Source organism: Lathamus discolor, chromosome 1 (assembly GCF_037157495.1).
Source record: "Lathamus discolor isolate bLatDis1 chromosome 1, bLatDis1.hap1, whole genome shotgun sequence".
NCBI classification, from domain to species: domain Eukaryota; kingdom Metazoa; phylum Chordata; class Aves; order Psittaciformes; family Psittacidae; genus Lathamus; species Lathamus discolor.
The window spans coordinates 149,666,290-149,929,168 of NC_088884.1; the positions used below are offsets into that span (position 1 = coordinate 149,666,290).

Sequence of the window (262,879 nt, forward strand, 5' to 3'; positions counted from 1 at the left end):
ATAACCAAAAATCCTGGCAATCACTCCAGGAAGAAAAACTCACCCCTGGCAAGGATGCACTGTATTTCCTCACTCCTCCTCCAGCTTTTTCTTTCTGGGAATGTTTGGTCTCCAGTGACAGAGATCCGACCCAGCCCCTGGGGAGTTTTTCCCTGCGGCGGTTCCTGTTTTCCTTTCCTCAGGACTGAGACGCTCGAGCAGGCCCACGCAACGGGTGATGGTCTCCTCTGGGGAGTCTTCCACCGCCTGCTCTGCTCTTCGAAATGTTTCCCGTCATGGACTCTGGCACCCCACGGACCAGGCTGCTGGAGCACTGTCACTACATTGGGGATGCTTCTCCATTCATGCACAGGGGGCTGAACCCTTTCCTGGGTGGACCCAGAACTGGGAACAAAGCAGCACAAAAGGCTGGGTTCTCTCTCTGTAATTATTAAATGGAATATCCCTGACAATACTAAGCAGAGTTTTAACCAAATTTGGATAATAATGATATTTTTATCTCTGGCTAGCGACATTTTCCAACAGTCTCTACCATGCGTTTATTGACCAGTAGGTGCCTCTCAGCTCGTGAGCAGCCCAGGCACTTTCCAATTGTGCTGTCATTAATATTTAGTACAACTCGCCCACTGCTGGAAATAGTGCAGGAGGAGATAGATGAATAATTTCCTGTCCATTTTTAATTTACTACATCAAGTTTTATCATGCTAAGTCTTAGCCAAAGCAACCTTTGCTGAGCTAATTAAACATAATGCCTATGAAAAGAGTGGCAATTTTAGAAATGCACACTGGTATATTTCTGCTGTGGGACTATGTAAGTTTTGACCTTGTAATTAAAAAGCACTGATGCAATTTGCCATGCTGTACAACCCCAGATCAAAATCAGTCCTCCCCCAGTGAATTATCCTTGTGCCACTTACTTTAAGGTAATATTGTGACACTGTGAGAGCACACAATTCAAACCAAAATGACGCAGAATATTCAGTGATTTTGCTCCTCTTCTTTGAAATATTGATCATCTCTTTTGGGCTTCAACATTTGGTTGTATTCCACAGCTCATGTGCTTGTGACTTCCATCTATTTTACTCATGGGCACCTCTGTTTTCATGCAGGCCTTAGTAGAAACTAGCCAGAAACAGAAAAAGAATTATGATCAGATGGAACATGGGTGGCACTTGAGCAGGGCTGGGGAGTTAAAGAGGACTAAGGAGCATCAGCAGGTCTACAGCCATGTTTCCATGAGGTTTTGTGCTTCAATTTAGTATTTAGGTTTGGAGAGAACTCAGATGTTTGTAAAGAGATCTTTAACTTGCCAGGACTGTTGGTTTTCTCTTGGTGAATTGAGACTGTAATATGTTGTTGCTGGTGAGAGCTTTCTGTCTTTCAGGAAAGCTGATAAGTAAAGCTTGATACATATAATTTGTATTTGAAAGAGAGGTTCCCTGAAACTTCCCTGCAGCTGAGCATTTTGACCACAATATCCACTGAGCTCGTACGAGTTAGAGTAATAACTGAGCTGGTTTTCAATAGCACAGAATCTGCCTCTCAACTTTGCTCCAACAAACCTGTGACTACTTTCCGTAATCATTTTATTATGACTCATAAGGGATAAACACAATAAAAGCAGGGACTGAATTTTGTTCTAGCTATGTCAGTCTAATCCAAAAGCCTGCTGCAGGGGATATAAGATGGCTGTTGGCACTACAAGAATAACAAAGAATAGGAGAGGGTGAAGTAAAAACTCACAGACTGAACCAAAGGAATAATTCTCAAATGTTTACAAAGGTGGATCTCTTTAATTCACCAAAAAAAGAGAGTTAGACGTGTCTGTATTAAGATTTACTTTCATGAGAAGCTACCCTTCCCCACAAAAGTAAAGATCTTTAGCACAGGATGCAAGAAGTTGTTGCTAGAACCTGAGCATAAGCAAAATATAAATTAACTTCCAGTAATGGTACTGAGTAATTACTGACATAACCTACAATGGGAAGAGTGGATGCTTCATCGCCTCATGTTATCAGAGAGCATGAGGCCTCTCTGCAAAGGATGCGTTAGCCTAAAGCACAGTTTGAGGGCAGAGTGGAGGCATGGTATAGGATTAAACTAAAAAGCTGTAGTATTTGTAAGATCATTTCAATATTATGATAACCCTGGTGATCTTAAAATGTTAAAATATCAGCTTATTGTTCCTCCCATCCAGACAAGAAATCTCAACTCTGGCGATTAGATTGTTTTCCCACTGTTGCATAGCAAATCCCTGGTAACCCTAGAAATTAATCCCTATCCATAATAAAGTGCATTCAATACAGCTACAGTGCAAAGAATTAAAGTTAATTGATGAAAAAGTGATTCAAGCATCCCAGGGCTTGCTTAAATTCAGCAAGCCATAGATTACTATTTTACTGCTTTGTGAAACAGTCCCACAGATCACATATCAGGTGTGTCTGATACTACTCATGGAAGCTATGAGCCTCTGATAAAAATCTCTGAAAACAAATCTGTAGAAATAAGGAATGGGCTATCATCCATATTACTGTTTTGTTTATTTCTATTATTTACTTATGTCTAGAGCACTTCTTAGTCTTTTTTTTTTTTGTGATTCTCTGCTATAAACCAAACATACCAATGTTGTTGACAGTTTGACTTCAGGAGAAGCAAAACGGGCTCCTTCTGGTGACCTAACATTGTGTGTAGCATATGTAACACAAAAATGTGTTTCTGCATAGGGCCTTGTCATCAGGAAGCTCATTTATCTGTCCCAATGCAGCTCCAACTGACTGGTTATCAAATTATACATCCCCTCTGTGTCTAACCCACAGGGAATGTAACTTGCTAATGCTCACAGACAGGAGATATTTTGCTCAAGCTCTTAAGGTTCAGACCTCAGCTTCAGAAGTCCCAGGTCTAATTGCAGTGCAGGGCTATTGATTTGATTAATATTTCAAGAAGAGTAGGAATGGAAAAATATTCTTTCTGGAGTTTGTCTTAATCCTGTGCAAGCCACTAGTGTAACCCTCTTGTATGGACTGATTTCTGGATTTTCAATTTCAGCAGGAGAGAAAAACATTTAAGCTACCCCTTAAGCTATTTATGGTGTAGGCATAATTCATAAATAACACCTGATGCATTTTTACTCCTTTAAGCAAAAGGAAAGAAACTGTAAGTTTTTTGCCATGGGGGCATCAGGCAATTTCTTCTGTGCCTAAATTAGCAAAAATAAATCTAAGTGAGTATGGCATGTGCACAAAAAGAAAACCCTAAAGCAAGCAAATGCAATCTCAGTCTTCAAAATGGAAGTAGTCAACAGAAAACAACATATGAAATAGAGCCAGCAGATTAATAACAGTGTGGGGTTTTTTTCTCGAGCACAATAACAGATTTTCGAGCCGACTGCATTTGGCATGCTTGAAAGACTTCATTATCACACAGCCGGTTCCTGCAACATCAGCAGATTTTAGAACTGTGGCTTTACATGCCCAGAAAATGGATTGTGAAATTGCAATTCTTACATGTTTTTGCAAACCCTTTAATCTCTCTGTGTGAGAGGATGTTGCGATGTCCTTTCCTGTTTGGGAATATTTCTCACAGGGAAACATTTTATGTTTGAGATTTGTTTTATGCAACTTTAGCCAGCTGGAAGCTAATTTTATAAATTTGAGCTAATAATCTAGGCAATTTCATGGCCACTGGAGAGAGACAAAAAGCTTCTGTTGGAGCACACCTCATCACTAGTCTCTTACCCCACCAGTGCAGATCAGGATAACTGCTTTCAGGATGTGCCTGGTCTGTCCCTTTGACTAAAGAGGAAGTCTGTACAATGAAGTGATTAATCTTGAATAATATTTATCTTATCTGATGTATTTAGTATGGATTTTAACCCCCTTTACTCTACTTTACCTCAATGCACACCCAAATACAAGTAGTGAAATGAATCAGGGTTAAGCTAGCAGTATTGTTATGAAATGTGCTGGTGTGGAGCAGATGATCTTCATCACTGACATGGACAGTGGGATTGAGCGCACCCTCGGCAAGTTTGCTGATGACACCAAGCTGTGTGGTCCGGTTGATACGCTGGAGGGAAGGGATGCCATCCAGAGGGACCTTGACACGCTTGTGAGGTGGGCTGATGCCAACCTTATGAAGTTCAACCACGACAAGTGGAAGGTCCTGCACCTGGATCGGAGCAAACCCAAGCTCAGCTACAGGCTGGGCAAAGAAGAGATTCAGAGCAGCCCTGTGGAGAACGACTTGGGGGTGCTGGTCAATGAGAAAATGAACATGAGCCGGCTTCAGTGTGCGCTCGCAGCCCAGAAAGCCAACCGTATCCTGGGCTGCATCAAAAGGAGCGCGACCAGCAGGTCGAAGGAGGTGATCCTGCCCCTCTACTCTGCTCTCGTGACCTCACCTGGAGTATTGTGTGCAGTTCTGGTGTCCTCAACATAAAAAGGACATGGAACTGCCGGAACAAGTCCAGAGGAGGGCCACGAGGATGATCAGGGGACTGGAGCACCTCCCGTATGAAGACAGGCTGAGAAAGTTGGGGCTATTCAGCCTGGAGAAGAGAAGGCTGCATGGAGACCTCATAGCAGCCTTCCAGTATCTGAAAGGGGCCTATAAAGATGCTGGGGAGGGACTCTTCATCCGGGACTGTAGTGACAGGACAAGGGGTAACAGGTTAAAACTTAAACAGGGGAAGTTTAGATTGGATATAAGGAGGAAATTCTTTCCTGTTAGGGTGGTGAAGCACTGGAATGGGTTGCCCAGGGAGGTTGTGAGTGCTCCATCCTTGGTGGTGTTCAGGGCCAGGTTCGATGAAGCCTTGGGTGAGATGGTTTAGTGTGAGGTGTCCCTGCCCATGGTGGGGGGTTGGAACTAGATGGTCTTAAGGTCCTTTCCAACCCTAACTATTCTATGATTCTATGTGCTTCCTAGGCTCTTCTGATCTGGGCAAACAGTGCCACACAATAAAGGAGGAACGGTGAGCAGGCAGCTGCCCTCTCCCACTCTACAATTCACCAATGAAAATAAACATACACTTTGAAACAAAGAAGTCCCACTGATTCCCATTATTTTCAGCCTCTTTTTTGCCAAGCAAGGCAAAAATATTACCCCAGACCATTCCACTCTCCTGGTTTGTTGGGTGTTCAGTGAAACGTTTGTGTTGCCAGAACAGAGGGATGGGGCTGCAAGATAAGGAGCAAACTGGAAAGGCTGCATAGGACTGCTTAAGCCTGCATACCTCTTTATGGCTTAGTCAAGCACTGAATCCAGCCCTTCAGCTTTGAGGACAGATAGGTGTACACCGTAAGGTTATAGGTAGACAACATGGTTGTTAGGATCCAACAACATAGCTAGACCTTTTCTGTATCTTTTTCTTCCACTACTGAGGCTTGTGGTGTATTTACTGTGGGTTTGCTTCTGTCATTCAGCCATACTATTTGTTTTTTGTCTTTTCACCAGCCTTCATGTTTTACATGCGAAATGTTTTCTTTGGATTAGCCAGTGCATTACTCTTTTCAAACTATTTAATAGGAAGGATCAGGCTCTGAGTACATTTAATTGTTGTCTTAAGCCTATAAATAGTACTGCTATTAAGAGAGAGTTTCTGTTCACCAGGTGTCCTACCTGAAGGCTTGCTGATCTCCTTTTTCTACTCTTTCTACTGAGCTCTTTTGTGTAAGACTGTCTGAGGGTCTCCATTTTGGCTCTCAGGGAGTCTTCCCATATACATGCATGAAGGTAGTCCAAATTAAGCAAGGGGAAACTTCTGCCTCTGACTGATATACTCTACAGTGCTTTAGCTATGTTGGGTTCCGTCAAAAACCACTCCCTTACTGCCAGTGTCCAGGGGAACCCTGTTCCACTGCACTATATGCTCTCAATACACATACAGACAAAATCAAACCCCCTTCTTCAGAGATGTTCCCCCATAGATTGTGTTATGTCACTGCACTAAGAATTTTGGACTCCAAACAAAAACAGCACAAAAAAAGGTTAAGAAAAAAAGGTCCTGAGGGTAAGATCAGTTGCACTTCACATGTTTGAACCTTTATTTCCAGTTTTCAGTTTTTTCTCTGGACTCATTAGGTTTGTTATTTTAAATTAAAGCCGACAGACAGAGTCATTAATTTCACCCACATCCATACACATAAACAGTAGAAAGAGCTGACATTCCTGACAGGTGACTGCAGGGAGATCCAGGAGGCTGAAGCCATGGGCTGGGGCAGCTACCTGGGGTCAGGCAAGAGGAAGCACAAGGCGTATGGGGCTGTTTGCATATGTCCTGACCCTAGGAGAGGCTGACACGTTTCAAATCAAGCACAAGGCCAAGCAAGGAGAACAAGTATTTCTGTATTCCATTTGTTTCCTTATCTCAAAAAGAAGTTTAATAATTACAGGCTCTTGTCAGGGTAAGTACATCAAAGACTGGGGGAGCTGCAATGCTGTGCTAATGCAGTCGTAGAATTAGCTTTCCCAGGGCTGCGTCTTTCTGGGAGCACACAAAGCTGATATCACCTTATCGCACAATAACTTGGATTCCTTGTGGGTTTCTGGGCAGCCCTCCTCTTGAGTTTCTGGGCAGTGCTCTTTCGTTGTCAGTGTTTGCTATTCGGGCACAAGGTAGCCCATTTTATCTTGAACAAATAGAGACAGAGATTACCTTCATCAGTTTTAAAAGATATTTTCAAAACTCAACATTTCAAACTACATCAAAACACATTTCTTCCACATAGTAGGAAAAGCACGCAGATTATTTTCCTTTTATGTAGTTTTCTGTGAATTTAGGACACTTTGTATTGGTTTTAAAGATTTTTTGGTTTATAAATTTTCAGCAGAGCAATAGGATTTGAATTTTACCTGTCTGGTAAGACATGTCAGCATGGCATTTCACATGTGTGATCAGGGATGACAAAAATGCTTGTTGGAAATGAACTCACTCATGCTCTGCTATGTATGCAATCTGAGCAGTTTGTCAAACTGGTCAAGCCCATAACACACACCGACTGGAGGATGTGTTAGTGGGCCAGATGTACAGCTATGGTGCACCTGTACTAATAAATAAAGGTAGCCAACATTAATGCTCCCTCCTTAAGGGCAAGCAGCAGGACATGGTAGATGACACCAAGCTCTATGGGATTTGAGAGTGTACTAGGGAAAGGGGCTGAGGCATATCCAGAGTGTGTGGTAGCCACTGTGCTTGGGCTGACAATTCTCCACTTGCAAGTGGAAGAGGGGAAAAGCAAACAAACCATTAGTGTCCTGCACTCTCTTCCCAGTACACCCACTGCAGATCCGCAAAGCCTCTTTGCAGCAGAATAATGAGTCAGAGTGAAATCAGGCAGTTGCAAGTTCACTTATTGCCCTGGTAAGTGTGTTTATTGCCAAGTTTCCCTGTTAAGGTGTGTCTTTTTACATACCTGTAAAAGAAAGGCTTTTTGCTGGGACCTGTGTTGCCATTTACTCCAGCACAGTTGCTTGTATGAAGTGTTCATCTCAGCTTTCAGTAACACAGATTTGTTCCTTAGCATTTTACTACTTAACCACTGATAAGAAGTCACCTTTGTTAATTAATATGTCTGAGAACAACATATATATCCAGATGTCTGTTTTCAAGGTAAAGACACAGGATGTTTCACTTCCAGCCACATGCAAAGAAGATGACTTCTCTGTATAAGCTGGAGAGTGAGGTAGTGAGAATAGTCTGGGGAAGACGTGCACTGTGCCCTTTCTCTGCTTTCCTGGGTGGGTATATATAGACTTTCATATGTGGAATGAATTTCTGAGTTAATTTAAGGAAGTGAGTTACTTTCATGTTCAGTCTGAGGTTAAGTAGAATGTGACATGAATTAACAATGTTTGCCATCAGCAATTTTATTAGAGCTCTCGATTTTACAGTCAACATTTTATATTACAACAGAAGAGGTACAAAAGTGAGCATGAAGACAAACTCTTGACCTATAGTCAGAAATAACCTATCTGAAAGCATTGGTATGTGTCTGTGTTGATACATCTAAGTAGCTACATAACAGAGTGCAAATAAAAATACATTTCACTTAATGTAAACATTATGGGTGAGGCTTTGGGTCTGGTCCAGCTATGCTCTGTGCAGGCCTGTGTATTACACAGAAAGGGTTCCTCTAGAGGTGCACGAAATTACACCTGCCTGTGTAGATCCATAAGGATGCTTCACACTCTGAGTAGTCACTAAAATGTGGAGTATTATAACCTTCCGCCTATGGGATCATGGGAACCTCGGTCTGCCTACCGAATTAACAATGGCTAGTTACGCTGGTGCTGCAACACCTGGGAGTATATCTGTAGCAAAACGTGCTCAGTATTCTTAGTGCCGATGACACTGCACAAAGGCCCTACAGCCATGACCATAAGCTGGCCTGAGATCTTTGTTTTGTTATAAACCTGCTCTTGACTATGCATGTGGGAGCAGTAGAATAGGAATCAAAGGAAATCAATGAAACCTGCTGGTTCAGTGTACTACAGCATGTCTGTGCATATGAATTGTACCCTGCAAGGCATCACCTTTCACCTCAGAAACTGAGGTTAAGAGAGACTCCTTATTGTGGCAACCGTTTGGTGTTTGTCTCTGTTCCAGTAGCTGGCCAGCCTGTGGCCTGAGGGACATTTAATGAAAGCTGGAAGGCTTACACTTGCTGCTATATTAAGAATGAAATGTAATGTGAACTGCAGCAGTGTTTCCAGTAGGATTTTAATGGGGCTGTCTGAGTCAGTCTTGCTATTTTCTCTCCCCAGCTACATGCTTGACATGTCCTTACAGCTCCTGGCAACCCTCTGAGTGGTTTCTGGTCTTGGCTCAGCTCAGTCGTTTCCCCACCAGCCACTTATGATGCCCATTAAAAGGTAAGAGCAGCTCTGCCTCTCCCATTGCTTGCTTTATCTGTTCAGAGGTGCCACAGTCCCTGGGAGCAACATGATCTATACCATGTGCCAGGGGGCAAATGTTCCTCTCTGGGGGATGTTGCACTGGGATGCAAGGAGAATGTAGAACGCTTTGGTCATTTTCCATCCAGCTTTCCAGAAGGGAAGAAGCTGAGTGCTGATGCCAGCAAGTTCTGCCTCTGGAAATTCTTTTTCTTCCCCATGCACACCCCAGGGAATCCCCACTCTGAGCCCCTGGGCAAGTGGAGTTGTACAGGAGGGGGCAAACCGGGACAAAGCATCTGCCCTCAACCACTGAACATCCCCCAGCTTCTCTGAAAGAGTGTGTTGTGTGCATGTGTGTACAGTCATCACACCTAAAGTATCATCTGCTGCTATGCGGCTGTTAGTATCACAGCAAGGATTTCTGGTTATGTTCTCTGTACACACCACGCTACTATTTATCACCCTAAGCTATTTAGCCACATCTTTTCCAGCTTTATACACGGTCAACTTCAGTAGCGCTGAGGACTCCGTTTCATGGAGCTGCCATGGAGCTGGCGCAAAGTCTGCAGTCTGTGTGGTCAGGGTTATGCACACACTGAAGGAGCTGAACTGGCCTGTGACAAGACACAAAGGCAAACAAAACTTAAGTAACCACTTTGCAAGTACAACAGAATGGCTCCACAGTCACCATGTGCAACATGAAAGTGTGTGCATGTTACATATGAGCTTATCAAGTGGATGGCTTAGGAGATAGTTTTTTAGATCTTGCTGAGAAAAGATAACTTTGGTGTTTATAGGGGCTAAGGGCAAGAGCAGGTGAGTACAAAATAAAGTAGGATGTGAACTCACACCATGTCAGCTATGGTGTGATAAGACAATGGAATCATAGAATCGCAGAATAGTTAGGGTTGGAAAGGACCTTAAGACCATCTAGTTCCAACCCCCCGCCATGGGCAGGGACACCTCACACTAAACCATCCCACACAAGGCTTCATCCAACCTGGCCTTGAACACCGCCAGGGATGGAGCATTCACAGCCTCCCTGGGCAACCCATTCCAGTGCCTCACCACCCTAACAGGAAAGAATTTCCTCCTTATATCCAATCTAAACTTCCCCTGTGTAAGTTTTAACCCATTACCCCTTGTCCTGTCATTACAGTCCCTAATGAAGAGTCCCTCCCCAGCACCCTTACAAGTCCCCTTCAGATACTGGAAGGCTGCTATGAGGTCTCCACGCAGCCTTCTCTTCTCCAGGCTGAACAGCCCCAACTTCCTCATACGGGAACGTCTTCATACGGGAGGTGCTCCAGTCCCCTGATCATCCTCGTGGCCCTCCTCTGCCCTTGTTCCAGCAGTTCCATGTCCTTTTTATGTTGAGGACACCAGAACTGCACACAATGCTCCAGGTGAGGTCTCACAAGAGCAGAGTAGAGGGGCAGGATCACCTCCTTTGACCTGCTGGTCACGCTCCTTTTGATGCAGCCCAGGATACGGTTGGCTTTCTGGGCTGCGAGCGCACACTGTCGGCTCATGTTCATCTTCTCATTGACCAGCACCCCCAAGTCGTTCTCCACAGGGCTGCTCTGAATCTCTTCTTTGCCCAATCTGTAGCCGTGCCTGGGCTTGCTCCAACCCAGGTGTAGGACCTTGCACTTGTCGTGGTTGAACTTCATAAGGTTGGCATCAGCCCACCTCACAAGCGTGTCAAGGTAATAATTATTGTAATAATAATAATAATTATTATTATTATGATGATGAAATAAGATCTCTTTCACAGACTGCAGAGCTGCTGCCATGCTGGAAGTTCACCATCCTGCATACTCAGTGGTAACCCCTACTGCTATAATATAAAGCTGTTGCTAACCATGTCAGACAGGATTAGGTATTTTGCTAGAAGCGCATCTATTAAGTTACTTCTGGAAGGCACTGCTGCCATGGACAAAAACAAGAGAAAATGATCAGCACGGTTTGCTACATGGCATGAAAAAAATGGATGCTCAGCTGATACGGACCCACATGGAATGGAATGGGTTTGGAATGACTTCAGGGGAGAGAAGCTAATTTATACGGTCTGTTCCAAAGAGTTTTACTGCACATGCAAATTGGTTAGTTTATTATTGCTCTCTATAAAGAATAGTAAAATTACTTGTCCATGTCACTCTACACAGTTGTCTATGTATGTGTTAGCTGAGCTCTGACAAAAAGCTCTACTTGTTCTATCTTAAGAAGTGAGTTGTGACCCACAGCAACAATTGTGTCAACAACTCTTCACGATGAGTTTCAGGTTTCTCCTTGAACTAAGCCACAACGGATCTAAGGTACTACATATTTCCCCTTCCTCCCTGGTTCCCTAGTTTATTTCATCATAGGCTGAAATAATCTGTGCCTACTTACAGGTCCTGGGAGCACTGGTTAAAGGCTGCATGTACCCAAAGAGAAAGCGAGTACACAGTTCGGCAGATTTACTCACCACACCAGTGTTAATATTTTCACAATGTGCAGAGAGCCCATTTGCCAGGTTCAGCAATACCTGAACAGGAATATATTGCTCTGCCATCAGGATTAAAGTTCTATCACCAGATAAGGAATTTGTCTCCTTTGCAGGCCAACTTTTCCTTATTGTAAACTAATGCAAGGAGTTCAGTGGTTTATAGAAATGTTTGTTTACTTTGGAAATGCTCTTACCCAAGTATGAATTCTTCACTCTGAGAAGTTGTTCCTGGCAGATATGAGTAATATTGAACCTTTGGTGCTTTTCTAATGTCACTGAAGAGCACTAATGAAGGTCTCTGAAATCACACAGAGGGATAAAGGATCTCAAGCTTTTCCACCTCTTCAGCAAGCAAGTCTGACCTTTCCTGGGCTCCTGTTTTTCTCTCCTGAAAATGGTGAACTATAGTAATTACTAATGCTTATCGTGTTTCATGCCTCAGTCTGACAAAGCAGCTGGATAGAAAGTAAGCTTTAACTATAGTGAAGGAAAAGCTGCCTATTTGGATCTGATTACTGTGTGTAAAAGCCTGGTCAGATGAGAATCTGTTGAAGTAGGCTGGGTTGCCAACTGAACTTTCTCAATGGCAAGTGCAGGGCAGAGAGCAAGCCCCAGCCTCAGCCAACATGAGGTCTGCAGCCAGAGTGGAAGCTCCTGAGAACCACACAGCCACACTCAAGGGATGAGATGGCAGTAAGAGGGGACTCTGCTCCAGCTTGCTGTAAACCTATACTGAGTCAAGAGGGAGATGCAGTATTAGTTTTGTGTTAAGAAGTCACCACCAATAAAAGCAAGTAATTACCTGTAATTGTCTTCACAGGTGATCTGAAAGTTTCGTTCTTCTAAGATGCTTTTTAACCTCTTTATGGAATAACCTGAGCAGGATTCACTGGAGAGAAAAGTCTTTCATTACTTGTGTTCCTTGTGTGTACAAGATACATTCCATACTATGTCACTTTGCTTTATTTCAGGTAAGATTCTTAAGTCCATTGGTGTGTGGAGTTTTGGCTACCATTGGGCCTTCGCTGGTAGAAACTATGTGATATTCAGCTGTGCATCTTGCACAAGAACTTTGTGCAAGTAGGTATCTGTGGGAAATAACTCAGTTCCAGTCACAGTACAATGTGCTCTAGAACTGCTCCAAAGCTGCTGCTCGCTTCCATCCACAAGAGTATGAAATAAAGCTTATTCAGTCTCTGGAACGACAAAGGGATCAAGCTGTCTGTGTGATGAGAAAGGGCAAGTCATGGAAACCAGCAGCTAAGTCCAGGAAGGACGTAAGCTAGGATGAAGCAGATAGAAAACATGGGTGGAAGCAGGATATGAGCATCTCGTATCTGTTTGACTCAGTCTGTGACTGCCTCTGCTCTGTTTTTGACAAGGAGCTGAGTGACTGCTTGAGATATCCAGCCAATATTAGTTAGAGTAAGTTGCCCACAACCCACTTGGGTTTCAAGTATGTCCAACAGATGAAGACTCTGCAACCTCTCTGGGAAACCCGTTCCAGCCTTTGACATTAGTTTATCAAAAATGGTTCTGCTCAGCAATAATCGTACTATTCCTATGAACAAACATATTTTTCCACTGTTCACCCTGAAAACGTAGCCTGCTCTGTGACTTCTGTGCTGCACCCACATTAAAAGTCTGTAGAGCTCAGTGAGGTTGGAAGGAATGTAAAGGTCATGGGACCTCTTGAAAGCAAGGGAAATGCCATTGTGTCTTAGCTATAACAGTTCAGGAGTACCTATGGAAAATACTAAAGAAAACAACAGTACAAATGTTTTGCTTTTCAATAAAGTAAGCAGCTAAGAGAGTGAATGTAGAGCAAGTTTTAACACATTATCACTGTTAGACAGTCACTCATCAGAACTGTGCCATCTGCCTCTCACACACTGCTTCTTGTTTCACACCGGCATGACTTTTACCTTTGAGGTCCACCGATGTCATGCATAAGCCAAATGTGTACTGCAGAGACTTTATCTGGATTTAGGTTAAAGATCTCAATACTTCCAAAGATGCTGTAAGAATGGGGCATGAAAAAGCAAAACATTCTTAGTTATCTGAGAAAGTTGTACAGAGCGATACCCAAATACTAGTGCTGCTATTATTCTCCGTGAAAGAACATTATCTTGCTAGTTAGTGGCTTTTGATAGACTATTTGATTAAATTAAATTATTTAATCAAAATATTTTCTCCCCATTCTTATTTCACTGTCAGCAGAACCTTTTGAAACTGTCTGCAGGCTGAAACAAGATGAAGTTTTTCCATCTTTTCTCCTGTATGATTTACGTGCTATTGATTTGGTTTGGAGCAAGGGAAATAAACACGGCTGTTCCCCCAACCAGCATATTCTTTGATATCTTTCAATGTTATTGGAGACTGCACAGTCTGGAAGAGTAAAATCCAGTCAACTCCATAAGCAATTAGAAATGTGTCAGTCATAATGGATAAATGCACCATCAATGCACCAATAAAGTTACTTTGTGCAGCAAGAGCATACTGTTTGCCCCATCTGCATACTGTCTGGCAGATTTCAATTAGAGTCACTGTACAGAAGGGGTTAAGTAATCAGCTCTACAGCAGCCAATGGTTTAGACCCCTATATGAGTTTACCAGAATCTATTCTTCACTAGCAAAGGCATGTTCACCAGCACACAGGCCCCACAGAAACTTGGATGGTAGCATGCTGACTAAATACCTGCTGCTTTTGAAAGCTCCAGCTTCTATCGATCCATTGAGCATCACTTGAACCACACCACATGCTGTTTCTGCAAACTGAACAAAGCAAACGGACATTATATTCTGGCACTACAAGCAGAGCCATGCCAGACTCGCAGCTAGTAACTTCTTCAATGTCATCAGAACTGACTTATACAGGTGCAGGATCTGGCCAAAATTTTTGTAGAACATGCCAGTGCGAAAAAAATGAAAGCCTCAAAAAGCTATGGCAAAACTGTGATAGAACTGCAGTAGCCAGGTACGAAGTGTCAGCCTGAGACTGCAGTGATCAATATAGGAACTCTGCTGTCACTGCTGGTTTCAGATTTTATAGGGCTTTCCAGAGCTCCCGAACTTCAGCTGTCTGATGCGGCTGTAGTAAAGTGGAATAACCCTGCTTTAACTCCAGTGGTGAGGTCAAGCCAGAACAGAGGCACCACTAGTTTAAGGACACGCAAACCATTGTGCATTCACTACCTTGTGACTCACGCTCTGTGTTCTTATGTGGCTTGGGAATTTTCTCCCCCGTGGTTTTAGTCAAACTCATCATTGAGATTTGTTTGATTTCATTTTTAAATTACTGGATCATGTAACCACTGTTCTGTTATTTAAAACGTCTGTCTGAATATTTAAAGACTTCCAAGCTTACAGCACAAAGTACTCACTAGATAGGTAATCTGGTGGTAAGACAAAGAATTTTTCAAAAGCTTAACACAGGGGACTGTACTTATCAAATCTTCCAAGTGTTACATCAGAAAAAGTGTGGCTCAAACCCAGATCTCAGGAGCTGTGAAACCGCAGGAAAGTTTCGTTATTTGTAAACCTCTAACGTAATAATGACGAGTTCTAGTAGATTTGATTTTGTCTAGAAAGCCCGCAGTTGAGCAAGCCTGGCTCTGTGTGGTGGTCTGTCCCTCCTGGACTCTGGAACTGAGGTGATTAATGAGGACATAGAAACCGTTTTGACCTTGGAAAAACTAGGTATACTAGTTTACCCACAAACCAGTATATTTTTACAATGAGTAGCCTTTCTTACATACATGAGAGCTGAAGCATACAAAAATGTTTGCTTTCCTGGTGAGCAGTCAGCTACTAACAGTCATATCAAGGGTGAAGTCTTGAGAGACACGTAAAATCAAACTGATACAGGAGAGCAGGTTCTTTCCTGGCACTTTTCCTGTGTAAAGTGCTGATTGAGCAATGCCAGACTGGCTGCTTAACTTGGGGTAGCAGGGTCTCATTTGTGTGATGGAAGCTGGCATGTACACATGGGTGGGTACACCATAGGAACCTTGCCAGACACCGCTGTGAGAAGACATGCTCTTCAGGTTTGCGCAGGAAGGTAGAAGGGGATTGCCTGCTGCTTTGAATGTTCCTGTGCCAATCTGGGCACTGCTCTCAACATTAACGTGCTGAAATGAATTTTGTTTTAGCACTTTCCATCCTCTGATTTAGTTAAGGCGGTGATTATTATTATTGTAAGCATTATTTGCAAAGCTCCAGCTGTCTGCCAGGTGTTGTTCTAGACAGTGGCACACAGTCCATGAATAAGAATGCCCAAGTTACAGTGACATTAAATATCGCATATAAAATATGGGACCTTTGAAATACAAATTTCCAGCGCCAAGGTTTTTAGCACCCGAAGCCAAAGTTCATGTGAACTTTTACTATTCCATATTCTAAGTCCAATCTGCAAACACACATTTTTGGCAGTGTTAAGAATTTGGTACATTTCAACATTCTTGGATTTGGGGAGATTTATTCTAGATCTTACCATCTTGGATGCCAATTTCCAGAACACAGAGACAGGGTTGCTTTCACATTCACTTCGTTTTGGACAAGATTCATAGTTGATTCCTGAGAAGAAATACATTTGTAAAATAGCTAAGGTTAGAACAAATGTTGTTGCAATGTTTAGATGGCTTCAAGAGCTGACTAAGAAGGGCAGAAAGGTTTGCTCCTACAAAAGCAAGAAGAACACATGGGACAACGGCTCTAAGAGCAAAATGAATTTGCATGCATTCAAAGGTTTTCCTGTATGCTCACACATTTCAGGGAGGCAGCTACAGGCCCTGTATGCAAATAATTCCCAGAAAAGTGATACAGGAAGATACACAGTCCTAAATGTGAGAGATAGGTTGGCTCTTGACAAATAGTCTCAGATTGCATTGCAAAATTAAACTTTGCTCAACATCTTCAGTAATTCCAGCCCAGTTTAGAAGTTGCCAGCTTTAAACACCAACCCAGGAGTCATGCAGGCAGCACTAACCCCAAGGTACCTGCATGCTACCCCTCCACTTTGACTGGCCTACAGCCAGGACATTTCTGGTTGGCAGTCTTGTTTTGCAATCTGTCCTATAGCAGTCAGAGGAAGGAAGCAAGTAAACTAGATAAAGAGCGCTAGATGTGATCATTAGTCTAAGCAGCAATGCTATGTTTTAATAACAGCCAAAGCTGTGTTTTCTAAATTAACTCAAGAGCTAAGTATTATTTTCAGTCTTCCATAACATGGAACAGAAATACAATACAGGTTTTAAACTGAATTACAAGAAAAGAACGTGTGGAAAGGGTTGTTATTTAGATATACAAGAGAAAAGACTAATCTAGAATTCAAAAGTTCATATTTGTTTTGCAAAAAAATAGGACTTATTACCTGGGGCAGAGGGGTCTCCACACCATGAAACCCCATCAGCCATATAACCCAGCAAGGTATCCTCCAAAGTAAAGAAATTTTGGTTGGACTTTGTGTAACGATGAGCGAGGTCGTTTGTCTTGCTCCAAAACAGTGACTGTGAAATAAGGTACAACGTTTAATAAGTGATATTTACACTAGAGCCGGTCAGGAAATTTTCCTGGTGAAAACAAAAAAGTTTTCATGATAATGGAGTTCCAGTTTTCATTGAAATGATGTAAGTTCCCTTTAGTGGGTCAGTTCTTATTTCTCCAGCCCACATTCCCATTTCCAAAATCTATTTGGGAGGTTACTTTATGTGGAAATGGAAGTGCTCAGCCTGTAAAGCACTTTTAAGGAAAGGTTTTGTCTAGTTCTCATAGGATAAACACCTAATTTGTAGTGTGTTTTGAACTGCACATGGAAGAGCAGCGTTTCGGAACCAGTGTCCCTCTAACAGCATGACCGCATGCTCCTTACAGAGAGCTGTATGCTTATGGAACAGGAGCATCTCCATCACTTCATCAGGATCACTCTTGTACTGAGGCTTGAGTCAAGCCTTACTTAGTGATGATTTCCAGTGACAGAGAATTAACAGGTTTCTTTGGGTCCGAAGGTGATAAGTGCAGGACTATTGCAGTAAGCATAAGAGAGAAATACCATCCTTGTGGACCTATAGACCCTCATAACCATTACTGATAAGATCCCATCACCCAGAGCACTGCTCAGACATGCGATCCCTCAACAATCCTACTTAAGAAGCCCACCGTGCATTGTAATGTTACCTTGTTACAGGGTATAGGGTGACTTGCTAACTCCATTAAAGGCTGGTAATCTTCTGATGTAATATTACAGGGATTCTTGTAAATGAAAGCCTGTTTTAATGATTCCCATATTTTTAGGCAATCCATATCTCTGCCAAAAGATTAGAACATAGTTAATTAGAATTTATGAGTATTTATGGATATGAAAGGATCGTTTTCTGTTCTGGTTAAATACTATGGATCAGATTTTAAAGGAGTTCTAATTATGCTCAGGCACAAAAATACATTACCCGTTACAAAAGCAGCATATCTTCAGCAAATTAAGTATAAAATGAGGAATGAGCACTTCTAAAACATTTTTCTCTCTCTCCTGCATTTTAAATTACTGATTATTGCAGCATCTGAATGTCCTCTATGATTCTGTCCCCAAAAACGGCAGTGCTGATATCGCATAACCAGAAGATCACATTTCTTGATTATTCATGACAAATCACGAGCAGCACATGTGGCAGACTGTAGCTTCTACATTTTAAAACTATGGCTGAAGAACACTTCCTCCTCAGGTACAGTGAGCCAAAAATACGCCCATGTGTCTCCCTGTGGAGCATTCAACCCTACAGAAATAGGATCTACAATTTTATCTAAAACAGAAGCAGGGCTCTGGCTGTTTTGGACCTGATGTTATTTTCATTTGCGCACTAATTTGCAGGTATTGACTTTACTGGAGCCACAACTGATTCGCACATGTACAACCAAGATCCAGACCAGGTGCATGGTCTCCAGTAGGTTTTTCCAGTCTCATCCTGATCCTCCACTGTGTTACAGGTTCTGGCCCTATTGCTCTCACTGGCATGAGTCAGAACTCCACTAAATTTGCGTGGGGGGAACTGCTTCATGCCATGACACAGGCTTTTAAACCTCAGCCTATGTTTGTTTCTTAGGGTGCTACTTCATCAGCCTAGGAAACAAAGCACCTCTCTGCTGACAGAAGCAGGAGTCCTTTTGTACTACCGAGAGGAAATCCACTGCAGTGTGGACAAGCAATTGCATCCCTGTACTGAAGCAGTGCCATGCTCCCTTGTTGAGGCTGCCACATACAGTGTCTGGGACAGCTCAGAACATCTGCTTTCTTGTACTTGAGGTAATGAATGCAAATATAAGGTAATTCATAATTATTGTCTGCAGTATGTGCTTGCCAGGCTATGTCCCCCTGGGCGCACTTCCCTTCCTCTTCATGCTCCCATGGTTTCAGGTCCTGTGGAAAGCCTGCCCCTCATTACAGCAGTGACAGTATTGCAGTAATTCTGCATCTTCCTCTTCCCTATTTTTATGTACATTTAATATGCTGACTGCATTATCCTACTGTCTGCTTGTCTGAATGGATCGCTTCTTACTGTTGCTGACTCATCCACTCTTTCTTCACTGTTTGCAGTCTTCTCCTGGTGTGTTCCCGCTACAAGCCATCTGAAGAATGGACTCTTGTGGAAAGAAACGAATGCCTTCAGAGCACTATAAAAGTAGCACTGATCAATTACTATGTGACAGACATGCAGCTGCAGGCTTTGTTACCATTTGGTAGGAGGGTAACATGTAGGATGTGGAATTTGATTAGTCTTGAAAATAGTCCTAAAGGGATTAAGAAATGTGGTAGTAATTCATTGAAGATTTCCAAACATTTTCAAGTTAATCTTCCCTACAGGCCTGTGATCTCATTCCTACTACTGAACTTGATCATGATTTCTACTGAGTGCCCATCTGAGCATCAGAATTGCAAGCTGGAACACAGGGAGTTGAGCTGGATTATGCAGGCTGTTTCCAAACTGCAGGACCCAGAGCCACTTGTCAGCTCCTGGCTGTTCCCTTGCTGTCTGGACATGAATGGTCTTCCTTCCCTTCCTAAGCCTTATGGAAAATAAACATCATGCAAAGAGGAGGCCAGACTCTGTGTCCAGAAGAAAGCAAAAGCACTACATACCAGAGGGAATGCCTCTGTCTTGGGGCTTGGGTCAGTATCACACTGGGAAGGACCAGGCAATCCACACCAAGATGTCCTTGCCTTGCCTTCTCTTCTGCCTTTATTTATGCAGTAACAAATCTAACTTAGCATTACACATGATACTGGCTATTGGGAGGTCATACCAGTAAGGTGGTTATTACAGCAGGTTTCCATGCCCCAGTTTCTTCCAGTCCTCCCCCATGAAGAGTCTATGGTGGATGTGTCCTCATCTCCCTCTCTTGGGACAGTCAAGCACATTATGCTACAGAGCTCTATGTGGGCTGCAGATATCCTGCAGCCTGACCTTTCTGATTTGAAACAAACTTGGGTATTGCCACTGTACAGTGCTGTCTGAAATGCGGACAGAGCCTGGGGACAGGGACAAGGCAGCTCTCTGGCTGTATGACAAACAGCCAGGCAGTATGACGGTATGACAACAGGGCCGCTCTGGCCACATGCTGAATTTCATTTCTTACCATGCCAGCCTGTTACAGGGGCAGCCCCTGCAGAATGAGGACCATGCCTCCTGTTTACACAAGCCATATTTACCTCCAGGTAAGCAGTGACTAATAACAATGAGGCTTTTTTACCAGGCTATTGTCTTTTATCCAGGAGCCTAAATGCACATTCAGTTACAGTCACTGTAGAAATAAGAAGCCGGTCTGCAGATGCTGTAGGGAGCATGGTCATTGCTTTGCTGTTGCACAGTCATGTCAGGGAGTATTCACATGTTTTACTTAGCAGAATTTAACTTGGGTGTACTAAATTTTCTCCTGGAGGAGCCTGTAGCTGGCTGCAAACCTTGTAAGCAGCCCACAGAGGCCATCTTCCCAACTGTGGTACTTCATTAGGCATTGGGAAGTTTTAAATACTTCCGCCTGCCACATGGGATTACAACATGACCACACTGAATCAGCCAAGAGAGAGGGCTCCTGCTGATTGAAGGGTGACTTTACTGAATAGGCAGCTGTACCCTTTGCTTTGCACAGTCAATGGTATTTTAAAGAGAATTTGTAGGGCTTGGCTGTCAGCACTGGTGCATCTCACAGACATTTACGTGGTGCACGCTTTCTGTCAAATGATTTGGCCTCCTGGCAGGACTTTTCTTTATAAGCTGCTCCAGAAATGCATGATATGTAACAGTGTAAGAGCCGCAGGTGAGAGCTGGTTACCTGGTCGTTTATCCTTTCGTATTACAAAGTTTTAAGCTTGGTCTCAGGAAACAAAATATTTTCAAGGACTCCTAAGAAAAACCTGGGGTTTTAATTTCCAAAGCAGAGAGGTGAGTGAGAGACACCATACAAAGCATTTCTGCTCCTGGACTCAAATCATGGCTGTAAGACGCGCAACGCAACAATTGAGCTGTTTCACAGTCCTGCCGAGACAGTTTGCTGAATCACAGATACAAAGCACCAGGTTTCCAGCATTTCAGGACACCGAGCTCAGCACTTGATGATATGCATGGATGTCACTCGAATAGGAAAGAAGAGGCTTCATCCACACCCCTGGCAGAGCTGAGCAAAACTGTGTGTTTAACATCATGAAAGTGCTCAGCCTTCAAATGGGGAAGCTCTTCTACAGCTGATAATCGGTGTGGTGCTTTTAGTTGTACCACACAGAAGAATGATAAGGCATGAAGAAGACTGATAAGGTATATTCTAATGATACAGAAACTAGGCAATTTCATCATTGTTTTAGAAAGCAAAATACAGATCTTTAATGTAAAAAAGCCACAGATGAAAGCTAATCAGTATATCATTTTCACTGTCCTCACCTATCAGCATGTATAATTTTACATATGAGTATAGTAATTCGTTGATTTGCCATTGGAAAGCTCTTTCTCTGATATGAAATGCAGGTTTTGCCTCACATCTCAAGGAGATTACCAGCCACATACAACAGCAGTTTTGGTTGATCTATGGAAAAAATAAGCAGTGAGGAGACTTCGGGACTTGGTAATCCCAGATCCAGGAAAATACGCCACTCTGTCCAACCTCACCCTTAAGGTAGACACTATCAATGAGATTTCACATGTCCCTTTTTCCAGCACAGCAAGAAAGTATTCGTTTGATGTGCAGCATTTAATTGACGCTGAGCAGAGCTAAGAGCAGAAATCTGCTGTAGCTCTGGGCCTCCTGAACACAATATGAGAAGTTTGCTGGTACATGGAATGCTAAGAATTCCAGCGAGAACAGTTTCAGGTTGGAACAAGCACATCTGCCTTGCCTAAAAATGCCTGACAAACAAATTGCCTTCTTAAGGCTGCTCCCAACTCCTTATTGGGAAGTTCTCAGTCACAAAATGTGTTCATTTTCTTCCTTGCTTAGCAAAAGAATGGAAGGGTCCAAAAGAGATCATCAGTCTACCAGTCAATTAAATTAATCCAGTTTGGATACGGGAGTCCATGGTGAATATGCTTACATACTACTCTTACATATCATTCTGCTGCAGGGCTTTTGTGCTCTCCTTCCCTGTTTTTTGCATGTTCTGGGTTGCATATATATTCTACACTGTATCTGAGAATATCATATATTTATGCATAATGGATTTCTTCCTTTGAGGCTAACTTTGTTTATGCTGAAATATTTAAGGCCTTTTATTCTTCTACAGAATCTGAAATATTCAATCCCAATTCAATAATATGTAAAACAAATATATTATATATATATATATAATTATAGAAATACAATTTTATGTTTCATTTTTTCAAACTCTTTTTTTTAATTAATAGAGTTTGGGAAATGTTAGATAAATGTGAATTACTAACTAACAGACTCTAGAAAAAACACTGAAACATGTTATAAACTCAAGAACAGAACCTGCAACCCTTTCTCTAGAAAGTGAGGTGTGCAGAACTTGCCCTATGACCTTTTACAGACAGAGATTACATCCTGCACTCAGTATAGCATCAAATAAGGGTGGGATACAAATAACCATTAAAACTACCATTTCCTTATTAAATCCAAATGTTACATATGCTTCAAAGTATATCCTGTATTTGTTCTTATATTTGGGCAGAAGTTGCTTTTTCCAGTGAATTTGAGTATTTCTATACATTGACTTTTTATAGGAATATCACATCAATCTATTCAGTGGAAGCTGGGGCCAAGAATATTCACATTAGCAGCTACTCTCAGAGCCAAACTTTAATGTGCATGTTAGAAAAATAGACAGCTTATGAGTCATTATTTCTTGCGTATAAGTACACTGGTCTGGCTAACCTTGAAAGAATGTCCTTTCACTTAAAGGAATGGGATGGTATTGAGGTACATGGGAAATCACTATTCATATATCTTTTTTTAATTATTTTCTTCCTTTCACTGTACATGATGGAGCAAATTCATCCCCAGTTGAAATGGATTTAACTGGTATAATACCAAGGATAAGTTGCATCCCTGCTGATTTCAGTTACACCATGAACAATGTCTTTCAGCTAGCACTGGACATGTTAAAACCTCTTAAGAAGGGAAGTGTTTCCTTGGGCTACTTGCCTCCAGTTTTTCAGTCAGAATTTGTTAGAGATACTTGAAGTATGGAACCCATTTTAAATTTACAAGTGAAAAATTACTTCCAGGCTTTGTTCTGGAGAACTCAATAAACTCTGCCCATATTGTTCAAATCACTCTATCAGGCAGAGAGACTTTCCCCATGAGACATGGTCTCCCCTGCCATCAATAGGAGCTTTCCCAAGGTCCTGAGTTTTCCTTCTAAAACATGGCGATGTTTTCAGGACACACTGAGGTTTTAATCGTGACTCTGAAGTCCGAGCTGGCCACAGTGCCCTGAGCCCTTTGAGGAGATGCCCTTTGCAGAAATCAAACTTCCCCAGCAGTTGCAGTTTGTATATGAAAATCCTTCTCATTTGCTATCACCATCAGCAAAACAGTAATGCAGATACGCACCTAAGCACTCAGAACTATGTCTCTTTAAAAAGCCAGTGAGAAGTTTGTGGTTATAACCAAGCTCCTCAAAGGCACAAGACCAATTCACAGCCTGCTGGGAGTCTAAGCCATTGTCTTCACTTGTAGAAGCCCAGACGTTTCAGGAGAACACACGTCAAAGCATCTAAATGCTGTAGCAATATTCCTGCATCTAGCAGACGTACCTTTGCCTGTGTGCCAGTTTATCTGCCTCTTTTAAGTAAACTGTGATGGCTGTAGACAGCAGTGCAATTCATACATCTATATTCAATTTGTTTTTTTCACGTGAGCTGACAAATAGCTGTCTTTATGTTGTCAAAAATCAAGCAATGGACAGTAACCCTTGTGCCTGTGTCGAGAAGCCCTCTGTGACCTAAAATCCTTTTGCTCTCTTTTATGCTCTGAACATTTCTGTTTTCCCTTCTGCTGTCCCTTCCCCTCTCCCAGCCTCGCCATGCCTCACTGCTGCTCCGGAGCAGCTCTTGTGGAGCTGCTGCCAAGCCCGGCCCGGGAGCTGTGGTCGGACTCCTCTGCAGTCACCCGGAGCAGCGGGTGCGAGGAGCTAAACGCAAGGCGAACACTGCCATCACGCGGGAGAAGCGACTTCTCAGGCGCAGCAGCTGAGGCCAGCACCAGAGGTCTGCAGCTCTTCATGGGGCTGACCCACCTCCAGACCGCTGAGTCAGGAAATGGGCACTTGAATGCAACGGATCAGCTTCCTTCATATTCTAGCACCTAAAGTCTCCCATCAGGTACCTTCGTGCTAAAAGTCAGGCAGACGTGCACTAACAGAGGTCAGCCAGCAGGCTGTCGTTGCTGAGGATTTGAGGAGACAGATTACTGTCTGCTGGTTTTAGCATCGGTGTAATGGAGAAGGGAAAAATTACCGAGGGAAAAGATGAAGGAAGCTTATGGAAGAGCTGTCAATCCCAGCGTCTTCAATGAGTACGAGCCTCTTGCTACCCACTTAGTTTAATTGTTGCAAAGTGTCTGCCACTGCAACATTTATGGTAACTGACTTTTTTCCAATATGAGAATGACATACTTGATTTTTTTGGCAGCTTGATTTTGTAAGTATTGCTCTCTGCTAATTAAACAGTTCAGAAGCCAATAAAGGAAGTATTGGAGGAACTGACTGGGAATAGACAGAGAGATCCAAAACTCTGCCTCAGAGAAAGATGACTTCTGGGAAGGTTACCGGTAGGCAGAGCAATTAAATTCCCCGTGGCAGATACGGGCAGTCTGGAGGCCTGAGAAAAGGAGTACAGGGTGAGATTTCCACTGGGTGCACCTCAGGGCCGTGTATGTTTGTGTCCAAGGAATGACCTGGAACAAACTATAGCTCCTTGTCACACCGGGCCTTAACCTTTGGCAGGAATTAGAAGGTTTTAAGGACAGGTGTACTTGTGGCTTTGATTTATAGCTCCTAGAGTACTTTGTGTGAGTTGGGAATCAGTGTTCCAGGACAACGCTAAGCCTCATCACCCTTCTGGGAAGGGCTGAACCACGAGGTGGCAGCTATAAACCAGGGAAGAGTTCATCTATATATGCAGATTCTTTTCCTGGCTTGATTTCAGCTTTCCTAGGTGAAAAACCACGCTGCCTGAGCAGATGGTAGTTTCAGCAATGCTCTGTAAGTGGGACATAGCCTCCAGAAGGGCAGAAGTCTCACCTGGACTGAATTTTGACAGAGAGTCACAACTGTTCTACAGTTTAAGCTTCCAAGTGAGGGCCATGTCATCAACAGATAATAAAGGGAACAAATTTAAACTGGCATCTTACTTCTTGATTAGAAAGTGTATTATTAGTATTGTTTTATTTTCAATATTGAACTTAGAAAAACACTTCTATAAGAATGAACTAAATAAACGTATGCTAAAGGAAGGAAACGCTCAATGGCTTAATGCAGCTGCAGATGCTTTTTTAGGTTTTTTTTTCCCTTAACATGAATTTGCAGTACACTGGGGGCTTTTACAGAACTAAAACTGCTGGAATCTGGCATAAGTGCAGTAAGTCAGGAGAAGTCCCCGCTTCAAGGATAGCAAGTGTCAGTGGGACAAGGACAAGGGAGAGGATCGGAAATTTAGTACAAGTGTGAGCGAGCTCTGTGCTAATGCCTTATTTTGGTGCCATCTCTTGGGAAGATAAACTGCATCTTTAGCATCTATTTCTACCTTTAGAGGGAAAATGGATCTGTTCCTCCTATCCCTATGCATAGGCAAAGTTGTATTTCCCCACAGTACTCTGAGGAGTTAAACAGCTCTTGAGTTTGGGCCATAATTTAGCAATGTCAGCTGAACAGTATCACCTCTGAACATGGCTGTTTTCACTGGCATCTTTACAGATGCTACAGGAGAACTGAAGCAAGGAGGGGTGGGATGAACAGGATTCCTCCTTTCAGCAGCAAAAAAAAAAAAATACACCAGCCATTGCTCTGTACAGCCAATCCCATAAAATCAATAAACGAGAGAGAAGGCAAAGAAGAGGTAGCTAACTGACAGTGCATGACTGAATAACAGCATAAAGTTACAGTAGAAAACTAAGTTGAAGAGTCTTGCATCAACAAATACTTCTAATGAACGTGTAAAAGGACAGTACAGACAGAATGATATCCTCTCTGGTGTCTGGGATTAAAACCAAAGGAGATATTCACTGCAAGGAGATTTTAATGTATGACAGTGGGGTAATTGTGATGCAGTACATGTAGGCTAACCCAAATGTGAAATACTATTTGAAATCCTACACAATCTTGCAGCAAGAACCAGTAAATATGTAACCACTGTTACATAAATGTAAGAAGTTTGAGTATACGAGAAATACATAGTCATTTAATAACAATTTACATATGATTATAACTTAATATAGACAACAGACAGATGAGTTGACATATGGCTGCCAAAGCAAGAGACAAATTCTGATTTTGGCAGCATTTCTGTTCCTCAGAAGTGCATTGATGTTGGCAATGGAGAAAAGACAAGACATCTTTTGACATCTCCCTGTTAAATTTGCAGGACTTTCTGTCTTTGGGTTGCTGTTAGTAGAGTCACAGCCTGGGAGGGTGTTTTGTGCAGAACTGAGTATGAGCTTTGCACAGAATTGGATGACTTTTCACAGTCTAGGGAGTGTATCTTTAAAAAAGATTCAAACAGTTGTTAATATTTACAATCATAGAATCATAGAATGGTTTGGGTTGGAAGGGACCATAAAGACCACCTGGTTCCAACCCCCTGCCATGGGCAGGATAATGATTGTGTTGTAATTATCAAGAAACAAGAACAGTCACAGTCACTCACACACAAATCAGAGGAAAACAATTGTAAATTAAGACCTTGCTATAAATATTGAAGGACAGAAAACAGAGCTATGCACGTTTCATACAACAAGATTGACACAGAAAAGGTATTAAAGTCAATACGTTAGCACATTAAGTATGGAAGGGACTATTAAGAGAGTACACTGAAGCACTGTAACATATGTTCTGACTTGGGCATTTAATAAGCGGTATGTTACATGATCATCTTAATACTGAGTGTAGCAAAAGATATCAACACCATTGCCACTATAGATGAGCCAAAATGCTTTTGCACCACTGGTGGCCCAAGTTATCCAGTGGACTTCTTGCAAGTCTGAAAGCATTTTCTAAGAAATAGAGTAATAGGAAGGCACCTATGGAGATCACTTAGCCCAAGTCCTGGCTCAGAGAAGGTTGGCCAGGGCCATGTCCAGTCTGGTTTTGAATATCTCCAAGGATGGAGCCTCCACCAACTCCCCAGACATCCTATTCCACTTTGATCACCCTCACAGTAAAAAAAAAAATAAAAAAAAAATTAAATAATCTTATGTTTAAATGGAATTTCCTGTATTTTAATTATATTCCAAATTTTAATTCCCTTGGCTCTTGTCCCGCAGCTGGATACCACTGAGAAAGGCTTTCTCTCTCTTCTTTACTTCCCCCATCAGATATTTATACCCACTGATAAGATCCCCTTGAGCCTTCTCTCCTCCAGGATGAACAATCTGAGCTCTCACAGCCTCCTCCTGTATTTCAGACACTTCAGTTGTCTTCATAGTCCTTCACTAGACATGCTCCAAGTATGCCCCTGACCCCCTTGTACTGGGGAGCCCAGAACTGAACCCAGCACTCCTGATGTATCTTGCCAGTACTGAGCAGAGCTGAAGGGTCAGCTCCATCCTCCCACTGCCAGCACTCCTCCTGAAGCCCAAGACATCACTCACCCTTGCACAAGGACACATTGGTGGCTAATGTTCAGCTTTGCCACCAGAAACCCATGTCCTTTTCCACAGAGAGTGCAACTAAAGCCATTTGTTTGCTCTGGGACCAAAAGAGATGGTGTAACAGTAACAATTCAATTTGTTTTAAGATAGTGTGGGTTTTTAAGTAAAGCTAAATCCTTTGCGCTTTGATGTATATTAAATTGAGAAGCTTTAGAAGTCTGCAGTGCACTCTAATAGGGTGCTAATGCATTACTATTAGGTTGTAACACTGCTTTTCAGAAGATTCAGTAAAGGTTTCTCTTCTATAAGGCATATTTTCTTAATGAAAAGACAAATCTCAGCTAAGTTTCATATGTCATGGTTATATAAAATAAAGCTAAGATTTTTGTGACACTGAATCAAATCATGGCTGTTGTTTAGTGCCATGCTTGATGTGAGAATGCTAACAACCAGTGAACAAATACAAAGAAATCAGAGTAAAAGTGCCTAGCAAAGCATGAAGGCAAAATGCAAAAGTAAGCATCCAACAAAACCCAGATTTCTTCCTAGAAGAAATTATGCTGCAAATGCAATAGCATCTCACACAAATTTATGTTCCATATGTTCGTTTTGACAAAATGTATCTCCATCTCCACAGGCTGCAAAGGAATGGAAATGCAAAATGCATTCATGGTCATGCAGTCAGAAAGCAAATCTCTCCTGGACACGCACCAGCTTTTACTATATTCAAAGGAATTACAGACTGTTACAATTTGATATAGAAGGAATCTGCCACAAACTATGAAAACAGCATTAATTGATCCAATTGTATCTAAGGGGAAGTACATCTTGTGTGTCCACACAGCATTGCATGAAGAACGTACTGAAGTTCTGCGCTTTGCATCTTTATCACTGGGTGTTCGCACTGCTTACACAGGCACAGTAGGATAGCTGGGCCTGGAGAGTCCCACACGTTACTGAAGTGGCTCCCTCTCTGCATCCTTGGTGCTCTCTCACTGCTAGAGGTTAGACTCCAGCCAGTTTTAGATAGATCCTTGCAAGCTTGGCTTAGCTGGGGTAGATCAGAGATGGAGAAGCGGCTGCAGATCTGAGGGGGAGTCATTATCTGGGAATGAAAAATCACTTGAGCTGCAAATGTTAGATGAGTTTATTTCTAGATTAAAAAAAATAGAAAAAGCATTGTTTGTGTTCTGGGGACTGCTGACTATGACCTTTCAGATAACATGTTTTCTCTCTTCCTTCCCCAGGTCACAAAGTGCTGATCATATCTGACCTCAGCATGCCAATTAAAGCTTGCTGAAGGGGAAAACTAAACCAGCTAACTTCGTATCAACAAGTTTCACGCTATGTCTACTACTACCTGTTCTTCCTCAGTGGGCATCAAGGTGCAAAACCATTTTAACAGCATTCTCAGAGCAACGGGTAAGTTATTGGGTGGCCACAACTGGTCTGGACGAGCACTGATGTGCCAGGTGACTGGTGCCAAGCTGGCCCTGCACAAGCCCGGTGCTGGTGAGCGGGCAGCTCTGCGCACCTCATTGCCCTTCCCTCCTTTGATTATACCGGGGGTAAATTCTTGCAGACTTGCATTGCGTGAGACCCGGAGTATGAGAATCGTGATAGCCACAAGAGGGAGTCCGCACTACTGGGATAGGGGAGACGAGTGATTTGAGGTCAAATCCTCCCTTCAGACCAAGCTGTCTTTGGCTTTTATTCAGATGAAACTGCAATACATACCAATGGCCACGGCTGATGAGTAGGGTTGTTGGGTTTTTTTTGCAAGACTAGTGAAAGCAGAACTTCCAGATTTTGTTAATGTTGAAAGTAGATAACGCTGCTGAGCTGTGAGAAACTATTGCTTTAGCTCCATCTTCTGGCAGCAGCCAGCGTTTTCCAGGGAAGCCAAAAAGAAATACTGCTCTTTAACGGCAGTGTCCCGGTGCGCAACAATGCATGCAGGGAACAAAACACCCAAAGCCTGCTGCTATACCATCCACATTTTCTCCTAATAAATGGGGCTAATACTGAGAATGCATTATATAAACATTCGGTATTCCCTGCCTCTTTCTCCTGAACTTTGGCGCAACGACAGAACTAAGCAGGAAGGCTGAGGAAATGATAAGAGTCATCCAGCCAGCAGCAGGAACAAAACCAAGGGTTGAACTGCACACAGGCAGTTGAACAGAATTATCAGCACGAGGGGCTGTAAACAGCACCTGAGAACTGTTCTTTAGTGAGGAAGTTTGATACAGCACCCAAATGTTTTGGTGACTATGGAGAATAAGCAAATCAACAGGTTAAAATCTGACTGCGTGAGGTGCTCACAAAACTCATTCCAGTGGCCTCACTGGGCTTGGGTTCAGCCCATGAATCATACTGGAAAAGAGAAGAGCATGACCAGAGCATGGCCACTGTGTACAGTATCCGGGGCTCCAGTAAGATGAGGGAGAGCACAAGGAGGTATCCTCCAGGACTGAAGCAGCCATGATGGTGAAGGTGTACACTAGCATATCCATGGCTTTCCCACATGAGTTATAGTATGCAGCTGCAAAAGTACAGCTGAAATGGTGGCTGTAGACTCCTGGCCTCTGTTAACTCCAGCTGTGGTACCTAGAAATATTTGAAAGTCCACATCCATATGTCAACACTCCCCCTTATTTCCAAAACCTGCTATCTATTCCAGTTTGAAATAGGGCACTCCAAACCAGTAGCAGTCACACTCACTAACCACTGCAGTGCTTAAATTGCTGTTAAAAAAAGAAAGAATCGTCAAAGGTGGAACTTAGTGGCTCTACTATAAAAAAGTAAAAATATGAGGAAATGGCCATGAGTTCACTAACCCCAGGGCTTTTTAAACAACTGCACATGTTTATGTAAGATTAAAAGGGCAAGAAGAGACCGTGCAGATTTATGAGGAAATCGGAAGATTTCTAACCAAGGCAGCGAGGTTCCCATGGTGGGAGCAGTAGCAGCAGAAGTCCTAGCCGTGCACAGGACACAGCTTCCGCAGCTCATAAGCCTGCAGGAGTTTCTGCAGTTCCCTGTTCCTCCTCCTGATCTTTGATTAAGTGTATCAAAGATCTCACACGACGCAAGATCCAAGGCCTGCATTAATGATGAAAGAGCGTGGGATGAAAGATACGGGCCTCTCTGATGTTTCCTAAAGGCACCCACTTCATTATCGGGAAGTGCCAGCAACAGAAGCAGTTGGTTACATGGCAAACTTCACAGAGCTCAGCAGGAGCAGAAATGGGGAATCTCAAGCTGGATTCCCAGAAAAGCACCTACACTTGACTTTCTGCTCAGGAACCTCCTGAACATCTGAAGTGTATGTAAACAAGTGTATTTTTCTCTTACATAAAATAAAAGGGTACTACTATACGGAAGTCATTTAATTTGAAAGAAAGTGAGCTCACAGCCATGAAGCTACCAAAGAGTGTTGGATTATGAACAGCACAAAATGTCATGCCTTGTAGAAACAGCCTTTTTAGAAAACTCGTGATCATGGGCTTGTGATTTTTTAAATACTGTCCTTGAAATAATGGCTTAAATGAATTATTCCCAGCGATATTCGTGGTCCAGATTCAGACTGCCTTGCAAGCAAATACGTACATGACATTGACTGAAAACATATTTACACAAAAGGGTTTTTTACATCTTCGCACCCCAATTTGAATGAAAGAAGCATAAGTAATAAAGGCTCTTAGGCTTCAAAATAGTTTCAGATTTAGATACCGGGTGCACACATCTCTAATGAAATAATGTGTGATTTTAGAAACGTGTACATGATTATGCAAAAGCTTCAGGAACTTTTTTACTTTACCTGCGAAAGAATCCCCTTTCACTAGAAGTGTGAACCTAAGTCTCTGCAGGCCCAGGCCGTTATTTTCCATGTGTCCATTTCCTTTCAAATGCTGCTTTTTCATGCAGCACCAGACATCCAAGCCCACATGCAAGCAAACTACTCACAGCTTTGTTCCCATCAGTTTAATGTCATGAAAACAAGAGAGGGACAATTGTCTCTATTAAGACAAAGACCAGCAGGGTTCTGTCACCTGGCAAAGGTGTGGGGCAGCCCTGTAGTGCTCAACCCAAATTGGTGGAAATGTCTGCTGGGTTTACTGCAGGCACAAAATTGGGTGGCTGGTGCCATAGAAGTGATGAATGGGTCCCTGCTGAGAGACCCTGCCTGCTCTGGATCCTGTCTGGAGAGTCTGGGTGTCCGCACTACCTGCAGGAGGCCTGGGGCACACCGTATTTATAGTCTGCCTTTTCCTATGGTGAAGGGGATCAATAAATCAGTTCTTAGCCCTCACACTCTACTGCAGATCTCGGCCCAGGCAATACTCTTCTGCTGCAGAGGGGTGTTACCCTGCCTGCTGTAATGGGCTGAGCAGGGACCACCGGGTGAAGGTTTTGCCTGGGACTGCCATGCTGGCACTGGGATCAGTGTGCGTTCCCTGTGCAAGCTGTCTGTGCTCATTGTGAGGTCTTGCCCACACACCAAAAACACCTGTTTTGGATAACCTCAAGATATTTCCTAAAGTCTTTCTAATGTCTTTGTCCATCCTATAAATCTGTGCTGAATCATCTCCTTTTCCTCCCTCCTGCGTAGTTTTGGTTATGTGAATGTGGGGTCACACGTTTCAGGATTTTTGGCAGATCAGCTTTACAGCAAATTGATTCACTTTCACATACTCAGAGCTGTTAGGTACAGCTTTTATTTCATTTTATTTATTTTTATTTTTATTTATTTTATGACTGTAAGGAAGTTGCAAAATGCATTTCTGATTAGGTTTTGACCTAGGGATAGTATTACATTGGCTCTGCAGGTAGTTTCCTTAAAAAGCCTCCACTCGGGCACTGACAGTTGCTGCCTGAGTTTGCTCAGTTTGCTGCAAAACAGGGGTCTTACTCTCCTGATTTCCCTCTGCTACTGCAAACCTGTTGGACACGGACAGGTGGAGGTGGGAGACAGCACTCTTCTCTTCACTTTACACGCCCGGTGCACAAGTGAGACCACTACTCACCCCAGCTCAGCGCGCCGCGCCATGACGTAGTTGTAGCATCTTCCCAGGATGACTTCTTGCAGGTTCTTAGTGGTCCCTCTGTCCTTCCACTTCAGCATGTCAGGACTGCCCTCTGCCTTCCCGTGAGTCAGGATGGAGGCCAGCACGACGGCGAGGACGAGGCCGCCCAGCAGCACCACGATCCCCACCAGCAGGACGGTGCGCTGCCGCGTCCGGGCAGAGCCCTGCTGGAACGGCATCCTGCGAGGGCTGCCTGAGGAGCAGCAGCAACTGCTCCCCCCGCGCAGAGGGAGCACAGCTTTCTAGCGTGTCGCCGCCGTCCCCCCCGCCCCTCGCCGGGCTCAGTGCCGGCGGCTGACAGGAGGCCGGGCTGACCCCCGCCTCCACCGGCCACCCCGAGCCGCCTCCGGCAGAGCCGGGAGGGTGAGATTGAGGGCGCCGCTGGCCCCGAACGGGAGCCCGCTTGCCCCGCACTGTCCCCAGCGGGCTCAGGACAATTCAGTCGTTTTTAAAGCCGAACAATGGCTTTTCGGGGCTCGACACGAGAGCCTCGCTGTTGCTTGCCTTCTGCTCCTCATCTTGCTGTGACCTCCCCGGCTTAAACTTTGCAAAGTATCAGCGGGCACTCACGAAAGTGAATCTCAAGAAATTACCCTGAAACTCCCAAAGCCTTTGCTCAAATAAAGATCCCATCATACGTTCCAGCCAATGCGCGATTAAAAGATGAATTCATGCAACCCAGCCTGTTTCCTCTAAATCTGGTTTTAAATGATAGGTGTTGCATCCAGCTTTACCGAAGGCAATTATCAACCTTGCAGTAGTCATGAAAATATAGTTCATGGACACACAAAGAGGTATTTTATTTCTCTGTCCCTTGAAGTCTTGGTTAGTTGTCACGTGAATTTCTAAGACTAGTGTGTGAAATCATCTCACGAAAGATTCAGTGTTCTCTGCAAGAAGGAAGTTAGACCCTTTTCCTCCTCTCTAAATAGGGCAGTTTTCTTCCTTAGTCAAAACCCAACACAAAATAAGACTCAAATCTCAAAATCTAAACAAAAGAAGATATGCAATATCATAGAATCATAGAATAGTTGGAGTTGGAAAGGATCTTAAGATCACCTGGTTCCAAACACCCTGCCATGTCAGAATAACTATAAGTTATTAATAAATTGTTAATAACTGCTTGCTGATCATCTGTCTTTAACAGGCTGACCGCGAGAAAGGGCACCTGTGGCCCATCTCCGTTAGGCCAGGCGGTTCTGAAAGGCTGTGCTCCGCCCAAAGCCTGCACTGGTGAGCAACGATTTAAGCACATAATCTGAATTCTTCTGGTCCTGGTTTCTGAGAAATGATGCAAATGCTGGGAGGTTTTCACTCAGAAATGAAGCCTCAGTTTTGCAGTGGCGTATCTGGCTGTCAGCCCTGAAGTGGTCAAACAGCCGGACTCAATGATCGTTGTAGGTCCCTAGCAACTGAAATACTTTATTCTATATGTCTCCCTAACAGTGTCATGTCTTCATAAGAGGGAGAACATTGTTTTCTCTTTATGACACTGCTTCTGTTCCCTCAGCGGTCCCCACTGCAGGTTCTGCAGGAAGCTCAGGAAGCTCTGTAGGAGACAATTCATGAGAATTTGCTCATAAAGGAAGTTTTTCCCCATAATCATTCCAGTAAGCATCTGGATTTTGCCTTGGCAGGCTCAAATGATTGTTCTTTATTTGTTCCTTGTTTTCATCATGAATGTGAGGTATTTGCAGAACTCTGTGATCTTTCATTAGACATGAGAGATTACTGAATTTGGTTTGTTTTCCCCTCAATGTTTGTTTACATGTTCAAAACCCACTGTTTTCCAGTAACCTGATGTGTGAAAAGTACTTCCTTCTGTTCAGATGTGACATTGATTCATCAAGAATAAATAAATGAATGCAGACTCAGCAGCTCTGGAAGGTGTCCTTGCTGCTGACTTTGTAACACCTCAAACTACATAAGGAATGTCAAAGACACATAAATGCCAAGCCGCCTTTCAGCAAGCCTTGGCAGCCTAATCAGAATGAATAAATAGGACAAGCAGAGTTGAGGGAGCAGCAGAAATGCCAGTAAAAACACATACTCCCAGTGGTTCAGTATCTGGTAGTTTCTTTCTCAGTATGAATGTAAGCATGAACTCACGCCTTGCAAATGTTCTGGCCCAAGAGTATTTCCACAAGAGGTGTAAGTAAGATGATAATGGTGACTTAGCAAGGAAGGGATGAAACAGCATGCTCTGAACAGAAGAGAGCACGGAAGAGAGAGTGAAATGGGGAAGGATGAAGGGAGGTGAAAACCAGTGTGTTTCAGAAGGGTTTTGCATCCCCTTAGGTCTGTGGAGTGACCTGGATTTCACTTCTTTCCTAAGCAGTTTTCCCAAGTAGATTACTTTAATTAAGCTGACCAACTATTCCACAAGAATTCAGCATCCTCAAAAGGAAATACAAATTTAGGATTTCCCCTGAGATTGAAGTGCTAGAGGGTCTGTATCCTTCTTGAACTGTTTTGCCAGTGGTTATGCTTGCCTTCTGTAAGGAAAATTACAGTCTTAAAAGCACTGTGTCTCAAAACCCGACAGCCAGCTTTTGGAGCCCTCTGAGCTACATGAATTTCCAAGGCAGTAGACCTAACTAATCCTGGTCTTATCAAGGTGTGTTCACTCTTCTGCCAGCCTTCACACAAACTCACTGGGTGGGGTGATTGGAAAGTGGGTGTACAAGATTGGAAGACAGAAATACTTCAAGCACATAATTGCCAGCCTCTGCTTTGATGACACCACGGACTGCAGCAGGGGACTTCTATAAGAAAGGACATCTATTATGTATAATATATCAGCCTGCAGACTACTGCTTGAATTATTGTAAGAGACAAGCAGCCAGCTCGCACTGCTGCCTGCAACTTCTACAGATGGTATTTTTGAGGCAGCAAAGGATAACAGACCACCCCCACCCATTCCCAAGGCCTGAACACTTGAAAGTTTGATTTAGCTTTTTCTTTTTTATTACCTGTCAAATATGGATGGTTCTGGCACCCAAAGCATGGCCGATGACACAAAGAATCATTCATATCAGAAATTCCTGGTAAAATGTGGTATGCAGCAGGTAGGACTGAACCTGTCCAAAATAACAGTGACCTACAAACACAGGGAAGAAAATATACATCGTGAATCTTTTCAGAGCTTCTAGGAATTTGGTGGCCTTCTATGATAGGGCTACAGCTTTTGTGGATAAGGGAAGAGCAACTGACCTTCACACAAGTCTTCTGGACTACAACACATTTGACACTGTCACACACAACATCCTTGTCTCTGAACTAGAGAGGCATGGATTTGATGAATGGACCACTCAGTAGATAAGGAATTGGCTGGATGGTCACACTCAAAGAGTTTCAGTCAGTGGCTCAATGTCCAAGCAGAGACCAGTGATGAGGGGTGTCCCTCAGTATCTGGACTGATCCTGCTCCACATCTTTGTTGGTGACATAGAGAGTGGGATTGAGTGTGTCCTCAGCCGATGACACCAAGCTGTGCAGTGTGGTCAACACACTGGAGGGAAGGGATGTCATCCAGAGGGACCTGGACATGCTGGAGAAGTGGACCAGCACAAACCTTTTGAAGGTCAACAAGGCCAAGTACAAGATCCTGTTGATCAGTTATATTAGCAGTGCATTTGTCCATACGATAGACAAGAAGGCTGCTCCAAACGCTACAGTTTAGGAGTCATGAAGACTCATTTAAGGTCATGTCTAGACTCCAATGATACCACAGTACTTATAGTGCCACTAATCACTCCCAGTCCTGTGGACACCTGTAGTTACTGGCTGTCACTTCTCAGCAGAATTTAAGAATGAGAAAATTTGAACTGAAAAGAGCAGAAGCTCTTGTAATAATTAAAGGAATTCTTTCTTTCCTGCCTTTTGCTGGAAAAGCAGTGACCCTTGTCTTCTTACTGCTTCCCAGTTTCACCGGGTAAATGCTGTCATAACATTTAGAGGTTTGAGAGGAACACTGAAAATATAATGATAAATGGGCTGGGGTAAGGAAACCAGCTAGTGCAAAGTGATGGCTGTGAAGAACTGTGTATCATCCAGCTGCACACACCAGCTCCTGCGAAAATGCATTTGTAACTCTGTGTCTGAGCATCCCGTGCAGCTCTCTTTGCTTTCAACTCCTATGTCTGCAGCCACAGAAGCCTTTCTGGAGGGCTGTGTGCGTGAACAATCGCAGGGTATAGGATAGTTATTTAACCTGTAAGTCGTACTGCGTTTTCTTGGTGGCAGTCCGCACTGCACCTACCCTGGGGCAATAGGCAAAGAGACTGACAGATAACAGTGCCTCAGCTCTGAGCCTGCGCTGGTGGCCATCTAAAGGACAAGATAAATGTCCCATTTGCGTCTCTTGCAAAGCTGTATCTACTGCCAGGAACACACACTGTTTGCCAGGTGAGTTGTCTGGAGAATGTCTGAGCACCAGCATTCCCTTCCCAACCCCAAACCTGTTCCTTTCAGCTGGGTGCTGTTACCCAGTTTTCTTCTTCAGCTTGGTGGTATTGCCTTGCTTACTTTGTTGTTGCTTGACAAAGATTCCTTCTCTGATTGCTTTTTCTTCTCCTGTAGCTTCTTTAAGATTACTTCTAATGACAAAATGCTTCATTATAAGTTAAAGTCTGAGTATCAGATATTAGGGAGGGTTCATCTCAGAACATGGAGGAGAGCATAGCTTCCATTCACAGAGACAGCAAGAACATCAGTGGGTAGGTGGCATGCCATGTCTCACTACTGTTATCACTGCATCTAGGTGCTGATCTGATGGCATGTTTTGGGGTTAACCCCACTTACAGCATGTAGGTTTGAAACTGCAGCCATCTGGGCTGCTTCAAGCACAGGTCCTCCTCTGAGTGCTGCAGGCCACGGCAAGCCCACCCAACCACGGGGCAACAGGCTTAAACTGCCAGACCCAGAGCACAGGAATTTATCCTCCCAAATGGCACCCGAGAGTCATTATTTGCAGTTTGCCCATTACAGGCTGCTGGGGATTTCCATCTCTCTCTCTCATCTCTATCTCTTGTAAGCAGCCTGCTTTTCCATGTGGAAATTATTCATTTTGTTTCATGTGCTGCTGAGGGCTTTTGGTGGGAAACAAGAGTGCTGGATCAGCCCATGCTGACAAGCACGATGCCTGTTTCCTCTCAATAATGCAGTCTGCTCTCTCAACCAGAATGTACTATTTTTTTTCCTATGCATTCTCACATAAGAGAGGAGTGTGGGAGGACCAAATGTCACCACTGTGCCTTGTAGCTTTGTTGGTGACCTTTTTATTACCCCGCACACACTCCTGGCTAGATGTTGTGTGGCTGCTTCTTGTCTCAAGATTTGTGCAGGAATTCATGGGTATAAGGAAAGAAAAAAACCCCAATATGGATGAAACCTAACAAATATGATAATGTTTCTGCTTTTTGTGTAAATAATATGAAGAAGCACGTGTATGAAGGGCTTAATGCTGGATTGAACCCTAAAGCTGACACACACAGTTTTTAACTGTGGAGGGAGAAAGAGCCAGCACAGCAGTGCATGACAAAGCGACATCTAAAACGGGAAGTCTTCATTAAAGACAAAACCTTCCCATGCTTGCACAAGCTCACACCATTCTCTCTCCTCCTTCCTTAATGCCTCCTGTTTCTCAGACACAGTACTTGTGCACTGCTGAAGTATGCCTGGGTGAGTATGCCGTAGGGCCACCAGCACAAAGCTATTTCATTCCTGGATGAGTCACTAGATTCTCTGGTCTATCTGTTTATCACCTGTCAGATCTGTAATTGGGAATAAGCTTAGGCAGGCATGGGACAATGAGCAGTAGACCTGCTTGGGTTGCTCAGGTAAAGCCCCTCTCCACATGCCCAGCTGCTCTACAGTTTGTCCATACAAAATCGACATCCTGGGTAGATCAGTCCAATGCTTTGGTGCTGGGCACCAGCACCCACTGGGTTGTCCTTCAGTGACCTGATGCAGTAGAGGTGTGCTGCTTCACTGTGTTTTGTGGGGGATGAATTGATCTAGTAGCAGTTTTCTCAAAACCATGGAGTCAGTGACCCACTTCTAGATATTAATCAGCAGGATGGGGAATTTTACTATCAGAACAGAAAATTAGTCAGAAATTCCTACTTAGGAAATGTTGAAAAATGGCTTTCTGAAGGAAAACAGATACAAAATTGTGTACGTACTCAGTTCAATGTGACAGAAACACTTGTGACTGAATGACTGTGGCCTTTCCAGAGACCTGGTAGGTGTGACCCCAGGGGACACTGAACATCAACGAAGCCTGAGAAACCAAGTTGATTCAAGGACATTCTCACAGCAGAAGAGTGCTTTATCTTGATTGTCAGTTAGGCAAAGCTGTAGCAGCAGGCCAACTTGGCCAAATCAGAGATTACTGACTGAGCTTAGATGTTGGAAGAAAGGGTAGGGGGAGAGTGGAAACAGGGATGGACTACCTGGAAGGAATGTAGAAGCATTGCCCAGGCTGTCAATTTATGCGATAAAGCTTATCTGCACATCCACAGAGGAGGGGCTCAGAGAGACAATGGCAGGATAGGGAAACCAAATGATACCCTGCCTGGATCCTCCCAGGCCTATCACAGGGGCCATCTGCCCATTCAAGACTCATCTGCACAAGCCCAGAGGAGCCCAGGGGCACAAAGGCAGGCAAAAACCCAAATAAAGGACTCCTGAGGTACAACCACCTTGTCCGTGTCCCTCCACGACTGTCCCAGCAGTGTGTTAGCCCCAACATCCAGATGTGACACCCATCACCATGAGCACTGGGAGCAGCTCTCTATATCATCTTCTGTACCAAGAGGCTTGCTGCCTAGAGGTGGAGTATATTGGGGGATGCAGGGGAAAAGCAGTTCATGATCATACAAAATTTATTATAGGACATTTAGGAGGGAAAGCAAAAGTGGGACATGAGTGGGTTTTAGGTAGTTTGGGAGAAAAAAGAGTGGTGAAATAGCGGGGTAAGGGAATAAAAAGGGCAACTGCATATAAATACTTGGTGGTCAGTTTGCTTGGCTCAACATGCCCTGTTCTTGAACAGGGCGGGCCATCCTGTCTTCTTCAACAGCTTTCCAGCACTTCCTGGGTGATGGCTCTCCATTCTGTGTGCGCTGGGTTGTGAGCGCAGCAACAGGTCAGACCACGGGTTGGAGGGTCCGTGTGTCCCTGGCACCAGCGGCTGGAGTGTGAAGGTGTGAGAGTGACTGTGAACACCAGTGGAGATCAAGCTGGATGAGCTGGTGAGCAGGTGACATGACTTGGTCTTTAAGGGCCAGCTCTGTCTTGAGAGCACCTGGGGCGTCTCTAAAGTCAAGAGCACAGGGTGGGGCTCAACTATGGGACCAGTGGAGTCCTGGCCAGCTCTGTGTGTGTGACAGACAGGGAAGGAGTTAAGAAAGCCAACCCTGAACTAAAGTTAAAACTGGTGAGGTGTGGAAGGGCACCAGGCATGGCTTCTACAGGTACATCTGCAGCAGGATGAACACCAAGGAAAAGAGGGAGTTGCAGCTCAATGGGATAGATGACCTAGTCCCAAGGATACTGAAAAAGCAGAGATGACTCAAAGCCTTGACTTGCTCTTCACTGGCAGATTCTGTCCTCAGTCTTTCAACAGTGCACAGGTAGGAGTTTTGGGGAGAAAATTACTACCCATAGTAAAGATTGAGTATGGACCATTTAAGCACTCTTGTTGAGTACAAGTTCCTGTGTCCAGATGAGATGCATCTGAGGGTAGAAAGGACAAGCTGTCTTACATCACTGCAAAGCTACTCTTGTCTTTGAAAGGTCCCCTCCAACCTGCATGATTCTCTGAAGCTATGATTTTGTGATAACGATTTGCAGAATGCAGGTAGATCTCACATGCTTTCTAATGAATAGCTAGTGGAACTAAGGAACTTTATCAGACAGGTCTCCAAAGATAGTGGGATTTATGGAATTGAAGACAGATGGAAATCTAGCTAATCTTTCCTTGAAGACAACAGCTGAAATCAGTTATGTGTAACAGCAAATCTCCAGGTAGCCTAAGGTTGACTGTGTATGCAATATGCTGTGGAATGTAATTTCTGCTGCCTACCTAGGGTAGAATTTTAAATGTCCTTGCTAAAACATGTTAGCCATCAGGTTTTAAGATAAACATGCCCAGTATGACTGACTGCTAGAATTCTATGGACAGCTAAAGATGTTCTAAAAATAGAGCTGTCTTTCCAGTTATGCATTAGCATTATGAAATAAGAAAGGGGACAGGCCCTTCCAGAAAGAAAACATGTAATAATCACCACTTTTGAAAACTCACAGTATCATCGAACAACGTAGGTTGGAAGGGACCTCTGCAGGCTATCTGGTCCCACCACTTGCTCCAATAACAGCTAACTTCAAAGGTTGCACTAGGTTGCTCAGGGTTTTGTTCTCCAGTGGAGTTTTGAAAACCTCCATGGATGGAGAATCCAGAACCTCTCTGGACAGCCACTCTCACGGTGATGTTCTTTAATGCTTAGTCAGAATTTCACTTGCTGCACTTTTTGACCATTGTCCTGTGTTTTTCACTGTGCATCCCTGAAAAAGAGTATGGCTCCATCTTCTCTGCAATGCCCTCCAGATAGTAGAAGAAACTATCCTTTCTGGCTAACTTTCTCGATCTTCTTTCGGAAGATTTGATGCATAGTGAAGTGTCTCAAGGAAGGGTTGTGATGTTCAGGCTTTTACAAGAAGTTTCTGATACCTTCCACCAGTTATTTCAAAAAATTTTGAAAACTGCTTCCTCCTGGATTAATTTTTTTTTTTTTTTTTTTTTTGAGGAACAGATGAGATTAAGGGAAGCTGTGGTAAAGAGTTACAGCATGGCTGTGTCAGGATTTCCACCACCAACCCCCCCACCCCATGGCTTCCTTTAGGGATTTGGTAAAACAGTTGTGGACTCTTCAGTTCCTTTGAATCCTAGACTGAAATCTCTGTCTCACCCTATTCTATCCTCCCAAATATCCTTCCTTTCAAATGGGAATCACAACTAGACAAATAAAGGAAGGAAAGTGTCTTTTCCTCTCATCAAATATCATGCTTTAGTATGGAGGAGAAATCTTATCAGTAAGTGCTAATTTTTCTAAGAAGTAAATCAGTTTTCCAAGCCTTTCGGATTGCCTGGATAGGTAAGGTTTGGCTTTGTACGGGTAATTCCTCAGTAATGATTCAGGAATGTTTTGAAAAACTTTTTTTAGTTAACTTTTCTAGAAACCTTTCTGATCAGGAAACTCCTATCAAACACTGCCTAAAAAATTAATAGAATCTTTTACATGCTATTGCTTCACAGCAGGCCACGGACATAGCATAAGGGATGACAGCTTTTCAGGGCCCACAGCAGAGTTAAGATCCCTAAATTAGTGGGCTGTTTTTTCCACTGGTGGTGCGCTCTGAAATGGCACTGGCACAATTGCATTTTAATCTGCTCGTTTCTAAGATGTGATTTATGAACAGTCAGGTTATTTCAGTAGGATCAAGTATCCGGTGAGATACACTGACAAGAATACAGACGTGCCCTGAAGTCGTGACTTTAGAAGTCGTGACATCTGTCCTTCAGCTCAGATGTTTCAAACTGTACCGCAGTTTTGACTGCCTTACAAATTAATAACATGATGATAGGATGTGCATTTAAAGCTCATGTTCAGGGAAGGGGTAATTGCGATTCCTTCATCATTCTCCACACAGACATGCACAATCTAGCTCCTTTCCCCTTGTCTGTCTGAGCAGTACTTGCTTCTCTGCTTGGTGCTGTGTGAGCCTGCTTGTAGCCAGCTGGAGCCGTGACAGCACTGCCTGTGCTGTTCAGTGTGAGACAGGGCAACAGACACCAGTGACTGATTTTCTTCTTTGTTTATTGCAAACAGAGATCCCAAGGGTCCCAAATGTCCTCTCACTTTGGACCAAGCTTCTTCCTCCCATTTCTGTGCTTGTTTTCCTTGCTGTCTCTCTTGAGTGTCAGGCCATCTGCTCCTTCCCTCTCGTTTGGGGAGCCTGGCACTCATACAGATGCTTCCTAAGCCTTGCTGCTGCTGCCTGAAGAATTAATTTCCTGATGTCACCAGTGCTACTATTTGCATTTTGCAGTTCCCAATTTCTTTCTCAGCCAAAGTAATGGGTTTGTAACACAGCAAAATCATGGCTGGGGTTTGTGCATTGATTTTTCTCAAAGAACAAGGCATCATATGGAGAGTTCCCCTACATTTAAACACACTGCTGGTGGGGAAGGAGGTGGAGTGGGGACACGAGGTGTGGAATAGCTCCAGAATAGGTTGAGGAAACAAGTTGCTTCATTCTTCTCTATCACCACCATTTTTTGTTTTGTTGCCTTTCTGTTTAGACATGTCAGACAATGATGCCCTAGACAAATTTACGAAGAACACATTCAAGGGTATAGTGATTAAACCACTGATTTGGAGCATGGGAGACCCGTGTTTCATGGATCATGCATTCAACATGAACCAGGCTATGAAGAAAATACTTTTACTTGTTTCATGTTTCACTTACACAAAATAGAACAGCTGCAATAGAAGAGTTTGCAAGTAACTGAGAGCTATACCAAAGCTGTGACCTAGCAGTAGGGGATCTTACCTTGATTTCTGTACTTTTTTTTGTGCAAAACACCTTTCAAGGTTTAGTTTCAGGGCAGAGGAAAAACAGATGCAGTAACCTCACTGACTTCCATGGAACAGTGTGCTTGTTTTCTGGCCAGTGCTCATTACTATGCTGCTCACACATTCTGAAGGGAAATTACCAGCAGGCTTCCATCCCACTGAGGCAGCCCAGGAAACAAAGTTGAAGTATGCTCTGTAAGTCCAGGAGTGTGTAAATAGCACAATTTCTCCTAAAGGAACTGCATGGGGTAGATATGCCTCTTGGAAAGGATCCGTGAGATGGTTCAAAGATCAGAAACCAAGAAACTTGAAACCCAAGATATTCCCTGGTTACCAGCTATGTAAAATATGCTTTTGTATACATGTGTATAAATATTTGTCCAGGATTTGATGCTGTGACTTGCAAGTTTATTGTTCGTGCTTACTGTCCTTAACTTCTTTTCTCATGACTTATGCCATATACATGGCTCGTCATCACTCCTTTTTCATACCACTTCAGCAGCTCTTTTGTTTTTTTATTTAACCCCATGCTAATGGGCAGCAGTGACAGCAAGTTCAGGATGAAAGCCCAGAGTATTCATTCTGCTTTGTGGGAACACCAGCTCTGCACCCTGATTCAGTGTAGCATGTGGATACCTATCATTTTCTTAGCACTGCTCCCTTGACTTTACCTGTTGCAAATGGCAAAAAAAGCCTTCCTGCAGTTTGGTGGTCCAGCAACTGCCAGATTCTTGACCTATAATTCTGTTTTCTGCCTACAATACTTCACATTTCTCATTTATTGAAGCACTCATTAGCACCCGATACCAGACCATCTCAGGTGTAATCACTAACTGATGCTCAGGCAAACATTTTTACTGGATTAAAAAATACCATTTATTTGTTAATGATGTTAACTAATGGAATAACTCAAGTTACTGCAGACACACAATTCTGGAGGATCCCCTCTGTCTGTACTTCAGGGATTTACCACGTTTACTGCTTAAACAGCACAGATGTATTGCTAGTCAGATAGTCACAAGTAAAACACTAGTTACTTTACTTCACTGCCTGCTACTGAAAGGAAATGTGTATTACAATTTCCTCCTTCATTTTCCTTCTATAAAACTTCGAACATCACAGTTTTCTGCTCACATATTCTGCTAAAAATGTGAAGTAACTCATGGGAACTCGGATCAGCTTCACCTCTGCTGCAGCTGCAGGAAAGTGAGGAGAAGGTAAGCAAAGAGGGGCTGCCTTGGCAGGATGGATACTCTGGCATGGTGTAAGGGTACATACATGTCATACTCCCAGGCTCCAATTTCCCGTGCTCCCCCACCCTCTGCCAGCCTGCACTTGAACTGCACTGCTACAGTAAGGAAATAAGGATCTCCTCCAACACTGCCTTAATAATTTGCAGGAAACTAGCAAATCAGATGCTTTCAGAGTATAAACAAAATCTGGCAGATTATATTCTCCACCTCTTAAGTAAAACAGCAAGTAAAGTTAGACTTGACAGAAGATGGAATTTCAGGAAAAACCTGAAAATCAGAAAAACACTTGTCAAGTGTTGAGCCACCCTAACATTTGGCTAAATTAAGATACTGTGCCTCCCCATACTGAGCTATTTTAAACCAAATGCCTTGGCCCTGCTTAAAGCACCCTTCTTCCACCTTACACTCTATTGCTGAAGTAGAATACAGCAGAACTATTTCTAGTTAATCCAATAGAAAAGAGAACTCTCAAAAGAGTTATCTTTCTTTGAACAACCAGTGTTTTGCAGCTTCTTGAGGTTTCAGGTCAAGTTTCACTACATTCAAGATTGGTGGTCGGAAACAGTCACAGCAGCTGAGTATCACATCAGGCCAATATGACAAAAATAAACACCAGCAGTATAAAAAGGGCAGAGAGATGAACAAGTTGTCCTTGCTTTATTCTCATAACTTCTTACTACAGAGCACTTGAGAGTTTGCATTTAAAAGTACATGATCACAGCAGCTATGAGCAGATGAATGTGTGTGCATGCACACACAAGGAGTTACTCTGAATTAGAGTTCGGTTTTTGTCAGATACAATGACTGGAACATGTGCAGCAGAAAAAACTAAGTAGGTTAGCAGAAGAGGAGATTGTATTTATTTCTATATATGAATGAAAAGCATGATATAACTGAGTTCTTAAGTGGCCCACAAAATCGGAAAAGACAGGAAATACTCTGTTAGTAGCATGAGCTTCCACAAGTCTGTCTGCAGAAATGCAGAACACCTTGTAATGCTCCTCTACATGCTGCTTTCATTTGTCTTTAGTTGTATATTAACAGACCTATACAGGATTATGGCATCCAACTGGATTTAAAATGAAGTGATATTTGTAATGTTTTCGATTAAACACTTCCCCCCTTGAATTCAGGCCTGGAGACGGCTGGTTTTGCAGTATTGCTAGTACAAGTAGGAATGATTGAAACATTCTGAATACATATTTGAAGCACCCTGCTGAACATTATGGAGAAAGGCAGATGCCTTTTGGACATTATGATTTCTCCAAATTTGGCACAGCTGTTACATGAGACATTGCTAATCAGAGCAGTTACTGAGTGTAACTGCCAGAGCACAGGTATACCTGCTCGATTCTCACCACGTAAGTGTAAAATACATGTGTAAATATCACTATTCATATACTTTGTAAACATAGAAATAGAGATAAGGGATTCTCTTGCTCACAACTTTTTGTTCATGTCTCTTGCTCCCTCTGGGAGTAACAACTGACCTTATTGTTTCTCACTTTGCTGACACATCTGCCCCTCTGCTTCTGAGATGCCAGTCACAATGTTCTTTCATACAGATTAAAACCATTACATAAACTCAGAACAAATGATCCTCACTCAGCTTAAAATTTGCTGTCTCTTAGGTATCAGGAAGCCTATGTATCTAAAACTTTGCGGCCTTTTTTTCCCCGGCTATATTAGTTGGTCAGGTAAAAATCTTTACGGATCTTCCCAAGCTTTTCCAGTACGTTTGAGACACTTTATTCAAATGACACTGGAAGACAAAACTGCTACTGATTTGAAGCAACAGGAAAAGAAGCAAGAATGTTAGAAATAAGAAAACACTGCAATAGGTTTCTGATTGTGTTGCTCTCAATACAAGGTTATGCAGTAAATGACTTCAAATATGAATTGTATCTACCCTATGTTGTATTTTACTTTTTTTCCAAACAGAATTATTTAGCACTTCCTACAATGTGCTTGGTATCATATGTATTGGCCAGCACCAACTGTGCTGCTGGAGTGGATTGCATCTAGAGGCTGGAAAGCAAAAGTTGGCCAGCTGGGATGCTTGGCTTGTGGGTGGAAGTTGCCTGAGGCACATGGCTTGTTAGTGATATCAAGCTATTCTCTGAATCCCATACACACTATAATGTACAGGTCAGTGGGTAGGACAACACTAGAGCAAATAGTGGCTTGGACACCTGTCTTTGAGCACTATCTCTACAGCCTGTAGTCCAAAATTTGCCATGATGTCATCTTCTGTGGACAAATCAAAGACTGATCAAAACTGCTTGGGTTCAGTTATCTGAGACGTCTCTGATACCTCTCATTATTCTGGCAGCTGCTGTTAAGGACAGCATCAAACAAGCAATAAAAATGAGGAGGATGTTGAAGGGACTAATCAAAGGATAGGTAGGGAACAATTTTAAGGTGTAATACAGCCCCGATTTTGAAAGGTCTGTAACTTCTGATTTCAGTACTTCTGCAAGTGTCTGAAGTGGACACAAAAAACCTTCAAGCTGGAGCCTAAATCCAGCTGTGACACAGGCAAATGCAACTATGTGTATAATATAAAGGGATTTGCATTAAAACCAAATTAAAGGTTATTACAGGAATGGAAGGCAGAAAAATAAGCAACAACAACATACTGTAGGTAGCTTATCTTTCAAACGTACAATGTGATATTGTTGTACCAGGGACTGAAAGGATGCAGATCTATTATGGAGCCCTAATCAGATGCACTGAGATAACAAGAACATCCTATCCCATTTTCTGAGAACACAAATAAATAATACAGATTCTAACAGAGAATGTGCAACAAGTTATTTTCTAGAAGAACAATAATTTTTTTCCAAAGATTTATGTGTCATCTTGGTAGCTGCATTTCTTGGTGGTTTAGAGGAATAACTAGTTGGAATTCTTAGAAAATTCACAAAAGTAATTTAAGGGACCTTCATGATGGCATCTGCTCTCTCCTCAATGTATTCTGAAGCATGCTAACTGAGTTCACTGCAAGCAGGCAGATGCCTGACTTGGCAGGTTCTTGTCTGAATTTGATATGCCATAAATCACATTCACGATGATCAACCATCATATCATCATGGAAAAACTGTGGAACTTTCTAGAGCTGGTTTTCCTGACTATGGGCTATGCCATGGCCAGAAAATAACGAGATGAGGAACAGCTGTGTGGACGATGAAGCAATTGATATTAAGTGGGAAAATACTATGTGCAAATATGCAGGCCAGAATCTTACTGTATAACAGTTTCAGATAAGTTTGGCCTGAGTTCTGGACCATTTATTGAGCAATCAAAGCTCTCTTCCATCTGAATTCGTATTTCCCCTTCCCTAAACACAAGAATCAGATATTAAGTTTCCAAGGCCAAATGATAGGATTGATTTCACAAACAAGTAAGCTGTGTGGAAGATGTATGACAGGCACAGTTTCACTTATCTTTCTGAAATACGTTAACAGGAAGTATTATTCTCAGTTTAATTCTGGAGAATAAAAGGAAAGAGCAATGGATTCAAGCAAAGGAAATAAAGGGTGAGGCTTTCTAGCAGCAGTAGAATAATTTTTGATACTAAAAGTAGCTGGTATCTAAATAGAAGTACGCATGGTTTAAATATGCAGGTGTGTCCAAGAAGCAGGGTGAAACTGCATTTAGAAATTAGTTAAAGCCAAATTTATAGCCAGCTAAGGCAAACAGAGGATATGCATGAAGTTGATTAACTTAGTACACTAGAGCAAATCTGAACAAAAAGCCTACAAAAGAAACAAACATGAGCTTGTTCCAGCTGCCTCCTCTGTCTGAAGATATAGGTCCTCTTTGTGCTGCTGGTGCAGATCTGAAGAAAAGAAAACAAACAGGATGTTCACAGCACAGAGCCGAGTTAGGATTCTTTTACGTATCAGGCGGTTGTAGCCAAGGATGAAGTCTGCAGTCCAAGTGCTAAGCTAGAAGTTTCTTTGTAAGAGCTTGTCGCCAGATTCCGTTTGGCTGTCACAATGTTATAAACAGGATATTTGTGCAAAAAGCCCTGGGAACACTTCTTCCTACTTGAATACCCAAGCCTCCTTGTTTCTCCACATCCATTTACTGTCTCTGGCCTTATGCTTGAGATTGTATACAGCAGTTCTAGACAGAAGTGGTCCTAGAGGTCTATTTTTACAGCAGTTGATTCAACAGTATCCAGATCCATTTCTAAGCCCCCCTGACATTGCAATAATGCAAGTAATAAATACCTCTACTAATAGGTTGTGTCTGGCGTCCTTTCTACTTATGTTTGCAAGCCATCTACGCCATCTAGTGGCTAGTTTTTTATTTACAAGTTTTCTTCAAATACCAGGTTGACAAGTCCAAATCCAAATTTTGACTCTACAGGATCATAGATCAAGTTTTCAGAGGAGTTAAGAGCCACTGTTGTTACCCAAGAAGCCCCAGGTGTATTACTGCACCTTCTAGGCCATCCCTCTGCTACCCTGACACAGCCTTCTCCTTTGGTATCCCAATGTATCAGGAGTTGTGGAAACAAAAAAAGTCACTTGGACAACTTTGTTCTGTGGCTCGGGACGTTATTCTCCAGAGGCTGAGAAGGCAACTACTAGTACTATAACAGCAAACAGCCACTGTGAAAGGGGATGTAACAGAGCCTGCATGCCTAGTCTCACTATTTATTATAGAAGTGTATACACTGAGCACCCACACTCTGCAAGGGAAACCTTTCCTGACAGATAACATGTTCTTAATAGTGACATCCCTACTGACCAAATTGTTCCCGTGTCAGTTAATGGACTGTCAGAGAGCAGAGATCCATCCACAGAGAAAACAGATCTAGAAGTTAATCATCAAATAATTTATATACATCTGCATAAGGGCAGCTAATTTCAATAGCAATGTTATTTATTGCAGAGAAGTGATTTGGGGAAGAGTGCAAGTATTCATTGGCTTGAAGTATTTTAGCTATGTAAATTTCAGGGAAAGGCAATAATAGCATTCAGACTCTGACCTGATTAGGGATAGCATAGATAAGAAGTGAATCAAGCCTCTTACACTGCCATCTATACAGGAGGGGATAGAAGGCTCAGGAAGGCAAGAAGCAAAGAAACTTCCTAAGAAGGATGACAGCTGAGCTGCTTAGTAGCTACCCCAGGAGAGTATGAGACTGGTGCTTAGAATACACTAGTGATTATGTTAATTTAAGGACCAGGGTGGATGGAAAGGAAGGGGTGGCTGCTCCCCGGCTTACATACTGCAAGTGTTATGTGGTAATACTGGAGAACCGGTATTCTCATCCCTTAGGTGAAAGGAAAAAGACATTAATGGTTTCCAAAAGCCTTCCCATCCAGGTTTCCTCACAAAACTTTGAGGGAAATGGTTTAAAACCTGGGAGAACAGAAAAAATTCTGTTAAGAGTTCACAAGTTTATATATTTTAAAGTCCTGTAAAGTGCTTTTCCTCCAATTTGTTAATATTGTCACCATGTTCACAACTGCAGTTTTGCATGGGGCAGCTGTATTTTCTTTTGACACATGAACAAAAGCCTTACCATTCACTGGCAGAACAAGCAAACCCTATTTTAATCCACCATGTTATCTAGCAGCAAACAAGTGCCAAACAGGACTGGAAGCCTGTTGTATGATCTACTACCTAGGAGTCCAGAGCTATCTGATATGTAAAATGCAATCATTTTCATCACACATTTATAGGTTGGTGTTGGGATATAATTTGGATGTAAGAATAAATGTTGCATGACAAGGTGAGAAAAAACTTCCAATGACCATCAGGAACAGGGGTTGTAAGGTGTACACTTTGTAAGGGTGTATTCAAAATGGAACATATGTTACAGAAAGTGATGTACAACACCTTTTCTGTACTGCATAAAGCATTACTGCCACACAACCAAAGTCAGGCTAGCAGGAGTTGCATCTCCTTGCTGCCATAACCAGAAGCAGCAAAACAGGTTTTTCATAGCAGAAGTTACAATGCAGTATTACATAGGTATTAACATACAAAAGATTTGCAGGTGCTTGAATTAGGGCAGAAAGGACAGTAGGAGATAGGATATGGCCAAATGTATGGATTATGCATAAAAATAATGTAACTCAAGAACAACTTTTATGAATCCATATATCCTGCTACTTTCCAAACTGTGAGGAAGTTTTCATATTTGGATGTTCAAGTACCTTATGCATACCTACACATGCAACAGCATATACATTAAGTTTAGTTATAATTGAAAACAGTAATCTTTGCTGTAAATTTACTGAAACACATAATAAATCAATTTAATCCTCTGTTTATAATAAAGCAAAATACAGACAGAAAGGGAGACTATAAAACCTAGTTTGGGAATGATGCTTGCTAACTGAGAAAGTTATACGTTGGATGTAATACGCATTCTCTGCAGATAACCTACTGTCCTAAAGTAAAGACATTAAAATACAGAAATTGGGTTTGCACAAAAAATGAAAGATTAAAAAAAATTCCTCAAAATTTGGTATTTAAAGTTCTAGTAGCTGGAGAAATGTCCTTTAGATCTGTTGCCATTTGACCTGCAATTTCATTATTCACAGAAGAATATCAATGAAAGCGAGTTCAAATTTGTAACAGATTTTGCATCAAAACAGTAATATATACAAACTTCATCCATACCACCAGTGATACACAGCATGATTGTGCGATCGATGAACTGATTAACACCCAATTTTGAATAGCAGGTGCTCACAGACAATTGTGTGCAATTTGTAGATAGAAACTGCTTGGTCAATACACAGTAAGTAATAAATTCAAGAATACTGCATATTGTGTACGGGTGATAGATAATAGATGGTAGAGGTGGAATATGTTGAACTGTTGACTCTGCATTATTTGGTTGTAATGACACTGAGGATGGATTGAACTTCTTTTACTTACGATGAAAGGGTACACTTAGAATCGTCAGGATAATCCACACAAAGTAGGAACATTACAGACCTGTGAAGATATCATTTTATTTAGCATCTTTCAGGCAGAAAAATGAAGAAAACAAATGAAAAAATCCAAAACAAAATCAACAGTATTATCATGTCTAAAGCTTCCCTTCAATTATATTTATCTTCCGATCTAGTGTAAATAACTAGAGCTGTGAATACTACTGTGAATAACTAGTAATCCTGCAGATTACTAGTGGTTTTAACTGTTGTTTGGATTTTCAATCCAAATACAGATTTTATAATGAAGTGGAATACATGAGGCCATCTTCTGTGTCTGATATTGGGTAATTAATTATACAATTATACAATATGGTGTAGTGTTCTGCTCAATTCATGGCTGAAAAATGCCAAGTCTGAAAAATGTTACATCACCCCTCCCAGATATCAGTCTCTTACTGAAGACACAAGATTAATTGCATTTTAAAAGGTAAGAAACATTTAGAATAGATGAGATGTTTCTGCAAATACACTATAGTAACGAAGGAATTTCACTTACTTGTAATTGTCAGTGCAGATGACATCATAACCAAGGGCTTTCAATCTGTTTTCTAGTTTCTCTACAGTATGAGTTCCACAGGAATCTCTGTGAGAAAGGGTTTTAGTATTATTGCATTTCTTTTCACTGAACCTGATGGAACTAGTAAAGTAAATCCCCATTATTTTGGCTCTTCTGTATTCCTTAACACCTACAGAAAACTGGTGTACAATGCTATTTATAATGCTTCATTTTCTTACAGTTATTTAATATTTTATACTCAGTTTACAGATACTGGAAGGTTGGCTTCAGTCACTGTAGCACTTGCAGATTCTATTAATCAATATTCCCACATCTAATATTTCACTAGACAAAGAGAAAAAGAACTAGTTACTTTTGTAAAATAATAATGAGTGTTTCATTTGTAATATTCTTTGACAGCTATTTATGTGGTGCTAAAGTTGATGCCAGCTCTCTCTACAGAATAAGCTGGTTATAATATATTAGAATTATTCTTGTTGTTAGGCAATTGCTCTCTTTCTTGAATACAGAACAGAAAAACACAAGGAGAAAGAAAAAAAAAACCCAGAAACAAACCTAAAATGCAGCTTCTGTGTCTAGCAATGATTTTTTAATTTATGGTCTAATTACCAAAAGAAAGTTTAGCATAGTACAGAACCTACTGAAGTTTCTAAAACTTGCACCAACATGAAGTATTAAGGCTACTTACCCATTGGTCTGTAAACACTCATGACTAAAGCAATCATATAGGAACCAACAAAATAGCCATAGAATCATAGAATTGTAGAACAGTTTGGGCTACAAGAGACCTTCAAAGGTCATGTAGTCCAGCCCCTGGAATGAGCAGGGATATCTTCAACTAGATCAGGCCGCCCAGAAGCACATCCAGCCTGGCCTTGAATGTCTCCAGGGATGGCACATCCATCACCTCTCTGGGCAACCTGTGCCAGGGTTTTATCACTGTTATTGTAAAAATTTTTTTCCTCGTGTCCAGCCTGAATCTCTTCTCTTTTAGTTTAAAACCATTACCCCTCAGCCTATTTCAACTGCTATGCAAATATAACTAAACAGAAAGATAAGGTGAATTTTTATATACAGGTCCAAATAGGAGAAATTGACCTTTATGGAAGACGTAACTTACGTATCTGGTCCTTCAATATCATCCACAACCCAGATGGCAATTTGTGAGATTTTGTCTTTCTGAAGATTAGGTATTTCATAATCTGCAAAAAAACTAATTCAAGAAACAAATTTTTAGAACTCTAAAGAGCAAGAAAAATAAATAACTTTTCCCCCTTTCCATTAATGAAATCTTTGATCCTGCTGTAGGATATAGGCTTGCTCAATTTTACATTTATATCTAATGATTACAATTAGACTCAACACAGAGTAGAAAAACTCTGATTCTCATTCTGAATGCCCTCAGAGGTCAAAGGCATTTGATCAGAAGATTTGTTTTCACATTCTTTATCTTAGAAGGGCTCAGGTGAAAAAAAGTTACAACTTAAGAGGTGAACCAGAATGAAGGGAACTTTTCAAAATGCAAAAAAAAAACCCAAAACATTTGATAATTAGTAAAAAAATAAATAGGTCACTCTTGTAGTTACTGCTTTTAGACACGTCCTGGGTTCAGCAGTAGCAGTCATTTTTCTCCTTCTTAGTAGCTGGTACAGTGCTGTGTTTTCAACTTTAGTCTGAGAACAGCGCTGATAATACCAATGTTCATAGTTCTTACTAGGTAATGCTTACTCCAATCAAGGACTTTTCAGTCTCACGCTCTGCCAGTGAGGAGGGGCACAGGAAGCCGGGAGAAAGCACAGACAGGACACCTGACCCAAACCAGACAAAGTATTCCATACCACAGCACATCATGCCCAGTATATAAACTGGAGGGAGTCACCGGAAGGCCCAGATCGCTGCTTGGGTCAGGCTGGGTATTGGCTGGCGGGTGGTGAGTGGTTTTATTGTGCACCACTTGTGTTTATTGTTTTCCTTTTCCCCTTTTAGTTTTATATTCTCTTCCTTTGTTATTTCCCTTATCATTATTATTATTGGTGGTAGCAGTAGTGGTTTTGTGTTATACCTTAGTTACTGGACTGTTCTTATCTCAACTCATGGGATTCCCACTGTCATGGTTTAAGCCCTGCCGGTAACTCAGAACCACGCAGCCGCTCACTCACCGCTCACCACCCCCACCCCCACCCCACCCCCTTTTCCATCCCACTCCTGGAGAAATAGGAGAATTGAAAGAATGTAACTCCCATGGGTTGAGATAAGAGCAATCCCATAATTAAGGTAAACGCAAAACACATTTTTTTCTACAACAGATTTCAATGTACAAAATCACAGCAATGCTAACGTGAAGTATGTATGTCTAGGATATGTAAGACCATAAAGGAGAAAGTTCTAGCCATGTCTATCCCTAGCTTGGGAAATCCTCCACTTTATTGCTTTGTGTAGGTATTTAAGTGACAATTAAAACAAGATAATAAAGTGGCAACTAAATCACAGAATCACAGAACGTTTTGGGTTGGAAAAGTCCTTAAAGCTCATTCAGTTCCAACCCCCTGCCACAGTCAGGGACACCTTCCATTAGAGGAAGTTGCCCCAAGCCCTGTCCTGCCCGACAATCTGTTCCAGTATCTCACCACTTTCACAACACCTGGGTTGGAGCAATCCCAGGCACAGATACAGGCTGGACAAAGAAGAGATTCAGAGCGGCCCTGCAGAGAAGGACTTGGGGGTGTTGGTTGATGAGAAACAGAACATGAGCCAGCAGTGTGCGCTCGCAGCCCAGAAAGCCAACCGTATCCTGGGCTGCATCAAAAGGAGCGTGACCAGCAGGTCGAAGGAGGTGATCCTGCCCCTCTACTCTGCTCTTGTGAGACCTCACCTGGAGTATTGTGTGCAGTTCTGGTGTCCTCAACATAAAAAGGACATGGAACTGTTGGAACAAGTCTGGAGGAGGGCCACGAGGATGATCAGGGGACTGGAGCAAGTCCTGTATGAAGACAGGCTGAGAAAGTTGGGGCTGTTCAGCCTGGAGAAGAGAAGGCTGCATGGAGACCTCATAGTAGCCTTCCAGTATCCGAAGGGGGCCTATAAGGATGCTGGGGAGGGCTCTTCATTAGGGACTGTAGTGATAGGACAAGGGGTAACGGGTTAAAACTTACACAGGGGAAGTTTAGATTGGATATAAGGAGGAAATTCTTTCCTGTTAGGGTGGTGAGGCACTGGAATGGGTTGCCCAGGGAGGTTGTGAGTGCTCCATCCTTGGTGGTGCTCAAGTCCAGGTTGGGCAGAGCCTTGGGTGAGACGGTTTAGTGTGAGGTGTCCCTGCCCATGGCAGGGGGGTTGGAACTAGATGATCTTGAGGTCCTTTCCTACCCTAACTATTCTATGATTCTATGAAGTGGAACGTGAGGAGGCAGATAGCAGCAGTTACCCACTCTGGACAAGTATAATTAACTAGAGACCAGTAGCAACAACAGCAGATTTGCCCGTCTTTTGAGGGTGTCCAAGCCTCTCTTAAACACATAGTGAAAATATAACCAAAGATTTCAATTATTTTTAACCCACTTGCTCATTCACACGTATGTTATTGCCAGCAAAAATGCAGCTTCCTCCGAAGTACAAATGAATCCTTAACTAGAGTCAGAAACTGTGGAGGAACAATGTACCACTGACTTCAGAACACCTATTTTTTGAACTGGCTAATATAATTAAAGAAGTCTGCCAACTACATGAGCAAAGTTATTTTGTAGTGATGTGAGAAATAAATCTGAACTGAATTGGTAAGAGGTGACTTAGTGATGATTTAAGTGCACAAAATGTAATTCAGGATAAACTCTGGGAGTGGCTTTGAAATGCTTTAAAATACATCAGAGAGACATTTAGGAAGACAGGCAGATCTTTCAGATTACCTTCTGATACTAATTATTCAACTCCAAGCCTCTTTCAAACAAGATCTCTTAAAGAAGTTTAGTCATAAATACACCAGAAGATACACAGCAAAGAAAACAGACGGAGTAACTGGCTTTTTTTTTTCTTGGCAGGCTGTGTTCCAGTGGTGGAGATTTCACTGGTTATAATACCTCCAAATGTGCAACCCAGGGAACTGGTGGAATTAATTCATGTGTATTGTGAAATAAGGAATCTGTAAATTAACAGAAAAATATGAATCTGTTTCTGAAATAAGGCATCTATACTGGATTCTTGGCTCTGCTCTGCTGCCAGCTATTATCATCTGCAGAAGACTTGATCCCAGCTGACAACCTGCCCAACCCAAGAGGATCATATGTCTTCTTGATTAGTTGAAAGCTGTGTACAGAGACGGACCTTTGGGGGATGGAGGTAAGTAGGTAGTAGGTGTTTTGGAACAGATGGCTCTTGCTTCTCTCCTATATGGAGATAAAATTAACTTTTCAATGATTACTTCTAGTCCACAGTGAACACACAGGAGGAGGATCTGTTCTATGGGTCTTTAAAACACATTTTTTTGGTCTGCCTTGGACAGGACTCAAGGTAAGGAAAGATGTATTTTTCATCAAAGCTGGAAAGTCATTATAGCTACAAATTCAGTAAAAGTTCTCAAGGGTGTACTTTTATAGTAAGTTTTATATATAAGCTTAGATGAACTTGTGCATAGTGCTACATTTGTAAATCAGAAAAAAACACCTGTCCTTAATATATGAGGGAATAAGGAGAATAGGAAGCTAATCCTTGCTATTATTCTTCTCAATAAGCTTTTTTTCTTTCTTAAGCCAAATCTTTCTTCTACCTCCTCTTTTGGTCTTGAAGAAATAGCAGGTAAAAGTGTTTTCCCTATAGAACTTACCAAGTTTGTTCCTAGGCCTGACAGAGGCTACACTCCTTGTAATGATGTTCTCTCCTTGGAGATGTCCCTGAATAGAAATTTTGTAAAGCTCATCTTTTTGAAAACATGCACATTTTGCCACAATATGTGGGCTTCCTTAAAGGACGCTTTCAAAGAACATTTATCCCGCTTGCCACAGCAGTTTGTAAAATGCAGGAGTCCAAAGGATTGTTTCCATCCATTTCATATTAATTCCTACATCTGGGGACAATTAACAGTTGTCCCTACAACCCAGCAGACTTTGATGCAACAGGTTCTTTTAGCCACCTTCCCATGCAGGAGAAAACCCAAACAACTGATTGACCCTTTTTTTTTTGCAGGCATCAGACCATTTACACATAAATAAGTCAGTTTTCTTACCCTGGTTCTGGATAAGCTCCTCCAACTGCAGAACCATTCAACAAGACATGTATCACCCCAGAACTGTGCTGTGCATACTGCAATAGATAACAAGTTTTTTTTAGAATTTACAGATTTGTTACATGACTTGGTATTGTATTGCAAGAATCAACAACCAAACGGTTTTATCAAGAAGACATATCAGAATTGTGAAAATAATACTAAACTAGCACCCTAGCAGGTCACTGCAGTAGAGAGGATAAGAACTAAATAGCCAGAACATTAAATCAATACATCTAGAACTATTTTCTCACACCTATAAATAGTTTCTTCAGCATAGGAAGAAAGCTTTTTGGCACTCTGTTGAGTTTGATCTGTGAATTATGCTTAATATATACTAACAAAGCTAACAGAATTTTAACACATTATCTAGCTAAGGTGAAAGTTAGGTTCCTCTTGCTAGAACACTGCACCCAGTGTAAATCAGTGTATTTGTATCAGAGGAACTTATCTAACACAGTTACAAACTTAAACCTGGTCTGATCCGGTGACATTTCCCTGAAACACCCAGGACACACTCAGTAATGTATGAAGTCAGCACTAATGAATCATTTACAGTGATTGAGGCCATCCTCCAGAAAGATTCCACTGCGTTGTTTTCACATTCCTCTGTGGTAGGGCAGGATTCATAGTCCAGTTCTGTAGGACAGCATGTGATTTATGCTATTAGAGAGGCGACTAGGACTGTAAAAGGTTATATTAGAAAGCAATTAAATATATTTGTGCATTACTTACTGAACATACAAGATGGTCTGACACAACACTGAAAGCTGACAGTTGTATTTTTGTCTATCATTTTCCATCCTGTGCACTTCACGTAAACAGTGACACTCTGGGGATTCAATAATTTGGCTAAAACAGCTATAACTCTGTATCTGGGATGCAGAGAGCTCTGCATTCAGGGGATTAAGAAGGGGGTTTATCTCCTGTGCTGCACGGTTTAGATTTCATTGTGTGCTCCCCTGACCACAGTGTTACGTATTCACACAAAACAGAAGAGAATGAGATAGTGAAGCTCGCTGATTTTTCATGGAGTAAGAACAAAACTAGGTCCTCCAGAACACAGCAGTTGTTCTCCATTGTGGTTTTAAACACAGATGTTTAATATAGTACACATTGTCTTACCAATGCTGTTTGCCTGCCCACACCAGTTTAGAAAATCTCCAAAGAAGCCAAACAGAGTATCAGCCAGAGACATGTAGCGCCGGCCCCTGCCAGCAAAGCTGTTGATGAGCAGATGATTATTTTCCCAGAAGAGAGACTACATAAAAAAAAGGGGGGGGGGAAAGAAGAAGAGAAGAAACGAACAAATGAAACATCACTTGGGCATGGACAAACTGAGATTATGGGGTGCTCAAAACAGTTTTAAACATGTTTTGGTATTTGTTCAAAATCAAGCTAATAACTTGAAATGTTACCTATATCTTTAATGGAGCAAAGTTGTTTGGGGGTTTTTTGGCTTAGTTTGGGGTTTTTTTACAGTGATGTAAATTCTGATCACTAGAGGCTTCAGGAGTATTTATACCATGATAGGAACGGATACAGACTTATATTAAATATAGTTAGGCCTAGCTTTGCCTTCCCCAGCAGACAGATTTAGGAAAAGGGAGAAAAAAGGGAAGACATTTATAAGGCAGATATATTTTACTAGGATTCTCTCACACTGCTATGTTGGCTTATGGTGTGAACAAAATCATGCACCTAGCTGTTATTTCTGTGTTTGCAGAACTCTTTCATGAATTAAGCTATGTTGACAGCAGTATTTGTTGGTTTCGCTTGTCTCATTTAGAGATAAAGAGTAACTGTGCTAAATGAAACCGCTTAAAGCACCACCTTTTAGAGAAGGCCAAAGCACACATTCTGATGGTGTGAAGAGCTGTGGTTTTTGCACTTTCACAGTTCTCTGCAACTGCCAGCACATCAAACCCTTACTGTTTTCTAGCACATAATGGAGTCCTGTCTTTTTCTGCTTATGTTTGTTTAACATGTCAATGTTTAACATGTCATTGCTCTGAGACTTGGCTGTGATGAGTGGAAGCAAAAGGCAACAGCAGGCACAGCAGGTGCAGGCAGAGCACCTAACTTGAGGAAAAGTAGAAGTGGAGGCTCAGGAACTATGACACAGCACACAGTACAGCAGGAAAAATGGGGTATCTTTGTAAAAAAATAGAGAAGTTGCTGAAAACTTACTGCATAAAATAAATGCAGCCAAACGCATTGAAAACTGCCATCAAGCCAGAGTCTCATTTGTAAACTACAGACAGGCCGAAAATAATGAACCATGAGTCAGTCACATAATGACTCTTGGTCAATTTTGAACTGTGTCATGGAAAATTTGCTCGATGTCACAGGACTGTTAACATAACATTAATAATCATTACCTTGTTAGGTGGAATTGTGTGCAATGACAGGTTGATAAATAATTCATAGTCCTTAGGCAGAATGTTGCAAGGATCCTTGTTAATAAATGCATTTTTAAATGCTTCCCATATCTCTGAACAGTTTTTCTCCCTGTAATCATTGAAACAAATAGCAGAGTTTTCTCAAAGCAGAGCAAGGAAGTTATTTGTTCCCAAATTCTTCAAATTCCCAAATTAAAACCACTACAAGTTTAAGATAGAAAACTGAAGTCAGAGTGGTAGAAAACTTGCAATCCAGGAAGAACATATACATTTTGTCTTATTCTGACTCCTAACAGCAGCAGATTAGGAAGAAATAGCAATGAAAATATTAGGATTGACAGTGTTGAATTAGATACACATAGTAATTCAACAAAAATCTGAGAAGGTACACTCTGCACAATGACCTTATTATCCAGCATTGTAGAAATACTAAAGAAAACAGCTTTCTTTGAAATTTTCCAGATTGAAAATGCCATTTAAATTAAAACATAGCTAAATGTGCAAACCTACTGGAACATAAAATTAGTCTTAAAATGTCAGATTCAAATGCAAGAGTTGTTACTGGAAAGTTTTGATAGTAGAATAATGGTTTTGACAGAGAGATATTTTCTGTGTATATAAGCTCTCGGATTATGCAATTTTACCTTGCTGGGAGGAGTACAGTGACCATGTGGGACATGTACTGTCACTGTGCAGCAGCTACAAGAATATTGTTAGGATTCAGCATTGCGAAGGGAGGCCTGAAATAAGATGCTAGGCTGTGCACTTCGACATTTCCCTTCTGCCAGCTCTGCCCTGCGGACAATAATCTGCGGAAGGACAAGCCAGGCCATCTAGGAAGTGTTATCTCTCTGGATTTGCTGGATCTCATCTGTCACAGCTCTGAGCCTGCCTGGAGTAATTAAAAAGAGAATTGCTACTTTCACCACTTTCCCATAGTACCTTCCCCACATATGCTGTGACAATGCCTATGCTTGGAATACTCTGCAGAACAGAATAATGTATATTAAGAACGTACAGCATCCTAATGTGAACAGCTGTAATTGCAAAGCTCTAGCCTGAACAACAGTAGTCCTGGTAAGTAAACCAAACATTACCATTAAGTGTTTTGGTCATTTAATGTCATCCATAGACAGCAGGGTTTCTGCTGGCGCTACACCTCATGACATCCTTTAAGGAGCTGCTTTGTGATGCTGAATGTCACAGATACTTTAAAGGACCCCTTGTGACGAGCTAAGCAGCTCCCAAGCAGGAAACAGATCACAGACTCTCTTACGGTTATCCCTAGACATGCTTCCAACAGCCATATAAAAAATTCCAAAATATCATAAGCAAATATGGGATCTTGATCTGATCTTCAGTGATGCAATATGACCCTTGTTCAGTAGTTCCAATGTTTGAATAGCTTTACTTGATAAAAGGATTTGCACCCTATTTCTGATTTCAAGGTGTTAAACTTTAGCTTCTGATAACTGTGTATGTCTCATTCTGCTAAAGAGCTGTCTACTGTAAGCACTCCTTATTCCTGCCAGTACTTGTCAATTATGATCAACTGAACTGTTAACACCTTTCCTGACAGTTCAATCCATCAGTAATTTTCTGGTTAATTCACATATTGCATTTTTTTTCTTTCATGTCTTCTCATCCAGGTTTGAACAGCTTGTACACCAAAAGGATTATTCTGCTCCATTACACAAAATTTCTTAGCTGGCAAAACCACTTTTTGAAACTACAGGGTGGGGAAGGACTGTAGTTCAGACAATACCTTCCAATCTTAATAAACATTAATAAGTCATATTAGATTTATTTCCTACTAGATAGTAAAAAAAAAAAATGTTTTCAGAACTTCCATTATATACTGCAAATAAAGAAATATGGGGAAATGCACTTAAGGAACACTTGTGTTACATAGCACGCTCCTATAAGAAATCAGATTTTCATTCAAATTCATCACTTCTACATGACATTCTGCATTTTGTAAAATGCTTCTCTTAATTGCCATTTTTCATGTTGTTTTAAGATAAGGAAAATTTTTTCTTATGCTTCTATAGACACCTTCATGGTTTAATTATGCTGCAGTGTAAAAGCATGCCATGCTAGCTTCTCTTCTGCTAGCAAAGCAGTTTTAAAAGATTATTCTATTTGCCCATAAATTCAGAAGCAAAACCTAACCAGGTGGCTATTCCTCTATAAAAGCTAGCCTGGGGGCAATTAAGAAACAAACAATGAATAAAAAGGGTTACAAATAATTAGAGTATCTGTTTTGCACTTGTGCAATAAGAAATTTCCATTCTGTTTAGATTACACTATTTGCTTATAGACCTAAGGGAAAGAGAAAAGAACACATCATATGAAATTAATTGTGCAGCTCTTCTTTTTATAATGGTATTTGGGCCTTATTTCAGGAAAGCACTGCTAATGTCCAGCCTGGCTTCAGGCTGTTCTGAGAAAGAACACTTTGATGAATGTGTTCAGACTTCTCAATTTTAAAGTTATATTGTGAAAATGTCACAGGAATTAATTAGACCACAAAACAGTCATAAACATAAGACATGTAGAAATACTTTTTAAGAACACTCTATTTACATTTCTAAAAGCCAAAATCAGTTAATGATAAAGTTAACATTTCCAGAATAAGAATTCCTATGTTGCTTTTCTAATGTATTTGTATTATTAGTCATGCCCTGCTTCATATATAAATGAAGTGACATCTGTTAACTCCAACAAGAACTCTGCCTATCTAAAGCCTGCTGCAGACCAGACTTCATATACTTACACAACTATTAACTGACTTAGGTTTTCATAGTTGATATCATATATTATATTGTAGGTATGTGGAACACTATAGTTAAAGTTTACTGGCATTTTCCACAGTAATGTGTTTATAAAATAGCCAGACTGAAATTCTTCAACTGAAATTTTAGTACCATTTTATTTGCATTAGGATGATTTATTCTTTCATGGGGAGCTGAACCAAAATGCTTCTGATAAGAGTGTTATTAGGAAGAAATGTCGGTTTGCCTTTGTAAAAAGCCATTAACCTGTTTTCAGTCCTGTATCTTCCTCTTTTGCAGCAGGAACTGAAAATGGGAGGTTGGCGGAAGGAGGTGATATTTGCTAATATTATGTAACATAATATAATCCTGTTTAAGACCATGCTTGAGTGCTGCAGACCCACCCAGGCCACCTCTGCAAATGCCTCTTCAAACTAGCAGGAAAAAATTAAGCTACAGAAAAAAGAACTGAACTCCAGGAGTCTGTCCTTATTAGTATCTTCCCTTTTACCAAAGCCCAAACAATGTTAAGGAAAGACAGAAAAAGTGGTCATTTTAGCAAAGTGTGTCACTTATCTCCAGTTAGAATCATAGAATAGTTAAGGTTGGAAAGGACCTTAAGATCATCTATTTCCAACCCCCCTGCCATGGGCAGGGACACCTCCCACTAAACAGTTCTGTGTAATTAACACAGACAATGAAAGCTCATGGGTAATCATACTTCAACAGTTGGTTACTACTTGATTTTTGAGGTGGATGAGCTAAATAATCTCTTTCAGTACCAGAGGATAGCTATAAAATGTGGTGCTTTCCTTCTTACATGACCTGACTGACAATACAAGGCATGTAAAGTAAAGCTGGTCTTCCTAGGAGCACTGTCAGATTTGACATAAAGAAATACAGTCCCCACCATTTCTGTGTGTTCTCTTTACAGAACACTGTGGCACTAGGGGGAAATGTGAAATAAAATATTGAAGGACTAAAAATCTTGCTTTAATTACACTACTTTCATTAATATGACATCTGTCAACGTTCATGTTTTGTTTCCAGACAGCTACACTCATGTGGGCTTCAACAGGATCACTTTCATGGCTAGAAGTGAAGCAGGGGGCTTCTGATTAACAACCAGAACATAAAAAATAATACAGAAACAAGCAAAACTTACCCCACAGCAGGATTCACAATCCTAATATAGTCATAGCATCTTCCAATGACAATACTTTCCAGGTTTTTTGTTGTACCTTCACCTTTCCATTTCCCTCCCTGCACTTCTGAGAAGCTGTTCATAAACAGAACAGAGACAAGTAAGAGAGACAAAAAAAGGTTCTTCATCATAAATTCCTGAGAAAAACAAGTTCTTAAAAAACAAAACGAAAAAAAAAGGTTAAATGATACAATTTACATGGAAACCTGCAGGCCAAAACTGGCTATAGTTCTTTACACAGAAGACGAACTTAGACGGAAATCTGAACCTTGCTGGGACTGCAATATAACTATTTCCTGGAATGATTACAGCACAGGGATACATCACTTCCTCAAATCTAACTGTTCCCCACTCAAAAAAAACGAGACTTTTAAGGTCATGATATTGCCACCTGCTGATAACTGAGAAGAATTACAGTTTATTTCAGCAAATGACGAAAAATCTCTTACCACTTCAGTACTTACTATGAGTTTGCTCAAAATTCATTGCCATGCTACACCTTCCTCAAACATCACAAGTGCGTGAAAGCAACATGTTTTAAAACAGTTTATTTTCATTTTAGAGGGGCTATACTTTTTACTTATACTTTTACTGCATATATTTCTCTAATGGTTGAAAAAATGCTGAAATATGTATCAAGAACAAATAAGAAATATGCAGATTGTATATTTCTCAAATTCTCAGGTGATCTTCTGTCGCACAGCAGGGGTAACATTTGTCAGCTCATTTTCCACCTTTCCCCTGGATACTGATAGCAACATTTTGGTGTGATGAGTGTTAAAGTCTTCATGAACCAAACCACCCTGCAGGCAGGTTCTCAACCATGATGAGAACCAAAAGGGCTGCCATACTTTGTGCGCACTGAAGAAATCTCTTAAACTTCTAGGGTTACTGTTATCCTCTCTCCAGCTTCTTTTTCCTAAGTACCTTGCTAAATAATCAAATGGCATAAGTTAATCTAATCTTCTGTGTAAATATTCTGTGCAAATACAGCCACACCACTTTTTTCCCCTTGAGGAAAAAAAAAAAAAAGAAGAGTATTTTTTCAACCTTAATTTGTCCATGGACTCACATTTCTGAGGAACATGCTGGTTCCTTTGCTCTTTCTATTAAATGGCCTCCATGCCTCTGTGAATATCTACATCTTTATTATTTATGTACTTAATTTATATAGTGTCATGCTTACATTGAAACATTGGTACTCAGCTGATGGATTCTGCCAAAGGCAAAATCTTGCTCATCACTGAGTAAATTGCTGATGACAGATTTCTCCCATAAATGTGTTATAAAGATATCACCTGGGTAAGAGCAATCCCAGGCACAGATACAGGTTGGGCAAAGAAGAGATTCAGAGCAGCCCTGCAGAGAATGACTTGGGGGTGTTGGTTGATGAGAAACTGATCATGAGCAGGCTTTGGTTTGCACTCACATCCCAGAGAGCCAACCGTATCCTGGGCTGCATCAAAAGAAGCGTGACCAGCAGGTCGAAGGAGGTGATCCTGCCCCTCTACTCTGCTCTTGTGAGACCTCACCTGGAGTATTGTGTGCAGTTCTGGTGTCCTCAACATAAAAAGGACATGGAACTCTTGGAACAAGTCTGGAGGAGAGCCACGAGGATGATCAGGGGACTGGAGCAAGTCCTGTATGAAGACAGGCTGAGAAAGTTGGGGCTGTTCAGCCTGGAGAAGAGAAGGCTGCGTGGAGACCTCATAGCAGCCTTCCAGTATCTGAAGGGGGCCTATAAGGCTGCTGGGGAGGGACTCTTCATTAGGGACTGTAGTGATAGGACAAGGGGTAACAGGTTAAAACTTAAACAGGGGAAGTTTAGATTGGATATAAGGAAGAAGCTGTTTACTGTAAGGGTGGTGAGGCACTGGAATGGGTTGCCCAAGGAAGTTATGAACGCTCCATCCCTGGCAGTGTTCAAGGCCAGGTTGGGCAGAGCCTTGGGTGAGATGGTTTAGTGTGAGGTGTCCCTGCCCATGGCAGGGGGGTTGGAACTAGACGATCTTAAGGTCCTTTCTAACCCTAACTAATCTATGATTCTATGATTCTATGAAAGATAACCAGTAGGTCTATTGCCTGCAGCAGAGTGTTCAGGAAAGACAGATTTACCCAGAAAAGGATGTGCAGCGTTGTGCTTGATATGGTGGAGACATGGTAAATGCTGTACTTCGGTTACTTCTCTGATGCTTTTTCTCCCCATTTCTCTTCCCAACCTCTCTGAAACATGGCCATGCTGACAGGGCAGCAGCTTGCTAATCGAACGGTTTCAAGTTACTGCTTTGGATTCAGGATTAGAGAGGACAATAATCAATGGAAGTCAATGTTTTTATTATCAACTTTGCTGCAACCAAATTTTGTTCAGTTACTTCTGGGCTAACAGAAACCAGAGGCATCACTGATGGGACCTTCTATTTAGATTGGGGCAGAAATTGTCACAGAGTTTTGCATCAAGACTAAAACTTCTGCTTAAATTATATGGTATAAATTGAAAAGACATAAAGATGGATATTAAGTTTTGTATTAGCCTTTCTCTAAGGACACACCAGGTTAGGACTCTTCAACTTTGGGAAGACGTGGGTGCTGCTCAGTGGTGCTCTCCAAAAAAGAGATGACCTAACATCCCAGAGTGAATGGAAATGAGTCCAACAACTGCTGGAATCCCCATCTCATCCTATTGAGCTCCCTTTCCTCAGTGGCCACTTCTAGAAACAGAGCATCAGTCCAGAAGAGCCTCTGATTTGACTCAGCCCAGCCATTTTTAATATATGTTCTTAGTTTTAAATTCTTCACATGATGGCTAAACTAACACACCTCCAGGGAAATTGTGCAATGGTTTGATAGCCTTGAGCGTCAAACCTTCGATCTGGCTTGAACTTGTCTACCTTTAGCTTCCAGTCATTGGATCACATGATATCTTTGTTACGTTAATGATCTACCCTCAGAAATCTTCTGTGTAAAGTCTTGTAGAAAAGGACCAAGCCTTCCTTTAAACCTGTCCATGAAAATGTCAGTATTTTAATCCCACTATCAGCCAATTTGCCTTACAGTACTGTACTTCACTGCCACAGACTGGCTGTCCCATCTTGCCTCCCAAGCTCTGGCAGTTCATGCTGGATGCAGATTGCTGTCTCTCACTCTCTGCCTCTCTCTCCTAGAAGAAGCTATTGCCCATGAAGGAGAGTCAGCAAAATTAGCAGCATATCTGCTCTGGAAATATTCTAGTTTACAAACTGAAAATTAACTTAAACGATCATGAAATTCAGCATATGTTTACCTTCAGCACAGGAACGGACACGTTCTCTCTTGTTATTTCTGCCAGACGGGAGTGGTAACTTCCAGCAGAGGAAGGTGCAACAGGAGGGAACGTTAATCCTCTATTACTATTCAGGCATGAATTGCTGGCAGAATAACCCTAATTCTGCATGACTTCATGCTTTTGGCCTGGAAATAAGACCTTGGAACTGCGCATACTGACAAGCTCCTCTGTAAGCAACGAACCTTAACAAACATTATTTCTGGTGGGCTTGTGTCTTTTGTGCGTAATTCTACTTACAACAGTAACCCAAGGCCCCAGCCGCTCCCTGGTATGCTATGGTACACTCTCTGTGCAAGACATGCACAAGCCCAAAGCCAGAGCTGTGCTTATTAGCCAAGCAGTAGATACAACCACCTGGCCAGCTGCGCAAGACCTCTGCTTTGCCTTTTTCTTCTCTCATGTTGTCAGGGTCCAACTGGGGGAAACCCCAGTGCTGGATCCTGTTTCAGTTCGTGATCACAAGAGTGAAATGAAGATGCAAACGAGGTCAAGCACCATAATCGATTAGTTGGTTTATTACAAAAAGACAGTTATTATAAAAAAAAAGGGAAATTATTGTAATAAAGGGGATAGCGATAGGGCAGATTGGAAAAAAGGTAGAAAATGAAGCAAGGATTTGGGGTGCAGAAATAGAGAGAGAAATAGTCACCACCATGGATCCAGCAGTGTTCCGAGGATCCACTGTTGTCGTCATTGGTGGTGCGAGTTCTTCAGGGTTTATAGTCGGAACAGAGGGTCCCCCAAGAGTCCGTGGGAGGTGGGTGTCCTCGCGGAGGTGCTCTTCTGGAGTCCCCTTGAAGGTACCCTGTGAAGTGTCTCTTGGAGTTGCCCTCATGGCCATGTCTCATGGAGCGTGTCCCTCAGGGTCTGTAGTAGTCAAGGGTGGAGTGTCCTCACAGAGGTGTCCTTCCAGAGTCATCCTCATGGCAATGGCTCCCTGGGAATGTGCTTCTCTCTGATTACCTTTTCACTCTTTTATAATGAGCTGGGGGGAGTACCTCTGTTCTTCATGTCACGTATTACTTGTTCCTGGTGGATCAGTTTCCCCGGTCTTGCAGCCAGCTCTTCAAATGCACGTGTCTGCACACACACAGGTGTCTGCAGCAATTCTTGGGATAATGGGTAGCAACTCCTCACACCAATGGTAGAGTTAACAGAAGGAAGAGTCTTATCTCAGCTCTTTCCCACTAATCCCTCAGGCAATGGATGGTGGAGTACCAGTTCAGATCCTCACACCCTTCTCCCAGGCAATGGATATTGGAGTCTTATCTCCCACCCATCTCTGAGGCAAAAGATAGGTGGATTTCCACCTCAGCTTCTCAGACCAATCTTTGAGACAATGGACAGTGGAATCTGATTTCAGATCAGTCTCTCACACGTGTAACTGCTTTTTTTTCCCCCAAAAGTTGTACAAAAGTAACCTTCCAAGATTCATACATATTTGCAAATATGATTTAAGTAGGCCAGCATGTTCAAAATCCTTTGAGGTGGAAAGGATGAATGGAAAAGGAAACACCCAATACCGTAATTGCTTAAGCCTCATTTCCTTAGATAAAGAGCTAAAAAGATTATTGTGCACAGTGTGATCACGAGAACCCTCACTGCCCGGTCTCTCTTTCTCAATTCATTATCTACTACTTTTACCAGCAACAATTTCACATTTTATACCCAGGCATTAGTTCATTGAGGAATACTGGAATAACAACATATGTGTGCCCTTGCTCAAAATACTTCAATCTGTTTACAGTTAATTGCTTACATCTATAAATTGGTGAGTTTTTAGTGTATTTAATATCTGCAATGTAGATTTTGTACAGTAATAGCTTTCAGACAGAAAGTCTGCTGCATTTATTATATGTTTGACAGTATGTTTTGGGGACACATACATACTATACATTGCCATACTGGTCAGCAGTTTTACTACACATTGCCTTGTTGGCTGACAGCTATACTTTTTTCCAAACTGGGTATAATCTCAATTCTGCTAAGTGTTCCTGCTGTTTTAGAATTGTTGCATGGGCAGACGAGTATCAAAGGTTGGTGTTCCTGGTTGTCTTAAGATGTTAAACACATTAAACTCTACTTATTTGGCACCAATGCAGCAAGAAGTTGGGTGCAGACCTCCTGCTGCAGCCCAGTTTGGGCCACATATGACTGCAAAATTATTTGAGTTGGAAAGGACCTTAATGATCATTCAGTTCCATGGGCAGGGACACCTTCCACCAGACCAGGTTGCTCAAAACCCCACCCAGTCTAGCCCTTAACACTGTCAGGGATGGGGCATTAAGTTGCACCAAGTTGGATGTTAGGAAAAATTCCTTCACCGAGAGGATGACCAGGTACTGGAACAGGCTGCCCAAAGAAGTGGTGGAATCAGTCCCTGGAAGTGTTCAAAAAAGGTAACGATGAGGCCCTGAGTGATGTGGTTTAGTGGTGGCCTTGACAGAGCTGCAGTAATGGTTGGACTTGATGGTCTTAAAGATCTTCTCCAACCTCGGTGATTCAACGACCCGATTCAACGACCCACAACTTTTCTGCGCAACCTGCTCCAGTACTTCACCACTCTCACAGTGAAGAACTTCTTCCGTATTTCATCTTAAAGGCATTAGCCCCCGTCCTGTCACTACAGGCCCTTATAAGAAGCCCCTCTCCATTTTTCTTTTAGGCCCCCTTTAGGTATTTCCCCACAAACACCACTTCCTATGTTCCTCTTTACCCCTCACGCACTCTCCTCTCCGAGCTTGCCTAAACGAAACGAGTTGTCTTGACTTCCTGTGACGCCCAATACAATTTTTAACTCCTTCCCAAGGCAGAAAGCCTCCCGTGCCCCTGAGGTGCCGATCACCCCGTGGGCCTCAAGACCCGGTACGAAGAGGCAGGGGCCGGGAGCAGCACCCGCGGCTCCGGCCAGCCGCGCCCCGCACCAGCCGGGCTGGGCGCTGCTCCCCGCGCACAGACGCAGCCCAGCAGCGCTGCCCCGACCCACACCAGCCGAGAGACCGCCTCCCGCCCGCCACAGCCTGCACTCGGCGGGAAGGGGCGGGGCAGCCCGCATGCGCAGTGTGGCGGGCCGCTGTCGGTGGCGCATGCGCGGTGCGGATGTTAGCGCCGCCGTTAGCGCCGCGGCTCTATGGGGAGAACATGGCTCCCTTCCCGGAGGAGGTGGATGTGTTCTCGGCTCCGCACTGGCGGATGAAGCAGCTCGTGGGGCTCTACTGCGACAAGGTAGCGATGGGGGCGGCCTCTGCCCCGCGGCCCTGGGGAGGGAGGGCGGGTTCGGTAGTGCGCAGCTGTCACCGCCCGGCCCCGCCGGCAACTTCTCGTCAGCGCTGCGGCGGGGCTCCCCGTGCCCCGGCCCTTCCCGCCGCGGGCAGCGGGGCTGCTGGTGCCGCCTTCTCCAACGCGTCCCGCTCGGCCCCTTCACACCCGCGCTCCCGGCGCTTCCCGTACCGCAGCGGCTGCGCGCCGGCCCCGGCGGGGTGTCCCGTTCTGCTCGGCGGGGACCACGCCTTCTCGGCGGGCCCCGGGGCAGGGGAGCCGGCATCACCCCCCGGACTTGCAGCCTCGGGGCCGGCCGCGGCGCAGCAGCCGCCGCTGTGAGGAGGGGGGCGGCGTGGGGGCAGGCGGCATGCCCGCCCGCTCTCGTTAGTTAACCAGTGCCAGGCACCGGCGCTGTGCGTAGTACTCGCGAGCGGTCTGCAAACCGCTGTGCTCGCGTTTATATGCGCAGCGATTAATTGGCGAGTAGCTTAAAGATACCTTAGGCAGGGTTTTTCGTTTTAATTATATATAACTTTGCTCGTGGACAAAAGTTATTTTTTATTCTTGCATCAGGGTATTTAGTAGTGAAAGCTGATGTATCATCTGAAAGGCAAACTTTGCGGCAGCAGCTTTGAGTGGAATGGAAGGGCTTCAGGAAAACACTTCAGAGCCAGTACTAGTACGGAAAGTAGTAGTGCCTCCCATCTCTGGGCATAAATGGCTGTTTGAACAACCAGATTGGCTAGCAGACATGTAAAAGGAGGGTGAAGTTACATGAGAGATAGTATCTACTGCTGCCAGCAGGATGGGGAGTTCATGCTTCCTTCCCCTGTTTTCCCCATGCCACCTTGTACTGCTCTGGGGCTCATCAGCTCCCTTCATATAAGCCTGTTCAATTTGCTGATAGGGCAGAGAAAATGCGAGTTGTTTTTTGCTGGGTTAGCTAACTAAACAGGCTGGGCAGAGGGTCTGGGAGAGGACAAGGTGAGAAGTTGTGTAATTTCACTGTGCCTTCTATCTGAGTGCGTTTGCAGTTTATTTTTAATCTCTGGTGGCATGAAAACTTGTGATACCTTAACAGAGTGGATTTTACGTGAAGGAAGACAAACAGCTGGGACTCTCTGCCTCCTGACCCCCAGCAGCAGTACTAGCATGTTGCTGACAGCAGCTAGACAGGTTTTGTTTGAACCTCCAGATACAGTAGTCATTTAGGTTTTGTTCCTAGGGAGGTATTTCTGTCACTTGTAAGCCTCCCATGAAGTTCTGACCAAATTTAGCGTGACTTGATAAAAGTAAAACTGCTTGGGCAGGAATGATTCTTTTTCCTAGATGCTGGCAAATTTTATTAAAGCTATGTGGTTTGCAATAAGTATTATATTTCATTTTCTTAAAGTTTTCATACAGGGGTTTGCTTGCTTCTTTTTTCTTTTGGAGAAGTGCAAGCAGGAATGAATGAATACTTCAGAAAGTGCCAGTCTTGCACCCTGTGACCCTGTTTCAGAACTTGCAGACTGTGCCTGGCCTGTGACCTTTGTATTAGAGTAATGCTAGCTTTGCATCAGAAAAACCTCTGAACTGTTTGCCTTTCCTTCTTGTGTGATTGAGATGTAATTAGATAAGACTGTAGTTCTGCTTGCACAGCAATTATAATCGCTAAAGCCATTCTCTTTATAAATTTAGTTTGTCCTTGAGGGGTCTTTAATTTTGTGAGTTACCCTGCAGTAGCTGCCTCTTAGTGGCTGAATTTAGCAATTTCACCAAATATTAGTTAGGGTGACAGGGGTACATTCATGCTTTGCTTTTCAGGGGAACAGCTACAATGTTACTGATGGGTTAAGTATGTAGGTACTTAAATAATCCTTTAGAACAGCGAGAGACACCGTTTATTTTGTTCTTCCAGGACTTGTGAGATAAACAGTGAATCAGAGGTTTAAGATGTTTGGTGCATTAGGAAAATTACCTACATTTTTAGCTGTTGCTAGCAGAGATCTCATTGTATGGTTGCTGCTTTCGTAAGTGGCATTTTTGCCTGTGTTGTACATGGTTCCCTGGACTTGGGTAATAACTAAAATTCTGTTTAGTAAGAAAACCCACAATGTTATCAAACCTGTTGCCTACTCTAAGTAGATTCTTTAAGTCCTCAGAGATTGTACCCCCCTGTAGGTAGTGGGGAGCTACAGCAGGCAGTCTTTATAGTTGAAATGCTTTTCCTAATGCCTGATGTCATCTTTGCTACATATAGAGCAGATTCTGTTTTCCTATCTCCAGTGAACTGCTCTTCATTTTCAGACAGATCTTGTGCCGATTGGCATATTGTAGTTGTATCCTCAGTTCTAGTTACCTGTCTTCTGGCTTGAGCAAACTGATTCATTTTGCTTCATCACATAGGTCAGGCTTGTTGTATCCCAGTGTACTTGTTGCTTTTGTGAGGACAAAGCTGCTGTTCTGTAACAATTTAAGCTATCTGACCACTGCTGTTATGACTGCATGGCTTTCTTGCTTCCATCAGCACTTGAAGTGATTCACGAAGGCTCACAAAAGCTGGCAAAATCCACTTCCACCCCCTCACCCTGCCCCTCCTCTTCCCCCAAGCATGGTGTTTTTTCTGCTGATGTAGTGCTGCCAGAAAGAGCTGGTCAGTTGTGCACTGACGCCAGTGTGAAGCAGAGGGTGGGACTGTGGCAGCCAGCAAATAGATTGGCTTAAGCTACTGTGGAACCTCAGTCTAATTAAGTCTGTGTTTTCCTGAAGTCTGTTGTGCAAAACGGGAAACTGCTGGTGTTGAGCAGATGTGTTTTGGATGTGTTATTTGTGTTATTCTGCAATCTTTTTTTTAACAGCAGAATGCTCTCCTTGTGCTTCTCTATAATCCCTTGCTTCTCTGAGGACTGATTCTCAGATTTCCTTTCATATTTGTCATTAGTCATCTATCCTGTGTGTAGAAGCATGTACTTCTCCAAGTCAGCATGTCGATGTCCAGTAGAGACTGTTTCTCTTGTCACATTATGGTCTTATGCAGCACTTGTATATTACCAGCTTTCCTCTTTCCCAGCTGTGGCTGAAATTATCATCTGTCATGAGGCAGCACAGATTTCAACTGATCATGTGTTGAATATGCCATTGTGGTTTGGCTGGAAACAATGGTAGCTATGGCTTGAGAGCACCATTTGTGAGTGCTTGAGCCACCTTGTGATTTCCTGTGGACTGTGTTAGTTTGCTCTAAGGCAAAACAGTATCAAAAACCTTTGAGAAAGCATGATCTCTTAACATAAATCATCTTCCTCTTACGTAGTTCAGTTATCAAAAGGAAATCAGTTTCTTCTAAACAAATCTGTACTGGCTGATAGTTACTTAATTAGCTACAAGATCAGGGCTAAAGGAGCAGACACTGGTCTAGACACGCACTGCGATTAAGTTTTGGCTGGGCCTTCCCCAGAGACAAGGCAGTTGGTATTGCTCTGTGGGATTTCAAACTTCCTGCTGTTTTGTGGAGTTACGGAAGCTGAAGAATATATTTTCAAATCTGGGATTGCCCAGAAAATTTAGTCTGCTTTAGGAAAATGAATAAGAGAAATAATTATGCTTTGAACGCTGTAGTGCAAGTTACTGGTGATTGTTCTCACGTTTTTTTTTGTCTGCTTCTCAAAAGTAGGGAGAGACTTCATACTATGACTGGGTGGATCTATGAACAGGCTGCTGCTGGAAGGGTTAATTGTTGATGATATCATCTGTGCTTGTCTGGCCCCTTGATGAGCAGCTACTTCATAGGGTGCACTGAACCGAAAGGTGATTCGGTAAACCCGGCTCACTAAGAGGTCAAACAAGCTCCAGAACCAGGTTGACAGTATTGTAGGAGGGAAAAGGACTAACTGTTGCCCAAATAAACAACAGCTTGAATAGCTCAGCTTTATTGTGAAACCTTTGGGTGTTTGATCGAAAACAGCTAAGGTCCTCCTCCTGTTTGCCTGACTTCTGTCTTCTGTGATCTTGCCTTTATGCAGAAGATCTCTGCTGTTATTTTTCATGGTTCAATAATCACTTCGGCTAGTTATTCCAGGAAATTCAGATCAATTTTGTCATGTTCTGCTGACTCAAATGCATTGAACTTGTATAAATATTTAACGAGTATTTTTCTTTTCTAGCCTGTACTTCTGACTCCTTGTTAAAAATTGCCATAAATATTTTTCTAATTAATTACCTCATGAAGACTTGAGCAAAGACATTTAATTTTGCTGTTATCATCTCTGCCTTTCCTGTCAAATAGTTGACTTAAAGTATCCGTTTTCTTCTTTTACATATGTATATAACTGATTTTTTTTCTGTCTTTCTGTGTCTTCCTTTGAAATCTAAATGCTGTTGTGTTCTACTTGCCTGCAATGAAAAGTTAATTTTTGTAGGATTCTTTTCAAAACTTCTGTATAGCTAAAAAGTGCCTCTCAAAGGTTTCTTTTGATAACTTGCATTTCTCTTTAACCTTTATAATTCCAGTATTGTCATTCAGTTGTTTCTTTTTCTTGCAAGCTTTGGCCTCTGCTGAAGAGAATGAATTGTTTTCATCTGTTAAATTTGTGATGTTCTTAGAGTAATGATATTGCAGACAAACTATTTTAGGGTTGAAAAATACTCCTGTATTAAGTTGAACTGAGCAAAGAATTCTATGGCGTGGTTATGATTATACTATTTTTGTGGCAGCAAGAGTGACTGAAATCTGAAAAATTAGACAAGTTATCAACATTCTGAATTCATATTTCCAAGTCAGGTATTTTTCACTTGATATCCTTGAGAACAGAATCTGTTTCATGAAGACAAGTCTTTCTGTTTCTAATCAACAAACGTTAGTAAAGCTTTCGTTTTACTTCTGTGAAATCCCTTCTCAGTGTTTCGGTACACTGCCATTCATATTCCACTGCTGCTTCAAATATGTGTGTGTTGACTTAGAAATGCATAGTGTTTGGTTATTACCAATTAGCATTCTGTAGCATTGAGCACTTGCCTTCACCTGTGTTTAGAATGGATAAACACTACTGTTAGTAAGTTTGCAAATGATGGGCTACACTATCACTGCAGGTAGAACATGGAAGGCAATTCCTTCCTCCTCATTAGCATCCAGAGATAGGTGAGCGACTTGCTGTTTGTTCCTCTTTCAGCAGAGACTCTGCCAGTAAACTTTCCATCTTAGCTTCTGAATGCTGAATGGTTCAGTAACTTGTTGCTGTACCTATTGGGAAATGACAGCTGTGAATTGATTTTTTTTTTCATGCAGAAGAATATGTTGAAGGTGAATCTGGAAGTGACAATGTGCTTCAAATACCTACTTTTTAAAGCAAATGCGTTTGAAGTAAAGTGCCAAAGGAGATCTGAAGTGTGGGACAGCAGTGGTAAAACATGTTTGGAGTTTAAGTGAAGCTCCTGTGAAGCTCTTCAGACCTGCTTAGCAGTTTGAATCCTTATTTTGAGGACACATCTAGTTCTTGTTGCCACCTCAAAGTGTCTAACCATTTATTTATTTGCTTTTTTTTTCTAATAAAATGCCTATTTTTTTTCTTACCTCTCAGATGCTTTGCCCTTTTGTGTCTCTTTTTTTACCCTCATAAGAAAAATCTGAGGGTATTCTTATCTGCCTGATACAGTTGCAAGTTTTTTTTTTTTCCAGGTAATTCCTTAGCATCTTTTTTTGCCCTCAGATTGTAGGAAAAAAAGGTTTTCTGTTCACTCTTCACATGTTGCTCTATACTTTGTCCTCTCCAGCCTGCTCTGGAAAGCAGTGATAATGTGCCTTTGCCTTTACATTGCTGTTGCTCAAAGCAGAGAATTCTTTCCCACTCTGTGGCACAAAAGAAAATGGAGGAGAGAAACTGATGCCATCTAAAAAAGCCAGAGACTGTAGTTGGTGTGTATCAGTTTGTACAGGTTTTATGCAGCTATTCTAGCATATGCTTTAGCTGATTAAACAGAGCGTGAGTTGTAATTCTTGAGATACTTAACTTTTTGTTTTTGGAGTTAGTGCCCAAGATGGATTAAGCTGGAGTGATTTGTTTTCAAGTGCCCACCTTTTATCGTGTTAGAAAATTGCAGTGACTGGTACAGGGGGGCAAAGGATTTTGCTATGTTTGTAGTTTGTGAGGTACTGCACTGGGAAAATGGAGAGGAGCCTTGAGGCTGCTGTTATTTTTCTCTTGGTACTTTAGATATGTCCTGCTGGAAGGCCAAAATGCCAGGTCTTAGCAGAAATCTATCTCTGTGAGGATACAAGACAGGAAAGAAGTCTTCTATGGCATCTAGAACGCATATGAGAAATGCTGTGATACAGATAACCAATTAACAGCATAATTGCAGGTGTTCATTATGCTTCCATTTGAGGCCCTTTTATTTCACATCTGTACTAGATTTTTCTTTAATGTTTTTTTTGGCTTCATCTCTGCAGACCTGGTGGCAGCCTGTCCCTCTTCATCCCTGGTAGACTTCCACATGTAGAAACCTCATGGTGGAGGAGGCTTAGCTGATTTTACCAGTGCTTCCCGAGCTGTGCTTTCTGCTGCAGTCCCCAGGGAGGTCCAACACTGTAACAGTTGCATCACTAAAAATCTTGGTGCAGTCAGTCCTGTGTTTTTATCTCTTTGTCAAAAGCCTTTCATGATTCAAAACCTGATCTACAGGTGCTCATTAGACAAATTGGCTGTGTATATAGTGCAAGAGAATGATATGAAAGAGCCTAATAAAAATACAACAGTTTGTTTCCACCTCCATTGTGCTCTTATGCTTGGTAGTTATCAGCTTGACCTTAGCTTTCAAAATATAGAGTACAAGATCTTACCTGCCCTGTTGCTCTTTGAAAAACAAAATAGTTTTGTTTGCCTTAATCTTTGAGTTTATAGTGTTGTTTGTTTGGGGTTTTTGTGTGTGCTTTCTAAGGCTATGTCAAGATTTTAGTTAAGTTGCAACCAGCTGACAAGATTACATAGAGGACAGGATTATACAGAGAAGAGGATAGACAGATGGGCATTTGAAAGTTTTGGGTTTCTTGTTGAGTTCTGCCAGATCTTGTCCTTCCTGCCTTACTAATTACTATTATTGTGGATTGACCCACAGACAAGAAAAGAACTCAGGGTAGAAAACCTGTGTTACTCCTCTGATTTAAGGCTTCGTACATCCGAACAGCTGGAGTGTGAAGTAATTTAGCTGATTCTCTTAGTGTTCACCTCATGTACCTCTCCATAACAAGTAAGCAAAGGAACAAGTGACACTGAAAAGTGATGTTGGTTTTGGTTGTTGGTTTTTTTTTTGTTTTGTTTTGTTTGTTGTTTTTGGTGGGTTTTTTTGTTGGTTTTTTTTTTTTTTTGCCAGGCTTTCACGGCACTGTGGTTATTCTTGGGGACCATATAAATTGAAATTCTTGTGCACTACTAAATAGGACACTGCATGTAACTGGGTGTCACTGAGGGTTGTCAGACTGGTGCACTAACCCAAGTGAGAAATGAACCCACTGAAAAAGCACAGTTGCTTACAGGATCAGTGCACTAAACAGGTTCGTTGTGTAGCTCCATGATTTTGAGAGGGTATTCCAGGGAAGCGGTAGGTATGTACAGCTGGAAGCAGGGGCAGGACAGATGCTTCTGTCTGTTTCCTCCTCCACCCCCTAATTTACAGCAGATTAATGTGAAACTGCATGCTCTTGGTGTTGACACAAGCACACCTTATGGTCTTTGTCCCTCAGTTTTCTTGTTCATAAAACTGTGATAATAACTCTGCAGAGTCCCAAGTTCCTGTCCTTTGAATTATAGTGCTATTGCATATGTGAAGTGATAATACCTAAAAATGTAGGAGGGAGAAGTTGTAGCTGACTAGTAATCCATGATGCCTTTTTTCTTAGTTCTTCCTGGTGCTGTTACAGTCTAAAAATGTTAGGTTTGAGTTTTTTTAATGAAAGTGGTCTGCCAGCTCTTTAATGAAAAAGATTTTACTGTTTTACTAACGAGTTTAACATCTGCTGAGTTAACTAGTGGTGGAAGTCTAGTTTGCATTGATCATTAGCAATACTGTATTGTGCCTCCAGTGGCAGTTGGCTTCTTGTATAAGTTTTAATGAGCACAGTGGTTACCCATGAAAAGCAGAATATCTAGGAATGACCTATACTTGTGATATATGAAAAAGAAAAGTTGCCTTCACGTTTTTTTAAGATTAGTGGTTGCTCAGAAGTTACAGGTGCTTATGGGGAAAACCTTCAATTGAAATAAAGCAGTTTGGGGATTTGTATGCTCTTTAAAATTCTTCAAGTATTTGATTTTAAATTTGTGAAATCTTTGGGCAGAGTGGAAAAATAAATTTTCCTTTTCCTGTTCTCTTTCCTTACATTTTTGTTGTTTTCCAGCTTGCAGTTGGGAATACAGAGATAACTTGTAGATGGGAAAGTTAATACACAGCGTAGAGTTTGCTTACTGCTGGGCTAGTCTGATAAGAGAGAACTGGAAAACCAGAACTGGAAAACCAGAGAACTTTTTCTTTATTCCTGTTTGCTACTTTCTCTTTGCCAGCTAATACTATGCTTGGATATTTTTAGGGAAGAAGCAGACCTTTTCCACTCATTAAATATATTTTTGGCATAGATGTTAGGAAATAACTGTTTCAATTTACTCACTGTAAGCTAACACTTCAGGAAAATTGTTTTCTTCTAAGAAGACATTTTTCTATATTGGCAAATATCTAAAACACTTCTAGAAACCAAGTAAATACTGTGTTTTGCTCAGTGATTTAATTACCAGTCTTGAGCTTTATTATTTATTCACAACATTGTAGATAGAAATTTGTCTTCATCTGACAGAAAGTTTCACTTTTAATGAAAGTACTAAAGCCACAAAGGAGATGAGAGCTGAATGTAGATTTATCTTGAGAGTCATGAACATGAAGCAGTGTTTTTTTTTTTTTTTTGTGAATTTTTGTGAATCTTGCCAGTCTTGTCATTTTGCTCTCGAAGCACCAAACTGAAATAATAGCTTCCAGTAAGGCAGGATGTTTGTTTGCCACATCTCCATACATTCATCCTGACCATATTAATGGCTCTGTTGTAGTCCAGTGGAGCTGGACACTCACCTCGAGTTGGTTTATGACTGCCAGAGCTACACAGATTTTTCAAGCATAGCTATTCTTTAATTTCATAATTGTAGATTTAAAGAAGATGTACATCAAGTGATTTCTTCATTGAGTTACTTTTTTTTCCTGCAAAGGAAGAATGGAATTACCTGATCTTGAATCAATGGTAGAAAACTTCTAAGATTTACTTCCGGATAATCTTAATCCTAGTTTACATTGCTTTCAGTTCTGATGGAAAAAAAACTCCAACGCAATATTTCTGATTTTTATTTCAGTCTTGAGTTGTAAGTATTGTGTGCTGCAGCCCCCCTACATTCACCAGTTAAGTATGAAGAACTTCAGAACAGCACCCTTAAGTTAGCCCATCTGCTTCTCATGGTGTTAATTGGAATAGATTTGGTACATTTTGTGACCTTGTGCTTTATTTCACTGCTGGCACCACAGTGGCACTGGGATTATTGATGTGCCTCCCCCAATTTACTTGAAATAAAAGTTGATGTGTGTGGTTTTTGGTTGGTTGGTTGGGGTTTTTTTTGTTAATAATAAATAATACTGAATTTAACAGCTCTTGGCTACTTCTGGAGTATGCCTGCGTCAGCCAAAGATCTCTGAAGTGTTTCTGGTAGAATTTGTCTGTTGTTTGGCCTGTTGCTCAGGTAGCTTGGATTATGTATAATCTTAAATTTCATGAGGCTTCTGGAGACACCAGGCCTCTTCTGCTTGTGGGACCACTCGTCAACTGGAGTTTGCATTCCAAACACAAAACCAGTTGCTCTGTAACTTACAGTTTTTTAATTATGCCTTCAAAAGTCCAGAAAGGTTCCAGGTATCTTTAACATCCCTTACATAATTGGTTTAATGCAGTGTGTTTTCGGCCTAGTCGGGGAGCACACGTCCGCTGTGCTTTATATTTTTTACCAGTCAGCCAATATCCTTGATACAATCCATTTCCTCTGCCTTGCTTCTCTCCTGGGATTCTCTGCCTGAGTTTGGGGGATGGTGGTTTTCTTTTTGCACTGCTAAACTCCTACACTAGTTTTTGTTGTGAAGAGCTGGTGAAAGTGGACCTCAGAGTGGAGCAGCTGCTGTCTGTTAATAGTCTTGGTCCCCTGTCATAAGACTTCATCAGTCCTGGTAATGAAATTACAGATGTGACCGAGTGGCTTTGTTGCTAGGCTACCTGTCTTCTGAAAAAACACTTTTTCTCAGCTTTGGCTGACATTTTAAATGCACAGATTTCTGATTCAAGTACAGTCATTAAATTTCAATATCCTCTCCATAGTTCCTAATCTCTTGCATATTTGCTGGAAGCCCCGGTAGCAGAGGTGTATATGCAAGCGTTGCGTGTCATAGTGGCTTCTAGAACAATACATTTATAACAGGAATTCTTAAATTGCATTCACAAATGAATTCTTTCTTTATTCTAGATTTGTGGATGGTAATAGGTAGGTTTAACAGAAGTTTCTGAGTCTTGAAAAGACTTCAAGTCAGGAGGATGAGAAGGTGCTATTTTGTATCAGAACCAGTCTATTTATGTATTTATTTTTAAGCCCAACAGCAAAACGCAATAGTTTTGTATAATCTTCCTGTTGCAGACTTCAGCAGCTTTATGTTTTTATGTCAATCAGAATGTCAATTTGGGAGCAGATGGGATTCGTGGGGAAAAGGGTCTTTGGGGACTGACTTCAGGTATTGTGGATCCATATGGGTAGAATGAGCAATTTTGAGATGATCCTTGATCAAGAGAAATGCTACATTAGAAATCAAACTTCACCCTTACTGTGGTCTGAACTGCAAGCAGCTGGAGGTGAGGAGCTATATTGAAAAGGGTTTTTTACAGTTGTCTTCTGGGCCTGTTCAGACTTCTGCTTTTCAGTGTGGGAAGTCTAGCCTTTAGTTTCATCTAGAACTGCTCTGTGTATTGCAGCCTTGGAGCTTAGCATAGGATAGAAATGGTCTTCAGAGCCAAATTCTTTTCCCATTTGTGATCAGTACATTAAGAATGCATGCCTCCAATCCTAGTACATTAAGAATGCATGCCTCTAATCCTAACACAGTGCATCACAAATGTAAGAATTTTTCCTGACCTGACAGTAGTTGGTCTAAAGGGGGAAAAAAACAAAGAGCGCAATGCTTAATGTTGTCCTGTTTTCTAGCTCCGCTGAGGCTAAGTAAATTTGTTTTCCCATTATATCAGTCATTTTGCTCCTATGTACAGCATGTAATGTGCAGCATGTAATGTACAGTATGCACAGCTGACATGGGGTTGCATAAGGACTTGGCAGATGTCCAGACTGTTTTGGCTGCATTGCTAGTGGCTGCCAGGAAGTGTCAATGCAATGCAAGGATGAGTAAGTATATTTGTTGCGTTGTTTGTTTTCAAATTATAAAAGTTTTAGATCTCTCGATTTATGGTTGGGTTTGATGTATGCAAGTAATATGCATGAACATATATGTCTCAGATTCCCCTTTCTAGTAAATTCCTTTGATTCCAGAGTCTTTGTAAACTAAACCACTTCTGAATATTCTAGTGGCTTGTCTTTTGAATTAGTCTATTTGTATTTTTAGAATGCTTGCTCTTGTATCCTGCCATAAGCTATGGTTCTTGAAGCTGTATGTGGAATAAAATATAGGAATGGAAAAAATACTGGCTTTCTACATTCACCAGAGGAAAATGCAGTTTTAAAATGTATTGTTGCTAATGGTGACTGTATGTATGTCAAAATGGCGCTACTGTGTTACCTAGAACTTTGTGCTATCTTAATTTGTAGGTTCTGTGTCCATGGGAAACCTGTTCCAACAGTTAGTATAGTTTGTATTCACTTGGTAGGATTTGGCATTCCTTGTGGATAATAGATTCTAAAAGGCAGGCACAGGGGCCTATCGTAACAGCTTTCAAGTACAGACTGCAGTGTAGCTCTGGGAAAGTGGCTAAACTAAACCTTTCAGTTACCCACCGGGCTGGGGAGATTACATTGATTTCTGCCAGGAAATCTTTCTCCATTTGTTTATTTCAAGATGGGCTTATGTTGCTTAAATATGACCTTGATTTTAATGGCTTCTTAAAGCTAATGCCATGACTGCATTGTTCTCTCAAGGATGATCTTCCTTTAAGAAGTTGTCATATCGCTTTCCTGTTTTCTTAAGCTCCGTTCATTCTTGTGGAATGAGACAGTTGCCTTCAGAATTTGTGATTTAAATGTTACACGCTTTTCATTGCAATGTGCATTATTGTGTATATTGTGCTTTGTTAAACTTTGGTAGTTACATTAGTTCTTTGTAATATTTCTATAATTATAGCTTCATCTTTTTCTTCACAGCCTATGATTGGAAATGCAGTTACATAGTTGGCACTGGAAATGAGAGAATTGTGAAATTAAATCCCTTGGTTTACTTAAACCTCATTCATAAAGCAAAGTTGTAGAAAACTGTTATTTTGGGGAGTTAACAGAATTGGTGTGTGACTGGCTTACTGTTTTACTGACCTGCAAGAGGAAATACATCTATGAAATGACCATGCATACTGACTTTTAGAAAGTTTTAAAATAAGTTCGACGGGTTTATATGGAATTTGTCAGTTCCTGATAATAAAAAATCAATGGCAGTCATAAAGGTTAAAATAATTACAAATTCTGTGAATGATTTCAAAAGTCATATTAGTAGAGATATTTTATAAATGTTAAACAGTAGCATTCAAATGCCAGGATTAACTGAGCCCACTTCTGGAAGAAGTTGTATGAAATTATATTTTAATGCACCAACTACATAAATTACAGGAAGGTCATTCTTCCAATAGAAGACTAGTTTGTGTATTCCTATTTATGCCCTTGACTGTCTGTTTTTTACCTGTTTTACTTGAAGATTGAAATTAAAAGCATTTATTGCTTGTAATTTTTGATGTCTTTGAAGCGAGTTGCTCAAATTGCAAATTTTTTATTTTTTGTTGCCACTTTTCTGTATAAAACTGAAGGTTTTCAGCTTTTATAAGTAATGGGAACAGTGAATAATGGGAGCTAATACCTGTTATAAGGATTTAACGTGATTTTCATTGATATTTTTATGAGCTTTTCTTTCTTCTAGCTTTCCAAGACCAACTTCTCCAACAACAATGATTTTCGGGCTCTTCTGCAATCTCTGTATGCCACATTCAAAGAATTTAAAATGCATGAGCAGATTGAAAATGAGTGTATCATTGGTTTACTTCAGCAACGTAGCCGGACAGTGTACAATGTACACTCGGACAACAAACTCTCAGAGATGCTTAGCCTCTTTGAGAAAGGGTTAAAGAATGTAAAGGTGAGTAGACTATAAGAAGGATTTGTGTCCTAAGGAGAACATGCTGTGATTATTTCTTCTCAGCTTTCCTGAATACCCTCTGAAAGTGAAGAGGAAGAAGCAGCATTTGTGGTTTCTTCATACAGTACTGAAAACTTTCCAGTCAGAAGCACGAATTCTTTTGCCATTCATCTCAGTGCTAAATTTCTAGTAAAAATTCTTCCCAGAGGTGTATTCTGTGACAGCAGTCCATCTCTGCATAGTTGGAGGTGATTTGGAGAGACAACATGGAAGTCTCAAATATAAAGACTGCTAACTGGTCAAAACAGTTTCTGACTATAGAAATAATGTTTTTAATTAATTTGCTAGGAAACCCTGAGAATCTATTTTTGTGGCATGAAGCATTGTAATGTCACAAACAGAGATAGTTACCACAGTTAAAAACATGAAAAGGGCAAAAGCAGCGCATTGTTTTATTCTGTTAGTGAGTCATGTACTCCTTCCAGTAATCTGTTGCTCAGTAATGTTGTTATTGTTCCAGTCCTCAAGAAACTGTAAATGTTATTTCTCCAGATGGCTTTTTAACAACTTGAAGTTGTTAAATTCTTCTCCAATAGAATCCTACTTTTATCTTTCCTTTGGGGAACCCAACTCAACTTCTCCTTCCTGCACTCTAAGAACTATGGTCTCCAGTAATAATTTAGCATCCCATATTATATTTCTAGTACATGTAGTCTGTATTTTCAGTAAGAAAAATATTAACTGTGCAGTCAATTAATTCCATTTTAATGTCTAAGGTTGCTTTTGACCTGGGCATCCTGCAGATAGGTTTTTTTGGGTTTTTTTCTTTTCTCCCTGTGTATTATCAAGCCTTAAAATTTGTCTTAAGTTGTTTTCATTAATGAATTGAAAAATGAAGGGAAGTAAAGGAGAGGGGAAATCTAACACTTGGCTTTGTGTTACACCTTCTCTGATAGGATGCTAGTATTATTCTGTTACTTAAGTGTGGAAAACCAGATTTCTCTGTTTAGATATGCTAACTTTAAATTTTTGAGAGTGTGGTTCATTTAACCTGATGGCTTAAGCTTTTTGTTTTCTGTAACAGTCAGGGTTTCTTGATTTTGTAGAATTTTGACAAGAAAAACTTACAACATTTACTGTAAGAGCTGTGAGGAACTTCAGTGTGTTGCAATTACTGGGCAGACTTAAGAACCAGCTTCTTAATGCTGGCACAGAGGACAGGCTTAAAAAATTAATATAGAGGTTGGTCTAACTTCAATATTTAAAAGTCAGTTATATCTTTATTTAAGAGTTCTTTCAGTTTCCAAAGTAAATGTCTATAGAGCATGTCTGACTGTGAATTCTGATTGTAATTTGGAAGCTAGAAGTGTAGAATAAGTAGTGTAAATGCAGCTAAAACTGATGTGGAAATGCTGCATCATCAAGTAATTCTGCATACAAAGATTAGTCTGTTATTACTTTGAACTTTAGGTGAGACTGTAGATCGGCAGACTTCAGTCTTTGCTCCAAAGTAAAAGTGCGATTAGACAAGTTAATTCATATCTGTTAACAAAATAAATTGGAACCAGAGAGGAAGGGAATACTTTGCTCTTTGCAGTAGCAGGCTGGTACAGACTGTCAGCTTGTCCTGAAAACTTTGTAAGTGTACGCATTCTTACTGTGAAATAAAGCAAACATGTTGCATGCATGGGGAACACATAATGGGCCTTACTTTGAAACGCTGGTTGATTTAACAGTTCAATCTTTGAAGGAAAGGACAAGATCAGGTAACAGTTAAATCTTTGCTTTCTTCTCAGAATGAATATGAACAGCTGAACTATGCGAAACAGCTGAAGGAGAGGTTGGAAGCCTTTACCAGGGATTTCCTTCCTCATATGAAAGAGGAAGAAGAGGTAGGTAAAAATTTTCCTCAAATATTATGTTTATCTCCTTTAGGGTCTGCAATGAATGACTGAATAGAGACAAAAGGGCTTAGAGGTTCGGTGTTGTTTTAGTTATGCCAGTTTGCATTCAGAACTGTGATTTCACTGTTCTGTTCTCTGACTGCAAAGTGACGTTCTCAAACAGTGAATAAATTGAAAATGTACGATAAAATTCTAGTCCTTTAAAAAATTGATAATTAAAGTCCACTGGGGCTGGGATTTGTTTGAGCAGGTAATTATTTAAGGGGATGTCTAGTAAAATGTAAAGGAAGGAGAAGTCTTGTAAACCAGTGCTTCATGACTCAAACTGACACTCCCAGACAGCCTCTGACCTATATTTGAAACATAGACTAGTACTGCCAGTCTGGTGATTTATGGGTATCCAAAAACTGGGAAGCATCTTCTGGTGAGAGTAAATCTTCCGAAGTCTGTCCAAGAGAAATCTTTTCTCATGTTTTTATTCCTTGCCACTTTGCCTTCCATGTGAGTACTTTGATAAGTTATATTGTTTAAGCAACTTTAATCACTTCCCTTTTCTGTTGGGAAGAACAGTTAAGCAACTTGCCTGAGACTATGCGGTGATCCACTGGCAAGCAGAGGGCTGGAGCTCAAAACTTCCATGATCTTGTCCTTGGGTTCACTTAGTGTGTGACGTGTTTTATTTGGAGAGTATCTGAAACAGGAAATTCTGTGTTGGTAGGTCTGTGTAGCGTTATCAACTTGCTCCATAAGCATCAGACCTTTTTTTCCTTTGCTTTAGGTTTTTCAGCCAATGTTGATGGAATACTTTACTTACGAAGAATTGAAAGATATTAAGAAGAAAGTAATTGCACAGCACTGCTCACAGAAAGAGGCTGCAGAATTCAGAGGTCTTAATAAGTGGAATCAAGCAGAAGAGCTTCAGAAGGTCTTTAAGTATTCTGTGGACGAGAAGGCAGATCAAGGTGAAGCATCTGATTAAAGTAGTTTTCAGACTGCACTTTTTATCTCAAAAACCACACCAGTATCTTACCTAAAGTTACATACAGGCAGATAAAATAGTTTTTATAAAATGGGAGTTTCTTCATACCAGTTTTGAAACTTCAGAAACTTTACTTCTTTGCAGGTCATAATGTAGATAATAACTTCACTGTTTACCTGTTTTTCCACATTCTTCCTTCCCTTCCATGGTGATATTTGATGTAACAGGCAAAAAATGATAATTCTAATTTCATGCTTCCATTTAAATGGCATTTTTTTATTTGCAGACTGCATTTAAGTCTTGGTTTTCAGGACTGCTTTGTAAGCTTTTCTTTTGATGGCTTAATAAGACAGAATAGTTAATCAACTGACAGTATTTCAAATGAAAAGCAACTCACCTAACTCCACTGCCTAACTTCTCTGGGCCTCTCAGGAATTGGAAGGGAAGAAACTGTGTGTGGAGAGTAATGCAAAGGAATAAATCTGCAGCATGTTAGTAGGTCAGATGAAACGTGTGCTCTTAGAGTAGTTATTTAATTTGCGTTCATCTGTAACTACCTTTCTTGATGAAACTTAGAATAAGTGGATAACTACTGAAGTGCACTGTCAGGCTTGTTTTATGGCTGTTGAAACAGCCAAAGTTGTCTGTATTTACAGTTTTGCTTAACTAACAAAGAACAGATGATGCCCCAAAGAATGGGAGTTAATGTACTGAAAGTGTAATACAGGGGTGTGAAACTGATAACTAAAGCAAGCCCTCATAAACTGACTTTGTGGTGTCATAAGATATGGTGCTATTGTTAGAAAAACTTGAAAAACTACTCTGTAATGAGATTTTATTTTTTTTTTTTTTTTAATGAAACTTCTCTGAACTACTGAACTGGTCATTTTCTGCCCTCCAGGTGAAGCCTTCAGAAAAGATCATGGTCCATGGTGTGAAATACTATTGAGTCTGAGCAGATGAAGTGACAGAAGTAGCCTTATGGCATAACTTGCTGTTAAGTCGAGCTGGAATAGCAGTTTGGGACAGTAGTAATTCTGAAATGGGTGTGTTCTAGTCTTTAGGGAGAGGGAAGTATGTGTCCTGCATTCATTTTTTTTTTTTTTTTAAATAAAAGAAAAATAACATGGTTTGCAGTCCAGTGCAGTTTTACCTGCATTTTAGTGTGAAATTCTCTGTAGTTTACTTGCAGTAACTTGTCAGGTGTGCAAATAACAATATTAATTCATCAGGTGAAACTCCTGTTTTTTGAAGTAGCAGTAGGCTGTCACAGCGTAAAGTTTACCTTGTGCTCACTTTTGAAGCTTCTGTCCAAAAAACACCCCAATGCTTGTCTCGCTGTGAAGTCTATGTACTTTGTGTCCTAAGCTGAAAAGCAGATCCATGCTAATTTGTAAAACCTGCTGTAAGGACTCCTGTAAACTATTTTAGGGGTATTTCTTTTTCTTCAAGTCAGTTGTCCTTAAAACATTAAAAATCCTCTTCAAACAGCAAAACCCATATTAACCAAAGCACTGAATTTGTAATTTCATGTAGTTTGCAGCTCTTGCTGTACTATTGCAAAAGGGAGAGCTATTGGAGATAGTTCCTACTGCTGTCCATTGAAGTACTTAATTGCAGTAGTCCCATTTTAGTCTCTAACCTAATATTTAGTATCACTTTACAACCTGAACGGCTCATCACCATTCAGAAGTTAAAATTAATTGTCTATGCCAGTAGTTAGTTAGAAATAAAATGTGAGGCAGCTGCAAAGAGCGAAGCACAGACTTCCTGCTGTGTCCCAGTCAAGAGCCTGAGTGCTTTCAGTGAGAGTGGTCCGGGCTGGTAGATTCTGCATGCTCACACTGTTTCCTGGGAATGTGGCAAAGCAGGTATAGATTTCATCAGTGACAGAAAGCAGTTACTTTTTTAAGCATTTCATTTTTAGCAGATACTGCTTTCATCTGGCTGTGATTGGGTAGCAGCAGTTGATGTTTTTCCAGGGGCATTTTTGGACCTCTGGGGGGTCAGGACTGGAAGAAGAAACTATCCAGTTGAGAAAATGGCACACAGAAAACTGAGCTTATCTTTTTGTTTGTTTAAGGTGTGATGGCAGTGAAAGCTTTTTAAAGCCAAAGCCATACCTATTTTTTCTCAACTCTTGCCAAGCAATAGTTTGACATTGTTTTCAGATACTTTTTTTCATTGCCCTTGTCAAAATGTGAGTTCCACTACTATTGTTTAAAGCTGAGAGGCTATGCTTCAATTAACACATGCTTTCTGTATTTCAGAAACCGAAGTAACAGGGCATACCACAAATATTACTAATCTTCCTCCTGAAGTAATGCTGACCATTTTCAGTTACCTTAACCCCCAAGAGTTATGTCAGTGTAGTCAAGTAAGCACTGAGTGGTCACAGCTGGCTAAAACTGGATCTCTCTGGAAGCATCTTTACCCTGTTCGCTGGGCCAGAGGTAAGTTAAATTTGATTTAACTCAGAATTTTTGAGTCTATGAAAGAATGTTTTAGTATAGGCCATTGTGTACAGTGAACATGACAACTGAGAATGCTCGAAGGATGTGCACCCTTCTGTCAGGGATGATAGTGCCTAGAAACTTGGTTGAATGTTAAAAATACACAAAACATACTTCCATCTTGTAGAATTAAGAAACTAATTAAACTAACTAATTAAACTAATTAATCAATTAAAAAGTAATTCTGGTTATAACTCATGAGTAACTTTTGTATACTAGCCGTTGATTAGTTTTGCTGAGGTTTGTTTGCTTGTATGAATGCTAACAAGTATATTCACTAATTCAACATAGAATCATAGAATAGTTAGGGTTGGAAAGGACCTCAAGATCATCTAGTTCCAACCCCCCTGCCATAGGCAGGGATGCCTCACACTAAACCATCCCACCCAAGGCTTCATTCAACCTGGCCTTGAACACTGCCAGGAATGGAGCACTCACAACCTCCCTGGGCAACCGATTCCAGTGCTTCACCACCCTAACAGGAAAGAATTTCCTCCTTATATCCAATCTAAACTTTCCCTGTATAAGTTTTAACATCTTAATTATGATTTAAGAATCTGAGGGGTTTTAAGTTATAAATGGTGCTGTTACACCTGTGTCAGTAAAATTTTTATTTCATTAAGTTAGTAGATAGAAGTAAGATACAAAGCTGCAGAATGGAAGTTTAAAACAAATGGAGCTAACGCTTTCCTACCATCAATTCTTAATTTGCATATTCAAACTTCAAAGAAAACTGCATGAACATTAGTTTTAATATTGTTTCTTCAGATGTATTGCTTCAATAACTATTGCTGCAGTAAGGACTAAGTGGTATTTTATAGCTTTTGTTCCTCAAACTCTCCTAGAATTAAAATACCCTGTTGAGAAGTGTAATCTTTGCAGAAATACCTGTTCAAATACAAACCAATGTGTATTCCAATGAGGCCAGTTACAGGTCATCAGAGTATATTTGTAGCTTTAAATATTTCTATTATCCCATGTTTATGTGAGTATTAAACAATGGAGTACGGCATTGCTGTTTTCTGCACTGATGAGAACTTTGTCTTAATTTTTTTTTCTCCCCCCTTCTTTTCTGGGGGACCTGGGGGCGAGCAGGTGATTGGTATAGTGGTCCTGCAGCAGATCTTGAGACAGAACCTGATGAGGAATGGGTGAAAAATAGAAAAGATGAATGTCGTGCTTTCCAGGAATGGGATGAAGATGCTGACATAGATGAATCTGGTAGGTAAATTCCAATTTTTTTTTTTTTTTTTTATTTTTTTTTCCTGAAGGTTATATAGTTGTAAGAAATAAATGTGTAAAATAGAGTCTTTTCTGTCAAATCAGTTTAAAATACACATTCTATCATAGTTGATACCAGTACTTTAACGACAAATGCAAACTTATGTTCTGTCTAGATTAAATGCTTACTAAGCAAAGTAGACTTACATTGTAAGAATGAACTTGTGAAGTTTTGTCTAGTAACTACTAAGGGTTTCTGAAAGGAGTACTTTTTTTTTTTTTTTTTTTCTTTTCCTCATCTTCACCTGATTCCTGGTTGGGTGAAGAAACAAAGGGAGTGGGGTGTAAAGGCAGGGGCAAGCAAGCAGTGGGTTTTAGTGAGCTGAATGAATTCATCTAAGAGAGAGCAAACATGAGTGCAGGTAGAAGAGTTATAGGGATGTGTATGGAGTTAGGAAGGAGATAAAAGCTAGGCTTCCTCTTTTCAGGAAGTTTGGGTGAATCATCTTGCAGCCTAATGGATTCTAGGCTTAATTTAAAGCTTGTTGAAAGTTGTTACATTGCAGGATGTGAATGCCCTGTGAGGTAGTATTTCAGTGTATAAAGCAAATCAGTGGAAACAGCTGCCCCAGACAGCCCTGAGCAGTGTATAATCTGTAGTAAATATTTTTCATGTCCTTTAATCATAATTTTCTGTGACAACTCATAGTGTTTTACTTGCTGTTGGAGCTAAACTCTTCAGGACTATCAGAATGATAAGCAGGTATTTTTTTAAAGATGAGGCCTAAGCAGTACATCGGATTCAGCAAAAGTTTGTTATAAAGTACTTTCTGAAACTTACGCTTTGTTATGCTTTCTTTTAGTTTTCTGCTAACTTGTTTAATATGACAGTGTGAATTCCAAATGATGCAAAGAATAATTTAAGTCTCTATTTGGTTTTATTTTGCAGAAGAAGCAGCTGAAGGTTCACTTGCCATTAATATAGCACAGATGGAAAAACATTTACTTCATGGCTTAATTCATAATGTCCTCCCACATGTGGGCTCCTCAGTGAAGACATTTGTATTGGCCTACAGCTCTGCAGTATCTAGCAAAATGGTATGTCCTTTGAAACTGGCATTTAATCACTGTGGCTATGCAGCCTTTAATTTTTAACTGATGTGCTTCAGTTTAAAACAACAACACTTGAGTAGTGAAATTCAGTTACAGCTCAAGGGAGCGTTAATTTGTATGTTGCCTTTTGACACTGTGTGAGCCTTACTGGCTTGTGTCTTTACTGATTATTTTTCTTTCCCTTTACAGGTTAGACAGATCTTGGAGCTTTGCCCCAACTTGGAGTATTTGGATCTCACTCAAACTGATATTTCAGACTCTGCATTTGAAAGGTTAGATAGTTATTGTTTCCTTAAAAACATAATATAAAAGATCAGCTTTCTGAGGGGGGCGAGGGAACATTCAAACTTAGTCCTTTGCCACTAAAGAGAGAAATAAGAGAAATCACATTCAAAATGCACACATAAGAACTAAACCACAGCAGCAAATCACTAGACTAGTAAGTGAAGCGTGTAACATTGTAACGGCGATTCAGAATGCTCTGTCTTCACTACTGGATATGTATTATCTATCAATGTGTAGCTATCCATAGCAGTAACTATGTTTTGTTTTAGTACTAACAACTTAAAATTGTCTATAGATTTTTGTGGAGTCCTGCAGTTATAGTAGTTCCCTTGGTCTGATATTGGTAGGGTTTGGAATACTGCTGTTCAAGATGCTGAGCAAATGATAAGCAAAACTCTAAGGCTTAGGTATAGTAACTGTGAATTCCTGATTTTTACTGAAGCCTGCAGAAATGTCATTGGTGTCAGTGGGATGGTGCATGGATGCAGAGCCTGCACTAATGGGTCTTACTGTGATACTGAAACTCAGTGGCTATTTCAGTGTTCAACACCTGTATCATATAGGGCTCTCAAATGTATGCGTTAACAACACAGATAATTTTACCAGAATGGATGCTGGCAACAACGCTGCAGTTTATTCAAGTTTTAGTTGAAATAAAAGCTTTATGGAATTTCTGTGGCTCAGAAGTCAATCTTTGTGAGCTTTTGTATATACAAGCATATATATAACACTATGAGTATCAAATCTACCTTGTCTAGGGTCTTTAAATATTCTGTGAAGCAGGAGGTTATTTTACCTGTGTAAATATTCTTCTGTATATTTAGCCTTAACACCTGTTTCTGAACAGAAACTAAAAAATGACTAAGCACACCACTTTTTTCCCCAATTTCAGTTGGTCTTCAGTTGGTTACTGTCAAAATCTACGCCACCTTGATCTGTCTGGATGTGAAAAAATCACAGATGTGGCTATAGAGAGGATTTCCAGAGCCCTGGGTATCATATCAACTCACCACACCAGAGGTATTCTGAAAAGCTGCAGAAACAGGAATGCTAAGACTTTGTGGAAGAACAGAGAGATTACTCTGCAGTCCACCAAGAAGTATAATTGTTTGCATGAAGTCAGCAATGACCACCTCATTGAGGGAGGAGACAGTGGGCAGCATTGGACTAAACCTGACAGCTCAGAAAGCTTCAATTCTGCTTATGTGTGGATGCTAGATGCAGATGATTTAGCTGACATTGAAGATGCTGCAGAGTGGAGGCACAGAAACGTTGAAGGATTTTGTATTATGGAACCAACATCCCATTTTACTTGTTCTGCATCGTGCTACAATAGAGACATTTATGGATTAAGGACTAGAGGGTGGCAGCAGCACTGTGCTTCTACTGACTTGATTTACTGTGGTCACTCATTTTGTTGTGCTGGGACAGCACTAAGAACTATTCAAGCGCTCCCAGAGTCCTCTGCACTGTGTAAAAAACCAACAAGGACTAAGCAGTCAGAGAAAAAAGACTTTGCATACTCTGGGAGTGACACAGCAGATGAAGAGACTGCACGAGTTCTTCAGTTTCTCAGTCTGTCTGGATGTTACCAGATCACAGACCGTGCTCTCAGGTGAGGAGACATTGTACTTCTATTTGGTGAGTCATTCTGAGGTGAATCTGCCTAGTTTCAGCAGGAAGATTTTTACTGAAGAACATCTTCTAAGTTTTAAGCACTCTTTGCATCTTTAAATATTTATAGTACCCAGCTTAAAAACTTCTCCTTTGTGGAATAAAAAGAAATAAAAACATTTCAGACATATACTCTGAAGTCAAGTATTTTTGTGAATTTGTTGTTCTAGGCTGTCTTAATGCTTCTAGATCTGAACTTTAGTGATTTCATGTTAGGAAATTGTACTGATTCACTAATTTTTTCCATTATGCTTGTCAATACACTTGAAAATGTATAAAACTGGAGTAACATCTTGGTCAGCTTATCTGGAAAATGGCATAATTTATGGACAGGCTGGATCCGTGGGCTGAGGCCAGTTACATGAGTCTCAGCAAGGCCAAGTACCGGGTCCAGAACTTAGGCCACAACAACCCCATGCAGTGCTCCAGGCTTGGGGGAGAGTGGCTGGAAAGCTGCTCGTGGAAAAAGATTTGGGGGTGCTGATTGATGGAGCCAAACATGATCCAGCTTGTGCCCGGGCAGCCAAGAAGGCCAACAACATCCTGCTCTGTATCAGCAATAGCACAGCCAGCAGGGCCAGGGCAGTGATCTTCCTCCTGTACTGGGCACTGGTGAGGCTGCACCTCAAATCCTGTGTTCAGCTCTGGGCCCCTCATTACAAGAGAGATATTGAGGTGCTGGAGCAGGTCCAGAGCAGGGCAACAAAGCTGGTGAAGGATCTGGATCACAAGTGTGATGAGTAATGGCTGAGGGAAGTGGGGTGGTTTAGTCTGAAGTAAAGGCTCGGGGGGACCTTGTCGCTCTCTACAACTACCTGAAAGGAGGTTGTAGCAAGGTGGATATGTACATGTGGCACTTAATGACATGGCTTAGCGGTGGACTTGCATTGGCAGTGCTGGGTTAATGGTTGGCTTGATCTTAAAGGTCTTTTCCAACTTAAATGATTCTATGATAATTTTCTGTGTGCAGCATATTAAATATGACTTCATGTAACAAAGGAGGAAAAAGGTTGACTTGAACGTTGAGGTGGCTTCAAGAGCTAAAAAATTTCCTCTGTGATACTTCCTATTGATGTTTTGTGTTGTGTCAGGAAAATGTAGTATTGCTTTATAGTGAAAATGGGATGAGGCTGAAGTACTTGCATCCACCTGTTCAGATGTACTGCAGCACTTAGGACTACGTAAAGCTTCTTGGAAAGGGAAGACTTCTGTATGCCTGCCTGTACTGTATGCTGTAGTCAACCAAGAAACAGTGTGAGTTAATTTGTTTCTATGGGAGGCTCATCCCCGTTTGAAGTTCAGAAGTACCAGCTGTTTTAATGTCTCCCTCAGTGGTGGTTCTTTCACTCACCAGTTAGTCTTGCTCAGAGTAAGCATCGGATAACTGTGCTTCCTGTTTGAGTTTGTTGCTGTTCCAGTGTTGGTACTGCTGAGTTTCATTAGGTGCTGATTAGGTTATGCTGTGTGTAGTTTGCATGTTACTGCTCTGTTTCGTGACTCGGTAATCCAAGACCGAAGGGAGATTTGTTCTTTGAGTCATGGGAAGAGTTTGGTTGTGGTACTGGTTTCCCTTTGGTGCTTTTTAGAAAGAAGACTGCATTTAAGACCTGAGAGTGTGCTGCAGCAAGTGTGTCTTGCACTTACCAGAGTAATTTTGCATCCTTGAGGAAGGAGAATGTAGCTTGGTGATTCAAGCCTGGTGCCTTTTTCAGGTGTGAGAGCTTGTTTGTGATTGAACTTGCCGTGTGAGTTTGTAGACACACTGAGTGACTGCTCAGGTGTGATACCTCCATGAGGCTGTTGCATCAGCAGCCAAACTGCACTCAGGAAAAATAAAGAGTTCTGCATGAATAAGGTGGTCTGTTGACAGACTCTGTTGTCGGTTCTAGAGAGCTACAAATTTGGATTCCAAAATAATTTTAACCCCCAAAACATGATCAAACTTTTGGAAGTGTAGTGCACCAAATGAGTGTCATGTTTTCAGGGTGAATTGAAGAGTATTCATCAGTTTGGAAGGGTTGCTAAAATCAGTGGTGACTTAGAGAAGAATGTTTGGTAGTTCCTTGAAGTACTTGGTTGCCTTGAGTCATTCATGAGCAAAGTGATCTACCATTGAAGTCTCTCAGAAGGAATTGTTAGTTTCTCTAGATATCAGTTCATTTTTCAGGTCTATTATGCAGCTTCAGGGGTGATCCCCTTTATAAGGTATGAAACTGTCAGGTTTAAAATGACATTGTTTATTAGAGGTCTAGTTTGGGTTTGTTTGTTTTTTTTATTAGGAGACACTGTTAAGTCCATGACGTGGTGACTGGTGGAGTACTTGTCATTCTAGGCTGTGTGGGCTCTTAACACCTCTCTTGTGTCTGTTAACAGGGCGTTGATGCTGGGAGGAGGACTGCCACATTTGGAACACCTTAACCTCTCCGGTTGTCTCTCTGTAACTGGTGCAGGACTGCAGGATTTAGTTTCTGCATGCCCTTCTCTAAAAGATGAACACTTTTACTACTGTGACAACATTAACGGTAATGTCTTTTTATGAAAGTGTGTTGCTTTTCTGGGGACCAATGTTTGCTTGATTTGAGGACACTTAAAACCAAAAAGAATGACCAGACCACCACTCTTCTTGCTTGGCTGTGCAGCACTGAGTTTCACATATTAATTATGAAATGACAACTGTTAAGTCAGATTTTCCTCATTTATTCTTTTGAGTTGTTGTTTCTTTTTCATTGATACTAGTACAGTTCTGTATTACCTAGAAAGGTATTTTTAGTCTACATACTTTAGCTTAGCGTAAATAATAGGGGCTAGAAAGTAAGTCTCCATATAGCTAGCACACACTTGTCCCCTGTCTATCTTCCCTGTAAACTGTGTAGTTGCATGTTTTCTTTAGGGTCATAAATTCAGACAGAGGCTTCACTAGATTGGTATCAAAGCGGTGAATTTTAGGCAAGGAATTACTTGTATTTTGCTGTGCAAACCTCCCATATTCCAGTAGTTTTGGTGTAGGATACTTTGATCCTATCATCACTTGTCCTTAATGGAAAATGTAATTTAGTTTCCTGGCTTTGCTTGACTCAGCAACTTAAGAGATGGATTTAAGCTGGAGGAGGATCTGGAAAAATGCATAAAATGTTTATGGTGCAAGTGTTTTCACCACTTTACCACACTGGAATTCAGTCTGTTGTGTTAGGTCCAGTAAGCATTCATAGTATGAGAGATGGGAACCATGGTGTGACTTATATTCCTTGTGTGAATTTAAAACAGGTAAGTGCAACAGAAGGGAAGGGAAAAGGAGGATAACAACTGAGTTCACAGGATTGTAAGAGCTAATTGTGCATAAAACAAAATTACATTCCCTGGTAGTTCATGATGTTCAGCTTAATAATTTGCATCTCTATTGAGCTGCAGCCACAGCAGGATGCCAGAGGCTTGGTACTACAGTTAAATCTGTACTGACATTTGGGTATTCAATCCATCCAGATTGATTTAAGATGATGTACTTGGATTGGATGCTTATATTAGAGGTGAAAGGATTAAATAATATTCTGCTTCCATAATTTTCTTGCACTTCTTTATGCACTTCTTTGGCACCACCGTTTGTTTTCCTTTTGAGACGCTTTTTGTTACTTCCTTCCCTTCCATCTAGACTACAGCTTTTAAAAATCTTCTGGCATTTCAACCTGAAAGTGCTAAGGTTCCTTTTTTAAGATTCTTTACTGACTCTCCTTTCTGCATTGTGCTGAGTTTAAAGGTGTCTTCCAAGACCAGTTAAAAGCCTTTTCCTTTTGCATCCAGTCCCTTGCTGTTTTTCTTCTGTTTTCACTTCTGTCAGTAATACCAGACTTGATGTTCTGGTTTGTCTTCAGATGTTTCTGTTTCTTTCTTCATCCCTAAAATACACTGTGTCATATTAGTATTTAGTTTACAAAGCCAGAATCCCTTGTGTGAGTCCACCACTTTAAAGCTTGGCTGTTCCCTAGTATCCTCAAGAAATTATTTATATTTGAACAGAATATTGTTTGGAATTACCCTTTAAAGTTGACCTGATCCTCTTCCTGTTTATTTCCTTCCTTTTATTTACTGCCTCCTGGAAGCTATGAGCCTTACAAGCTCTGCTTGGTTCTGTAAAGCATCATGCATGCCTTTGGATAAACAGTCACTGCTGTAGAGAGAAATCAAGAGGAGAGTGAGGCTGTAATGCTCTGACTTCTCACATCTATTGAGAAATAGTAGCATGTCAGAAGTCTGGGTCTCTTTTCTGTAAGAAGGAAGTCAATAAAAACTTAAAGCGATATCCTAAGCAAAATCCTAAAGTGGGAAATGCCTTTTGTAACTGAATCCCCACAGTTTTATCTGGGTACTGTTCTTTGTATTTTCACTCAAGTTCATTTTGATGGGGCTATTAAGTGCAAAACTAATGCCTTATTCTGCTCTGTGGGCAGCAGGATTTTTGCAACAGCTTGAGCTATTTCTGTATCACTTGGTGTTTCTAAAGTAACTGTAGGGAAAGCAATAGCTGTGTCATTTAAATCAGTCCCTATCATTTGTTTTGTTACTTTGCACATACATAGATTGTATTATTAGCTGCTGCAGAAAGATTCCTGCTCTGTTAGCTTGTAGAAAATAATTTCATAATTTTCTTCACCTACCAGTTTATCAGGGATTATTTGTGGGGAAGGAGATGAGTTCTGGGATCATTTTAGAAAACCCATCAGTCTTCCAGAACAAAAAATGGAGCCAACAGCATGGAATTTAGCCATCTCTGAATAAGAAAGCTATCACTTTGTTATCTGCTGATAAATCAAGGCTTTACTTTCACCTACAGCCTATTTTCAGATGTTTTTGTTTATAAACACTGAGCATGGGGGCCCTTCAGCTTCATTGGATTTTCGTTGTGGAGGGCTTGCTGGGCTTGCTTGCTAGGCATGTTTGTTTGCAGTTTCCAGCATTTTGAGTGCTGGTCTAACCATAGTTGCTCTAAAAAGGTAGGGCAGCTGTGGTTAGATCGACTCAGTTGGGTCTGAGTCACAGCCTGCTGATGCACAACAGTAATAAGATGCAGGTTTTAAGAGCAGAGGCCATGAATTTGCGCACACTTCCAAATCTCTTTTGTCCGCTGTTAGTATGACTTTGGTGTGCATACTAATGTTTAGGATCTCTACTTCTGTTCTGCTCAGCATTGGAGACTTGGAGTTAGATAATCCTCAGCCGCAGCTGAAAACAAATCTATCAGTATATACCCTTCCAAATAGCTGATTTTGTTTCATGTCTCGAGCACATTTGGTCACTAAGAAAAATTAAATGTTTGAGTTGTCTCTTGCGTCATAAAGTCTGTATTTCCCCGTGGGCTGTTTTATCCAGCTGTGTTCAATCTCCTTGCTGGATACTCAGTTTTGAAGGAGTGCTCTCAGCTTCAGGATTGGAAAAATGGGGCTCCCTAATTTCTGCAGCAGTTGCCCTTTGAAGCTTTTACATGTGATTCAATTTCTAAAGTTTTTTAATGATTGAATCCTCAGGTGCTCAATTAAAGAAATAGGGCGTTAATGAAATAAAGTCGTGGTAATTCTGATGATTCAGCCTTCTGGCATTTCAAAATTCACTGCTCACAGTTTGAGCTGTCTTCCAGCAATGGAGCCAAGACTTTGCAATTTCTGTTAAGATTTATGGACTCCTGTGTACGGATTCATATGTGAGTGCATTGTTGTTCGACTTAATGGAATCTAGCTCCTGAGTTCTACAGATAACCAAGGTGCTCTCACAAAGGTGTGTAAGAGTAAGTTTACCACAGGCTGATAAAGGGCAGCACTCACTAAACTCAGATTTGACTTTACGATTGCATTTATGTATTTTTTCAAAGCTAAAGCTTAATTTGATGGCTCTTTTTTAGTAATTCTCTTGTAATGTATTACTGTTGCTACATTACTATCACATACAGTATGCAGTATTGATGATGGAGCCTCTCTTGGTGGTGGCTGTGAAAAAGAATTGTCTTTCCTTCCCTCCTTTGTGCTTCTCTCAGCTCATTCTTCCAGCTTTCCTGTGGCCAGCATTAGCCTTTCTGTAGCTACTTTGTAAATTCTGTCAAGAACTTTCACCCCCACAGCCCTCTTCTCTCTTCTAGACGGGTCAGAGATCCATCTTGCTATAGACCACATGAATGTTTCTGCCACCACAGGCAAGAGCTAGAACAAGTGGCTGAAGGGCTGTTATGGTGGCAGGCAGTTGTCCTGGCCGGAGGGGTTCTGTCACCATGGTCATAGTCTGGGCTCTCATGTGTTCTTGGTGAAATGCTTAACTTCTTTCTAGAAAACATCAGCTAATATTTGTATCACTAGTACATGTAACAAAGTGGAGTAGTGCAATAGCTGTGCTCCTCTTATATTGCAAGGCATGTTTATGTGTACTTTATGTGAAAACACAGCTGTTCATCATGAGTAAACAGGCCTTTATACTGGGTCACCTGAAGCATCTGGGTAATCGGATGTGCACATAAAGAGCATTACAGTAATCCAGTTTAGAGATGACTAAACCAGTAACGTAGACTGTAGCAGGTTAGATGAGAATGGATTAACTTTGCTTTCCCAGGTGAACCAGCCCAAAGCACACTGCACTGCTAGCACTCTTTAAGTTATCACAGTCAGTAGGAAGAGAAGGGACCCTTCTGAAAATCAATCAGCCCCATTCTTAGCAGATCTGAAATTACCATCCCGTTCACTGGGCAATATAAGAGGAACTGTATACAGTCACCATATTGCTTAACCTACTGCATCAGTGAAGCGAGATGAAATGGAGACCTCGTATATAGAGTCCAAAGGAAACACAAAAGAATGTTTTTTGACAAGATTAAAGAGGTCATTTGAGCTCAAACAGATTGTTTGAAAACAAAGTCCAGTCTAAATGAGGTCAGTAGTAAAGACTGGAGAAATCAGAGATTAGGAGGCCAAAGAGATGTAGCCAGAGTCAGTTGCAGCAATTAGAGCTAGGGAAACAAAAACGTGTTCTCTCTGGCTACCAGAAGCAAAGGCATTTGAATTTTGCTATCTATATCAAATGTAAAAAGAATAAGGAGGGCTAGGCCATTTGTAGAGGAGATAAATGACTTGTGACGGAGGAAATAATTGACATGTTGAAACATAAATGAAATGAGTCATAATCAAATAGCCTTACTTTCCAGTAATTACGTTTGGCATTAATGACACTTGCTACCTTGTAGTAAGAGTGTAAAATACCTTCAAAATTATGGGAATTGCCTGTATATGCTAAGAAAAAATTTCACTGTGGTGTGGTTAATGTCATTTGTAGTTCAGTGCCTAATAAATTAGGAAATGAATCTATAAGCTTTTCTGATGGTGCAGTTTACTTTGACATTTCTGAGTTTGAGATTTTAAGTTGCTATGGAACTGTTTAAAAACTGTAAGGTAATTAAATGATAGGAAGAAAGGGCAGGGCTTGATGGTCACTGTTCAGGGTGGGTAGGAATCTAGAAGGTGACATCTCTCCCTGTCTTCCCCTGTGTTGTATCCTGTCCTCCCCTGTGTTGTGTCCTGTCCTCCTAGTCCCACCCTGCAGTTCTGTGCTGTGATTGGTCTCACCCAGCTTTTCCATTGCTGTTGTGGTGTAAGAGATACACACAGTAAATTCCATGTTTTTGAGTGGTACTGGGCTGCTGAAGACTTCCAGACCTGTTACGAGCTTCAGTACAGCTGAATGTATGTTATATGTATGTGGCTGGGAATAATCAAACTGTGATTTCATGAAACTGAATTCAGAGCTGGCAGTTGCAGTGTTCAGACAATGGTTTCAGAGAGCTGTCAGTGCTAATTCTGAGATCTTTCTTGTTTGCAGCAGCAGCCAAAAAAGTCACCACTGTTATGAGCCATCAGGGTGTTGAGAACAAGATAGTGTTGCTGCATGGTCCTGGGAGCCTTGAGGCACTCACATTTGGAGTACTGCATGTGGTCTTCCCGTCTTGAGGAGTGTAACAGAGTTACAGAAGATACAGCTCCACTAAAAAGAGTTAGGGAACTGAGCAGCTGTCTTGCAAGGAGATGCTCAAAAGGCTGGAATGCTTCAGTCTGGGAATGGGAAGGCTGAAAGGGGGATGGTTGCTTACAGAACTGGAAAGCAGTAGGTGAGGCACATGTGCAACAGTAACTCCAAATTCTGCAGTATCAGAGCCCAGTGACAGTAGATGAAGTTGGCAGGTGATTGATTTAAAACAGACATAACAGTGTAGTGGACTTCTGGAGCTCGGTCCTGTCAGAGATGTGGAATCAGTTAGGACGAGGTTAAACAAGTGCATGCAGGAATAAGCCATAAACAAATACTGCAGGGAATGGACTTTAATGTGCCTACCACAACAGTCGGGTATGCTGTGAAGACATAAAAGGTGCACACAGTAAGTGTACGTTGTCTCCGTAGATAACACTTGCTGTTTCCAGTGATGAAGGTAGTGTTAGAGGGACATTGGTCAGACCTAGAAGTGCAGGTTTTATATTCCAGTCATGAGCATGAGGACGATAATTCTTAAAATGAGCAAGAAAAGGATGGAAAACAATATTGAAATATATGGAATATTCCCTTCCTTGGGATGTCGTGGTTCTGTACATAACCGTGAACTGTAGAACTGTGCTTCTGTAACAAGCATTTTACTAGAAATGTGACAGTTGCTTCAGAATTGCTGATGTGCTGCTTAGCTGTGGCAATGATGAGGAAGGTCAGCTACAACTTGGGAAATGCTGCTGCACAGGACATGCTCTGCTAAACCAGCTATTCAGAAGCACCGAGTCTCCTTTCTAAAGGACTTACGAAGAGGCTTTCAGACTCTGTTTCGTAAGTGACTTGGAGGATCAAAGTCTAGTTCAAGTGAATAAAGATTTGAAAAGGAAAATGAGTTTACTGATGAATGGAAGTTTACTGTTTTGCATACTGTAACCATTGTCCCTCCTTATAGCTTCAGGTTTGTTTTATTCAGTCTCATGCATGTTAACTTAATTACCTTGTAGAATATTCCTCATCGGTGTGTTGCGTGAAGCAGAAAGCTGATTTGCAGACACCAGGTTCTTGGAAATTAATTGAATTATGACTTTGAATCACTGTTCAAGAGGAAAAAAACCAAGCCAGACATAGCATGGTGCCCTAGTTCATTACACAATTTTGCTAGTCTTTTCTAAATGCATTAAAACCACCTTAAATATTCTTTGATTTGTCTCAAATACAAAGGAAGGGGAATTTGGGTTGTTCTGGTTAGGTCTTTCCCAGCTTTAGTTAACACGGCAACCCACTTCCAGTTTATGTCAGGTGTCAGAGTTCAGACAACCTGATTGTAAATGTTTGTGTTTCTAAAGCAGGCTGCAGGAAATAAAATCCTGTATTAATAGATGTAATAGTTTCTTATCTCATGATCACTTTAACATTTCAAGTTAAAGGGCTAACAGTAAGCAAAGGTAAGTGGAGGTGGGTAGAATCACCAAGTTGGTTTGTACTGTCTGTGCTCACAACTCTTTCTTTCTAAACGGCTAGTTTTCAGCCCTACAGCATCTGGTAACTGCAGTGATACAAAAGGTTGATTGTTTTTGAATGTCCAGTCAGACTGTGTGAAGTCTGGCCAACCAGGAAGTGTTCATGGCAAAATAAACTTTGACTAAAAACCTGTTTCCATTAAGGTAGAAATTGCTTTGGAGATTATGGTTGCTTTGGTAGCGCCATGAGGTTGTTGAGTTTGATAAATGGGCATTAAATATGCGTTGTGAAAATACACCTCAATTCTGAAAGCGGGCTGTGAGAGCTTGCTGAAACTTGCTCATGTAGTGCTGCTCATCATACATCTGTGTCACTCAATGTGTTACCTTCATGGGACTAAGCTACTAGACCACAAATTGAGGTTCTTACACTGTGCTAGTGCTGGCAGTGTTCCAGACTTCACAGTGCTGAATGAAGTCTAGTGCAAGAATGAAAATAAGGAGACACTTCCTGAATCACGAGGTTCTGAGGATTCTGGATCTGAGCAAATTTCTTCTTCTCACATGTGCTCTGTTTTTGTGCAGGTCCTCATGCTGAAACCGCCAGTGGATGCCAGAATTTGCAGTGTGGTTTTCGGGCCTGCTGCCGCTCTGGCGAATGACCGCTGACTCCTGACCTTTCAGTCTACTTCATTTAGCTGAGCAGGCTTCCTTTCATGCACTTTACTTACAGTTCGCATCTTGTGTTAACAATCCTTGGAGTGAGATCTGTTCTACTAGCCTGACCCTGCCCACAACTTCAGAATCTTAATTATGAGTGTACTGTACAGTGTTGTAACAATCTCACGATCTCATTTGGTTTGAAGGGTGTTGGGTTTTGTTTTACTTAATTTGGGGAAGATGGGAAAAGATTCAGGTTTCTCTTTTTTTTTTTTTTATGCCACTTTCTCCCAAGTTTGGCACTTAAATAGACTTTACCGGATTATTTTGTGTTAAGTGAATGGGCTTCTTTTTCTGTTTTGAATCCGTAAGTACAATATAAAGCTCTGCAGAGAATTTGAAATGCATTGTTTGCGTTTGGGTAACAACTCTACATCTTTAGGAGCCTCGTTTCTTCCCCTTTCCTCTCATCCTGAAGTTGTTCTTTATATTGCAAAATTAGGGAAATTCTGACCTTCCTTTTGCATTTGGTTTTGTATTTGGGCTTGAAAGGCATACTCAAATAAAACATTCCCACCAGTACGACCCTGGCGTAGCACTTGAGTTATACATGCTTTTGAGGTGTGATGTGCAGGCGTACCATGCCAGCAGGCTGCAGAGATGGGGTGGGTGTTGCAGAGCTGTGAACCTGCAGTGTGTGTGGGGTTGTGTTTTGGTTTGGTTTTTTTTTGTTCCTCTAACTGTGCTAAGATGTGTTTCTGACACAGCTTCCAAGGAAGCCTATTTTCATTAACAGGAAATCAGGGGAAGACAAAGTTACGTTTTTCCCCATTGCTTTGATTTGTAAAAACGCTCCTTGCTGAACAGCAGAGAGTAGCAGGGATGCAGAAGATCCACTGCTGGGCCAAGTGAAACCTGAGCTAGGAAAAGATGAGTAATGTTTGAGTAGTGCGTGAGTGTGTGTGTGGTGGTATGGGGAAGAGCCCATGGCAAGAAGGAGTGTTGTAGCCCATGCTAGGGTGCAAACTTCAGTGGCTACCAGATCATGAGTGGTTTTCCTCAGGCAGAGGAGGGGTGGGTGGTGGCCCAGTTTTGGCTGGGTTAAAGTTCATTTTCTTCCTAGTAGCTGGTGCAGGGCTGTGTTTTGGCTTCAGTCAAACAACACCACTGGTAACACACTGATGTTTTGGCTGTTGCTAAGTGGCACTTACCTGATCAAGGACTTTTCAGTCTCATCCTCTGCTAGCGATGAGGGGCTCAAGGAGCAGGAGGAAGCAGAGACAGGACACCTGACCTGAACTAGCCGAAGGGGTATTCCATACCACAGCACATCATGCTCAGTGTAGAAATTGGGGGCAGTTGGCTGAGGGAGGTCAGTCGCTGCTTGGGGTTGGGCTGGGTATCTGTCACTGGGTGGGGAGCAATTGTATTGCGTATATTGTGGTGTGGTGGTGTTTTATTTTTGGGGGGGGTATTTCGTATCTTTTTGTTGTTTTATTTTTCATTATTATTACTGCTAGTTGTATTGGTAGTGTACTTCAATTACTAAACTGTTCTTATCTCAACCCATGGGTTTTACCACCCTATTGGGGTGAGGGAGTGGCTGGGCTGTGAGGGTGAAGCCATGTCAGTGGCCACCTTTGTAGAAGGCAGACAGGTCTCCCTTGCTCATCCTGACTCAGTTTTTGAAGGCTGTCATTATCACTTGGAAGAGCATGATTAGCAAGGGAAGTACAGAAGTATAGGTATCTGTATTGGCAGTATTAACACCAAGTTAAGTATTAACTACTTGCATATCCTGGCAGTGTTCAAAGCCAGTGTGGCCAGGGCCTTGAGCAACCTGGGCTAGTGGAAGTTGTACCTGCACGGCAGAGGGGTTGAAACTAAGTGATTCCTAAGGACTAAGGTCCTTTCCAACCTAAACCATTATATGGTTCTATGATATTAATATGTAAATGTGTTTTTTAGTAAACTGTTCTTTTGATAATCTTTCATTTGGGTAACTTGCAGCTAAGGATTTTATACTCCAAAGAAATTTAATCAAAATCATTGTAGAAAATGAATGAGCTTCCACTTAGGTTTTGTCATAAATATTTATTAAAGATGAAGCATTTAACTTGTAAAGAAAATGTCATCTTACACCTCTAAATGGTGCTGGCATTAGAGAGCCACTAAGTATGGAGCAGCAGATGAAATTGTCTCTTAAAAACTGAAGTGTGGTCTTCACTGATGGCTCTTTGGTGTGTGAAATGCACTTGTGGGTAAATACTCCTGATCTTCATTCAGGAGCTGGAGTACTGGAAAACTGTAACTCTATCTGTCACTGTCTTTGAAGAGGAAGAAAGGCTGTAGATAAAATAAACTGACTAGCAAAAACTATCATTGTAGGAACCGCCTGGTACCTAGAAATGAGGTGGTCTGAACTGCTGTGTTACTGTGCAGTGTCACCCACCATATGGGGGGCATCTCTACCACTCTTTGAGAGAGTGGTGTCCCACTGGGAGCAATAAACATGGCATAAAAATCGCCTATTAGTAGTACTGGAGTTGCAAGCTATCAGTCTTTTCCTTGGTGGTGGTAAGTAGTCTCATCAGTGGCTGTAGGATGATAATACTCGTGTGTTTGCAGCTACTAAAACCCTCATTTGATGTTTAAAATACTTGAGATAGCACAAATCAGCAGTGTGAGAAATCTCTCACATTTGTCCCCTGCATAAGTTTCTGGAGGTATTCTGAGTGGTCTGTATTACTTATTTCGAACAAGTGAAGCCACATAAATCCATACAGAGAGAACATTTTGGGGATAAGCGTGAACATACACAGCTAGAGCAAATTCAACGTTGGAAATGTCAATGATGTGAACACCGGTGCTGTGTACAGCTTCTATTAAAGGTCTGACTTCAGAAAATGGCCTGTGAATAGGAAAACCAGAGACCTGGGAGAGAGAACGAGGAAAAACCATATTAGGTAATGAGGAAAGGTAGAGGCACCTCAATAAATACACAGGTTTAAAAACCTGTTCTACTCTGCATGCAAATTGATGCTGGCCTGAGGAGATGCAATAAAAAAGGCTTGTTTTCTATTTTAATACCACCTCCCTATTTCCTGTACTCTAGGCAAGCTGCTGCCATTTCTTGTCTTTGGGTTAAGTTTGAAGTGAAGATCTTTAGAAATGCAGTACAATAAAGTTACATTAATGAACACATACAGTGTAGCTGCAGCTTTTCCGCCTCCTAACTGGTGCGAATTCATTGTGTTCTGTCTGCCTGCTCTGCTGGGGAGTTGATGTGGCAGGCATCTCCTGCCTATCATATATTTCAGGTCCAACAGGAACTGAAACCGCAGCTCATTTTGACAATGGCCACGCTGTGTCTGGTGGTGTCACCACGTGTGTGAACATGAAGAGCAGGAGGACCTAAATGTTAACAACAGCCTGGAGGAAGAAGGAACAGGCACACTGGTGGCTACAGTGAATGCTGAAGTACAATCTCTTCCTATAAAGAGTGGAGCAAGGGCTAGAAAACAAGCAAAGCATGGTGGTGTGTGGGCTCCTGCAGCTGTAAGTAGACTGTTTAACATTAGTCAGCATCAGTGGTAGGTTCTTACCAACCAGACTTGAGAGCTAATGCACCAGTCAACCTGTGCTTCAGTAGAGCAGTAATACAAGAACAGTGCAGCTAGTTTACCTGTACATTCTGATCTGTACATTCAACAGGAAAATTTTATCTTCAACATCTATACCTGAAATAGATAATCACTCCTTTATTCTGTAAATACTACATCTGTTTATCTTAAGTATAAAAGCCCTCGTGACTCTTGGTGGCAGAAGAAATATATATCCTAGCACACTTTGATACCACAATCTAGCACTACAAAGTCCTAGGGATTTAGACTCCCCCTCCTATGCACAAGCCAGACATGTTCACAGCAGTACCCTGTAATCCCCTAGCCGTTTCTGCAGCTCGGCCTGATGATCGTCTTCTACGTCTTTGCCTTGGTTTTGTTCCAGCAGCGGCAAAAAGCTCCGTAGGGCAGAGGTACAGTATCTGTTCCAGCGCGTGAGGTGCCTTGGTCTCCATTCCATAATCTTCTCTTTTAATATTTTCTCAATCCTGCAGTAAAACAGACTGATGGTTACCGTTCTGGTCCTGAGTGGACACCTGAACTGGTCCTCTCTGACACACTTAGTATGTTTATGGGGATCACAAATTACCTCACTCAGTTAAATTTACTGCTACCTAAAAGCCATGCCAACATAGCTCTGTTGTGCCTGCGTGTTCACTGACAGAAGCAGACGCCAGGAGCTTGCAGCCCTTTCTAGTTTACAGCCTCTCTTCTCATCCCGCTGTAGCATCTTGCTGATTAGGAAGCTGTGCAGCCATGGCTGATCAGCTCTTTAAGAGGGAGCATGAAAAGCAACCCTATGAACTCCTGCTGGCTTTCTTAGGCCAGTCTCGGCTCCCAGCATTCACAGCAGGTTTTGGGATCTGGGTGGGAACAGGTGCTGGTTATTAGGACCGACAGCATTTGTTCTGGAGGTACAGTTACCTGCCCTGGAGTTCCACTGCAGCAGCCTTGTCCGAACACTGGTAAACTAACTCTTCAGGCTAGAGAGAAATCAGACAGTGAAACATGAAAATGTGCTATCTATCTCTTCTGGCTATACAACAACCTAACATCAAGGAGTTACTGCCTTGCTGGTACTCCCATGAGTTCACAGTTATGCTAAAATAATCTCTTAGTAGAGACGTGATAAAAACATTAACTAGATGCTTGTGTGTAACAGTGTTTGGGTATTTTTGTTTGTTCTCCCATCCCAAAGGAAACTTCAACTACCTTTGATAAACTGTGGAGGAATCCCAGGTTGTTTACTAGGGGTGTCCTAGCCATAAGGCAAGCATGGATGTTTTCTTTATAATACCAAGCTACTGCTTTAGATATGTCTGTGTTAAAGATTTGTTCCTTTTTATTTCACTGTTGTCCCATGTTCTTACATGGGTAGTTAGAGGACAACAGCCATGCATCCATTCTCTATAAAACCAAATACTTTACACAATTCTGCTTTGCCTATTTTTTAAGCAGTGTCTAGGAAGATCTGTTTAAAAGCCAATGCTACATAAATACACTTAACCACAGAAGTCCAAAGAATTTAGTCTGTGGCATCTCAACCCTTCAAACCAAGCTGTTATTAGATCCAGTGATACCTGAATGCTGCTGAGGCCAGGGTAGGGAAAGCTTCTGGAAAAAAAAGACTTCCAGCGTTTTGGTTTGCTGACATCAAAACTTATCCTTGCTGGAGAATCATGTTCTTGCACATTAAACCAAATCTACAAGAAAGCAAGTGTTTTTTAAGTTTTGGTGTATAACCACACCTATGGAACACATTCCACCTACATGCCAATAACTTGACCTCCCAGAGCAATTGCCAGTATGAGTTCATATGGAACAAGGCACTCTGGTGTAGTCACAGCTGATGTGCAGCTTTAGGATCCTGCATCAAAAGGGACGGTGCTGCTTTACTATGTCTCATGGTTCTGAATGTGGACTGAGAATAGTGTATGAACAGAATTACTGGCTGGAGCTGGCAGCTCTGAGAATCACGGCATCACTTGGCCTGGAAAGGATCTGCAGGTACACACAGCGTCTATGTATACTCTGTCACTGAGGGGAACCCGTGTCTTGCACCCCACTTTTTTATAGATGATCCGTTTGGTCTGTGAGCCTAAACTGCAGGTTTAGTACCACTTTACTTAAACAAAAACCCCAAACCAACTCAACCCTCCCCAGAACACCGTCAGTGAAAGAGAACTGACACTTCAAAATAAATGTGCTTTAGAATATTAAACACTCAGCCAAAGTCATGAGTTGTGTGTAGAATAAAACCCCTGCTTACAAAACAAAACTGACAATGCATGACACTTCAGATGACTTCTCCAGGTATGTTTTCAATACAGGATATAAAAGCTGTTTGCTATGATTTGGTGCACAATGGAAGCTGACTCACTGCTTCCTTATAGTGTTCCCAAAAAACGGAGGAGCAAACCTTTACACTGAACTTGAAAACCTAGGGTCTTTTCTTACACTGACCTTCTGTTTCCTCAGTGTCAGACTCTCGCACATCTCTCTACCTCACCATTGTGTCCTGGTTTGTGGCCCCAGGAATGCTGCTGGCAGGAACCTGCCCAGGGTTTCTGTCTTTCCTGGCACAGGCCCAGCTTAGCCCCATTCCCCCTCCTCTGGCTCACCTGCCCTGAGCTGCACAGCTCCTTCTCACCCTGTTGTCTCACCCTCGCTGCTCTCTCGGAGGGCTTCCAGCCACACAGTAACGTCACAGTGAACATACACTAGTATTCCTTGTATTTTATAGCAAATAAACAGGAGGACTTGACACCAGGCAGAAAATCAGTACAGTTTCTGTACCTTGTAGTGCCAGCTCTGTTTTTGCACACTGAACCCAACAGGGCTGTGCCAGCCACTGCATATGCAACTCAAGTGACTCCTTCCAGTACGCTTCATTTGTAAAATTATATGAGCAGATGTCATGATCCACCTAACTGCTGATTAAAAACAACTTTCCTATTTAAAGTAGCTGAAAAACCTGCTTAATACTCGGTAAAATCACTAATAAAGTGACAGGCTAAATATAGTTACGTTGATGAACCAATGATGCATAAGGTCAAGGCAGGTATCAAGTCATCAACTCTTACATGTACAGAAATGTGACAAGACGCTTACATTATCACAGCTGATCAGACAGTACACGTTTTGTAAAGGGCAGAAAGTATCATACTGCCCATAAAAGCATCCAGTACTTGGGTTCCAAATCACATACTGACTTCGTTCCAGAGTTAATACATAGGCAGTCGGTCCCTAGAAAGAAAGAAAAAGGGTGAGTAAGATGTTTGAAAACTGGCTACAAAGACAGCATGTTTTGTATTGTTTGGAATATTAACTTTTTATTATTGACAGCACTTTTGGGGGCACGCTGGTTGGAAGAATGTACCGGTTCTTTACAATGCAACCAACTAACACATAATGTGGTCTCAGTCTCTTACGTGGCAGAGAAATTGCTAGACGTACACAGCCCCAAGCTGTTCTTAAAATACAGATTCTGAAAGTCATCTTGTTTCAGCTACGAGCCGATGCGAAATTCCATATCCAGGAATGTTTAACGCCACTTCAGTACCAGCATGTCCTGCTTGACTACTGCCACAAGCCTCACCCACAGCCTGCCTCCTAGGGGAAGGTGCCCCACCAGGGCAGCACGTTGTGTGTCTCATCCATCAGCCTTCCCTCGTACAGGCACATAAGGAATTTCCCAGCTCCCTTTTTGTATTCTCTATCAGGAATCCCTGAACTGCTCTTCTGTTTCCTTGTTATTTCCTACATTTTCCAGGTACCTTGAAATACCTGGAATAACCCCCTCCTTACAGCATGCATCAGCTGACGGCTTTACTAAGAACTACTGTCTCCACCAGATTCTGAGTGGAAGGAATGCACCCGAGTACCTGTTCCTGCTGCTGCAGTACCTCAGCACGAAGAGACTTCTGGACAGGGATTTTTACCAAAATTCTATTCATCAAAACTTTCACATGTACTTGGTAATTTGAGATACAAATGGTGGAAATCTGCACTATAGACCATGTTACCATCTCTCTGAAAAGAGCAATATTGGTTACTTGGAAATTGAGTGCTTCCTTGTAAACAAATGCATCTCCTAAGGGGGAAAAGAATCTACATGTGCTGGTTTGTTAGATGTTGGCCAGGCTAAGCCAGGCTGCAGCCACAGTGTGCTCAGGGCAGTGACAGGGTACACAGCAGCCCAAGGTGGAGCAGACTGCCTAACCAGCCTGTATCAGAGGAGGCGGATGCAGATGGGACTTGTGGAGCCTGAACAAATCTATCCTCACTCTTGCTGCAGCTTTGCCATCAGCCATTAAGACAAGGGATGTGCACGTACCAGTAAGAATTCCTGGCAAGCCCGTAAACCTCCCGACACCTCTCAACCTTCACCCACTCCCACCCAAACTGTCAGTCTGTGTATTCACAACTGAAGCTCTGTGAATGGGCTATCTCCATTACGTCTGTCCTGGACACACCACTTATACAAGCTAAAGTCCAATCAGGGTTTACAGATGCTTGGTAGTGTACTATGAGGACAACAGCTACAGCCAGATAAAGTGTGGAAACAGTCCAGGAAAAAAAACAGATTATAGCAAGATACACTTTTAGCTTTCTTTTTTTCTGAATTCTCTCTGGAAAGACTCAGTTCCATCAGCACCAGTGTTCAGTTAACTCCTCAATAAACGTGCCAGCAAGAAACAATTCTACCCATTGGTGGGAACCAAAGACTGCACAGAATACAAGTTAATATTGAGACCAAGTGAAAAAATCCTCTTACCTCAGGAATAGCGTTTCCAATGACAAGCCAGGCTTTCTTCCCCATTCCAAGGAAATAATTACACAAGAGCACGGCGTGTTCTTCCTCATCTCCCGCCAGAAGGTACAGAAATTGCTAATTAAGGTACAAGGAAAAAAAAAAAGTCTTTCTATGCAGCTATCAAGTGTGTTTTCAACACTTTATAGTGTTTCTTAACACTTCTGAAGCAGAAGACTCCTCTCAGATCTGACCCGTACTGTTTACTGGGCACTGCTTCAACGCGCAGGATGAAGCGTGAATGCTGTGAAAATCCATGATGCAGAATGGAGATGGTGCCACAAGAAACAGGGTCTTTGTCTTTGAGTTATTCTGAATTTTGCAGGACGGTCTGAGATGGTAAAACCATCACCTATGATTAACAATGTCTGCTATTCTGTAGATGACAGGATTTATCTTTATGTGACAGAGAAGGCTTAAATACCCCATTTCTGCTGGCATTACATGCAGTGCTTTTTTTCTGTAGATCCTTGGAATTACAATGATTGATTTTAAGCCTAGTTTTAAAGTCTTGCACATGATGAGCTATTTTGGATTGGTTTGTAACAGAAAAACACCCAGGGAAAGCTTAAAGCCCTAACCCTGTGTAGGGTCAATCAGTTGCAACCTACCTAAGATAAAAATTCTGGTTCATATCAGGATGAGCAACTTTTTTAAGCTTTGGTTCTTATTCTTTGAAATAAAGTCCTCACAATAATAGAATCACAGAATAATTTCAGTGTGAAGGGACCTCACAAGCTCATCTAGTACAATCTCCCCCTGAAACAGGGGCTGCTAGGCTGTTACCTCACATTCAAGAGGATAAAGAACTGTTTAATGCATTTCTTACGTCCGATGTACTCCATAAATCACAAATTCCAGCAAATGACACACTATCCGGCAAAAAAGGAATCAAAGAAACATATCGAGCCACCAATTCCTGCAAGGAAACATAACAAAGCAAGTCACTCCTTCAGTTCACACCACTACAGCAGTATTATACCAGGTGTGAAGCACAGTCCTATTGCCACAGATATCAATGACAAAACACTAACCTCACTGCAGCAGCAACTAGCTCATTTTAAAACTCATACCTCCCATTGAGATATGGCATAATTCTTTGTCTTTTAAAGCACAACACTCATTAATATATCTATTTTTTTCAGAGAATACAAATATCCTTTTCCAGCATCATTATAGATAGACTCCCTGTGTATCACACATAGTCATTACTAATTTATTTCCTATCTGTGGTCCTTCCTTTACCAAAAGGGTAGCTGTACAACTGATGGATAGAACTGGTATGTACCTATATGTGCACATGTGTGCCTACATGTGAATGCACACACTTGGAAATCCATATCCCAGAAACTTCACTGTCTTTCCCAAGTACTTACTGCTGCTGATTGAGAACTATCTTGGACGGCATCAAGAAGCTCCTCTGGTGGATTCAGAGGCTTGATATATTTGGTAATAAAAACTGTTTTCCCACTGAGGTCAATCACAGTTGTTAGGCACTGACGGCTTGGAAACGCTGATGTACATTCCGCTTCATACTTCTCTGCTGCCTGGAGCAATTTCTCATCTTCTTGGGTATCAAACTTGAAAAGACAGTAGAATTCATACAAAAATAGTTTTATTTATAGTTTGGGCTTAAGCCTTTACTATATTTGGCCTTATTTCACCATTTACAGGAACGTAAATGCAGTGAGAAATTCTTTCCTAACATCATTCTGAACTTTCCCTTCAGTATATACTTTGGCTCTCAGTCATAGAAGAAAGGTCAAAGTAATGCAAAATCAGGCAATTTGCATTTACTTACGAATGCACATAATGACTTGTACCTATAAGCAGGCTCTATTAAAACACTGAAAACTTATGGCCAAGTAAACCTGCAGGAATGAGTATGTAACACCACATATTAATTCAAAGTTAAACAATTACAGTTAGGCACTATCCCACATGCTATTCACACAGCATTCCATTAAAACCACGACTGAGGTTATGCATAAAATCCCATCATTTTTACATAATACTGTGACAACCCAAAATATTTGCAGAGAAGGTCCAAGTAATTTTTAGATGAATCCTTATAATTCAGCTGTGTCTAAAATTTCAATGCTTTTAGATGAGATTTTCCAGAAGCAAATCTAGCACATATTAACTGTGTAACAATGACAATTATTTACTCATACGTCACCTAAGATGTCATCTTTTAAAGGTATCAGGATCAGTGAAAATAGTTTGTTTCACCCACTTAGAATCCCTTGTATATTAACAGCCAAAACTTACAGCCTCTGGCACTTTGTAAATTCCAGTGTAGTCATTCACTGCAAATATCACTGACAAATAAACAACTACTATGTCAGCATCAAGCAGTGCAAAGCACAAGTAGATGGCCGAATAGCACAAAGCTAAGTTAAAGCTTACACAAGGAACAATAGGAATCTTGCAGCTGATTTAATTAATATTGTACCTTCTTAAGCATTTCATTCATCTAGATAGAGAATCAGGAAGGACAGCAGAAGAGGGAGGAAAAACAGGTAAAGAAATGAAAAAAGGTATTTTAAAATCAAACTAAAACTGAGCTTAGCATCATAAAGCAGCACACAAGTATTTCAAATGATTTAACTTCAGCAGGAATGGCCAGCAATAGAACAAAGGATGGCAAAACATTTAGTTTTTGTCATTTTATGTTAAACACTCTTGATAGTAACTATATGTGGGGATATCTGTTTGGGGAGTTGCAGCACAGAATTACAACTTCTTCTGCCATCGTTAGAATATACACACTTGTCACTTCACTAGAGTTTCTGTAGAAACGTACAGATTTCATTAGACACATGCCACCTAAGAACAGCCGCTTAATGAATTCTGTCTTGCTTTACCTAGTTTCCTCTAACATCAAATCATATCTTACTCTTTTCTACTTATATTGCTTTGAAAAATATGGATTATTTGAAAATCACGCACAGTGTTTGCTAAAGAACTGATCTGGTTTGGCTTAGGTCAACAAATCATCTGTAAAGTAAATCTTGTGAAGTTTTTACAAGATTTAGAAAAATCTCTAATGCAAAGAATGAAAAAAATCTGGCAAAACTCACACAGATTTCTTAATCACAACTGGTTTTTCTGCTGTTCTTCAAATTTTAGAGAACAGATCTTCTGTATCAACAGTTTTCTTATGTAGAATCATAGAATGGTTTGGGCTGGAAAGGACCTTAAGATCATCGAGTTCCAACCCCCCTGGCACGGGCAAGGACACCTCACACTAAACCATGTCACCCAAGGCTCTGTCCAGCCTGGCCTTGAACACCCACAGGGATGGAGCATTCATAACTTCCTTGGGTAACCCATTCCAGTGTCTCACCACCCTCACAGTAAAGAACTTATGTCAGAAACATCTTTGACTTGAATAAAATACACTGCTTTTCCCTCTGAAGTGTTCAAATCCATTCTAAATATAGCTAGCAAGCTGCATTTCATTGAGCATTAATACAATACATAACCTTTTGGTAACTAAGCATCAAATTGCACCTATGCAAGAAGTTCTGAACATCTGCTCATTATATGAAGAGTTCAAGATGCGTAACATACCGTCCAAAGTATTCTACAATAATCTCATCCCTTAGTTGAATTTCAATGAGTTCTCTTTTGAAACAGTGCTGGAGACAGGTCTTTCTGCAAATGCAGATCTGTGTCCGTACAAATTTTCTTCCTAGCATTTTCTATCTTCTGTTTCAAAACCCTATGAATTTTCTTCTTAGCAAGTCATTGCTGTGTGTAAAGATTCAGACTTCAGAACTCTTGAATAAGGTCTCATCTATGCTTCAAGGCTGTTAAGACTGCATTTCTGGTTCCAAGCCATAGCAATAATCTCATCATTCAAACTAATTAACACTAAAAGCCACCCATGAATGCAATTTAATGATTTTATTTTCAACAGGACTAAATTGTAACAATTCCCACAGTATTGCAGGAGAGCAAGAAAACCCAGGACTGGATAGTTTCTAACACTGTAATTTAAAAGGAAAACAGGTTTTTAAAATGAATCATACAATTATATATACTTATTCTGAAAACGAAATTACATAATGATAGACCTTTCTCTCCAGATCTGTTTGTCTCTAATAAATGATAAGTGCAGCACTGGAAAAGAATGAACTGCTGCTGTTTGTGCGTGAAGAACATACATCCTTGCTGAATGGATCTCAAAATCATTGCATAATGTTACCTAAAATAGCAAGTAGTGCATGCATTGTAACAACAAATTGTTGCTGTTAGTGTAAGGCACTTCTGGTTTAAGTAAAATAACTGAAAACAGTAACTGCTGCTGTTCAGAAATAATTGTCTTCATGATCTGGCATCATGGAGCCATAAATAATAAATGCTTTATCTGAAGAGTATAAACACAGAAACAGGAAAATACTATGTTTGCACCTGCTACCTCCTTTCTGTCCACTGGTCACAAATACTCACATGAACACTTTATTGTCTACAGAAGTAAATGGGAAAATGATATGCTCATAGATAATGAACACAAATCTGCTTTCTATTAACACTAGAACTAGACACCTGGTGAAAGTGAGAAGTAACTTATGCATTAAGTGTCCATCTAACATACTGGTGCACTCAATTAAATTGAACTGAGTGAAAGGAATTCGCAGCAGAACACTCAGAATTTGTATTAAGATATTTCTATAGTTGTATTTCTGTCCTTCGGTACACTAAGCATACCTATTTATATCCATCTCAGGAACACCACCCCTGGAAAAGAAAACAAGAACATGATGAACTGCTGATTAGTTACCTTCTCTCTGACTGACTCTCCAGGAATGAGCTGTGGTTCAATGGTAATAAACAGTGTTATATATGAGCCCTCACTCAGATTTTGCACAGAATCATAACCTCTCTCGATTCCCAGGGTCTTGTCTTTGCTGTAGCCAAGGAGGACTGGAGGAATATCGACCTTAAATGTACCATCAATCTACAACATATACAGATAAATACTTCTCATTAGAAGAAAAAAGCAAAACTTCCTTCTCAAATACATTTGCTGCTTGTATTCAAATATTTTATTCCTTTGATTTCTTTATTACCCTGAATTACAAAACAATGAAATGAGAGAATATGACATATATACTGATTAACTGTGGGGAAAACATGAGACATCTCATTGTTAAATGTATTAATTACAACTGGATGTCAGCCTGTCTTGCATATTATGGACACTAATATTTAATGAAATGGAAATCATACACACTAGTTCTTAAAGACTGCCAGCATTTCACTGCTTTTCTTTCAAACAGCAACCTCTGCATGGCACTATTTACGTGGAAAATTGTCAAAATGGCAAAACAGTTTGTAGGACTCCACTTCTGAAGGCAGCATCATACCAACAGGCCTTTACCTGCTTGCATGATGTGCCAGCATCTAACACATACACTTTCCACACAGAAGCTGCTGGCGGTCTTGGGTGCGACTGGAACTGGGCCCAGTCAGCCAGCCTCCCCACAGAAGAGTGCTCTGATAGACTCAACAGCCCTTTGTACTTTCCTCTGCCACCACAACAGAAGATTAGGTCTTTCAGAAAAGGCTGTGTGAGATGATGGATGGCATGCCCCACACCTGCTCGGGCAAGTCTCAACAGTGGATGTAAGTAGCATTAAGAGAAAAGCAAGAAGATTAATCTCCTGTTTTGGGCAGAATTCAGATAACTGCCATCAGGAAGGATATCTTCAGTGGATGTGGAAGACGAACAGATGACTCAGTGGGCAGGTTCATCAAACATTTAAGAACAAAATTAAGTTTGATGAGAAGAAAACTCTAAATAATTCACTCAGAATTTCTGCTGCAGTGCAGCAGAACAGGGTGAAGAAATGCTTCATTTGCTACTAAAATCTAATTGCTAGATGCACCTTGATATAACTGCTGGACTAATCAGTTTTTTTCAACTTCAGTAAGAAATCCTGTTCAATGAAAAGAATGTCTAATGCTGGGGAGATCTGTGCAGGCATGCACGCTATGCTTCCTGAATCACAAACTGCAAGACCTCCTCAAAGACAGGAGTGCATTAACAGGAATCCTGGAGGTACTCTGGTTCTACAACAGAAAGACTGATACACCAGCAAGAAGTATGAAGGACAGAGGTTGACATCAGCACTGGTAATCCTCAAAGATGGATTATAGGCTGTGTCCTTCACTACGTATTGGTAAGCAGTCTGTTAAACTGTCTAAGTCCGTCCATTAAGTCTCTCAGGACTGCGAGCAGACACACTTCGCGGGTGAATTTCATACATTAGAACATTTCCCTAAACCCAGCATGGAACATTTCCTTAAAAAGAGGTTCTTGTTCCTTTTTGTTTGTTGACTTCTAACAGTGGTGACATGACTGTCTGCACAGGATGCCCAAAGACTCATGAAAAGAGGGCTAGACCCTATTACTTACATCTTCTTTGAAGTCAATGAAAGATTCATTATATAGGGCACCACAACCCTCAAACACCTAAATTCATCGATTAAACTCTTAAGTTGAAGATAGCACTTAAGGTTCTGAGAAGTGTCCCATATAGCCAGAGAAAAGCAAACTGGTGTGCCATTAGGTATGCAACTGATGCCAGAATCTTCATAAAGTAAGAAACAGAGACTTCTGTGGTATGATGACTTGATGTACAGATGAAAGCAACTGCCCTACATAAAAAAGTCCTACAGCAAGGTTACAATATGATAGCACTATTGATGTGAAAAATTGAGTTTCCTTAACCTAAGTCCAGGATGGGTGGAAGGACAGAAGAACTACCTTATAAAGAACTGCATGTTTTACTATTATTCCCATGACTACCTGTTGATATCTCTTGAAGAAAGCTTCTCTTGAAAAGTTCTAAGAATGGGGGAAAGAAGGGACAGGAAGAGGCAAAGATGAAAATCTGATGATGCATGAAAAACGTGAAAAAAGAAGGTAGGTCAAGTTTCCCATCACCTGTCTGGGTGATACTCCTATTCGTAGTTCATGTATCAAGGCTGTGCATACCAAAGATCTCAAAAGCCACTGACAAAACCACCTGAAGTACTTGCGCTTTCAGTCTCGTTACTGGAGGAAACCAGGCCACATTGTCAGTGTAGAAGTATGTTTGCTTACGGCTTCTCCCTTCAGAATGTTGAACTTACTGACAAATACTCACCAAATTTGACAAAAACCAGTTGTTTCAAAGGCATTTTCAAACAATCCCATAAAAATAAGCTAACAAGTACACAGAATATGATTAAATCTGGCATTTCATTACCAGCCTTGTTCCATTCTCCAGCTTTGTATTTTAAGACATTTACTCCAAGTTACTTACCCTTGCTTGAAAATATATGGTAGTAAATGGGATTTTAACACATCCCAGCCAGCGTCTCTCAACATGAGCATGGATTCCACTGCCTCTTTCACGATCATCCTGTTAAAAAGGTGACCAACATAACACTTTGTAAGGCACCTTAATAATTATTCTGCATGCCTTTCAAGCATGCCAGATACTGAACAATTACAAGGACATCATGGTCCATGATAAAACGTGCTTGCACTTCAGGGTTCAAGTCCTGTATAACCTGTGATAAAGAACTCAAAAATGTGAGAAGTCATCCAAAAAAGCCTTCTCAGACAAGGTAAATTAAGACATGGTCTTCTAATGAAGTATTTTGCTAGCATTAAAGAAAGCTTTCTGAAGGTAAAATTGTATGAAAATCTAACTAAACCCTGTGGAACAGAAGCACTGTTTTCATGTGTATTGCTTATCAGGGATTTCTGAAACCAGTATAATCAGCCTATACCTTGTTAAAAATAAATGAATAAAAATCTATAAAGGCTTGAGTGACATCTGAGTTTCAAGACTGTCACTCTTCCCTCTGCTCCACCAAATAACATTTCAGTTCTGGGGACAGAATTGTGTTCTCAGTGAAATGTGTGCATTTTTTCATTTTGGGGCTGCATTTCCAAGAGTGTTGAGTACTGCTATTCTGCTGAACTGACTGGGAGGGCTTGCACTGGTTTCAGCAGGGGAAGGAGTTACGTCAACACTGAGAGCGTAATTTATCTCATTCCAAAAAATTAAACCAGGATGAGAGCATAAAAAGTTAATAAAAATACATGAATTAGGGATCATTCATCTGGAATTTAGTAAAAAATTCTGATTAAGTGTTAGAACAGAATTCAGACTACAGTTCGCATGCTGCCTCGCAATTTTAGTTACTCCAATTTCATTAAATATCAGTAAAACCCATTACATACATATGTTCAACTCTAGCAGCAGATTATGTAGCACAAGCTTAATTTGTACAGACAAAGGTTAACACTGTACAGATTGCTCCCTCTAATAATCTTGCATTATTGACTAGAAATAAAATCGTAAGCAATGACAAAATAGATAAAAGAGGCACAAGAGGATGAAATCTATTACACCGAAAAGACTTATTCTGTCAACTGCAAAAGCTCATAATATTCTCTAATGTACACTGTCCTGCAATTATGAACTCACCTCTATAGCATCGTGAAGTACTTCATCAAAAACGTTAATGAAAACTTCATCCTTCACTGACTGCAAACTATGGGTGCTGTAGTCACCATTGGGAGCTCTGAAAAGGTTAAATATACCAAAAAAGTGATTCGAACGGAACTGGAAAATGTTAATACATTTGCTTGCTCAAATTAAATTGCCATTACTCAGAAATAATTTTGCCTCATTTTGCTGTACCTAAATGGAAGCTCAAGTTCTTCATTCCAGCTGGGGTTTGGACCCTCTGCTGTTGTTGTCCGGCACACTGTTCGCTGAAAAGAAACTTCTACAAAAGGACGGACTAAAACCTATGAATAGGTATCAAAACAAAGGAAACAGACCTCTATAAAAATTCATGAGAACATCTTAAATTACGCATTTTCATGTATTTAAAAAAATAAACATATACTTTGTGGAGATAAGGCTGGTCAAGGCCAGATAAAACTTCAACACACTTTAAATACTGCACTTCCCAGACTTCAAAGCATTTATGAAGCTTAAAAAAAAATTAAGTTATATGTTAGCATTTCCAAAAGATTATGTATATTCAGAAAACTTGATATATTCATATATACCAGCAAAACCACATTTTCTCTGGAGAATGGGAAAACTACCAGCTATCTAATCAAAGAAGGTAACTGAAACAGAACACGATCCAGACATCAGTGGAAAAAAGAGCACTTGTGTCCTCTTATCTGTAATCCAAGCAGCCTACTGCTGCAATCCTGGTTGTCTCTGAAACTGGCTCCTATTACAGATAAGCAACTTATACTAGACACAACAAAAGTCTAATGTGATCAAAAATGGCTTAATGGGCCATATAATTAATATTCAAGAGCATATGGCATAACCTTTTCCATATTTCTATATTTCAAAAAGCTGTGATTTTGAAGGGACATCATAAGAAAAACAAGGGAAAAAAACACCCGAAAAGGCTTCCATCTTCATTCAGAAGCATGCTGGTTTAGAGTAAGAGTGCAGCAGGCCCAAAATTCAGGCTGTGAAAACAGCCATGAGCAGACACATACAGAAGAGTAAGAACAGACCAGGCATATATGATATTTTCTCCTATTACTTTTCCAGGTTTCAACTATTTTCAGATGAAGGACTTTTCTAAGCCTGCAATAATTTTTCTTGTCCAATGCAAGCAAGCCTCTTTATTCCACAATACACATAAGCAACTCCCCTGGGCACCTACTAAGTGCTGCCTGAAGAATCACAACCTTCTGCTTGTTTTAAACCTAACTCCTACCAGATTCATCTGATGATCCCTCACCCCTCTACTGAAAGAGACAGTAAACAGTCAATCCCTATCCATGGCCTCGACATTAGTCATGATTTTGTGCGTTTCTACTATATTCCTCCCTTCTCTACTCGCAGTTACTGCTGTGATGGCTGAAAAGCCCTACCATTTTTCACTGTACGTTAGCCATTCTGTACTTCTGACATACTTACCACCTTCTCTGAGCCTTTTGCAACTTTTTGCAAGGAGCAAGCAAACCAGCCTCACTAGTAAGCCATCTTTCTGATGGTGAATGTTACTGTCTGTGGAAGAGAGGAATGCTCCCAACTTCACATGAGAAAATGCTTGTTTGGTAATGTACCTGGTTGAACGCCCAATCAGGGCTATCAGCTGGGCTCTGAGCTGATGCAGAGGCTGCAAACATCTCATTAAAGGACCTTGAAGATTTGGCTGGTTGTTGAAATTTGCTATGAGAGGAAACAACAAGAAGACAGAGAACACATTCCAAAGTATGAATCCCTCACATTCTGTATTAACCATTCTGAATTCTGGAAATACTTCTGATACTTTAATGTCACGACTTTAACCTTGGGAAGATATTTATTCCATCAAATAACACAAAATAAATGCCAGAACGGGGTAGTGAGTGTAAAGCTCTTGCATGCCTCACTGCAAGAGTGCTTTGTGCCTGGAGGCTTTATTTTCTGAAGAGCTTATCAGCTCAGAGTTTGGTTTTTTCCCCTTCTCCATATGATCTTTTTGAGCTACAGGTTTTTTTCAGTTCAAGGAGATGAATCCCCACAGAATTCATAAACAGTGTACACTTCATGGTATTCAGTCAAGGCCTCTTTGACAAAATTAAACCCATATGAGTATTACACAACCAGCAACCCATGAGTGAAATAAAGTAAATGTTAATAGGTTTATTTTTATAGTGTTTCCATGTAACTTTTTTTGTAGTAATGCGACACTAGAGATTATAAAAGAAAAACTATTCATGGAGAAAGCAGCTCAAAACAAGGTATCATATAATGCAAGACTGGGAGGGGCTTTAGTTATTTCTAGAAGACTGATAATGAATTGAAATTTTCATCTTTTCCTTCTTATCAACATGTTTCCAATACGAATTGCTTTTCCTGGTATGAACTTACTTACATAAACCGAAAGAACCTTTATTAGAGTAAAAAGATAAAACAGCAGAAGATGCTAAATTCTGTATGCACAGTAATTGGTCAGCTTGAAAATATTTCTGAGTTAAATGCAGGGTGTATTCATTTTGGAGAGAGAGAGAGAGAGAACACTGCACTAATATATCATTTCTGGAGCTGAACCAGATGACTGTTCAGAACTCCAGCATCTCTGTGTGAAACAACATCATGCAGTGCAGGTATTGCCTTAATTTGCCTGAAGGTAATGGTCACCTTTAAAATTACAGCCAAATTAGGCTCAGTCCATTAACTTAAACAAACAGTTAATGAAGGAGAAGAACAACATGCTCCACTGAGGAGGCAAACATAATATCCCTCAATGAAGAACTAGATTTTTTAATACTTATTTTTAGTAGTAAGATATTATGAATTTAAATAACTCTAGTAAAAGTAGGAGGCTTGCTTAAGGTATAATTCGTCTGATATTACCAGAGTTATAATGTTATCAAAGCTGTAAGTTACCTTTCAGACAGTTTTTTCCTGAACCAAATTGAGAGAATTTTTGGTAAAACGTTTCTGGAGGTTAGTAGTTACTGATAAATGATCACATTATTCTACAAACTCACTGAACAGCAGTTCTTTATCATTATTAATAAAAAGATAAATGTGTATCTGTTTTTATCATGAGGATCAAAACAACACAGATGGCTGAATTTCAACATTAGTTGCTTCAGCTTCCTCAAAACAGCAGAAACCAGAAAACAAATCTGTACTGAAAACAGGCATTTAAACATACCTCACCACTGGTTTTCTCACTGGAATATCGTAAGCTCTAACGATGTTCACTAACAGTCTGATGTCTCCATCTGATAAATTCTGCGCTGTGACCTTCTTCCTTTCTTTTCTTCTTGGCCTTAATGGTCGTTTTGGCTCTGCCAGTTTAAAGAGGCTGAGTCCCAAAATACTAATAATCATGAAACAGATAGCAGATAGTTAGTAATTCTTGCATAGAATGCAACATTTTAATGTTCCCATGATACACATGCACATTAGATATATGCTCCTGTTAGTACCACACAAAACTAGGAAATGTCAAAATGTTTTAATTGTTTAGTCGTACACAATCCAGTTTTGTCTTCTACTTCAGAAATTCTAACTTCAATGTGCAAGAAACCTTTTTTTGGGGAAGGGGTGTGGGTATGTTTGTTTTTTTGTTTTGTTTCAGTTCTTCCCCCAAACCAGGTAAGATACAATTACACAACTTCAAGATAGATCTAAACTACAGTGCAATAAACAAGGCATCTAACATATAACAACCACTGTATGGAATAAGCAAAAAAAAAAATCTAATTACACAGCTACGTACAACAAACAATAAGCTATAGAAAGGAATCATAATGAATATGGCACAACATACCCTGGACCCTCAGAACTTACAACCCAAGGCAAAGCAGAACCAAAGAAAAATAAAAACAGGAGAAGAATAAAAAGCAGATGTATCTTTTTATACATCACTGATATTAACTGCAGGCATTCCAAAATCTACTTTGAAAACTGATAGCCAACGTCATTATTTCCTTATATAATTAAACCCCCCAGAGTAATTAGTGTTAAAATAACACAAAACGACAAGTTACTAAAATATCTCACCAAGTAGATGGTTTTAAAACCATGTATTTTAAATTCATTAACCTCATAAATCAGCAAATATGAATTAATATTCATGATAAGAAACTATCAGTGAAGCGACTGATTTTAAACAACTCCAAAACCTGGTAACAGACTCATTTGGTTTCTTTTATTCTGTGATGTGAAAACATGAGCTATAAAACAGGATGAATTCTTTTGTCAGAGAGCAAGTCTCTGTATCTCCAGCAGATGGGACTGTTTAGATTTATACTGCTCAGTGAAAAACCTTTGGCTGCACTTTAAGTGTCATGTTCATAGTGAACACAAGCAAATTCTACACGGAAATAAAAATAAATTCCACAACTTGTTTGCTTACACAGCTTTTAAGCCAGCAAGTCATCTATGCTGGGATGACTAATAAATGTCAGACTTAATAAGTATGGCAACTGGAACAACCATTCAAAGAAAGTGCTTAAGTCACTACAAAAAACAAAAATATTAAAAGAAAAAGGAAGTCATTTCCAAACATTTCTGAAAGTAAACAGCATTTGACAATATCCAGAAACAGCAAACAAATACACGAGAAGCAAAATAAAGAAAATGACCATTAAAAAAATATATTTATTTCACATTTTTTGCAGGGCATCTGCACTACATCTAAGTGAGCACCACCTGCAGAACCAGTGGCAGTGTCACTAGCTCCAACGCTTGTCTGGTATTTGAACATCATTCAGTCTGGCACCACCTAAGGCTATGCTCAGCTCATCAGATCACAGCCTGATGCATTATACGCTGCTAAATCTTATTTCCATGCTGCCACACAACTTCTGCCAAAACTAGACTGTGAAAACTTTTTACATGCTCTGTGTATTAATACACTCTCCATACTGGCAGAGGTGCACTTAGTGACTGGAAGTTTATATATTGCACTAAACACAAAATCGCATCAGTTGTTAGGCACACCAATGCTTTGTAAAAAAAGAGCAGTTAGTTTTATGTTATTATTATATTTTGATTTAGAACAAATAAAGACAGCTCCCTTACCCCAGGCTGGGAATCTCCTCTTCATTAACAAGGTCAGAGAGAATGAAATGGTGTTTTGCTACGAGGAAACGGTTTATTACTGATTCTCGAACCTGTAAATGCAGAGGGAGAAGAGACCAAAACACATTTCTAATCCAAACCTACTGCAAATATTTGCATTCTATTAAACACAAACAAATCTCCAAATGCACATTATTTTTTCCCACTTTTAAAAAACTCCTGACAACTATATTGAAGCAGATTAACATCGTGACTTTGTCCTTTTTTCCTACCACAGATGCTAGCAATGCCTTTATATTGAGACAAGGGGGGCACAAGTTGGCAAGTCTGTTCCTGGAGTTTTCTCCGAATCAATATACTGTGCCATTGCAGAGCAGCAATACCAAAGACCTTTCTGAAAAACATCTCCCCCTTTGTTACTTATAAAAGATTTTATTTAAGTTACTACTATTATATCTTTGTTTTGAAGTAACAGGCATATAAAGATCACATTTCAGGGTGAACTGGATTTCAGTTCTGATGGGAGAAGTCTAATTTTCAAGCACACCTGACAATTTATGAAACTGCAAAATACCCAAATATTATTCTAAAAAAAGGCTAATTGTATTTGATCTAAAAGAGTGACAAATAAAGGTACCATGACGCTTATTACTCTGTACTACTACACCATTATTCAGTGCACTGAATAAACCATATGTTTGAGTGCATACTCAAGTATCGGACAAACATATGGGGCTGACACAGACATGACAGCTGTGTTAAAATAATGTTTTTTATATTATCATACTGAATCTGGGCTCTGGCACTTGCCTGGAAGATTTAAACACTCTTCATTGTCTAGGATTCTTTCACAAACCATTCTTTCTAACAGACAAATTGTTTTGTCCTACATCATATCAATGTTATCATCATAGCGTATGTTTTGCTGGCTGGCTATGATTTAGTACACTTCTTGATATTTCCAGTACCAGTAAGAAACTGGTAGCCATGTTTTGCACCTCCTATTTTGCCCAAATATTCTAAAACAGCAAACTTCTCTTGGTTATATGACCAATGTTTTCTATACTATAATACCACAGTGAAGGTAATGTGATGGAAGATATGCCCTCTGCCTCAGGCTGCAGGACAAGACACAATGTGTATCACATCTTTTGCAGAGGTCAGGGCCACTTTCATGGAGATCATTAAGTTCTTAGCATCACAGCTTACAAGAAGGAAAGTAGAGAGGAAAGGGGAAACAGTGAATGCCTGGGACACAACAGTACAAATCTCTGGGACACTGGAGCAAAAGAGAATTTACAGAACTGCTGGAAAAATCCAGAATGGCTGGTCATCTTGTATATGGCAACTTTTTCAGTAAGATTAAATGAATCATTTATAAATCTCCACTTGCTCAACTAGACCAGTTTCAGGCCCAACTAGAGACTTTAAATATGTCTGTAAGTCATGTTTAGAGATGAGTAAGTTTTTAATTTTCATGGAATTGAAGCTTCCAAGTATAGAAGCAACATATGGTCTAGAGAAATATGGTGGATCCATGTTTTTTGCAGCTTACCTTCTGTAGATAGTTGGCAACAACTGCTCTGTGGGCATCTAAGTAATTTTTGCTGTCAATCACATCCCTCTCTTGCAGTCTCTTCTCATAGTCCTAAACATATTTACTAGAGTTTGTGATTTGAAACATATTCAGTGCTTTATTACATACATGAAAAACGGCAAATATTTCATTAATGTATGGATCACTATAAACCAAAACAGATGTCAGAGGTTTATAAAGCTATTTTTAATGCTAATGTATACAGCAACAGCACTGCTAAACTACCATGAATATAGACAAGAATTCCATTAAGTTACAAGATTCATGTGGTTTAAATTACTATGAATAACTTGAAGACGTCCCTCACTTCTTTTAAAGCTGAACTTTGACCTGCTGCTGTAAAACTGAAATTCCATTCGAACTGGAAATGGCTTCTCTTACTGCAGCTGCAATCATAAAGGAGAATCCTTTTATAACAGAAGTGATGCAGTATTTATGGAAGATGACCTGAAATCTGAACTGTGTTTTAATACACAGTAACTAGTGACACAACTGTACTGACAGATGCAACTTTTATTCACAAGTTTTGGAAGGTGTCTCATAAATTAAGAAAAGGTTAGAACTGACACTCAGCTTCCAAGAAAAACACAGAGTTTACAAGTCCAGGGGGTCCCTCCAGATTTGCAGGCTTAATGGAAGCCTGCAGGTTGGCTTTAGAATAGCAGTTACTTATCACTTAAAAGCTACTCAGTAAAATTAATTTGGGGCTGCCTGTTCAACAAGCATGTGGAGAAACTGCGTGGGGTCCACTAACACTAAGAAGTCAGAAGCCTATAGAACATGACCTACAAGAACAGGTCAGAAGCTTGGAATAATGTAGGTTGGAAGAGAACTCTGGTTCTTATCTGATCCAAACCTTCACTCACAGCAGGCACAGCTGCAATCAGGATGCTCAAAGGCCTCTGCCAGTTGAATTTTCAGTATCTCTGGAGATGGCAATTACTTGCTGGACATGTTCTAGATACAAACTTGCTGGACATGTTCATGATACAAACTTGCTGGACATGTTCTAGAATTTGAATACACTCTTTGTGAAAAGTGTTTTCATTACATCTAACTGGAATTTCTCTTGGAGTGACTGGTGCCTGTCATCATCTCGCCACTAAGATGAGCCTCGCTTTTTGCTCTGCACTGTCTTGCTAGGTATCTGAAGGAAGCTGTAAGAGTCCACACTTAGCCTTGCCTGCTTAGGCCAAAGCAAATCTTAGTCCTTTCAACTTTTTCTTGCATGTCAGGTGCGCCAGCCCTGTAGATATTCTGGCAGCTCTGTGCTGGACTTGCTCCAGTATTTCAGTATCCTTCTTTCACTGGACAAGGTGTTCAACTCAGTCTGGTCAGGAACAGATTAATGATCAAACCTGTATCTGCCCACAACTATTTGAGTTGGTAGAGTGTGCCAAACTCGTCTCTCTAGTTCCAGACAATATAACAAGAGAAAACAACCGTTAAATACATCTTGGATAGCTCAGGTTGGACAGGATTTATTCTTTTTTTTTTTTTTTTTTTTTTTATTTTTATAATCACTGGAAAACACTGGGACAGGTTATCCAGAAAGGCCATGGAATCTCCCATTTAGAGGTTTTCAAAACTTGGCTAGACAAATACATAGCTGACCTCATCTAGTGCTGGTAACAGTCCCACCACTTCAGTGTAAAGTGCGGCTAGATGACCTCCAGATAACATTTTCCAAACAATATTGCCACAATTCTATGATTTTTCAGACTTCTTTGCCAAATAGCAAGTAAAGCAACTAGGAACTATTCCACTTTAACTTAGTTTTAAAGATCATGTCACATAAAATTAACTTGGAATGGGCGATCATAGATTTATTCAATTTACCCTTAAATGAAAAAAGAAAAGAAATAAACCGATTCTTAAACAATAGTTTTTAATTTTGAGTGAGAAAATGAAATTAGCAAAGTCTCTAGAATCCATGTGATCGGAAACATGTATCAAAGATGTGGCCCATCTTTAAATAAAAAGGTACAAAACTAATCTAAAATTTAAAAAGGAAAAATATTTATTGCAAAGAGCCAGACATGACTGAATTAATAAATACCTTTAAAAAAGAGATAATCCAAAAGTAATGGAAGAAAGATTTTTTTTTAAATAAATTTATGTAAGAAGAAGTAGGGATGAAGCAGCAGTTGCCAGAATCAGAGATGAAGGCTGGATATGGTCCTGAACAACCTTATCTAGTTGAAGATGCCCTGCTCATTGCGGGGGGGTCAGAACTAGATGATCTTTGAAATTCCCTTCCAACCTATTCTACGATTCTGATCCTGCTAAAGAAATGAGCACACTAAAATGCTCCTTAGCTACATTAATTGCTAAAGAACAAAAGCATGCATGACTTAACAGTAATAATGGAGTTGAGATTAAAAATAATTGAAGTATGACCCAAATAAAAACTCCACACATTGCATTTCAGTAGGGTTCTTAACAAACAGGCAAGGACAGGGTAAGCTAACTGAAACAATGTACTAAAACATTGCAGAATAACTGCAACATAAGCTGTAGTAAAACATAAAAATGTTGTAAGTTTTGCTAGCCATTGCTTCCAGCAACCTCCAAAGAGAGGGCTCAAAAGTTAGTAAGCCTAAGCCTGAATTATCTTTTTATTATCTTTCTGTATTTGAAATCACTTACAAATAAATGAAAGGTCTCTTACCTTCAACAAAAACTATCTTAGAATTTGTCTACAGTAGTTGCTGTGGTTTATCTTTCTCCTTCCACAGTATAGCTGTGGAAATATTGCCTTGGAAGGAAGCTGTCTTAGAGTAAAGTAAAACTAGAAAAGACTGAAGGACTAAAATTCTCGCTTTTTGCATATCAGCATAGCTGTACATTCTTTAAGGGACCAACTGACTCCATTGCAAGTCAAATATTAGCATTAAAACTAGAAAAGAAATATTTCAGGTACCAATCTACCTGGAAGATTTTCTCACTGATTTCTCGTTCGTGTAAGGGGACTTGCTTATAGTTTCGGAACTCCGCCACCTCCTCACTTCTCAGTTGCAAAAGGCGGAATCTCTTTGATCTATTAAATTCCTCATCAGAAACAAAGTTAAATTCTTGCTGCAACTGTTCCAACCTGAAGAACTCCGGAACCCGGGCCTCTCCACCCGTAGCAGCCTAAATCATTAAAAAAAATAATATTTTTTTACTGAGAACGCCCCGCCCCCACACACCTCCCTTTCATGCAAAGTGACTAAAGTCTATAAAATAACTTCTGTAAGTCTTACTTGCATATGCCAAAGGTGGTCATTTTAAGCAAAAGCAACTGAGACAGATCAAACGGGGACTGAAACAGCAAGTGTTTTAAAGTGGGGTTTGGTTGAGCAAAGTATATATATTTAAGAATCCAATAAAATTCTATTTCTTTGTAACATAATAAAGAGTAGGAAAACTGTAACACAGACGAGTAACCTAGGCAGCTGTACTGTAAAGACAATCCATTTACACAATTTCAGCTACGTAAACAGCTCCCCACTTTGATGTTCAGAAAAGCTGCAACTTCTACAACACACTAGATCTCATTGTGTAGTTGTCCAACTTCCTATTTAATATCATACAAGTGCACTGGGAATACTCCTGCCCCTTAAGGAAACAAACTCAAAACCTGTATTTTTTTTAAATTTATAAATTAATCAGTTTGCATATTCCCTTATACCTATTTTTCACCATTAAAATATTACTGGATTAATAAATCATACTCATTAATAATTAAGCCACTACTAAATGGATTAATAAATCATATTTTAGTAAACATTTTGCTTCTTAACACTCACACAAGTATGTCCACAATAAATTCAAATGCTACTACCTCCCTGGCATGCATACAGATCGCCTGGGAAGGCACTAGTGAGTAGCCGTTTCACAGCTCTATTAGCCCTACAGCTCTGCAAAAGCCACTTACCATGATCAGCTGCATCAGAGCTGCATTGCTTGGGTCATTTGGATCAAGTTTTGCTTCTGCTGCCCACTTAGCTAGTTTCTTCATGTCGGTTAAGCCTGATGTGCCAATGGATGCAATAGCATCAATGTTTTTTAAAGCACTAAAAAGACAGAATTGACTCAACTTATACCATGCGTATTATTTAGCAATATTAAAAAAAAAAAGAAAAAAAAAAAAAGAAGTACTTAATACAATATTGGAAAAAAAACCCACCCAAACCCAAAAAGTTCCCCACAACCTGAATAGTAAATTCCACTACACAATTCTTAATTGCAGCTTTGCGAATGAAGGAATTATGAACTGCAAAGGAAAACAATGGGGAAATACGAAGGAACTGGTGGAAAAGAATTTTTATATAAGGTAATAAGGTGCTTATTGATACATCTGTGATACACCTACAGTATTCCATGTTGCTTCCTTGCAATCAATAACATGATAAATTGTTTCACAAAAGCAATGAAAGCATGAAATATAGCATGAAATATTTGGCAATCCATACTGAAACGTACTTCTCAGATACAGTCCTTGCTTGCCCCTGTGTCTTTGATCTGTACCCTGGATGGCTTACTCAGACCTGCATTGTAGTCTTGGCCCTTCCCTGGTGTTTCTGGATAGATCCTGGGGCCTGATTCCTCCCCTTGCCATGTCAGGACTGCTGCACCTGCTCTGCCTGTCATGTTCAGCTCCTGTAAGACTGCATGCTGGCTGGCAAGGACACTAACTGTGCTGGGACACCCTTCTTCAGCCTTCTCCCTTGTGGCGTAGCCCTGCTTTTGGTCCTCCCTGGCACTAAGAGTCCCAGTTCCACTCCTTTGGACACTTCTGCTCACTTTATTAGACTCACAGTAGGCAAAGAACTATGGTAGCTAGTATGAAGGCCATTTGTACACTGACTTGCTGTCCAGGCTTCTGGCATCTTCTCACAAAAGCCATCCCTGAAGCCCCTCCACTACCAAAATCTTGGCACATAAACCCAATACACAAGGGTATGCATGTTATTAATCAAATACCACAGAGGGTGGATGTTGCCCTTTCTTTTCTTAGGGGTGATAATTTGAGTCTTTGATCTCTGCTTAGCTGAATATTTTCAAGAAAGCTTTAAGAGCTTATGGATCCTTCTCACACGTGGTTAGAATCAGCCAAATATCCAGCGGTTACTGGAGCAGCAGATAAAGGGGTAACATCGAGGTTTTACCTTTAGGCATCAGTCCTGACAAATGCCACTGAATCACAGTTGTGCTGAAAAGCTAATGGGCAGCAAAAACTAACTTCAGGCATGAAAAGTTGTCTCACAGCAAACAATGGAAAGTCACAGACTACAGCTAACTTCCTTCTGAAATTCCCCATTTTTCCATTTACTACAGTGATTAGCCTCCAGAGTTTAAAGTTAGCCTTTGGGAATACATCCTTATGTTTTAATCTTACTGAAGTCAGCAGGTTATTCACACGGTGATGAGAAAATTACTCTCACAGTTGCAGACTGGGTCAAAAGCAGCAACATATTGATTTGGATGCCAATGTCTAACTTCTAAATAAATAAAAATCTGTCAGAATCTAATCAGCTGGAAAAGGTACTTGCTCAGTGTTAATAAGCTCAGGAAAACCCTTAAGGCTTTACAGTGAAGTTACCTGAAGACGTTACAAATGCAGACTTTAAGTATCATCTCCTTGACTTTATTGCAACTGTATAAAAGCAACAAGATGGACAAACCATCTACAATATCCAATTTGCAGCCACAGGGCAAATTAGCTTGTTTTGAATGGAATAATATACTCATTTCTGCAGGTCAATATGCTTCCGGTGGAGAAAAATCATGAAAGAGTATTATCTTGGAATGATTCGACAGATGAGAATTTTTCACTGATTAATTCACTAACAGTGTCAAGCCCCTACACTAACTTCTACCGCTTTTATAGCGCACCCTTTATCATTAATTATAGAGAAGGCAGTTAAAGCATGTGTCCCAATAGCCTCCCCAAATACACTTCAGATTAAGTAAAAGATGGAGCTTCTGTTCTGAGCAAAATTACAGGAAAGTTCCTTGCCAGTACAGGCATCTTCTGTTAGAAAATCATAAAAGTGTATTAATAAGCTTGAGTTTAACTTTAATATTGTTGATAATTAATATACTAAAAGATTAAATTTCTAATTAAAACCTGTTTACCAAAATTGTGTACCCTAAGACATCTGCAGGGAGTTACAGCGCAAAGTAAAATATCTAAAGGAAAAAAGATTATGATAATCCTCGATTATGAAAGCCTCGGGGTTTTTAAATACTAATATAATCAGTTTCCCCTGAATCACTGAAAATTCCTATCATATTACCTTGAAACGCCTGTGTTTTGCTGAGACACTGGAGGAACTAAGGGGATTCCTTTTTCTCCAACCGCCCAAGAGACACTATTAGATACTTTCCCAGAGGTCATTAAAGTCATCCTGTTGCTACCATCAGCTTCAAATGAAAAGGACACACCTATCAAGGGACAAAAAACCCCAAAGTAGTATATTTATGCATTCAAACACAATGTCTGAACATTTTTTTAAAACACATCCTGAAAATAAGTAGTCAATGAGAACAATCTGAGTAATCTCCCCAAGGAAGTGATGGACTCCCCAGCGTTGGACACTTTTAAGATTTGGCTGGTCAGGGCACTGAGCCAGCTAGGTCATGGCCAAGAAAGGTTGGATCAGCTCACCCTTGAGGTCCCGTCCAACCGGTTATTCAACACTTCTATGAAATCACCTTTGTCTTTATATAAATGGAAAAATGTCAAACGACTTGATTCTGCTGTATGCTGTGAGGAAGGATTTTGCTCCACAAAAAGAGTGAAGGACTCTGTTCCACACAGTCTTCCACAGAAAGGCTTTTCATTTGGGTTGGAAGGAAAGGCTAATCCCTGAGAACTATGTCAAAAGGGTTTTTTTCTGCTTCACAGACATGTCCTAACATTTCTGGTAGTTTTTCAGTTCAGCATACTGTTATTAATGAAACAGAAATTCAGAGTTAAGAGAATAATGCATGACTAAAAATTCAGTCCTAAAGCTTTGTGAGTGCACGTACAGTCATCACGGCCAGTGACACTTACACACATATTTGTTTTAATGAATTTTTTACCACATTTCTTTCCTCCACAGTTGTTTATTTATTATTCTGCTCTAGCTTGATCTGCATTTCATACATGGCAAATCTATGCAAGTCAGTCATCTCAAAATGCTGTTCAAACTTACATAAACTTGAAAGTTTCATATACTACCATGTATTATTCTTGATTGCCATTTTCCTCTCTCTCCCTTATTTTATTTTTCCAGTGTCTCAAGGATAAAATGTGTTGCAGGATTTCAACAAGGCAAATAGGAAGACAAAAATTTACTCTGCATATACACTTTTATAGCCAGTTCTTCAGTGGTATAAAACATTAACATCACCGAAGCTACACTGATTAACATCATGTTTGCTCTGTGGTGTCAGAGGCCTGACTATTTAAGTACTAAAAACCCCTCACTCTTAGCAGAATTTACTCTGAAACTTACACCAGCCTGTTGCTGCTACATGGTTTCAGTGAAATAAGAAACACTGAACTGAGAAAGACTGAGAGACCCTACCACTCCCAACTCCTTCATGGTCCAACACCACACGCTGACTGCTGCTGAACTCAATCTCTTCTATAGGAGCACTGCCTGTCAGAACTGTAGTCTCAGGAACAGGTATGAACACTTCAGCCAACAAGGTGGTACTGCTCATACCCGTTGTTTCATATATCTAGAAAAAAAGATGGGGACAGACATAAAACCAGATGTACTCATGAGAAGTTGAAAACATACTGTAGACAGAGTATCTGAACAAATGATTTTACTATGACTTAAGCATGAAATAATTAAGACAACTGTATTAATTTACTTTCTGAATTCCCCAATTAGCAGACATTTCAGCTACCAGCACCTAACTTGATCTGAATTTTTCCTAGAAGTATATTCTGCTCACCTTTATAATGCACCAGAGAATAATATAACAAACTGCAGGCTTTAAAGAACATCACTGTACGATATATAACTGCTTGTGACAGTCACTGGCACCAGGTGAAGATGCCAAAGGGATTCTGCCTCACTAATTCTCCCTTACCATAAAAGGCAGGGTTAGGCACACAGTGCCTGTTCTGGCAGTACTGCAGGATGCTTTCCTCTTCTCTGGCTAGTTGCAGGCTCAGAGTGACATGAATGATTTCTCCATTCAGATGTTTTTAATCCAATAAGATGGTATTTATTTTCCCTTTCAATCTGTGCATTACATGTATTGAGCAGGCAAGGGGTATACACCCTACTCTGAACTACCAGCAATACATTACCTAACAGGATTAGTAGAATCCTGACCATATTCCTCCTAAAAATATACTGTATTGGCCCTGAAAATTCATGTGACTCATTCATTAATTCTTGCTTAGAATAGAGGTGGTGGTGGTTTGACTTAACTGCACTGTTGACCAGGTCAAGTGCAGTTATGGACATTACTAGCAGTGATTTTTTTTTCTGATTATACCCCTCCAGCAAACATTATGATGATTTTGCTGTGTGGACAACAATGTCTTAAGAAGGCCACTTTGGCAAGTTTACCTGCAACTTGCATCAGTTCTTCTAAAACTAAGAGGCTGCTCCAGTAACATATTTAAGCATATGTCCCAATTACTTCCTTTTCCCCATGCTGCCCATAGTCACTTTATATGTAACATGCACACACACACATATATAAATGTATGTATAAAGCAGAAGCATCAAAAATGTAGCAAAAAAGTTTAAAGTTTGTGACTGGAGAAGCAAGGAAGGGGTATAAGACTGATGATTTACAAAGGGTTTTTCAGTCTTTACAACACTACCACAGAGCAAAAGACAAGCACTACAAGAGTAATTACACTTCATATTATCTTCTTAAAAGTTTCTATGATAAATCATTACTTACCTGCAGTTGCAAACTCTCTGGCCAATTGAATATTTGTAAATTGAAAATCTGTCCAAAATGAACTCTGAAATCTGAACTTATTGGTCGGGTAACAGTCCTTGATACTTCTTTGGAGTTGAAAAGGACTTTTATAAAAGCTGAGCGTTTCTTCACATCTTCTCGTCGCAAAACTTCAGCTCTGTAAATATGTTAAGCTGTCATATCATTTTTAATAACATTTTTATTCCTTGGTTATGTTTAATGAGAATCTGATTCTGCAAGAGTAAATAGAAGTTGCCTAAATTAAAATGGTATTCTAAAAATGTCACTAGACAGGAATGACTTTAAAACTATTATTTAACAGTTGCTTTACCTTCTCATGACTATAATATGATTTAAAAATTAACAGGTCACATTTTAGATCCACTAAAGCCACCTCCATATAAAAAGAGTTATATAGGGAAACAAGATATCCTTTTACTCCTTTCCTCCAAAACACAACAGATGATATCAAATTAAGTTTTTAGTTGCTGGGAATGAAAGAGCCAAGCAATATTCCTTGATGAGGTTATCTGCTGAATAAATACAAACAAAGCAGTTTTTGGAAAGAGTAAAGTCTACTAAATCTATGTTAAATTGTGTGTGTAAATGCAGAAATCAACACAAACAAGTAAATCTATTTATTTTATCCACACTGAAATCTCTGGTTTACTACACTATTTCCTTACTTTCCCTTTGTTGACTGTAGCAGAGACCTGGTGTAAAGGACTAGCTAATGAGCATGGTACTCACAAAAGTGACCTAGACTCTACACTGAAAAGAACTTCCTTATATACACACCACTGTTCCAGGCAGATGCTCATGGAACATCAGAAGTTTCAAAGGGAATGGGCAGACATGCATTCTCCAAGCCACTATATATACAAGGTTATATGTGACTTGAAAACAAACTAAGTTGTATCAACTTCAGAGAGCAGTTTTATCACTAGGCTAAACAGAGCGGTGAGGTGAGCACATGCTTCTGAAGTTGTACAATCCATCAGTTAATAAATAACAGCAGAAAAGTCATAAAGAAAATAATCTGCAGGACACCATTGATCTTACCGAGGACACAACTCAGTTGGAGTTATATTTCCTGACAGCATCAGTTCAGGAATTAGAGCAGGCTCTCCAGGTTTCCTTCTGCAGTTGGCAGCTTTTTCTCTAACCTGCTGTTCAATGTCCAGACTACTGGCCATTTTAGGTGGGATGGGTTTTACACGTTCCTCACCAAGATCACAATCTTCATCTGATTCTTCCTCTTCATTAATGTCTTTTTTCTTCTTTTTCTTTTTGGATTTCTGCATATAAAAATAACAATGCTCTTCCTGAACTTGTTTCAATCACTATTTTTTTTTTCCCTTGTTCTCTTGATTCACAAGTGATAAACATGTGAGAAATGACTGTAATTTTAAAATCACAACACACAAAAATGACATTTCTCTTACACTACAGTACTACTTCAGATTCAGAATTCAGCACTGCATTCCATTCATATGTTTCAACACATAATGTGTTTCAAACAAAACATTTATTTAACCTTCTCAACCAACTTACAAAATAAACATGTTTCTTGAACGTTCTGGCTAGCAGCCGACTTCTCATTTAGCCTTAGTTACCATATGCATTCTGTCAGGACTGAAGGAGGGTTATTCAACCAGCAGAGACAGTTCTTCAAGATACACAGTGCATACACACTGCTGAAGTGAATGCACATGTGCCACAAACTCCAGTGCACAAGCTTTGTAGCTTAGCATTAAATAATTCAGTTTGGGGACATTCCAAAACTGAAATTTACATGAGATGACATCAACTGCTTGCTCACTAGAAGCACCCCATAATTACTTTGCTTCACCATTCACACAAAATTCATCCATGTTTTCTGTCTGCAAAGGAATGAATTTAATGGGAATGCAGCAGAACTATTAAATTTAAAGAACTGCTGAAGTGCTGAACATCAATAGCAGGAGACAGTGCTCAAAAAAATTTAGTTTTAATTTTAATTAATTCACAATTAATTTACTAACAAATTCTAAGTAGACAGAATGTGTCCAAATACATCACAAAATCTACGCATAACTACCCTGAAATTGACTCTTCTGTATTAGAAGAACAATTTTCATAACAAGGACAATTTTTCTACACATTTAGTAAGTTTTAACTTTTTTTTGTGAAACTGAATGATTTAAACAAACCTGTGTTTTCCTCCACAATTTCCACTCTTTTAGCTCAGTTTTATACTCCTCCATTTTCTTTTCATATTCTTCCATGTATTCTTCTAGCAATTCATTTATCTCAGCTTGAATTTCCTCTTCATATGCTTCTTCATCTAATCTCTGATCAACCTGTTCCCTTCAAAACAAGTTATCAACATGTTGCATAAATTAACATAAGGGCTACAAGTAAGTCTGTAATATGTAACATAAGTCTACTTCTCCATGAATTAATTTCGTTAGATCAAAAGTGTGTTCTATTTAAAAATATCAGCATAGACAGTCTTAAAGCTGATAGCAGACAGTTACTATCCATGGATATCCAATGGATATCATATCATTACTTTCTGTTATAGTAATTATAGTAATTACTTGTTATTTTAACCTTCCTTCCTCCCCAAACTCAAGAAGAATAGCGGCAGGTTCAACCGGTGCTAGACACTTCCCAAGTTCTTACTTCTGCACCCTTCATACCAGAATTTTAAGTTCCCAAATCAACTAATCTTACTAAAACTCTGCTGCTGGCAAATGAAGTACAAAAAAGCGTTATCAAAACATACTTCCTCAAGTAAAGTTTCATGGGTGTGTTAGTAAACTTCTGGAAGTCACGGAGGGATTTAATTTGTTTCCAAACTTTTATAATGGTCTTAAGCAATATTCTGTCTTTTTCTTGTTCAGCATCACGAAGTCTTCTGGTTTGCCTAGAGACATACATACATATGCACAAAATCAGTAAGAATTTTGTAACTCAGTGGAACAGCAGAGTGAAAATGTGCAATAGCAAAAGCCAAGTGATGTGGGTTTCAATTTGACTGATGGCTGCAGTGGTTTAAATCCAAGGAGCATAAAACCCAGACTTGAAGATGGCAGGATTTGATTTCCTTCTGTACTCCAGTCTCTTGCATTTTGGACAATCTGACTTCAATTACAGCTCATTCTCCAGAGATCCCAAAGTTTTCTGAAATGCTTATTACAGCTGTACATCATTAAAAACATTTTAAAGTCAATTCATGTAAACAACAGCCTAGGAAACTTGCACTGCTGCTATGAAGTAATGCTTATTACATTGTACATTACAAAATATGTTTTAAACTTAACATGCCTCTAGCTCCAGTAAAATGGGCTTGCAGAGATGAAGTAATGTAGCAAACTATAAAGTCATTTAAGTCCTCTGACAGCCCTACAAGATTCTTAACACAAACAAAATTAACAGGTTTTTTTTTTTTCCTCAGAATTGGTATTTCACATTTTCAGCCTCTCATCTGTTTGTAAAAGAGCTATTCATTAGCACTTTTAATGACCATAACACAGCTCCCATGTAAATGTCCATGCAGCACAAGCACAGACTGTTTCCAGTACCAGTTTCCAGTACCATCTTGGTAGCTAAACATGCCTAGTAAAAAGAATGTGATTTAAAAAAACCTCAAAACAATAGAAGATGTAAGTTAATACATTACTGTTTGTAATATTCAGAGACTGTGGAAGACAGGGAGGGTGAGTTAGAGCTGAAAGAAGAAATACATCTTACATTATTTAAAAGCATAAACAAACTTAGTAAAAAGAATAAAGAAGCAATACAGACTTTCCAGAAAGGGATACTTCTCCAATACATCTGCTAGCAGTCTGAGTGTTACTTATCCACGCAGCTTAACAACCTTTTCTTCTTTGTCTACCAGATGAAGCTAGAAGATGAAGCTTAAAGGCACGAGGATCATACACATCAGTAATTACACTTATCTAATGCATACAATTTGGAAGTAGGACCTTTCAGGAGAGAATCACCCCTGGTAAAACACATCAGCCAGAAGAGCCTTGAAACCTGCAATCCACAGCATGCGCTGGCTTCCTCCTCTACAAACGAGGTCAGGAGGGCTGAAATTGCTAATTTGCAAGTGTCTTCTGTATTCAGATGACATTTCTTCCTCAAACCAGTGGAAAACTACAACTCTGATCATCAGACAGCATAGAGTATGTGTCAGTTATGTTGTTGGAGGGTGGAGGAAGCAATTAGATGATTTTCCATGCTACACTCTCTTCACATCTGCAATTTCTCATGAGTGTACTATACTGACCATCAGGGAAATGCCGTGTTAAAAGAAAGACGAGCCAGGTCAGATGCTTTTACCAACACATGCAGTCCAAATTAGTATTAAGCATCATGACAGTAAAAATTCCTGAAATCATCTGAGTTTCATATGCATAACAGCTTCCAACAACAGAGATGGAGCCAGAAAGAATTACAGATATGAAAAGCCCTAGAATAATCCCAGCCAAACTCATCTCACATTACTTACACAACTCTGATCTCACTGATTTCAACTGAGGTTCTCCCAATTCATTATAATGTGACACTAAACTAAATCACTCACGGCCTAGAAAAACACTTAAGAAACTCAGAAGGAATATTTTATCTAATTAAGATCAACCATCAAGCAAGTCCCAGACTTGGTGCCAAAACCCAAGAATCTCATTCTCACAGTGAACGTTCTCATTACTATTCTCATGTTTTTCCTGGTGAGAGATCCTGTCTCCAAGGTACCGTGTGGTAAATGCACACCTCCTGCTCCTAGTCCTCCAGCAGATGTGTTAAGAAAATACTAATAAAAACTACTCCTTTTTCAATGGAAGGAAGACTTTGTCCTTCAGTATAAAATCATATGTTATAAATTCTCTATGTCCTGTACAAATACTAATGTATTACAGGACAGCGTGCTTGAAAGATGAAAATCTGAAGAAGCAATTCCCAAACTAAGAGTAGTGAGTGGATGAATAAGTGTAAGCAAATGTAAATTTCAAGGCTGAAAGTAGAATTGTTATTAAAGAAAAGATTTCTTAAAACATTGTATTGTCGTGTAACCCATGACATAATCTAAGCTTCTGTTTCTTTAATATATTATTGCCTACTTTCAGATTGTGAAAAGCTGATAGATTTTTATTAAGTATCTACTAGTTCAAAGGTTGTCCGGCACAGATCTCCAAAATAATTTAATTTTGAGCATACTGCTTACACTTAAGAGTTCACCACTGTCCATCTGCCAAAAATAATACTAACTTCCACTGCCAAGCCAAGAACAGTATATTTTTGCTACACATGTACTGTCCAAGAAAAATAACTGTAATTTTGTAAAACAAAATTCTACCATTTTATGTATATTAACCCATTGGCAAAAAATATGGCCAAAATACATAAGAATGGGAAGTGAATCAAGAACACTTATGTAATAAGGAAGACAACGGAAAAGGCCTAAGGTTTTTTGTCTGTTCAGAAAATTATGCCACTTGTATTGTTGTGAGAGCTTCATGCATCCCACCGGTGTCTATTGAAAGCTCAACTGAATTTTAATTGTGCAAAACACACCAGTAAATAGTTGCTACAGAATTAATAAAAGGCAATCAGATTAGACCCTTTCTGAATCAAGATTTCAGCCTAAACTGTATTTTCTTAATAATTTTCCTTACTCAACCAATCAGTAAGAACTCTTAAGCCTTGAAAATTTTCTAGAGCAATTTACAGCAGAATTTAAAGGTCTGCCATGAATCATATTTTGTACTACCACAGAAAGGAAAAAAGGAATGCAGTTTTAAAAAACAGTAATTTAATGATCCATACCTACCTGATCTCAATTTTGTATTCAGGTATGCTCTGTTGTGCCACGGGTCTAGGAACATCAGCATCACCACTATCTATGCCAGATTGCACCGCATTCCTCAAAACATGCAGCTTAAACACACAAATAACAGTTTGACATTGATAAGGCATACAGTGCAATGCATCTTGACATGAAAGAGCTAGTTATTTGTCCTGGGTTCAGCAGTAGCAGTCATTTTTCTCCTTCTCGGTAGCTGGTGCAGCGCTGTGTTTTGACTTTCGGCCTGGGAACAGAGCTGATAACACAAATGTTTTAGTCTGACCAAGGACTTTCTGAGCCTCATGCTCTGCCAGGGAGGACGGAAAGCCGGGAGAAGGCAGAGACAGGACACCTGACCCAAACTAGCCAAAGAGGTATTCCATACCACAGCACGTCATGCCCAGGATGTAACGGAGAGGGACCCGGAAGGGCGAGGGAGAGCAGGGTTGGACTAGGTATCGGTTGGTGCTCGGTTGGGTGGGGGAGTTTTGGGTTGGCTGGTGCTGAGGTGTTGCATTCTCTTCCCTTGTTATTTCCTTTAGCATTATTATTATTGATGGTGGCAGTAGTGATCTCTGTTATACCTTAGTTACTAAACTGCTCTTATCTCAGTCCGTGGGAGTTGCATTCTTTTTGATTCTCCTCTCCGTCCTTCTGGGAATAGAGGGAGGGAAAGAAGTGGGGGGGAGTGAGTGGACGAGCTGTGTGGCTGGGTTTAAACCACGATGGTTCTTATTTTGGCACCCAGTGTGGGGCTCGAAGGGTTGAGATAATGACAGATCTGACTGGATTAATAGTCACTCGTCACAATGCTGATTTATCAGCTCTCAAAGTTGTTTCTCTTGATCTCACAGTTGCAGAATGCTGTACATTACTTAGAGCCGGTATTTGCTGTGTTGGTGTTTATCAAGTGTGGGGCTTAGGCTAAGGTTCTTGTTTTACTGTGCTTTATGGCAATGACTTGTAATACGGGTGGGCTAAAGCAGCAGGGTGGGATGGACGTGGCTGTGGACTTGGACCTGGCCGATCCGCTGCTCTTCACCATCCTGGCCCTTGTCCTCGCCTCCGTCTTCGTGAGGCTGCAGGGAGCCGAGGGGGAGCGGCCCTGGGAGCGGGGCCGGAGGCTGAGAGGAAGGTGGCTGCCGAGCAGTGGGAGAAGGTGGCAGAGGAGCTGAGCCCCATGGCTGAGCCCAGCCCCGCAGCAGCCGAGAGTATCCCGTGGAAGCCACCCGCCGAGCCCCAGGAGGATGCAGGAGTCCACACAGCATTTCCCAGCAAGGCAGAGGAGGAAGATCTGCACTCAGGGGAAGAGCAGCTGGTGGTGGGAGAGCCGGCAAGCACAGCAGCTGCACCAGCCCCAGGGACAAGTACAGCAGCACCATTTGAGATTTCTGAAGGGTTTGAATGGCCTTTGGGTACCCTTGGGACCTGCCTGATGATTGTGATGGGGATCAGCATGTTGGCACACACACAGAGTGTGTTCTACCCACGACCATTTTGTCTGATCTCAGAAGTTAAGCAGTCGGGTTTGGGTCCTGTCTGGGGTTAAAGGGGTTAAACGACGATATAGGAGGACCAAGAGATTTTCCCCGAGGCTGGACAGCCATGAGTGGCAGGGTGTGTGGGATAGTATGGGTGAGTATCTAGGTCAGTGGGCCCCTCCAGTGCTTTGGAAGCATCGGAGATAGAAGGCAGCTGTATGGAGTCCCCAGCAACGAGCTGCAGAAACTGCTGAAGGGGACAGTGAATTATTTTGAGCCTGGTGGGCCCATGGCACTTCAAGCCATCAGGGCAGAGATGCAACATAGAGATGGACTCATGATCGAGGGGTGGACTTAGGAATGGACACCATTGCCCAGGTTATTCACAAGTGTGAACACTGCACACAGCCTCTCCTGCTCTGAGAGACTGTTACAAGAGATGGAGCCTGACGTCATGGACCAGATGGACTCAGCAGCTTTATAGACTGGTCCATGCACTAAGATAAGAGTGCACTGAGATAAGAGTGATGGTATATTGAAAATGTGAGATCTGAGCATGACGTGAATGGTATGGAATAAGGGGTGGATACTGTCCTGGGTTCAGCAGTAGCAGTCATTTTTCTCCTTCTTGGTAGCTGGTGCAGCACTGTGTTTTGACTTTCGGCCTGGGAACAGAGCTGATAACACAAATGTTTTAGTCTGACCAAGGACTTTCTGAGCCTCATGCTCTGCCAGGGAGGACGGAAAGCCGGGAGAAGGCAGAGACAGGACACCTGACCCAAACTAGCCAAAGAGGTATTCCATACCACAGCACGTCATGCCCAGGATGTAACGGAGAGGGACCCGGAAGGGCGAGGGAGAGCAGGGTTGGACTAGGTATCGGTTGGTGCTCAGTTGGGTGGGGTGGAGGAGTTTTGGGTTGGCTGGTGGTGAGGTGTTGTATTCTCTTCCCTTGTTATTTCCTTTATCATTATTATCATTGGTGGTAGCAGTAGTGATCTGTGTTATACCTTAGTTACTAAACTGCCAAACTTTACCCTGCCAAAATGGGGACTGAAAGGTGATGTATTTTAAGATACAAAGAAAGAGCAAGAATCAGAAGTGGATAAGGAGAGCTCCACTGGGACATGGTGGGGAGGGAGGGGAAGAGGGAAGAAGGACTTAAGAACTACCTGGCTGCAACAATCTGGCCACTGAGGATGGACACCTAGTTTGACTAGAGAGGTGACAAGACTCTTAGAGGAGACAAGTTTTAAAACCACCTGTCAGTAACAGAATGGAAGCTAAAATACCTTATTGTTAAAATCCTTTTATGAAAAATACATTATGCAGTTGCACACAATACTGACAATGTATTGTGGAAACACTCAGAAAGTCCCTTTGACGCATAGATTCCTGTGATGCAGGCATGGAGAAGCCAAATGTCCTCTTTCACTGTTTCATGTTAAACTAAAGACAATCCTTCAGAAGTAATGACAGACTAAAGTACACCAAAGAATTATTCTGAGACACTGTACGAAATATTTGTCCATCATCAGAACTATATCTAATGCTTTATACCAAAATTCAGAAGTATCTGTACATCAGCTACTGACCCTCATTACACTAATATAAAAACAACTTGTATACAATGATTGTTTGTTTCCTTATAATAGTCCTTTAAGGTAGAAAATCATCACTGCCTTGAATTTACGGAAATCTGAATTTATATGTACTTAATAATCAAAGTAATTTTTAACATACGAGCCCTACTACATAGAACTAAGTTGTATCACAGTATTTACCTCACATTTCTGAAGAATTATCTTATGTGAAATCTTAACTGTCATTCACTGGAAAACATTTTAGATACTCTAAGGAACGCTCATGTTATTGTATTCTAACAATTATACTCCCTTTACCTCAGAACCTGCATAGAGCTCATTTTAATTAGAAGATCAAAAAGAAATTCAAAACCTTAAAAAATGCAGTTCTGCACTAAACACACAGCAACCTAGGCAAAACACTTTTGGTTTTATCTTCTGACAGAACACTAGTTATTACATACTATTTTATCACTCTACTCCAAAGAAAAAAATCCAGCTTTTAGCTTAAACTGTCACATCATTATCTTAATCAGTTATGACAATGGAACAGAAATACCTTGTCTGTGAGAAGTTTGGTAAGATTCTTCTGTTTTCTTGCTAAATACTGATCATATAACTGAGCCAGTTTAGCTGCCAACACATGCTCACGGCTGAAACAGGGATGATGGGTGAATATCAGTCCAGAAATATCAATATCCAACTGAAACGGGCCCTGAAAATCTCCAGGTCCAACAAGATACTGATTGGCAGCTGTCATTTTTACTGCCTGAATGAAGAAAATAAGAAATGGATTTACAAACCCCAACAAAACAATTTTACAAAGAGATTCTACGACAGAAAATGACCCATTTAGCACTTCCTGCATCTAACTACTGGCTCTTAAACTGTAAACACTTCTGTGGTAACCTCTTTGCTTTACTGAGAACTGGGTGGCATAAAACCACCATGGGCGTTTTACACAGCAGAACAGTGATAACCCATATGAGGCTGAAATAAGAAGTCACCCACCTGTATTACAGGTTTTGCTGAACAATTAAGACAATAACACCGAACTGGAAAAAGAAAAGCCTGCTAATTCTCTTTTTACCTGTTTGCTTAGTATCACTTTATTTCCTCTTAGAACTGAGCTCTAAGATAAACAGCCCAGTTAGTGAACTCAGGTTAGTGAAATCAGAAAAGCATTAGCAGTGCTTCCTGTCTGACTGCTGCTGCTCTTAAAATTCTTCAGAAGAGACTCATCAAAGATATTCTGGTACCACAAAAGATGAAGTTGTTAGTTCTGCAGTGTTCATTGCAGCCCCTTCATAAGAACTGGGAAAAGGGCTATTGAAAGGGGAATTCAGCTGTTGCATAGCTTTTATAGAGCTGGTATAAATGTCCACAAAACACACTTAAGTCCACCAGATCCTTCCACATTCAGGTCCTCATCAAAATGTTTAGTATGACATACTCTGTCATGAAAGTGACAGCTTTGAAATTCTTAAACTATATTTCTGCCAATAAAGGAGCCCCCAGGCTTAATCTTACTTACTTCCAAGCTTAATAATTTACTTTCAACAGTAATTTACATGTCACTATTGAGGTAAACATCGTGTTCTTGTGTCCTGGTTGAAACATAAGCTTTCTTGACCTATCTCTACTAAGATCTAAGCAGTAAACTCTTCCTGCATGCAGAAACACCTTGTATAGATCTGTGGTATGGATGCATCCTGAAACTTGTGTATTTGTAACCAGCATCAATTAAAGGGCAACATTAATTGAAATTAAATCTGTATCAACAAGAGCAGACAGAAACACTTGTGTGTCCCAAAACAGTAATCTAATTTAAAATCTAAAAAGTCAGTTTTTCCAAGGGGATAATAGAGGGCCAACAAGCAGAACAATTAAAGCTAGCTTAAAGCTTGGTGAATGGTTTTAATTGAAACTTATTTTGATTTGTACTGACTGCACACTGCATCTGCTGTTTGCCAGGATAGGCATGCTGTGATTGAGAGAAAAACAAAAAAAGCAAAGCAAAGCAAAACAAGAGCTGAACTGATGAAACATAACTCGAAATTTGTTGCTTTCTACATGAGCAAACTGCACATGAAGACTTATTCTGGAGGATTTTCATCACTGTAAAACAACCACCATGCACATGCACTTTAATTATTTGTCTTATGCTGCAGAGAGCACCTCTGTCCTGATCTGTCTACCAACTCCTAACAACAGGTGCTTTATAGATACACTGCTGTAGGAACTACCTTACTTTGGCATGAGAATATCCAAGGGTGCCTCACAGAGACCTCAGTGACTCACAGACTTGAAGAGGTTTGTCACGGACTGTCACTTTACTGTTTTAACCAGTATTACTGGCTAAACAATTCATTCTTTAGCATGCATTATTTTAACAGAAAAATATAGGGGGAATATACTTGCAGAAGTAGAAAACACTTAAAAGACTAGTTGTGGAACCCCAAAAAGCAGTCAGTATTCACGGTTCTTGGCACAAAACCCTACAGCTCCTCAGGGTTGCTTGTGCAGAAGAACTGCGATATTGGGTGTCCACGTATACAAAATATACTTACCTTTACATACACTGTTTCAAGTTCTGGTGCAATGCCTTCTTCCAATGAGAATATTGGAGGCCTCGTAGAAGACTGTTTAATTGGATTAGGCAATGCTAAGATTTTACCATCATCACCAAACCACCCTTTCCCCTACAAATAAAAATATAATTTAATATTTTTTCTTACTTTATATAGGCATAACTTGCAAATTTGTACTTCTTATAGTCACCTTTTATTCTACAACTGTTTTTCATGAACTGTGACCGAATTAACCAAAACCCTTCTAAGACACCAAAATGAAATCTTCAAATGTATTATAGGTAAGTTTTGAAATCTGAAGATCAAGAGCTTGCTCAAACTTTAAATGTACTGATTTTTTCCTCCTTCAACATTCAGTACTACAGATTTGAAAGAAAAAAACAAAAAGAAAATTCCATATTGCTTCCTTTTGTAAGTAAATAGCACAAGAGTGCCCATCTCTTGTGTAAGTCTTTATACTTACCACTAACACTCACAGCATTTTAGAAAAAAACTAAATTACAATTGCCCCTGTTGTAGTGTGGCACAGACAAGTGAAGCGATTTGTTCCCCAGCAGGCTATGAGCAGAGCCGGGAAGACACCAGTTTTGTAAGACCCAATCTGGTGCTCTGACTATTGAGATACACTAAAAATAGACTCCTACAAAAAATCCAAAATGCCTGAAAATAAAAATTCCTGCTGTTTTGATACTGCTAAACATTATAAAGATGAAAGCCCCATATTACTCTGACCTACTCAGCTGTAACAAAATAAAACACTGATAAAGAGTTTTAAAAAGACAACTAAGAAGCTATCCGTGACTTACTTGCTCCTGTCTGAGTATTCTGTTTTCTAAAATATTTTGATTTGACTGTGATACAAAGGGCCTTTCACCTATGTAAAGACCTTCATCCTCAAGGTATCTAGGCTGCATGTCTCTAGGCATCTTCTCAGAAGCAGGCACTAATGAGAAATCAGAAAGAAAAGCATGTAAAATATAACTGAAGTTCTAGTTTATTAATTCTCTAAGAGTCTGTGCCATTCTGAAAATGAATGGCAATGCATATTAAGCACGCTGTCTGGAATATTTTCTTAACTAGGAAAAAAGAAGTAAGTATACAACCAGAACAGGTCCTTTTCTTAATCAGGACAGATTCTCAACTGAAATCTATCATAAAATTGTCACAAGTCTTCTAAGCAGATAATGAAACAGCTCCTCACCAAAAAAAAAAATACTTCAAATGACATAGTGGAGTTTAGTTTTAATGGTTGCTTGTGTAAATCTATAAAAAACTTTTAGCAGCAACAATTGACTAGACAAACGCTACTAAGCCTTTCCCATATAAAGTGAAACTTTAACCAAGATCAATCTCAACTACTATTAACAGTTTGCTTAAGCTACTATCACACAAACTACAGAACATGCATGAAAAGTCATGTTAGCCCAAGAGCAGGTGAAATTCTTTAAAGCTTGGCTGCAGGATTATTTCACTGGTGTGTATGGGCTCAGTATTTTTCAAGAAGCAATCTCGAAACAGGGAGGGATTACACTGAGGGTTACAATAACAGCTATCCCCTACAGAACACAGTGGACCACACTGTAAGAGGTCAGAATTTATGAGACAAAAAAAACAAGTTACCCAGTAAATACTCTGACATCACACTGCAAGCTGTGATGAGTCCATTCTGGTAGAGACCACAGAGACCCATTTCTATTTCTTCCAGTTCAAATGTTAAATAGCAAATGATATTCTAAAATAATTTTTTAGGACTTTACAGTTCTATGGGAATAAGGAGAAAAGGTCAGAGACATGCTCAATGTTAACTATTTCCAATTCACAAAATCAGACTTTGAGAAAAGGGCCCCATGAATCACAAAAATCCATATGTTACTTACATGACTCTTGACAAACTTGCCACATGGAAAAAAACTGCAGATATGGCCAAGGGAACAGTTATAATGTACAGAGCCGCCCTTTGTGCCTAAATGAGTGTACCAATTAACCTGCTGCATGTTAAATAATGTAACAGCTAAACCCCACTGTAAGAGGGGCCACCCATTACTACAGACAGCACTAAGATCAACCGATATGCCCCAAGTTCACTTGCTAGCATACCAGCTGGTGACCTGCTGAGGTGTGCATGTCCCTAGTTAATCCATTTTGTCAGACCTTTTCAGACTTAACTGGATGACCAGTGTCAGAGAACTGCAATTAAATCTCTTTCTACTGCCAGAGACAGACTGATACAAGATTTTTCAGCAGATCAAAAAGTGCCATGATACGTAAAATCCAGGAACAAAAATGGATAAGCACAATCTTCATACCTGCTAGCATGCTGGGAATGAAGAGAAACTCTTTTTCCTTTTTCAGTTGCTCAGAGTAGTTTTCACAGTCAGGAGGTTCCATTACTAGAAAATCTTCAGTTGTTTGCCCTATAATGAATAAATCATCTTTAACCAGGCGTGCGTCTTCATCCTATAGTTTAAGTGGAAACATCTCTGTTAGCTTGTCTATTTCTTAAAATGGAGATCTTTAGAAAGTATACCTTTAGAAGTTTTAAGGAAACAAAAGTTGCCATTTGGTATTAGATTATTAAAATTAATTCAAGAAGTCTAAATAAAAATATGAACATTTATTCTGTAGCTCACACCGTTTCATCCTCCTCTTGTTCACCCTCTTGGGTTTCTACACATTCTTCTTCTGCCTCCTCTTCTTCATTTAATTCATTCCTTCTCCTGGCTTCAGCTTTCATATTCTGTGGTTCAGCATCAAAATTGAAGGTAAAGAAATTATATGCTTCTTCAGCAGAAGGAAAATCATTCTGGTACTGAGAAAAAAAGACAAAGATACTTTAATATGACATTTATAAGACATTTAGGGCAAGTAAGGATATCTTTCAATTAACAACAGCAATAACAACATTTATAAACACTTATCAGAGAATAATAATTGTTTTATCTCAGAGAGAACTCACCCAAATGCTGAAGCTGACCGAAATTTTTAAATGATACATGAAACTTACCCTAGTGCTATACTACAGTTTCATTAAATATTTCTTGCAATGTTTTATTACAGAAAGGTACCTGGTTTCATTTTAACCAGCCTTTTGTTTTACACATAAATAATTTGCAGATCAAAAATGCCAAAGTTTAAATTCTGGCCATAATACAGATATCTAGGTGAATCATATGAAGAGAAATTGCTAATGTTATTTTGTCTCTGAAGGAGCCAGGCCCCTTTAGTGTTAGGATAAATCCTCTAATATTAGAATTAATAATAGCATTTTGTGGCTAATAAGTATCAATATACTAATCTGTAAATTGCTCTAACTGCCAATTGGTGGCATTCAATAAGAAGGATTTAAACAGAAGAAACATCTTTGTTTCCAATCTCCAGTAACTATGTCCAGATGGATTCACTTGATTTTTTCTTTTTAAATCAAATGACCCAAAGCCATTCCTTCATTTTATGACGGTTCCCTTTACATATTTCAATTGTTGGAATATACCGTTTATGAATTTTTTCATTAAATAAATCCCTCTCCACTGCTTAAGACTGAATTCTGTCTGATGCTTCAGACAGCATCATGAAGGCATATAAAGTTTAAATTAAATCAAATCAGTATCATCTATTGAAATGAAGGAATTGGTACTCACTGTTGACTTCTCCTTCAGTTTTTTTACAGTATCACAAAACTTTATTTTTGATGGTAAGTGGGATTCATCCTCTTGCATCTCTCTAAATTTATCATTATCAGACTGCATAAAAATATATACGCAAGTTATAGCATTCATTTACTGATCCATTAAAAAGACAGCCAGCTGAATGCAGAGATTAGAATATTGTATTTTCACAGAAAAACAAACAAACAAAAAAGAAACACAACTCCTAAATTGGTAACAATTACTCTGATTTGGTATTTATTTTAAAAGGGTGCATCTAATTATTACTTAACTCCTTCCTCCTTTGGGTCACGAAATAGACTGCAGGGTATCAAGAAATGGCTCACTGCAGTAAGTGTTAACTTTTTTTGCTGCTGCCGAGATCATTGTTTCTGCACTCCCAAAAACAAGCTACCACATGCTAATCTCCACAAGGGGGAGAAATGCAACATTTTCCCATCTGCAGAAGAGAGGCTGACAGACTGCACGAGCAATGGCAAAGGTGCTGCTGACATACACTGCCAATCCGGGAAGGGAATCAAAGAGCTAACATAGCCCCTGCTGTAATCAGGAAAAACCTATTTGGCATTCAAAAACGATGGCGTCCATTGCTTGGGTGCTTTAATACAGACTTCATTATTTGTTTTGTTCTCTCTCAATTATTGCTAGCCTACTCTACTAAAACTCCATGGGTGATACTCTACCTTTTCAAGAAAGTAAGTGCAGGAAGCAAAAGCAACACAGGGGAGGTTTCAGATATACTTTCTATAAAATTAGTAAACAACTTTCAATAAGCATATTGCTTCCACATTTTCCTAATACAAACATAATAAAATACTACTCAGCTGAAAGCTGTAACAATTACTTTTTATAAGAAAACACTGCCAAAAAACTCCCCACAGCCTACATGAATAGGTAATTCACCCCTAGACAAGCAATTTAGCCAGGCTAATTCATATTGTTTGGAAATCCAGATAAAAACATTACTGCTACATTCTGTTATTTCTTGAGCATGCACATTCTTTGGAATGCATTTTCTATAGGCAAGTAATCCCCTTGTGAATTCTGAAGAATATCTGGGTTGTAATAAAGAACATGCTTATACTAAAAAAAAATAAAATAATATAAAACAGTAACAAGGAAATACAACACAGTACAATGACATAAAGTAAATATCCAGCCTCTAGCAATTTCACTGTGCAAATTTATACAAAGCTATAATACAGTTGTCTTTTCTGTGACAGTAACTTTTAAACACTTCAAGGCATTTTAAGCAACAGAAGTCAGAAACCTGTAAATGAAAGAGGTTTCACATGATGTCTATACTATAATGAAAGCAAATTATTATTTTTAAAGGCAATAATAATGTTAAAATTAAACATTAAAGACAACAATCAGAAAGGTTCCTTCCTGGTTACCTAGTTCAAACAATAATTTTGAACCCATTAAAACAGATGAAATCTCTCTTTGAGACTATGTGTGGTCTTTATTTCATGTTCAAATGTACCTTAGTATCAGAACAGCAAGACACAATGCACCTTTCTTACCGCTTTATCCAATCTGACTTTTGGTTTTTTTTCTTTGATGCTTTTTAAATGCCTTGGCCTTGGACTGGAATCTTCTTGCAATAAAGTAATTTCTGCTTTTGACTAAGCAAACAAAAAAACCTGTTTAGTTATAACATAAATATAGCAAGACCAAAGCTACAGTAATTACCAGCAACTCAAAGACATATAAGTTTGTGTTAGGGACAGACTCTATTAATCAGCTTATAATACGTATAATCAGTTTAAGTGATTTTACACACCTAGATGTTAATACCCCCTATTAAGCTGCACAGTAAACTTACAAGGAAACCCATAACTTTCAAAATAGTGTAAGAAACATGAAAGCATCTTGTTAATGACTGTATCATTCGAATTACAAGTCAATGATAATATAAACTTCAGGAAAAAAATACATAGCAAGATTAAAATACAATAAATAAAATAAATAAAAAATACCAGCAAGCAAGATTAAGTGGGTGATACTTACAAGACTAAAACCAACCAAACAGCACACTTCTGGAGGATTCTCACCTTTGCTGCTTTTAGTTTCTCTCTCATTCGCTCCCTAACAGAAGATTCTGCAGACCCTGCCCTCCGTGTAGAAGGAACTGGCGGCAACTCTTAAACAGAGAAACAGTAACATGTTAAATCAGGCATTTTCTGAAAGAAGTTTCTAACTATGTAGAATAAAACCATACATACCATACAGAGCCCCATGTTCCAACAGAAAGAGCTTACATGAGAAAATGTGAAGGAATGCAACACTTTTTTGGAATTCAGACCTTAAAGACTATCCCTTCAATGCCTTCAACTGCAATAGCAAAGATTGCGTTTCATTATACACTATGAACCACCTTAAGTAAAGCATATACACCATTTTTATTTTTTCTCCCCCTATTAAAAATGTATGAAGAATTACCTGGCATTTTATAAGCTGTTTGTCAGAGCTGTCCAGATCTAATTTTGAAGGGTGATTTGCCACAAATCCTGATACAAGTGTGACACAGGTAAAGATACAGTTACCAGTAAAAAATTTACAGACTTGCTTCTTTTTTTCCAGCTTAAAGCTACCTGCTTTTTTTTTTTTTGTAGCGACAAATGATCAATTTCTCCAGCAGTGTTTTTGTGCTATAGCTTTAGTACAATCAAGGGAGTAAGATGCATTTTACTCTATCATGTATGACTGACAACATCATCATGTAACTTCCCATTTCACACACAAGCTACTCTCCACACTACTTGTGCTACTGCTCTGAATCAAGAGATTGCCTCCTCCAAGATCAATAGTAAGTAGTCTATCCCCACACTCAGGATGTCAAACAAGACTCATAGATGGATGAACTAACTCAACTCATACATATACTACCACACTGTCCAACTATGCTGGGATGGGCTAAGGAAAGCCACAGCCCAGTTGCACTCAAATCTGTCAGTGGATGTGATGGCCAACAAGATGGGGTATTACAGGTGTTTTAGATCCAAAAGGAAGACTAAGGAAAATGGTCACAGGCTGCTAGAGGACAAGCGAGAAAGGGACACAGGAAAGATCCAAATAACCGGTGCTTTCTTCATCTTTTTTTACTGCTATCAGGAACACCAAGCCCCAGAGACCTGAGGCAGCAAAGTTACCCTCAATAAAGAAGGATCAAGTAAGGCCATATTTAAACCAACTGGGCATATGCAAGTCTATGGGTCTTAATGGGATGTTCCCATGACTGCTGAGGGAGCTTGTCAATGTCACCTCAAGACCACTCTCAATTATCTTTGGTGATTATCAAGGGAGGTTCCTGAGAACTGAAACTGAGCAAACATCACCCCTGTCTTCAAGGAAGGGAATCTGGGGAACTACAGGCTGGTCAGCATCATCTCAATGAGCCCAAGAAGGTGATGGAGCAAATAATACTGGAAAGCATTGACACGTATGTCAAGTACAAGACAAAACTGGGAGTCATCAGCATTGATTTATGAAGGGAAAAACTTCTACCTGACGAATGAGACAACTTTCTTGATAATTGGGTAAGTGGATGAAGGGAAAGCAGTGCATGTTGTTTAGCATTGTTTCCTGTAGCACCTTTACAGAGAAACTGATGGTAGTATGGGCTACAGAAGTAGGTGGGATGAAGACTGGCAGAACTCTTGGCTCAAAGGGTTGTGATCAGTAGTGCTACATCTGGTATCCATCACTGCAGCTGTATCCCTGCAGTCGACTTCAAACAAACAAAAAATCCCACAACTCACACTCCAACCCCAAGAACTCTTCAAAATTCTATGTGCTTTAGGACCAAGTACTCTCTGCTTATCCTGTAAAACATACAATTCCCAGTTTTAAATTAGTGGCATGTATTTAGATTTTTTGATAGTAAATACCATGTTTGGACACAGACTTGGGTAATAATGAGATTATAGAAAAGGAGGATTACTGCTTGTTGCACCCTTTGAATTGCTGCTCCCCAAAAGCCCAGGCTTTTATTCCATAACTAAAATTGAATGCAAACATATTGATAACTAAACTTATCAGGACCTCCTTTTCCTTCGAAGGACTGATGGCATTCTTCCCCCTTATCTTCTACATATCAAATCCTCTTAGACTATGATTTCTTCAGGTAGACTCAGTAAGTATTACTCTTTTCTATAAAGGGAATTATCTAGTTGTTTACAGAGAGCTATGCTCTTGGAGTTAGAAACACAAAGTATATACCTACAACCCATCCTCTCATATGAACTCAAATGAAAAACATGTTAAATGTACAATATAAATAAAATTGCATGTGTAAGCAACAGGCAACACTCCCAGGAGTTATAATTAAAAACAATTATGGTTATACATGGTATTTTGAGAAGGTATCCATCTCCCTCACTTGGATTGTGCTACCACTGTACAAGACTCAAGGTTATCTCTTTGTAAAAGTCTACAGAATATTTTCAGCTGAAAACAGCTTTATATACCTAGTAGCTTAGAAAGTCATCACTTAAGCGTTTTTCTTTTTGAAAGACCTAATTCATTTCTCCATCAACAAAACTGATTCTAGCTACGTAACTGCCTTCCCATCTGCAAAGACCTCTTCAGTCTCATCTGGACCCTGGAGTTCACCTAGAAATTCTCAGGATCTTACTGAAATTTTAACTTTGATTGATACATGCAATGTTATATTTTTAAAGAGAAATGCTTTACATGCCTTCTTAAACACGGAATCCTCAGATATTATTTTGTCCTTCTCAACTCTTATAACTAGCGTTTATTTCCAGAAGGAGCTTGAGCATTCCACACAAAACACACTGGTCCTTTTACAAGGAGAAAACTGTAGCTCTCTTTGCATCCAGACTTTGTAGTGCAGGACATCTTTTTTTCTTTTTTTTTTTTTTTTTAAAGTGTATATATACACAACATTAAATAAATATATATGTATTTGTTATATATAATAATAAATTACACATGACACTGTAGGGAAATAAGTTTTTCCAGTTATCTCCACTTACAGAATCATATTACTTGTCAGTTCTTTAAGCCAAACACTGATTTGTTCTTTGTCCTTATAAAAGAACATTGTTTGTCAAGGTCTAAGTAAAAGGTGATTTCAGGTTTATGTGAGACATTAAATTCATGAAAAGGAGATAAAGCAGCAAAGGGTAAGTGCTTAGGAGTGGTAATGTCATACAACATATATCACATTGTGGCTGATTCGATATTACTCCAAGAGCTTTACTGGCAGCAGAAAATACTGTATGCTGAACATACAACTTAAACATTCAAAGGCTACCTACAATACCAAAGCCAGAATGCAATCTAATTTCCCGCATGACCTTAGTCCACTTTCATTTGAAAAATACACTAAGATAAACCCTACTAATACTAATTCTACTCAGAATCATCAAAAGATTTGGAAGAACACTAATTTTTTCAAATTACACAATTCACTACCTGTATTTGTAAAAAGAAGCATTCACTGTATTTGGAAGCTTTCAAAAGAAAAAAAGGCAGGCCCAAAGTGGTTAGCACTAGCATGAGACACAGAAATAGAAAAGAAAGCATCCCATAGCCAACTTCCTACCTAGAGGAATACTAGAGACAGAAATAAGCAAGTACACTAAGAGATGAAACATAAAAAAGCCTATTTGCATTTTGTCTTTTCTAACAAGAAATGTAGTATGTGTAAGAACAGGTCAAGAATTAATGACAAAACAGAGAACAAGATCTAGATAAATACTCATCAGAATGATTTTGGTTTGGATAGATGCATGAAGATTTCAACTCAAGGTGCAGTCTCTCTCAAAACTTAAGATGTAATTAAAAAAAATCAGATGGATAAATTATACTACAATTAAAGTAAAGCAATGATAGTCTATTCAGAATACCACAGGCAGTACTTTTCATTTGATCATACAAACAGCAGAATTACAAGGATTTCAGAAGCAGCAACAAGAACAAGTAACAAAACAAAATGTTTAAGAAAATAAAACATCACATAAGGGATATAAAGGTTATTTTTCTTCTCAAGAGTACTGCTGTGCTGTTCTGGTTATTCTTGGAAAATGAGCTTCTATAAAAGAAAATTACCATCACTAGAGGGTGTCTCTTGATTTCCCCATGCAAACCATTGTGAAAACTGTTTGGATTCCATCTGTCAACAACACATCACTTTCTAGCACAAGCTGGCACAATAAGACTCAAAACCATTCAAAAGAAAAGTACACAGTCCTTAAAAGCGCTGGAAAAATCCCTAAATTGTAGATGCCTGTAACAAATACCATATTTTGCAAATGACTAAAATGATTTTAAGGACAATGAATACATTTTTATTTTGGTAAACTCTGATACTGACAAAAAACTAAGTGTGTTTATATTTCAATGGATTTTCATTTTACTGACTTTTAAATACTCTGTTCTCAATTAGCTCATTTATGCATCCTATTTAGGTAAACCCCTAAAACTGTGCAGTAAGACTGACAACATTAAAAGTCCTAAGTATTTAACAGGAATATTGCAGGGACTCTGCCAAAGAAATATAAGATTAGTTTTCAAGTACCAACAGCATTCATTCTTTCCAAGCCTGCAATTAGGCATTCACTTCCAGCAGCTTCCCACTACATCATCACTCTCTTGTGCTCTCCTACTTTGTGAGCAAATACAGTACTTCACATGTGACAGTTAAAACAGCTATCAATAAATCCATGCGCCATCATAAGCATGATTAACACTCCAGGCACAAGACATGAAGTTGAGGAACAGCTGAAGGAACTGGGGTTGTTTAGTCTGAAGAAGAGAACCCACAGGAAGAACCTTATCACTGTCTAGAACTATCGGAGGGAGGTTGTAGTGAGGTGGGGGTTGGTCACTTCTACCATGTAGGCAGACAGGACAAGAGGAAATAGCCTCAGGTTGTGCCAGGGGAAGTTCAGATTGGCTATTCGGAAGAATTTCTTCAGAGAGGGTAATCAAGCACTGGAAAAGGCTTTCCAGGGAAGCGGTGGAATCACCATCCCTGGAAGTGTTCAAAAACCATGTAGATGAGGCCCTCAGGGATATGGTTTAGTGGTGGTCTTGGCAGCCCTGGGGTAACGGTTGGACTTGACGATCTTAAAGGTCTTTTCCAAACCAGCTGATTCTATGACATTCAAATATGTAAATACTACATATCTACCCCAAAACGTCTGAAAAAGGTGTATTTTATTGACGAACATTTAGTAATCATCCCGCATTTAAATACCACAGGAACACATGTTTCGAGTGCAGCGTTCTAACCGCACACCTGATGCTCGGAGCCGACCTGGCACAAGACACACAGTCACCTCCATCCCTGCCCTGTGCTGCCAACAACAAGCGACCTTAAGGAGGCTCCAGGGGCAAGAGTAACCACGCTCCCCCCTCACGTGGATCCCACCCATGACCGCATGCGATGTCGACGTGGGAGCCCCCCGCCCCGGTAACACCGACCGCAGCACGTCAGCCTTCCGCCCGCCCCGGGACATCGCCGGCACGGCACCCACGGGGCCCCGCCGAGCACGGCGGCCCTGCGCCCCGCCCCCGGCCCCGCCCATTGGAGTCACTCACCGCGCGGTGCCGCAGGGGCAGCGGCCATGCCTCCGCGGGTCCTTCCCTCCTCCCGCGGCTCGGGGGGGCCGACAGGCTCCGGCAGCTGCAGCGGGGCAGAACGGCCGAGGGACGGCGCATGAGTGAGGGCAGCTGGGGCACGACAGGAAACGCGCCCGTAACCTGCGGCCGCTGCGGGGACCCCAACCCTCGGGGCCAGGCGGGAGCGAGTGACCGCGCATGCGCGTGGCGGAGCCCGGAGCCAAGCGGGCATGCGCGGAAGCCGCGGCTGCCGGCCGGCAGCGCTGAGAAGGGGGGGACCGGGGTGGGCGGCATGGCGGTCCCCGTGTGCCTTGTGCTGTGCCTGCGGGCCGGCAGCGTCTCCCGCAGCCTGTCCGCCGGGCAGCGTCCTCATCCTGCCGCTCCTGGCACACAGAGAGCTGTGCTGTGCGCGCAGGCGGGCCTCGGACCCAGACCCACGGAGGTAATCTCCGGGCTATCAAAACACCTCATTTAAGCAATTTTCCATATATATATATATATACACATATATACACACACGTATATATACATATATATATGTGTGTATATATGTGTATATGTATGTGTGTATATATATATACACATATGTAGATATATGTGTGTGTATGTACGTTCCACTGATGCCATTGGCAAGCTGCAGTTCGGACACTGTGTAGAACGCACTGCTACCAACAAGATTAAAGCCTACTGAAGGCACTAAAGTGTCTTGCCTTATCTTGACAGTTTACTTCAAACCACAAAGCTTTGGTTTGGTTTGGGGTTTTGGTGTGTTTTGGTTGCTTGGCTTTGTGTTTGCTTTTGGTTTGGTTTGTGGGGGTTTTATTTTTGTGTGTGTGTGTGGTTTTTGGTTTTTTTTTTTTTGGGGGGGGGGGGGGGGGAGATGTTCCTTTTCTCTTTCTGACATCTTACTGACATAGCACCAGGCACAGTCTGAGCATGATCACATCAAAGGCGTTTCTACAGATGAGAAAACAGGGCAACTTTCGGTTTTTGCAATGTACTCAAGACTAAATATGTTTAACCAATAATTTACAGATAAATTAATCAATCAAGTGTTGGATCAATATAGAATAAAAAGTAGACATTAAAGGTACCTATTTCTTAGCATATGGTATGTATGGTTGCAATGTATTTGCACAGAAACGAGTAATTATGCAAACCAGCATTAACTAGAATGGTACTGGCTGACTGAGGCTTAACAAGAGCTTACAAGACACTAGGTACTTGCTTCACTTTTCACAGTTACATATTCGAAACATTCCTACTGGTGAAAACAATCACACACTATTTTTGTCTCAACTAACTGGACACTCACCTCCATGAGGATCATCTGAGATTCTTCACTGCGGCTCATCTGGTCGGTGGCTGACACCTGGCTGTCACAAGCAATGCAGGAATTCCTTGTGAGAGATACGCTTTGATATGTGCATAGTGATGTTGAGATACATTCCATGTAACCTTTGCACCCTGGACGCTCATATAGCGTACCATTAAACATACAGCTTTAGTACCTAAAAAACATTTTTTTTCCAGAATGGACCGATATTAAAATATGTGTCCATTAATTTAATTATTCCATATAAGAGTGAATAATGTGGACCTGTACATCCTGTTTGAACACTCTTGTTACATTGCTTTTTAATAAACAGTCCATCTATGGTCCATAAAGCCAGCTGCAAGGTTCAGATCACAAAGACAGGTTCAATGCCCTTTTTCCACTCACTTTCAGCCCTGGGCTCAGTTGGCTTTTCAACTTTACCAAACCTGGAACCTACCAATCACTTCAGCTGTGTTTACACTGCAAAGTTGCTGTATTTGATTATAATTGTTTAGGAAAATTTAAAATTTGTATCTGTAAAACTCAGTTTATTGCTATTGTTATTGCAGGTTCCTGTTCTGCTTTACCTTTAATTGACAGGAAAGCGACCTCAGCTGTACTTGCTCCCAACTCAAAGCTTGCACCAACCAGTGCAAAAAACAAGCAACAATGTACTGAGCTAACAGAGGAAGTAACTCGCAATGGAATGGTTTATTCTGGATTTCAAAATCCCCATGAAACCACTTGCAGGGGTAAAAAGTGGGGCTTTTTTCCCTAACAGGCTAAATCTCCCCTAGCGAGGAGGCTGAAGCCTTCACTGGTCATCTGTCCTTTCCCCATTCAGTTCTTTGTACTGGCATGCACAGGCTCATGCATACTTGCCCCAGGTGCTTCCAGCCAAGGTTAGAATATGAAAAGTGATCTTCACATCCCTCTTAATCTCTTAGGAGATGCCTAATAAAAAAGCAGAAGCAGCAGAGGAGCAACGTGGTCAACGCCTGCCTGAGGCTCAACCCATACCAGCTGCTAGCCCCAAGGATTTCCAGGTTTCTAAATGTCTCAACTAGCACAAGGAGCTGAATTTGCCCTAACAAGTGGTTTTCTTAGGCAAATGTGACTATCTATCTCCCAAGCCACCTGTGCATTCACCTCAGCACCAATTCCCTCAGTAAGTATCCTGTACAAGGGCTGAGTGTGATGTACCCCAAAATGGCAACAATTCCTTGCTGCAGGCAAGGTTCATCAAATACCCTCTTCATAGCAGAAAAATACAGCACTGCAAGAAGTGGCAGCACTTTTATTACTTGGCACATAAACTTCTTTTTCATATCAAGCTTTATGTGTCAAATTTAAACAGTCTTTCCTAAAGGCACATGTAAATGGAGAACGCTTGGCAATATAGCGGAAGGGCCTTACAGCCACTTTGTTTAACAATTTTCTAGTATTTCTTGAATTTAAGTACTATAGCAGGCACTTTAGAATGCAGTAAACAACTGGATGCAAAAACTATAAAGCTCTCCATTAGCTGAGAGGCAGTTTCCAAAGCACTTAAAACTAAGAACAGAAACACAGTGAAGATTCTGTCACTGCTCTTTAAACAAATGACTACATCAAAAGTATCTAGTAAATAATTTTGAGGCCCTTGGATTCTTAAACCTATCTCATTCGTGAAAACACACAGAATGTAGTGATACTGAAACAGATATAAAGGAAAATGTTTGTTTCCTACCTGGTTTTTCTCGTACAGCAACTTTCCGTGTAAAACACAAACCAAACACAACACTCCCCCTAGCAACAAAGCCTCGGCTTTGCTTTTTAAAGAGAAAGAAGCACTCTCTCCTTCTCAAACCACTAAAATAGTTCCAGAAGACTTCTGTTTTTGTAAACAACTTCTTTTACAGTAAAAGGGAAAGTAATGAGTAACGTATGGGGAGGATGAAGTGATTGTAGCTCCTGGAGACAGCAACACATTTCAGTTACTGCAGTGATGTGAAAAAACAAATATCCATAACAGACTTTTGCAGGATCCAGGGTGGTTATTTCAGACTGAAAGACAATACAGATAATCACTCCTCCTAACTTTAAGTACCTAATTTTGTTAAATTGTCTGACTTAATTTCTGTGTACTTTTTTTGTAAGTAGAGGAGAGGTGTGGACTCTTCTTAGGACCTGTACAATTCAGAGTAGTGATTCCTGACTATCGATCAGTTGTGGAAGAGCTTGTTACACTTTGTTGACTAGAGGGAGATGCTAAACCTCTAATTCAGACTGTATGCCAACATTCCAGAAGGTAATTTTATTTCCTTTTAGATTAATTTTGCGGTGAAAAAATCCCTGATATAAGTCGTGTAGGGATAAATCCTTGAAGTGGACAGTTAGTAGCCAGTTGTTTTCCAAGTGCTGTCTCTATTTTGCAATGCTTTTAAGTAATTGGAGTATTAACTGAAGCTGTATCAAGGGGAGAATAATGAATTATTCTTTACAGTTGACCTTTACAAATCATCATAAGCCTCACTAAACTTCTCAGAAGCTGTAATTTGCAAACCTGGACTTTTTGTCACACTAGGTAAATGTTCTGCATCTGGGAAAGCTGGATCCTGAAACCAAAGTAAGAAGTAAGAGAAGTCATAACTTTACAAAGTTATCAGTATACCTTAATACTTACATAGCAGAAAAAAAGAAGATATGAAGGTTTCATTAGGGTTGTTGTAGAGCCTGCTCGAAGGGAAATACAATCCGTAAACCCTGATAGAGAAGGACTGGAGGGATGGGTTATCTGCTTGTTAAATGCTCACAAACAGCCTATGTAGATACTAGGAGGGGCAGAAATGTCAGAGCTATCAGATAGTTTGTGGAAATGTGGATTGTCTTATGTAAAATTCCTATTTTTATAGGTACAAAGCAATTTATAGTTTTTCTGTCAATTCTGGAGAAAAGCCTTTTCTTCTGCACTGAGCTGTTAACAAAGTAATTTCTTACGTTAGCATGTGTATTGGTGTCTTTAGTATGACAAGAATAAACAAGATTGCTGATACTAAATGGAATTGTTATTAGAACTATTTATAATTTTCTTCACATAAACAGTATCTATAGCATCTGAAGGCCTGTTACTGTGAGGTTTTAGTAGCTGGAATACATGAAAACAGGTGACTAAATTGTTTCCCATTTCTGTCTACTATTGTAAAAAGGAGATCATGGGAAGAAGTAAACAGGCACAGCAGATAAAAAGATTAGGAGTATGGATTTTTAATTGCTAAAAGAGGAACTATCACAGCTAGAAGACACCTGACATGACAACATCTTTCAAGGATGGGGAAGAAATGTCATCAGAAGACAGGTTTGTTAGGGTAGCATACACATGCACAATCTCTGTAAACTGCTAAGTCTCATCGTATGTGGGACTGTGGAAATGATCCAGTGGGTGAATCTTTATACAAAGTTTTGGCAAGGACTCAGGTTCAACATCTTGTTTTGCTAATAAGTCTGTGTCCCACCAATCTATTCCACTCTCAGGAACAGTTGTACAAATAGTTTAAATGATGGGACAAATGCGAACAGCATTCTGCGAGGAACATTACTATAATACCCTAAAGGAGCAGTGGGGGACCTTTGCTTAACAGAATGGAAAGCTGCTTAAAAACACGTGTCAGTACAATGACTGTACTCACAGGAGACACACAGAATTCAAACCACATATGTTTCCTGGAGCAGAGAACAACTCATTTCTCTTGGTCAGCGTTATAAAAACAAAGGCAAGCCCAATGTCATTGATTACATTGGACAGCAGACTTAGTGATCCAAACAAAAGGATGTGAGCTGCTTCACTTTGTTAGAGGTGCCAATGTGACACTTAGGCATAAACTGTTGTTTTGTCAGTGATGGTCAAGGATGGCTTTTTAGCACAGGCAGGGTAGACGGCAGCTTGTAGTGACCAGGCTGCAGGTTCCCCCAGAAGCAAGCAGGCTAGGGGATCACAGACCCCATATTCAGCATTTAAACAGTTTTAAAATGAATAGTGGACAATGAATGATGGTGTTTATTCTCAGGCTTTGAGGATAATGCAAAGTTTGGATTCCCATGTACACCTTTTTATGCCTGCCTGGAATCAAAGCCAAAACTTGTGAAAGCAAATTAAAAGCAAAACTGCAAATCCTACAAGCCATGTACAACATTTACAGAATAAGAGTACGTGTTGCTGTGTTCTTAGAATAGGAATTTCAAGTACCATGTGCAGTGATCCCAGTCTCAGGGAGGTTACAAACACGGAAGAACAAACTCTTCTCATCTTGATTATTTTAAACTGAGTGCACTTTACTCCAACATGACAGAAATCACAAGTAAAGTTTCCTGAAATTTGTCACACATGGTTTAGAAATCTGTGCTCCCACACCAGAACATCTGACAGTGTGGGTGAACACAGGTGGTGCATGAAAGAGACATCAGCATCAGTAGTTAGCCAGGTTTCAGATGGTTGAAGAGACTGTTCTTCAACTCAAAGGTTTTAAATCCTGTCCACTGTCTTCCAAGCATAGGGATAACACTGTTGAAAATAGAGAAAGAAAACGTACTGCTGGTATGTTTCCTTCATACAATTCATTCATTTCTAGAAATCCCATCTTCTTCTTGCTAAAAATTCACTTTTGAGCCTGCTGAGAATCATAGTTCATTTATGTTTTTCAAGAATTCAGTATTTTTTGTCCCTTTGTTAACATGACATAAGCAAGGCTATTCTTCCACAGAGATGATTTTACAAATACTGAGTTATGTTTTGTGTCGTGCTTAGGATTTTGAGAGGTGCTTTAAAGTTGAAAAGAAACAAATTCATATGTTTTTGGTATAAGTAGAAGTACTCCAGGATACATTTAGGTTTTCTGCACCTAAAATTAAGTATCCTTAAGACCTCTTAATATTTTATATATAACAAAGTGTGCTGAATTCGGAGGTGTGAGAGTTTTATCTAGCCAACCTTAATATGCTGTAAAATTTTCTCTGCAAAGTTACTGCAGTTAAACTTGTCCCAGGGGGACTCGAGCAATTCTTTATGAAAGGTCTGACAAGAGGTCACTTCTGTCTATTATAAGGGTACTTCAGTGTTCTCATCAATCCACATCTTCTCTTTAATTGTGAGACATATAAATTGCCCAGTTAAATGACACTGACTTTTCTGCTTAGTGGATTGTCCTTTAAGATCAGACATCTTACTTAACTTTTGACATCTCAAAGTTAAATGCTAACCTAAGTTAGTCATAGGTACACGTCATGTGAAGAGACAAGTACATCCTGATTCCTCCTTTCTGAAAGTAGGTGTCTAATACAGTGTCATCCAGTCAGAGATTTACCTCTCCTATTTCTTTGCACTGATGACAAGAGAGCTAACTAATTTAGCCTAGTCAATGATCTTTGACCTTTTAGAGATTAAAGTCAGGTAAGATAAATTGTATATTAATAGTTGCTGAAGGAGCAATCTGCATAGAGGAAAAATCTCTTCACAACTCTTCGAGCAGGATTAAACCAAGAGATTTATATTCAGATTGGAGGGGTATAAACCAAATAATCCAAGGGACCTTTTTCTTTGATTGTATTTATTATTGAAAGATATGCATATAATATTTCTAATTCAGTTTTCTTGTGCTTTAGGTAGTAACTTTCATGAACTGATATAATAATATGCAGGTAGGACAAAACCAAGTATCAGAGCCTGAGAATTTTGTGAGAGTACTCGGAAATTTCTTCCTGCCAATGTAAGGGAGGATCATGCCTCTGAAATTCAGAAATACTGACATAACCTCAGTTGGGAGTGGTGACTTAAGGAGTTACAGGGAAGTGAATACAACCACTAAATGCTCTCTGAGCTGAAGTCTAACTGGTTTATACTGAAAGGAATAAATTGCTTCTTGAAAGCACTGTATTGCTCATTGAGAAAGATTGTGGTATATTGCTTTCTCAACTCTATTTTTCCCCTGTTTACTCTCATATATTATTTCCTGGATGGGATTCATCACCTCCTGAAATGCATCTATAAAGTAAGCCACATTTCCACATAAGCTGAAACACATTTCACATAAAACTGAAGTTCTTACTGACCAAATTGCCTAGTATAGCATCAATGTAGTTATCCTGAGTATGAGTTACCTGCCAATGGATAAATTAAACCAACCAGTGAAAAGTAAATTATTCAGTGAATGTCATAGTAAATGAATATGAACTGAACCTAGTGGAAGGTAAAAAATGTTAAGTAGTATAGGAACTGCATCAACTGATGAAACATACTTCGTAGGGTATGAAATAAGCTGCTTGTCAGTTTTGTGTAGTTTTGCCTATTCCACAAGTACATAAATGGTGTCAGGTTGATTTAAAAATAATTGCAGAATGTAGATAATGTTGCCAGTACTGATAACCACTACTATTTCCTCTACATTGCCTGAGCATTGTAAAAAAATTCTTTGGAGTTCTTGTTCCTGGTAAAATCGTTTAATGGCCTGAACCATATGGACATGTATACCAGTTGTGAAAAAAATAAACACATATCAAAGTGACGCATATCAATTTGAAGGTGGAGTTTAGTGTTCAAGTAGTTGTCTAGGTTAAAAATGTTCAGCAGTGGCTGACTTTTTCCTTGCTGTCACTCTACCAAGTGTAAAATAAGTCTGAAAGGTTAAAAGATTGTGGGCAGCTGTGTTGTTTCAAATAACTGTGGCTTTACCTATGTATATTTACATACCTATATCCCAAGAGCTGGTGCTGCAGATTTTTCCTGGGAGTTTCTCATGATGATACTTTCTCTCTGCTGACTGTAGGCAAAGTCTAAAGGTCTGCCTTGGTCTGGATGTCTAATTTTATATGGCACTATGGCACATGTACAATGACATATATACTGTGTAGAAATCTTTGATTCATTTGAAATTTAATCCTGAATAGATTCCGTTCTTTGTTATCCTACAACATCTTGAAACCAAACCAGACCTCTGCATCTACCAGTGTAAACAGAGGAAAGACATCATCCCAAGATATTTTCTATACAAATTCAAATTCGGACAGAGGAATACCCCTAATGAAAGTTCCTGTCATCAAAGTTGATCTGTTTTCAAGTAAAATAATAGCAATTACAGTGATTTACTTTAGGGTAAAGTCCTGAGATCCTGAATAAGGGCTGGGACACATACTACTTACACACATATGCTATCCATACATATAGTAAAAAGATTCTTCTTGCCAAAGCCTATAGACATAATTCAATAGAATTACTTATTTTTAACAGTTCATGCCAAAATATTAAACTATTCAAATAAATACAGAATCCGAAGGGGAAAACTGAGAGAAGCTAAAATGACTATTGTATGCTTGCACAAACATAAATCTAAAATTATTAAGTAAAGGGAAGCAATAACTCTTGGTTTACTTATTCCCATGATGTCATTTTCAATATAGGTGTGGTTAAAATATCTCTTTTATATTTCATTCATTTTTTATAATATTATTACATAGAAGCAGTTTGCTTTTACTTAGGATTGCAACCGGGAATATTTCACTTAAAGCCCTATTTTTTTTCTATCCAATTGTGAAAAATTAGTTTTGTCTGAAATTTTTCCAGATTTATTGTAACTACCACATATGTTTCTCTGGAGTCTGAAGAAAATCAGTCATACTCTTTCCTTAAGTTTGGCTTTATAGGACATTTTCTAATTCAAATAAAAATTGACTTGTTACTCCTGACATGAACTTCCTATTGATTCAGATGGCATAAACATATTTCCATATTTTTTAATAAAAATATCATTAAATACTTCTATTAGTTGCTTTTGCTACATAATACATATTATAAGTGTAATCCTGCATCTACTGAATTATATTTTCTGCAAGTTATGGTCCTGATATGGTGGCTGTTCCGTCCTGTGGAATTTCAGTGCACACAGCACTGAGCAATGCTGATAGTCTTTGTGCCTTGTATAGGCACTGATGGCTGTGAAGCATTGGCATCAGTCATTGTTATAAATGATGATTAGGCTGCATTTTTCTGTCATATTTTGCTTAATTTGCAGATGTATAAATGATTGTACAGCTCAGTGACAAACTGAATCTGTAAGTGTTCTCTTCCATATTTTTCACAGGAAGCAGCCCTTGTATAACACCAATAAATTAGATGTCTAGTTAGAAAAATAATCCACTTTTGTCTTATACCACCCATCTCTCACTGTCAAATGAAAGAAGGGTTGTACGGGCATTGCCAGTTTGATTTGTGGACAGGACTTTGCACCTCTTCACTGCATAAAGCAGCAATCATGTACTCAAAGATGTGTGGATAAATAAGGGCACAGACACAGGGTGTGCATAAATTAATGTACCATACATACTTGTAGTGCTCGTCTCAGCAGTATTTCTGTGTGATTTTATTTGAATGTAATTTTTTCAATTAAGTCAAGTACACAGAAAAAAAACAGAAATTTCCCTCCACCTTGGTCAATAATAAAGTGGGATCAAGAGTTGTGCAATACAGACTACTAGGGTTTGAAACTGAGTAGCTGTTAGAAATGGCAGGTTTATGTAAATCTAGGATGAATAAAATAAGATTGTAAATTCTTGGCAAGCAAGAGCACCCGATTAAAGATTGTCAGTGTTGGCTTAGAGGTGTTGAATGCTGGAGAACTCATAATATTACTAGGTGTTTTTACAATGATTGACTGCTGCCACTGTTAAAATGGGTTCCTCGTTCCCAGAGGGAATTGATAACAGTTTCTCACCCATGGATCTTGCTGTGTTACTAGCTAATAGAAGGAAGTGCCAGCTACTACCAGAAATTTTATCTCCAAACAGGTAGTTGCAGACTGCAATCAAATCACCTCTGGTCCTCAGCGAGAAGAAAAATAAGTTGACCTTGTTACATCTCTTGTGTAATCCACATGGGTAGAATTACAGCCTTTTTTTAATTCAATTTTTGGGTGAGTTTTTGAAACACTGGGAGAAGTGGCATCTTTATAAGTAACTACTCTTTACTCCTACTTGTAATTCCATTTTTCATACACCAAAAAGGCTGTACCAACAGCATATTTAGCTGATTATCCATGAGGTCCTGTGTACCTTTTCCAAGTTCACCGATTTCCTGAATGCAGTTTTTCATCTTGTGTGTGACCGACATTTATTTCGTAGCATTTGGCCATGTTAGAGTGCAATTAAGTCTGCTTTAATGATGAGACTCAGTTTGTTCCATATAATTTGTTCTCATTACTGGTTACTGTTCTATTAGATTTTTGGCATCCATAATTTCCTTTTGCACAAAATTGATATTTTCTTCCGTGTTTCTCATGAAGATACTGAATAGCATTGGAAGAATAGCATACCCACTTGGAATTACATTGGAAATACCCATATTGAATACTGGTTTTCTATCTCCAGGTTTTCAGATCTCCCAGTTTTTTATTATTTTACATGTTTAATACCTTTGTTCTGGTCTTTTATGACTGTCATTGGGCAGTCCTCAGCTAGTTCTGTATATATTTATTAGGAGGTTAGATAGTTATGTATAACACTTGTTGGTGTAAATATAAGATGGGACTGTCCTTGTGGCTGATTCAGCTGCATCCTGAAGCAGGCATTCCTATTATATTACTCTCCTTTTTAAAAATCAAGGTTTTCTCTGTTTTTAATGTATTTCCTGTCTTAAAACCACCAAAGATGATATTGCTGTCAGTTGTTAATTTTTACTTTAATGACATGTACAAAATATCCATTCTACATTGCAAATTAGTATATTTTATATAAAATCCAATGTACAGTATCTTAAATTTGTTTAAATAGTAATATAAACATAACTTGCAGGAGGAGTCAGTCCTGAAGTGATGCAGTCTTTTATTAATTACAGTTCCTTTTGATATCCCTGCTGTTCAGTAAAAAATCCAGCTTATATTCTAGAAAGGTCCTCATGAGCTCAGGTTTGGTTCCTAGCAGAACAAAAGTAAACTCCCAGTTATTTTTTATTCAGCTTTGTGTCCCACACACAGCTAGATAAAATCCTGTGCTGGGGTGTCCAGTTTGAATGTCTTTTGACATCATTTGTTTCAGAGCTCATCTTCATCCGATAAAGCATCAAGGTAATCTGTATCAACGTACAAGAGAAATCCCGAAAACAAACTGTCTGCCCATGTTGGATCGGAAAAGAGACCGTTTTGGTCAGTGTAGAAGATCTCAAGCCATACTTCATCTTCTGGCTGAAGGTAGATCACTGTGGATCCAGAAGCTACATCATGGTTGCCTGTGTTAGCATCAAATGTCTTTATTCGGTACTTCCCATTGTGAACCAGCCCAATCGCAAGATGCTTATTTGCTAAGGTGATATCATAGGAAAAATAATAAATCCCTGGGATGGCACAAATAAACTTCCCTGTGGAAGGGTTGTAATGCTCCCCCTCATTGAAGAGGACTTTATTGAATACGATTGGTAACCTTTCCTCTGGGTAGCTCGTGGTGATGCCAACAGAAAAGGCAGATTTCAGCACTATCTTTCCGCATTTACAGACCCCCGGTGCACCTGGCTGTCCTCGGTCTCCTTTATCTCCCTTAGGTCCTGGTGGTCCAGCTGGACCTACTTCACCTTTGGCACCAGTCAATCCTCCAGGTCCTTTTTTACCAGCCTGACCTTGGTCTCCTTTCTCTCCAGCTGGTCCTGATGGCCCAGTCTTTCCTCTTAAACCTTCAAAAACATTTTAAGTTAGTTAGTTGTTGACACATATCCTCTCAGTAAATGATTGTGTGGGCTACTAGTAAGTTTGCAAAAGGAATGGCAGGTTGAAACAGAGGACTGGGCTCCACAGCCCAGGGGTCCTTTGTTTCTATGTTTCTACTTTCCTTCATACTCCTTGGTTACACACTGAAGAATGTGTACCTGTTCAGTCCATTACTGACTGAACTAGGAGCACTATAACATGATACTTGTGCACTAAATATCTGCTATTATTTAAGCATTTTTAGTATGTATCTAAGTACCTGCTAATCTTTTATTCCTGGCTAATGGCACAAAGGAGACTTGTTTATTTGACACCACACATGCTTCATTTCTCTCAAACTTTTTCTTAGCATCTCTGTGCAGGAAGGCTATTCACTTACATTTGTTTGCACAGATTTCAGTATGTGCATATTAGACATATCTAAAATAGATCTGCACATTTTCTTTCACTACATATACGTGCATCACACTTAAACCCACACAGGAGCATACTCACATTCATCATACACATATATACATATAACAGTGATGATTAAAGGTCTTACTTTATTGTACTAGTGTGTTAGGTTGCACAAATATTCAATACCTGCGCTCCCCTTTTCACCTTTTTCTCCCTTCCTGCCATCTCTACCATCTCTTCCTGGAAGACCAATGCGTCCATGTGGCCCTGGGGATCCACCAGCGCCGGGGGGACCCGCAGGCCCTGGCAAACCAGGGATGCTACAGATGTATCTGGTGTAGTAATTTTCTCCTTTGAACTGGCTTTGAAGAGGTTGTTCGCTTGTGTAGATTACAAAACTTGTAATGTAAAGCAACACAATCATCCTTGGATCTGGAAAAAATGCATACAAAGAAGACTATGCATGTCATGGCACTCTAGTCACATGCAGATGGCTCTGAATATACCAGTAAGTGTGACACTGCGGTGCACTATACACAACTGTGCATGCAGAGATCAGCCTGGGATTTCTGCGTTACCAGAATCCATGTAGGACCCCAGGAGAAAAGTCTGTCAGCACCTTTTTCTGGTCACCATGTGTGTTACTGTATGTGACTGACATAGTGTAATTGGCACAATACTAGCTTTTTTAGATCAAAGTTTGACACATTTGATTCTTTTTAGAATACGGATTTTTCAATGAAGGGTCCTCTGCTTGCATAGCATTTTGTGTGTGTGTGTGTGTGTGTGTATGTCTTTGGGAAGTGTATAAGCTTTACAGAGAAAAGCCTTGATGGAGGGAGATATATCTGTGTTAGGAACATGTGCCCATATGAGCAGTCTCTTCTAGTGAGGACAAAGCTTACACCTTAATTTTATTTAATTTTATTTAATTTCATTTAATTTCATTTAATTTCATTTTGAAATTTGCCTTTATGATTGCAAATGGGTCTCTTTATGATTGCAAATGGGTCTCCAACCTGAATAACCACAGAAGAGACTTGCTGAGCCTGCAGAAAGGATATGGGTAGGAGCTACAGTTTCAGTTCCCGGTTGGAAACGCTGGTGACCACAGCACAAATAACCACTTCACCCTGATCAGTCAGGTTGGGTTAGGCAGCTGCCTGGCAGAGAATAGATGGAATATGAACGGGGCTGCTAACAGGTTGTGTTTTTTAAGCCTGGTTTGGACTGTTATATGACATGAACTGTGTTGCAATATGTTGCAAGAAAATTGCTTAAAGGTTTATATATAGCATTTGGTGTTTTCATAAACATGGAATGTAAATTTGATTTCTCTGTTCCACTATATACTGGGAGACTAAAGAAAATAACTACAAAAAGTAGCATGCTGAGGAGTTGCAGTACCTGATGTACAAAGGAGTCTTAAATTAGTGTTGTATTAGCAGAGATGCAGTCGTAGGTCAGGTGAGATTTTGCAAGTCAAGTTGTTTTTTCTAGTTCCCTCGCTGGATCCTCAGAAGACTTGTGTGGATTTTTTTGTTGGAGTTGCCCATTCCTTCAGAGGTAATTTACAGCGTTCAAGGAGGTCAGAGTCCACTGGTTTCTGCGGAGTGAAAAGGAAGATATGGAGTGGAGGATTCAGAAGAATACCTGTGAAACACCATCTACCTTTTTTTTTTACAGCGAAACTCACAATTCATTCTCAAACTCAGACTTAAAGAAGTTGCAAAGTGAATTAACCTAGAAATTGCTGTTCTCATTCCCTTCTCTGTGATACTGATTTAAAACCCCAAACCACTACATTTATTTGCAGTTAATGATATTTCAGTTGGTATATGTCATGGTCAAATCTATTTAGCATGGAAAAAGATCAGCATATACACATACACAGTCTTTATAAAGAATCTTTTCTGTTTTAGAGAATAGGAAATTAGAAGCTGTGTTGGTAGCAATGGCAATGCATTAAAAAGTGTGAAAATATTGCACTTGGAAAGAAATAAGCAGTGCTCCAGAATTCTCTTCAGTGATGTATACTCCACTTTTCATATTAAGCATCTTGTGTCAAATTAGCAGAAACCAAACTAATAATTTTGCTGTCTTTTAATAAAGCCTTACACTACAGTCAGGCACAACAGCTTCTATGAGTGGATTAACATATGAATGCTTAACATTGCAGCATAGCAGCAAATGGTAATTCCAAGGCAGTATTCAGCTACAAGCACAAACTTCACAGTGATGTTTGCGCTGATGTAGTAGTGACTATACACAAATAAAGGATTTTTTAGGTCTTAAATCAAGGACAACAAAGCTCTCTGCAGAGGAGAACAACTTTAAGCACTTAGCCAGGAGGAAGCAGCTTGGAAGGAGTTCATGTCTAAGACTGTATATGCATTTAACACAAAACTGATGGATAAAAAGCAGACACGACCTGAGGATCAAGGACTGGAACAAAACCAGCCCTTTGCCAGACAAATGTCAGAACTGGTAGGCGAGATGTTCCCACACTGTGTTGCATGTAAGCCAAGCAAAAACAATCCCAACAACTGCTGTTTTTTCCTGTGTCCAGGACCTTTTACAAATCAGAGTAAGAGCCTTCACACAGCTGCTCCTGTCACTGGCTGGCCAGTAACTTATTGATGTGTGAAGTGGTCTCCAGCTCCCAGACCTCCCCTGCTGCTCTTCTCATGTGCCTACAGGAAATCAGTCACTCTGGGACATGTGCTTCTGCTAAGGTCATGGGAAAAAAGACATTTGGGGAAAGTGAGAGGAAGGGGGTTGCTGAAATAAGGATGTGCCATAGATGGCTGGGGCACTGTGGTCAGAGAACCAGTTTGGGAAAGAGAAGGCACAGAGGAGAATATGTGGAGCTTTCAGCTACGGGTTGAGGATCTTAAGATGTGTTGGGGCTGTAAAGCAGAATGGTGGGACTGCAAGGAGAACAGAGGAGGACTGAGAAAATAGTGATAACGTTCAGTGATAATGCTTACAGTCCTGAATTTGGGCTTTAGGGGAATACAGGAACCTGCTTCCAACAGTGGCAGCCGACAAATGACATTTGGGAAACCATGCGTAGACCAAAGAATCAGGACTTCGCTTGCCCCTTGACGTCAGGGTCTTACATTTCTTCCTGTGTAGTGGTCCAGTCTTAAAAGGGGGAGTGGAAGATACCTGTCTTTATTATTGCAGAAATCTTTTGGAAAATGTAAATCTCCTCAGGCCAAGGAAGGATGCAGTGTTGGGCCCATCCGCCTGTTTCCTGGTGAGTGCTCTAAAAGGTAAATTTTAATGTTAAAGGTGGATGGTAACATATGTCCATGCTTTTGAAATTTCAGGCTGAATTAAGAGGCCAAAATCAGAGATTTCAGTTCACCTATGCTTACAAAGTTAGAGATCACTTTCTCAGGAGCCATCTATGTTGAGGTGAAATACTTGGTCACAGAGAGTTAACTGGTGGGCAGAAAGTGAATCATAAATTACACTTTGGTCATGTTGTTTCAGACTGTATAGTTTGTATATTTTTTTAAAGATACAGACTTTTGTCCATAAACTGGGGTAGGAAACGATGTCATTTGTATATGCCAAATAGTTTCATTCAAGGAAAACCAACATTTGAGGAGTTAATTATTTTCCCCAAAACAGGCACATGGTTTTCTTGTTCACAATAATAATGATCGTCTTCAACAAAACCATCACCAAAAGTAATAATGAGAATGATATAAACACAGTGTTATTCCAAGTTTAGAAAATAGCATTTCAATAGGTTCCACCGGGTAGAGCAAGAGTACATGCCAAAGCATTCACTGGGAGATGATGGATGTGCTGGTAAGTTCTAATGTGCAGTGATTTTTGGAACGGTTTGTCCAAGTGAGTGTGTCAGGTTCATTTGCTCCATCATTAATGAAATTGCATGAGCAGCATAATAACTGTCCTTGTGCATAAACCCATCTGATTCATTCAACGCTGGAAAAATATTTAAACCCCTATTCTGGACTTAATACATACTGCACTCTGTTAAGAAATATCGAAAGAAGCATGGCCAAGAGGTCAAGGGAAGTGATTTTGCCCTTTTACTTTGCTCTAGTGAGACCCCACCTGGAAGCTCTGGAGTCCTTAGTACAGGGAAGACATGGATCTGTTATAGTGGGTCTAGAATAGGGCCACAAAAGTGATCAGGGGATAGAACACCTCTTCTGTGAAGAAAGGCTGGGAGAGTTGGAGCTGTTCAGCCTGAAGAAGAGAAGGCTCTGAAGAGACCTTTTTGAGGCCTTTCAGTACTTAAAGTGAGCTTATGAGAAAGATGGGAACCCACCTTTCAGCAGGACCTGTTGTGAAAGGACAAGAGGTCATTGTTTTAAATTAAAAGAGGGGAGATTCAGACTAGATAGATGGAATAAATTTTTAACAATGAGGGTGGTGAAAGAGTGGAACAGGTTGCCCAGAGCAGTGGTAGATGCCCCATCCTTGGAAACACCCAGGATTAGGTTGGGCAGGGCTCTGAGCAACCTGATCTGGTTGTAGGTGTCCCTGCTCATTGCACGGAGGTTTGGATGACCTTTAAAGTTCCCTTCCAACCCCAACTGTTCTATGATTCTATGACCTTGAGAAGATACTCTGTGTGTTACATTCCCATTGAAACTAGATGCTGGGCCTAGAGGCCTAAAGGTCTTGGAGGATTTTTAACATCAAGCCTTTAGGAAATCTCACTTAATTACTAATAGATGTTATCATTAATTTTTTTTTAAGTTTAGGAATTTAGGTTATTGCAGCAAATTCCCAGTTTTGAGACTTCCTCACACATGATCCTGGTACTTCCTCCCTTGTTCAGCTATGCAGGTCTTAATTCTAAAATTTACTAATTGGCATTGTTTTGAAACAATCATAATTTCCCATAAATATGTGTTATAAATGAAAGCTCAGTCAAAAGCCAGTAATTATTAGTCACAAGTTATCCTGGCTGTGTTCTTACTTTTGTCTTTCCTTGCTAGCTTTGAATTAATTTCCAATATATATACAACCATTTGAGGAAACGAAGATGTGTTTTAGCTTCCTTGTGTAAAAAAATGTAGAGAAAAGTAGTGATGTTCCTAGGCCTTTTCTGTCTGCAGCACTAGTAATGGCTTAGTGGTGTGGAACAACATAGTCTATACATCCTCTGGCTCTCCAATAGCAAAGGCCCGCACTGCCTCACATCCACTACCTTGTATCCCCATTGTGGGATGTACAGACATTCCCCAGCTCTCCCATCGACAAGAAACAAGATGGAGAAGGAGATAAAGTCAGGATGAGAAGCAGAGAGAAACAGCCTCAACAATTAGGTTGAAAACACACTAGCTATGCCTGCCTTTTCCCTCTCAAAACATGATCCACAAAAATCAGTAGTGTCGGTATGCCTGAAAGGTCTAAACCTGCCAGTCAGTTTGCCACCACCACTGACCTTTCTACAAAGCCTCAGAAACAGTGTCTTGCAGTTTAGCATGCCAAGCTCTGCAGTTTCTTTGGACTGTATGATTTTTATGCTATTTAAAATACAAGTCTTATATGGTTTTTTTTTCACAGGTATTTTACGTAGATCATTCACCTTCAGTTGGGCACTTCACCTCCCACCTTGTTTTGTGTTATGGGAACTACAGTGGACTTGCGGAGCTCCACTTGTAAGACCATGCCTTACTCAAAGGAATCAAGACCATAGCTGCCCACCATTATGCTCCTTGAATTACCTACACAATCCAGCAATCTTCACATGGCTTTACATTGTCTTTACTTCTCTTGTATAAGAAGGGGAGAGTGACTTGACAGTTTTTGAGCAGTCTGAACTTTTGATTCCCAATCCCAGAATGGCTGATGGTGCCCAAAGGGATCAATCAGCCAGTGGGAAGGAACATCAGCTAAATATTTCTGAGAAGACAGTCCTTAAAGGCCTTATTAGCACTGCTGACATTTAACAGCCTCACTCACGTAAGCTGGTAATGTTTGAACAGTCTCCTTTATAACAGCATTGAATGCGGTCAGATTCTTCAACCACATCTCAAGCCTTCATGAAAAATAGAGTGCACATAACCAAGACCAGAAGTTCAATGTGTTTGATTTTATTTCTCAGTGTCTGACATGAAACACAGTCTCTCTGGTTCCAGCTATTTGCATTATTTGGAAGGTTGTTTTATGAAAGATTCCCGAAAAGCTGGGCAAGGCATATATCACTGAGATAGTCTGATTCAGCTGGGGGGAATTTTAGCATGAGGGCTGGCAGACAAAGCAGTTTCACTGCCAGCTGTACCAGAACACACAAACGAATGAAACCTGACAGAATTTGTCTTGACAGAGAGCTGAGAAGCTGGGCCAGTTGCTTACAGCTGGAAATTAATGTGGATAAAATATGTTTGCTTGCAAGCATAGTGAAAAATGGCCAGGGTTTAACACTGGAAGACTCAGGATACAAGCGTCCCTACACCTCAGGTAGGGGCTCCCTTAAAAGGTTTTCTCTATTTTCTTAAAATAAATAAATTAAAAAGAAAAAGAGACAGGAGCCATAAATCATAAGCTGTCTTCATGGGTGACTTGCAATTTGCGGGGTTAGTTATGAATCTGAACTGGAGTCAAGCATGTGGAAGTACGTAGGCACCTAAAAGTGTGGATAGATGCCTAGAGCGGTATGCCCATCTCTCACAGAGTTCAGGCAGGTGTCCTCTTCTTGATTCTTACCCAGCTCTTACCAGAAGAATTTCCATCTCCTATCTTAGATCGTTCTGCTTTACCAACCTTGAAGTGGTAGAAAAGAAATAGAAAACAGACTGGGAAAACCATTTTGGGTGGCATAGAAAGAGGAAAGAAGAGAGGGAGCTAAAAGAAAATGTCAGACTACAATGCACATGAGGAAAAATGAGCAAGTCATAGATTTCACCATGGTTCATAGGGGACAGACTCCCACTGCTTTGTGCCTTGCACTCACTTATGTTCACATTTAGAGACTTGTTTGTGAGCAAAAGTCCATAAAGAGCTCCCATCATGAGAGCAATCACTTTGCACAGGGATGAAAGATGGGGACCAGACAGAAAAGCTTGCTCAGGACACATGACAACACTGAGGAATTCACTGGATTTTTGGCTGAGTATGTTCAAGTCCTTGTGCATGGCTTAATTCTCATCCCCTCAAAGTAAATGTCATTTATTAGATCACAGACACCTCTGAAGATGGATTTTCTTTCGTGCAGTTGGTATCTTGGTGACAACATTTGTACCGAAGAGCAGTGTTCAGTGTCTAAAAAGATAATCATGCAGAGAAGAAAGCTTCCATACCCTGAAAGGGACCCTCTTACACCAGCACATTGTTTTCTTCTGGAAGTTCATCAAATTATATCATCCAGGCACTGTGCCTTTCTGGGAACCCTGTAGAAAAGCAGGCATCCATCCAGGCACTACATTCTCCTTGAAACTAGGCAAAGACCAAAGGAGTGGTTTAAATGCCTGGGCAGGACTAAGGTGGTTGCTTTCCCATGAATTGAGCTGGAGAAGGCTCACATAAACCTCTCTGCCAGAGGAGCAGTGGTGACTGCGACCTGAGGCAGGGAGCAGCCTGTTCAGCTGAGTAGCAACCTCTTGTCCCTGTTGTGCTGCACATGAAAAGGACATCTGTCTGGGGCTTGACACGAGTAGATTTTTTCAAGCTGCAGTCATAGTGAAGTTAGCAATGTTTTTAAGTGTATGAAAGGTCTCTCTGCACTGCTGTTGCAACACAGCAAGCCATTAGCTTTTCCAAAAAGGCAACTGTGAATGTTGCTTACATGGGTAAATCCCCAGCTAGAAATGGCCTGCTAAACAGTGTGGTCCCTTTGGTCCAGGTGATGTTGTAAACAGACCCTAAGCTACTGGGGACTGCAAAAGTAGGATAAAGTATGAATTTTCTAACTTCAAAGTTCAGGTAAGTATGCATGTCTGACAAGACTGTGGAGGACTAAGTAGTTTTTATTTATGTGACAGTTAGAAGACAGAAGGCCTTGTAAAAGCCTTATAATATGAATTTAGTTATCTTAAACCACTCTGAATTTTATTGTAGAGATTTTATATGTTGCAGCACAAAAGCAGGAATTTCTGAAGCGCTCCATGCGAGCCAAGTAGTGTTCCCAGGAGTGGCAGAACTGTACAACAGAGCTCAGATAATACTAGTCCTGAAAAAAGCTCACTACAGCTCCCAGGATCCTGCTTGAGATACACAGATACTCAGACAACAACGTGAGACCCAGGCTATACACCCATAACATGGCTCAATGACCAAGCAACCATGCAATACCACTAGCTTTCTTACAAGGCTGTGTCCACAGGGCACTGCACTCTCCACTTCCCAGAGTTAGCTGCAAGGTCTTCATCTTCTGACCCTTGGTTCACCTTTGCCATACTCAGGAGCACCAAAGGGAGAGTCTCAGCATGAAACCAAAGAGTCAAACTTAAGGGGGAGGTTGCGGCTGTGAAGCCGAATCTCACATAGGTGTGGGTCTTAGGAGGCTGCGTATCATCAGCACAAACTATAAATGCATTTAAAAGTTCAAGTCTTGCTGTAAATCAGTGGGGCTTGAACTTCTGAAAGTCTAAGGCACTTTGAAAATGGCTCAAGAGCTTTGAAGCCTCACTTACTTTTCAAATGCCACCCACATTAATGTATGTCCCCAGCCTCTGGGACTGCCAGGCTTTCGTGTCAACCCTGGTGGCCTCTTTCACATTGGTGCTCTAACTTTTTAGGACAGGAGATAAAAATCTGGCCTCAAAATCAGCATGCTTTCCTGTAGTGAGAAAAATCCTGTTCTCGTGCTGTGGGTCTACCTCAAAGCTATTACTTCAACAGTATTACTTCTATATTTATACTGGAATAGAGAAAGGGGAATTTGGCCTGGTTTAGTCACACATGTGATTGTTATGGTTAATGTCAGATTCAGGAGATCGAAGCCAGGAAGATGTAAAAATAGAATGAAATTTATGTAATGTCTTCTTTGGGGTAATAGCACACTTTTAAAGTATGCTTCTTCCTGATTAAATCAAGCCTTTAAATAACAACTGTTTGTCAGTGAGGTTGACCTCTTTGCGAGATTGAAGGATATGCACATTAGAAAGACAGCTCTAAACAGTCTGAGGCTGCAAAATAAAATTCTATTTAAGTTCTATATGGTATTTGCTCATTGAAACAAAGACTTGTGTTTCCAAAGAGGAGTAGGAGGGACAATGTGTCCTGCCTCCCATCAGACTTCACACGAACACCAGCTACACCCAAGCCCACCCTCTGGCGACCCTATTGGTACCCAGCAAGCACTCACACAGAACCTGTGTTTCTGGTAGATGGGCCTGATGCTCTACAGCTTCACATCTTGTGGAGGTGTCCGTGTTGGGAAAGAGCTGGCTGTGCCCTGGGGCCGGGGGTGATTGATGGGAGAGGAGCTCCCTGTAGGGTGGCAGGGCAGAGCCAGCCTGTTACTCCAGTAGGGAGCAGGGCAGCCTGGAGGCAGTCAGGGGCATCCCCAGCATCCGAGGCCAGACCAGGATCATGGGTCGGGGCCAGCTGCGCTGAAAGGGGTCCTGAACCATGGGGAAGTTGGTGGGACACCCCAGGAGATGCTGCAGGAACAGTCAGGGATGTCAGCATCCTCATGGCTCTGACAGTTTGTACTTATTCCAAGAGGAAAAAAGCATTGTGATCCCAATCTGGCAGCATGAGTCCACTCTAAGCATATGGAAATAACAATTTTCAGGACAAAACATTAAAAGGTCTGTTTAGTTCCATATGGATCCTTACACCTCTCCCTACTGCAGCATTCACGGAGCCACATAACCAACTTGTGTTGTTTGGGGTTTGCTCTTGCTTTCGTCAGTTTCCTGAAGACCATTTCTATGGTGGATTTGAAGGGTCTCAGTCTGAGTTGTTGGGGTTATTTTAATACATAAACTGTTATGTATTGTGAAGATGTGTCAAGTTTGCCTATTTGAAGAAATATTTGGATTGCTCTTGCAACATATTGAAAAATCTAAAATCTATTATAAGAGCTTCTTCTCACTGAAGTAACACTGACACTAATCTTTTTTCCTTCTGTATTTCTGAATTGGACATTTCAGGCAGGCAGCTCTAAATCTCCAAGAAAAAAGCTTATGAAGAAAAAGGTATTGTATAATTTACTTGTTTTCTAATTTTTAAATCCTTGAGAGTGAAAAACACTGTTGTATAGAGCACTGGAGAGTCTTTCAATCTGTTTTGCCTACTATATATCCTTCTATAGCCTACTATATATCCTAATTGCAATATATCGTACCAAGTCTTTAAAAAGAGTCTAACAAGCATAAGATGGAGAGGAGAGGAAAACAGAGGAGAGCTTTGTCTTTTGTTTGACATGAATTTGTCTAACACAAATTTATCTGACGCAAATTCACTTAGAAGAATGACAGTTTTTCCTGTAATATAATTTAAAACAAAATCATTTGTCAGCCTGATTCTGTACACACTGATACAAGATGCACACTCTTATTGGTGGTGTTTGATCAGTTTCACAGAGAGGAAGAAAGAAAACAGAACGCAGAGTTTTCTTTCAGGAGATCTGATTTCTCAATTAGAAATGTCTATTTCATGGCAATTATTTAATCTTGCATGCTTCTATTTTTTTCATCAGTAAAACAACAACATCGATAGTACCAGGGATTATGTTGTTCTGCTGATGCAGAAGACTGTTATTTCCAAAGCACTTTTCAGATTCTGCTTTTCTTAAGTAATTGTGAATTGCTGTCTCATATTTCAAATCAGTTCTGTCATGGGAGATTAAAATAGATGAAGTCAGCATAATTCCTGCAGTTTTTCAGTACAGTGCAGATGAGGTCTAGTGTCCGATAACTGGTCATTACTGTCTTTGTAGCAAAACATCAGCCATACTCCTGCTTATCATTAAGAACAAAATTTGGGCCTCATGTAGCTGGGCATAGCTCTATTGAATCCACGTGCCTTGTATTTATATGTGGCCTTGAAGGTCTTTTCTCACTTAGGTTCTTGACTGGTTTTTTAAACCCATCCTATCTGGGAAGTGCCTTTTTCCTTGGGTTCCTCCAGGGAATTGCACTACGAAGCTGCAGCTGTCAGTCACCTTGCCACTCATCAATAGGAAAGTCTGGCCTTTGGCTTGTAAGGAACAGGCTTTAACTTGACTTTGTTCTGCATGTGTCTGATGCTTCAGGGTGATCTCAGCCAGGTCTCCATGGGACATAGGTGGGCATTCCTAGATGGTTTGAAGATCACAGGGTGCTTAGCAACCAATTTGATTTCATTTTCATTTTGCCTTGATCTCAGCCTGCCAACAAGTCCCACCTAAGCTTGAATCATGGGGTGTTCGAGTCACCCTAGATGGACCCTGAGCTGCGTGGTGCACTGTGCCCCTGAGGGTGCCAAATGCATTGCCCAGACACAGCACAGGAGGGGTTCTATTGGACACACAGGTAGCACAGTGTCATATTCACAGATGACACAGCCTTGGGGGTGTGCCTGCATTGGAGACATAGCCCAAGGTAGTGGTATTATGTCCAAGTACACGCATTTCTTAAAACCAAAATGTGTTATAAATAACCCTCTTTGCAATTCCATAATTAGTGAACATGGCTTTGCCTCATTGTAGTATCTGGAGTTTTACTCAGGCTTCTCATTCAAGTATCTGCTGATAAAATTTACAATGGTAACAATAAACTCAGGGTTATTTCACAGTTGCAGCTCCACAGCAGCTGCCTGCCATGAGCCGTTTTGCATTTTTAATGGTAACCTTGTTTTGAATTTGTTGCTTAAGGAATTCTGGCTCGTCTAAGACAGTGTGCCAGAATCACCTCTAATCATCTGCTTCTCAGAAATTTCCTTACAGATTTGTGAATACAAATAAACTATATAAAAAAAGAGGAGTCATGCAAGGCTTAGAGCATATTAACTTCAAGTTTCCATCAAGGTAAAGGGTTTTGCAATTTCCACTTTAATGGAAACCCACAGAGATTCAGAATGTATTGACTTGCAAATAAAGATGAAAATACATAAAACATGGAGAAGCTTTCTCTTGCCTTGGTTAAAATGACCTCTCCTTTCAGTGCTAAAACGATTTAAGTTTTATGACATGGAAACAAGATATGAAAAATTCTTATAATTCAAAGTGTCTTGGATCAGTTGCTTATCCCTCAGCCAGGGCGTAATTTTATCACAGGCAATTGTATGTGTGTGTGTGTGTGTGTGTGCATAAACATATGCATCTGTACCTTTACCAGCCAAAGGAGTCTTGTTCCCACAGAGCTTTTCTTCAAGGCCCTGGAGCATGGTGGATGCATTTTATGTCACACATATTATTAAACAGGTTTTTTCTATTTGACTTTGACTGATGGAGTTAATTTTCTTTAATACAGATCTATTCTCTGATGGCCTGAATTAACGATGCACTTAGATTTGTTTCTAGCTGATAAACAGTAAGCTGGCATGGAATAAGCTGTTTTGTTGGTTTTATGTTTGTGATAGGTATCTTCACTGGGCACTGCAGAAAGTTCTATTTTGATAAGTGTGATTTTGTTTATTGCTTAAAATACACATTATGTCTTGAACAGGATAATTGCAATTGAAAACTCTCCTATGCTCAAACGCAATTTCTTTCCTGCTTAGAATTCTCCTTTTCTTTCTGTGAGATGCTGTGATTTCTTATGAGGTTTCTGTTTTTCCTCTGTCTTTGGGAAAGTTTAAATGAACCTATGTATGTCTATACTTATGTACACACATTGTAAAGTTAAAAAAATAAGTTCTATAAATTTGTCAGTTCATAGGAGAGAATATCAAAACACTTCATTTGGAGACAATTCTATTGGCACAGCTACTCTATTTTAGTTTTTATCTGTTCTGCTTATTTTGTTAATGCATGAAACTATGTCTCTGGAGAAGTTCATAAGCCATTGCTGTTCCTTCTCCATGTAATTAATTGGTGACCCGGTTTGTTCCCTTGGGACAATTATGAAGTCATCCATAACAGTCATTTCATTATGTCTCTGTTTGGGGGTTAATGCTACACATGAATGGCTCTGGTAAATATTATCAAAAGCCCTTCTAGCCCTGTACCCTCTCTCTGGCAGTGTGCTGTAGCAGGCTCTTGTGCTCCTTCCGAGGCTATGGGAAGCATCCTTATTGGGAGTTTATCTATCTTCCTGCTTCCAATGCTCTGCAGCTGAGGGTGTCCAAACTGGAGACATTTTTAAGTCTTTGCTTTCTGTCAGCCTTGCTGGACTCTTCATCCATAAACTTGGAAAAAGTTTAAACTCTGGCTTTTCACAGCACTCCTCACTGGTAAATCTGTTGGACTAGTTATGCACAGAATGCATTTGTCTCCCTTAAGCCTTTTTGTCTCCCTTTAAAATATTTGTAACTGATAATTTCAATTTATTCCGTCTATTTCTTTCATTATAAGAGGCAGTGATTGATCTGCTCCTTAGTATGTTATCTTTCTCAGAAAAAACAGTAACTTTGGACTCCTTACGACTGCCATAAATATTTCTTTGTTGAATGTTCTTTATTTACGAATAAAATATTCTAGTGGTTATATGGTTCACTGTATTGTAAAAGCCATCTGCTCTTTTCCTCTAGTGTGTTAACATCAGTAAGCGAAATTCTAAATGACACACAAGAACAGCTTTCATATTATACTTTTGGATCAGCACAAACCCATCATCTCTAATGAAAATGAAGAACTACAGCTGCAAAAAATGCAGCTGCCTGAGGTTGTGCTATGTGGCCTCTGCCAGAGACATACAACATGGGACGGGACCTCGCCACAGAAGGGACTGTCATTCTGCTAGACTTCAAATTAAAAAAGTAGTAAAAAGTAAATGTAATGTTTTCCAGGAGACATCGGTGGCTCCTACAGGAAGAAAAACCCCTCTGAATTCACCATAGCTGCACAAACTCTCTTGTGTTTACTATAGACAGCTGAATGAACAGTCTCACAGAAACTCTACAAAATCCTGCTTTCCTTGCCACACTTCTAACAAAACAATCACGGTTTCTTGATACAGATGTGTCTCACTATTATACAAAATTAAGTCTGTTTATTTATCTGCTTTAGGCACGGAATATCAGATCCTACAGACTCTTGCTTTGCTCTCCGTGAGTAGCCAGCTGAACACAGCAGTCACTGATGACTGCATGTCCTCACAGACACAATGCTGGCTAGGTTATGGGACACTTGTTAGTCCCTGTCAGGGTGGCTTTCCTCTTTTTCTTCATTTTTCTCTACCTCCTTCTCCTCCTCCTCCAGTGACTGCCAGCACTCTCCTTGATGGGCTCCTGAAAATGCTGAGCTCTCCTCCAGCATCAGGAGCCCAAAGGTTAAAATCTGTCCTGCTCCCAACAGGTAGGTGGGGACAAGACCCTTATTCCCTTTGTTTCCTGTCTATTGGGATGTGGCTTCCTCTGGGTTTTAAGTGTCAGACAGTGAGGCTAGAGGTGAGGGGGAAGGAGAGGTGCAGCAGCATGAGAAGCCCAGGGGCAGCCAGGGCCATCTCTGTATGTCCCTTTAGATTGCCACCATGTCCGCACAGGACAGAGAGAAAGGGGCACCCGTCTGGAGAGCAACGTGGTGGCAGGGATGTGATAGTGCAAAGGCTTGTCCCCCTGCATGATTCTAAAGCTGGCCAAGTTGAAAGATGACTGGAAAACTCCTTAAATGGAAAACTCTGATGTGGAACTTGATTTTCCTGATAGAAATCTGGCCAAAGTAGACTGTGGCAGCAAACACTCAAGCTGTGATGAACCTGGGTATCATAGTCACTTCTCCCTGCTCGAGCTCTATCTTCAAACCACAACAGACATGCAGCATGCCAGCAGGTACAGAAGGGGGACCTATCTGAAAGGCACAGGGTATAAGGTACAACACCAAGCCCCCACGCACTGCCACTGCCCTCCCATCATTTGTGGACATTTGAAGACTAGACCTCTCTTTTTAACCCTAGAACCAGAGATGTTGTGTAGGTGGTACCACTTGTGCAGAAGTAATCACGGTGAAAACAGCCTCCTCTCCAGAGGCCCTTCACTGTAAAGAAAGGGCAATAATGACTCACTGACTGCTAGCAAATGTAGTGGGTCTGAAAAAACACAAGGATCCCGTTGAGTAAAGAGGTTGTTCTGGTTTGGATTTTCATCTGTAAGCTCTGGGCTTTCTTTTCTCTATACTTCTTTAAACATTTCCTGTTGGTGGGAGCCTCAGTGAGGCCTGGAGAGAGCCAGGCTGTCTGCAAATCCTTCTGTGCCCAAAAGCACACAGACCTGGGGCAGATGGGCAGCTGAGACCTGCTGCATGTAGTGAGTGCATGGAAATGATGCTGCTGCCGTTCCCCAACGACAAATGGTTGGTAACTGTGGGTTTTGTACAGCTTCATTTTGACATCTCTCAGGGAAGAATGAATGTAGCCAGAGAGCAAAGGAAGAGGTTGTGCAAGTCTCTTTGCGATAAGCAAAAAGGGAGTTTGTGCTCTTGCCTGGAGGAACATCTGCTTTCCAACAGCAGGCAGGGGACAGGCTCATCCAGGGAGAAGCAGGACGTGGTTGAGCATCCTCAGCCTTCCCACCTGCAACAGCAGCTAAGACCCAGAGTGGGGAGAGTCCAAATGGAGGCTTTGTTCAGAATCCCTCTTGCCCATGAACTTGAACCACTTCCCAGAAAGAGCAGGCAGCTCAGGAACCAGGAGGTCTCCCTGTCTTCCTGCGTACATTCCTGTTTACTGTCCCAGTCTAGTCCAAAAACCAGGAAAAGGCCAATCGAACATGAAGTCCAATTGAACTGTTTGATGAGTTACCAATACTATTCTCTCCACAAACACAACAGGAATTTTGTGAAGGGCATCTGTTCCCTTCTGCTCATTGCTTTCCCTTTGCTGTGGCCTATCTGTATAGGATAAAGCAGCTTCAGTCTATGAGAGGTTTTCAATGCTCATGGTCTTCCCTCATTCTTCTGATTTACCACAGGCTAAAGCTTGTAAACCTTTGACTCCTATTTACAAATAGACAGCCTGAATAACATTAGCAAACATAAACAGTACTCTCCTTGAAAATCCTATTTTAAACACATATTTGTAAAGACCAGTTTTAATCTCTGCCATCTGTAACTAGTTAAAATTCCAATTGTTTTTCTTAAAAAGGATTTTAACAATGGGTGGTAAGCATAAGGTATATTAAAAGCAATCTAAATTGTAGGCTTTTATTAAGAGTTTAGAAAAAATCTGTTAGAGACCTGGGTTATCTGCAGCCACCAAATGGTGCTGAAAAAATGATGGTTGTCATAGGTGATATTTTTCCTTTTAAGATGTATGACATGTTTTTCTAACATTTATGCACAAACTTGCATTAGTTTATCTTCAAATAACTTAGTTAAATAAATGCCAGATCCTCAGGGGACACTTTCATTGATCTCTAATCAACCGATTTATTTTTATTTGGCCTACGCTGGAATAAGGAGTTATATGAACTAAGGATATGATCACACTCTTGCTGCAGAAACGTGTGTACCAATTTAAATGCATTGAAAGGCATTCTGCTGGGGCTCCCTTTCTTTGCAGAGTAGCCATTTCTACAGGCTGTTTAACCCATCTGACACTGCACCAAATCATGTGGGGAGCATTCGCATGCTTTGTACCATTGTGTAAGAGAACATAAGAGCCAGATGGGTAAGGGAAGGAATCCCATTCAGTAAATGGCTGATCAGGGCATAGTGCAGTGTAACCCATTCCTACTCTCGTACCCACTGAAATCAGCTGTTCCTGCTAAAACACTGGGCTTTGCAGAGCTGAAAAGAATGGAGCAGACACACATTCCTCCTGATGCCTTTCTGCAGCTGTGTCCACCTTGGGCAGGAGCTCTTGGTGAGTAGGAACTTCCTAAAGCTCCTCATCAGGATTCACCAGACATACTTGTCAAAGTTGAAGGTGCTATTGTGGCTGATGCGTTCTGTGTTCCTTCTGGCCACTTTGCAAGTGGGGCAGATGAAAACAATTTCTACCCATTGCCGTTGTTTGCGGTGAATGGGAGCCAAAGCGCTAAAAGTGTCCAGATGGGTGCTTGCGCTGGTCTAATTAAATCAGTTCTGAAACATGTCTTTAGGCTGTGGACAGATGTTCATTTTGTAGGGAGCTGTGCCAGATGAAGATTACAAGTGACACCGCTGGAGGTTATTGCCCACACAGCTCTTCAGGCACAGTGGTCCCACATCCTCTTCAGCTTCAAGAGGGTGCAGACGAGCATCCAAGGTGGTAATGCCTGGAAAGGTCACTGCCTGCCTGCCCATGCTGGCCACCTTGCCCCAGCACCAGCTCTGCTGAGTGCTCCAAAGCACACCAGCTGGCCTCTTTCAGTCAGAATGAACCAGGTTGGCCTGTACAGTGGGAATAAGAGAGCTCTGTTTGCCCTGGCTTGTTGTGTCTGGCAAGGGGAGGGGAGCCCTAACTGACCGGGAGACAGTGGGAACAAGCTTGTGTTGGCACAGCTGGATCTAGAGGAGGCCATCTGTTTGCAGCCCTTCTGCACTGGGGTGAGAGCAGAAATCTGTCCTGCTGCCGAAGCCTGTGGGTGAGCTGTTTAGAAGAGTGTCAGGCCACCCAACTGCTTTGGGCTGCTCACGTACCAAGGTCTTGGCACTGGCTTGAGCTAGAGCCACTGGGGCTGATGAGGGATGGTCAAAGGCAGTCCAAGCCAAACAAGGGAGCTTTTCTCTTGAAGCTGTTATATTTTTACAAATGTGTTAATGTGCATGTGTTAATGTGTATACAGACAAAGACAATGTTGACCAAATCTGGTAAGCTTCTAGCTTCACTTGGCCAAAACTATCTCAGGAGATGGTATTAAACTTTCTATGTAACACTTTCTATGTAAAGTCAACTGTGACAAATTAGTGTGCTTTTTGTATCTTAAACCATATCTGCATTAGGAACCATCAATCATATTCATTCTCATGACAGTTCTCAAAACGTATTCACTTAAAAGCACCTTAAATGCCTTACAGAAACATCTATGAGTTCATGATCTTAGTTATTGAGCTGACCTATTTTCAGGCAAGCTAAATTTATGTTTTTTTCCCCATTGTTCAACAGTTGCTTATTATTCAAGAAGGCAGGTACTACTACTTTTCTGCTACACTGGAAAGTAGGAAAAATGACACTATTCCTGTGGTGCTCCCTGGCTTTCCTTAGCTCTCCAAACCAGTTTTTAATTAAACATACGTAATGCAGTCTTTCCTTACTGCCCTTGATAGAGCAGTATTTCTTTTGATTGCAGTTTTAAAGAGCATGGTTACATGCATAAATCAGTCCCTATCTGTGTCTTTGAGAAGTTAATCAAAAAGGTGTCAGAAAATAACCCAGGTCCAAGCCCCATCCCTAAGGTCCTGCCCATGGATTGCTTGTCCTCCCCTTAGGGACCAGGTGGTCAGCCTGGTTGTGTCCATCTCCTCAGGAAACAAATGACTCATCTTCTGTGTATATAAGCTGCTATTATTTATTGGTTGTTTCATCGGTGCCCACAGTTTCCTTCACACTCTCCAAGAAACCATGTTCTCTATTCCAAAGAAACATGACATTTATGTAAGTTGAGAATGCCCCTGAGAAAATCCATCTGCTTTACTTTAGAACACTTAAAATACTGAGAATATCCGTTTACTTTAAGTTTTCCGTTCACGTCTTGCTGCAGCTTTCCAGAGTTTTAGTAGCACAGCTCCTAGCCATCCAAGTCAAAGACTGGCTACAGAAACAGCAAAAGAAAAAGAGGCAGAAGCAGCCCTAATCAGGGCAGGGATCATCAGATTGTCAGCTAGATTTGCTGTGGTACCTTTGCTGGGTGGCCCACCGGGTTTGAGCTCGATATTTGATTTTCTATGGCCACTAGATGGCATAAAAAATGCTGTTGTAGGGATCAGGCTGATCTTGAAAAATCACTAAGTATTGGGGTCATGCTGCAACATCTCCTTTAAAGAGATTCTTACATTACTTTTAATCAAAGGCACATTTTAATGTTTCTTTTAGCTGCAAAAGTGTATTGGTAGGAGTCATCCTATTGAATGGAAATTAACCTTAGCAGCAAAATTCAACTTTGAATAGCAAGCACTGCTGCAGTCAGTGCCATTCTCAGGTGGAGGATAACATAGCAGATGAGGGAAGGGAAATTGCTCTGCTAATTGCATTACAGGACCAGCTGCTAAGAAAAATCGTCAGTTTTCATCTTGGTCCTAATAATAATTCTCTTTGTAGCTTTGGGCAAATCACTGGATGTGCTTCACTTCTCTATTTCTGTATGAAGGGCAATAATTTCCTGCCTCATAGTGGTGCTGAGGAGTTAGTTAATACTCAAAAGCACAAATGGAGAGAAGAAAAACACTAATGACTCCCAAAAGCTACTTCTAAGGGAGAGCTCTCCTGGTCTGTCTGTCCTACACCATCCAGCTCTTGCTGTGCCATTGTGACGTTTATAATAAGATGATGGAGTATGGATAAATTTAAAACTGAAAAGAATGTTGCTGAATGCTACTGAAAGAAAGTAAAACCATTGGGAGAAATGGACTAACATTTTTTTTTGTTCCGTTTGCAGTATAATTCATTACTGAAATTTCATGGTGAGAGACAACAACCTGCCTGCTGCTCTCCAAAACCCCTCCTCTTGAAAGAAGCAGTCTGATGGATGGTGGCTTGCGCGGCCTGGACCTAACCACAGTCCAGCTTCCCTCCACCTGAAGGCAACTCTCAGGTCAAATCTGAAGCATTGGTGCGGTCTCTGGTTTGATTGCTTATTCATAATTAAAACTGCTGGTTACTTGGAGAGCTTTGCAGCTGCTGAGAAAGCTGACGTCTCTTGTACATCCTCAGGATCAAGATCTTTGCTAAGTTTGCCACTGAAATCCGCAACCCTATTATAATGGTTTCTGACACTGCCAGACCATAAACTAAGACATTTCTGAACGCTGAGAGGAGCTAAGGGAAAAGGGTAGGGTATCGATTGTAAATTATTAGCGACTGGGAAAATCTCACCACAGCAATTGGTATGATTGCTATAGTCACGAGATCACATATTTCTTTTTACTGTTATTGAGTGTAGTGGATATGAATACCCTAAGGAGAGACAGAGGATTTTACAGGGTATACTGGGAACTACTTTTCATCATTTAGAAAGAAAGGGTTTAAAGGTTCAGACAAGGACAGTACTGAAAAAGGAGACTTTGGCATCATGTCCTTGAGAAAACAATACTGCAACAATGAACAATGATAGTCAAGCATGCTTTATACACTGATTTCACTGCCAATGAAAAGAGACTGACTGTATGTCTTCCCATAATCACAGTGGGTATTTATGGCAAAAATGTAATTTTTTGGTTTATCTGAAACTGAGTTTTATCAGCTGTCCCTTAGCAAACTGAGGAATCAGGCTGTGAATGAGAGAGACACGCAAACTGTCAGACCAAAACACACCCAACAAAACAAATGATTACTGATTGGCCTTGAAGAAAACTGAGAAAAACAATTTTCGTAACAAAAAGAAGACACTGAAGTGCTGTAACGGCAGTGCCAAACTGATTCCCAACCACACACAAGAGTATCGGCTTTGTTTTTCCAGCGATAAATTTAGCTTTTCCGCTTGTCCCCACTGCATATTTAGTAATGATGCTGGAGACATTTCAGTTTCTGTTTAAGATTTTAAACAGCAAATTAAGTGATCTTGGCAGCCTGTGGGAGAGTTAATGTGGTAGATAGAAGATACGTAGAAAATAGTTTATACACATGTTGAGTTCAGGTTCAACTACTGTCTCTGAAGCCATACTGTGGCCAGGTGACAATAAGCCCTGTACAGCCTCAGGAGCATCCAGGAGTCCTTCACGTGGACCAGACAGGGTCTTTTATTGTCTTGTTTCCTTGTTCTGCTATGGCTGTGGTCCCCCTGAGCCTGGGCCTCACTGGCTGCAATTCATTGCCCTCCATAGAGGAGAGGCCCCTATAGTGATGTGCCTGCTGTGTATGAGCAGGGTGAGCAGACCCAGCATGTGCTGTAAAGCCTGCAAACCCAAGCAAGGCCAGGCCTGCTGCGTTCATAGGCCAGGTGAGTGGTGAGAAGGCCAATGGGTCTTCTGTAGGAGCGTGCTGTGATGGAGGAGATGGGATGGTAGGAAGTCAATGAGTGAGAAAAGGCTGGTGCTGCTCCCAGGGCTATCGCATGGTCCCTCCAGGAGCAGACTGTGAGCCAGGCTGATGCAGGTGCGCTGCTGTTTATTTATCCCTAGCGCTGAATATTCTGCTATGGAAAAAAGCCTCTTGGGTTCCAGCTTTGGATGTTAGCATTATGAACATGATCCTTTGGGACCCAGGACTTGCCCTCCCCCGTAGCCAGTGCTTGCCCACATTCACTAAGCAAGTACAGGGCTCAGAGACTGAGCAAGGTAGAGTTATCCATCATTGCAACCTGCAGAAAGTGTTTTATGATCCTGAAGACAAACCCTTTCTGTAGGAAGTATATGCACAACCAGAGAACTAACTTTAAGCCCTCAGCATCATTTTATTCCAAGCTTTCTGATACTGTTTTTCTTTTTCCAGATACCAAAAATTTGGTGTGTTGTTACTCCTCTAAATGGACCAACATAAATCTTGAATCATAATAAAGTGATAGCAAATTAGAGGTTATTTTATTAAAAAAACTATGATTAAGCTGAGATTGAAAGTTCAAGAATTAAATGAAAAGGAAGGAAAACACCATAAAGAAGCACAGGCATCTGACAAATAGCTAACACACTTAAGAGCTTTCCTTATTCTTACTGCTCAGGGAATTCACTTATTTTTCCCCATGTAGAACATGCACAATACCTTATTTAGTAATATTTCAAGAAGCTTTTTTAGCATCTGGCATGGAGTGTAATAGTCGCAATGCTCTGGCAGCATGCCACGCTGTGAAGCTAACACATTGTTAGCATGCCATGAAAATAAAGGGAGAAGGCTCAAGAAATTTTCGGCACAAAGACCTCCGGCTCCTTGGAGGATTCCTGCTCTAATTTAATTGTACTTTCTACTCTGACTGAGTACACAGGCAGTTTTCCTCCCCTCATCACTTCGGTTTTGTTTTTGAGTGAAAGGATTGTCAACTTTCAAGTACGTTGCAAGTGTTGCAGTGCATCATTCTGTGGGAGTAGTGATGTGAATCAAGCCAGGCATGTGCACTGGCTTCACAGGATATTAATACCACCCTGAATAGTATTAACAAGGTCAATGCAGAGATCAAATAATTATTATCAGCACATCTTATAACAGACTAAAATTGTACAGATAACCTTTTCATAAAGGAGATAAAACAAATTCAGGTTCATGATGTAATCAGTGGATTTTATGTGTTCTTTTTCTTTCAAAACTACGTGAAATCTTTCCAAACGTAGTGCATTCTGGAGTTAAAAAGGCAAGACTAAGAAAATCTAAGCTGACAACAAAGAGAAATGAGAAGTCCTGAATACTTTATGGAGTTCAGTAAAGACTTTGAATTGCTGTTCATTTTTATGGCCAAGTTGCTCAGTGACTATTTTGACAACAGGAGACTGAAAAAGAGAGCATGGAAGTAGTGAAGAAAGAAAATGTATTTTTAAATGATCTTCAGTAAATACCATTATTATTGGACTCTTAATAAGCATTCAGATAGGTTTTAACCCACCGCATTTACTATCCCTCTCCAGTGGGTTGTAGTGTAAAACCAGTGGACCAAATTATGTTCTCATTGACACCTGTATAAATCCAGAGTAAATCACTGGACTACATCGTGGTTATTTCCAGCTTTCCAATGAGTAACCACATGGAAATTGGTCCAATGTTCCTTGATTCTCTCTTCCATTCCCTTGTACAGGAACCACTCATAAATTAATCAATGAGATGTCATCTGACTGCATGTTCTCCACTTGTTAATAGCAGGAAAAATAACGCCAGAGTGTGTTTCCCATGTGCCTTCTTAGTAAACCACCTCTCACTACAAGAATTGCAAACTACTGCCAGCCTCAAGGGGCCTGTGTTCTAAGGAAAGTCAAGCTAGAAGGTCTGGGGAGCAGAGGAAGCACAACTGTGAAACCAGGAGCACCTGAGGACAAGGGAAGTGACATGAGACTATCTGAACATGGTCATCTGGGAAGTAAAGACGGTGATAGAAAAAGATGTGAAATGAATGGAAAGTCACACAGGAAGCATCCGAGTGCTGGGAACAGGGTTAAAAGAAGATTTCGGTGGCAGAAACAGGAACTGTTGTTCAAAGATCCAAAGACCCAAGTCCTGTCTTGGCCAATAGAGGATAACTCAGAGTAGCTGGCTGCCTGGGAATGCTGTTGTCCAGCTTACACCTTGCTGCGCTCACAGCATGAACTGGCTGAGGATGGCTAAACTCTCCTTCTACCCCACCAACTAAACATGCAGGAATTTGATGTACAGGCTGTTCATTTATCTTATTTCCCAGCAAACATACGCCTGCTGTGGGACACACTCACTGTTGCCCTGCCATCTAAATAGGCATGCAATAGTGCTAGTAAGAGTTCAGCGGGTAAGACACACAGGAAGAAAAGCATTTTGTCCTCAGTCTTCAAGAAACGATGCTCCAGAAATGTCCAGAGGTGAATCAGGCCCTACAGAGATATCATGACTTAGCAGCTGCAGCCAGACATGGACCTTTGTAACTTCATTACAAGGATCTACTCTACTTTGAGCAGCAGTCTGGCAATGCCAAAGAGAAGGTGCTGTTAAAGCTCAGACCTGGTAGAAGGACTTTGCATTCCTAAATGATGGAATCAAAAAGCAGAGCATAAGCCCCATTGGCAATACACTTTGCATGAGGTTTATTTTTACTGTGTGAATTCAAGAAGTGGAATGTCCCGTACCAATTCCAGAAGGATTAACACTTTCATATCTTTCAGCTGGACCAGTCAGGACACCCGGTGCTGCAGGTACAGGCTGTATCCTCATTTTCCTTATACCTAAGAGACTGAAACAGCCATGCCTTCCCTGCCTTTCTCACCATTCCTTTGGGAGATTCTGGAATTATTGCTCCCATACATCTTACTTCTTCCCCTTCTTCCTTGTCCACTCCTGTTCTAGGAAACCTTCACAAATGCCAGCCGACTTTAGTCTCATTTCTCCATCTGCAGCTTAGCTGGGAAATCTCTAAGGGGCACATAAGAGGTGAATGGTATAGTTGGTAATGTGTTGTGGTGTCTAACACCAGCTGTTGTGCTGTCTTTGTGAGCCTGGCTACCTGATTTAAAAGTAATACCTGGCTGAAGAGGAAGATCCTTCACTACCAGTTCTAGGATGTCTGTGTGTATGAAACAACACATAAAGGAAGATGCTCTGCTATTTCATAAGGGAAAATGCTGTTCTCTTCTCCTCTCCAAACCAGCAACACCACTGCAACAGGTGAGGGCAGCAGGGGATTGCAGGCAGGGCTGGCTGAGGGCAAGTTGCTCAAATCCACTGTGGCTGGGACATGCTGCCGTCCAGCTCACAGCACTGCTGCTAGCAGGCCCATGTGAGCCCAGATGGGTGATTTCTTAGAATCATAGAACAGTTAGGGCTGGACAGGACCTCAAGATCATCTAGTTCCAACCTCCCTGCCATGGGCAGGGACACCTCACGCTAAACCATCTCACCCAAGGCTTCTTCTTCCAAGCCTTGGCAAACCAACACCCTTGTGTTCATAGTTTGGTTTTTCGTTTGGGGAAGAGTTGCCTTGCATTGCCTTAATGAGACAGAGACACTGCTTTAGTTCCTTGGAGCAGAGTTAAGCAGTTAACAGAAACACGAGAAGCTACTCATGCTGACAAAAGGCAGCAGTGCAGGCAGCTGTGGGCTTATGTGCTTCCTGGAAGAATTCAGAGAAAGTGGGCAATGTTAGTGGAAACAACATTTGTTTGCTAGAATCTGCTTTGAGCTGATCTTCTGAAAAACGTGCTGTTTAACTGAGGCTCTGAGGTCCTAACAGCAACCACAGTCACATCTTCTAATGCAGCATTCAGAACTTTTGAAAGGTAGTAAGATAGACCATGTTTTCTTTCATTCTGGGTTTTCCTATGTTCCTTTCTGATGGAAAAACGAAGAGGCCAGTACTGGAAAACTCTTTAAATGATACGACTGTCACAGCTTTCATTTTTTTCCAGTCAATGCTGCTTTGGCAAATGAGCAGATTAAGACAAGTCCCGGTGCCGCATAGACTTCCACATTGCATCTCATCCCCTGTGGGGTTCTTTCCTCCAAAATGTTCCAGTTCTCTTTCTAAAATCACTTTTGCATCTCCAGCCTAGGCAGGGACTTTAAACAATTTCTATTTGAAGAGGCAAGACAGTTAAAATGCAGAAGTGTTTGTTCAGGAACTGAGATGAAGGCTGCAACAGCTTGCATAGAAGAGCTTTCCAGCAGTGAAAGGCTTGAACTCGGGTATGGACTCAGTGGCTTTACTGTAAAATGCTTCCCTTGTCCAGAGAAGCAATAAAACATCACAACTGTGAACTCATCATAACCTCAGTTTAAATTTTACATTTAATGTCTTTTTAAGGAAAAAAAAACCCTGACATAACTATCTTCTCCAACCTCTCACTACCCCAGGCTTCATTTCCCTCTCACTTCTGAGTGAGAATTAACATTTCTGTTGTTCTAATGACAGCCCACTACTTGGTGGCGTGACACCATCTCAGCCATCGCCACAGATCTATACCGAGCACAGCAAATTTATTCATTAGATTTATCCTATGTTTATTAACAGCCCATCTCAGAAAAAGAGTCAGTGACAAAAAACATCTGGAATAAACATAATGGAAAACAAACAATATAATATATTCCATCACTCCAGCATAATTACACTGTTTGGTGCAGATACAAGTGACAATTTACAAGCTGAGCTCTTATTAAAGGGAAAATTGAGCTGTGTGGGGAAGCACAAATCAAAGTAACTAATCAACACAGGCAACACATTCAGGGATACAAGAGCCAAAGTATGGTTTCATTCCTCATTCTTTTAATTTCTATCTTTCATTCCTCCTTGTTTTCAATCTGGGAGACCTGCTGGGATGTTGCAGTACATTATACATTATATCTACTTATCCAACACTGCGGAGAAGCATGTGTCTGGCTGTTGTCTTATTTTTCACCAGCTACAGCCTATGACTTTCAACTTTAAACACTTCTCTTGTCCTGTCATTTAAAGTGGGAGCAAGGTACACTGTTCCAGGCACCAATTTTCTCTGACGGCAACTGTTCTCTTTTAGGGTATAGTAAAAGCTGCGAATTAAGGAGAAAGTTAGAAAAAGTTAGAGTTAGCTAAAAGCAATGCCAATTTGATCTAAACCGAATTCTTGTTGAGTGAACTGGTTCAACAAGAGAAAAAAGAATAAGATCTCTCCCTCCCTTGCAAGCATCTGAACAACACATGGCTGCTGTCCATGATCTCTTTCAGCTTGGAAGCTGGAACTGATTCATTAGATGCATCTGTTGTCTCCAGGGAAGCAAGAGAAAACACTGGCAGCAATGAAGAAAAGGTGGTAGAAGCCATCTGAGGCAGAAATTAGCCAACCATCCTGTCTACATTAGAGCATGAACTTCAAGAAAGGCATTAGGCACCTGCATGAAAGCTGACCTCTCAAAGGCATAGCAAAGAGATACAGTACTGTAGAAGTAACACACTGTCAGTTTGGGGAAATATACACACAATCTGGTAAATACCACCTCAGGGAAAAACTTAAGACCTCATTACAAGCAGGGGCAACAACCTAACGTTACAGTGAAATCAATATGAACAAATAAACCCACAACCCTGACCATGGAAGTGTGGTCAGAGCTTCCATAAATATTAGCAAATATGATTTATATAATCCTACCCTGAAAAATTCCCTGTCAGTGAGGAGGGTTTTTAACTCCTTCTTTGACAGAAAAACCCCTAAAACAGAGAGGGGCTACAATGAGAGGGACAAAGATATCAAAAGAGCCATGTGTCACTGTATCTGCCACAAGGAGGGACATCACCTTCCTTTCTTGCCTTCAAGGAGCCAGGGTCCTTTCACACTTTGAAAATAGCCATGTAGTTTGAACACCTTCTTGTCCTGGCAACAACATTCATGTAATGAAGAGATATTTCATATTTCTCCCTGAATTGTTTCTTTATGGAACAAGGACAAGTGCTCTGTTTCAGGGTGCTTTATCCCCGAAACGTAGCTTGTCCTTAACCATAAGGTAGGCTTATTCTCAGCAAGACTGATAATGAGCAAGTTTTTTGTCATAGTTCTTGTGTATGAAAAATGTCTAAAACTCTGTTTCTGTTCTGAGAAAGAAACAGTAAGTGTGACGTCCTTTTCTCCTTGAAGAGGTGATGTCATATATATGGCCACATATATGTGGGATATTTCTTCATTGAAGAAGCAAGGTGCAAACTTAGAGAAATATGCCTCTGAGAATTTTGACATTTTAGTGATTCGTGAAAACCAAAAAATGTATTGTCAGCTGTGGATCCATCTCTCCAGACCCTTATTGCATCCTCTGTATTAGCATGCAAATCAAGATGACATAGCAATTGCTGATTAATTTCAAGTGTGATATTCGCAACATAGATAACACTGTTGGGATGGTCTTTGGCAACACCTTCATCCAAGCATCTCTACGCACTGTATGCCTGAAGGTATCATTCTCTTCAGCCAGAAAGATGAACACGAGGATGACTCTTTCCCTCAAGCGCTGAGTCCATGCCTGTTCCTAAAGGGCAGCGTATTTAAGCCATCTGCCAAACCCCACATATTGTCGTCATTTATGTCTCTCTTTTTGGCCTTAACTACAGAAGCAGGAAGCTCAAAAAGTTGTTTTTGTGATTCCAGTCTGACCTATAGGAATTTAAATAATGTTCAAAAGTAGGTATAGATAGAAGAATTATGGCTACCCTTTTGTGGGTTATGAAAATCCAGAAGTATCTTGGGTCTGTCAAATAATTAGAATCATAAAATACCATAATTGTCTGTTTATATGGATTCTAACTTTCCTGTTCTGTGACATTGGTGCTCAGCCTGGCTATGAAATCTGAACATTTTCCTTCCTGAACAAGAAACGGCCATGAATACAGAGCATTTTCTTTAAGGAGCATAATATAGCAGCCATAGTATGGTCAACCTGACATGGCCATAAAGTGTCCAGATCTTCAGCTTTGTAACTGTGAATTATTCTGCCCGTTTGGGATAACTCAGACACTTGTGGTGTTGCTCTCTTGAACCTTGAAGAGTTTTGTAATCCTGCAGGATTCTCTAGTCTGGAGTTTTTCTTTTGAGGGAGGAGATTCGGGGGATATGCAAGTGACATTGTGCAGGTCGGTGGGAGGTCGTTCATGTGCTGGGACAGTAATCAAGGTGTGCTGGGACAGTGATCAAGGTGTGCTGGGACAGTGATCAAGGTGTGCTGGCAGTGCCATTGCAGTTGCACCCGTGTGATGCTGAATCTGGTTCCCCATTGCCACAGAATAACCACAACAGCCCCAATGCTCTCTTTTGACTTCCTGCACTGTCACATTTTCCCACATACTCCAGCAGAGGCTTTCAGTGCTGTCAAGAGTCTGAATTACTGATAACTGCTAAAGTCAATTTGTGGTGAACGCTGATTTTTTTGTCAGTGTTATTAAGGAACAAGGTAGCTGAGATACTGATAAATTACCAACAACTCCTCAAGGCAGAAGCTACTTGCTAAAGCATCAGCTGATAAACAAAAAGGAAGATGAAGTTCGGAGAAAGAATTATTTTAATTACCAGCTCGTCTGCTTCACCATTATCTTAGAAATAGCTGGACGCAGATGTTACATGAGTGTAATTGCAGATTTCAGGAAGCGTCTTAAAAGCTGTAGAGGAAACCTTGAAAATATGATAGAAATAATTCCCTCTGGAATATGAACACAAACAGATTTCTTCTCTACAACTACATGTAAGATATCAAGTATATTACTTCACTGAACTTCAGAAATGGGCCATTGCTCAAAGACAGGCTGCATTACCAACAGCTATTGATAGCTAAGGTTGACAATATCTGTTCAGCAGGTTCATTTTCCTACAGGCAGAAAGACGATTTCATTGCAACCCTCCATGCAGCAGCTTGCTCAGAGCAGCTTCCAGACTAGCTTTCCATCTGCAAATGTGTATGCCACTGCATTGCTTCCTTGCCAGCCAAAAGCTTTTCCATTACAGGAACCATGCTAATGGTAACTGGTTTTGGACCTCCATACTGGTTACTTCTGGATATTTTGCTACTTATGGTCCTTTGCAGCCAGTTTTGCTGATTGTCTTGTATAACATTTAGATTGAGAGCTTTCTGTCAGGTTTGGAGGGTTTGTTTCTACTTCTGACCCTATGAGAAGACTAGAGGCACACAGCAGCATGGCAAAGGTTAAAAGCTATATTCTTTCTGTCTTTATGAAGAGCCTGTTTGTTTGTGGTGGCCATGGATGGACACATATTTCCAGAATTCAGGTAAAACTACCTTTAGTTTTTTGTGTCTTAGAATTCTAGTACCATCTCAATCCAACAGCCACTGAGTCTTGCCTCAGTCCTCACATCTGTAAGCCCAAGAGGTGGTATTCAGAGAAATAAACCCATATGTGGTTAGGTGTTGCACATAACAGCCTGGTAATGGATAGTTGGGCTCCACAAAGAGAAAAAGAGATTTCGGGACAGATACAGAAGTCTGGCATGCATCAGCATGTAATTCTTTCCTACCATTGCAAGGATTTATTTAGGAGAGCCTGTCTCTGAGTTATGTTGCTGTCAGGTAGCAGAGTATTGCCTGCAGTTTTCAAAGTATTTGACACTTGCAGCCTTTGAACAATTAGGATTGTCGGAAAGAAAGACAGCCCATCAATCAGAAGTCTTCATAACTCCTTGTCATTTGTATGTAGATTTCTAAACCTCATATTGTCAAATAATAGACTACGAAGTACAACCCTTCAACAATTTCCTTTTTTTTTATTTCCTTTTTTCTTTTTTTTCTTTTCTTTTTTTCTTCCTTTAACACTACAGAATTGGATACAGATATTAAAACTTTTAATGCGGCACTGAAGGAACTGCCCTCTGATCAAACCAATGTTTCTCTTATTCCACTTTTGTCTTGGATAGTGACCTGTCCCAAGAAGATATTTGGGTGAGGAAATCACCAGGAAATAGAATCATAGAATCACAGAATAGTTAGGGTTGGAAAGGACCTCAAAATCATATAGTTCCAACCCCCCTGGCACGGGTAGGGACACCTCACACTAAACCATCTCACCCAAGGCTCTCTCTAACTTGGCCTTGAACACTGCCAGGGATGGAACATTCACAACCTCCCTGGGCAACCCATTCCAGTGCCTCACCACCCTTACAATAAAGAACTTCTTCCTTATATCCAATCTAAACTCCCCCTGTGTAAGTTTTAACCCATTACCCCTTGTCCTATCTCTACAGTCCCCAGCATCTTTATAGGCACCGATAATGAATAAATAAATGGATAAATTAATAGCTAGTCAAGGCAGTAATTAAAGTAGCTGTTACCCTTTGGCAACAGACTACAAAGGTCAGCAGCCTGCATGCTTTGCTTGCATTTGGGCTATTTTGTTTCTACCTGCGGAGATGAGGATTAGTCACTGCAGTCCATGCTGAGCATGCCATTCTCCATCCCAAGCCTTTTCTTCTCCAGTGAGGCTGAACACCAGCCATGATGCTGTGGAGTGAAAAGAGGCTGCCTTGAGGTGCAAAAAGAGGAAAACCTGTATGCTGGGACAGCTTGGCAGTAGGGGTTACTGCATCCTGAAAAAATGAGAAAGATTCCTACATGGAATGAAGAGAAAGAAAAAAGGGAGGGAAAGAGCATATCCTGTATCACCACTGAACTCTTCTAACACCAACCCTTCAACAGCTCTGCTCCTTATCAAAGGTGGAGGCAAAAACTCAAATCATGGTCAAAATGAGGCATTTATCTTCTGTCAGGTCAGACTGGTGCCTTGTGTAAGCACTGAGTCCATGCAATAACATATCTTGTATCACTATAATTAACAAAGCTTTCAACGATCTGTGCCATAATCCATTCTTAAGATAAACTTACTCAGTTTAAACAGTTCACAGGCTGTAACAGAGAGATTTCTTCAAAAACCAAACTCTTGAGTCTGAAAGTCAGGTGGAGAGGGAGTAAATGTATTTTTTAGAGCAGTAAATGAATATCCAATAGCAAAACGTTTGGATGAGAGATGTTTATCTAGCTTATTTTCCTTGAAAGAAAATCAGAGTTATCGTCTTATTTGAGATTTATTCTTTCCATTTGTGTTCCCAAATTTATTCCTGGTCTAAGATCTTATGTTCTTAGATTCTGTGCTCATCGAATTTCATAGCTGTACCCCCTGAAAAATAAAATTTTAGAATAAGGAGGATCAAAAGATTTTTTTTCTCAATTATTTCCATAGACACCACATTATTTCCTCTGGGAATTTCTGCAAGAGGAAGATTTCAGCCTGCTCAGAGTATTCATCAGAGTGAGAATGCAATTCACAAGTGGGGCAGCTCCATTGACTCTTTTCGTTGCTTGTTCTCTTTGACTGAGCTCAGCTCACATGTAGTGCATTTCACAGATGGTTTGTACCTTGAAAACACAAGCTGAGTAATGGGGTGAAAATATCTCACAACAAATAATCCTGAAAAACATACGGTTTCTTAGTTTGCAAGCTAGGAATGACATCAAGCATCCAGACATGGATACTTTTCATTTAATGAATCAGTTCTGCATAGTAAGAGAGTACATTCCTCCCCATAAAATATACACAACAAAGTATTTAAAGATGTTCAGATTCAAAGCCATAACCATCTGCTTATCGCAGACATCTGTTGCTTCAAAGCAAAGGACTATATGAAAGGTTCAGAAAGCTTTATTGCTCAAAGGATGAATTTGCCAAGAGACTAATGGAACACATGAATATACATAACTTCAGAAAATGCAACAAACTGCTGCTTTCTCCCTGGAGTGCAGTAACACCAGCTAGGTATGAGAGTTACCGCAGCTCCTACCCATCTCCATATTGAAAATTAAACTTTCTGCCATCCTCTAAACACTCTTGAAAAGGCAGCATCTTCTTCCTCTATCAGCAGAGGAGTCTGACTTTCGCACCAGTCCCCTGCATCTCTGACTTGCTCCTGTCAATGCACCTTCAAAATGTGCTGCTATCACCTTGCAAGCTTCTTTCTACAGAGCCTTTCCCCATTCTCACTCAAGGAGGTGACACCCCAGCTTCACTGGGAGCAGCATTCTGCGTTCTCCACAGCCCCACATGTCTATTAGTATACTTGGTGTTTGGCACCCAGCTGTGGCAAGGAGACCTTCCCATTGTCTTTCATGAATCATGGGCATCTCCCTTAATGGACAGTGCCTCTTTCCCATGTGGATCTTGCATTGCCATGGGTTGAAAGTCAGCAGGAGGGCTGGGAGGGGTCAGAGTCTGTGTTCCTTTGAGTACCTGATGCAAGAGGTGACCGTGATGATGTGTCTGCAATAAATAAGGTTGGTATTGCCCTGTGGGTATGTGCCAGATTTCCACTGTGAGGGTTGGAGGGCAGAGTTTGTGCCTTTCAGACATGTGGGTCTGGAGGGGGAAGGAGCTGCTGAACGTTATTTAGAACTGGTAAAAAGTGAGAGCCACACGTAAGGTGAAAAGTCAGAGGGATTAGATGCTTTTGGAAAGGCTGCAAAGAATGCAAGGGGGCAGAGACCCTCCAGACAGGAAGATACTGGGAACACTGAATGCATGAAACTTCTGTCTCAGGTTGATGCCACCTGTAGCTGGTCAGTGGAGCTTCCTGGCACAACAGTCAGTTGTCATTCATTTATCACCGTATCTGCAAACAGGCAGCTATCAAAAGGGCAGGGAGGACCTCAGAGACAGGAAGTGAAATTTGGGATTTCAACACCAGTCTGCCGGGCCTATTGCTGCCAATGCATACATGAACTGCATAGCGAAAAAGGAAATATTTCATGACTGTAAATTACATCATGAAGCTCAGAGAAAGTTGATCCATCCCCTGCAATAAACTCCAAATAACCATACAGAAACCTGATTAACTTATATATAAGCATGAACATCAAGATACATTTCTTTTGTCATTTCATGTTCCTCTTAGTCACATAGTCTGTGACCACTTAAACCTCACTTTAAAGCTACAAAATACCACAAGTTCAATGTGGGTGTTGCACACCACTTTTTGGTTCACTGACCATGCTTTTTAAACTGCCCTTATGCTCTTTTCCTTGCACAGATTCTGCATTTTCCTGCCAGCTTCCCATTGCAATCAGAGTAACGAGATACCAAAGAAATCAGAGTTCCCTGTGCCAGTCACAGAGAACAGAAATGGTCAGCGACCAGAAAAGCAAACAGAGCCTTCCCGAGCCACGCACAGATTCTGCTCCTTACACTACTCACAAGTAAAACACTTCTAGAAATGTTAGCTATTTATCGTGCTGACATACACACGTTATTGAGAAGAACAAGATAACAACGTTACTAGTATTAGGAAATTCACCTCAAGTTTTGATTATCTCAGAGCTTTTATGAGGCAAGAGAATATATGAAGTTTGCTTCAGAGAAAAAAACACCCTTTACTTACATGGCTTGCAAGAGCTTCCAGCAGCTGGAGCCTCTGAATTGCAGTGCATGCAGATATTGTGCTTTGCTGAAAGCCCTCCCCTTAGCACTGGAGACAGCACATAACTCACCGGTGCTTTAGACTGGTAAATAATTTCTTTTAGAAGTACTCCACATGGTTTTTTATCAGTGGTGCACACTGCGGAGCAGGAAGCTTGCCTGGTGTTAGAAGGAAAGGAAAAAAGACAGAAAGAGTTCCCTCTCAGCCGAAGAAAAAAAAGGAAAAGAGTCCTTGACCTCGACAACTAGAATAAATTTACGATATCTGCTGGCTCTTTTCTGAATGCATACTTGAGCAGTAACATAAGAGTGAGAGATCGGAGCGCAGAAACTGTGGCACGCTGAGCTCCGTACCAGTAGGGTATGCAAGCAATGCGCCTAGCGCAGGCACAGCAAAATGGAAACACAATGCGTGTTTTCAGCCTTTATTTTCTTCACATACTTTAAAAGTAAAACAGAGATGATGGACTTCTCTGTTGCAGTTCAGAGCTCCCAAGTGGCAGCACTCTCAGCTCTGTCCCCTCTGTTGAGGTTCCTTGTGTTCCAGATGAAGAGTGCTGACTTTCTATTTCAAACCTCGATTTTCTGAGAATCTCTGTATCTCAGCCAGGAAATGTAACCCAGACTAAAGTTTAACATTTCAGACATCATAAATGCAATGAATCGCCTGAAAGCAAAATAAGTGGTTTTCAGATTTATTTTTTCCTTCAAAAGCTCTGTTTACTTCTTTTTTTCTCTCTATTTTTCCTTTGGTCTACTTAAACTTATTAAACGTCATAAAACCAAGCATTGCTTTTGGAACAAGTCCTTAGTAGAACAAATACAGAGACAAATATGAAAAGCAAGATAATGATGTAGCTTAAAATAGGTTTCAGCAAAAAGAAGTTCCCTGCTCCATTGTAGAATTATATTTACAAGAATAAAGACATTACTTTAAACACAGTCATTCAATTCCCAGACAATGAGGACAGAGGTTTTATGCAGAAGATGAAAAAAACCCAACGTATTTTAGGCATAATAAAAGGAGTACCAAAGAGATAAGAAAGAAAGAAAATCAAAAGCCTCATTCACTTCACTGTACTAATTTACAAAAGAGGGAAAAAGGGAAACAAACTGCGAGTCTAAATCCAAACTTTCAAATAGTGTAAATTCAATATTCCTAGCTTTATGAAACAGAAAGATAAAAAAACAGGCCCTCAAAACTTTTAATAAGCATTTCAAGCTTAAGGAAATAGTAGTTTTTAATGAAGAATGATCAAAATAACCTATTTTTGTCTAGTGTGCTATTCCCTTTGTGTTGCAATGGACTTGAAAAGTCCCCTACACAATTTACATGTGTTATCAGGGAGGTTGTGAGTGCTCCATCCCTGGCAGTGTTCAAGGCCAGGTTGGATGAAGCCTTGTGTGGGCTGGTTTAGTGTGAGGTGTCCCTGTCCATGGCAGGGGGGTTGGAACTAGATGATCTTGAGGTCCTTTCCAACCCTAACTATTCTATGTTTCTATCAGGGCTTTTCTTGAACCTCAGACTTGAGTTCAGCTTTTGTTGTTTCTTTTTTCTTTTTTTCAACTTTATTAAGACACTAAAACACGGGTACAGCTTCAAAGTTGTTTATTGGTAATGAAATTGTCTCTCCCAGTTGTAGCTGACGAGTAGCAGTGATATATTGTGTTGAATGAGAGAAGCCTCGGTTTCAATTTGTTTTCCATTTATATCTGCTTCCTTTGTCAAATACTGAAGCTTTAGGTGTTCAATGAACTAATTTTGATTCTTTTCAGCTCTTCCCAGTCTTTTCCCCTTCCCTTCCTCCACCAACATTTTCAAAATACAAGTTACTATCAAACCACACATGTTTATCCTGAATTTCAAAGTATTGGCAATGATTTTTTTTTTTTTAATTAAAATTCATGCATGGAAGGTGTTGCTTTAAAACTTATGCTGGTGCAAGTATTGTTTTCCAGATACCAAAACACCTTTTCTCTACACCGGGCTGAAGTCTCATACCTAAGGCTTATTTATGTGCGGAACTCATTCGTGCTGGCTCCTGCTCAGCTGCACTTCCCTCTTTGCTAAGCCATCGGCAAGCACGTTTCCTCCCTCTCTCCAGTTCAACTTTTCTATTTTTAGAACATAGCAGTGATTTTTTACTTTTACAACTGTTTTAAGATGCTGAGGCCTTGTGACCTGGTTTGCAGGAGCAAGGCTTGGCACACAGGACTGCTCTCTGTTGCCCATTTTTCAGGCAGGAGCCCTATGAGTGGGGCATATCAGGTTGCCATCCAGATTTCTGTCTGTAACTACAGGAGGATAAACTTCAACAACTGCTTGTGCGTCATTACCTGCTTCTTTGTGAAGTGCGTTGAGACAAGCAGAATATCTGACTTCTGAGAACCAAACCTTGTTTTCAGTATGGATATGTGAAATGCACCACTAATTTGAGCACCAGCTGATTGGCCCCCGCGGCTTCTGCTCCAGGGATCTGGCTTTTGCTTGAAGAAGCAACAACACATCAGGCAGTGCATTTGCGGCCCCCATGTGTGGACAGTTTCTTCCCCAGCTCATTTCAGCCACAACACAGCTGTGTAAGCCCTGCAAGCCTTGGGGCTCTGTTTTACGGTGTCCACGTGCAGTCGTGTCTCACAACTGGAGGCAGCTGGTGTCTGAAAATGTCATCTGTTTTACTGAATATTGAATATGCATTCACAGACATTTATGAAGGAGCTATGAAAACAGTTCCCAAGCTAAGGGTCACACTTACAACTGCAGTTGTGAATGTGAAGGTAGAAGCTTGGCCAGAACCCCAGGAGCTGTAACACAAATAGAAATGTATGAGACTTGTCGGGTGAAGTCTATGTCATGATCTACCACATAAAAAATTTATCATCTTTTTTCTTCTTTTTGTTTCTAATTCCCCTGATAGAAGTGTAGATCCTTATATGTAAATTCAAGTCTCATGTTTCTCATTTACCTTTCAAACACCATGCAGAAGATCAGCTTGCTGTGCTGCCCGCAGGCTGGAAGTGCTGCTCTGCTCATATGACACTCTGGGTACCTCTGAGACCCTGAGAAAGCAGGTCCCTCTCTCTGATGAGACAGTCCATTGAAACCACCTTTATCAGACTTTGTTGTGAAATTGTCTGATGTTATGAACAGCTTTAACAAATTTGGGCATCACAGGGTATACATCCCAGTAGCTGTTATTTCCAAGGTCAGCTCATGAGGCTTTTACAAAGCCCACACTTAGTTTATGATTGATGCAATATACAGAGCGAATGGGACCCACAAGGCTCAGTTTTGCTATTGCATGTCAAGGCTGGCCCAGAAGGACTAAAACACTGATTCAGTGACAATGACAGATGACATGGCAGTTAAATGTGAACTAGAGACTGTATTTCTCAGTATAGTAAACTTTCATTAGCTTTAGATGGTTCATCAGGAGGTAAACTGTGCCATTGCCTGACTCCATGGAGTCACAGTGCTACCGAAAGACACTTAGACTGTTTCTGGCATCAATCTGGGGCCATAAGTCCTTAAGTACTTTTGGTGGAGGAGTTGAACTGCTCTGAGTCTGTTCATTCCTTCATGACTTCTCTGGTCCATCCCCAATGAAGGCAGGCTGTCTCCTGCAGCACTACTTTGACGATGTGCACTATGGTCTCCAGTGCTCCAAGAGGGTGTATTTACAGAGATGCAGCATTAGAATAGAATTGCAGGAGTAATTCGGGTTGGAAGGGACCTTTGGAGTTCATCTCATCCAGCATCTGCTCAAAGCAGGTCCAATCAGCTGGCAGCAGTCCCTGCAGTCCGTGCCATGATGACCCTGTTATTCAGGGTTTTCCATTCCATAGAGCACACCTGACCTTCATTACCTCCAAGAACAAGGAGCTGACTTAATGATTGTGATCCAGAGGGAATTTGCATCCCTTACCCCAGGTAATTACAAATTTTGGTTATTGTACAAATGATCACCCAGTCATTTGATTATACTTACCTGGCACGGAAGCCAAAAAATAATATCTCATTTTACAGATGTGGACTAGGGCACAAGGATGATGTTATTTGCCAGCGACTACACAGTTTCTGCAGAGTAAGAAACTGAATGGTCATCTCTCAGGGCTGGCATCCTACCTGCTGTCAGCTCTCTGTGCATTCTTGCTATTAGTTAGCTATTAGTTATTGATGTCACCCTGCTATTACAAACCCCCTTTTGAGTCAAGGGGCAAAGTAGCACAGCACTTGTGAGATGCCAGCTGTATGATGGGTTCCAGTGCTAAAGCTGAAAGTAGGGGAAAATGAAGAGGTGTTGACACTGCTGCTGTACATGTGGTAGGCAGCTGTGCTAGGGATCATCAAATGAATGATTGTCCTTAAAACACAGCCCTTCTGCCAATCTGGATTGCAATCCAAATTAATAAAAGGTGGGTTTGGAAACCTTGATCTCCACTGGTGTCAGTGAGAATTTATATTGTAATGATCAAAAACTCTATGAAGGTGAGTATTGCTCTAACTTGTTTAAATTGCAGGCCTGGATAAATATACTTATGACATCTGGAATCAATTTTTGTTTTGAAATTCAATTCATACTGAGCGAGGCTTGGGAAGAATGAAAGACAAGATAGTCTTGTCATGAAAGACAAGAATGAAAACGAATCTATTTAAACAAGTGGCTTGTATGCATGGCCTTCACACTTTGATCTCACATTTGGGTTTTGGTGATAAATACTGGTTTATATTGATCTCACATTTGGCTTTTGGTAATAAATACTGGTTTATACATGTTCCCAACTATATATATATAATCATAGAATCATAGAATAGTTAGGGTTGGAAAGGACCTCAAAATCATCTAGTTCCAAACCCACTGCCATGGGCAGGGACACCTCACACTAAACCATCCCACCCAAGGCTCTCTCCAACATGGCCTTGAACAATGCCAGGGATGGAGCACTCACAACCTCCCTGGGCAACCCATTCCAGTGCCTCACCAACCTAACAGGAAAGAATTTCCTCCTTATATCCAATCTAAACTTCCCCTGTGTAAGTTTTAACCCATTACCCCTTGTCCTGTCACTACAGTCCCTAATGAAGAGTCCCTCCCCGGCATCCCTATAGGCCCCCTTCAGATACTGGAAGGCTGCTATTAGGTCTCCACGCAGCCTTCTCTTCTCCAGGCTGAACAGCCCCAACTTCCTCAGCCTGTCTTCATACAGGAGGTGCTCCAGTCCCCTGATCATCCTCGTGGCCCTCCTCTGGACTTGTTCCAACAGTTCCATGTCCTTTTTATGTTGAGGACACCAGAACTGCACACAATACTCCAGGTGAGGTCTCACAAGAGCAGAGTAGAGGGGCAGGATCACCTCCTTTGACCTGCTGGTCACGCTCTTTTTGATGCAGCCCAGGATACGGTTGGCTTTCTGGGCTGCGAGTGCACACTGAAGCCAGCTCATGTTCATTTTCTCATTGACCAGCACCCCCAAGTCCTTCTCTGCAGGGCCGCTCTGAATCTCTTCTCTGCCCAACCTGTAGCCGTGCCTGGGATTGCTCCGACCCAGTTGTAGGACCTTGCACTTGTCATGGTTGAACTTCATGAGGTTGGCATCAGCCCCCCTCACAAGCGTGTCAAGGTCCCTCTGGATGGCATCCCTTCCCTCCAGCATATCAACCGAACCACTCAGCTTGGTGCCATCGGCAAACTTGCTGAGGGCGCACTCAATCCCACTGTCCATGTCAGCGATGAAGATGTTAAACAAGACCGGTCCCAACACCGATCCCTGAGGGACACCGCTCGTTACCGGTCTCCAGCCGGACATCGAGCCATTGACCACAACTCTTTGAGTGTGGCCATCCAGCCAGTTCTTTATCCACCGAGTGGTCCATCCATCAAATTGATATCTCTCCAATTTAGAGAGAAGGATGTGGTGTGGGACAGTGTCAAACGCTTTGCACAAGTCCAGGTAGATGACATCAGCTGCTTTACCCTTGTCCATCAGTTCTGTAGCCCCATCACAGAAGGCCACCAAAATGGTCAGGCAGGATTTATATTACTTTTGAAAAAAACAGAAAATACAACATGGGTCACAGATCTGTGCTAGACTTGTTCTGTTTCCTTGAGTGATCCACTTAAGCTTCTTTGCAGCCCATGCGTGTATGTCCCATACAGCCAGCCCTCATCCTGGACACTGCTCAGACTTGCCAAGCCAGCCAAATTAGGACTGCAGCATTAGCTCACTTAAGACAAGATTCTAATGGCACTTGTTCACGTAGTCTTAGCTGGTATAGGGACTAGTGAATAGTGGGCAAGAACTTGGGAGCTGCAATTTCCCGTTGATGCTTCAAATTGCACATTAAAAATGAAGAATTCAGACTTTTTAAAGTGCAATTTAGTTTAATTTTAATGTGTCATTAATATGTAAAAAGCAAATCTCCCTTTTAAACCTGTAGTGTGCAATATCTTGTCTGTATAACTTCTCAGTCTTGAAATCTGAATAAGCATATTTTGAACTGATATCAATCAGTACTGTTGCATTGATTGCAAAGGCAGTATAATTAATTTACACCAGATGAAGTTCCAGCTCAAAAATGTGGAGAAACATATATATTCTCTTTCTGGTCATGTGGGTACCACTGGAAGATGACTCAGGCCCTGACAGCTACCATGGCTTTATATTCACATCAAAGCTTATCCTTATGCTTTTTACCATACCCCACGGGGACTGAACATTTGTTTTTTGAATGCTTCAGTGAGCTATATAATTTAGGAACATCATCAACACATGCCTTTAAAACCCATCAAAAGCAAATCTCACGCTCAGATAGAAATGTCCTGAACCTGCACGTGAGGAGCTCTGTGATTTTCCATTTGAGGGTCAGAAAGGAGTTTGTAATAAACTGCCTTCCCTTGCAGAGGTCAGACAACATGAGTGAAGCCTGCATGTGCTTTAAGGCAAGGACATTCTCCTTCTTCCATTTTGGAGTGTATCTCTCTTCAGCCAAGAGCAAACCCAATTTCAACTACTGCTACTTCATCAGAGGTGGAAAGGCAAAACAAACTCCCTGGGAGTCAGAATGCTGTCAGTAGCTTCTGTCACTTTCCCATAAAAAATCTGCTGTGTTTCTGCCTTCAACATGACAGTAAAACACTATGTTTAATCTTTTGATAGTTTAAGAAAATGGTCCTTATTGCAACAGATCAAACCCCCCATGAGATTATTCGGTGGCCCTTTCTTCTCTACAACTTGGGAAAAATCAGTCAGAAACAAAAATCAGCGCCCCAGAATATCATGTTCAGATATATCTGGAAATCTGAGATAGCTTTCCTCCTTCAAATTCACCAGGCTTTTCACCAGGTCTGGAGTGAGGTTGAGGCAATTTCAGACCAACCTATTGGAAACATCAAAGAAAAAAGTGCCTTTCTTGCAATGAGCTGCAGTCTCATTCCTTCAAGCACAAGGCTTTCTGACAAAAGGGTACCTCTAACTATTGCTCACAGGTACAGAATGAGGGAAGATACCCCTTTAACTAGATAGAGAAGAAACTACTTGGAGTGTGTATCACCACTTGAAGCACAGCACAGTTTCCAAGAAGTGCTATATCACGAGTACAGAAACTAATTTAATGGCATATGTTGTGTTCATTTGGGAAAAGGCTTCAAAACTGAAAAGCAGATTGCAGCATTGCAGAAGAGACTGGTGCTGGTCTTATTGCATGTAGCTTAAAACTGATTAAGTGATACAGGCTTGTCTGATTGAGTGAAAAAGTGTGGGGTTTTTTGTTTAGCCCCAAAATAGAATTGCTTCAGCTCTATTCAAACTCAGTGTTGTTCCAGTTGTCTTCTGTTTTCTTCTCAAACACACTGTTTTCCCAGATTGATTTATGGATATTGTGATGGGAGGGATGGGAGTGTAGTAGCTGGAGCAGAGCACTGAAAGCTGATTCCTGCTCTTAGTGCTCATGTTGACTTTTATCCTGCTTTTCTTCTGTTCTATACTCCTCTTTCCTCTAGCCTACCTCACATTTCGGCTTGATGAGAAGTTCTTTGCAATCCTGGCGCATTGTCTAATTCTACCATTTAATAGAAATGATGGAGGAGGAGGATTTCCTGACTGCTCCAACCCCAGGAGATGTTGCTCGCAGCAGAAAAGGCTGCTGAGGAAAGGAGCACTGGTCACCACAACAGCATCTCACAGCCTTATCACCTTTTCAGTGTCCCCAGCAGAAAGCTGTATATGAGGCTATTTAGCATTTTCTTACAACCCACTCAGCAGCTGCAATTAAACCCCAAATTCCAAATTCCAGAAGCAGCATTCTGTGCCATGGCTGCAGTACATGTACCCGTGTGCCTGGACTTGCAGGGGCTTATTCTTGTGTGTGAGAGACCCGGGGGTGGTAGTCTGTGCCATTGGATCCCTTTCTGCAGCAGAGGCACAGACATAGGAGGAATGAGAATCACTCCAGTGTCTACCAGGAAAAGACAACTAATTAAATCCTGTTTTTAAAGGGATGGTTGAGGAAATGGGTACAGCTGTCCATTTCCTACATCACAGAGCATTGCTGTTTAGCACAGCAATTTGCAGATCAAGCTCAGTATTCTCTGTTTTACCTCTTAGGAAATAAACCTGTAAACCTCCAGCATGCAGGTAACACCATGCTAGCAAATCCTGCCTCCCTTTCCCTGCCTTCCTGAGCAACCTGTTGCCTGTTGCAGTGACCCACAGCATCTAGGACCAGCCCCAGTGAGCCCTGTCATCCCCAGCCTGGAATCCTGGGGTGGGGGGTCCACGGACACAAGGACCGCCCCCCCATTCCCACACCAAATAGTGGCTGTTTTGTGGATGCCCAGGCATTTCAACCATCCTGCTGCAGGCAGGGGTTGCCTTTTCCCACTGCCTTTCACAGGCAGCCAGGGCCCAGAGACTTCTGGTTGCAGCTCCCACATTTCCCCCTTCTGCAGAACAGAGCCAGTGTTGATGCCATGTCTGCAGGAGCTATTAAGATCTTTTTAAAGCTGTTGTGTTGCTGTTACTTCAGGGCTGCCTGTGCATGGCAGACGTGCTGTGGCTGCATGCCAAGCTGCCTGGAGAAAAGCTTTCTTAATGTACAATAACACAAGCTGTAAGCAGTAGGAACCGGAGGTCTGAAGTAGGTGTCAGCAGAAGTGGGGTATGTATAGTGCTTGGACGGCTCGTCATATGTGCATGTGCTGAAATACAGATGCTGTGTGGTTAGCTGTGGCCTCCAGCACTGACACAACACAGGTAAAAGCAGTAATTTTCTAAGTCTTATCTGAAACAGGTTTGGACTCGGGTCCCTTCCCGTTGGCACCTTCAGCTATTTCATCAAGCAAAGTGAACGTGATTCCTGTGAAAGCTCTCGGTGCAGGTCCTGCCTGGGGGTTTGATCACAGCAGTCTCCATGCACCATGCTGTCCTGCACTCCAGCCTTCACCCTCAGGCAGCCAGGGTGTAATAATGCCTTCAAAAGCAAGAAGGGGTGAGCTGGAGCTGCCGCTGAGGCCTGCCTTTGGCACCAGTGCAGAAGAGGGCTGCAACGCCTATTACACATAAATGATGCTCTGAAGGCCTAAATAGATAAATATTAGAGTCATTGATGAAAGGAAGCAGTGCCAGCTGCTTTTGGCCAGTGGAACAGGAACTTATTCCGTTGCTTCAGGTTTGAATGTTGAGGGCTTGTGAAAATGAGAGGGAGGAAGTGCTGTTTATGGCATCTGACACATATTTGCTTCATTCATGAACAAATTAACCTTAATTATCCATTTTATAAATCAGCTTTAAATGGAAGGGCCCCTCCTCACCCCCCACTGCTGCATATTTGGGGGATTAAGTTGTTTGTTTTTAGTGATAAATTAGAAACATCTGCTTCCGCTGACACGCTGGAAAGGAGGCACGTACAGCAAAGTGTCCGGCCAGGCTGCTCCCATGCTGCGGGGATTCGGTACCAGGGCATGGTCCTGCTGACCTCTGCCCATGGCACCCAACAGGATCAGGCCCTCTCCCCTCAGCACGGAGGCTCAACGGGCAGGGGAGGTGCGTAGCTGCTGCTGGGCTTGCTCAGGGCGGCTTCTGGGGACGTTGGAGCAGTGGTGATCATCTCCAGCAGCATGCACTCAGCACAGCCTTCCTTGTAAGGGTGTCTTGGCAGCTCTTCCGTGCAAGCAAAACTGTTTCTGCTATGGGATCATCAAGTCTGAATGTCAAGCAATCCAAACCTCGTGCCAGAGTCGCTGCAGAGGTTGCTCAAGCGTGAGCAATGGTGACAGTAAGCAGCCCGGCCATCCCTTCTGATGAAGAAAATGGTGCTAACTGAGGGAATGGGGAGGTTTTACCATCCTGGCATATCCCTGCAGAGGTGATACAACTTCCCAATTGCAGAGGAAGGCTGGAAATGGCCAAGAGACACACCACATCAAAGCACTTCACATGGGCTTCCACCTCATGCAGGAGGTATGGAAACAACCCTCCTGGCTGCAAGCCATGATCTGCAGGAGTGGAAAGCTGGCACTAAATCCTACCAGATGCAGCAATGCAAATACATCTTTGGCATCAGTGGACCTATACTCATGACAGACCCGGTCTGTGCAAACCCTGGGTAGATTCAGTCCATGCTCTCAGACTGTAACAGTACAGCTCCTACAAGCTGGACACCTCCTGGTAGCGCTGGAGGCACTGTTCACGTGTGATGCAGTGCAAAATACATGTATTTCTGCCTGAGAAATTCAATGCACAGCAATTCTGAATCACAGTTCTGCCGAAAGCAGGCTGCAAAGTCAGGACTGAGGTGTATCATCCATCAGTATGCAGGGAGCCACCCTAGGTGTTCCTGCAGCAGAAAAAAGCTGAAGGCAATCTCCAGTGCTCCCATTCCAAAGTAAAGCAGCATAATCCAGCTGTAAAGCTTAAAATTCAGGGAAATGCAACCCCTCTGTAGAAACCAGAAGATACCCACTGCACACCCATGGACCTGGGCGTGCAGCACAGCCCCTCTGAGACTTGGGGATCAGCCCTGGGCAGAGAGGACCTACTTGCTCTGGGGGTGCAGGAGGGAGCTGTGGCCCAGACAGCAGACCTTTATGCAAACTGCTTTGCTGGACCATAGACCATCCTCTTCCCACCCTCAAAATCACTGCCACTCCCTTGAATAATTTCTCACTGCCCCACCTCAAAGCTGGTGCTCAGAGGTATCTGCAGACATGTATCACCACTTTCTAGCAGGAACGTCTGCTCTGAATAATACAAGCAGGAGCTCAGGAGAGGCCAAACCAGCCTTGGTCTTCCTCCAGCCACTGGGAAGACAGCTCTCAGGAAGCCGGAGAGCACATTCCTGCATCATCTGAGAAGGGGTTACTGGATGACCCACTGACCACCATCACTTTGGGGAGGAACGGCTGCTGGCAGGAAAATGGAAGGGCTATTCTTATAGAAGGATAACAGACTGGTAATCTACAGGAGGAAAAGGGTACAGCTATTAAAGAGAAGTTGGAGACAAGTAAATACGTGCTGGACTGGGAAGGCTGCTAATGCAGGGCTGTGATCAAAGGCTGTTCTCAGGTTTGGGGACCAAAAAAGTACAGACTCCGGAAGATGACTTTCAGAGCACATATGTGCAGAGCTGGAGCTCATGAAGACTCAAAGAAGCCAATTGCCCTATAAAAAGCCCTAGTGAAATGGTGTCTAGAATAAGCAATGGATGCAAAGAGCAACCTAGGTGTTTCTCTGCTGTGTCCCAAAGGAGCCACTTCCACCGGTTAGTAAAAAAGGACTGCAAGGAGCAGTTTGGGTTGTGCTGGGGAGGTGAGCTCAATCCCCAGGTACACTGAAGCACAGCAGACTGGAGCTGTGCAGGAACATCAGTGCGGGGCTAGCAAAGCTGGCGTAACATCAAGTTTTTATAGGCTGCTGAAAAGGGAAAAGGCTTTTGGTCCTGAGTTGTAGTGAGGATAGCAGACACATGTTCCAGCACAGGGAGCCTCTCCCTCCAAGAAAAGGGAGAATTTTTCCTGGACAAATCCAGGAAAAGTTCAGCCTTCCTTTTTCCAAAGAGTGAAAGAAGAAGAGAGCTCCCTCTCAGCAGCTCATGGATCAAATGCCCCTGTGCTGCAGTGATGGGATTCCCATGCTGTCCTGGACCCAGCCACAAAGCCCATCAGACCAACAGAAAGAGGTGGGGTGAGCAGGCTGGACACACACCTTTTTATATCTGCCCTTTGATCCCTACTTGTTCTTATAGCATGTCACCCCCTGGTTTTATTGCACATTTTTGAAGCACACTTCAGGTCCCACCTCTGTTATTAATAAGCTCTCCACTCGTGGAAAAATGTCTTTCTTGAAAGAATGCGGCAAAAACTGGGAGAAATAAAAGAGCACGTGAATTACAATGCATCCTTTCCCAGCTCTAACCTCAGACTTTTGCCAGATGTTCCTGTTTGTTGCAGGGTGTCTGATTTTGGGTTTGGGGTCTCTTCAAAGGGGAAGGGGAGAGCATAAACTGAAAATAGGATGGGTGGCCTGATGGTGTCCAAACACAGCCAACTATCACCATTAAATCTTGTTTGAGATTTGGCCTCCACTTCTGTAGGCTGCACCCCATTTGGGTCTCAGACACACAATACTAACACAGATGAGGAAGACAAATCCAGTAGATAGATAGACTGAAGGCGCGCCAATACATTGAAGCCAGCACAGCATATGGACTTTCACATCTCTCAGCCTAGGGAAGATTGCTCCCCACAGAGTTGGTCTAGGTCGGCCCAGACTAAGTGCGCCATCCCAGCCAGTGAGACTTTTCCCCTCTTTCCCTCTGATTATTTTATAACTGTATATCTCTCATTGCCAGGATCTTTTTTCTATTATGCACAGCCTATTCTTCCCCTTTAAAATGATCTGTGTTACACTCTGTGATAAGATTCGGTTTTGTACTAAACAGTTCTGTCCTTCCCAGTGTATACGCCTCACAGAAATGTGTAGACTCTTTGATCGTATGGGTTTATCTCCCCATACCACAAGGCTTAGTGAAACCATAGAGTGTCTTTGGAGGATTGAGTCAGGTCCTCTGCAGTTCCGCCTTCATTGCTTTGAGCTTTCCCATATGCACCTGATACCAGGTGAGGATTGATACTAGACAATCAGGAGCAGATAGCACTGCTTTTCCAAAATGAAGAATGGATCCTAATTTAGGAAGAACCGGAACAATTTATTTCAGCATTGGGAAATCAAAGCAGTCTTGATTTCTCTAACAACACAACTGAGAAACTACTCAGCTGATCTGCACCTCCTACATCAGAGAGGCTGTGAGCAAAAAGAATACCTTTTGCTGACAACTGCAGCCCAGCGCCTGTAACTAAAATGTAAATCTGGCCTGTAATTATCTCAATTGTAGCCTTTATTTTCCAGGTGCGATCACAAAAATGAGCCTGCAAAGCCTCTATATTTCTCATTTTAAACATACATTTTATCATCTGCAATATGTCTCTTTGGTAACATGAATGTCATTTGGTCATGCAGTGATGGTGTGCATAATGTTGCTGTAGCATCTGTTTTAAGGACTCTGGAAATTGGGGTCACCTGTGCATGGGACAGACCTGTGAATGGACGTATCACAGAGGATTAAGGATATAAGTCAGCTCTGTCACAGTGAATGGGACAGATGATCTTATCCTGCAGGAGCTCAAACCTAGCCCTCAGGACACTGTTCATATGGCACCTTCCATCTACCTTCTCATCTTGCCACTGTGAATGAGCTTTAGGTAAGTGCAACAGTGAAGTGTGGAGATGGCAGAGCGGATGAAATAATATGAACACTGTATTCTTTGTTTGCATCATTCCTTGTTATCGCTTCTGAGGCAGAAGCAGTCCCTGTGGCTGATACACGATGTCAGAAACCATCCTGTCTCCTGTATCATTAAGTAATATGGAGTAGACCCAGCTGTCACCACCTTCATCCTCACCTGCCTGTCAGATTGGTGGAGTATTGTGGAGGAAGGACAAGGAATAGGCAGCCACTAAGAGAGGGGATTATGCTTCCCAATCCCCACACCACCTAGTGCTCGCCCAGGTGACACTGGGTGATGTCCCTAGCCCTGCCTTTCCAGAACTCGGTGTGGATGATGATGATGATGGGCTTCCCACCCACACAAAACTTAGCCCATGGATAGCTTCAAAGGGAACCAGGTTTCCAGGATTTCCTCCATGGCAGTGGGCAGGCGTATCAGCTCCTCCACTTCCAGCTTTGCTTTTCCACACTCTTTCCCTGCCCCCTCCGCTCCATGCTTCTCTAATTTTAAATGCATTTCTTAGGCAGAGCATGGCCCATGGGCAAACATCAGGGGGACCAACAGTCCTGCATTCCCAAGGGAGGAAATCTGCTCCAGTAGCACAGCTGAAGTTGTCCCAGGCCAGAGAAAACAGGGAGCAAGCGCTGTAGGAAGGAGAGGTTTATGGCTCTTTAATGCAGCATGCTATGTAACATGACAGTTGTGTGATTTCTGAAGCAGGTTGCTGTTGGTGAATTTCCATAGCTCGCACAGCTCCAAGGGCTGTTAATGCTGTGTTCACACCCATAATTTCCTAGAACTTCATCCTGAAAAGTTTCATCATGTCCTTGAAAGTGAGTGGGCTAGAGAAATGAGCCACCATTGTGACTATCAGGTTTTGGGCAGCTGGCATGCTGTCGAGCCATGCCTCAGCCTCGCCTGGATGATGGTTGCCAGAGACCCAGGGGGAAAAAGGGAGCCAGAAACTGCCAATCCATTTACGCTCTCACCTACCCGGACCAAGGCTGTGCTGAATCACTTACACTCGGCATTTCATGTATGCTTAACAGCACACATTCTCACAGTCTGCACATAGATGTGACACACACTGCTGGTAGCAGTGGAAGCACTAAGTGCTAAATCACCTTGAAAAACACCCAACCGAATAGAAGAAACACCCCAACAAAATAAAACATTGAAATATTTGTGAGAGTTTACTAAGTTAAATGCAGGAGCTTAACTCTGCACAGCCCTGAAGCAAAATGATTTGTTTCATGTTTACAGATTTTAGGGTGGATTTTTTTCAAAACAAGTTTCTAGGAAACCATAGTAACAAAGGTCAAAGTGAAGATTTGGAATGATACTGGAATTATTCACAAGTGGAAAAAAATACAACCACAATCTCTGTTTCGGGTTGATGGAATGTAAGATTAAAGCTAAATAGAGAGAAATAGTTCAGAATATTTAAGCCAATTTAATCACCCTGAACCCTGTGAAAGGTGGACGTTGAATACTAGATTTTTTAGCCAGAAATTGATTAAAACATAATAAATCTGTCTGGTAACTTTCTGATAAGAACATTATGTGCTTAAATGTCCAAGTTCATTACTCTTCTCTTACAAGACAAGAGCAGATTTCACTGAAGTCCTGTTAAAGCGAATCAAATAGAATCAGAAAAAACCTGCTTTTTTCTCTCTATTGCATTCCCTTCTTCAAATGCATTTCAGAGAAGACAGAATAGGAAAGTGGAATCAGTTACAACTTACCTTCACACTCGAGTAGGTGACATCGGATTTTTCAGGGAAAGCAGCATGCTCCGTTTGGGGAAGAGTTGCAAATTCAAGCCAGCAGGTAATTGCTGGTGATTTAAAATCCCTTACAACAAATTTAAGCCCTGGGATGACAAATAATGTACTTTGTGAAAACTTATTTGAAGCTAGATGCTCTCGTGTTGCGTTTTGTAACTGTCTGTCTCAGCTAAATAAGCTCCACTTCTTTCCTCGGCCACTTGCCAACCTGTCTAATTTAAAGCAACTGTGAGCTTGCTGTAAAACTGCAGCTGGAAGGAGCTCAATGTATACCATGGAGCAAGGAGCAAGTGCGTGCTCCAGACTGATGCGGTATGACAGAGTCTTAACAGGATGTGGGGCATAGCCTCCCCGAGGTAATGTTATATCATCTTTGGAAAGCATGACGGGCTAAGTTGTCTCCTTTGCAGTAAAGACACAGAGAAGAGGAAAAAAGCATGCTGCTTCTGGCATGTAGTCCCCTCAGCGTGGGATTTGGGAGGAGCAGCATCTGCTGCAAAGTGGAGGAAGAAGCAGCAGCCTCAAACACATGAAGCGCTCAGAGCTCCTAAAGGACCCTGGTCCCCAAATTGGCCAAAAGACTCACAGTAATTTTAGAGACACTAGTTCTTGGTCAGAGGCTCTGGGGACAGGTCTGGGGGCTTTCTCCTAGGTTTCCTCTGCTAGTGCAATGGGGGGTGCCCCTCTCATGGGGTGGTTGGGACACTCAAGCTGAGCACAAATCCCAAACTTCTTGATTTTGGAGTTTCAAACTTGAGATTTTAGATAGTTTCAAAAGACATTTATGGCAATGATCTTATCTTCTGAGACACTGTCAAGCTTTACATAGTAGAAGCATGGTTTTCAAAGGCATCTGCATACTGGGGATGGCTCTGTTCTGCTTTGCTCCAATTAGGACAACGGAGCACGCAAAACGTTGTTCATACTGGAGAGTTGCCTATGCCCATGTTGAATTCCTCCTCTTTCGCAAGGGAGTTATTTCAACCAGTTATGGTTGACACACGTGATGTGCATTTATGGATTGACAGAAAAGGTCCCCTGCAGAGTAGCTGAAAGAGAGAAAACAAAAAGCTGAATTATAAAATAATATAGTGGTTTGGGAAATTTCAGTCTCTGAGTTTCCACATGAGTACAACAAACTTCAGCTTAAATATGAGGAACCTGAAAAGCCTACCTCAGACTATGCCCCATGTAACTCCACACTTTTGGGAATGCATCCAACTGACTTGCTGATGCTAAGGTGACATGAGGGTCACTGAAGGTGTTATTAAGACACTTTGGTTTTGTCAGCTGTATTTTCTTGCAGAACTAATATAAGTGAAGATGGAATCAATAGACTGAAATTTTCGAAGTTGTTTGGTGCCCCTAAAATAGGAAATGAATCTTCTGTGACAAAACAAGTCAATGTCAAAGTGCCACTTGAGAGGTGGTTATAAAAATATTGTCATTGGAATGTTCTAATTTACATGACACTGAGATATTGAGTACTTAAATTGAGAATTAAAAAAAAAAAGAGTCTTGTGTATTCAGTAAAAACAGATCAAATATTGCTCAATGATGGGAAAACCAAAGCATTTTTTTTTCCCTAATGGAGTTTCATTCCAATACTAAATGTTAATAGCTGGGATAGAGAACACTGTTACAAATTCATATGGCGCCGTGGAAGCTTCACTATATGATTTCAGAAGTCCCAGTTTTTCCTCAAAGTATAGCTATCAGAGTGTTTTCGTTTTGCTCTGTTGATCTGCTGGTGAACTCGGTTGTAGGTGGGCAGCAGGGAAAGTACAAACACCATCCTATCATGTCACTTACATGCACCTGAATGATTTCTGTATATTAATTTTCACTCAGTGATTGGGTATCGGGCATATTCTTTAAGGTACTGGCACCTCTAGAAACTTGTATCTGCATGCTTGTGGGAAACAGAACTTTTAAAGATCATCCAGAGAATTTTTCTCTTATTCTATTGATCTCTTTCTGCTCCTGTTTAAGGAAGCATGAGAGGGTGCTTCCTCTTGATTCTTTCTTGGGGAAGCAAGGGAATTACCCCATCACATGTTAAAAAAACATGTTTTCTAAAGGTCTGTGGAGAAGACTGGCAGGAATTAGGAACCTGAGGTCTGGTGCTGATTCATACCTAGCTCTGGACTGAGTTTTCCTCACTTCCATTTATTTACCTGCCTCCCAGAAGTGTGGCTAAGGACTACATAGCCATTGGTGAAGTAGTAAATAATATTAATCGCAGTGATTTTATAGCAGTAATAACAAAAGTTTTTTTTTTTTCTGAGTTGTTAAAATTTTATGCCCTCTGAAACACCCTGAATAGTTTTCTGTGGTCCACAACACAAAGTTAAAGCACCTTGGCAGTTTGGCTCTTATGTTAAAGGGAAGGAGGCATAAGGAGGAAGATACTAAAGCTTTGTCAGAGGGAAAGGGATGTGAGCTCCAACATAATGAGAGTCTTAAAAGGTAAGAATTAAAACCATTTCATTCTCTTACTGGGCTTTCCAGATGGGAGGCAGGAGGCAAGAGTAAAATTGGAGGAGAAACTGCAAAGCAATACGCAAGCCTTGAAGGCTTAAGTGCTCAACAGAAAACACAGGTTCCATTTGCTTTGGAAGAAAGATTATATTTTTATAGGCTTTCTCACTGGCGCCTGTGATAGGCTCAGTCTTAATCTCTCTAAAGGCACAATTCTAGGCAACTATTTCACATTTTAGCACTTCACCAGAACATTGATTTTCTTACTTTTGGTTTTGTCTGGACACAACTGCGGTAGGATCGAGCTGAACTGGAAACTGATATTTGGCATTCATGTCCTCACAGGTACAACACAACAAGTAACACGGGGGTTACAAAAACAGGAAACATCCCTCTCAGAGAAATTTCAAAGGAGAAGAAAATGCCTCCTGCCTTGCCTGTGAGTGCAAGTCTTTGTGCGGTCCTGTACATGATGCATAACTGATTGTTGCCATCTTGAAAACAAAAAGCGTGAATCCAAGTAATAGATGCATTAGAGTCAATGTGCTCTAAGGAATATAGTTGTCACACTTGACAAATTGTGAGTGTTAATCCTCTCATGTGGCAAGCAGCTGAGGCTTTTTCCTGGTGACATCTTTATGTCCTTTCTCTGACCAAAGTGTTTTAAGATTCAGCAGGTTCTAATAAATATCAAGGATATTTCCAACACAAGTGTCTGAACCAGGAATCAAACAAAATTCTTCATCTGCAGTGAACCACTGAGAAGTTGATTTGTTGGCAGGAAGGAATTATGACTCTGTAGCATTAATAATTAAGAAGTGGCACTATAAAGAAAAGTATCCTTTGATGCTGGGATTTGGGATTTTCATGTGTTATGACTGAATGCATTTACATCCAAATATTGCTCCGTTCAATTGCCAAGATGTGAACATAACTGATCAGCATTCATCTTGCTTCAATACTGAGAGAATGAGCAGGTTTATACGGCACAGTGCACTCCAGGAGGTCACAAAGCTGGTGAAAGCCAGAAGCTTAATTCTTCCATCATCCAAAGTGATGTGAATGAAGACTGGCTAATGCTATTGTCCAGTGGCCTTAAATGACAAGAAAAATCAGTTGTTACTTGGAAATGTGATGTCAAAACACATGGAAGCCTTTGCTTAGGGTGGGTTTTGGTTTCTGCATGGGTTTTTTTTCCTGTCTTGGTTTGGGTCTTGGTGGGTTGTATTTCGTGTGTCTGTATTTTTTTTAATTGCTAGCTGCTGGCATTCACAACTTGGTGAGTGGAAGAGCTCATAAGGTATTACCAGGATGATAACACAGAAATAGCTAAGAAAGAAATCACTATTGAGGAAACAGAAGAGGGATTATGAGCAGTTTGCTCTTAAGAGGTGATGCTTTCATGAATCCCAGTTGGTGCACCCATCTGGAGATGCCCAGCAAGGGAACAGCTGAGGATGGGGTCACATTGGTGATGACTCTGCAAGTACTGGGCTCCACACCTCAAGGAAGTGTTTGGGTACCAATGGATTAACTCCATATGCATTTTTTTATCCGTATGAGATTCAAAGTGCAGTTCTAAGAGGGCCTGTGAATTATCAAATGAGTATAATTCATTCTGAGCCCAAATTCACTAGAAAACACAGATCAAATCTCACCCAATGAGATTACTTAACTAAACCTACCTCTGTTCTGCAGTCATTAGACACCAATGTGTTAGAGTTTGGAGTCTTAACCAGGCAGAGCATTGCAGCTCCATTGTCTCTACTATACATCGCAGTTAATATTTCAGTTGGAGTTTCACTTCACCTGCCTATGCCTCCACATGATGAGGGGCACTTTTTTCCTGCTGTATTTACCTCTCCTTTCCCTTCAACAGCACATTTTTCCACCAGGAATCTTAAACATCAGAGCCCAGACTTGAAAAGATGTTTTGATGCCTCAGGCCATAACTGGTAACCCAGTCAGATTTACAGGGCTCCTGAAACAAGTGGAGGCTATCACAAGATGACAATATCTGTAAAAAGCAATGCTTTGTCTATATCTTCTCTTTTGTTTTCACTCAGTCTGTTTTAACAAAGCAGAGAGAGTGACCACTGTACCGAATGCAGACCAAAGTATCTTTTCTCTAAAAGATGGACATTTACATTTATCAGAAAGTGTCAGGTTAATACCACTGTTAACAAAAGTTAACAAAACAAGGTCTACCTCCGTATTACCTTGAGTGGGATTTCGGACCTCCACATGGGCTGAGGTGAAGCTCTTTCAGAGGTTCTGGGGACGTTTCACTAAATACACAGATTTCTATTTCTTCCAAATCTGCATAAACGGTCTGTGAAGGAAATGCAAACAAAATGCACGTCCACCAGTTCACATCCCTTTCAGAGCAGGATTGTTGTCTTCATCTCATAGGTGGCTGTACTGATGCAGCACCACTCAGAGGCACCAGAGCTTCCTCTGCATGAGGTCTCTGCCTACCGCTCTCCTTTATTTTGGAAAAGAAAGAGGAAATAAATGGACAGTTTATCTTCTACTTGTATTAGATGGAATGAAAACGTGTGGTATTCAAGATAGCGTAATAATAACAGTTTATATTTATTTCTCTTCTGCCAAGAGCAGCCAAGCAGCAACTAAAGATGAGTCTGAAAGTAATGGAGAGTGATTTGAAATTAGCACACATGCTGATTTGAGATGATTGGGAAACAAAATACTTCGAGCATTCTGAACAGTGCACTGAACTTGTACTGGTGAGAAGCCAACCTCTGCTGGCCCCGGGGTGGTTGTGGCTGGGCACCTCTCCATTGATGCCTCACAGCAGCCCTGCTGCTACTGCCACACTGTGGGCAGGAACCCCAGCACTACCCACTAAAACATTAAATCCTAGGCTTTAATTCAGTTATTACAATGTAGACTTCTTGGCACTGGAGACCACGAAGAGGGACTATGGCAGCAGGAGCAACAAGCACTCCTGCGCTCCTTCAGCTTTGTGGTGTCCATTGCCCAGAACTGAAAAGTGTGTTAGAGAAGTCATGTTTTCATAAGTCCCTCATTCAAAACCTTTATGAAGAAAGCTGTAGCCATACACAGAGGTTAACAACATTCTTCTGCTTCCACACAGAAGTCTTAATTTACATTGGAGGTTGACACAAATCTATTCAGTATCACAGATGCAAACTACTTAGTTTTATTCTTTTCTACTTCAACAGGATAGGGCAAGAAAGGACTTTTATCCTATTTCATACTGCACAGGACTATGCATGCAGCACCTCAAGTCATAAAAACCCATTATCAGCTTCCTTATTTTGTTTGCTCAAAGAGAAAGTTACCCGATTCATTATGCTTGGTTTATCTGGAAGCAGTTCTCAGTGTGCTAGCTTAGTGCTTTGACCTTTTGCATATTCTGCAGTTGACTGGTTTGGCCATCCATCTTCTCCACTTGTTGAAACCCGCACTTAGCAAAGAAAGGCCAACAGCCAAGCCTGCATGAAAAATGTGGCGCAAAAGGAATCAATTAAGAACAGGGTATATTTCATTGTACTTCCCATAGACATTGAAGATCATGAAGAATTTGAAAAGTTGCCTGAGGTGCCTGACTTCACAGCTGCTGACAAATTATGACTCTATAACAGTATTTTGATAAATCTTTTGGGCAAAAATAATACTTTTTTTGTGATCCCATCACCCCTGTATAAAGAAGTTGATGTTCCTGTATCTTGTAGCGTTCTAAATCCTACTGTTGTTCTCTTCAGTTTCTGACTACCTTGCCAACTCCTTTAGTCTAACACAGCTAAAACCAAACTCCGTATTTTCCTTGCCTAATTCCCTGTAACCTCTCACTTCTGACTATTCTATCCTCACTTTTGTCCAGGAGTGTGAAGAGGCAAAATAAAACACAGAGCCAATACAGAGTTATGAGTTTAACCACAGCTTTCAGGCAAGGTTCTCCAGAATATTCCCACTCTGCTGTGCCCATTTATGTGTTCAGATTTGTCTTCTTACGCGTTATGTCAAGCAATCATCCCTCAGCCTGCCTCTCATGACAGGCTCATTCCCATGAATGTTCATGGCATGCCTCATTTCCTGCACCCAAACTCTGAACAAATACGGGGGTGAGTGATATCTTCATTTTAACATTACTAGTGTTAGGAATATGTACCAAAGCAGCCCTAGAAGCACAGTGGAATAGAAGATCTAACCTTTCCAAGGAGGTCCCTAATCACAGGGCTAAGGAGCAAATAAAGCTCCCATTTCCCCAGTGACCCTTGGATTCACAACTTCTCTGCAGTGTGGCACAGCTTTAGCCGAGGGGTAGAGGATGTCATTTGTGCAGAGAAGGCCATGGTCTGGTTGGTCAGGGCACCTTCCTGAGCAGCTCCAACTCCCTCAGGCTCAGGGTAGCTCTTAACCTGCATATTAAACTCCCCTGGACAACTGCTATTTATAAAAGGCTATCAAGCTCTTGGATGGGGAAGGCTGCAGCTATGCAAATCATATTTTACAAGGACAGAGTACTTGAAAATAAAGGAGGTGCAGAGAACATCATAAACCTATCAAAAGTGGGGTTCATGAACGTGTTTCAAGCACTGCTGGCCTTGAGCATAGGGGAAAAATTTCACCGTAAAAGAATTCAAAACTCAAAAAGACGAATTTTTAAGTGCACACACATGACAATCTGAGCTGAAATGCTGGCAGTCCCGTCCAGGCTTTCGCATGAGTCTCAGCCCAGTTATGCAGTCTCAAAACTCATGATTAAGTTCTAGCAATTAGAATCATAGAATCATAGAATAGTTAGGGTTGGAAAGGACCTCAAGATCATCTAGTTCCAACCCCCCTGCCATGGGCAGGGACACCTCACACTAAACCGTCCCACCCAAGGCTTCATCCAACCTGGCCTTGAACACCGCCAGGGATGGAGCACTCACAACCTCCCTGGGTAGCCCATTCCACCCTCACAGGAAAGAATTTCCTCCTTATATCCAATCTAAACTTCCCCTGTGTAAGTTTTAACCCGTTACCCCTTGTCCTGTCACTACAGTCCCTGACGAAGAGTCCCTCCCCAGCATCCCTATAGGCCCCCTTCAGGTACTGGAAGGCTGCTATGAGGTCACTATAGCAAAAAATAATTGGGTAAGAAGTGGCTGTATAACTCCAATAAGGGCATGAATTTGCGCAATGTATAACCAGGATGACAAAAGCATTATAAAAAATACACTTTTGTTCTGTCTGATGAGAATGGTTTGTATGACTGGAAGAACTAAAAAAGTCCCTTACCTGAAGAGGGGCAGGATTTGTACATAATTCAGAAGTCCTGTCTTCCAACCTACCTGATGTGGCCCTTGATCTGTGCATCGCTGTGGCAGAAAGGGCAGCTGCCGAGGGCAGCTTGGGGCTCACACCATCAGACAGTCAGCCAGACAGTCTGTAGAGCTATCTTCATTACCCAGCAAATATCAGCCTCGCACGAGGCGCCATATGGTTCTCCATGACTGCACATACAGCTGTCTTGGGTTTGAAGAAAGCTTTATCTGACACCCTCCTGCAAATGATTCAAGGGTTACTCCAGGATAAAATGGCAATTGCTCAAGAAAACCAAACACTACATATGGATACCCACATATATTCATTTCTGTGGTTCTTTCGCTGACTGGGTGATAGACTGCCTTTCCGGCTGCTAAATTGCTAGCAGAGGTGGCATTTCTTTATAAAATGCCCTTTAGTTTAATGGAAAGAGAATTATTTTAATTGTTAATTGACACCATCCCCCAAACTAAGACAAAACAAATGCAGAGAGGCTGAAGCTCAATCAAACACAGGCGGCACCATTGTACAACAGTGGAGCAGGATGCAGCCTGTGTTAGCAACAGATACCCAACTGCAGGGACTCAGCCGCCTTGGAAAGACTGGAAAGATCCATGCCATTAAATTTCTGTTCATAAAACTTTATTGTTTATGGATGCCTTTCCAAGTGAGTAGGCTGTTGGCTGTACACGCTTCCTGACCTATACAAGCTCTCTGATGCTAATGGTAACAAAATATAGCTAGTAACTTTCTGAAATTGAACGTCTGATTCAGAACAAACAAATGCCTTGACTACTTAAACTGCTGAGGTAGCATAAGAGCACTAACCAGAATGAGCAATTTATCCTGAAAAGCCAAAACATTTACTTTCATTAGCAGAAAAGCCTTTCTTTCATGCATTCAGAAATGCATCGGAAAGGCCAGAAGTTTAAGTTAGGGACTTCAGCAGCACAGCTAAAGGTTTGAATGCTCATCCTAAACCTCCAGCGTATGCTGCCATGGTGGAGACCGGGTGCTACCTTTGGGCAACTCCTGTTTGTTCAATATCTGGTTTTCAAGTACACAGACACTGGGGAACCAGCTATCTCAGGGTGCGATCCTAAAGACAGGCTGAGCTTACCTAGCAGTTACCTGCAGCTAAAATGGGACCTGCTAAGCTGTGTCCTGCCATTGCTGGTCCTTGCACTCACAAGACACCTCTGTGGGCAGAATCAGACATTGACTCAGCACAAACTCACTCAACAAGAAGTTCCATCTTTCTTCTGCTAAATGAACAAGCTGAAAGAGTCACTGGAAGACCCAGGGTGCATCAAAGGTGGTGCAAAGGACCACAGCAGGGAGCAGGGATGGAGGGACTCCCTGCAGCAGGAGGGATGTGGCATGTGAGGGGCTGTGGCCACTGGCCCCGGAGGTATTCACCCATGCCAGGCAGGAGGTTAGAACGGCTGAATGTGTTGCCACCCACTGGCATCATCACCTTCTTCTGTGCAGGCTGCCAAGCCCACACCAAGTGTCAGTGGTATATGCTGGGTTGTACAAGATGCTGCAGTTCATGGCCATGAACATAGGCAAAGGCAGTGATATTGCTTGCTGAGACAGGGAGTACACTAACTTGCCTGGATAGTGGGATCTGATTCAGGATTGCAGGACATTTTTTAAAGAGAGATCAGAGTTCATGAGCCTTTGTTCTAGTTTTTTACTGGAGTGCCTCAAGCAGAAGATGCTAAAAACTTATGGTCCCTTCCCACGGTGTTGTGGCTCTAAGCATCCGTTCTCTGTGGCAGAGATGGAGGCTGCCCAGCCTGCTTGCTGTGCATTGCACTGGGATAAAGGACTTGGAAACTCGGCTCCTTCTTACCCCACTGCTCTCATGGCAAAGCTTGATGCCTGAGTAAAGGCATGGTGTGGATAGAGGGAAGGTGCTGAAGCAGCAGTGGGGAGCAGCCCAGAACTGGCTGGTGGGATGGTGTGGATTCAGCCAGGCCACAGGGACACCAGCCTGCATGCTGGGCCAGATGGCGTTAGTGGAAGAAGAGCTGGAAGGGGAGGGGAGGAGAGGAGCGCTAACGCTTTCCTTGCCGCTGCGGGGAGAAAGTGCCTCTGCAGCTCCCCTGCCCAGGGATGGGAGACAGCCCCTGCCAGAGGCTGGGTCCCCCCTCTCCGTCCTCCCCCGGCCCTCCGGGTCATGCTTGGAAACGAAGGCACAAATGTAATGTGAAGAGCAGAGAGGAACTCGGAAAATCCTGTGATGCGGCAGATGTTGGAGTGCTAGCAAGCCCAGAAAGCTGCAAAGACCATCACGCCGTGCCCTGCTCCCAGCTAAGGCAGGGGCTGTTTAACTAGCTCACTGCAGCAAGTAAGAGAGCATGCAGCCTTAGGTGAAAAAACATGTCTGTGATTTTGGGTATGGAAGCCTAAAGGGGAAAATGCAGTCTTATATGTCCTTATTTTTTTTAACCTTTTGTGCGTGTGTTCCTTTACCAGTTGCTAATTTGGTCCATCTATAGCAAATAAACAGATCACTATTCTGGTGTCTGTGTTTAATTACAGAGTTGTTGCTTTTTAATGGCGAAAAATGAGGATGTCCTTTCTCTGTCCTGTGTGACCTGTTTTCTATAAGGTTTCTATTTCAAAAATTTCCAAACATCTTTCTTTTCTGGTTCCAAAACGTCCCTGTTCTCCACCCCCCTTTTTTTTTTTCCTGGACAGCATTTTAACTCCACAGTAACTAATTGCGCTGTGAATGTATTTATCCTTGCAGATACAAGAGAGACCTCTAATTTCCATAGTGTTGTTTTCCAAAGTTTCTTGGAGTTTCCCAAGTGACTCCAGGCAAACAACCCAGGAGCAATAGTGCTGCAAGGCAAAGGAATTACATCATTAGGAACTGCTAAGAAATCACGGGCTCACTCTCTTTTTGCACTCAGGTCTCTTTGTGCCTCTTTGCTGCATTTAAGAGGGCTCATTAAGGGTTGCTCTGCCAGGGCAGAAGTACTTGAGTGGGTTCACATGTATGGGGCTCATCTCTGAGAGACAATCACTTTGGTTCCCAAATGGCCCCAGACGCAGAAAGAATGACCATGGCTTTAATTATCATGCTTTGATACCCTCTCTGCTGCTGAAAGCCTGTTCTTAGAGTGAGAATGGAGCACCTGAAAGTCGGAATGATTTTTACAGGGTATTTTTCCTATTTTTAAGCAGATATTTCTCTCCACTTTCTACATCTCTTTTATAGAACCTTCAAAATCACTCCTCCCCAAAAGTGAGGGTGAAATGCTTTTCTCACCCATATGTTAAACCTCTTCAGAGGCCCTCAGATGCTGTGAAGGGGACACATTTAAGAGCACATGGTGTCACAAAGCTCACAGGACTGTAGAAAGGGAGCCGGCCAAAACAGCCAAAGAAGGCAGGGAGGGATCTGTGTGTGTCAGAGCTGCTTTTGCACTGCAGAGTCCCTGGTGTGAAGGCAGAATCAGAGAGGAGCAGAAGCAGCAAACCCCACCTGGATGGGATGTTCCTCTGCCCATGTCCATCTGATGGTGAAGCCAGTGGGGAGATCCTCACCAGCATCAGGAGGACATAAGACAGAGGGGAAAAAGGACATCCTGCTGTGCACAGATGTGTGTTCCCCCCGGATCTGCTCAGTCATCCAGAGCCAGCACCGCAGTGGGCATCATCTGACGCCACTTTCCATCACACTGAAGGACAGGCTGCCCTCATGTCCCCTCCTGATGTCAGGGTTGAGCACAAGGAGAAATGGCAGCTTTTAGTGGGGATGAGGTGTCAAAGGGGTTGGAAAATCACTTGCTAAGAAAGAGATAATTTTTTTCTTACAGATTCTTGGTTAAAACTAGTATTTTTTCCCCTCTAACTTGACACAAAACCATGATTACAGCTTAACGAGCAGAGGAATTCTATGCGTTTTGCAAGCCACACCAAGAAAGGGAGCATGTCTTGCCCTTTCCCCTTGTATGCTGGTACATAATTGGGATAACTCTCTATTTGAACACTTCCCTCTATTTTCCACATAAGCCAAGCTACTCTTTCCCTCTCTCTGTTAGAATTTGTGTTTGTGTATGGTTTTCACCCACAAACAAGGAATCTGCTGTTTTCAAACATCCTAATTTGACACCTTTCAGTATTGGGTTAAAAAGTCTAGAAAATGGTTTTGCAGCTCTTGTCTTGTTATGATTTGGCTGCCAGTTGGATGAACAGTTGGGCTAGGCTGCTCTGAAATACTTAATTTGCTTTTCTTCGTTTTTAAAGTAAAAACAAAAGTAAAAGTTGAGGAAAAGCTGCTTCGAGTTGGAAAGAAATAATTACATTTTTGAACACTGATATTCAAAGATAATGAAAAGAAGAAAAATTGACTGTTGTGAAATGCAGGGGCAACTCCTTCCTCCGCTTCAGAGGATCTGAATGCATCCCTCCCTCCAGGAAAACATCCTCATGTCCAGATGTGAGAATATTCTTGGGTGGATCCTCTGGGTCTCACTGACATGAGCTCAGCTTTACACAGGGTAGGTAAATGCTTTCTGCACCGAGGAGAGGATTTTTGTACCACAGAGAGGGTGAGGGCGCTCCCCAGTGTTGGGGGAGGCTCCACTACCCAGTTACTCTTCCTGTGATTCAGAGCAGTCTCAGAATGAGTTCACAGTCTCATCTGCTGCTTCAAAATCATTCTGTTTCAAGGCTAGGTGGTTTCTTCCCTGCCCCCTCCCCAAAGAAGAGGCAAAGGAAACAGTATTCCGCTCAGCTCTGTTCCAGATGATGTCTTTTAGATTAGCAACTGATTTAAATCCTTTAGGAAAAAAGAAGAAAGGTTATGCAAAAGCAACATTTGCCATCACCACAGCTGAATTCCATGGGCAGAAATGATGGAATCAGTGCTCCCAAATTGCTCACTGAGGGGAATGTCTGATGCTGAACAATGAAGGAAAGGCCCTTCTTGCTCAAAGAGAGGCTGACGTACTGGGAGAATGAAGGTTGTGGGGATACAGGGATGTGGGGATATTGGGATAGGGGGAAGAAGGGATGCAAGGATATAGAGATGTGGAGATGCTGGGATATGGGGAAGTACAGACATGAGGACACAGGGGTGCAGGGATGTGAGGAGGTGAGGGACCTGGCAGACAGGAAGGCAGGCTTCCTCACAGCTCCACAGACACATCTGCCCTGTGTGCCTGACAGTGACTCCAGTTCCTTCGCAGCATCAGTCCCCACAACAGCCATCCAATCAAACTTTCCTTCAAGTGAATTAAAGCCAACACCATTAGGAAAGACCATCAGAAAACTGGCTGTACTCATAGCTGCTCATCTGCTGCCCCAGAGGAGATGGGTTCAGGAACACGCCCGGGCTCCATCCTTAAGGAAACTGGTAGAGACCGGCGGGCACAGCCCTGGCTGCTCAGCTCTGCCTGTCTAGGGACCTGGTGGCTGGACTGAAGCCCTCTGGGTCCCTCGGTGCCCGGGTGCTCTGTTTGCTGCCCAGATGCAAAGAACTCATTACAAGGCTTGAAATGGCCTCCGGGATGTCCCTGCAGGGTGAGCAAGGCAAACCAGAGGGAACTTTCCTCCCCCTAAAAACATGTCAAACCTTTCCATCGCCTGGAGGTGAGATGCAAGAAGCACCCTGTCCCAGAAAGCCAAAGGTTTACTCTTTTTCTGCCTACTATTGCCCTCTCGTGGCACTTTTGGAAATTCCATCATAATCTTTGCTCTGGGACTACCATTTAGAAGCGAGCCCCCCCCCCCCCATCCTCCCCCCACTTTTATTCTTTATACTCTTACTGTTTGTCTCTAATGTGTTTGACTGCATAGCCAGCTTGCATGACTTCACGCTTGCATGACTTGCATGACTTGCATGATGCTAAAACATAACTGCACGGTTACCCAGCCCTTCTAAAAGCTCCTTTTTCATCTATAGGTATTTTGGTACTGGTGTTTCACTCACCTAAACCACAGAAACTGCTGCAACTGTACCAAATCTGACCAGCTCAGATATGCTTCTCTGGGTTTTGCACACCCTTTAGGGCACTCTTTGGACAGCATATTCCAGAGGACAGGCTTCAGTGTTCCCCTTGCCTTTTATACAAACAGACAGCATCAGTTGGTTTACATTCCAAAGAACAAGTTTTTGCCCAAGAAAGGTTGTTTCCTGAAGCCAGGACAACAATGAACTGGTTGCTCCAGTACACCAGTGAAAATGGATAGAGCTGATCTGCCCTACAACAAACTTGGCATTACGGTTTCTTGGCATAACTTTTGTGCGTTTGAAAGGGCCGAGAGAAGGAGGCAATTCCACCAAATAAAAGAGGCAAGCCTCTTTTTTAGGGTTGTAACTTAAAGTTTAGAGATATTTCACATCAAACACATGTCCCCCTCACCCATACTGCACCTGAATTTGGCAAACATTCTCTTATTTTTGTAAACTTGACTAAACTTGGTTAATATCTCCAAAATCACCAGACCGCCCACAGCTTACACTGGCGTAAGGCTTTGCTGTAGGAAGACTTGATGCGGAGTGTCATGGTGAGTCTGTGGACCCACCGTGTGGGATGGCAATGGCTGGCTGAGAAAGAAAGGGAGAGCTACAGCCTCCCAGTCTCATGGCCCTCCTCCATGTCATGCAGTGCACGGGCTCTTTTACCTCCTGTTAAAAAAGGTATCTTGGCTGTCGAGTACTCATCTCACCAGCCCTTCCAGCCCACTGGAATCTGAGGGTGATGTTCCCTTTGCTCCCTCTGCACATAGCATTTCTCCTGCTGGAAGAGGACAAAAAGCCTTTCGCAAGTCATTGTGATGAGACCTGGTCTCTACCGCATAGGAAACTTCAGTGCTAACTGCACTAACGGTCCTAAAAAGCAGTAGCCCAATAAACCAGCTGGCATGAGGTCCTCTCTTTCTGCATCCAGACAGCAGCTAACAGCCATGCTACGTTGATGCACCACCACCATATTCTGCTTTCATGGCTGCACAGCAGATCTGCTCTGTAAATAACACAAGATGGAAGAGCATCAAAAGGAATATTTCCAGCTGGGATTCCAGTCTGAAGCATGCAATTCAGCTCTTCCCAAGCTCTGTGGAGCTCTTTCATAGAGTTTGAAAAGCAATTGTTGCATTCCTTCCATGAGGGTTCAGACCTAACGAACAAAAAGCAAAGCAAACCAGAATGAAACAGAAAAGCAAGCTCAGATCTGAGCCCTGCTTTATGCCAGCACTGAGGTGAGGCAAGACCAAAGCCAGCTTGTCATTTCTGAGTCTCCTGCTGTTGGCAGTATCTTCTACACTTGCAGACCTTTGGGACTCCCTCAGATTGGAGTGAGAAAAGCACATTATGGTGCCTTTCTGGTGGGAAGCATCCAACTCCTGTGGCTGTGCAGGAGAGAGGAAGGAACAGCGAGCTCACAATGCCTGCAAGGATCAAGAGGCATCTGTTGGGCTGGGAGAAGTAAGCAAGGCAAAGTTGCAGAGGAAGGAAAGGAGAGACTTTAAAAGGGATGAAAGGGATTTAAGGAAAGCAGAAGATCTGAACCCAGGCTCTGAATCCTCTGCTGCAGTAAGAAACCAGAAAGTGCGTCCATTCTCAGCATTAGCCTAGGAAATTAATTCCTCATTATGGACATTAATATGCCAACAGAACTACCTGAAGGATGGTGCTGCGTGCATTCTGGGGTGCCCAGGCACCAGCCAGGTACACTGCGGTGCCCTGCATGTCAGTAAAAGCACAAGGACTTCATCTTCTGGGCGTCTGCCTGGGGCTTTGATGGCATTTGAACCACAGGGCCAGGTTCAGAATTTGGAACTGGGGAATTTTATATGGCATCAATGAGAAGATGCGTCTTTTGAGGCATCTGCCAACAAGGTAGGAAGAAAGCCAGGGTCTTCAATTGGTTTTTGAAGCCCTCGCACTCAAAGAGGTACATTCTTCCCTCATTTTGTTAACATCTCCGATTTACTTTTTGGAGATCTGAGATGTTAATCACCCTAGAATTTTCAATAAGAGCTGTGTGGCACACCTCCCTCCTACTGCTGAAGGCTAAGATGTAATTTGGCTTGTTTCACTCCAAGAACGGTCTTAATGTATCAGAGTGTTCTCTTTATTTTTGGATATACGGTTATGTGAATTCAGTACCTGTTCCAGATCCCTGCCAGCACCTGAAGGCCTCCTGAGTGGGATTAAATACACGTTTTACTTCAGCAGTATCAAGCTCCCAGCACTCTATTGCAGTATCTTCTTACAAATATTTGAATTAGTAACATAATACAGAAAATTCAATAATAATCTTATTTGTGGAAGTGAAATTTCAGATTGCTGTTATAGCTAATCACTGAAAAAAACCCCTTCAGGTTGACCTCAAGATACATCATTTAAAAAGATCTCTTGAAATGCAGAACAAGACTGTTATCTGCTTTTGGGGATTAAAGCAGTATGATGGAAGAAGCAATGTGGATATCAGTTTACCACCCATTTGCAGTGACCGAAAAGCCATTTTTAAGCTACAAAATGGCACTGCTGCAAAGCTGGGTAGGACTTTCCATGCATTATAAATGGGGTGAATTAGGTGCTGCTGAGGTTATTTCCATGTAGAAATAGCTCATGGTTAGGCATGGGGAGAGGGGATACGAAGGCTTGAGGGGGGAAACTGGGGTTGAGCTGCAGAGGAAGGGGACAGGAAACAGATGCCAAAGAAACTCGTTTTTACTGGTTTGCAGTTAAAGTCCTTGAAGATGCACTGGAGAACGCAGTGGAGAAAGCAGTTTTCTGGTGGATTTAGCAGGTTATCCTAGCACAAAAGGTGAAAAATACAATAGTTGTGGAACTATTTTATGCTCTTTATCTGAAACAACAGTGGAAAACATAGAATTTGTAAAAATACAGCTATTTTAGCACTTAGCTTAAAATAGCACTGGCATTAATTTGCACATGTAAAAGCCATTCAGCTAAAAGGTATACAAAATACACCCCGAACACATCCTCTATACATCCCTGAATGCTTTTTTAATTATAGTGAAAGCAGTGTTCCAATACCCTGAATTTCTGCAGCTGACAGGCTATTTTACGTTCCAAATAAGTAAATCAAAACTAGAAGAGCATTGCACAGAGGTGAGATCTCGGATTTTACAGCAGCAGCGGCAGCCTGAGCTGCGTGGCATGACTGCAGACACCCTGCATCTGCAGAGTTAAAAGCAGCTCAGAGCCTCAGAAAATTTAAGGATGCTGGTTTTATTGTGGATCACTCTTTTGTTTAGCCTTTGAAGTGGATGTTACTCGAGCAAAAAGGCAGGCATTTGTCAAAAAAGGTGCCAGATTTTCAGCAGTAGATGTGCAGACCTGTGCTGTGCATTTCATTTTGGTATCGAGGGTTTGTAGCAACTGCTTTGGTCGGACATGCCTGGAATATGTGATCGAACTGTTTGCAGTCCCAATTTAAATGTATTTCGTGTCATTGCTTTGTCTCTCTCACTCATCTGGTCATTTGGAAAGCTCTTATTTGCACATTTACAAGTAATTTAAGGGGTTTTTTTCCTAGTCTATGAGCTCCAGAAAGCAGATCTGATTATTGCTGCTTGCATTTGATTTAGGCTGTGATTACAATGAGAGCACTTCCAAACATTCAAAATTCATGAATTCAGCTTTTCCCAACCCCAAATGATAAAATGTTAAATACAATAAATGTGTGAGTCTTCATTTTCCTTCTAGCTTTTGGGTCTGTCTGATGAAATCAGCCCACATTTTCAACCTTTTCTGCGTAGCCAAGAGAGTTAAAGGTTTCCCATCTCCCAGCCCAATTTGTTCTCGGTTTTTCAAGCACGAATGCACACAGTAAAGAATAGGCCAGTCAAAAAGTTGCTAAGAATCTTTGTGCACCATCTGCAATCTCCAAGTAGTGCAGTAAAATAACCCTATAAAAACTGTTACTAAATCACAGCAGATTAGAAGCTGTGTAAAAATATTCACATCCCAAAGCCAAACACACTAAACTCACTGTTTGGGCAGAGAAATTTTGGCATCTTTACTGAAAAGCAGCTTTGCTACACCAAAAAAAGAACGAGAGAAAAAGGAAACTAATTTCCCTGTTGGATTCTTTCCTGCTTGTTGGAAAATTATGAGGATGTGCCTTGCAGGTGTAGCTAAAGCTTCAGTAAATTAAATAAACTGTTGGGTTAGAGCAAATTCATTCTGCACAAACAGGAACTGCAGCAGTTTCTGTGTCTGTCTCACAAGCCCAAAATGGGAGAACAAAAAATATTGTCTCAGAAATCCAAAATGGGAGCACACCACATTCGTAAATGAAAGCTTGGAAATGCTGCATCCCACTGAAAGATGTGAGCACAGTGTGGGTCTGGAGGACAGCACGAGGACAGAGGGGGGCACAAAATAACCCAATTTATTCTTACTCTTCAAAGGGGTCTTTTAATACAAGCATAATTTAGGGGGACTGAGGAGGAGCTTTAAAACAGACAGGCTGTTGAAGCCTGAGACATTTCCACCCACTCTGTTTTCACTGCATAAATCAAAGCCTGCCTTTTTTCAGCAGCAGCATTGTAGCAACATCTAGGAGGAGTTCAGATCAGTGACTGAGTTGTCTTTGAGCTAGCTGCTCCGAAAAACAGAGTAAAACCCTCTGGAGTGGAAAGTTCATGTGCTGTGTGCCTGGTTCAATGGGTGCCATCCAGAGCTGCAGGTATGGCTGCAGCCCCTGTTACACCGAAAGAAAACCGATTCATCTGTAGCTCGAGCAGGGAAGAGACCAGGGAACAAACAGCACGCTCATCAGCAGGTTATAGTGGCTATAATAATCTCTAGATAAAAAAAATCCATGGAAAAAAGTGTGCGCGTACGAACAGCACAGAATAATACTGAAATGTGGGCTCTGTAAATATGAAGCAAGACTGTTGGCTTGTAACTGGCTGGTAGGGCAGCTGGCACTTCTCAGGGACCAGTGAAGCAGCATCAAGGTTTTGAGGAGGAGGCACAGGGCAGCCATGCAGTGATGACACGGGGCTGTTCCCCCCTTCCTTCTGAAACAGGAGAAGCTGCCTGGGGAAAATACAAAGGTATTTGAGAGAGAAAAGTGAATACATGGTAAGGAAGGCCAGCATTGCTGCAGGACCAGTGTTGTGAAGAGGGCACTGCAGGGAGAGCATCCAAGACCGCCTGCACTGTGAGGGATGGGGTGGCTATCCGTGGCAGAGGAGACGTATCTGGTTTATCTCTGGGGAGAGGACAGCTATCTGTGCTAGCTGGCAGAGCTGCAGAGAGGCAGCATGTCCTGTCCATGCACTTGAACCTGTGGGTGATGGATGAGGCAGTGTCTTGCTCAGTTGCACTCCAACAGCTTAGCTGCCTTGTGGATCTGTGGGCTGATATGGAGGCTCCACCTTCACCCAAAGGCCTCACAGGAGACACACCCTCTGTGGCTGTTGGGACAGGAGTTCCTCACCCCCCACCCCTTTGTATCTGCTCTCCTCCCACTTTCCCAGGCCTTTCCTCACTATTTGCCATACACCTGCACTCTCACCTGTTCCCCGTCTTCCCATACCCTTGGGTTTACTGAGCATCTCCTGAAGTGTAAATCAAGGAGTTGTCTTTCCTGCTCAGGTTGACAGCTTCATTTCTACCCCTGCTGGAAATCACAAAACAGCAGCCATAGGGAAAAAATGGCAATGAGGATGGTACAGCAAGAAAATAGCTGTTTGTTTTTACTCAGTCATCAGAAACAGAGAGGAGGAGCTCTAATGACGCTCTCCTACAGGGTTTATGACCACAACATATCACCATAGATAAAAGCTTGGGAGATCTGAGTTTACTGATCACACATCAATATGGGCAGATATTATATTCATGGCTATCCCTATATGAATCCCTATAGGAGTAAGGATTGAGACTACTGACCTTCTTAGTTGAGCACATACATCCTGTTAGCTGACAGAAGAGCAAAAATATTCTCTCTGTATGCAACAAATACCATTCTTCCTGCTATGAAATAACTGGTGTTGCCTTCTGGAGCACCTCACCTGGGCTGTTCAGTGAAGCAAGATGCCAGAGCACCCATCATGCTGCACTAGCACAATAGCTTCTTGTTCTGAGTCCATCCTTGTCTTCAGAGGAAAACTTTGTTGACAAGTCCATGTTTCTTCAAACAGATTAATTACTCTGTAACATAACCCAGAGACATCTTTCTCTCAATAGACTACAAGATGTGTATCTCTGTCTGAACCCAAGGTGAAAGACTTCTGTAAAACAGAAGGAGAAATAAACTATAGCACAGCCAACAGAAACGAGCTTCTGAAATGCTTACGGATGTCTTGAGTGCAAGAGGTATTTTCTTTGCAAGAGCAAGTAACTCAGGAACTGTAAGATGAATTACATGGTGAACTGTGGCAGTTAGTATATTTGTAGTATCTGTACTTGTGTTGTAGCTAAATTAATTGGGGTAACTGTATGATATGAGCAAGGATCTCAGGAATTAACCTAATCATTCAGAAGTGACCTCTCTTTCTAATGCTCAGAAGTTAGCAATGCATAATTTGTTCTTTCAAGGTCTGTGCTATCTTCTTCTCTGCCCAGTGCTTACAAAAGCGATTGTAATCGTGCAAAATAAGCAAAAGGGATGGATAACACTAATCTAATCAGAACTTCAATGGCATCACTTGACTCTAAAAAGACTGGTGAAGAGCTGAGGGCTTGTCCTCCTCTTCTCTCTTCTCTCTTCTCTTCTCTTCTCTTCTCTTCTCTTCTCTTCTCTTCTCTTCTCTTCTCTTCTCTTCTCTTCTCTTCTCTTCTCTTCTCTTCTCTTCTCTTCTCTTCTCTTCTCTTCTCTTCTCTTCTCTTCTCTTCTCTTCTCTTCTCTTCTCTTCTCTTCTCTTCTCTTCTCTTCCCTTCCCTTCCCTTCCCTTCCCTTCCCTTCCCTTCCCTTCCCTTCCCTTCCCTTCCCTTCCCTTCCCTTCCCTTCCCTTCCCTTCCCTTCCCTTCCCTTCCCTTCCCTTCCCTTCCCTTCCCTTCCCTTCCCTTCCCTTCCCTTCCCTTCCCTTCCCTTCCCTTCCCTTCCCTTCTCTCTTCTCCTCTCCTCTCCTCTCCTCTCCTCTCCTCTCCTCTCCTCTCCTCTCCTCTCCTCTCCTCTCCTCTCCTCTCCTCTCCTCTCCTCTCCTCTCCTCCCCTCTCGTCTTCCTCTTCCTCTGCTCTCTTGTGACAGCCAGCAGGGTGGACAGGAAAGGTGAGGAGTTTGTGTCATGACGCATTCCTCTCTGCAGAAGTCAGGGCAGTCAAAAGAAGAGATTTCCCAAATAGCCTGCTCATTAGCAGTGCTCTGGGGAAGCCACAGATGCATGAGAAATGTTCATGAGTCTCAAGACAGTGAGCATATGAAGAGTCACTACAGGGTGAGCATCAGGTACAAGGTGAGTGTGTGTGTGTGTGTGTGTGTGTGCATGGCTGGAGCTGGGCACAGCTCACTCTTCTCAGCTGCCATGTGCCCAAAGCCAGCTTTGTGAGAGGGTACTGGGGCCCCCCATCAGCCCTCTTTGTCTGGTGGTGGTCTGACACTGCCCAGCACTGGGCAGGCTTTCCTGCTTGCAAAAAGAAGATGATGAAATACTGGGGTTCATGGTGAATGATAGACTTATAGAATCATAGAGTGGTTTGGGCTGGAAAGGACCTTAAGATCATCTAGTTCCAACCCCCCTGCCATAGGCATGAATGTTTCCCATCCAGGTACGGAGATGCAACCCAACCTATGGCAGCAAACCAAAGGAAATCTGCTTTTTCTGCACTGGAATTTTTCTGAGCTAGAGATTTTGGCATTTTTTTATAACCAGACAGGTATCAGTAACCTACATAGCACTAAAGAAAGGATTTATCTTCTCTTTTAAAAGGTTCTCCCAGGGGCTAAAGTAGGCAGAAGGGAAACATTGGAAACAGCAAAAGAGAGAACAGGCAATTCTGGGAAAGTGCTACAAGAGCTCTCTTTCAGCTCTAACATTATTACTGTTTCTTTCCCTGCCTTTTTGCTTCTGCACCCGGCCGCCTGACTCCATCTCTCTTTGGTTTATTTCACCAGAAATAAAAGCTGTCACAATATTTCCTCTCCAAGTGCCATTGTGTGTTAGGTTCCAGCTCCTGACATGTGCATGAAAGACCAGCTCCGTTGGATGCATGTGAAAATGGGAGCTTTAAAATGGCTCTGTGTGCCATTGTACATGCTTTGCCGTGCTGCGTCACTGAAGAGCTGTCTTTTCAAAGGTTCACTTTCAAAAAGAGAGGCTGATCCTGGTGGTGACATGCTTAAAACTGCTGAGTGATGCTTTCAGCAGCCAGGCAGGGAATGCTGCCTGCAACCTGCCTCTGCAGGGCAGGCCAAGGGGCCGAACTTCATCCTTCAAGCACTGCGTCACATCACCAGTATCTTCACTGAATTCTGTTTTCAAACACTTTTCCTTTACTTACTTTAATCCCTTTCTTGGGGGCAAACTCAAATCTTCCTTCCTTGGCTTTGATCTCAGCTCCTGACACTGCCTTTCCGGAGCATTAGCTGGGAAACAGGAGCAAAGAGAGAGATGATCACCCCGTGATGGGGAGCTGGACCAATCTGGGTTTTCTTTTGAGCTTGTGCCCTGCAGCCGTGCACTGCTTCCTGTGTACATTGCTTTCTGAATCTGCAAAAGCTTTTTACTCTTGCGTGAAATGTAATGTGAAAAAGAGTGATTACTTTTGGTTAGTATGAGCCTACAGAACAGGCTATTTTACTGGGGATCACAGAATCATTAGGGTTGGACGGGACCTCTGGAGATCAGAGTGGTGATATGGTGATCTGCAGGCACCACCATTATCCATCTTGGCCCATTTACTTTTCAGTTTTAACAGTTCCTTCAGCTTTGATTGCACTTAGAGATTTTTCTAGGCAGCAGATTATATGTGCTATACAGAGTGACAGGTCTGTAGTTCTGGCCAATGCATCATTCCTGCTACAGAAGAGCCGTGACAGAGATGTCACAAATGCTGATGGCCAACATTGGGGTGGACCCTGCTCTAACCATAGGGTGGGGGATTTTGTCCTTGGTTTCAGCAAACCCCAGCTGATCTGATGCTCTTCTGCTTCTGGTATGCAGAGCCAGAATACACACAGTGCCTTCTCCTAATACTGCCATTTGAGTCTGTGATTCTACAGTGACAGAAGAAATAAAAATGCTATAATAGCGTTGTACAGCATATAACAGCATATGACAGCATAGGGCAAGGCCGGATAGGGTTATTTCTCTGTCCACCAGGAGATGGCAGTGAATATGCTGAGTATGGGGCTCTTTCCCCCCTTATTTCACTTGCGCACACTCCCTGAAGGATAACGGGTCCTTTGAGGACAGCTGAGCTGTAACGCTTTCAGTTCTGCTTAATTTTCTGTTCCTGTTGCTTACGTTTACATCGTCTGCATCCCTCCTTCCTCAGCACAATGCCCCCTGCACCCTGCGTCTACTGCTGACCTTTCCAGTGTCAGTGGCTCATCCCTACAGAAGTGCAAAGCAACGTCACGGACACTGAACAGCAATAACTGGGATGGCAGAAAAAGGGGGTACACGTTGTGGAGCTGGCAGGCAGTGTGTGTGCACTGAGTGCACAGCCTTGATGGGGGTGGTTTCCTGACCGCGCTTGCTTTGAAGGAAAACGTGTTCTTGTGGCACAACTGAATTGACATTTAGCTTCTAGATTGCAGCCCTGACGTTCTCAGCTGGACAGAGGATGATAGGAGATGCATCTCCTTGTCTGTATCAAGCTCATGTGCCTTTGGGCCGTACAACTCACAGCTCTGTGAGTCTCCTGCTGAGGACTCTGACATTTTCTGATGCTGTGTCTCCTATCAGAGGGCTTCCCAAAAGGGTACATTAACATATGAAGTCCCATAGATTTTGAGAGGACAGAAGGAGACAATAGCTCAGAAAGGGACAGTTGTCTGGACCTGCCCTGCCAACAATGCTCGTGGAGCAGAGACCGTGTGTTCGCCCTTCCCTCACCGTTTTGGAGTGGACCCTTAGGAGTTTTGTGCCTTCTGCACTTGGAGATGAAAGGCAGATGGGGCTGTTCAATGAACTGCAAATAGATTCAAATGCCACGGCTGAAAAGATGGACTTCTTTGGGGGGGTAGTGCCATAAACACAGAGACTTTAAGTGCCGGTTTCATGCAGTGCTCCAAGAACTTTCTCAGGGACACCTGAAATGCCCCAGTTTTCCATTGCTCTTATCAAAACATTTTTCTAAATAATTACAGAGTGTTAAAAATGGATTGCTGTACCCAGGGGAATTTGCTCTTTGTTTGCCAGGAACAAATAGGCCAAGAGAATGAGTGCTCAGCATCACGAGTGGTGTTTGAAGGAAAGAGCAAAGTCAAAAGCCTGTAGACATCACCAGAGATGCTCTTTTTTCAAAGTGAATTTTTATCACATGCTGTCAGGAAAAACTCCTGCAAGTCGTGCTCCTGGGGGCTTGGGGATAAGGAGGCATCTCCTCATCTGAGAGCAACGCACATGCTGCTGCTGACCCAGAGGAATCCCACATTCTTTTTTGAAGTGACCTCTTCAAAACTATTCCTTTGCTTCTTAAGATGTTGCTTCCAAACAAGCACTGGGCTTTGATTGCAACAGTCACCTTCATAGTGGTTTGCACTTCAATGGCATTCCTGTGCCTCCTCTGAGAATCCCCAAGCCCTGAGCAAATGCAAACCTGGAAATGTTCAAAGCATCCTGATGCTGTCGATACCTCTGCAAATTGTTTTTCACTTTTAGAGTATCCTTCTTGAGTTCTGTGTGCCTGAACAATCTGTTTCCTACTGCAGCTGTGGTGTCCGGTGGAAAGAAGGCAAGAGATGGACTCAATACGTTCAGTTTTCCTCAAGAAAAGGGGAAAACTGGCCTAAGACCACCCTCCCACACACCCTTTTACACCCTTAGGAGAGGTCCAGGACAAGATGATTCCCCTGTGGTTTTGTCAGGCTGAAGCTCCTTACCCACAAGCATAGGTAAGGCTTGCTTGAGCCTGGGACTGGCTGGAGGCTCTACAAGAACAAAGGCAATGAAGTAGCTGTTCAGAAAGACTTATACGAAACGTTAAATTTGTAATTAATCTACAAACAAACAGATCCCTTTGGGGTGAATTTTGCCGTCATCCCATTTGCTTCCCAGCTTGGTTGCAGTCATGCCCCAGGCAGCAAAGAGCACTGGCTGCGAGACAGCCCCATCACGCTCAGTCCCAGTTGGAAGTCCACACAGCTCCTCGGTGGTTTCCCTCTCTTCCCATGGGCACTCCTCACCAGGCCCTGCTGAGGAGGGTTTGCTGAGGGCTTGAGGACCCCGTGTGTGGCTGGCAGCAAAATCCCTCTCAGTATCGCAGCCACCTCTGTGCCCGGCTTTCTTGTGCCACTCACCCAAAGCCACCATCATGGTCACTTTGTAGCATCCTCCTACTTTTCCTGCTCCCCAGACCAAGGCTGTCAGGTCATACTGAGAAACAAGAGAGTTTTCAGTCAGTATGTGACTTGGTAAGACCTATAGACCTATAGATCCATATAGGCGTATAGACCCCAAAGCTGTTCATGTCATGAGAGGAAGCCAAGTCAAACCCACCCATGTATAAGGAAGAAGTTCTTTACTGTGAGGGTGGTTAGGCACTGGAACAGGTTGCCCAGAGAACTGGTAAACTCTCCATCCCTGGCAGTGCTCAAGGCAAGGCTGGACAGAACCTTGGTCTAGGGTGAGTTGTCCCTGCCCACGGCAGGAGGGTTGGAACTGGATGATCTTAAGGTCATTTCCAATCCCAACCATTCTATGATTCTATGTACATTGCTTCCTCAGCAGTGAGCAATGCAGGTCTCTCCCATCCTCCAGCCTTCCAGCCCGTGCGTGTATTTTGTTTATCAATTGTTTCTGGGTGTCTCATATTCAGGTCAAGGGGTTCCTGAAATCTCTGTGCACACACTAATCTGCATCTAGTATGTGTGCGTACACATACAGGGACTGCAGGGACAAGTGCTTTCCACCGTTTCCATCAACCCTCTCCCTTCTAGTCTCTCTGGTTGTTTGTTACTTCCACTTGCTGTGCCTTGTCTTAAATTAAACTGTAAGCCTGTCCTCGCGGAGATGTCTTTTATTGTGGGTTGTTGGGAGGGGTTTTGCAGAGAAACTGGAGCAGCAGATAGAGCTCTCCAGGCACTACTGAAATAATAATGAAGTAGTTTCACCAAGGTGGGACTGGAGAGTTGTTGTCGGCTGGGTCTGAATCCTGCTTGTCCCTGAAAATTGCTTAGGTAATAAGATAGCTGCTTTAAAATTGCTGGGGGTATCCCACAGGGTTCTGCTTTGACTCTGATTTCCATTTGCAGCACATGTTCTGCCATTTGGCCAGCACCATCCACCGGTGTGAGCTAATTTAAGGTTGCTAAACAGATGACACAGAACATACATATTTTATATTTGATCTCTGCACTGGTGAGCTATCTGACTGATGGTTAATCTCAACTTGTAATAGGATTTGCCTACACTCCTCCAAAAGCGAGATATTGGTCTTCTATAAAACAGCAGCTCGGGGAGAAGTGTGCCCAGGGCAAAGGGAGGGAATTAATCCCTATTTTTTTGGGGCTTCTTGTTTTCATAGATTGGATGCGGTGCTCCGTGCCTCTGCAGGGAACACCAACTGAGGAGCTCAGCTCCATGGGCATCCCAACATGACAATAGGGTGGGGAGAGGCTCAGCATCCACCCAGGCCTTGGGTGCTCTGCACCCATCCTGAGCATGGAGCTGATCTCACTGGCTGGTCAGCCCTGTGCTCCACTTCCCGTCTTTGCTTTTATTCATCAGAGCGTTGACTTGGAGGCTGTGTACATTTTGGGGTTTTATTTTGAGCCTGTGCCCACTTCATTAAGGGCAGTGCTCAGAAAGCCAACTCTGAGGCACTGCCAATGCGCTGTGCTCAGGACAAACCCCCAGTTTCCAAAGCGACGTGCCTGCTCTGTGCCCTGCTCTGCTGGCTGTCAGTCCACTGCCATCCTGGTGCTTTTTTCCACTTACTTCCCTTGTGCCAGCTTGGCATCTCTGAGAGGCACAGCAGGAACCATCCTGGGACCATGCTCTGCGAGGAGCACACCGAGAGCATCCCATCATTATCCACCTTAAGGCAGATAAAGATGGGATGCTCTGCCACCCCCCACAGAGGAAGACAAGGCTCTGGGCAATGGCAGGTGCTCTTCCTAGTGCACCCGAGGGAGGCAAGAGGACTACAAAACCGTGTAGACCATAAAATCTAATGCTTGTGATCATACGCCCATTTGTGTTGACATTTTAATTGCTATGGTCACATAGTCCTTGACCCACATGTGCAAGTGAAGGACAGCAAAGAGAAGCCATGAACATGAATGTCCCCAATAAAAATCTGACTCATGCAGGCAAAACCTTCTTGTCCTGCAATAACAGCAGATAAGGACAGCAAAGGTCACAGGAAGCACTGGAGAGCGCCCTGGATTGGTGCTGTGTTTTCTAGTTGATGTGGGTTTGAGGTAGGTGTTAACTGCACAGTTTAGAAGGTTTGTCCAAGTTTTTAATAGTGTAATATCATGCCAGCATGAAGTTTGAGATCTGTTGCTCTTTTCCTGCGCAGGTCAGCAAGTAACTTCTGATGCGTGAGACAAGAGCCAGGCAGTGCCAGTAATAGGGCAGTGAGGTCTCTGCCCCATCCCACCTCTCCTGATGTGCTCCCTGCTCTGGTCAAAGGGTAGGGTGCCAGGCGTGGTTGGGCTTAGGTCCTGACTCGTCGCTGTGGCAGTTCCCCAGGGCTGGATGCCTGTTGTACATTAACTAACCTGCACCATGGAAGAAAGGTCATGCATGCAACCTGGAGGAAAAAGCAACACACCAAAAACCCCACAAGTCACCCATGTTTCGGACCTGAGCTGACCCAGTTTTCCATGGAATTGTGTTTCTGCACTGGGCAGCATCACCCCATAGTGTGAAATGTTGGTACAAATGATGCCATTGTGCTGCATGCGGACATTTATTAGCAATATCCATGTTACAAGACCTGGAGCTGGTTGTTATCCCATCCTTTCTGAATATACTGTCAAGGCAGTTGATCTTAAATGTAGTGCTGTGGCGTTTGGGTTTGCTTTGGTGCAGTGTGACATTCAGGATTCCTTTACAGGCAACTGTGCAAAGCAGGAAAATCTACGTGAAATGCTTCCTACTGGAGTCACCATCTGGCCAATATTCATCTTGTTTAGTGAAATACCAAGATATCCATAGAACGCAGGTGTTAATGCAGATCATAAGGCACAAGTGACCGCAGTAATAAACCAACATGCAATGAAATGCAATTAACGCACCTGGTGCTTGGGTTTGAAAAGAGTTTCAGTGCCTTTTTATTTTCCCTGCGCACTGATGTGCATTTTCGTACGTGGAACTTCAATCACCACTTCTCAACCAATCCTTTAATCACATAAATTCCCTTAAAAAGTGAACTGCAGCGTTTGCTAGTAAACAGTATTTCATAATTTAGCCAGGAGGAGGGAAAAAAGTGGAAGCACACGTGAAACTGTATGCTGCTTAGTAGCATTCTGTGCCATGAAAAAGACTATTGTCCTGTTTCTGTCGGTCTGGTTCTGCTGCTGGCAAAGGTTTGTTTTCAGTCGTGTAATCCTTGTTGATGCATTCCTAGTGCTTTTGAACCAGCTGGAACAAGTGAAAAGATCCCAGGGAAGAAAATAAATGATTACACTTTCTATCAGTGGCTTTCGCAGTGTGTTTTTCATCTCACCTCTGACCTGCATCAATAACAAACGCATTTTGGTAAAGTTAACCCCCCCCAGGACGACATTTGTTCCAAGCAGACAAAACCAACCCAACACGGGAGATGCAGGTTTTGTGTGTGCGTGTTTGTGGGCTCCAGGAAATCCCATTACTCTCCAGTGCCTTTTCGGAGCAGAGCTCTCAGCCCATCTCATTAATCAGCTGGCAAACCCCGAGCAGACGGGGCATGTGGGGGGAAAGGGAGAGGTCAAGAGTCAAAGATGAGGGTCACGGGTAATTTTTGTTCTGGCATGGGTCTCTCTCCAGGGTGGTCTGGAGGGTGTGAGGAACATAAATCTACACAGGGACACTTGTACGGTGACGGAAAGGGACAGTCCCATCGAGTGACTTCCCAAGCTGGTGCTATTTAATAGGGATTCACAGTGTGTTTAGCTCCCCAGAGAGACGTCTGCTGCTGGCACTTCCATTGCTCAATGCCCTTCCCCAGACTCCACACAGATAACTCTGCGTTTTGCCACCAGTGGTCAGTGCTAAGCCACCATAAATAGGCAACTGATGAATTAGGGCCAAGGGGCAACCACACCAGCCAGGCATGGGGGGGCTGCTCCACCACCGTTACGGACTCTGGCTACATTTTCACCTTCAGCAAAGGAGCATCCCTGTAAAGCGGACTTTGGCTCTGAGTCAGCTGGGACAGGCTGATAAGGGTCACTGCCAAGTGACAGAATACCCTGCGTCATACAGCTGAGGGTGCATCAAGGACCTTGGCAGCATCCCTATCTTCCACGAGCCAAAGGAAACTACGAGATGGAGAGTCCATGCTGCTTCATGCTGCTGCTTCTTATTGTGTTCAGACACAGACAAAGAAATTAAGGAACACCTGCTGATTCCAGCTTCTCTCACTGGCCTCCTTACAGCACTGCTTTCTGGGCAAGCCCTGGAGGGGGGCACAGCCAGTGTGGGGTGGGACCATGGGGGAGTCACAGTGAGGGAGGCTGTCCACCAGGCTGAGCAGGGCTACAGAAAGGCTGATATCCCCTCCTGTCTTCATCCATCCCAGCATCCCTCCACTCTCCGCAATAGCCTGGCTCAATTTTAGGAAAGAAGCTCCTTAGGGACACCCTCAGTGCTTCCTTACCTCACTTTTAGCACCATATCCTACTAACAGGTCTCCTCAGGCACCTGAATTATTCATAGATCAGTAACCTCACAATAGAGCAGCAGTAGCAAGAACACTTGAAGCACTCAAAACAAACACCCACTGAGAGAGCCAGGTGCTGTGAGCAGCACTAACCAGGCCCTCCCGAACCCCAGCGCTTGGAATGACTAAGACAGAATCACCAATCTGATTTTTTACTTCTTGACCTAAATCAGCTTTTGGACCCAGGCCCGCAGAGGTGAAAGGTTAATGCATTAAGCTGTCTGCTCTTCAATTAATCCTTAAATCCTGGGCAGATTTACAAACTATTGGAAGATTTTAAATCACACCTGATTTATGAGATGCCCTTGTTAAGTTCAGATTGCCTTTACAGATGGTCACCATACAGGGCAATAAGGATGATTACTATACAGACGTATTGCCAGGATGGAAATATAAATCTCCAAAATAATGTATACCTGTCTCTCTGATGTGGGCACATTCTGAGCATCTCCAGGGTTAAACCCCACATCTTTTTATTTCCTACACGTCTCGGGGAGGAAATCACTTGTACTGAGGAGAAGTTGTCAGTACCTGACAACTGAAGGCAAAGAAATCCTTCCACCGAAACAGCAATGCAAGCAACGTGTTGAAAATTAAGCAATACACCATTGTGGCACCAAGCATCTTTGCACATAATTCCTTGGGAGGAAGCTCATGGTCTTTACAGGATGATCTTGACATTGGAGAGCCTTGAGGATGTGTGGAGGCGTGTCAGAAGCTATGGGAGTTGGCAGGCTAGTTTATTTCCAAGTGTTCTGTGCCAATGAGAAAGGAAACTTGAAGCCTAAGGTGCACAGATTGTTTTAATTGCGTTTAGTGCCTATAAATATAATTGCATATTTAGTGCTCTTAGAAGCCTCCTGAAGCCCCCGCTTCTGTCAGGCAAAGCACAACCAACAGTCAGGCACTATAGTCCAGGAAAAGACATGGTGCCACCATCAGAAACACTGAAGAAAATGCCAGGGAAGCTCTTCCCCAGGTAGTCAATCTGCTCAGCCAACAGAAAGGGCCAGGCTGTGGGCTGCAGGCTGCCCCCCCGGTCAGAAAGGTGAATCCGTGCACTCCGTGTTATCTCACGACAAAGATGACCAGTTGCCAATAAAAGATGCAGTCTCCAAGAGTTTTTACAGGCACAGAGCCATTTACTGACTCTCAGAAAACGCACATGAATCACTCCCAGCGCCCGTGACTCACGGCTGCTCACTAGGCTGAGGTATTCCACGCTTCGTATCAGAGGTAGCAATTTCCAGTGGCTTTCCACCCAGGTGGATTTAAACCAGCAATGCAGGAGGGAAGAGGCTGTGTGCAGCCCCAGGCTCCTAAGAGCAGCTGCGCACTGCTATGGAGGAGGCCAGTCCCAAAAGATGCAGGACAAACTTTGCTCACGTTGCCTCTGCAGACATCTATCAGCTCAGTCTCTATTGTTGAACATGCTCTTTGTTTAAATACTGTAATGCCCAGAAAGGACTTTCATCCGTCACAGTTTAAAAAACAACAAATACCTCTTTCTTTTTGTATTTCCTCAGCAGATCCAGTCCTTTATGCAGAAACACTGTATTAGAGCTATTTGGAAAAAGAGGGTGAGGAGTGGGAAGGGGAAACTGCCAGTGTCCCGGCACCATCAATTTCTATCAGCTATGCTCTGGGAATAGCATGTAGCTGTTAATTGCTGCTGCAGATCCAGCAGATGGTGCGTAAGGCATTGGATTTAATGGAGCCCCTCAAAAAGAGTGGCATCTGTTTGTTTAATTTCTTGGCAACAGAAAGGCAGATTTAAAAAACAAACAAACTAAATTGGACATTTAGCTATGGACGCCCCCCTAACAGATTATAAATGTTTTAAGATAAATAGGTCAAATGAAAGAAAATATCAATTGGCGCATTTGAGAAGCAAGCTAAACTTTCAGCCATTGGCTCTTTCCAAGATCAGGTTTTCAACACAAGGCAATGAAACTCCTTAAAAAGGTTTTTAAAGGAAACATTGATACTACCCCTTTGACTATGAATTTGCCTAAATGTTTGTGGAAAGGCTACAAACACTAATTCAGAAACTAATATATTCTGCCTTTCTCTCTCTCACACACCCCCTGAGGTTAAAATATGATCTCTACATCTAGACACTTACTTGTGCATCTTCTACATTTGAAAATAGCAAAGAAAACAAGGCAGGAAGAATCTGCAGTCCCTCTCTTTAACAGCTGGGACAAGCAACTTGCAGGAGCTATTGCTATGGCTATTGCTGCCATAGCTCCAGTATTAACATTGCTCCCACCATTCCTGGAAATTCACTGTAGCAGAAATTGCAGTAGCAAAATGTGCCATGGATCTATCCATAGTAGGCATTATATTATCGCTAACAACGGTCAGACCTGGAGCTTTGCACAAGAATGTAAATGCCATCTTGATCTTTCTTTCAATGCTGCACCATGAGGAAACCTCCCTAGCCCCTCTAGCATACAGCTTCCCAAAGCACGAGGGTGGATGACTCAATGAATACCTCCTCCCTGTGTACCTTTCTGGGGAAGTCTTCTGCACCATTATTCAGACTGAAGGCATGCTTCTTATTTTCCCTGTTTTAAAGCAGAGTTGGGATGGGATGCTCAAGCTGAGCAACAGCCCTCTGCTCCCAGCTGCTGATTCAAGAACATGCTGCTGTCACTCTTTCCTACCAGCTAACTCCCATGTTCATTGGTGCAGGCTGGGCAGAGCCTGCCTATCTGTGACAGAGATCTTCCCTTGGGCTTTTGGGGATGGCAGCTGCAGCAGGGCTGCACCACCCAGGCACGTGTCTCCTTGGCCGTGCTGGGACCAGGCACTGTCTGGAGCTGCCGATATTGCTGCCTTGCCCATGTGCCCACCCTGGCATGCTTTGCTGAAGCTGAAGGTGCGTTTTTCCAGGGGCTCATTTTGTTTCATGCAGCAGAGATGCAAGTGTTGTCCACCTGACATCAGGTCTGGGCATAGATGAGCACCAACCTACGCATCCCTCAGAAGAGCTTCCTTTGGCAAGTGCCAGACTTCCACTGTGACTTCTCCAGGTGAAAAAGATTGACTTTAATCTGTGTGGCTCTGTACAGCTGGTGCAGGCTGACCTTGGAAAACGGGGAGGGGGGTGAGTGTCTGAAGTTTCCTTGAGCAGGAAGAGCGTGTTACAACACCCCGCTGAGCCTTTACCCTGAAGCCTGCCTGAACACACAGTCCTCAGCACGTCCCCAGCCCTCCTTGCACAGATGCTCGTTTGCTCTATTCCACATGCACATGAATGAGGAAGTAAAAGGGAAATAGCAGCACCATAAACCAACTGTTAATATTTTACCCTGGTGAATGCATTCTTCAGGGACACATATATCTAAATATAGTCACAGGCTATAGTCTAACCAACATTTTTACAGCTCTTTATTGAGGATACCAAAGATAAATCTTTCACTTTTTTTGTTTTACTATTCAAGTCATCGCTTTCAAACACTACAGCTGTTAAAATAAAGAAGGGCTGAGTTGTTCACATAGTGTATACACCTTGATAATGTCTAGTCAGTTATGATGGAGCAAACCTTCTCCCTCTGTTTCCCTATTTGTGAATAGGGAATAGTAACATGCAGATATTAACTTCCAGTTTTTCTCTCTCAAGGAGATAAACCCAAGAGCTATGCAGTCTCACTATTACAATTTCAGCACCTTGTATTCTCATGTCAACAGAAGACTAAGACTGTTAAAAATACGATAGTGCCCTTGTTTCAGAAGATGTTTTGTTTCTGATTAAACTTTCACCCAGTTGAACGGAAGATTAAACATCTATGTGATAGGACATTACATAAGGTTTGGATTATTTTTTTCCCCGGCCTACTCTTATTAGAACCTGCATAAAACTGTTCTTTTGAAAGGCTTTTTGTTAGAAGCTGCGCTAGGAAGACGTTTCCGCATACACTGAGTTGATCCTTGATTTCACAAATGAGGTCAGTACCATCTTGATCAAACAGAGCCACTCCTCCTACAAGAAAAGCATCCTGTAGTGAATCAGGACATATGGAACAGACCCAATTCTATTGAAACTAAAATAAGCATAAAAAGGCCTCAAAAGAGAATTTAAATGCCTCTCATGGCTCTCACCACATATCACATGCCTGGCCTATAAAAAGCTAGACTGGAAAAACCTACTACTCTACCCATCTTGCAAAAAGAAGAAAACCCACCTCTGTAACATTCTTAATTAAAAGATAACGAAATGTTCCTCCTAAATACTCACACCTTGCACTTATCTATGACATTTCTGATAAGAAGCTGAAAAAAGCAGATGAGGACTGTTATCTGTACTGGCCCAGCGAGCCTGAGCCAGGATGAGGAACATCATAGCCCAGTTTTCTGTGTAAAGCTTTTAACCATACCATAGGCACTCAGTGTGGCTTCTGCGTGCCCAGCTTCTGCACCACTTCTGCCTGCCAGTGGTGTCTTTCCTCCTGGCTATTTTCATGATTGCAGGAGGATGTTAAATACTGCAAATCCTCCCATCACCCTTGATTTTCCATGGCTCTTCTGCATAAAGAATGCAGCTGTTGGAATCTGGGGTTTAAGGTTAGCTTAGTGAGTACATCATCAGTGAGTACTTAAAGCAAGCCTTGGACATGTCAGTCACCTCATGTCCATTCCATAGCGCTGCTTCCCAGCATGTCTGATTAACCTCGTGATTTAAATACAGGTTCTCACAGGCAAATGCTCAGTGGAGCACGAATGACAAAATCCCAAGTACCAAATATAACCTGTGCATCACCACGGAGACGGGAGCAGGTAGGCAACTCTGCCTGACAAACTGTCTAAGATCTGCACTTCCCAGCCAGCATCCCTTCTGTTTTCTACCTCAGCTCCAGCAGACTCCTCTTCTAATTTTTCCCTGAAGATGTCCTTCACAGCGTTTGTGCCTTTCCTGTCCTGGCACCTTCACAGAGCTCTGCACTCATTCACAGAAGTCAACTGGGTAGAGAGGCCTGGTTTCCTGTTTTAGGGCACATTCCTGTTTGATGTTTTTGGCGAGGCTTGAGCTTTCATCCAGAATGAGGCACTATTGCTTTATGGTTTTTTGGTTTAGTTATACTACATTGTTCTATTGAAAGGGAAAACCGAGCCCCAGGATGTTCTATCTTGATGATGGTTTTAATATCTGGTCATTTATTCTTTCTTTTCACAGAGTGGACACTGTTGATATTTTCTTCTTCTTAAGGGAACAAGATTAAATAAATAATATTACTCCATTTGCTATACTTCCTTTTTATCTTTTTTTAAAGGCAGATGATTTTTTCCAGAATGACTTGAACTGTTTTCAATGCAGGTTGAAGTCAATAGTGAATGATAGCTTCTCTTTTTGGTATTGCTCTGAGACTATCTCCTCCCAACACTTCTCACTCACTTGTCTGCTTTTGAAGTGCTCCATACAGGGAACCACAGCACGGTGCAGCAGTACAAGAGTAAAGAGCAGCATTGCACTCCTTGAGGGCGGCCAGGCTGTGTCATGCTGGAGGAGGCTGCTGGGCTCCAGGGCTGTACCAGCGGCACCATCACTTGAAGGTGTTATCAGACAAAAGTGATCTGCTCCCTGGACCATTCAGTCTGAGCTGCAGCTCAGCAATGGCAACACTGGGGTCTGTGGCTGCAGTGGGAAGGATGTGGCAAAGGAACTGCAGCCAGAGGTAAGGCTGAAAGCATCACACCTGATGGCAGAGATCACAGGAATGTGGTCAGCAACACTGTCTGCAACAGCAGAGAAAAACATGTTAAAAATGTGGTATAAATGTGCCTGTGTTATGTGAAGAACAATAAGGATTTAGACAGGGGATCAAAGCAGGTATTTGGTCATATGCAGTAAAATAAAAGCTAACTTCCAAGGGGATGAGTCTTTCTGTCCATACAGTCTCAGACCCATTGAAATCAATACCCTCCAAGCTCTTTTCTATCTCTGAAGTCCAAGTCTTCAATTGGTTTGACACATTTTGTCAGAGAGTGAAAAACCCCAACTGAACAAAGAAACCCCAAGCCCCTGAGCCTCCTACTGGGAGCAGTTTGTCAGCTCCTCGCACAAGCCCTGCTGCTGCGAGGTTCTGCAGTCTCAGCCTTTGCAACCTGTCTAAAAAATATACTTTTATTGCACTTGAACTAAAGAGGAGTTGGCTCATGAAAATCAAAGTGAAGTACTGCACGCCTTGAAAGATAACAGAAGTTTATTACACTATAAAGGCTTTCAGCATATGTGGATGCTTATTTTATCCGAAGACATTAGCATAGTTATTAGTCATTCTGAATGATTAAATTTCCCTCTCATCCACCTAATCTGCATTATAAATGAATATACTAAAGAGCAATGTGCTTTGTTGATAAAGCACTGACTTGGCAGTCACGAGACAAGGTTTGTTTCTGGGCCTAACTTTGACCTGTTGAGTTGGCCCAGGCTGTTAACTTTGCCTTGAAATGCCTCAGCTTCCCAGGCTGATCAATAATATTGACCTACCTTAATGAACGCATCAATACCAGTATCAATAACAATGCCAGTACCAATATCAATATCCAATCAATATCCATCAATAATGTATCAATATTTTAATCTGTTTCACAGCCTTTCAGTAGCATCTTCTGAGTTTTAAAATGTCTATTTTCATAGGAAAGCCTGTTAATGATGTTTAAAGAAAAGGAGGACACTGTTAGGCTGTGGATATTGATATGCTTTGATATCTGTGGATTGACAGTAAATTACAGAATCTTCAAAGCTGCCAGTCTCAATCTGGTGGCATTAACATGCCTTCTTTTTCTCTTCTGGGTGAAGAAGGGCAGAGATCCCACTCACAGCAGCGTTAGCTCCTGCGACTTCAGACACTGTCTCCTCCACCTGGCTGGCTGCCCGTTTCTCTTCAGCAGCAATGGCTGGGAAGGCAACAGCTTACAGTGCGTTTGTAAGGGGCTGGGTAAATTTCAGTTTTGAGCTGTTCAAAGTTTATCTGGTAATGGCCTTGAACAAAGACCATGCTCCGCTCCTCTGTTACTTACTCCCTGGGACCATGCTTCTGATTCATTGTGATACAGCCAAACCAAACCTGTGCTACTCCCTACCATAGAATGGATCCCTGCTTGACCTTGATACGAAGGGACACAAAAAGGACTGCGACAGTTTGCCCAAGCTGGGTGGCACTGGGACCAGTGAAGAGCTGAATTCCCCTGGAGGTCAATAGCACAGAGAATGAGAAAAATCCCACTGGGTGACTGTGTAAGGATCACCTCTGATTTAGTCATATTTACATGAAGCCTTGCTCCAGCGAAGTAATGCTCCAGGACCTCTTCAGGCATTGAACAGAGATTTGTGTTTTACTGAGATAAAGCAGGATGTCATCTGTGAAAAGAGCAATTTATGTCCTTTGTCATGGATTGCGATGCCTGGAATCTCTGGAGACTCTCTGACAGCTATTGCTAGCGGTTCAGTGGACAGAGCAATCAGAGGAGGTGACAAAGGACACACTTGCCTCCTGCCTCTCTAAGGAAAAAGTCATTCAAATAAAGGAGTCTCCGAGAGTCATTCAAATAAATGAATGCACACCCTCTAGCTTTCTGCGGGCTTAATGAACCTTATTCACCAGCAGCAGAGCCTTGTTGTCAAGCCTCTGCCTTTGGAGGGAGAAGGACAATGCGGAAGGAGGTTGGTCCATCAGATCTGTTTTCTCTGAAGGAGTGGAAAGACGATTCTCTGCCCTTGTCTGGGACACCGGAAGCTGCACACTGCCGGGGGTGCCATGACCTACTTGCTCTGCTGGCTCAGGCTTAGCTCTGCTCCCTAGGATCCTGCTCTGGTCTCAAACCAACATTTGCCTCTCTGCTGAAACATGGGTTTCACGCGGTCCTGAGGCAACCCTGATTTTAGGGGAGCCTCTTTGCTCCCTTCTGACATCTCTGCCCTGGATTTTATATGAGGCAGGGATTTGTGCAGTCAAGAGCCAGCAAGTTCCAAGACTGTCTAAGCTATTATGTGCATATGAAGCTGTATCATGCACCCCCTCCCTAGGATAAGAGACAGGGAAGCAAAGTGGCCACAGCTTCAGACTCCGAGTCAGCCATGGTGCCTTTGATATACAGCCCCCCTTGCCCTTATGCACAGTTGTGTGCTCACATAACTCTCCCTAACTGTGAGAAGTTAAAAGGAAAACGTTAAATTTGGTAATATTTATCACAATACTTTTTCAAAAGCAAGATAGAAACTACTGGTCTGCTGAGAAATGTGGCCTTCTAGTAGTCAACTTTTAATAGTCAACACCCATTTGTGTGAATAATAAAAATCTCTAGGCAGATAGAGAAAGTAAGCTAAAACATTATAATGGAGTATATATTCTCCAGCAGAGATGATGACTGAAGGCCTTGGAGTTTGAAGAAATGCCAATTCATCAAAGTCTTGGGTTGTTTGGGGTTTTTTAGCTCTCTGGTTTGGGGATTTCATGGAAATAATTGAATTTTCTACTATTGGACCACGAGTCTGATATATGTGTGACTTGAAAGAAAGAGATTATTAAATATCTCACCATTTAATATTTAGATAATTTTGTCCTATAAAATCCTGTGCAGCAAGTAATTTAAATTGGTACCCTATTTATGGCAGACAAAACTGCTCACTACCATCTGCTTCGCAGTTTTAATAGATGAAGTGTTAACTGCGTGTTGCATGAAATTCATTGCGACTAGGTTAATTAAATGGCTGTGCTTCACTTCCTGCACTCTGGTAATAAGATGACAACCTCATCTGAATTTATTAACCCTTGCCACTTTCAGTACTGTTATCACCCATTCAACCACCTTTGGTCAACAAAAATGAGATAAATCACAATAACAGGGGACATAACTGCATTGGCTAACAAAATATGTATTGATTAGCATCTTCTAAAGCAAATATGTCAGTCTAGTCTGATTTTATGTTCACTAAGGTCATTGAAGTCTGTTGGAATATTAGTAATGGGGGAAATGATGACGCAGTAGGCTACTGGAGAGCACCCCAAGTCTAATCTTTGCCACTGAACAGCCTGAACGACGGCTTCACCACAGGAAGCTGGAGAGGCTTTCGAAGTCTTCAGCTTTCTCTTCTAGAAAGCGGACATTAAACACCCTTCTGCAGCAAAGGCCCTTACAGAGGGCTTAAAGCCAAACCTCTCAGCGTCTCTCCAGCCAGAGCCATTTCTGTGCTCTCCAAAGAGGGAGAACAGGGTAAACTGCTCCATCTGCAGCCATGCCCTCCGCAACCTGGCACTGGGTCAAGCCTTAATAAGAGCAGAGTCAAAGACGTTTCCTAGCTGTGGCCATGGCAATGCAAACTCTTTGCAGATGGGGCTGGGGTGCTGCATGGTTAAGAAGGAGCTGACAGGAGCATCCCCAGGTGCCCATTCCCAGATCCAGCCTCTTCTCTTCAGATTCTTCAGATATGTAGAAGTTGTATTCAGAAGTTGATTTCAGGCAAGTATACGCAAAATGTTCTTGTTGTCTGCCAGGAGGGATCAATGCAGCACATCAAAGCCATAGTCAGTCATCTCCCTCTTGCCCATCAGATACAGGTGTTGAAGACTTTCTGGATACTGGCACTAAAGATCCTCCAAACTTCCCTGCCTTCCAGTCATCCCCACTGATTCCACTGTTGTACTATAGCTGTAGGTTTTCCTTGTCACCTGGCTACCGCTTCCGGAACAGCTCCTCCATCTTGTTCAGCCCCCAGGTCCAAGCAGGCTCCAAACACTGTGTTTCAGGGTGGTTTTATGTGGTCTAATGGGGAAAGTCATGTGGCTACCTCCTTCTGTGCTCCCTTTAAAGTGGTGAGTTGTGATCCAGCTCCAGTTCAGAAGTTCAGCTGCACAAACCTATTCAGCCTGTCTGCATGTTATCATGTTGGCATTGGGCTTTACCCTCCAAGGATGCAGATATGACTTGGTTTTTAGACGCAACAGGGGAGTTTTCATTTATTCTAACAGTTGAGGTTAGGTATAATTCCATAGAGTAAATCAGAATTTATAACTGTGTACACAAGGAAAACACATCTTTCTCAACTTGTCCCAGGAGTTAAGTGGCTGCCAAACTTCTCCCCTTCTGCCCCCTACACCCAGCTCCCAGATCCTGGCCCTGCCTCAGCCACAAAGCAATGCATCAGAATCAAAGCCATTTGCCCTGAGCAGTCTCACCCATGCTGGGGACCAAAAGACCAACAGGTCATCTGGTTCGTTTCCCGGGCACTGTAAGTCTGAAGAACTTCCTAGTATCTAATCTAAATCTATAGTTTAAAGCCATTCCTCCTTGTCCTGTCATTACATGTCCTTGTAAAAAGTCCTCCAGCTTTCCTGCAGGCCCCCTTTAGGTACTGGAAGCTGCTCTAAGGTTTCCCTGCAGCTGCCTGAAAGTATTATTGCGATGTTGTTTGATTTTGGATTCTGCTTATCTTGTACAAGGAAGCAATATTTTAGGCCAGTGGTACTCATGCTTTAAAGAACTCGCTATAAAACTGCTGTGGCTCCCAGAATCACGCTTCTCTCGAGCTCCTCTATGCAGTCAGTCCACAGTGCTCAAAACGTTGCAAATGTGCAGTGTTCACATGCAAAATGGGCATGTTAGATGGATGGTGTTGTGCTAACCCAGATTTAACCTTAAAGGTTGAGATTCAGTTCTTGGTGGAAGGCCCATGCACCGGGTGAAGCTGCTGTAAAGCCCTCTCTCAACAGAGCATGTAGGAAACAGGATCTGCTGGGTTCGGGTGGTTCTCCTGCAGAGAGGTGGATGGTGCTCGCTGCGATAGCTTTCTCACACAACTGTGAAGCACGGATGAAATGTCACGTTTGACTCATCCACAGTGCTCTTTGTTGGTTACGGCAGATACTGCTCATCTTCTCCAATTAAATGTTAACATCTGCACACTTTCAAAGCCAAGTAGTGAAACATTTTCCATCGCACAGGCAACGAATCAGTTTGCTGGGGTGCAGCTTCACATCTTCATGGGGGTGTGGATGGGAGGCTGCTTTTGACAGTTTGGCACTCTGCTCTTGCTAAAACACTGCAACAGTTAGATTATAGTTGCTATTATTATTTTTCTCCTCCTCAGACCAGACACGATGTTCTAGATCATCTGTGTTTTGTATCTCCCAGCGTTGCTAGCAACTTCAGTACACCAGGACAAAGCTTTTTAGTGGAAAGTAAAAAATGAGATGCTCGATCTGAAGCCAGGGGCTAGATCTTGAGTGTTCCTGCTCTAGAACAACAGATACGGAATGCGAACTGATCCAGGACCACAAGGAAGCTGTGTGCACCCTAGTAATGTCCTGACCCATCCTTTCATGTCCTGCAGATAATAAGGCATTTACCAAACTCTCCCCTTTATGGCTCAATGTCCGCAGCAGGGCATCCAGGGCAGGGATATCAGATGTTGGCCAGCCCCTAAGGCTGGGTGAGTGTAGGGCAGCTCCCCCCTTCCCTGCACTGAAAACTTGCACAGAGACAACAAATCAAGTGAACTCAATTCAGTCTAGATTCAGACAGAAAGGCATAACTAAGGGATTACTGTATTTCAGGAGTAAACCGTGCCTGACTAGTGTGTTCACCAAGTCCCTGGTCTGAATCAGGCTAGCAGAAAATATACTTGGACAAAATTCCTACTAGCAAGTGATCTGTCCACAAGCTCTGGGTAAATTGCAACACTGGGGTGTCATGAACCTGAAGCAGATGGAAAGGAGATGAAACTCAAAGACATCTGAACCTGTTAAAATGACAGATGAGGAGAGGCCACGCAGCCAGTCCTGCCTCTTCCCTACATTACCCATGCTGCCAGTCCCGGTCTCAGCCTTCTGCAGTGGCGCAGCAGCACACAACTGCACAAAGCCCTTTAGGTATGGAGGGTAAGATCTCGGGCAGTGTACACACAGAGCTTTTGGTGAGAGACTCAGTGAGCCACTGCAGAAGCAAGCCGTGGCCAGAACCCTGACCCAGACCTCTACCGCGATTTCTATTTGAAGAAACCAGGACAGCTTCACCCACCCCTCCCTTGCTCACTGTCCCCGTAGGTGGATCCTTCCTGCTTGTTTTTCAGTTCAGCTGGTAGCTTGCATAGCTGCAACCAGCCCTGCCTGCTTCTCCTGTGCCACTTCAGCATCTCTTCTCAGCAGCCCCAGGGCCGGCGGGCTCCCTCCCGTCAGCAGGTTTCCCTCACCAGCACGCTTAGTGGTTCAAGGACAATCTGATCCTTTATTTATAATTAGCACAAGATGGAGAAATTCAGTACCTGCGCTGAGCAAAAAATAACACAGCCTTAACTCTGTAAGGCCACAGCTTCTTCAGGAGTGCAACAGCCCTTCACATCGCAGTGAGAGATAATTCAGCAGCTGAGGCTTTGTGCCAGCAATTAAAGCTGACGAAAGTGATGGCATATAAACCCCCACCACTGACAACAAAAATAAACCAAACCAGAGCAATTACTGTCACTGCTGCTTGTTTTAGTCTGCTCTTCCCATGGAAAATACATCTTTAACTCTTCCCAACACTAGCAAAACCAACAGCTAGGTAACTGCCATTAATGCC

General features: G+C 41.6%; 5 protein-coding genes and 1 long non-coding RNA gene across 16 annotated transcripts; 2 read left to right on the forward strand and 4 right to left on the reverse strand.

Moving 5' to 3' along the window:
• Nucleotides 1-7,844: 7,844 nt before the first annotated feature.
• On the reverse strand, nucleotides 7,845-33,041 carry CD38 (CD38 molecule). Of its 2 annotated transcripts, XM_065665297.1 has the most exons (8): nucleotides 32,725-33,039; nucleotides 17,564-17,693; nucleotides 16,761-16,896; nucleotides 15,882-15,964; nucleotides 14,088-14,164; nucleotides 13,315-13,407; nucleotides 12,192-12,278; nucleotides 7,845-9,512 (listed from the first exon to the last, which is right to left on the reverse strand). In XM_065665297.1, exons 1-8 carry the CDS (start codon nucleotides 32,961-32,963, stop codon nucleotides 9,431-9,433), a joined length of 927 nt encoding a protein of 308 aa, XP_065521369.1. In that variant the 5' UTR covers nucleotides 32,964-33,039; the 3' UTR covers nucleotides 7,845-9,430. The 2 variants fall into 2 exon arrangements, with proteins under 2 accessions (XP_065521369.1, XP_065521370.1); XM_065665298.1 differs by lacking the exon at nucleotides 12,192-12,278 and having other exon boundaries at nucleotides 32,725-33,041.
• A 607-nt stretch (nucleotides 33,042-33,648) lies between these two features.
• Nucleotides 33,649-64,129, reverse strand: BST1 (bone marrow stromal cell antigen 1). 5 transcript variants are annotated; one of them, XM_065659032.1, is made up of 11 exons: nucleotides 64,064-64,129; nucleotides 63,757-63,870; nucleotides 59,797-59,926; nucleotides 58,541-58,676; nucleotides 57,972-58,054; nucleotides 57,377-57,453; nucleotides 53,282-53,374; nucleotides 52,141-52,227; nucleotides 51,586-51,645; nucleotides 35,757-35,884; nucleotides 33,649-34,333 (listed from the first exon to the last, which is right to left on the reverse strand). In XM_065659032.1, the coding sequence occupies exons 1-11, from the start codon at nucleotides 64,117-64,119 to the stop codon at nucleotides 34,269-34,271; spliced, it is 1,029 nt and encodes a 342-aa protein (XP_065515104.1). In that variant the 5' UTR covers nucleotides 64,120-64,129; the 3' UTR covers nucleotides 33,649-34,268. The 5 variants fall into 5 exon arrangements, 3 of the variants coding, with proteins under 3 accessions (XP_065515104.1, XP_065515108.1, XP_065515112.1); XM_065659036.1 differs by lacking the exon at nucleotides 33,649-34,333 and adding an exon at nucleotides 34,795-35,549 and having other exon boundaries at nucleotides 63,757-64,121; XR_010608091.1 differs by lacking the exons at nucleotides 33,649-34,333; nucleotides 35,757-35,884 and adding exons at nucleotides 48,431-48,517; nucleotides 49,923-50,055 and having other exon boundaries at nucleotides 63,757-64,114.
• LOC136003425 (uncharacterized) lies at nucleotides 56,060-61,694 on the forward strand. Of its 2 annotated transcripts, XR_010608094.1 has the most exons (4): nucleotides 56,060-56,493; nucleotides 56,582-56,664; nucleotides 60,606-60,894; nucleotides 61,467-61,694. It is a non-coding gene; the product is annotated as an uncharacterized LOC136003425 (long non-coding RNA). The 2 variants fall into 2 exon arrangements; XR_010608093.1 differs by having other exon boundaries at nucleotides 60,606-61,694.
• A 6,045-nt stretch (nucleotides 64,130-70,174) lies between the features above and the next one.
• FBXL5 (F-box and leucine rich repeat protein 5) lies at nucleotides 70,175-104,153 on the forward strand. The gene is made up of 11 exons (XM_065659071.1): nucleotides 70,175-70,342; nucleotides 83,546-83,761; nucleotides 85,558-85,653; nucleotides 86,444-86,627; nucleotides 88,915-89,097; nucleotides 90,253-90,378; nucleotides 91,328-91,476; nucleotides 91,681-91,763; nucleotides 92,669-93,391; nucleotides 95,824-95,972; nucleotides 103,497-104,153. The coding sequence occupies exons 1-11, from the start codon at nucleotides 70,217-70,219 to the stop codon at nucleotides 103,571-103,573; spliced, it is 2,112 nt and encodes a 703-aa protein (XP_065515143.1). The 5' UTR covers nucleotides 70,175-70,216; the 3' UTR covers nucleotides 103,574-104,153.
• Nucleotides 104,154-105,650: 1,497 nt separating this feature from the next.
• Nucleotides 105,651-159,298, reverse strand: CC2D2A (coiled-coil and C2 domain containing 2A). 3 transcript variants are annotated; one of them, XM_065659084.1, is made up of 35 exons: nucleotides 158,847-159,298; nucleotides 153,329-153,417; nucleotides 152,798-152,899; nucleotides 151,245-151,346; nucleotides 150,239-150,415; nucleotides 149,913-150,063; nucleotides 148,413-148,549; nucleotides 147,586-147,717; nucleotides 145,575-145,784; nucleotides 141,937-142,043; nucleotides 138,883-139,023; nucleotides 138,305-138,461; nucleotides 137,175-137,410; nucleotides 136,092-136,269; nucleotides 134,744-134,900; nucleotides 133,466-133,613; nucleotides 131,101-131,239; nucleotides 130,113-130,316; nucleotides 127,140-127,232; nucleotides 125,585-125,676; nucleotides 123,708-123,875; nucleotides 122,125-122,230; nucleotides 120,719-120,828; nucleotides 120,503-120,599; nucleotides 119,327-119,425; nucleotides 116,797-116,973; nucleotides 114,463-114,483; nucleotides 113,384-113,587; nucleotides 112,837-112,926; nucleotides 111,972-112,085; nucleotides 110,306-110,440; nucleotides 108,775-108,897; nucleotides 108,119-108,177; nucleotides 107,505-107,682; nucleotides 105,651-106,505 (listed from the first exon to the last, which is right to left on the reverse strand). In XM_065659084.1, exons 1-35 carry the CDS (start codon nucleotides 159,238-159,240, stop codon nucleotides 106,317-106,319), a joined length of 5,016 nt encoding a protein of 1,671 aa, XP_065515156.1. In that variant the 5' UTR covers nucleotides 159,241-159,298; the 3' UTR covers nucleotides 105,651-106,316. The 3 variants fall into 3 exon arrangements, with proteins under 3 accessions (XP_065515156.1, XP_065515171.1, XP_065515164.1); XM_065659099.1 differs by lacking the exon at nucleotides 114,463-114,483 and having other exon boundaries at nucleotides 158,847-159,297; XM_065659092.1 differs by lacking the exon at nucleotides 114,463-114,483 and having other exon boundaries at nucleotides 152,789-152,899; nucleotides 158,847-159,297.
• Nucleotides 159,299-169,278: 9,980 nt separating this feature from the next.
• On the reverse strand, nucleotides 169,279-205,315 carry C1QTNF7 (C1q and TNF related 7). Of its 3 annotated transcripts, XM_065659118.1 has the most exons (5): nucleotides 204,946-205,315; nucleotides 174,293-174,573; nucleotides 172,710-172,908; nucleotides 171,489-171,734; nucleotides 169,279-170,869 (listed from the first exon to the last, which is right to left on the reverse strand). In XM_065659118.1, the coding sequence occupies exons 4-5, from the start codon at nucleotides 171,724-171,726 to the stop codon at nucleotides 170,238-170,240; spliced, it is 870 nt and encodes a 289-aa protein (XP_065515190.1). In that variant the 5' UTR covers nucleotides 171,727-171,734; nucleotides 172,710-172,908; nucleotides 174,293-174,573; nucleotides 204,946-205,315; the 3' UTR covers nucleotides 169,279-170,237. The 3 variants fall into 3 exon arrangements, with proteins under 3 accessions (XP_065515190.1, XP_065515182.1, XP_065515200.1); XM_065659110.1 differs by lacking the exon at nucleotides 174,293-174,573; XM_065659128.1 differs by lacking the exons at nucleotides 174,293-174,573; nucleotides 204,946-205,315 and adding an exon at nucleotides 201,923-202,015.
• Between the last annotated feature and the right edge of the window lie 57,564 nt (nucleotides 205,316-262,879).

What these genes read in the sequence shown, in the direction of transcription:
- CD38 (XM_065665297.1), bottom strand. Translation starts at nt 32,963, where the DNA reads ATGCCGTTCCAGCAGGGCTCTGCCCGGACGCGGCAGCGCACCGTCCTG. An exon ending in GCGCGGCGCGCTGAGCTGGG is followed by an intron (nt 17,694 to 32,724) that starts GTGAGTAGTGGT and finishes ATCTTTTGGCAG; the next exon opens with AGATATGGATTGCCTAAAAA. An exon ending in ACCTGTGAAGACAATTACAG is followed by an intron (nt 9,513 to 12,191) that starts GTAATTACTTGC and finishes GTCTTGTCACAG; the next exon opens with GCCAGTTCAGCTCCTTCAGT.
- BST1 (XM_065659032.1), bottom strand. Translation starts at nt 64,119, where the DNA reads ATGTATCCCTGTGCTGTAATCATTCCAGGAAATAGTTATATTGCAGTC. An exon ending in GGAGGATGGCCTCAATCACT is followed by an intron (nt 57,454 to 57,971) that starts GTAAATGATTCA and finishes TATCTATTGCAG; the next exon opens with TATGCACAGCACAGTTCTGG. An exon ending in GAACCATCCATATTTGACAG is followed by an intron (nt 34,334 to 35,756) that starts GTAATAAAAAAG and finishes TGTCTCCTACAG; the next exon opens with AGCTTCCTGAGCTTCCTGCA.
- FBXL5 (XM_065659071.1), top strand. Translation starts at nt 70,217, where the DNA reads ATGTTAGCGCCGCCGTTAGCGCCGCGGCTCTATGGGGAGAACATGGCT. An exon ending in TGGGGCTCTACTGCGACAAG is followed by an intron (nt 70,343 to 83,545) that starts GTAGCGATGGGG and finishes TCTTTCTTCTAG; the next exon opens with CTTTCCAAGACCAACTTCTC. An exon ending in ATCACAGACCGTGCTCTCAG is followed by an intron (nt 93,392 to 95,823) that starts GTGAGGAGACAT and finishes GTCTGTTAACAG; the next exon opens with GGCGTTGATGCTGGGAGGAG.
- CC2D2A (XM_065659084.1), bottom strand. Translation starts at nt 159,240, where the DNA reads ATGAGGACGCTGCCCGGCGGACAGGCTGCGGGAGACGCTGCCGGCCCG. An exon ending in CCAAACTTCTCACAGACAAG is followed by an intron (nt 142,044 to 145,574) that starts GTATTTCTGTTC and finishes TGTGTGTTTAAG; the next exon opens with CTGCATGTTTTGAGGAATGC. An exon ending in GTCTGATCAGCTGTGATAAT is followed by an intron (nt 108,898 to 110,305) that starts GTAAGCGTCTTG and finishes GCTTTCTTGTAG; the next exon opens with ATTTGGTTTAATGTGCAAGA.
- C1QTNF7 (XM_065659110.1), bottom strand. Translation starts at nt 171,726, where the DNA reads ATGATTGTGTTGCTTTACATTACAAGTTTTGTAATCTACACAAGCGAA. An exon ending in AGGTGAAAAGGGGAGCGCAG is followed by an intron (nt 170,870 to 171,488) that starts GTATTGAATATT and finishes ATGTTTTTGAAG; the next exon opens with GTTTAAGAGGAAAGACTGGG.